The sequence below is a fragment of the Hyaloscypha bicolor genome (assembly GCF_002865645.1).
Source record: "Hyaloscypha bicolor E unplaced genomic scaffold K444scaffold_17, whole genome shotgun sequence".
NCBI lineage: Eukaryota > Fungi > Ascomycota > Leotiomycetes > Helotiales > Hyaloscyphaceae > Hyaloscypha > Hyaloscypha bicolor.
Window position 1 is genome coordinate 1007234 of NW_020194519.1, and position 206105 is coordinate 1213338.

The following is a 206105-nucleotide window of genomic DNA, read 5'->3' on the forward strand; positions in this document are numbered from 1 at the left end:
AGGCTTATAATTCTTTTTAGTTATAAATAGGAACTAGCTAATAGTTTTATACTAAAAGAAAGCTTATTAATAATTGATTATAGTAACCTATTTATTCTAGTTATTCTAGTAATAGTTAATATATGAATATAATTTCTAATTAAAGTACTAATTAATAATCTCTATTTATTTATTCATTTAGAGGTAATTAGTTATAGAAAGCTTAAGCTTTATACTAATTCTTATATAGAATTCGCTCCAAAAATCGGATATAAATTAGGATCCCTGATCTAATATAATTATTTCTGGAATATCTATTTAGTATACTATATAGAATAAAAATAGAAGTATTAGCTATTTGGCTATAATTATATCTTATACGGAAATCGTAATTAGATACTTAGGTAAGTAATTTACGAATATAGTAATTATATTATAGCCCGATTTGCTTTCTAGATAGCTTTTAAAATCTATAATAATATATTACCAGAGGTAATTAGGAACTAAAAGGAAATAAAGTAAACTAGGCTTCTTATTTCTAGATATATATAATCTCTTATAAATATAGTAATTACTATAGTATTAATTAATATCCTTACCTATAAATAGCTAGTAATATTACTTCTTTAATAGCTAATAGAACTTTATATATTTAGGATATCTAGAAAGGAATTTATTATATACTTTACGGATTAGGGTAATTTATAAAAATAATCCGGGAATTATTTTATTCTTTATAATATAGAGTTTTCTATAGTATAAAAGAAGGCCGTTTTATAGTATCTAGATATTACTTTTGGTTTAGACTATTATATATAGTTTCTCTAGATCTAGTAATATATAATTATTCTATAGAATCTTATTTATAAGTTATAAACTACTATATTTGGCAGGAGCCTCTAATAATACTTCTATAAGGGCTATTATAGTAAAGTTTACTAGTAAAGCTTCTAAAAAAATATCTTCTTCTAAAGAAATTATATCTCTAATAAGGATATTTTCCTCTAAAAAGTCTTTAGTATATATTTGGTTTTTAGAACCGAATTCCGGATTAAGTAAGCCGACCTTATAAAGTATTACTATAAGCTATAAGTTATAGATAATCTCTGAATTAATCTTATTTTTAGGGAAAAGTACTTGAGTTTATAGCTTTTCCTTAATCTGGTCCTAAATATTTACTTTATCTTATTTTTATAATAAAGCATGTATTTACTTATTTAATTTTCTAGAATAATATATAAGTTTAAAATAATAGTAAAATAAGAGCTTAGCTTATTTAGCTTATTAAGAAAAGAGCTTCTTAGTAATTATAAAATACTTTAAGATATAATAATTAGAATAGATCTTAAAGGAAATATCCTAAAGGCCCTTTAGCTTAGCTCTCTATTTCTCTAATACTCGAACTATAATAAGTATTTCCTTATTATATATATTATAATTAAACTTTACTAGAAATATAATTTTAGAAAAATAAGCTATAGAATACTAAAGGCCTATTTCTAGATCTTATTAAAAGAATAGGCTAGTAATTACTTCTTTAGATATATTTATTTCTACTATTATAGGTAGGTCTAGATTATAATATTATAAAACTAGAATAGAAATTATAGCTTTTTTTAAATAAGTAAAAGCCTCTTAATATTATTTAAACTACTTAAAAGAAATATCCTTTTTTATAAGTAAAATAAGAGGTCTAGTAATTCGTTTATACTTTTTAATAAAGTATTTATAAAAGTTATAGAAGCCGAGGAAAAACTATATATCCTTAATTATTTTTAGAAGTTACTAGTTATATATTACTTTAATTTTATTAGAATCTATTTTAATATTAGATATAGAGATAATAAAGCCCAAATACTTTATATATATAACTTTAAATTCCGATTTCTTAATATCTACTTAAAAGCTAATAAGATATAAGTAATCTAGTACTTTTTATATATATTATTTATACTTTACTAGGTTTTCTAAATAAATGAAAATATTATTAAAATATATTATATAAAAGTTATTTAGATACTCGAAAAATATATTATTTATATAGTATTAATATATAGCCGGGCTATTTATAAGGCCTTTCTAGAGAATATTATATTTATATATTCTATAGTAAATACGGAATATTATTAGCTTCTAAAAGTTCGGGTTTATAGCTATATAATAGAAAGCTTAGTAAATATCTAATTTAATATAGATTTTGGCCTTAGATAATTAACTTAAAGTCTTATTAATAAGGAAAAAAAAATATTAATTCTTTCGAATAATATTATTTAGATAGCAGAAATTAATATCTAATACTCTCGGTTTTCTTTAGATCTTTAATTTAAATCTTATAATTATATAATCTATAAAAAGAAAGAATATTAGATTTCTTTTTAGAGAAAACAGAAATATATTTCTTAAATTCCGGAAGTAATATTCTCTATAATTACTAAAGCTCTATTTTTCCTGGTTATTAATTCTCTGGGCCAGAGATAGCTTCTTTTTTCCGAGCTTTAAGCTCTTTATTAATCTTATAAATAGAGATTTAACTAATAATATTATTTTCTCTCTTAGCTATATAATTAAATACTATAGAAATAAGAATAGCTAGATCTAATATTTACTTTTTATTAAGGACCTCTTCCTGCTTCTTTAGCTTTTACTTAGATATTATATCTTAATTAGGCTATAAAAGCTTCTTTTTTATAGTCTTATATAATTCCCTCTAATTAGTTTAAAAGAAGGAAGACTGCTTTAGAATAAAAGATTTCCAGAAATAGCTTATAATAAAATCTTATTAATTAGTATTCTTTTAATACTTTTTATTAGATTATTTCTCTAGCTATTATTATAAAATACTAATAATATAACCGAATTATATAGATTTAGGCTTATTCTTTAGCTATATAAGCCTATATCTTTTATAATTAACTAGAATATTAATATATACTACCTATTTTCTACTAAGAATAATATTATAATCTCTAAGATTTAGGATAATTATAAGTATATTAATACTTTATTTATTAATTAGAAGTAATACTTTTATATATTTTTAATAGACTTGACTAGCTTTTTATTAAAACCGTATATAATATAGGATAAGAAAAGAAGATATAGTTTTACTTCTAAGAATTACTCTATAAGCTAAGTAAGCTTTATATTAATAAAAGTATAACTATTAGCTCTAGTATTAATAAGAAAAGAAAACTTAATTTCTAATCTATTTATACTAATAATATAGGGTATTATAAGAGTATTTCTTTCTATTAGACGAATTAAGTTAATCTCTATTAAATCCATATTATAAGTCCCTAAAATAGAGACTTTTTTTAGAAATACTCGTTTCTTGATTCTATATCAGAATTAGAGCTCGAATTCTTTAAATACTTTACTAGAATAATATATTCTAGTAAAATAAGAACTAAGCCTGACTTAATTCTAAAAAAAGCTACTTTAGTTTCCTTATTATATAGAATTAGATAGTATTTAATATAGTAGCCAAACTCGTTATAATTATAGTACTTAATAGTTAAGAGATCTTTAGTTTTTATAGAATATTACTTGTATTTATAAAGAAATATATATTTAATAAAAATAGTTAATATAGGCTTCTTGGGCTTCTTTTTAGAAATATACTTCTTAAGAATATATAAGAATATAATACTAGAAATAAACTTGACTAGAATAGCTCCTATTTTCTTATACTTTTTAATCTTTTTATATATAGCCTTAATCTATTAATTATTAGTAATATAGTACTAAGTAAAGCAAGTAGTATTAATAGAAGAATTATTATAATATATATATATATACTAACTCCTAAAGCTTTAGTAAAAGCTTCTTATTTAGTTTATATTTAATATCTTAAAAACTAATACTGCCTTCTATAGATAGTTATAAGAAAAGAATATAGAACTCCTGAAATACTTAACTAAAATATATTTAAAACTTACTAAAGTTATAGTAAGTATTCTATATCTTATTAGAATTAGAATATAGCTTCTTTAGATAGAAATAGAACTCTAAGAACTAATAGTACTAATTCGAACTATCTTTATTTATATAAGGGTTAGTTAGAGCAAGAATATTACAGGTAAGTCTATTAGAAATATAGATAATCTTAAGATTTTTTAAGAAATATAAATTAGTATTTCCTTATAGCTTGTTCTTAATCTATACTAGCTAGTTATTAAAGATAGTATAATCTCTAATAAAGAAAGTTGGATCTGGGAGCTTAGTAACTCTAGTATCTCTAAAGAAAGTATAAGATATAGAAGATCCTGGACGGGAATAAATAGGAAATAATTCGGAATTCTTTTAAAAGAAATTTAAAATAGCCGGAATAGAAGTAGTTAGAGCTATTATAAGCCGTTTATTATAGCTATATAGTATTTAATATTATTCTCGAGCTTGGTATTATAGAGCTTAGTATTCTCGAGAATAGCTTTATTATAATTATAGGTATTCTTATATAAAATAGCTTTTTAGATATTCTCCCAATAGCTCTTTATAATAATATTAATATCTAAAAGCAAGATATCGGGTTCCTTGGCCTATTTATATAATTCTCTGGTAGTAATATAGTCTTTGATTTCTAGAAGCTTTATAATAAAAGTAAAGAGTTCTATTTCTATAGACTTGTTTATAAATTCTCTAGAAATACTAACGGGATATTCGGTTTGGAAAGGGCTACTAATAAGACGACCTGAACTAGTAGGAGCTTTACCAGAAGCCTTAGTAGAAGTTGATATAGTTCCTGGTTATATAGTATCCTAGGAAATTAATCTATTATACTTTTCCTCTATTATATCTTCTCTAGTAGTCTTATTACCGGTATATATATAGGGCCTATAAGGTTATAGGATAGGGCTTAAGGGTAATAGTCAGGTTACTAGCCTATAGGTACCTATTACTCTAGGACTTAATTAAAGAATAGCCTTTATTTAAGGTTCTTTAATTTTCGGGTTTTTAGAGGGATTTCTAATATACTACTAGTATATATTTATAAAATTATAAATACCTGATTTCTCTAAGGATTCTAAAGCTTTTTGCTTTTATTATTCTAAAATCTATTACTTATATTTCTAAGGTTCTATTATCTTAGTAATATTTATATTACTAATAGTTCTAAATTAGTTTATTTGAAATCCTTTATAAAATTAAAGGAAATAAGCTTTAAATACTATTATAGATATAGTATTTAGGGCTTAGAAAGCAAGATAGAAGGTCTCTTATAAAAACAATTTAAAGCTAAGGAAAGGAAAACTAGAATATAAGAGACTATAAGGGAATATATATACTTTATAGTATACTAGTCCCAAAGGGGCTTAGCCTTCTAAATATCTCTAGTATATTTCAAGTATATTTCCCTAATAAGGCGGCCGTATTATATATATCTAGGAGGTATTTAGTATCTAATAAGGTATTTCAGATACCGGATATCTGAGAATTATAATAAAAACTATATCTTAAAACCTATTAAATAAATAGAAAATATTTAGATATTTATAATTAATAATATATTAAGATATAATACTTACTACTTTTATAAAGTTATAATTAATACTAGAGCTTTTAGATTTCTAACTACTAGTTCTAACTAATTTCAAGCTTTATAGCAGATTAATAATAGTATCTAACTTAATAAAACTATTAAAGATTAAGTTAATATCTAGTTTAATATTAGATCTATAATAATAAGAATATTAATTAGGTAAGTATAATTCTATATTATATCTATAAAGACTTTATTTCTATTTAGCTTAGCTAATATAAATAAGCTAGAGGTCTATTTTAATAATCTTATTAATTATTTTATTATTTCTACCGGATACTATAGTATAGTAAGCTATACTTTCTAAAAATTATATTATTTTAGCGGTTTTAAGATTTTAGTTATATAATAAAGGCTATAGTTTTTTATATATAACTTATAGAAATTATATAAAAAAGCTAGTTTTTCTATAATTCTAGAAAATAATTCCTTATAAGTATTTATTTAATTAAGCTTTTATATACTATATATTATTTATACTTTACTATTTATATTTTTAATTTATTATTTTATTATTAAGTTATATTTTATATTCTAATATACTTTATATAAGTTTTTATTTTATTATAGTTTCTCTTTTATATATTTTATAATAAGTAATATAAAAAGAATAAAAACTCTATAATTAAGATAATACTTTTATAAAGTTCTAAGAAATATCTATAAGGCGAATTATTAGCTTAGTAAGTTAGGAGAGAAAGGAGCTAAATAATACTTTAAGCCTAAGGCTAAAATATTAAGGATATATAAATATTAATCTTAATATTTTATATTAATTTCTAATATATCTAGTAACTTGAATATAAATTAACTATAAGATATAGTTACTAGTATAATATATAGGAATAATAAAAATAGAGGCTAATTATAAAAGAAAAAAAATAAAGAAAATAAAATAAGAAATATTATACTAAAATAATATAAATTAGATTTTACTTAAAAATAGATTTTAGTACTCGGAAATAAAATTATATTATTAATTTATATATTATTTTTAGTTATAGTAAAAACCGGAATAGAAATAGTATTAGTTTTAGTAAAAAAGCTTATTTCTAAGTTCGGAAAAAATACCTAAAAAAGGAAATACTTTTAAATATAAGTAAAATAGTAAACTGAAATTAGAAATAAGAATTAAAAAGAAATTAGAAATAAAAAATTATATAGATAAATTAGAGAAGCTTCTAGAAAAAGAAAAGAATACTAAATAGAAAAATAAAAGAGAATTTAGAAAAATTAGAAAAATTAATAAAATTATTTTTATTATTTTTATTACCTTTAATAGTATTATTAGATATATCTAGTTTAGTGAAATTAAAGGAAAATACTATAGGTATTAAACTAATAAAATGAAAAATAAAATATAAATAATAGAAATAAAACTAGAAAAGCTACTATCTTATTATTACTAATACTAAAACCCGAACCTTAACTATATCTATTATTATTAACTAGTTTTGTTTTAATTCCGGTTCCTAAATTAAAAGATATATTTAAACGAGAAATTAGTCTTTTAGAAACTTTATAATTAATTATAGAAGAAATTATTAAGATTAATATAGCTAAAAACAAATATATATTAGTACCGGATTTGAACTTACTATTTATAAGAGCTTCTAAAATATTATAGTTTTAGGAAAGTAATATCTTTATATTCTTGAAATAGTATATAGATATATATAAGAACTATTATATTTCTAATAATACTAAAAGAAAAAGAATTATCTATTATAGTTTTCTTATTTATAAGAATTAGATTAAGGCTATACTAAAATACTATACTAATAATTTAGGAAATTACTAGAAAACTAAGTTTTTTAAGGCCTTACTAAAAAAATTCCGAGAGTATAACTAGGAAATATTTAAGATTAGCTATAATTTTTTTAATTAAACTATTATATAAATCCAGAATAGAGAAATCTTATCTAAGTCTTATATTAATATATTTAATAAAGTATTAAAAGAGTTATTAAAAAGAAAAGAAATAAATGAAATTATTTAGTATTGAGAATTTATAAGAGAATTATTTATTCTAGCTAGAGATTATATTTTTAAGAATATAAACTTTAAATCTATAAATATTTCTATTTATAAATATAGTAAAATATATAAAAAGATAATAATATTTTATTAGTATAAAGAAAAGAAATATTATTTTAATATTACTAATAACCTAGATATATCTAGACTTAAATAAGAATATTTAGATATAATAGTTTATAATATAGTTCCTAAACCAGAAAATAATTATTTTTTACTAATTTCTTCTATTATATTTCCTAAAGCTATTATAGATATAAATAAAAAGAAAATCTAGCCTATAGTTAATTATATAAAACTTATTAAAATTAGTAAATCTAAAAGAAATAATATTAACTAGCTAATAAAGAATCTGGAAAAACTATTTATTATTATTATAATTTAAAAGAACTTATAGAAATAACTTATTATAATTACTATTATAATTCGAGAAAATATCTATAGTCTATTTATATAATCTAGTTAACTATAATAAATATAATAATATTAATAATCTAGTAAATATAATTCGGGGTTTTGAAAAAGATATATTAGAAGCTATAATAGAAGTTATAAAGAATACTATAATAGCTATAATAGTTAAGCTAGAATAGATAAAGAATCTAGATAATTATATTTTAGAGGAAATTAGTTTTAAGTATAATTAGAAAATATTATTTAAGTTAATATAGCCTATAATATAGATCTAGAACTAAAAGAACGAATTTATTATAAAAGCTATAATAGAAATAAGAATAATAATATTAATCTAGAATATATTTATATCTTTTAGTTTTATTATTTATTAATAAAAGAACTTATAAATTATAAATATACTTACTAATTTAATAGAAAATAATATAAAAAGCTATTTAAGCCTAAATAAGAAAGTATTTCCTTTTTCCTTATTAGTAAATACCGGTAGTTTAATTAAATTATTTCTCAAATCTAAAGAGGAAAATTTAATTATAATTTAAATATTTAATCTAAAAATATCCAGAGATTAATAAGAGATATATAGTTTATTAGATAAGAAAAAGAAAAAGGAACTAGCTAACCGGGATTTATATATAGAAATAAGTAAGTTATATTTAGAGAATCTAAATAATTACTTTATTTTAGAGAAAATTATATTAAAATTACTAATATTTTAGGTTCTGGAATTAATAAATAGTATTAAGATTTAGTTATAAATAGTATTTCTATTTCTATTATAATAGGTTTCTTATTATAAAAAAAAGGAAAAAGAAATAAAAATAGCTAAAGAGGTTTTCTAAAAATAAGCTAGAATAAAAGAAAAGCTATTCTATATAAAAGGCTAGAAGAATACTACTTTAAGAAATAATAAATAAAAAAAATAGCCTAATTAAGAATATAGATATTAATATTTCCGGAAATAAATAAAACTACTTATTAATACTTTAAAAATACTAGATCTAGCTATTATATTTTAGAACTAATAAATTAAGAATAATATTTACTATTTTACTATTTTATAAATAAGAAATACTATTATATTAAATATAATTAAATATACTAGGAGATCTATAGAACTAATAGCTATAGTTTATATAATAAATAGAATATTTAAGGAATTAGAAATACTAACTCAAATATCTAATACTAATAGAATTATTTAATTTAAAAATAATAGTATTAATATTCGGATATTATTAGCTTATAAATATATTATATAATTTCTATATTTCCGATTTGTATTTCGAGAATCTTAAGAGAATATTAAATATAAAAGAATAATTAATATTAGAACTAAAGTTAATATTTTTCCTAAAAAGATTTCTAGAAATATTAGTAAAGTAGTATATAATATTATAGATTATTAAATATCTATTATTATTAAAGTTAAATTTGAATTTATAGAAATAGTAAAGCTTAGAGCTAAAATTATAAATAAAATAAAATATAAAAAAATATTTTTCTTAGTTAAAAAAGCTTTAAAAATTCTTTTTAATTAATTATTTTTAGTAAAAATAAAGATAAATATTATATATAGAAATGATAATTTATAGAATAAAAGGTTTATTAATTCTAAAAATAATTAAAATACCTGTACTATTATAATTATTTTATTTTTAAAGAATATTAGAAAATAGAAGAAAATAATAGTTTAAGAATATTAAGTTTCTAGAATTAAGAAATTAAATAATATAAAATAGGAAACTAAAAATAAAAAATAAAAATAGAATCTAGTATTATAACTAGTAATAATATTAGAGAAAATAGAAAAATACTAGAATTTCTTACTAATTCTTTTATTTTAGGTTTAGAAATTTAGGAAATTAATAATATTTTTAGAGAAACTAAAATAGAAAAAGCCTTAATTAGAAAATTATTAAAAGTAGTTCCGGATTTAATAGAAAAAGAAATAAAAAAAGTATTAAGTAAAGATATTTCTAAAGAAAAGATAAAATAATATTTTCTAATAATAAAGAAATATAAAACCCAAAACTAGAAAGAATTCTGAAATATATAAGAGCTTAAGGAAAATATATTAAAATACTAGATAAAAAGATACTTTTTATATTTAACTAGAAAAAAGCTAAATAGAAAAGTTATAAATTTCAGAAATTAGATAAAAAAAGTACTAGAAAAAATAGCTAAAATACTTAAAGAAAAAGATAATAACTATAGTTTATTTCTAGTTATAAAAGTATATAAAATAAAGAATAAGAAGGTTTAACTAGTAGATACTAATAATAAAACTAGAAAAGGCTTTAGTAAATATCCGAACTAGTTTAAGAGATCTAAAACTAGAAAATACTTATAAAAATATATTAAGAAATATAAGAATTACCTTTTACTAAAAATATTGGCTATTTTAAGAGATTTATAACTTATTTTAGAATATTTTAAATAATTAGATATTAGTAACTAGTTCTAGGAAAAGAAACTAGCTATATTTCAAGAATTAATAATTAATTAAGAAAATATAATTATATTTAATTAGAAAGAAATAGGAAAAGTTTATAAAAATATTAGCTTACTTATTCTAATTAAGACTATTAAGTATAAGGCCTAGTAAGAGAAAAATTTCCTATATCCTAAAACTCTAGTATTAGTAATAGTAAAAATACTATTAGAATATCTAGATTATAAAATTCTTAAGAAATATAATAGACCTTACTAAAATCTATAATTCTTAGTTATAAAAAAGATTACTAGAACTTATAGATTAATTAATACTACTATAAAAATAAATTTAGTAATCCTATAAGATACTAATCTATTTCTATTTACTAAATATATTTATATCTCTCTAATTAATTTCTTTTCCGGATATAATTAATTTATACTAAATACTTATAATAGAGATTTAATTATATTTATAATACCTCTAGAATTATTAAGAATAATTATATTATTTTAAGAAGCTACTAATTCTATTATATAGTTTATATGAATTATTATAACTATTCTAGAAAATCTATTTTCTAAAATTACTATATTATTTATTAATAATATTAGAGTTAAGAGACCTTATATAAACTATAATAAATAGCTTATTTTACCTAAAATTTAATATTTTATATTTAAATATCTTTAAAACCTAAATATAACCTTAAATAAAATCAAATAAGCTAGAGCTAATATTAGAGAAAAATTATAGTTTTATTATAATAATATAATTATTATTAGCTTTATTTATAAAGTATTTAAAAGAAGTCTTTTAAGTTTAGGAATTACTAAGATCTTAAAATAAGAATATTATAATAATATAACTAAAAATAAAGTATTTATTAGAATTATTATTTACTATTATATTTGAATTAAAGGCTTTATAATTATTACTAAATTCATTTATTACTTAATAAGGAAAGATATAATATAAGACTAGAGTAATAAATAAGTACTAGCTATATAAATTCTTTAAGAAAAGCTTATTACTACTTTAATACTTTATAAGTTATATTATAATTTATTAGAATATTAGTAATAAATACTAGCCTAAATAAATAGGGCAGAACTCTTAGTTAATATAATAATAAAGAGAAAAAGAAAGTTATATAATATAAATCTAAAATCTGAAATAATATTAAATAGAAATATAATATTATTAAAAAAAAAAACTAAAAGCTAGTAAAGTATCTATAAAAAATATAATTCTGGCTATAAAGTTTATTTTATCTTTAAACTAGATACTAATATACTTGTTATATAACTAAGTAAAGCGGCTATAAATCTTTCTAGAGCTTTAATTACTTACTAGCTAGTATGAATTTAACTATTTGATTTTAAAGTCAAATATATTAAAGAAACCAAGTATATTACTACTAATAAATTATTGAGACACCTATAGTAAAAAGGTAATACTAAAGATAATAAGGATATTAATAAATAATTAGTAATAAAGCTTAATATTATTAGAATAGTACTTATTAGATAGAAAGTTTAGTTAAAGAAAGTAATTCTAGTTTAGTTATATAATATTATTTTAAGAAATCAGATTCCTAAAACCTTTATTAGATATTTAAATAATAGTATCTAGTTATTAGAAAATAATAACTAAAGCTTTACTATATCTAGAAGTAAATTAGTAATATTAAAAAATAATAATATCCGGAAGTTATATAATAAAGGCCGCAGCCTTTTATATATAATCTTTACTAAAATAGTAAATAATAATATTAATTCCTATACTTTATTTAATAACCTAACTATTTTATTAGATTTCTTAGATAATAGCTATTCCGAATAATACTAGAATATTATATAATACTTTATAATACTTTCTAGACTAAAAGAAATATCTAGAGCCGAGTTTCGAAAATTAAATAAAAAAGCTTTAAATTATAGTATAAGAAATTAATTACTATAAAGAATTATATTTAAAATATACTTATTTTAACTTATTATTAATAATTAAGAATAAAGAGAGATTATTATTAAAGAGCTATATAATAAGATTAGATATATTAGAAGAAAAAGTACTTTTTATTTAGTAATTAGTTATTATTACTAGAAAGGTTATTATAACTATATATAAAAGTATATTAATACTTATAAAATCTATTAGTATAAGAATAAAAGAAAATAAAAAAAAGCTTTATATTTAATAAAAGCTATATTACTTTTCTATTATCTTGGGATTAATATAATTAAATTACTAGATTATAAGAAATATAACTTACTAGTTATTACTAGAGATAATTTCTTAGAATAAGTTAAAGCTAGATTTTTAAAGAACCTAACTAATAAGAAGATTACTAAGTTTATTTGGGAAAAAATCATTTATAAATATAGTTTATTTAGATAGCTTAAGGTAAATAGTAGATTAGAATTTAAAGAAGTAGTAATTCAGGAACTTAATAAGCTAGAAATTCATAGAATTATTATTTTGGCCTATAATTTCAAGAGAAATAGTATAATTCAAAAAGAATATTAACTAATTATTTAAGTACTTATTATATTTATAATAAATAGAAAGAAGCCTTAAATAGATTTACTATTATATATTCTATTTACTAACTAAATTACTATATATAAACTAACTAGATTTATCTTTTTTTATATAGTCTATAGTAGGAAACCTATATTATTTATAGAAATATACTTTCTAATCTAGAAAATATTTAGATAAAATAAAGTCTATAATAGAGAAATATTTCTAGAAATATATATAAAACAAATATAAATAAGAAATAAAGATATTAAAGAAGCTAGAATAAAAAAGAATAAAAGATACTAAGAGAAAAATAAATAATTTAATATTACTTATTAGATTTATTTAAAATCTATTTCCGAAAAAAAATCTAGTTCTTAAATATAATATTAAATTAATAAATTAAAATAAGTTAAGAAATATAAAGCTATTATATTATTAGCTTAGGCTATATAGAATAAGATATATAAATTAATTAAAAGAATACTATATAATAAAAGAATTTAATAATACTATATTTTAAAAAATATATACCGGGAATTAATTTAAGTAATTTATTAAAAGAAACAAATTCTAGTACTTCTCTAAAAATAAAATTAATAATAAGTATATACCTATAAATAAATATTTTAAGATAAATATAAAGTTAGAAAAAGAAATAGTTATAAAATATTATAAGCGAAATAGTATTTAGGAAATTAAGAAAACTACTAGTATTATTATATATATTTTAAAGTTATTAGAATTAGAAAAAGTAAAATATATCTCTTTTATAAAGAACTAGAAGAAAGTATCTAATAATAAGAGCTTTTCTTAACCTGAAATAAAGCTTATTATTTTTAATTCTTTATATATCTTTTAATTTTTTCTTTTAATTATTATTTATAGCCTTTAGAAAATAATTATTATTAGATTACTATTTTAGAAATCAGATAAGCTTTACTATTACTTATTTCTTATTATTATCTAATTATTATTATTAAATAGTATTCTTAATATAAGATTATATTACTAGATCTTGGGAATTAAATATAAAGTATTTCTTTTAGTATAAAAATAAATACGAAATTAAGAAATTACTTTATAGACTTTTAATTTCGAATTATAATAATAGATAATAATTATATATAGAATTGGGAAAAAAAGAAAAAAAGAAAAAGGGCTTTTTATATATCTTTTATTAAGCTAGAAATCTTTTAGAAACTTTATTTGCCTTTTTAATTAACTATTCTTATAGCTTATACTAGTCTAAAGCTTAATTATAATATTTATAAATCTTGACTTTAATTTAAATTACTATTATAAATTTATTTATAATATCTAAATAAACTTCCTAATTAGAAGTCTTATATAAACGAAATAGCTAAACTAGAGGCCTTATAAGAGAAAAGGAAACCTTATTAAACCCAATAGTTATTTCCGAAAATACTTAATAATATATAATTCTAGAAATCTCTTAGATATTAGATAAACTAGATCTATTTATTTAAAGTTTATCTTATACTAGAAAACCTATTTTTTCTTTAATATAATTATAGCTATTTTTAAAACTTATACTAAGGCTTAGTTAGTATATTATATATTTCTATTTCTATATAAAGAGAACTTTTCTTATATAGAACTTATTTCTTAATTAAGATATTATTTTATTATTAGAAACTAATTACTTCTTTAAAAAGCTAGTATAATTTATTAATTCTTATTACTAAATATTATCTAAATAATTCATATATTCTTAATACTAATTTAGAATATCTAATTTTTCTATATTTTATATTAATTTTAATATTAATTATTTCAAACTTAATAATAGTACTATAAATTCTATTTATATTATCTTATAGTTCTTCTTTTTATAAATTCTAATATCTTTAATATTATTTTTATAAATATAAATATTACTTTAAAGTTCTAGCTAACTAAATAGTTTTATATTATATAAAGTTAATTTTAATAAATACTAAATAAATGAAATTAGTTTTTAAAAGAAATATAAATTAGTTTTAAAAGAAGTAATATCTTATTCTAAGTTATTTCTTAATTCTATTATTCTAATTTCTTTTCTATTAATATTTACTTTATATTTTCTTAATATCTTTAGTATATTTATATATTTTATCTTTTATATATTTCCCATATTATTTCCCTTCTTTTATATTATTCTTTAAGTTAATAGAAATATTTCTAAATAAATAAGAAATTGGAATATATCTATATTATAAATTTTTTATTATTTTCTTTTATATTCTAATACTTTAAATATTATTATTATATTTATATTTCTATTATATTATTTTCTTATCTCTTTATTATTACTATTTAGTTTAACCTGCTTTAATTATTTCCTAGATTATATTTCTTTAGATATATATATTTATATTCTTTTTTATAATAGAAGTCTAACTTTAAATTTAATTTTTTATAATTATTCTTAATTTATAATTATATTATTTTAAATATATCTAATTATTATATCTATTTTCTCTATTATATATACTACTATTTTAGCTTTATTTTCTTATTAAAAAGAAAAAAAAACTCGAATATATATAATATCTTTATATAATCTAAATCTATTTTAATTTAATTTTATAACTTATAACTATTATATTAATAATATTTTTATAATTCTTTAAGAATAATAAAATGGCTAAAGAATAGATTTCTTAAGCTAATAAAGTATAATAACTAGTTCTTATAAGCTATAGTATTATTAAAAGCCTATAGATTAATAGTATTAAAGTTTAGAGTATTAAAAGAGCTTAAATAATTATAAAAGGCCTATTAATACTAGAAAAAATAGCTATAATTATTAAATTTAATACAAATATTCTAGATAAGCTAAGTAATATATATAATAAGCTCTTAAAATAGAAAACTTTTATTAGAGACGGAACTAGACTAGAATTAACTAAAAAGAAGCTAAAGAATTATTAAGCTAATAATAGGAAATTCGAGAATATTATTAAAGGCATTTTTAAAGATAAATAAGAAAAGCTTAATAAGATTAAAACTATAATAAATAATCTTAATACTAAGAATTAAAATAGAATTATATTATATAGTAAAGCCTTTAGCTAATATATTAATAATATTTATAATAACCTTAGTAAAAATATTTATAAGAAGTTATATTTTCTTTTTAAAATAAAAGCTTTAGTATATAAAGCTATTTAGTTAATTAATAAAGCTATTTTAGAATATATTAAAAATAAGAAGTATTAGAATACTAATATATTTACTAAATTAGATATTATTAAAATATTTAAATATACTAAAGCTATTTCGGAATCTAGAGAATTAGTTTTTAAACTACTATTAACTAATAATCTTAAAACTAGATAATATATTTTTAATATTTCCAGAATTCTAATTAAGAAAGTTTATAGTAATAAGCCTTTTCCTGCTTTCTGAAATAAGTCTAAAAAATAGGCTCTTATTATAATTTTAGCTTTAATTAATTAGATTTAGCTTATAAAAATAGAGCTAATTTAATAAAGCCTAATAAGAAAACTACTAGTAAAACTAGTAGAACTAGTATAATTAGATAAGAAGAACCTAGTAAGAAAAGAAAACAAACTAAGCCTAAAACTTCTAAAAAATAGTAAAAGTTTAAGTATTAGACTAAATATAAGATTAGTAAAATAAAAGAAAATAAAAAGAAAAATAAAGAGAAATCCTTTATTCTAAAAAGAAAGATATTATCTAGAAAGATTCCTGTATTTATATCTAGAACTAAAAAGCAGAAAACTAAGGATATTAAGTTTAGGAAACTTAAAAAAGATATTTAGTATATTTATAAGATATTAGCTAAATAGAAATTAATACTTATTTAGTAAAATAAATATATCTTTAAAGAAATATATAATAGTATTTTGAGACCTATTTATAAATAAGAATATTATAGGATAACTAATGAATTCCTTAAAGCTTTTTATATAATATATATTTAATAGCTTATTAATATTTTCTTTATTAATATATAAGATATTAAAAATATTTTAAAGCTAGTTATTAAGATCTATAAAGTTACTAAAAACAAGAAATATATTTCCGTTATTTGAATAAATAAAGAAATATAGGATTTCTTTTTTAAGATTTAGGAAATTAAAAAGTATAAATATAAATATTTATTAGTTTACTAGTAATATATAGTATTATTATATAGGCGTGGAAATACTATTTATATAAGGTTAGTAAAATTATTATTTAGAAATAAGAATTATAGTATTATAGTATTAATATATAATTCCTAAATCTACTAAGTCTAAAAAAGTCTAGTTTACTAGTCGAGTTACTAATAGGATATGAGGTTATATAACTATATCCCGTATCTCATATTTTATTACCTATATCCTATTACTTATATCCTATTACTTATATCTCGTATTTCATATCTCGTAACTATATATATAACTCCTAAAGAAATAGCTATACTAATATTAGAAACTCTCTAAAAACGCGAAAAATAATATTTCTTTCTAATTATATATAAATTCTCTAATCTGGCCTAATACCAGATTTCCTAAATACTTTATATATCTATATTACTTCTAAGGTTTTAGTTATATACTAAAGGCTGCGGCTTTTTATATATAATTTTACCTTCTATAATATTCTTTTATTTCATATATCTATTTCCTGTCCTATTTATACTTAACTTATTCCTTTATATCTAATTATATAGTATTTATATTAATTAGGTATTTAAGGGCATTTATTAGCTTTAATTTTATTATAGAATTAGTAGAATTCAATTCTTTTTTAATCTATTTAATTTTTGTAATCTTTTATTATTTATATATCTAATAGGGGTATATTATATTAATTATTAGACGCTTTTCTCGAGTAGTTTCTAATTTAATAAGGCATTTATATAATAACTTTAAATTTATATAGATTACTAGTAATAGTTCTATTTCTAGTATTTTATTAATTATAGATTTAATTAAAGCGCCTATATTAAAGCTATAAGCTATACTATAGAGTTCTAAAACTAAAATACTTCTAGTAATTCTCTTATATTTAGTAAAGAACTAGTAAATAATATTAGTATATCTAGTTCCGTTTACTAGAACTAGAATATATCCGATTTAGGAAAAGAGATCTCTATTATTTATAAATAAAGTATTTATAAAAATAATTAAATATAAGAACTTCTTTACTAGCTTTATAAATCTCAGTTCTTTAGTAGTATTCTTAATTTGCTATTAAATATACTTATTAAATGCCTTTATATTAGTTTCCAAAAGTTTAATAGCTTAAGTAGTAATTAATAGATTATATAAAGCTTCTAATTAATAAACTAATATAATATATATTTCTCTAGTATATTAGGTAATATATTAGTTCTTAATAGAGAGATCTTAATAAATAGTACCTCTATTATTTATAATAGTAATATTCTTTATAGAAATAGTTCGAAGGTTTTTATATTAGTATTCTTATATAAAAGTAATTCTAGTAATATTTATATAAATAATACTTCTATTAAACTTGAGATTATAGTTAGAAGTAAGATATTTATATTTCTTAGCTAAGAACTTAGTCTTATAAAGCTTTAGTTATTCTGCTTTTATAAAATTATTAGTTCTAATAAATAGAATATTATTAGTTTAAAGGCTAATAATTCCGAAGAGTTACTTATTATAGAAAAGGTAAAGGTTATAAGTTAATTATTCTATAGAAAGCTTATTAATATAGTAGGAATAATAAGTCTTAAACTAATAGTTTCTAGCTTCCGGTATACTATATAATAGTTTTATAACCTTTAGAACCAAATTATTATTTAGATTTAGTTCTCTAGTAAGCTTATAAGATAAATTAATATAAAAATTATAGTTAAGTAAGATTATTAATTAGATATAAGCTTGCGAGATATTATATAAATATAGCTTTATAGTATTTATTATTATAATAATAATACTAAGAATAATTCTCTAGCTAATATATTAAATAGTAGGTAATTATATTAATATTATATATTTCTTACTATTATTATAAGCCTAGATAACTAGTCTTGACTTCTTAAGCTTTTTCTTTATATCTTTATTCTTAATCTTATTAATAAACCAGGAATTAAAGATATATATTTCCTTTAGTATCTGAGATCTGGAAATAATCTTAAATATACCCTTTTCTAGAAAACTAGTAACTTTAACTTAATAAGAGTTCTTATATAAGTTATTATTCTATAAAAATACTATAAAATCCGGGTTCTTATAAGGGTATTCTCTACTATACTTTAATGAAATAGTAGGAATAATAAAAAGAATTATACCTGTATTACTTTTAGCCTTATTATAAAGTTCGAGAATAGATTTAGGTTCGGGGCTATTAGTAATAACCTTAATATTCCCTATATAAAAGGGCTTTATAGAAATTAAATAGAAAGTAGTATTACTATATAATAGAGCTAGTATATAGTTCTTTCTATTAATGGCTACTAGCTTATATAGCCTATTCTAATTATTAGATTAATTAGTATTTCTTTTATATTATATAAGAATATCCGAATTTAAGAGAAATTTATAAATATTAGTAATACTAGAACTATTTCGGGTATTTAGGGCATTTATAATCTAATATCTAGCTTAAAGCTTCTAAATTTCTATTATTACTTTCTTGAATACTATTACTTACTATAATATAGTTAGTAATAGAATATTATATATAGTTATTTAAGGTAAAGTACTATAAACCAAAAGAATTAGGATAATACTATTAGATCTAGTAAAATTATTAATGGCCTTAAAAGCTATTTAAAATATAATATCCTTATTAATTCTATTAATTTCGGCTATAATAATAAAATAAGTATATTAAATCGGGCTATAATAGTATTCTATAATTCCGACGGAATTATAAGCTTTTATAAGAATAATTTTAATCTTGGTTCCTATAGTATTTATAAACTAAGTAAACTTCTTACTAGTAAACTACTTTCTAATATTTACTATAATCTAATTAGGAGAGCCTAAATAGATATTAATTTAATATTACTTTAGGGTATCCCAAGTATATAATATACTAATATTTTAAAGCTATTAGCCGGCTTAATATTAAGTGCCTTTATTAATAATATAAAGTATAGGCTTACTAGTAATATAGAAAATATTAATAATAATAGAGTAATTAAAGCTAATATTATCTCTTAGATTAAACTTGAATTATTCGAGTAATTAGCTATATTTCTAGTATTACTTATAGTATTTTATAAAGTACTTAAAAGCTTTTATATTAATATTATAGCCTGCTTATTCTAGTATATTTCAGAGTTTACTAATAAATAAATAAATAACTAAAATAATAGTATAAATATTATAATTTAATCTTTATAAAAAAGTAGAAGTTATAAATAAAGAATTCGGAAATAAAACCTTATAATATAATATTCCAAAATAAGAAAGAATATCCAAAATATTATATTATAGATATATATTTTCCGATAAAAGTAATAAGATAATTAGTAAGATTATTAAAATAAATCCCTAGCTTATCTATATTAGCTAAGCTAAATAAAAATAGAGTTTTTAAAAATATAATATAGAATTATACTTACCTAATTAATATACTTACTATTATAAATCTAATAAAAAATATAGATCTAATATTAAACTAGATATTAACTTAATTTTTAGTAATTTTATTAAGTTTAATACTATTATTAGTTTACTAGAAAGCTTGAAATTAGTTAGAACTAGTAATTAAGTATCTAGAGGCTCTAGTATTAATTATAATTCTATAAAAATAGTAAGTATTATATTTTAATATACTATTAACTATAAAAGTCTAGGTATCTTTTATTAAGGGTTTAATAGGCTTTAAGATATAGTTTTTATCTATTATCTAATATATAAGGAAAAGAGAAATAAGGTTATTTATAAGAGTATTAGCTATAGTTATTAGTAAAGTAAAAGCGGCAGGAATAGCTAAAAAGCTTTTAATTAAAATAAAATAGAAATCTGGATAGTATTTCTTTTCTTTATTTATTTCTGCTAATAAGGCCTTAAAAGCATTATTTACTAGTTTGTTCTTATTACCCTTATTACCCTCTTTGCCTTTGGCTTTAGTAATATACTATATATAAGTATTATTAAAGCATTTATTAAAGTTACGGGTATTTCAGAATCTGAATTAATAGATATTTCTACTCCTAAATTAAGCCTTTTTAGCCTCTTATTTTTCTGGTATATATTTCTATAAATAGTATTTGGGTTTCTTATATATAAAATACGACTTTGAGGTATAATTATTATAATTATAGGACTTAGAGTAGTTATTTCGGGTTCCGAAGTTATAACTAGATTTATATTAATAATTTCCAGAGAAATAATAGCTTAAAGGGTTTTGAGAGTAATATTATTAATTAGTAAAAAATATTTCGGGATTAGTTTATTATTTGCTTTTATATATAGTAATAAATAACTAGAGCTTATTAATAAGCTAGCTAAGATTTATAAAAGAATCTGAGATTATATATTTATATATCCGGAAGCCTTAGTAAGAGATAATAATTTTATTATAAAGAAATTCGGTATTTTATAAGTTAGGTATAAAACTATATTATAATTAATATAGTTTATTAATTAGTAGTTAAATAGTCTTAAATATTATTTTTTCCGGAAATTTAGCTATTATAGAAACTAATATAGTAGTATTTCACTTATTTAAATTTCGATATTTAAATTCAGGGCCTTTAAAAAAGCTATAAATATTAATATAAGCCTTTATATATATATATTAAAAGAGCTAGTTATTATAAAAGTAATCTTAAGCTAGTTTCTTTAGTATAATAGGAAAAGCTTATATTAGTACCTCTTATAAAAGCTTTATATATTAGTAGATATTAAGGAAAATAGTAAGTTTATAATTAAAATTACTATTAGATCTATTATACTTTTACTTTTTAGTATAAATCTTAGTAATTTCCCTAATAAGTTTTATAATTAAAGGAAATTAGAAGTTATTCGAATATAGTTATAATAATAATAGTAAGACTAATAGGAATATACTATTTGCTTCTAGAGCTTCTATATTAGTATATAAATCTAGTAGAAATATAGAATATAATAATAGAAGAAATAATAGAAAAAGTAATAATATAGAAATATTAAAGATAATAGGTTCTAGGTATTTATTCTTTATAAGAGTAATAAAGCCTAATAGAATTAGTTCTTTAATAAGGTCTAGTCTAGCTACTAATATATCCTTATTTAATTATATATATTATTTATTTTCTTTTATAATAATATATAAGGTATTTATAATAGTATTAGTACTATTATTCTATTATATAAATATATTACTATATTAAAGGGTCTTATATAAGTATAGTATTTCTAGAAGTTCAAATTTATTAAAGTTCTCTTAATAAATAAAGTCTTTAAAGTTATATTTAAATAGCTTTTAAAGATTATTATTAACTATTTTATAGAAAATATATTAAAATAGCTTAGTATTTAAAAACTCAGTTATCTTATCTGCTTTAGTAAAGTTTAGATTAATTTCATATTTCTATTTTCTTACTAATTCCTTGAAATTATTATTATTTATAGAATAATTAGATTAGATAAATCTAATAAAGGAATTATTTATTATAGTATATTCTACTATTATATATTTTATAGGCTTCTGTCTAGTTTAAGGTATAGTAGTTTATAAGGAAAGTAGATTTATAAAGAGAAGGGTAGTTTATAAAATAAGTAATTAGTATTATATTTGAGATAAAAATTTCATTTATAATAAGAAATTTAGGAAGTGAAATTTAAGAAGTAAAATATCGAGATTCCGGAAGAACTTAATAGTTCTAAAGCTTAAAAGCCCCAGGGATTTAAAAAAAGATGGTTTTTAAGAGAATTTTATAGGAATTAAATAGGAATAGAATAGAATAGTTAAATAGCTAACCGTTTTAGTACTTAGTAAGATTAAGTATTCTTCCTGCCTATATAATCGAATTATAGGTATTAGAACTAATAGATATTTCTCTTTTTAATATAGTATAATTAGATCTTCGTAAGACCAAGTATCTTTCCTGCTTATATAACCGAATTATAAGTAATAGAATTAATAGTTATTTTCTTTTTAACTAGAATAATAGCTTTGCCCTTAAATAACCAAATTTTAGGCAAGTATAGCTTAATTCTTTCTAATCTATATATATAAACTAATTAGTATTAGTTTACTAGAAATATATAATACTATTATATAGTTATAAAATACTATTTATATAGGTTAGTAAAGTTATTATTTAGAAGTAGGAATTATAGTATTATTATATTAATATATAATTCCTAAATCTATTAAGCCTAATAGGAACTAGCTACTAGTCGAGTTACTAATATAATATAAGGTTATATAGTTATTATCTATATCTCGTTACCTCTAGTTACCTCTATATTATATAACTATATTATATAATTATTAATAACTATAGCTATATTAGTAATAAAATATATAATAAATTTAAAATAAGCTTTTTTAAATCTTTTTATATTAATAATATACTAATTTAAAATAGAATAAAATCTTTAAAAAATTATTAAAAAGGAAATAACTAAGCTTTAAAAATATTATTTTAAAATAAATATTTCAGATAATAAAAATAAAGCTTTATATTTAGTTCTTATTCTTAATTTACGAATTAAAAAAATAGATCTAGTTAAAATTAGCTTAAATTCTAGTATAATATCTAATATATATAATAGATTTAAAACTAATTATAATATATAAATATGTATTTAATTTTAAATTAATTAATTATTAATTCTTTTATAAATATAAATAAGATTATTTAATAATTAATCTTTAAATATCTAATTCCGATATATTTATAAATTATTTAAATAAAAATAAAATAAAATAAAAATTAATAATATATTTAAAAAAAAATTATATATATATATAGAAAAATATATAAAACTTATTTACTTTACTTTAAATTCTCTTAAAAACCATTATTTCCTTTATTATATATATTTTTTATATAAGTACTAATTTAGCCCTAGATTTAATTACTTAATTATTAGAAAATTAATTATATTAGATTTCTTATATTATTTCTTATAATAAGAAAATATTTGAAAATATTTATTTTATTTATTACTAGTAAGCTTTTCTTCTTATAAGAGGCTCTTATTAATATTAAATTACGTAATTAATTTAATAAAAGCACTTTTAAAAGAATTATATATTTTAAGAGCTAGAGAATTTTTATAAATAAGAAAGAAGAAATAAAAAAGGTAGAAAAAGAATAAAAGGTAAAGGGAAAAAAAGATTTCGAGCCGAAGAATTAGTTTTTCCTATCCGAAAAAGCTTAGTTTTATAGTATTATATATATTTTATTTAATGGCCTTATAATTATTTAAAGAAAATAAAGAGAATTTATTATTTATATAACTTTTATATAACTTTCACGTAATAATTAGAAATAATTCATTATAATTAATTATAATTTTTCTAATAAATCTTTTTACTTTTTGAAAGTCGATAATTAAATTATAATTAATTAATTACCTTCATTATTTTTTGATACACTGGATGGACCTTCTAACAAGCTATTATAATAAAGAGTCACCCTTCAAGCAATAAGGGACACCTCAACTGCTGCGAGGAAGTTCCTCACTTCAATCTTTCCATATGCTTCCTCTCCAAGATTGACTGTCGAATACGAAGTTCTTGCGGTCCGAATGCCACGAATTTAGGTCAGAAAGATTTGAACATGATGCTTGCTCTGACACTGAACCTTCCAGTTCGAACAGTAAAACCTTTGAGGGTGGGGGACCAATTATCACGTATGGCAGATCAATTCCTTTGGTACATTGAACCGGCCATATGCATTATTGTATTATTCCTACCCTCAATTGAGCTTTCGTCCCCCGAGTTAAAATATCTCGAACCTCTTTATGGTCGGCCGTTTCTAGGTCAATGTCTCCTAGGGCGACCTGGACGTACTCCCTCGAACTCCGTCCACTCAAAATCTCCTGGTCATCGCAGCTCAAGAACAGATGTGATCCATCACTAAGCTTATAGCTAAGAACATCTTCCAAAAGGTTTTGAGACTCTAGCTTCTTGTGTCTGTTTAGCAAAGAGTCGAAGAATTCGCGCTGCTGGAAGTCCGTCTCAGTCAAGTCGTACACAATCGATACATTAAACGTTTTCCAATCCTTCATCGCTAGAATGAGTCCGTATATTTTCCCACTTCTCGTATTACGGACTGTGAAGGCAATAGAATGCCCAAAACGGTCACCCTCTTGTGATAACTGGAGGAGGGCTGTGTAGATTCGCTCGCCAGGCTTATGCTCAATCTTGACGTCCTCTCCATCCTCACCCCAGAAACCTCCCACTTCTACCCCGGCCTTGAGCGCAGCTGCACAGTTGAGAGCAATAGGGACGTAGTATCTGCCTTCGCAAGATTTGCTAGGAAGCGTGGGCCGAGGGTTAGATATGAGGACATCGTTAACTGACCAACCCGTCAAGGGGCTGAAAGTCTCGTCAAAATTCTTGTCAAAATCAATCACTTGAAGATCGCGAGCCATGTCATCTGAATCATAATTAATATCTGGGACGAGACGTCGATATCGCCCAAGCCCAGTGCGAGCAAGAACGATCATGACGGCTCGGCTTTTGCTTTCTTTGGGATTGAAGATGCCGAAAAGGGTCTCGAAGCGGGGTTCCTCGTTTCGGAAGAGCCGATCTTCTTGACCGAGTGGTCGCATCCATAGTTGGACACACATAGAGTGCGGAGACATTGGCTTGAAGAATTTTCGGATCCTGAGGTCCTCAGGTCTCATGCACTCAATGTATCCTAATCCTTTGAAGCAGAGTGGAGATGGGGCGAACAAATTGATCTCCTCATCCTTGCTTCTGAGAAGCTTTAGACTGCATCAGTTAGCTCACTAGCACCTCAAAAGTGCGGAGGCGACTAACTGTGTGTCCCAGGGCAGAAATAATGCTTTCCAGGCAAAGATGCTGTGGTCAGAAAACGTCTGGAAAATCATTACCTGTAGTCGAAAGAAAGCGTTCTGTTCGCCTTCGCCGTAGAGGATGGGCATGTTGACACCGAATATACCTAGAAGCGAGTATGCTCGGTCCTCTGGTCTCGTAGTCTCTCGATCCGCCGCCCCTGCAGGTCCAGAAATTAGCTTTAGACTTCTAGTTGACAAGAAAATGGGCAACCAAGCTGCTGAGCTGACAGTAATCTAAAATCTTATTTCCCCAGAATAATGCAGAAGAGTGGACTTGACAACCAGAGACTTACATGATATCCTTGCTGCAACACTCAAAGAGTGTAATTTCTCTAGGCCATTCCTTTGGAGTATAGTCTTTTCAATGCCAGTAATCTTATGTAATTCATCTGCTAACTCTGATCGGATTCCGAGAAAGCTCCAGTCGCCCTGGTAGAACAAAACGTCATTCGGCGCTAGCAATTCTTGTAGAGTCCATCCCCGCCTGAACCAAGCCGAATGCCGCGGGTGTCCAGCAGTTGGATCCTCTGAATCGTTCCCCCAAATTTGAGTGACATCTGAAAGATAGGCAATACACAAAGTGGCACATTGATACCAAGCAAACATTGAATTGAGCGATTCAGATAATTCGGAGCTGCTGCTCGTGTCGATGCAACAAGTATCGATCCAAACGTAGGAAATGCCGAATTGTTCTGCAATTTTACAACAGCCTAATACTTTTGACCACCCGTTTGGCTTAATTGCTTGAGATGGATGAACGTGGACCACCGATTCAGGCTTGATTATATCCATTGATATTCGAACACTGGATTCAGCATTGGTTGAGGCTGATAGGTCCTTCATCGTATCATATGGCGCCTGGGTTTGCGCTTCCGTACTAAACTTTCGACAAAGAGCTTCTAGTCGCCGTTCAGTCTCTTCAAGTTTCTTCTGCAGTGTGTGTAATTCCCGGGCCCCAGCCTTGTCCCCAACGTCCTCGAACAACACCTCGTCATCCTCCCATCTATGAGATAAGATGGCATAGCTAGGTGCAACGTCCGCATTATGAAACCATTCGAGCTTCAGAGTTTTGACATTGAGTAGCCGCATGCTGTCGATGATGGAAAGGCTTGAGAGCTTGCTCTTGAGAACGACAAGGAGAATGAGGTGGAGTGTGGCTGTGAGGCCGCAAATTCCTTCCCTGCAAGCCACACAAGCGCCGTGGTTGACGTCCTTCCAATAACAACAGGCCTGGGTCCAGGGATTGTTAGCCAACACCCGGTTAGAATGTATCAAAGCTCGGTGAGTCGATGTGGGCCGATAACGTTCCGTTTCAAAAAGCACGAAACTGAAGGCCGAAAATTTGACTTGTTAAGAGTCGAAACGATATCTGCTAAAACGGGCGGTTATCGGTAGCTACAACTGTAAACAATCATCGTGATTAGAGAGTGCGAATTCGTTCTCATCGTCCCATAGTTGCCAGAAGGGTGCGTAACTGGAATTGTTACCCGATGAGTAATCTCGCCATCCACAGTCCACTACTCATATCTGCTATTATCAGATATTTCCTGCCACACCCTGTTCATCATCAATGCAAATAATGCAAATTGTGTGCTATCAGAAGAAGTGTCATCTCAATCAACGAACTTTGGTTGCACAATGATGCTTACTTAAAATAGATTCTGTAATGAAACGAAGACGGAGGGAACAATTGACAAAAGAGCATCCAACAAGCAGATTTCACGAGGGCAAGAGTGATCCAGTTCATACTATAAACTGGTTCCTTCCTGTCGAATTCTTGTTCGCAGCGCAGACCATTAGGAGAAGGAAGTGCAAACTTACTATTTCCATCTTCTCTGCACAGAGTTTTTGCTGAGGGGTCCAAGGCGACCACGAAGCGAGACGACTCCATCTGATTCGCTCGCTTTGACTATCCTTCAGTGTGTACAGCCGCAGCTGTAGGGCTGATTCATGTGCTGACACGTGCCCATACTATCACGGTAATCACAGAATCTCCACAATCGCCTCAGCTACGCCAACTCCCAGTCTCCCACCAAATTCAACAATCATTCCCAGTATGTACAAGAGTACGGTCGTGCCTCTCCCATTGGTGCATTAGCTCGTGTGTGTTTTATAATGTGGCCCTTTGAGGAACCATTGATCTCGAACAGATCGCGGGGGGTTACATCTGGTGATCCCACTAGTGATCCCAACGTCTCCTATGATCACCGTTCTTCATTAGATACAAACAGTGCGTCAAAGAATTAATCACATTAATCATGGTTAGGTTAGGTTAAAATATAATTAACGTAATTCGGGTTTTTTTGATTAGGTTAGGATAATTAATCTAATTAATCTGTTACGTGACTATAGTAAATTTACTTTTACTTAATAATTATTAAATAAGTAAGTTACTTATTCAGCAGCCCTAATTAAACTAAGGTAGGGCTTATATAGTAATAGCTAAATACTCATTTTCTAATTATAAATTAGTTACTATCCTCAAAATCTTGATTTCCCCCTAACCTTTAGCTTGCTTACTAAGTAATACTATCCCCCCCCTTAAATAATTACGAGTGGGTCCTTGGTAACGCCACACTGAAACTTCGTCAGATCCCCGAATTAGGAAATATCAGGTGCTTTCGAGAGCCGCTATTCGCTATAGACCCTCGATTACGTGCCTTTAGTGGTGTGAATCGTGGCATGATAGTGTGGCGAATATTGGACCCACTCGTAATTATTCATGGGAGGGGATAGTACTACCGCCTAATTGGGTGGCGAGGTAGCGCCAGAGCAGGAGCAGGCGGGAGCATTACCCGATCTGGCTAGTTTTATCACGTTAACTGATCACGTGCGCATTAATCATAATTAATCTAATTAATACGGGAATAAAATATGATTAATGAGTTTTTTTTCGTGAATAGATTAGATTAATGGCCATTAATTTAATCTAATTTATTCATTTGATACACTGGATACAAACGAGATACAAGGCTTTTTTTCTATACACCTCAAATTACTCTAAACTTGCAGCTTTCGTGCCATAGCTGATTTGTACCAGTCGTTATGATGGGAGACCTTATTAGACAACGCGCGTTATACCAAGACCCAACAGAGCTTCCCCTTAACCCGAGCTACGCGGGTACGGATCTCTTGGGTACTGAGGTAATGAGATGAAGATAAATTCTGTTAAGGGTCGATTCAGAAGTTTCTATTCCACAGAGCATTTATTGTGTTACATTCAAGGTGTGGAATTCTTTCGGCCTAGGTTTCATGTTTACTTGAGGAAATTCAATCTTGAGTCACCTGGCAAGTTGAAAAGCTAATGCAGGATATCTAGATTTGGTCTCTAATCTTTGAATAAGTATGGATCTCCTTTATTCTTATCTGCTGTTTGGCTTATATTTGTTAGGTGTATCGAGTGTTACCAAATATTTCCGAGTTACGCCTAATCTCGAAAAGGTTCAACGAAATCATTACTCCTTTTACGTTTCGTAAAGCTAGGTATGGGAGATCTTCGTATTTGATCCTTTCATGGACCTTACTACATATCTGACAAATTCCGTCCCTCTTTCCCATATATCTGAGCCAGTAGAATTGGCGGATTTCTCTCTTTTATCTATATTCGATTTTTTTTGCACGATTGACTTTATTGGAAAGTAATCGATTTATTGATGGAAAATCGATATATTGGAGTTTGACAATCTGTAGAATGACTAGATACAGGAGAGTGAAGAGTAAAAAAAAAGGAGAGGAAGAAATCTAAAGTATAGTTCTTATATACCCACTAGTGGGTGGCGATTTCCTCTAGTATATTATAAATCAAATAACTCATATATATTAGTGAGCGTTCCCTGAGCTTCCATAGTAAGCTATTCCATAGGCTTCTATAGTAAACTATTATAAATGAGAGTGGCGAAGCTAATATTAGTAGTTAAACCTGGTACTAGAAGGACTAGTAAGCTAGTACTAATTTAATATACCTCCTTCTTATAGTCGAGGTTTGATATTAGTAAGGCTAATAAGCCCCAGCTTTGATTATAGTAGTTCAAAAGCTAGTCTAGGGAATGGTTTGGTAAGAATATCGGCCGTTATTTCCCTTATAGGTATATACTTAAGATTAATTTCCTTAGTATTAATATAATCCCTAATAAAATAATATCTAATATTAATATACTTGGTTTTTTGCGAAAATCGGGCGTTTATAGCTAGATCCATAGCTCCCTGAGTATCCGTTTTTACCTTGATTAAGCCTATAGGAATTAATATTTCCTTAAATAGTTACTTTAGTTATAAAGCTTCTCTAATTACCGGTATTAGGGTAATATATTTAGCTATAATAGTAGCTATAGTAATAGTTTTTTGCTTAGTACTAGCCTAGCTAATAGAACCACTAAATAGGGTAAAAACCATACCGGAGGTTAATTTGCAATCCTATAAATCGCCTCTGTAATTAGTATCTGAGTATCTAATAAGCCCTTTATTAGACGAAGCGCCATATAAAATGCCCATATTAAGTAATTCCTTAATATATTACATTATATACTTCTATATAGTATTATATAAAGCTTTAGGATACAAATTGGAATATTCTAAATAGCCTGTAGCAAAGCAGAAATCGGGTCTTAAAGCTAAAGAAGGCTATATAAGTAATCTAGTTTGACTTTAATATTCCGTAATATTAATATTAGTTCTATTAGGTACTATAGGTTTGGCTATTGAAGTAGTAATTAGTATATACTCTTCTATTTTATATCTTAGGAATATGTTTATAAGATATTAATTTTAGTATAAAAATACTGAATTATTTCGTAAATATATAATTTTCATATCCAGAAGCGTTTTGATTTTTCCTATATTAGTTATATTAAACTTCTAATATAATTAAGCCTTAATTCTATTAATATAAACCATGTTTTTTCTAATAATAATTATATTATTTATATAGATAGTAATTAAAAAAGGTAGTTAATTAATCTCGTATTCCTAGTAAATATAAAGTACTGGATTACTAAGTAATTACTAGAAACTAATAGAATAGAAAAATTAATTAATTACCTAATACTAAACCCTAGGGGCTTATTTTAGGCTATAAATACTCTTTTACAAGCGGTAAATAAGGTTCGTTTCTTTAATAAAACCAGGGAGTTATTTTATATAGTATTCCTCTTCTAATTCTCTATATAGAAATATTATTTAGATATCTATTTATTAGATATAAAGCCCATATTTAGTTACTAGGGCTAATATAATTCGAATAATAGAAAGTCTGGCTATAGGAATAAAGGTTTTAAAGTAATCTATACTATATTCTTGAGTATAGCCTTATACTACGAGCCTAGATTTATAGTATCTATTAGACTTGATTTTAAAGATCTAGTAATATCTAATAGTTTTTTGGTATTTTTATATTACTAGATCCCAGGTATAGTTCTATAAATAGAAATCTAGCTCTTTCTTAATTAAAGGTCTCTAGAAATAAGTATCTGGGCTAGAGAGAGCTTCTTTAATTAATAATAGAATTTTGGAAGCTTCTATATTCTGGTTAGTAACTAGTAAAGTATAGTAATTTACTAATTCTCCGGTAATTCTAGTTAATTTTGGATGTCTAGGGAATAGTTTACTCTTAAAACTAACTATTTTAGGTGCCTCCTGATTTGTAAAATCCTGTTTAGAAGTATTTGCGGATACTATAGGTTCTTGGTTCTCCCTAGAAAGTAGTTTAGGGGGCTCGCTTAGGTCAGGAATATCCGAAATTATATTATATAATATATTTTTAGTAATATTTCCTTTTATATTAGAGTAATTTTCTTTATTATTTTCTAATAAATTATTAAGCTATTAATTTCTAGTATTAATAATAATAGTATTTCTGTAATCTATATCTAGATTATCCGAATTATTAGTAAAACCATTATTAGATTCTATAGTAGTTCCTACTAGTTTTCTATATAGCTAGGATACTGGGTTTAGAAATAAGATTCCCTTAATATATTCTTTAATAATATAATAGTTAGAAATAATAAATATCCGCTTATACGGGTTCTAAATTCGGTATCTAGAACTACTATAGCTAGTGAAAATGCCCCTAAAGGCCTTGGCTATATACTTATATTATAAAGCTATTTCTTTAGGTATATAAATATATACTAAGGAACCGAATATCTATAGATTAGAAACGTCCGGTTTAATCCTATAAAATGTTTTATATAGGGTTATTCCTATTTTGGGTAGGTAGTATTAATTATAGGCATAAATCCTATATATAGCGGCTTTTTCCCAAAACTCATATAGTAGGCCTAATTATTCTAGTTTCATATACTCTATTTTAATAATTATATATATACTATATTTAGAAATACTATTCTATTTAGGTATATAGGTAGTAGTTAGTTCCAAACGAATTCTCTTTAATTTGTACTAGTTCTTAACTTATTCTAATACAAATTCTGGAGTATTATTAAGATATAGGCACTTGACTTTATTTCTAGTTTGGGTTTTAGAGAAGGTTACTTAATTCTAAAGATCTATAAAATAGCCCTTTCTATCCAAATTATATATTATTATATAATATTTAGTGCCTTTATAAATAGTAGAAAGTATATAGGAGTTTTTACTAAGAAATAGAACCCTTAATAACTCCTATAAGTTAATTATAATATACTTTCCTAGGAATAGTTTTTCCGGATATAGTTTAGTTATACTAGCCCTAGTAATCTTGCTTATATTATATGAATTATAATTAAATAGGTTTTGGTTCTTGAATTAAAGCCTATAGATATGGTTTATTAATTCCAGGATATACTTCATATTTAGGTATCTATATTACTAATACTATGTTTCCAGGGAGGCTAAAGCTTCCGATTTTAATACTTTTAGAGTATACTCTAAACCAAATTAGTTAAGCTAATATAGTCCTATAGAGGGGCTAAAGGTACTAGTTATAATAGTAGTTCCTTTATTAATAATTTGAACTTTTCTTTTGGAAAAATTAATATCTCTTCCTACTTATATAATTTTGGGAATTAATAATAAGGAGGTATTCCGGAATTAGGGGCTATAAAGTATATTATTAAGCTATATTTTTAGCTCCGGTTTAGTAGCCAAAATAATAGTTTCTTTTCCTCTAATAAGAACTATAGATTTATCTCTAAGAGTAATTGAAATGGGATTAATTTCTTTATAAGTAATAAAAAAGTCTTTATTTCCCGTAAAATGGTCTATAGTACCTGAATTAATATATTAGATATTCGTGGAATTATTATTAAGTAATTAGTTACTAAGAAAGATACTAATAGTCGATTTTTGAGTAGTATATGCTTTCTTATAAATAGGTAATTAGGAGGCTAAAGGTACCTCCTAATTAGTGGAATTAGAGTTTTTTCTATTGGAATTAAAATAATCCTGGGCTAATTTATAGGTAATATAGTCTTTAATATTGTACTCTTTAAATTTGTGGAATATATAATAAATATTAGGATCCCTAGCTTGCTTTGGTTTTTTATTATTTAACTAATTATTTCCTTGGGTAGCTAGTGCCTTAGGAGTAGTATCCGGGTTAAAATTAGAGGTTTTAGCCCTAAGCTTATCCTCTTTAGTAGAAGCGTCCGCTTTAAGTAATTCCAGCTTTAATTTATTAATATTAGCTCTAATAGAATTCAGGAGGGGCTTATATAAGTCGTATTCCTTTAGTAATCCGCAAATTAGATATCCGGATACGGAAACGTCCGAAATCGACCCGTTTACTTCCTTAATTTTAGCTACTTTATAACTAATGCGGTTAATAAAGTCGTCTATTCCCATAGTAGTATTAAATATAATAGTTTCTATTTATTAAAGGTATAGGGCTTCCTTTTGAGCTTTTAACTATTTAGCTTTGACTTGAATCTCGCTCCAAACCAGGTGTGCAAGCTTGATTTCCTTGAATTATTGCCAGGTATCGTAGGTAATAAGTAAGCTTAGTACTACTCTGGCGATTGCTAATTGACGAGCAATCGTTTTATTGTCTTTTTGGGACGAAATAAGGGCAGGAGCTTAATCAGGATCGACGAATTGCCATAGATCTTCGACTATAAAGAGGTTTATAGCGTCGTCTATCCAGGAGTAGATATTGTCGTCCGAGAGAGGCTCGATTTTGGTACCTTTATAGGTGATATAGATTGATTTTTTGGAATCCGGTATGTTGGATTTTGCGGAGAATTTCTGACCGAAAATGGCTGTGTTTTTGGCGAATTCTGCTGATGCGAAGCCGAACTAATGGGTGGAATTCACCAAAATTGACGATTTTGATGATTTTTGGAATGGACAAGTGAGTACTAAGGTCAAGTGATGCTTGGATCGCTTAGTAAAGCACTAGCCGGGCTCAGAACCTATTGGAAAGTAATTAATTTATTAATGGAAAATTGATATATTGGAGTTTGACAATCTGTAGAATGACTAGATACAGGAGAGTGAAGAGTAAAAAAAAAGGAGAGGAAGAAATCTAAAGTACAGTTCTTATATACCCACTAGTGGGTGGCGATTTCCTCTAGTATATTATAAATCAGATGACTCATATATATTAGTGAGCGTTCCCTGAGCTTCCATAGTGAGCTATTCTATAGGCTTCTATAGTAAACCATTATAAATGAGAGTGGCGAAGCTAATATTAGTAGTTGAACCTGGTACTGGAAGGACTAGTAAGCTAGTACCAATTCAACAGACTTTCATGGCTCAGTAATACTGATCTCGAGATTACTCAGGCTTCCCCTCTCTGATATACGGTGTAAAAAATACAATCGAACACCGGGATATATGCTATCGCATTCCATACATATTGCGATCGACCGTCCACTGGACTGGAACCGTGCAAAAAACTTGCTGTTTGAATGTCAAAAGTTGACGGATTTGGAGTAAGTAGTAACGTGGCCACTGAAGCACAGAAGGAGGCCTAACAAAGGACTAGTAGACTTATCTTCGATAAATATATCTCGAGGGCCCCTACGCCGGGCGCCCAACCCGAGGAGACATTTGATCGAGGCCAACGCCGGATATCCACATTTCCAAATATCCACACTTCTAAAGGAGCCTTGGTCCTGGCTTGATTTATCTTTGGAATTTCAAAACTCGTTGGTTGGGAAGCTGCCAAATCTCCGCTTTCATTATGATGTCCGGGTAGCTCGACCTTTCGTGCAAATGCGAGATCTTCCTATGATAAACCTCGTATCTCTCAAGCTACCAGATTCGTATTATTATGTACCAGAGGTTAGTAGGTCGCAGCAGGTGATTCTTGACTCACCCAACCTGGAAACCCTACACTGCTATCCAGACCACAGGCTCAGCCTTGATATGCATCGAAGCGGCAAGAAGTTCCCCGCGATTTGCGAAATGAAACTCGAAGCCGTTAGTAAATATATGAGCCCTGGTATTGTCCTACTCTGGGACTTCTCGAACTTATCCGTATTGAAGCTCTCGGGGGTCAACTTGAAAATCTTCTTTAAGGTTCTGCCCTTCGAGAATCAGGCTTAAAAGAATTTAGGGTTTGGGTATGGGATTACTGCACACAAGCAGAGTTATGGGTCGATGAATACCTGGCTCCTTGCATCGAAGCGATTGTGCGACTTGAAGTACTGGACATCCGATGTTCTCATCCCCACAAGCTACTCCCGGCTCTAGAGAAGCATAGGCTGGGTTTGCAGGTGCTGCGGCTCGCGCAATGTATTACTTTTCGAGCTCCACAGGACCACAGGTAACTGTTGACAGTGTGTCAAATGAGTAGAGTAGAGTAGAGTAGTGGGTCCTACTCATACTCTACTCAAGCTACTCATGAGTAGTATGACTAGTATGAGTAGTATCCACGTGATGGTCACACGTGATAGGCTAGCCAAATCAGGTAAGCCTCTTGCCTACTCTTGCTCTAGCGCTCTCTCACTACCCAATTAGGCAATAGCATTACTTAGTAAGCAAGCTAAAGGTTAGGGTCGAATTAAGATTCTGAGAAGGGTAACTAGTTATTATTATTAATAAAAAAATAGTATTTAGCTAATCTTATATAAGCCCTAACTTACCTTTACTAAGGCTATTTAATAAGTACCTTTATTATTTAATTATTATTAAGTAAAGCTTAATTAATAATAATCACGTGATGACTACTCATGCTACTCATATTCTACTCACGCTACTCATGAATATTCATGAGTAGCATGAGTAGCATGAGTAGTTCTTTGACACACTGACTGTTGAGGATATTGAGAAGCTGAGGACGATGTGCCCGTATCTGGATGAGCTGGTGTTGGATATCAAAGTCGCTGAAGATGCTGAAATATAGAAGCAGAAAGAAAAAGACGAGAAAGATTTAGAGTCCCACAGGGAACTGCAGAGGATATTGAACATGCACTCTTACATCAAAGTTTAGATGGCTCTGGCCAAGGAGATGAGACGTCGATATCAGATCCAAGATGAGATGGGAGAGGGGGGATCGGAAATGGGTTGAATACAAATAACGCCGCGGTTACGAAGAACACGAGCGTCATAATCAGTATGGCACTCTCGCGAAAGAACCTTTCTGCTATCCTAACGTAATAACCGTAGAGACCGGAGATTCTACTTTTACCAAACCTCTCCACTCTGCCCTCAGTCCAACGAATTCATTGCTTTACAGAGATACAGGAATATATTGATTTGACAATCTTCGACCGTCAATCAGCTTTCTCATAGTCGCACAACGCAACTCAAGACTAGGCTAGACCGGGCTATCACGCACATACACATGGCTCTATACACTAGTCGCTGCGATAGAGCGGTGCCTTAGCTATATACACAAGAAGGTCGCAGGAGGCGGAGCCTGAAAGAGTGTGATGACTTGGAGGGCAGTCTGGGACTTGATAGTTCCGTCGTGGTCCACAGCCACGGCAGTATCACGTATAAAGTTTAAGAACGAGGTGTGTGGAGGACCTCTTCTAGTCTTAATGCGGATCCTTCTAATCCCTCTAAGATTGAGTAGGTGGTAGTGAAGTATTTGAGAAAGTATGTAAGGCTATTTGATACTAAACTGAATATATTGACTCTGGTAGACTGCTTCGAGGCAGCGACCGCCGACAGGAACGGGCCAAACCCCAAATTACACTTTCACAACGATTTCCTCCGAATATCCACTAGCCGCCCCTTCATTTATTGTCGACTCCAACACCGTTCTATCATTTCAATTTCCTGGCATTTCTGCAACAAGCCCCTAAATAATCAATGTTCTCTCCTAGGGTTTCCAGCGGGTTCTCCTCGACGGCGTGACCACCGCCACGCCACAATATCTCTTTCACTCGGAGTTGACCGAATAACCTATTTCTCTCAGAGCTTCATGACCGTCGGACTCAGTGGTTCCGATATTGAACTTGCCATTGAGTCTCTCCTGAACCCCGACATACCCCTAGTACTGTGCAATTTCTTCTTCGCATCCTCAATCACTTTTGAGAGATAGTCAGTTCTTTCCTCCTGCTCCTCCTTTCCTCGCACCACCAATGGCGAACACTCAGGTAGTCCCCTCCCAGGATGGATATCCGTCTCTATCGTACGAGGCACCTGATCAGACTCTCGCAACCCTCTGCCAGGCAGGCCTGCTACTCCGCGAGCTACGACCCGTGGAAAGAGAGTGAAGATTCGAGGATGGGTTCTAGACATCGTTTCATCGTAGTCGCCTAATGGCGATGCTGGGTCAAACTTCTGGGACCGCCACTCTTCGCGACGTGCGCGTTCTAACAAAGGACTGACAATGATTTGTAACTCTCCAGTCTGAGAATCGTTCCAAATGTCGATGGCCGAATTCGCAAGCCCAAGGAGGCTCATTCGAAGTTCCTCATTTTGGGACGAACTGACGAGCGGGGAGAGGACGGAAAGAACCTTGGAGACGACACCCTCGGCTCTGGAACGAGTAGTGGAGGGAGATTCCCTGAGTTCCGAAGCCTCGGCCGGTAAAGATTGAAGAGCTCGCATCGTGAGAGCGGTCCAGACATTTACTACGCGTCCGCTGTGGCTAGATTTGTCCAACCCATCCGATATCTTGCTGAGGAGAACGTCCAATTTCGGGTGCGATTGTGTGAACTCGGAGCTGAGGGGTTTCCAGATATGTTGACACAGGGCATCAGAGATAATACGCTGAGCATGGGCAGTTCGGAGGTCACTTGAATCGTCGGAGTCATCAATCGGGACGGAGCCAAAGCAGGGATCTGCTTTAACCAGTTTTTCATGTACCTTTTCCAGGTCCTGATACGAAGTAAGTAAAAGAGGCTGATCGTGGCAGAGGGTTTACTTTTCCGTCTATGTCATTGAAGTATCTCAAAGAAATTCCTTCGATCCGGCTATATATTTCCGCGAATCTCTGCTTGCTAGACCGTTGTCAATATGATGGCCCTTCTATTGACTGTGGATAGGTCAAAATACATACAAGTAATCGTCTGATTTAGGGGTTAATGCGAACTCCTTTTTCATCATTTCAAGCTCCTCTTCCAGGGCCTGCTTGTCTCTCTTAACCGAATCTTTTGCTCTCTCCAACACATCGCATTGCTCAGTGATTTTCTTTAGCTTCTTCCCTTGGTTCTCGGCTGTCTTCTTCTGCTTTTCCACTGTCGTAGAAAGTTGTCCTTTCTCAGCCTCTAGCGCAGTAACTCTCCTGTCATTCTCAGCTTTTTTTCGAGCGAACTCAGCTTCTAGCTCCTTCACGCGCTGTTCATACTCCTCGGTGTGTTGTGCTCTAAGCGTCTCAGCCTCACGGGTCAATTTGTGCCTTTCTTCTGCCGTTGCCATAGAGACTCTTTTTTCCAATTTTCCTTTCTCTTGATCCAGCTCATTTTTTTCTTCCTCAATCTTTACCCGTTTGCGCTCAAGGTCGTCCTTCGTTCTCTGGTCAAAGCGTGTCAACGTAGTAATCGTATTCTCTTGCCTCGTTAGCTCGTCATCTTTCTCTCTGCACTCGTCCTCCAGCTGGTTGAGCCTCTTGCTCGTTTCAGCCACCATATGAAGATCACCTATATGGAATATGAACTTGTCCTGTAGGTCCTTGATTGCTTGGTGGGCAGCTCCCATACTTTCAACAGTCTCGTGGACCGCCTGGGTCCACGGGCCAAGATCAAGTTGGTATTCGCGTTGCGAGGTGTCTCTGCTTTGACGAGATCTTCCGCCGTTGATCTTATTACTTGCGCGGTCATTGCCATTGCCATCCCCGCGTTCGCCGACTTCCCCAGCACCGACTCCATTGCTGCTGCTATTGTTTGAAACATCCAAGTAGTTTTCTTCGGTTTCACTTGTTCCCTCATCTCTCCTGTTTTCATTTTGTCGACGCCTCTGTCGGGGCATGGTAGCTGTGTGTCCCTAGTTTATGCCACAACACCGTTAGCTGGACTATTCCTCACCACAGAACAGCTTGCCTTGCAGCAGGAACGTAATTCGATGGCTTACTCGTAATTGAGTCGGAAACGCCCTTCCCTCTAGACTAGTCCTCCTTCTCCCAAGAGGGTCTTTCAACCGCCGCCTGATTGATCCGAGCCGCGCCTCTAATGGTGAAAGCTCGCGGTTTTTGTCTATGGAAAAAGTGCGATTTAACATTCAGCTCATAGAGAGCAAATCAGTGGATCCGATTCGCTGAACTTTTGAACATGGGATGTGGCGATAGTATGACAATTGCGAACGAATAGTTGTCTGTGAAGTAGGTTAATGAGTTCGAATCGCAAATGGGCTGCCGATGTTCTTGTATCGTCGAGCAAACGCCTTAGATGGTCCCTCAGATGGTTCGCAGTGACACGCCGCACTCTTTAGCTGCATCTTCCTCAACTGGTCACTCTCCACATTTCCTTGCTCTCTACCAAACCTTTACCGAGCCGCACAAACTCGAATCATTTGACGCGGCTGCCAATGCAGTCCACCTGACGTGTTGCCGCATCACTGGCTATGGTTCTATCTCTACAATTCACATGCGTGCATCAACTTCACCGGTCTGTCAGGCGGGGTTTCTGATACGATTACCATCATGCTTCAGATTTGCTTCTTTTTCCCTATTTGAATTACCTACAGGTGCGTGTGGGGCGGGCGGGAAATCTAGTTCGTTTCTTGGAATGTTGTTCGTTCAGCCTTGATTTCTTGGTGATATGCAGGGTGATGACAGTTTGTTAGTGCCGGGGGGTGTTAAACTACTTGAGGCTCTGAGTGGTACTGTAGTGCGGGGTTGTTCGGTTCTTCTCTCCTGCCACGAATTAATTCTAAGTCAATGTTTCAGATTCGCACATTCTGTCAGCCACAATTCAGTCGGCCTCAATCTAGTCGGCCCCAATCCAGTCGGCCTCAATCCAGTCGGCCACAAACCCGTCGGTCACAGACCACTTGACCACAAACCTATCCAGTGAACACCCACAATTCCTTAAGAAATCACCAATGAGTAACCATTCGCAATGTAACTGCTTATTGCGTGGGGTGGTACTGGTGAGGTGGGTATCTGGTCATGGCTGGTCAATGGGTGGTGATGTTCCCCTACATCACGTGAGATCGGAGGGAATAACATGCATTACGCCGACCAGATGCACCAAAAGTAATCTTCAGCGCTGCACGGGTCATTGCAAAGAAGGCCGCACCCACGACTGGAACGTGAAGCCGTGAAATGTTAGATTTGCGGATCAGGATCGGGAATCTCGGCTGGATATCTACTCTGACTCCCCGAGTCACGTGAAGCTCTCCCGGCGATAATTTGGGGTAGGGATTCCCATTTTTAATTATATAATTATATAATAACGTAGTCAGCTTATAACGTATAATATCGCAGTCCCGCGATATACGTTATACATAAAGATGAGGATAATTCAAGTATAAAGTAAGTACAAACTTAGCTTCAAGTACTACCTTCTCAACGGACCCCTGGCCCCCGGAAATTGGGGACATTTGGTTAGGTCCACTGTTTAGTAAGAAATGTATTGTGTATAATTTCGTAGTCTATGTTATTACAAGTGTTGTAGTTGCGATCTCCCAATCGGGCGTAGCGCGATCGCTTCGTATAGCCGTGCTCTGTGCACATATATTCCAGAGCTTCCACACCTCGCTTTGAGTTCTTTTCTAGCTAGCTTTAATCAATTCCTTTAACCTCAGTGCAACTACCTACTCTACTCAATTCACGTGCATTAACAAGTTATGTAATGTAGTCCCAAATCATATAAATTTGACATCCCTAATTTGGGGCTTCTAATTGGTTCCGTGCAAAGCTTGCCGAGGAAGGCTTACTTTAGCCCACAAAGGCCCCTCCCTGGTTCCTCGCTTGCTTTCATAGGGCTGAGGGTGCAGGGGCTACAAAGCAACCTTTCAAGTTCACACACACCATTCCTCCAACTTCACCAAAGATACATCATATTCTTCAAATCCACTGAGAGCTTCAAACTCTGCTCGTGCGACTCCTGAACTTGACATAACAAGCCTTGGGCATCACACCTACACCTCACACCGCTGTCGCCGCAAGATGGCCGAGGTCAAAGGCACAGCGAAACGCAACGATGAGGACATCCCACCTTCGAGAAAATCTCCGACTATCGAAGACCGGAACATCAACGAGGCAGCTATCTGTGTGCTTCGACTTGACACAGAAAGGATTTCTACTCAAGGAATCGGAGTCTCAGTCAGGCTGGGCAATAAGTCAGTCAGTCAGTCAGTCATCAGCTAAAGATATTTCCTAGCTGATTAGCTTAGCTTGAGAGCTGATAAGTTGCTAATCAGCTATACTTTATATATAATCTCTTACGTAAAAAAGTTAAGTTATTAAACTATTATAGAACCGGGTTCTAATATAGTTCTATTTACTATTATAGGGCAACTTTTCTCTCCTCTAGCTATACAAAGGTACTCCTTTATAGTTAAGGCTTATTATTATTTATACCTTGCTATTGTCACGTGAGAGCCCGTGGAGAGGTAGGGAGAGGCAGAATTTAAGGGGCTTAGGGATGAAAGTCCTTAAAATTCAGCCATTTAGCGCCCGAACCCCTTATATTCTTGCTTACTTATTAATATCTATGAGCTTATCAGCTACTTATAAGCTAGGAAATTTCTAGCTGGCTGAGTTATAGGATTCCCAACTGTTAACTGACTGGCTTATTGACCACCCTGGTCTCAGTTATGGTCTGCGCTCACTCACCCTTCCCGCCACACTGCCACTGCCCAACCCACAGCTCGGTGGAGGTCGCGATCCACCGCTCCTGAATGTGAAGCACCTCCAGGATTACTGCAACAAATCTACCGTGATCTACTCCAACGGCCGCTCACACGATATCGAGCCCCTTTACGACTGCATCTTCGAGCGATGGTCACAGGGAGACGTCCACAGACTAGACATCGAGTTTGGGCGCTTTTTCGCAAAGCTGGTCCGTTTCGAAGAGGAAACCACTACACAGCAGACTATCGTGATGCACGAGACCTTGATTAATGCCTCCTAAGCGGCCCATAGCGAAGGTTTCGTCAAGGAGAACAACTGGGACTACTGCCGCGACAACCGCTTTATCGGCGGCCAACAAGCCGAGTTCTTCAAGATCAAGCCTCTCTTGCGTGCTCTCGTCATCACCATCATTGAAATAGGAATCCCAAGTGAATCTTACAATGTTGAAGAACAAAAGGTTCGCCTGGTAAGAACTGGGGTCACAACTGGATTAAGCCAGCCTATCACCTTTGACGGTTTAACGCATCTGAGTACGATTAGCGAGAATGAGGTTATCACGACATCGCCGGAAGCTATTCAATTTGCCAAGGATTTGGATCGACGAGAGGAGGTTCTAGCTCCAAAAAGACACGTGAGGGTGATAGAATATATGCTGGGTCACCCGAAAGTGCTGTTCGAACGTTGGCACATGAGGAAATATTCTGTCTTTGCGAAATGGGCGGGATCAGATGAAGATCTCCCGGTTGGACCCTCGACGGATTGGTGGAAGGACGGTTTAGTGAGTGAGGGATCGACACCCAAACTGCTACTACCATAACATCACGAGAGTCACCGACCAAGAGGGTCGAAATATTGTGACATTGTCGGCGCAGTGAACAGCAAGGACAAGACAAGACCCCCAAAGTAAAAGCCCTAGGCAACCAAGAGACGCGGGAGATGGTGGTGCATGATGAGTGGCACGTTGTAAGATAGCTGAAATATGCAATGATTGGGAATGCATTAGCGATATTTTAAGTATGAGAACCGGTATCTTATCGTGATTCACTGATTGCGTGTGGTTTCTCACTTGAACCTTGTAATCTGCACGATGAGTATAAAACATCAAGAGCTTTCCCTGTCGAGTGACTCTTTCGTTGCGTTTCTACTCCCTGGATCCTTGTTAGCTACTCGAAACTTACACTCGTTATATCTTTGCTGCCGGCTGACACGGATGTATCGTTGTACCCGGCACTAGAAGACATCATGATGAAGGGTCTCTACATTGTGAATTCAAATTCGGAAGGCTCTTTGGCGCGCCGAGGGGAGATGGATCGCTGGACCTTTTGAGCAGTTGCCTATAGTTATCTACATGAAGTTAGTGAGTAAAAGTTTGAAGACCCAACACTTTCTCTATTCACGAAGAGAGAACAGCATGCTCCTATCTAACCCAACTTCGCCTCGTACTGACCAAGTACCCGCGGAATGTTTTCTGCAAGGAAAGAAAGAGAGATCTACCCAGGAAATTGGATAGTGTGGAGCCAACTGTGGATTGATCCGAGGGCATCACGAATAGTTTGATCCTGCTCCGGAAATATGAAGGGGGTGGAACCGAGTCTCGCTAAAATAGGGGCCGGAAATACGATTTACACCCAATACCCAATTCACTTGAAAAGTTAAGCTCTTCTTCCACAAGCAAATCTATAAGTATAAACTCATTTGGGATAACAATACCTAGTATCTAAAGACTGGGCCCGAGCTAAACTTTATTTCTAACCTACTGAAACTGCCCTTGTGCTTCTGCAACTCCTATTTTACTGTCCGAACTGCCTTGCTTCTATTGTCTTAGCCAATTTTCGGCTTCTCACCACCTTTCATTAAACAATAATCTCGAAATCAACGCCATCAAATCCCCAATGATGGGTCTACAAGCATCCCATAACGTACCCCGCGACATACTCACAACCTACACGCCAAGTTTCTCCTCCTCATATTCTCCTAAGTCCCGACGAAAACCTTTCTCGACCTCGTCCAGACCTGCCGTTCTCTCCGCAACATCATGAAACACGACGCTAGTAGGATATGCAACGGTGCGATATATTCTTGATTCCCGCTTGAGGCCAGGCTCCTGTAGTCGAAGCTAGAATCAGGCTGGCTTGTTCTCACCCACGCCAGAGTCAAGGCCGAGGAAGAAATATTCAGCAAACGGTATCTAAAACTTGCTGATCTCGTCGTCGAAAGGGATACCATCAAATGTTTTAGTTTGCTGGGAGAGATAGAGCAAGACTTGACGATTGGAATCAGGGTGAGCTCTCCTGGTCCACAATATCTTCATTTCCTGGAACAAGGAATGATGTGGTGAACTGTAAGGCTGTTCATGATGGTTACGATTTGTCCTCCGGAACTCGGGGACTTGGACTAGACTCGGAACCCGGGTCCAGAGCAGGCGGTTTTAAAGAGGCGGACGGTCTCCATTTGCTTTCGCCATGGTTGTGGACTAGATTGGCTTGGTAGAAAACCGTTTTGGACTTTCATGCAGCGTTTTAACAAGAAGATGGTGCGGATCAGGAGAAGACAGGTGCTACCACTGCCGAAGTGGCGGAAGAGGTTTCCTTGAGAGCTAGTTTGGTTCTACGGAATCGGTAGATTGAGAGTCAAGGAGGAGGTTGTAGATTGAAGGAGCGTTCCATTGCTATCGTCGATCGAGGACTTGGAGGATGATGGTTCATGGTGAACCAAAGAGCGGCATTGGTTTCAATGTCCCAAGTCAACTCGTGCCGTTCTAGCGACTGCCCTTACTAGTATAGTCCGGAATAAGGTCCATTTAGAGCCTACCAGCCTCTGACATCTTGGAGATTCTACAAATTTAATTTACTCAGCATCCATGTCTAGCTAAACATGAAGCCAAGGTCACGTGAATGTTTGTCATCAAGGATGTACACTACCTTTATTATTGGAAAGTGAGTGAGCGAATAGCCATTGAACCTAGAGTAACTTGAAACGAAAGTAACACTTGACAAACTCCTGGTGGACAGAAAAAGCAATACTCATTTCCAGTAACCTATATTAAACTTAGACGTTTATTTGGGCTCTTGAGGGGTAGGAACTGATGTTCTAGAATTTCTGAGAATATCCGAAGTGAGTAGATTTTAAATATACAATATTGATCGCATGTGTATATTTAGAGGGGAAGTAATTGCATTGTCGAACTTGACTTGGGACATCGAAAACGAGGGCCGCTTTTTCTATCGACTAGGAGGCAGGGTCAACTATTGATGCTTCACACAAAAACACATTACAAGGTTTAAATGATAAACTAGACGGGGAAAGCATGGGCAAACCGAGGCCAATGGTGCAACGAGATATGTAGATAAAAGTTCAACAAAGGGGAATCTTCTCATTATCATATATCATGATCTCATCTCATACTCATCATCTGATCTCCAAATTACCGACTTTAAGTTCCGCAGATGTTCACTCACACATGCCCCTTATCCAATATCGTCACATAATTCGCAGGGAACAGTCCCCGCTTCCCCATATACGTCCCATGAAACCAATCTCCATTAACATCCTTACACTCCTTCACGATCGCGCCCTTCGGGAACATCAACTCATCGTCCGCCCCCGGCGCCGGATACCAAGGCCAGGTAACCACACCAGTCATGCCTACACCTCCATCTGGTGGAAACGCCGTATCAGGAACTAAGCCAGGTGTGTGAGTTGGTGCAGTCTTCATCACGTCTGAGGTAACAAGCTTGACATGTGCATAGTCGCCCCGGCGATGCTTGCCATCGCCCCAGTACCACTTTATGAGCGAAGTGTCTGTGTGCTCTGTACTCATGTAAGGTTCCTGTATAATCCCTCTCCCGCCAACGAGGTCTTGGACGACAACACGGCGCCGTCCGCCATGATTGTCTTCGAAACCAACGATGACCATGCGGTGCCCTTGGAGACAGCGACGCCAGCCGTTGAAGCCATTTTCAGCGGAGATGCGGCGTGAGGCAACGAGTTTCGGGTAGCAGGTTGTGCAAATGTCGTAGTCGCCGGGTAGGGTGTTAGGGACTCTGCTGGTGCAGGAGAAGCAGTGGTAGCGTGTTGAGGAGGGTTGGATTGGGTGGCGGCAAATGTCGCAGGCTGTGGAGAAGGTGAGTGGTTTGAAGTTGCCGAAATTCATCACTCCCGGTCCGGTCAGTATGGATGCTGATGGTGGTGTTTGTTGGTCGTGGGTTGGCGAAAGTGGCGGTGCTGCTGATTCTGGTGGCTCGTATTTGAGGGGTAGCAATGGATGCGTGCAAGATTTCCCTTGGTTGACGCAAATATTACAGAAGCCCCAGTCGCCTCCATTGCAGAGATCGCATCTCCAATAACACTCATTCGTCCAGGCCAAGCAATTTGCGCAGAATGTCCCACTCTGCAATCTCTTCTCCGGATCTTCCGTTGTGAGAGTCCTTCTGCCATCAGCTCCACCGGGAGAAATTCTTGGTGGGACAAAACGGCTTGCCATGAGCATGTGAGGTGGTTCAAGGTCACCTGACTGATTCTGGCTCTCCCAGTTCGTCCGGGCTGCTGCATAGCTAAATCCATACCAGTGTAAACAACCTTTTCTTTTTCTGTAGCAATCTAAACAGATGTTGTAAGTTCCTTTCGAGCAAATGCCGCAATTGTAATGCAGTTCATACTCGATGTGTGGCTTTGCACATCTAGCACAGGATATTGAAGGCTCGTGATACAGCTCTTTGCGACCCCGGGACGAGCCAGAACCAGATGTTGGCCTAGTGCCGCTTGACACGGCAGTAGCTTTGTCAAATAGTGGCATGTGGGTTACCTCTCGTGGAGAAAGTGGAGTCGGCATCAGACTGCGATCGGCTTGGGTTTGTGATGGAGCCGATGAAGCCGTCGGGGAAACAAATATGTCTGCGGGAGGTGCAGCACGAGTCAGTCTCTCCGTAGAATGTGACTGTCCGGGAGGCTTCTCGGGTCGCACGCCTGATGTTCTTGGGCTCGAATGTGATGCTGACTGTGCAGGTGTTGGCGTATTCTCCATTCTGGCTCCTGAGGCCATTCTTGGGCTGGAGTTAAGTCCAGATTGTGACGTTCGAGGGCTCGCTTCAGGAGTGGGTAGCTCAGCATGCTGCTTGGATGGATCAGTTGTGCTCCTGGATGCAGAAGTTACCAGTGGCCGTGAAGGCAAAGTCATAGAATGTGGCCTGTTGCTCAAGTCCGTCTGAGATCTAGCAGCTGGTCTTGTCTCGACATCTGGAACTGGGACAGGATCAGTAGCACTACGAGTGCTGCTCCCAGTCCGCCGACGCCTATGTCTGCTTTCATCGCTTGACTGGACTTCGAGATGGGCTGCCTGAGCAGCACTCATCGATGGGGGTGGCCGACTGGATTGATGACTCGCACTGGCTTGCCCGTCGGCACTGACCGCACTTGATGATCTAGAGTGAGTTCTGGTTCTGCGTGTCCGGGATGAAGTTCGAGGACGATCATCACCCGATGTTTCCCTTGAGTCCGGAGCACTTGAACGACCTTCTCGCCTTTGTGCACTGTGGTCCCTCCTTCTCGCCGGTTCTTGCCTAGACCTCTCACTATGCCCACTGTTATCACTCCTTCTGGCAGGTTCTTGCCTTGCTCTCTCCGCCTGCCGCCTCCTGAAAGCCTCCGCTATCCTCTCACTGATTTGGTCCTCCTGGCTGACGTCCAAGTTTTCCAGGTCGATACCATCCAAGAGACCTTCTTCCCGAATCTGGCGTAATATCTCTTCTTCCATCTCTCTTGAGTCCACATCTGAGGCACTAATCAAAGATCGTAGCGAAGACTGATGCTCAATCTGCCTCGCAGCCGTCCTGCTTGTCTCCTCATGCCTCCGCGTCCTCCTCTCCTCATTACTTCGTCTCCTCCTTCTCTCCTCAGCCCCAGAATCAGTCCCCAGACCCAACGCACCATCATCCCTTGCCCTCCTCTCCGTCTCCTCCCTCCTTCTCCTCCTCTCCACATCTTCGGCCTCCCTGGTAGTCTGCCTATTGGAGCTGTCTCTACTCGCATCCCTACTCCTCTCCGCCCTCCTCCGCTCCCTCCTGGCCCCGGGATCCTCCACCCCAGCCTCCCTCGCACTCAGCTCCCTAGTCGCATCCACCAATCGCCTATCTGCATCCATGACCTGCCTCTCCCTGAGGCTCATCTCCCGTGCTTCCACCCTTACAAGCACATTCTCTCCAGCATCGTACTTAACCCTCATATCGCTCCTCTCCTTCTCCGTCCTTCCCTTCTCCGGGTTCGCAGCAAGGAACATCTCCAGCAGGGTAGTGACCGTAGCATTATGTTTCGTGTCTCGGACGGGAGCGCGACATGAGGGACATGTGTATGGGAGTCCTGTTTCCGGGAGCGGAGAGGGAGAGGCGCGGTGCGAAGAGAGCTGGAAGGCGAACCATTCTTTGAGGCAGGAGCCGCAGAAGGTGTGTAGGCAGTCGAGGAGGGTTAGGGGCTGGTAGAGGACTTCGGTGCAGATCTGTATCCCAGATATATCAGCATATGAACATGATAGAGTGCCATGCGACGAGATGGGTCGAGCAAGGGTAGCGCTGCCTTGTAGGAATGTCTCATCCCGCTCTTCGTAGCGGGGCAACCTTCGAGATTGGGGGCCAACTCACAGAGCACGTCAACTCCTTCTCTAGATCCAGGCCTCGATTCTCTTTCTCATTCTCCATGTCTATACTGTTCTCTCACTCGGTGAATCAAAAATTAAGGTTGAAGAGGCAACTGGGGACGGAATGGGGTGGGGAGACGTTTTTGTCCTCATGGCGTCGCTAGGATGGGCGGGCGAGATGGCTGTGGCGTGAGCTGACACGATGCTGCAGACCCTCTGCTGCAGGGCTGACAGTACAACGGTCGTCAAATCGCAGATACGAGATTTTGACTTTCTGTTTACGAGGCAGAACTTTTGCCTTGAATTCGAGCTGGGGATTTATATGAAGGAGATGGTGGTGGAGGTGGATTTGAGATTTGAGAGAGAAATTTGTTGCCGTGGTTCAATTTGTACTCGGTCTTTGGTTGAGTGGGAGAGAGACGAGGCTGAGCTTTCTGATGTCAGCGGGATGCCCGAGCAGGGGTTTTGCTCAGTAAGAACAAGGCCGCCACTTTAAGTTTATCCGGACGAGGTGTTGCGGTTTCCTTCAGGCAGTCATTTTTGAGCTTTGAAAGTTGGTGCAAATTTCTTCTTCGCTTTATCTCAGTATTGCGGTTTGCCCTAGGCGTGGAAAGTCGGCTGCCTGCGTTTCCGAGTCTCAAGATATTCAAGTCAGCTACGCAGTGATTCCTACGGCATACTTTGTAAGAAGATATTTAAGGTCTCGCAGCTATAGGTAGTCTCCATACACTCTATCATTCTTCACTCACTTCATCTCTACCGTCTTCTCCAGACACTATCCAGCATGCGCCCCCTCCCCACCCACTTCCGATCATCTTGCACAATATGCTCCAGCAGCCTGACGCCCGCACGCTCATAAACACCCTTCCCATCCGAACACGCCATAACAAAAGTATCAAAGCCCATCTTCTCCGCCTCCTTCAGCCTCTTTTCCTCTTCTTCACTAATTCTCGGTACTTTCGCTTCTGTCCCTCACCGGCTCCAGCAGGCAACGGCTTCCTAACCCGAATTAGCCTTTCTTTCCGCTCCTCCAAGCTGCACACCTCTCTATCAAACCCCCAAAATAGAACCGCCAATACGACAAAATACTGCAGAGACAAACTCCCTGGTGCCGTCTCCTCGTTGGATCCGAGAGCGGGTCGCAAGAATGCCGTAGTTCCGCTTGCGAGACCACATATTCACAGCTCTCATGCGGCTCGCAACGCACAGATGAGTCGCCAGTTCGGGACCGTGATGAAGGCGGGGATATTGTTGAGAGCGAGAGCGGGGCCGTCCGTGGTGAGGCAGGGGCTGATGGTGATGGGAGGTGTGGAGCGCGGCATTATGAATGCATTTATATCTATATATATAAATATATATTGGGGGCAATGGCTGCAAATGGTGAATGAGGTCTAACATAAAATATAATGAAATACAGTACAGGTTGGGAATCGATTAGGGAGGGAGGAAGATATAATATAATTTAGGAGCCGTTAGACAGCAACAGTTGTGCGTTATATTAACCTTATTGGCTTGGGACCTTCCCGAATGGGAGGGACGCGTGATATAAGGTTATGTGGTCCTGTTGTTGATTCAGGGGCTCTCGCTTGTAGGCTTCAGGGGGTTACATCCCCGGGTGTAACAACTTCAAATGCAGAACTTTGATGTAAATTATTATTTACAATTTGGAACTGCTATCATTACTGCGTACAAAACGCTGGCGGTTGTTCACTACTCGTATCAGTAGCACTTCTTGTCATTAAAACGCCCATTTTACAATCCCCATCTAATTGCACGTCCCGAATCCTGCCTGGCATCCACCGCTTGTGAGGCAATATGCAGAAGTCGAGCCACTTTAGTGATTGAAAAGTCAGCAATGTTCCATTAAAACCTGTTCCAGGAAATTCAAGACCTTGTCTGGGGAGACAATAGCAAGACGGTTCGAAATGGGAAAGGGGCTCTCTCGATGACTTACCACCATCCGTACTGCGAGCAACAATTCCCATACGTGCTCCCAAGACACGTGAACCCGGTGGTCCCCGCACACGTTCCATCCGACGATACCTTAAGGGTAGAAGTCGGCGAGGTACTACTCTTCGTCGACGTAGTCGTCTTGCTCGTAGTCGTGGTAGGTTTCGTCGACGTGGAAGAGCCTGCTTTGGATGAGCTGGTTGAAGCTTTGACCGAGCTGGAGCTAGACGAACCAGAACATGTCCCGCCAACGGGATTACATCCCGTTCCACAGTAAGCCGATGTTGAACCGCAGAAGCCGTATTGGCTGCAGCAATTTCCGAACGTAGAGCCGATGCATGTTATGGTTGTTCCGCAGGTTCCATCTGTTGAGATGGCTTGGGAGGCGGAGGAGGTTGAGGATGTTTTCGAGGAGGTAGTCTTTGATGTATTAGAAGTTGTTTTTACTGTAGAAGAACTTGTTTTGATTGAAGAAGAAGTTGTCTTGATTGAAGAAGAAGTGGTCTTGATTGTAGAAGAGGTGGATTTTACTGAAGTAGTTGATTTTGATGTTGTTGAAGAGCTGCTAGATGTGCCACATGTTCCAGAGGCTGGCTGACACCCAGTTCCACAATACCTGATAATTTCAGTTAGTATTGCCTAAATGGGGGGATTCGAGGGTTGAATAATCTTTCTCGAGTTTCTCTCTTCGAAATATGTCCAAGGATGAGAGCGGTTGTGCAAGGGAAGAACACTCACGCTGAGGTAGATCCACACCATCCCGCCGAACTGCAGCAATTGCCAAAGGTGGAGCCTAGGCAGGTGGTGGTAGCTGAGCATGTCCCGTCAGTGCTAACGCTCTGGGGAGGAGGTGCACTTGCATTCCCCGACCGGTACCAGTTCGCAGCCGGATCCCCAAGACATTCACCAACAGTGACAGATTTATAACCATGGCTATACATCGAAGCGAGAATATAATCAGTGAGGTTGTAGACAGTTTGGTAATGGATATCATGCTCGATTTCCAACCAGCTGGTGGTTGCGCTATTGGAAGGGTTGATGGCGGCGTCCCAGATGTTCTTGGAATTTTGGATCAAGGTTGGGTCATCATTCAGATACCCTTCTGTATCCAGGTCGAAGTCTGTGCTATTGTGAGAGGTTTGTTGAAAAGATGGGAGGGAGTAGACTGACATGTCACATGATATCCAAGGGTTTTCAAACGGGCACCGCAGGATGAGTTGCACTCAGAGTATGGAGGTCTAGATCACATATCAGCATAAAAGTTAATCATGACTTCGTAGGAGTAGACGTACCTCATATACGTTGGGAAGTAGCCCAAAATATTGTTGAATGCCATCTCATTGTAGATCATTTGTTGATTGAAATGTGTGGCATCGAGAGATGTCAGATTTTGATGGGACCAAGTGTGTGAGGCAATTTGGTGCCCTTCTGCAATCATTCTCTGCACCTTCATCAGTCTCTTGTATGAAAAGGCTACGCTTAGATGATATACCTTGATAAGAGCATTCCACTGCGGGGTACTATCAATAGGACCTAGAGAGTAATGAGCATTGAGGAAAAGGAAGTTGCAATGTATTTGTACCTTTTCCGAGGTTGTTTCCAGCTTTTCCGCTGTTAGCAAGCGAAGAGAAAGCTTGAAATGATTCCAACTTACTGATCATGAAAGTAGCCTTTGCACTATACACCTTGAGCTTGTCAAGAAGATCTGACGTATACGTATACGGCCCATCATCAAAGGTGAAGGCAACATCTGACGCCACAATTGTAAGCTGAGCGCCTCCCAATGCGACTGCAAGTCACTAACCTCCCGCAACAGCACAATCATAGATTCCGGCTCCACCATAGGGCACGGTCCCAAGGGCAGGTCTCGCAATACCCGCCGTAGATGCTCCAGACGGAACGGTGTTCGCATCACAAGCCGGTCCATAAAGGAATTGGCAGTCAGGAGCTGCACAATAATCGATTCCAGTTCCACACCATCTATTCCCGTCAGCACTCCTCCTTCCTCCAAAGAAAAGGACTCCTCACCCCTCAATAGAGCAGCATTGACCGGCAGGGCAATGCCCAAAACTCGGTCCGCATTGCCCATTCGTGCTAATCTGTCGCTCCTCTAACTCCTCCACACTATTCATGAACTCCACAACTGGCTCCCTCTTCTCCACTTGCACATCCGGCTCCCTCTTCTTCACCTTCAGCGCCTCCGGCAACGCTTTCTCCGCCCTCAACTCTGCCATGAACTTTCTCCCGCCCAGCATCTTCGGAATCCCAGCATGCACATCCCTCGGGTCCGAATGGGCACCTGCAATCGACGCAATCGCCGCAACAACGAGCGTGGTGTACTTCATCTTCATCCTCACGTACGCCAACTAATTTCTTATATCTCCTTATAGTATGCAGATCAGGATGATGCTAGATATATAAGTGTACTGTACCCTAGAGTAACGAGGGCTAGGGCCGCAGGTAAACGAAGGACTGCGTAGCAAAGCGAGTGTGAAAGGTTTCTGTTGTTAAATTCAACGTATTGTACAAAACGAAGGTTGGAGAAAGCAACGAGTGACGAGGGAGGAACTAGGGCTGTATGTATGGCGAAGACAAAGATGAAAGGGGAGAGAGATCATCTCTCCACTGGTCAGCGACTTAGCTAGGTCATAATGCAGGACAGGATATGCAAGAACAACGCAGCGCAACAAGCATACGAGAAAAAGAACTCTGGTTCCCCCTCCCTGCTGGGCCAAGAGGCGGACAGCCCAGCCCTGGTCCTGGCCGGACTCGGCCCACCATCGAATCGAGGCGATAAAATGCTCCAGTATGGACCAGCATGGCTGGATAATATTCCGAAGGGCCGTGATACCAATTGCAGTTCACTCACCCCGCTCTGGGGCCTTTGGGGTAAACCCAGGGGTCGGAACTCAGCCGGAAGAAATCATCCAGGCTGTCCTTGAAAAAGAACTTGAAAGAGGGTAAGGATGCCTGCCAAGCTTGCATTGCGTCCGAGGCCACGGCAATAATGTCTCCTGATTCTCCCAGTTAGTATACGGGCTGACCTGATTCAGACCTCCACCAGAAAAGACTGCAGTGAGTTGGCGTGTGGTCTGAGTTGAGTTTGGTGATGTTCAAGAGCGGTTCTTAAAATAGACTTCCCGAAGCGAGAAGAGACAAGGGTCGCCCTGCTGCAGGAACAGGGTTTGGGCTTCTCAATCGGGGAATGCTGTCATTGCCAAATCCCTTGCTTTTCCCTCCTGGAACTCCCTCATCTTCTACTTTTCCATTTTGGGCCTTTTCGCCTTCGATTAATATCGATCGCACCATCTCAAATTCTCAATATTCGACAAGGGAAAAATGATTTAATTTTCCTTTCCGAGTCCAGTGTGACGAACAAGTTAGTCAACCCTGCCCACCGTCCCATCAATGCACAGAAGATCGAACACACCACGGACCGCTTTGAACGTCCTTTGTGGCGCATCTCCTGCAGCACTTTTCGCCTCCTCGGTCGTCATTTGCTCTCCCCCAGGGCCAGACCTGCATACCATTCTGCCCTCAAAACGTGGCATGTCAAAGCGTCACGTAACGCGGTCAAAAATATGGCGGCCGTGGGTTGCAAAAGCAGGACGCGTTTGGTTTTAAGACAGCAGCTGAACTACCCGAGAGGCCAAGCTTCCGTTATTTCTCCTGGCTGTGAGCGTCAATATTGAACGCATGATATTGCATGACTTAGAGAAATTTGGTGCCCTTTCCTTTTGCACGGTTGCGGCCCCGTGTCTGCCACGTAGCAATTGTGATGAGATCGTTGAAATGAAAAGCTCGTTTTTAAGAAGGAATATATTGGACTTGTAGACGTGTGAGGTGAAACGAGAAAAGGAGGTGAAGAAGAATTGGCACACGTGATCATCACATGATCCGTGGATAGGTAGGTATACAACTTCCTGCGTGTGAAGATTTCGCCCCAATAAGCCTTCACACCCTGAAGCCGTGCATCTCTGAACAAAAAACGAAAATACGACCCGACCCGCATATCCATCAGCTCGCCAATTCTAATTCTCCAAAGCCTGGCTCGTCCCCGCCTTAAACCTACTATTCGCCACTACACCCCGCACCCTCCAATCGCCTCGCTTCTAAATCTGCAATAACAAAGCCCATTAAGGACCTCCACTTCCAACTCCATTTCGCCATCATCCAGATCCGTCCATTGTCAGACAATTGATCTCGGGACTCGGCTGCGTCGACCGAAACCTCGTATTCAAAACCTGCGTGTTCTTGAGTCTCAGCCTCACTGGCCAACTCTCCCACTCTCTGAACGAATCATCGGTCAAGTATGCAGGTCTGCTGTTTGGCATCGGCTGCTCTGCGTCTGCATCTGAATCTTCGTCCTTGCAACTAGTTCCTGATCGTGAGCAGGTTTACCGGTAAGACCGCGCGAGGCCTCCATTCGCCTCCACTCACAGCAACTCTGGGTCTTAATCGACAATGCGTGTTGTATTGTAATCTACGAGTACCCGTCTCCCACACATTCGTATGCCCAAAATAACTTAACTCCATTCAATCACCATGTCTGCGCGTGCCGTCTTCGTGCCATCCTCTCCCATCCCCTTCTGAGTATCAGACCAACCAATCACACATGCACGGGGTATATTTCAAGATGTTGCTTCCTGTGCAGCCTATTCCATCAGTGAACACCGTTCCTTAAACCCCATTGAACCTTATGTAACCTATTTCCCCCATTCGTTCTTCGTTCCAGCAACCCTTTCAGAAACTGAGGCTCTCCAACTTGCTCACCAGACTTTCCAACCGCTCCGTTAACCCCGCCTGAGGGTTATGCCCATCTTCGTCTGCAGCGATCAGATCATCGACTGTCTTGTGATGGCCGATGAATTCTTTGATTGAAGCCACTATTGGCCTCAAAGTCTTTCGTGCTTGTTTCTCTTTGATTCGTTTCTCGATCGTGGGGTCCAGGGAGAAGTATCCAAGAAGGACCGAGAGGTATCCGAACGCGACGTTCTTCTGTGATTCTTCCACTGACTCGGCCTATGATGAAATTAGTAAATTGAGGGGAGAAAAGGTGACTTGGGTACTTACCATAGACATTCGCTCTTGGTTTTCAAGGAACGTTTGTACCATTGAGTCGAGTGGATCACTCACGTCGCCTTCTAAGCTCTGAAGACTTTCTCGAACAGCGGAGCTTCGATCTGCCAAATTGATCATCATTCCTAGACACAGAACCAAGTGCTCAATGACTACGGTAAAATCATCCTCAGTCAAAAAGCGTGATATTTGTTTGAACTTCGCCACGAGTGTTCGACCAATTACTGACATAAGGGCCGGTCTTGCAAAGACGTCCGAGGCCTTGGGGTTATTGTTCGTCACGTTCAGCGTGAGTCGTAGAATGAGAGCCTGTTGTTGTCCAAAAGTATCCAACGGTCGCGATAACGCAATCACAAGTGTATCCGCAATAATAGGCAGGTAGTCGCTGATCCAGATCGACTCGTCGTGTACTGTTCGCGCGGTGATAGAATGGGACTCTAGGGCCGACAACGCCAGATAGAAGTCGATTGCTTGTCTATCCTTGGGAAGGTTCCACCATTCTAATCGAGAGCCCGACTGCAAAAGACCGAACAGGTTTGTTGTCAGCTCCTTCGAGAATATATCACTGGCATTTCCTGCTTCTCTTGTTTGTCGGACCATTCGCTCAATACACTTTAAAGCCAGGGTCCGTGGCGAAATGATTTGTGGTTGAAGCTCGTCCCAGACGGGTATTTTAAGGAGATAGTCGTGGTGCTCGGCCACCAGAGACTGTGCAACCTTCGACATGTTGGTTTTGCGGTCTCGGGTGACAGTAGCAATGCCCGAGGGACAGTCGAGAAGACGGATAAGCAGCCTTGTGATGCCTTGTCGTCGCAACTGAGCTATGACGTGTGGTATGCTCCCATCCATCAGTGTTGTGATGAGCAGCGAGACCAAGAGATAGCCAGAAACAACATCCTGCTCCAGACCCAAATGCATGAACAATTTCATCTCCATGCCGTTGGCTCGAAACTTCTCGGCGAACTCTTTGTCCTTCATCTTGCTAGCAAGATCCAACAGACCAGATCTTCGCATAGACAGCTTCGTGCTGTCTGGCCTTCCGATTCGATCCAAGTAGTCCTGCACCTCATCCAGGAAACGGTTATTGGCACCGGCTTTTCTGAGCTCATGAACATTTCGAACAGCTCCGATTGTCGAATCTTCATCTTCCTCCTCATGAAAGCTCGTTAGTGGCTTGAGCGTCGGGATCGAGCCTCTACGTCCCCGCCTACCCCCCGGTTGAGATGGCTGAGACGGCAATCCAAGGGCAAGCTCATGCATCAGATCCTGCTCTTCAAGCATGGATCTCTGTCTGCTGTACGTAAACTTCGGGCCGGAGAGTTGTGAATTCTGGCTCTCTGAAACCATAGCAGGTTGAGACGACCCTGGAATAACACTTTGGCTTCTTGAAAAGGCTGCTAGTGCTTCTTCAAGCTCATTCGAAGGTGCTCTGACAAGTATTGATTGCGTGGAATCTTCTTCTTCTTCCTCGCTCTCATCATCTGACTCTTCCCGGGCCGCTTGTTCAACAAGGGTGTCGATCAGCCTTCGCCGTGGCATTCTTGCCGGGCTCTTCTGGCTTTTTGAGATTCCTGCTGGCCGAGAAAGAGTACGCAACTGTGCTCCTGGCGTCCCAGCTCTGGGTGTTCCAGCGACTATGTGGTCAATCTTGCTGTTGGTTGCTGTCATATTCTCATCAGTGGCTTCCGCCGACTCCAAGAGACCCTGCCATAGCTCCATTCCCCTTGGCGAAATCGTGTTTCCCGTAGGATCAACATCCATCATATCAATGTCACTTAACTGCGGCGATGGCGTGCTAAGAGTACTGAGCTCACGCGGGGGCGCTGGGCTAAGCTTTTTGGGAGTGCTTGGTACCTCAAATCTTTTGGGTGATGGAGGCATTGGTTTGGGTCTACTAGGGACCACTTTTATGAACTGTCCACTTGCTGGGGACGTCTGACGATTTTTCCGAGGGAGCACACTTGGCCGTGGTCTCGGAGGCCGTACAACAGCGTTCGCAGGAAGGCGCTTGAGCAAAGGTTCCGGTTCTGGAGTCATCTTCATCCTTTTTCTGCTTCCCAAATCTTCAGCTGTGTCTGTTGAAGCCTTCTCAGTGTGTTTGGGTTTGGGTTTGGGATCAATTCTCGTAATTGCGGCCTGCCGGACCTTGTGGACAGGTTTGGGTGTTGGCTTTGCCTCATCGCCGCTGGAAGGCACATCGAATACATCTCCTTTAGGAGGAGATGGCAGTGAAGGAGTTTTCGCTTTTGGTGCAGCTTGCGTAGGTTTCAGCTTTTGACGATCCAGTACTGAAGGCAGAAGCGTCTTCTTTTGAACTGGCTTGTGAACTAGTTTGGGAACCTCTTCGTCCTCCGGTACATCAAATATATCCCGGCTAGGCGGAGATGCAGATGGAGCTGGCCTCGATACTGATCTCTGCCGCATCACCTTCACCTTCTGCTGCTTGACTGGGGTTTTGGCACGCTGCCGAATGGCTTTTGGGGTTTCATCATCGCTGGAGGGAACGTGGAAAGCGTCGCCCTTAGGAGGAGATGCAGGTGACGCGGTCCTCGCTTCTGATCGGGCCCTTGGAAGGGATTTCAGCGAGTTCGCTGCTGAGGCATGTGTGAACGTTGAGGGGAGTTCAGGTTGACTCTGGACCTCAGGAGTCTGCGACTTCTGTGATCTCGAGGCAAAGCTGAACTCCGGTATCCTTCGTCGTGCCGCCTTGCCATACGTGGCCATTCTCTTCCGAGGGGCCGCGGCATCGTGAAGGGTTGCCATACTCATAGATGGCGGATGAAGAGGCGGTGATGACGAGCAATTTGTCGCAGCATTTGTGAACGATCTGGCTGTTGTGATTGCACCAAGGGATGGAGATCAGAGAGTGATTATCTGCCAGTCATGTTGCGCTCGTGTGGGAGGAGGGGTCGGGTTCCTTTGAGGGTGAATATGTCGTTGTGCGAGGAGGTGGTTGTTGTTTGCCGTCGGAATCGATGTGTAAATAGAGAGCAAGCAAGAAATCGCGACACGGCAATTTCGACCAGGGTAACGAAGCAGGAAGCACCCTCTGACTTTTGATAGACTGCGCCTTCCCAAATCCCAGACCTTGGTATAAGAATTGTCGAGATAAATGCTTCGAGAGTTGAATGTTTGCAGATGCGCTGGGTGATTGAAGAAGAACGCGTGAACCAGATGCGGCGAGTGTCAGCCTTCTGGGCTGTGGCGCTGCTTGCGGAAAGACGCTGCGATTGTCAGTGTGGCTGTTCTTAGTCATTCTTATCGGAGCTTCGACTCCACACACCTCTCACGAGACCACTTTGACATTGGAGATTTGTTCAAGCTGAGGTGTTTGCCTTCAATTGCATATCCTTCACTTGCATTAAAACTGGGGACCATTGATTTATGTGAGTTACAGCACGGTGCCTCTTTCTCCAGCTGATTTTCCAAAGCTCTGGATCCAGATCATGCGGAGAGCGTGACAGCACAAAGCTTACTTCCAGATCACGGCTGGCTACCTCATTGTCACTTGGGCCTAGCCAGAAACAAGTTCATCAATTGGGATGGCGTCAAAGAAGGAGGAACCCCAGTCTCCCAAGCAGTGTGTGGGACCAGATTATCGGCCTGAGAAGCAGAAGCCTACTGCCACTGTTTCGACGGAGGTTCCTTTTGAGAATGTACATACGCTGCCTCAAACTCCGCAGCTTATTGCTCTCTTGACGTGCGTCTCAGCTCCAAGCTGTTCTTCGTGGTCAAGTTTTGCTGATCGCCTTGGGCTGCAGTATGATCAGAGACAAGAATACCGATCGAGCAGATTTCATTTTCTATTCCAACCGCATTATTCGCTTACTGGTGGAGGAGGGCCTGAACCATTTGCCAGTTGTGGAGCACACGGTCACTACGCCGGTTGGTCGAACTTATGCTGGTGTTATGTTTCAGGGCAAGATTTGCGGAGTTTCTATCATGAGAGCTGGTGAAGCTATGGAGCAGGGGCTGAGAGATTGCTGCCGTTCAGTAAGAATTGGAAAGATCCTCATCCAGAGAGACGAGGAGACATCATTGCCGAAGTTGTTCTACGACAAGCTCCCAGAAGATATCGCAAACCGCTGGGTTCTATTGCTGGACCCCATGTTTGCCACAGGTATAGCTTAGTCAAGTTTGGGCTTGAGAAAAGGCTAATTCCTGATCAGGTGGCTCTGCAGCTATGGCGGTGGAAGTATTGAAGTCTCGCGGCGTCCCGGAGGACCGAATTTTGTTCTTGAACCTCATTGCAAGCCCAGAGGGAGTTGCAAATTTCTGCAAGAAGTTTCCAAAACTTCGTGTTGTCACTGCATTCATTGATCAAGTAAGTCCTCCCATGAGTCCCTGGATTTCAGAAGCTAATCATTTCCCAGGGTCTTGATGAGAAGAAGTAAGTCCTGCGCAAACGGAAAGTGAAATCCATTACTAACACGTCCTTCTCCAGATACATTGTTCCTGGCCTTGGTGATTTTGGTGACAGGTTCTACACGATGTAGAGATTCTGGACTGTATCGCTCCCACTCACATGCAGGGCTCAGTAGCGGTCTGATGGGATATGCACCAAGCAGACAGTATGCAAAGACTTGATCTCTCTTGGCCTCCAATAGTCTTCAAAAATACATAGCCGTGTGAATTCTCCATTTTATTACAATGATCCCAACGCCCCGTATCCAGACTCCGTAGCCAGGCTTTTGATAGCGGCCCCTAGTGTTCTTCATGTCTGCAACAAAGCCCTCCCTAGTAGTCTTCATCATCCGCAACAACCCCGTCCCCCCCGTAACCACCAGCATCCTCACCCTCATCATCAATAAGATCCTCCAAGTCCTCATCGTCATCTCTCGCCCTTCCTCCACCCGGTCTACCCGCCGCGGGACGCGACGGCGCATATTCTCCTCCAGCCCCCTCCTCAACATCCTCCTTAGCTACCGCATCGCAAGCATCAACCCAATCCGAGTATACATCGACCGCCGCAGAAAGGTCTGCCCCATTGTTGCACATTAGCTGTTCTGCCTTCCCTCCTCCAAGAAAGGTAGGGGCGCGACTCACAATTGATAGCGCACTGAAACTGTTGATTGCAGACCTTGCACGAGAGCGCGCCAACACCCGCTTTCTTATCCAGCTTGACGCTCACTGATTTCTCGTGGTTGCAGAAGAGGCACGGGAATACGGTGGGTAGCGGTTCGTTCTGCGCCTGTCAGGACCTGCGTCGCAAAGGCTGGTGATCGGGACGTACCTTTCTTGGGCCCTGGGGCTTCTTGGCAGCCTTCTTGCGTTTGCCCTACATCTAATTGTCAGTGCTGTGTATGCGCGAGGAGGTTTAACTGCACCGTACCATTGCTGTACTTCTGCAGAGTCGTGTGCTTGGAAGGTGCAGAGTTGAAGCCACTCGAGGACTCGCCGACTCCCGAAATATCGCGAAGAGGGCTTGACAGGGGTGCGAAATAGGAGACTTGTTTGAAGGCGCTTTTGTGCGGGGCGATAAGGGATAAGCACACCGCACCAAGATCGCCTCCTGCAGCTCTTACCTACAAAGAGGCCGAAAGACAAATCACGTCTCTCTTTGGTAAAGGGGAGAAAGTTCTGAACAGTCCATTCGTTCAGCGATTGGCATTTAGCACACCGTTCTTTCACTCTTGGGACGAGCGGAAGGGCCACCCGGCCTTGTGACTTGCATTCCTCGCACGCTTCAAGACGACCGCCATACCTTCCATCCTTGTTCGAAAGGCTGTTTCCATATTTGACCGAGACCCTTGAATCTCTCCTCCGTCATCGCACATCTTCTCTCTGCTCTTTTCTCCCTCTCATCTTCATCCCAGCTCCGAAGATAATCAACAGCGAGACCATGGCTTCCTCACCCCCCGACCAAGCTGCAATCCTCAAAGAGGTGCTCGATGCCGTGAAGACGCTGCAGGTCAACCAAGTGCAACTCTCATCAGCGGTTGATGCCATCTCAGGCCGGGTCAATGTCCTGGCTGGCATGAAGGAGGTCCGAGACATTGCCATTGCCATTGATTCTCCATCTCCTCATCCCGTAAAGAAAATTGATTCAATTCAAAATATCACTGATGATTCGCACTCTGATGATGTTGTGCCGCCGTCGCCATCTCTCCCTGCTTCCGCATTCAGTAGCAGCCCAGGCACGTCGAGCCCGCTCTCCCATGCGAGGAAGCCGAGCGTTACTTCGAGGATTATTCTGACGTGAGTTTCGTATGTGTCGGTTTTGGGTGGATTTTGTACTGATTTGGGTAGGACGTATCCCGGTCAGGCCGGCATTAACCCACTTCCCATGGACTGGGGTAACAAAGATCCCCAGCAGAGGGGCCCGGTTGTTGTTTCGAGGAGTGCAACTACTATCCGCCGAAGAAATGGTAAGTCCTCCGTTATCTCTATATGGGGATCAGAGGCTGACATTGAACGTAGCTATTGGAGGTGAGCGTCCTTGCCTTTGAAAGCAGACTTTCAGACCTCTTACTTATTTCTCAGCTCACGGCGGCTCGTACTCGATTTATTATGCCCTTGCTGTTGCTAGTCATGAAATCAAGATAGATCATAGGTATGATCTGCACCATTTCTGCTACCTTGGTCGGAGCTTCGAGGAATGCTGGGAGTAGAAGTTGTTTTAACCAGAACGACTGCTGATCCGTTGCAGACCCGATTTTACAAACACAGAACCAGCTGCAAATATTGGTCCTTTCCCGCAATGGGCTGATAAGAAGAAGATCGTCTCCATGGATCCTCTTGGTCACTTGGCTCCATGGCTTTTTAAGGATACAATAGAGAAAGAAAATGGTAGGCGAATCACTCCCAGAAGATTTTTGACATGGCTGACCATCCGTAGTTGATATTAGACCTACAATCGGTATGCTTGAGCAGTCTTGTGTGTTTGTCAATAACTGACCAGAGAAGCTATCACCAGAGCCCATATGAAGGTATGCGTGGACTTGGAGACGGTGTTGGTTTGAGACTAACCCTTCCACTCAGCTTCCCGAGTTAGAACAGAGTGTGAGAGAAGGTCGTCTGTGAGTGCTTTTTCCTGAATCCGGTGACATGCAGCTGACCATTCAACAGTGTGCCAGATGGTAAAGTTTGTCTCAATGAGACCGGCGAGCTCGCTGTTACGAAATTCGCCGTTGAACCTGTAAGGTATTTTCCCGAATCTTGGCCTCAGTTCTAACTCCAAATCAGGTCTGGTACCTCCCTGGTGTTGCTGAGCGATTTGGAATTGGTCGGTGCTGTCACCAGGTCTGCAGGGTTTTGCTCACGTTTGATTAGATGAGGGATCACTCCGAAAATCGTTATTCGAGCACACTGGAGGATCTTATCCGGAGCTAATCACAAGAGGAGATATCAAGCTGTTCTTGCCACCAATTGGTACACATTTTTATTGCGTAGGAGAAACCCGATCTAATTGCGTCCAGGTGGTCTCACAGTCTATTGCTTCGGCGACCCAGCCAAGATGTCAGATGAGAGCGTCCGTCTTGCTCTGAGAGTTCATGACGAGGTAGATATCCCGCACCTCCAGCCTCGACATTGGTAGATGAGTTTCATTTGACCCAATCACAGTGTAACGGAAGTGACGTGTTCGGCTCTGACATCTGCACGTGTCGTCCATATCTCATCTACGGAATTGAGGAGGCCGTCAAAGAGGTATACATCCTGCCAATCCACCGTACGCGCTGCGAGGAGCTGACATACAAGCGTAGGCACAGAAGGGAGGGAGTGGGGTTGTCATTTATTTCCGCAAGGAAGGCCGTGCTTTGGGTGAAGTCACAAAGGTAAAAGACTCCTTGAATGGTTCGAGGGAGATGCAGCCACTCATATATTGTCAACTTCTGAACCCATTTCAAACATTACTGCATATCCCGCATCATTCTCCTATCCACTCATTGCCTCCCCCACACCCCCATACATTCCCGGTCTTACCCGCATACCTCCAATCTTTCGTTGTCTTTTCCAAAACTGTTTTCTAATTCCCTGTTGTAGTACCTTGTCTACAATGCCAGAAAGCGTGGACTGGATCGTGCTTCGGAGTATTTCAAGCGAACCGAGAACATTGCTGGCGTGAAGGACATGCGATTCCAGGCGTTGATGCCCGACATTCTTCATTGGCTTGGTATCAAGAAAATTGACAGGATGCTAAGCATGAGCAAGTAAGGCTTCCCATATATCACGAGATGCATCAAATATTGACATGCTCAACAGTATGAAGCATGATGCCATTGTCAGTCAGGGGTAATGTCCCCCACACAATTATGGCGGCAAAACTGACCCCCATTAGCATTCCTATCCACGAACGAGTCGAGCTTCCTGAGTCTTGGATTCCCGCAGATTCAAGGGTAGAAATAGACGCGAAAATCACTGCAGGTCAGTTTGTCTCTTCTAACCCCCACACTGACCGACAACCTGTCAATGATAGGGCTGAATGTTGTGGCATTGCAGGTTACTTCACCACCGGACATCGAATGACGGAAGAGGAACTCGCCGCTGTCAAAGGAAGAAGCTGGGAAGAGCAAGTTCACCCAATTCGAACCATTGCAGCCACTGAAACTGACCCAAATACAGCATTGATCATTGATCACGCGCCGGGAAGAGACATTCGTGACTCGGGCCGCCTCTCTGCGCGCTTTGAGAGGGTACCTGCATGCATGACTACCCAACACGCCGTTTTCGGTCTTGTCAACATGAAGGGAAACTTGCTTTGCGATAAAAAACCTAATTGGCTCATGAATGATAATTTTCAGGACAGAAAAAAGAAATTGACGAGCACTTTCATGTGCCTTCGCCACTTGCCTTCGTGATACCCCCTACGTGAAGAAAATGCAAAGACGCTCAAGGATCTTCCCCAACATTCAGGCGTTCCCCTCACGAAATGAATGAATTAGTAATTGGTGTGCAACTCGAACACCGCGATCAGGCCATTGCCCTGCGAGTGGAGCGAGCTTTGCAGCCTCTCGTTCCCACGCGAGCGAGCATTTGGGGCACGAACAGCAACGCGAAAAGTCGCGAGCGAGCGAGAGGAGAAGAGGGGAAGAATGAGGCGTGGAGGGTCATCACTGGATGTCGAGGCAGCGCGGTGCAGACGCCTGCATGGAGCTGACGGGGCACGGCAAGCATGTGTAGCCCCTCACTTGCGTCTTTTTGGTGGTGGGTTTTGCTTGGCCCGAATTGGGTCGAGTTGGAGGCGAGTCGAGACAGCGAGCGAGCGGGCGGGCCGCCACTTGTCAGGCTGTCAGAGGGAGGGAAGAAGCTCGGGATGAATGAAACTGTGGTTGGATTTGGGGGGTTCCTATTTCGGACGCGGAGGAAGTGCTGTTTGGTTGGGATTGGGGCTACATGGGGGGGTATGAACTGATGGATGGAAGGCGGAACGGCGCGCTGGCTGGGCTGGGCTGGGCTACTAGGCTTGCGGTGTTGTTATGTGGTGGGGCTTGACGTGTGAGTGGCTGATGAGCTGGGAGAGGCGGAGGTGGTGCTTATATACATGTCAGAGGGGATGCAGCTGGGTTCTGGGTTTTGTCTGGTTTCAAGGCTCATCGTTATTTAGTTGATGTTTGTAACCTCTATGCGGGTGGATTATTACGAGTCTTGACCTGACGATACAGACTACAGTGTTTGTAATCTTCTTTTGCATCACCGGTACCGTTACCTTGGTCTCATAGTTGACGTACGCCCGGATTTTGACGAGGGTTGCCACCGAAGAAGAGATTGAATAGGGGAGAGATTGAAGAGAGGCTTGAGGAAGAGGAAGCAAGCTGAAGAATGGCCTCCATCTCCACAACGCGCAACTCCTCGCCCTCACGCAAGACTTCATCTCGTCGACCTAAACTCATGCGCGCCTCTGCCACGGCACCGAGTCTCGCTATCTCCAATGCCTCAAGGAAAGATCTTGCCCTCGCAAGCCTGCAGAATTCGAGAGCGGCGACGCTATTGACGAGGGTGGCGAGCTATTCCAGTGCGCAGATGGGGTATGGTGGTGGGAATGGCGGGAGTGGAGGCAAGAGACAGAGTGTCGGGAGCTTTTGTGAGAGTCCGGTTGATAGCAGGAGTCCGGAGGCAAATGGGATGCATATGGAGAGGAAGGAGCCGTTTGAGATTGTGATCAGTCAGTGTGAGTTGCCTTTCCTTTCCCTTCCGGTGGATGATGGACTTGAGGGTAGAGAGGACCAAGCTGATGAGAGATAGGTGGGAATTACTTCAGCTTCCCGAGCTTTGAGTATTTTGAGGATTATCAGGAAAGTCAGGAAAGGATAGATGGCAGGCAGGATCAGGATGTGCCGTGATGATCCTGAGGGGAATTGAAAGAGATACATACGTTTGGCCTGGTCGACGGGACAGCGCCATGGGATGGAATGTTACATAGGGGAGGCAACAACATATATCCAGTGGCGTTTGGGAGCATCCTGGATGGCACTTTGGATGAGGTATTTGATCATCCAAGGATGGATGGAGTATACTTGATGAGGATCGTGGGCGATACCTTTGATGGGGGGTTGTTGAGTTGTACTTAATGAGATATGCCCAAACCTTTGTCTATACTATTCCAGTTCTCCAAGAGTACAAGGTCTTGCCAGAAGAAAGTACCAGATGCCCAGGAATCGATGAAATCGGGCTGACGGTATCTCCACCTTGGAGGTCATTGCGCGTGCGACGGTCCTTTCAAGATCCGTGGCAGTCCCTGGATAACGAAAATTTCGACTGAAGGAAACCAGCATGGAGATATTAAATAATAAGCTCTTCGGACGGACGGATACCATGATTGAAGGAATTGATCCTCCTGATTATTCATGATGTATCTCGGAAGTCGAGAAGAATGAAAGTCCAGGCAAGTTGCAGAGGCCGCCTCGCTTAGCGTGGCCCTAGTGTATTAGCTCCGCACACAACAATTCGAGATTTTGATCCGTGACTTTTCCAGACCGAACGACGACATCTCCCTTCCACACAACAGCCCCCTCGACTGCGTAACTTGTCGCAATCATGGCTGTCGGAAAGTGAGTATCCTCTCTCGATCTGATAAAGATCACACATGGACGAAGGACGCCGAGTCTGAGCGAGATGGAGGGGCAAATGTTCGCGGAAACAGAGTCTGACTGGATTGCAGGAACAAGCGCCTTTCAAAGGGCAAGAAGGGCCTCAAGAAGAAGACGATGGACCCCTTCACCCGTAAGGATTGGTACCAAGTCAAGGTACGCGCGTTGTGAGAGATCCAGAGGCTCTGCAGTTAGCTGACAATCAACCAGGCCCCTTCTTCCTTCCAAATTCGAGAGTACGATATCACCTTCATGAAAATAATCACAACCTTCTAACCAATTTTGCAGTGTCGGCAAAACTCTCGTCAACCGAACCACCGGTCTCAAGAACGCAAATGATGCATTGAAGGGCAGAATCTTCGAGGTTTCTTTGGCGGATCTGCAGAAGGATGAGGACCACGCATTCCGAAAGATCAAGCTCCGGGTTGATGAGGTCCAAGGGAAGAACTGCCTCACCAACTTCCACGGTCTCGATTTCACATCCGACAAGCTGCGATCTCTCGTCCGAAAGTGGCAATCTTTGATTGAGGCCAATGTCACAGTCAAGACCACCGATGACTACCTCCTCCGCCTGTTCGCCATTGCCTTCACCAAGCGCCGACCCAACCAAATCAAGAAGACCACCTATGCCGCCTCCTCGCAGATCAGAGCTATCCGAAAGAAGATGACCGAGATCATTCAACGCGAAGCCTCCAGCTGCACCCTCACACAACTCACAGCCAAGCTCATCCCCGAGGTCATCGGTCGTGAGATTGAGAAGGCTACCCAAGGCATCTACCCATTACAAAATGTGCGTATTTACAGGGTACATCTAGGCAGAATAATACTGATGCAAAATTCTAGGTCCACATCCGCAAAGTCAAGCTCCTGAAGGCACCCAAGTTCGACCTCGGCGCTCTCCTCAACCTCCACGGCGAGTCAAACACAGATGAGTCGGGTCAAAAGGTCGAGCGGGAGTTCAAGGAGAAGGTGTTGGATGAGGTATGAACGGCCGGGTAGACTTATACTGGGGTGTTTCGACTGGTCATTTGCATGTAGTCAGGTCTTGCTTTGGGCATACGGCGTGACTTGTGTGGGTCTAGCATAGGGCTAGCACAAAATAAATTTCCAAAAATTATTCCAAAGGTGCCTGTTACTGTGGCTGGTTGCGCATGTGAGAGGTTTTCCTCGAGGGAAGCCTCGGTGGCGCTAGCGGACTGACGTCGTGAATCAACAACCTTGGCTTTGTACCCATTTTCCTCTTCTTCCTCCCACGGCTTCCACAACGCTGGAACAGCTCCAATAATCCAGGCGATATGGCATCCGATGAGTCGCTCCCAACGCTGAAGATCCTCATGATCGGTCCTTCAGGAGCAGGGAAATCAGCGCGTAAGAGCACAACTCGCGAAACCGCGCCCAACTTCCTAACCACTTTACAGTTCTCATACGATACTGCGATGACCAGTTCGACTCCGAGTCCTCAACTGCTACTATAGGCGTAGACTTCAAGGTATTTCAACTACAACTCTGTTTAGCTTGGCACCATGCTAACGCACTGCAAAAGATGAAGAAGCTCTCCGTCCACGGCAAAGCCTACCGCCTCAACCTCCTCGACACTGCCGGCCAAGAGCGCTTCCGCACGCTCTCAAACAGCTACTATCGCGGCGCACACGGCGTGATCCTCGTCTACGACATCTCGAACCGGGAATCCTTCCAAGCCATGGAACGCTGGTTCGAAGAAGCAGAGTCCAATGCTATGCCCGGTGCTATCATGTATCTGGTAGGCAGCAAGCTGGACAAGACGAATAATAGGATGGTACAGACTGAAGAGGGACAACGGCTTGCGGAACTGCATGGATGTGGGTTTTGCGAGGTCAGCAGTAAGACGAGGGAGAATGTGCGGAAGCCGTTTGTGGAGATTGTGGATTCGATTGTGAGGGATCCGAAGCTGTTGAGCGCGAGCAGTAGGAGGACTGGGACGGTTAATGTTGGGACTGGTGGTGGTGAAGGGTGGGGACCTAGGTGTTCTTGTTAGGAGAGAGGAGGGGTTGCATTGGTTACATGAAAGAGGTTTTAGCATGGAGTTGGGCCCTACGTTGGGATAGCACATGGGAGGCATGATACCCTTATACACTAGAATGTACATTTCTATTCTTTAGGTTTCAGGAACTCTACAACGGCTGTTCCCCAAGTCAGTATCTGGATGTTTTGCCTGGGAGGGGTGCGAAGGGAGCTTTACCTTCTCTAAATGCTTCGGGGTTCTCGGAGATGACCCAGTGTCCTGCTTCGATATCTGCGAGCTCGAATCTTGGGAAGAACTGTCCTATTATGGGGAGTGCTTCATCAGGAACGTATTTGCTGTGGGTGCCTCTCACGAATAACGCTCGTTTTTCGAACCGTACTTCCGAGGGGTCCTTGTATGGGAAATCTCCAAGGTTATCCAATGCAGAAGCTAGGATCTTTAGAGGTACTTTGAATTTTTGTGTCTTGTCATCCGCAGGTCGGTATAAATTGCCAAGCAAGAATTGTCGGATAGGGAGAGACTGTGGTGTTCGTTAGTAAGATTACACTTCCAGTTTCTGGCTGACAGGAATTACTGACTTCCTCATAGTCGACTAATATCTTGTCTGCCTCGGCTTGCCTGGTAACGCCTGCTTCCTCGATCTTCTTCATCCCTTGAATGTATTTGCCAAAGTTGCTGAGTAGAGCGGCATCCAATGGAGCATTGTCGACTGAAACAATATCGTTTATGATTTCTGGAGACCGTAGGGCCAAAGTCATTGCTGTTTTGGCTCCCCTAACAATCCTTTAGTCCACGAATAATCCTGGTTTGCAACAGTACTGACATTGAGTGACCAATTAACGTTGTATCTTTGAGCTTGTGCTCCTCTATAAATCCAGCAACATCGTCTGCCATAGAAATGTAGTCGTGGTGAGGATTGTGAGCAGAGTCTCCATGATTTCGAAGGTCCTGTAGCTTCATCAACAACCTATTCGGCGCTGATTTGTACATCAACTTACAACTGCATAAATTGGTCTTCCTAAGTCCCTGGCAAGAGCTCTGTTCCTGAAGTCAAAAACGCTGGTCCGGAAAAGACGGGGCTGCAGGATGCTCACTTACTGATGCTCCTGTTATTTTTCTTAGACCCAAACAGGCCATGCATAAATATAATTGCCCCCGGAGCATTTGAGGAGGGTTTCGCCGGTTCGTGGAGGTCATAGGCCAGGCGCACTCTTGGGGCTGTCGAGTAGCATTGAATACAGAGCTTTGTTGAGGTTCTGAAGGACGATAGGGATATTAATCGGGGTGGCATTATCAAATTTTCGATCTGGTGAAGCTTTCCAGCTCCTGCGAGAATCAAACAGTGAGGAGAAATGGTAGTGTTGTGCGTTGAAGTGAAGGTTGAATTTCTTGGTCAAGAAGTTTTGCTGCCTTGATCACGAGGCTGAAAGCTGATTTTGTGTCACGTGGTTAAAGTCAGGGAGACACATTCAGATCTTTTGTCTTCATCCTATTTTCCCATCAATACTATCAATTTCAGTGGGTTGTCTGTAGAAGTCGGCCTTCTGGCTCTCTTTCGCCTTTTCAAGAGTCTCATCGGGCCCTCCCAGGCTTTCAGACAAGTAGACTGCTCCTGGTGGTACAGCCACCTTTCCGACGCGCTGCAACTCTGGGAAGCAAAACCAGCAATTCTGCAAATGATCCCTCCTATTGCCATTGCTCACATCCGTACCAGCACATGTTGAACCTGAACAAAATGCGTTCTTTCCCCTTTCAGTAACATCCGCAAATCATGGGGTCCGTTTGGCAACTTTGGCTTGATGTTACAATCTCGATCTTGAACTTCTCATGTCTTCTTGCGCAGAGTATTAAGTCCTGACATATGCAGCCACTTGAAGTCCTGTTCACCCACTGGTATCAGTTTTCAATCTACGGAAGCGAAACCTCAAAGTTGAATACGAACCAGGAAGCCGTAAGGCAAGAACGTGACTGCGAGCCAAGTGATAAATGTCTTTGTTCCATGCCAATACCACGCCTTTGGCTTCTTCTTCAATGCGTTCGCAACCACGCCAGCGGCAAAGTCAGATGGCTCGGTCCACGGCCTCCACTCCTCTGCAGAGGCCGAATAGTTAATCTGACTTTGCACACTCTGGTAGAGGGAATCTGTATGAAAGATTAGTCTTGTCTTTTGGAAGGTCATTTTATTGTTCTTTACTTTCAGGTACATTTAAGTACTTTGCTTGATTCTCGAAAAAGGTCGTATTGATAGTCCCAGCGATGACCTGAAGAAGGTGAGCTCCTGACGCCCTGCTAAGTGGTCGAAGAGGAGCATACCGTTACGACCTGAACATCGAAGGGAGCGAGTTCAACCCGAAGTGTGTCTCCAAGCATGTGCAAAGCAGCTTTGCACGAACAATTAATGCCTAGAATGACGTGAGCTTTCCCCAGCTTCTTCAGAACAATAAGAGCTGTGCTACGAACCCCAATATGGCTGAGTCATGACTCCGGTGACAGCACCAATGTTGATGATCTTCCCCTTGGCCGCTATGATTGTCGGCGAGAAAGCCTTAACCATCGCAAGAACAGACCAGAAATTGGTATCGAACAGGTTTTTAGCCAGAGCCAAGTCGGCATCAAGAAGTGGCGTCAAGTAGCCTTTTAAAATCAATCAACCAGCAGTATTTTGAACATTGACTCCTTTGAAACCTACCCACCCCAGCATTGTTGACGAGGTAATCAAGCTTTCCGCCAGATTCCTTCTCAATGTACCTGACAGCATTTTGAATGGACTCCTCGGAAGTCACATCAAGCTGTACAGTGTCAAGACCCATGGCCTTGAGGTGTTGCATCTTGGATAAGTCCCTCGCGGAAGCAAAGACACGCACGCCTTTGTGGTAGAATTCCTGGGCGAGAGCATCGCCGATTCCACCCCTACTACAGCCCGTTATTAAAGCCACATCGGTCATTGTACGAAGTGGATTGGGTGAATGGAGAGTCGGGTGTGTGGTTATACAATGGTCTGGTGAGCCGTTCTCACAAACAGACTTCAAAATTGAATGGGCCAGATGTCGAGTCTAATTCTGAGGGAGTGAGAGGGCCAAGGACACATCTTCAGAGGTACTTATCCCTTCGTCTGGTGAGACATTGGCTCGCTACTTTCCTTCCCCTAAATAAATGTAATAGTGGGTCCCCGCAAAACCAGCCTGGCACGGTCCAGTTGCCTTACAAAAAAAAACCCCTGCATTGTGACCCACTGCTACATTTAATTAGGGGAGGGGAGAGTAGCGGCCGCACGCAAATATCCCCTGTTTCGTCAGAATATCCGCCTGCGGAAGTATTTCTTGGATGCTGAAGGAGAAGGTGATCGCTGCATGGCGTCCCACTCTTGAGAGTTGGTCAAACCTATCCAGCCCATAGGCGTATTGTTCATCACCCACTGATGCATATTTGCAACTTCTCTCGTTTGTTCCATTGTCTGAAAGAACATTGATGTGGAATACTCGCCATTGCCCATTTGTTCGTGTATGTGCAGAGCAGACTTGTAGGATCCAGCCAAATCCTTTTGGATGCCGGGAAGGACGATATTGCTTATGTGCTCGGTAGGTCCTTCGATTATCCACTTGTTCCAACCATCATAGGGCCTCATACCAATCCATTTGATCCAGTGATATAGCTCATGGGCTATTGTTTTCTTCGTGTCGTGCACGCCGGTGACCATTTTTGCGTCCAGATCCTCCGGGTTACAATCTGGCAAGGTGCAGATTTCTCTACCTGCCCTGGAAATATCGGGAAATTCATCTCTGTATCAACCGGCCCTTCATCTACGCCTGTGATAATGACAACTTCTGGAGGAAGAGTAGCAAATGGGCTGTAGACCTGTATGCTAGTCTTGAGGGATTTGAATGGAATTGGTGCAACCCCCACGAAGCTAGCCGCTGGAGACTCCGCCCACTCCTGAGTGTATGCGATAGTGACAGTTGTATTTCCGAATTTCATAAAGTAGTTAGGGAATATTGTACACTGTGCATCGATAGTCCACTGGTTTCCTGGCTTTAGTGATGACCAGAACTTTGCACAATTGAACTGTGCTTAAGCCGATGAAGGATAGAAGATGAAAAAGGTCTCATTTTCGATATGTTGTTGAATCGTTTACTGCATGACAGGATCAGGGGATTCCGAGGAATCCGATTTTTAAAGAACCTTTTGGCAATTGACATTTAAATTGTAGCACGGACGCGCGCCAGTTCACCAGATCCAAGGTTGCTGGGTTAAGACCGCTGCTGTTCAAATGTTGGGTCGACACGGTCCGAGCCGACTACTGCTTTCAAAAGTTCCTACTGGTGGGCTGAAAAACATCCCTCCTCATGTGAACGGAACTAATTATATCAGATAATCAAGATTTGATCACAGCTGGCAAGGAAGCAGTCGTCTTGAGCTGAGCTTGAAGTGTCGCTGCGTGTTTGATATCCTTGAATCTACAAGTGTTCGGCAGCAACTTAATCCATCGATAGCTCTATCCCACTCTCCCTTCTCATTGTGCTGACATTTCAGTTTAGCATTTAGTGTGCTGGGAAGGTCATCCGAGTCCTACGTATGTTCTTCGTTACCTCTTAACCAATGTTCAGGATGAAACTTAGCCACGCCTCAGCAGGGTAATTCTCTATCCGAGATACATCGTGAAAAACTAAATATGTTCGTGTTGCTGACTTTCTCTCTCCGAAAACTGTGGTGGCCACCACCCTTACTTTGACCAGGGAAGAATGGGGGATGAGTGCGTGGGGGCCAAAATTGCGGGGTACCCCTTTTCAATGTACGCGAATTCTCTGAGTGCTTGTTGACGGATCATTGTTTCCGAGTATTGGAGGGTAGAGCGGCATTTAGAGTGTGGACTAACGGGCACTTTTGCGTATGGTGGCTGGGGAACACATCTATGGCTTTGGTTTTAGGGCAGACTGCGGAGCTTTTGTCAGTTGTAACTACCAGGCGTGTACCTCTCCTCTTAAAAATTACAAAAACAACTTCAACCGCTAGTTTCCGAGTATTGTAAAATAGATTCGGTTAGCGTAACCAGTGGAAAGGACTTAATATCGAATATAGAGCAAAACTTAATGTCACTTGTTCTATATTCTCCTCAACTTCGGAATGAATATTTGTTCCCCGCCCCTCGTTTAGGATGTTGTGGGAGCCGGGTATTATTAAGCAGCTTACGGAGTATGCTCCACCACCGGCACCCCTCTATGTACCTAGAAGGGCGTGGGGAAAGTTAACGGAATATCATCTCCGTTCAAAATCAACCTCATCGAACAGCAGGTCTGTGAAGTTACAATTAATTGTCCAGATCGAAGAAGAAGCTTTCAGACGGGCCACTTCTCGACCCAAAACCCCTATTTATTTAACTTACAGCATGACCAAACCAATACTTTGGATCTCCCCAGGGGCGTGCTCTCTTGCCCCCCATATCCTCATCCGTGAAGCCGAGATAGACTTCGAAACAGTCGTCATCAACGCCAAAGCTGGCTTCCCTCAAGAATATCGTCACATGAATCCAAAAGCACGGGTTCCCATCTTTCAACTTGGTGACGAAACCATAACCGAGGTGCCTGCAATCATGACCGCTATCTCGCAAATGTCTCCCAACAAGCATCTCTTGGGAAAGACGAACCTTGAGATCGTCCGCACTTACGAATGGTGCAATTGGCTCTCAGGAACGGTGCACGCACAGGCATTTGGGGGGGTGAGAAGGTCACACCGATTCTCAGATGATCCGCAGACGTACAACGCAATTAAAGCAAAGGGAAGGAAGACAATTGAGGAAAGTTTGGAGTTCATTGAAGAAAAATTGAAAGGCAGCCATGCGGTTGGTGACACTTTCACGGCCGTCGACGCCTTCCTTCTCGTGATCTATCGTTGGGGAAATGACACAGGAATTGACATGAAAGGAAAATATCCGAAGTATGCGAACTTGGTTGTGGAGGGTCTCAAGCGTGATTCAGTCAAGGCTGCTATCGAAGTAGAGGGAATTAAGTTTGAGGTATGAAGGTTTTGGGGAAGTTTGATTCCCCAAGATGTTTCTGTGTGGACTTCCTACCAATCGAAGTGGACTAAATGAAAGTTTTTGACTACTTTCCCTATCTAACTATTCCGAAGCTTTGAGCACCTAGGGTTAAAGCAAAGCCAGAAGTCTTCGGAACTGGCCAGATATGTTTCATTGATATTTAAATGCGCTCGAAAATCTCTGCAGTACAATTTAATCACCCTCGCTAATTTTCTTTCCTTGCTCGCCGCCTTTCTCCATTTCATTGCCTCTGCAAACTTAAGTCAGCCATGCCGTCAGTTTGCATGCACGATTCAATAATTGCAACTCTGGTTGGCTATTCCAACTGTGCTTAAGTCCACCACACTGGCCCCGTAGAATCTACCCACGTTTGTTTTGGGCCAGAGGAGCACGATTCGGAGTCTGTTAATTCTATCTCAGAGTCGGGGGCTAATTTGCCTTGCACTCTTTCCTCCTTCGCCTTCTCGACCGTAAGGCGTCGATTCTGTAATCGAATCATGGCGTCTCTATCACTCGTAAGTGCAGGCCATGTTAAGACGAGTGGGAACGATCGGAAATCGGACTCGGCGGCATCTAGAAGGGCTGTTACTTCCAACTCGTCCTCGTATGTCGTCACGAAATCTACAAAATCGTCTGCGGGGTAAGATACTTTAATGAATGACTAAGGTTATGTGTTAGTAAAAAATCAACGGTCAACATCCAGGTGGTAGCTCACCGGCCTCTCGTCTGTGATGCAGCGCAGGAGACTAGTTCCGAAGTACAGTGAAGGCTTACCCGTGTAAACAAGACTGGTCGCACGGAAGGTTAGCATGACCCCGGAATACAGGTCTGTTTGATACATCCATATTCCATGATGAAGCTCTGGATGTCGAGAAGGCGCAGGGGTTATACATACTCGTACAGGCATGGGCTTGGCAAGAATGGTGCAAAAACCATCGTGGAGGTGGATAATAGAGGACGAAGGCTTTGGTCCAGACCTGCGAATTTGATCACCTCTCCATATTCTTGATACTCTAAGATTTTTGTTTGGTACCAATCGAACGGAAGCACTCGATCTACGAGGATTCCGAGATTAGCAACTGCTGGAATAAGAAGGTCTTGGTGTTTGCTTACGGCCTCGTTTTTCGAGGAATTTTACATCGGTCATAGAAAAAGCCGGATCCTGAAAAGAAACTTCATCAAGTTTAAACTTTTTACCTGCAGATCTATTAGAAAGCTAAAACGCAAACTTTCAAAGTAGTACTTGCGTAGACAGTTGAGGATCGTCTCAAAAACAAGAAGTTGGCTGAGTCTTTTTTTACTTTCGTAGACGCAATAAGTCCACATGTCCTCCACAACATCATAATACTCGGCATAGATTTCTGGATATAATTCCAACGAGCCGAGACCTAGACACATCGCTGAGTCAATGAATATGCTTTCCTGGATAAGGACCTTTTCGTCGATCTGTCTAATGAGATCTTTCTTCTCAACTGAAGCGTCCCATGCTTTGCTGACTTCGGAGCAGCGGCGCTCTACTTCGATGACGGCCTTAGCCAGAAAGGCCTCAAGACGGGTTTTGCTGCGCGTCTGAATAACATGCATTACGAATACTACTAGCAAAACAGTGAATAAAAATGGAAGCGCTGGTCCAGATTAGTTTGCCACTATTTATAACAAGCAAGCTTCTACTAGTGGAGTGGATTGAAACAAAGCGAAATGGTACGAAGATTTAGGGGGAGAAAAAACTATGACTTAGATACAGACTAAGCGGTAAAATTGGTTGCAGGCGATGTAAGCCTTGAAAGGAAATGGGTTGCTTTGTAGTCCATAGGGAACGGCTCGATGCAGCCACGAAGCACAAAGGAGTCATCCCGAGCACGAATGCATAAATTGACTCGTTTTACGCTGTATCATTCTTTGAGCCGAAATTTTGGGCCTCACAAGAGCCAAAATCTTAATGACAAAGAAGCCGTCGAGTTGTGTTTTGAGAGCGATAAGCCACAATATCTGAAACGACTTCGGACATTTTGTGCACTACGTAATCAAAACCGGAAGGGTTCTTTGGCGCCCAGGTGAGACAAACTTGGCTCCTTTACGTGTTTACGAAGCTGCCCTGAATTATCCATCTTTTATCCCAGACCGAGTTCGAACATTTCGTGGCGGATACTTCGACTGGATAGGGGTTCTGAAGAGACGGGTGAACTTGCCAAAAGCTAATTCGATTTGCGAAGGCGATCCGAAGAGGGTCAATGAAGTGCAACAAAACCTCGAAAACTAAGAGGAGAAGTGAATACGGTGAGTTGCAAAGGTCAGCCAAGAACAAGTTGAAGAAAGGGGGCGAATCCAATAGTGAAGGCGGGCCAAAGAAGGCACTGGGCAGTGGGCCGAGGACCATGGTCAAAAGGTGCGATGTGTAATATAAACACCTCATCCATCTATTCTTCAATAGAAGTGCATGACAAATAGGTAGAACCCTTCAGCTGCGATGTATGTGGCACAAAATGGAAAGTGAGAAGAGGCCAAAACCAACAGGTGACATAGAAAGCATGCTGGGAGCTTTTGAAATAGAGGCATTTGACCCGGTCGTGTCTTCATTGCTCCTTATAATGCATATGCTCCCAATGGTATGCACCTGTGACACCATGCTATGCCCCTGAAATGCCGAATTGTACAACCCGGAGTCGAAGAAACTCTATGATACAATATCTTCCAAGATCGTCTCCAATTCTTCTTTTCGGAAAGGCACTGAAAGCATCTCGGTCCCCAGAACGTCCTTTCGGCTAACGATCATCTGATGGTCGTGGAATCTGCGAGAGTCAGCCATTGGAGGCCAGCCGAAATGGAAAGGGGGCAACTCACTCCTTCAGCAATGTCCTAAAGTTCATCTCATTGCTGCAAATGAATTCCTCCACAGCCTTGTTATACAAAACTCGGTATTCAACGCCAGTCTCATTCTTCTTGTGTCCCACCAGACGTCGTTCGTCATTACCATTATCGTCATCACCCCCCTCAAGGGTCCCTGCACCCTCATCCATAGCCGCTAGCTGCTCTCCTATCAATACCCGGAACAGATTCTTGGCGTTCTCGGGCAAACTCTTCAACACAAAGCTGACTCCTTCTTTGCCACCGACTCTTCTACCACTCCTTCCAAGCAGCTCATGAACTTCGTCGACAACATCCACCTCTGCGGTGTAGGGCTGGAAAGTCGTACAGTCATGAAATATGAAATTGTATGTTGATCGAAGAGAGCTGTCCCAGAGCAGTGGGAATGAAGGATGATCAGCTGATGCTATGAGATGCACCTGTGGATGAGAAGCTAGACGGGAGAGGAGGGTCTGTGTGACAGGACGCCGAAGGGGAATTCGGTCGATTGAATGGATGATGAGAGTGATGTCTTGGGCTTTGTCTTCCTCCAGCAAAGCTAAGAGATTATCAAGCATGTCAGCTTGTTGAGATCCCAGCTTGTAGCCACGCTCAGTGATAGAAGCTGCAATGGTGTTGAAAATATCCTTTAGAGTAAGGTTATGGACATAACCATTGACCACCACTATCTTTGCCTTCGTATGATCACTCTGAGCCTTGTAGATATGATCTGCAAACTTCATAAGTAGGGACTTTTTGGATCCCCAACCATAGAGGCAAATGTTGAAATCTTGGCTCAGCTCAAAATGCCATTGGTTGAATGATTCGGCGTGTAGGCCTTCCAAATATTCTATATCTCTTGCATGTGAATCTACTAGATCGCGAGCACGGCTGAAGTACTCTTCATGGTTAAGCAGCGCTAGAGAGGAGAGTGTGTTGTTGGAGGTTTTCACACGCCCTCCGCGGTTTTGATAGAAGTACTTCTCGTGGGGCGTGAGATCCGCAGGTGGTGTTGGGGATTTTCGTCGATTTTTCGTACCCTTCTTCCTCCCTCGTTTTGAGGGCGTCGCTGGAGCATTGTCGTCTTCAGCAAGCCCTCCAATTAACCCTGGTCCATCTTCGTCGATGTTGCCCTCTTCCTCAGAATTATATATTTCTTCTGCAATATCTTCCTCTTCCTCATCATTGTCGCTCGTATTCCCAAGTATTGTACGTTCAATAAGAGTCCTGGTGCTCTTTTTTCTTGCAGACCGGTCTGCGTTCCTCTCAATCCTTGGTGTATCTAATTCGCTGGCACTATTGACTTTGGTTGGGGTAGAGAAGAGTGTCTTGAGCAGACTGTCTTTCTTCGGTGTGGTTCCATTGGTGTAATTCTCGGCCCCGTCTTGCTTCGGGCGACCTCGTCTTCCTTTCCTAGGAGTTATATCTTCTGGTTCTGCATCATCCCCAATGCTGTTCTCCAATTCGCCGTTCGGTTTCCTTTGCTCGACTCCATCCATGGATTCATCTCCAGAAGGGGCTGAATCGCGCTCTTCTTCAACCGGTACGCTCTCCCGCCATAAATATCTTCTCTTTATTGGCGTGGAACCATTTTGCGGGGGTTGATCATCATCTACTGTCTGCTCAGCTGCTCTGGCTCCTGCTGGAGACTTCTTTGCTGATGGCTCTTGGTCGTGTCCATTTGCGGGGTCCTCCTCTACTTGCTTCCGCTTCATTTTGACAGAGCTTGATTGATAAGATCAGTGTCAATCTAGCATGGGAATTTTGAGTACGTACCTTTAGTGGAACTGTCTGCACCTCTTCATGGCAATTCGCAGATTGGCGCTCCTGAAAGTTCGCGATTCCAATTAAGGTTGGCGCTAAAATGCGGGAAGGGATCCGCACCCGCTTCGCGGATTGACAGGGGCGTCGCGACTTCACCTTCAAAGTAAACAAAACGTCGAGCAATGTACTCAGCACCTCACCAACAATCAGAAGATTTCGCAAAACCCGCACTCGGATAATGGCATGCTCTTTTTGATAATTTGGTTCTGGGGCACAATTCGCAAAAGATGCTTAATTGGTGGCTAGGAAAACCCGCGGAGGGGAATCGCGTCCAAGGTACATTGGACCGCTGGAAATAAGTTGATTCACCATGCTAACCAAATACTAGATGGAGACGAGGCTACGGAACTCCCGGATACACCTGCTCCAGTATTCGCCGCTCGTGCATTAAAGAGTGCAATTTTTGGTGTACCAGATCCACAAGATGATGAGACATTCTACGAAGGAGAAGACGAATCGGAAGACATAGCTGCACAAGATCCTGCGAAGGGTATGTCGAGGAGTGTGTCTCCAACGAAGCCTCAGGGTATTCTCCTGACACCTGGGACCGGAACTACGCGCCGAAAGACCGTGTCATTTGGCAATGAGGTGGTTGACAAACCGGAGAATGAAAAGACGAGGGGAAGGCTCTCTGCAAAAAAGTCCAAGAGTGGTATACCAGATGATTGTCCAGGAAAGTTCCCCAGTCCATGGACGTCGAAATCGGAGCCATCGAGGAGGGTTAAGCGCAATCTCACCAAGGTCTTAGAGGACGCGAGAGAGCAAAAGAGCCAGAAGGATAGGATAGAATCAATGGCTACCGCTCCAAAGCCAAAGCCAGAAACGGATAGCAAGTCTTCACAGCCAGAAGCTAAGAGACGGAGCAAGGCAGACTCGGACAGGGGGTCTACAAAATCAGAAACTACGAAGCCAAGCAAGTCAGAACTAAGCAATCAGGGGTTATTGCAACAGCTGGCTGTTCACGACGGTTGCGACAACGATATGACAGTGGATTTGAATGAACCGCATTCCCAATCTGGCAAGTTCTGGAAGTCCAATTTCGAGCAATACCACGAGGACGCAAAGGCAGAGATGGCAAAGCTCTTCAAATACAAGCAGCTTGCCAAATCGTACGCCAAGCTAAAAGACGTGCAGTCCATCAACTTGGAGGAGAAACTGAAAGAGGAGCAACGAAAAGTCTCCTGTATGGAAGACCAGATCTCAAAACTGACCGCACAAATTGCCGCTGCTGCACGAGATGGAATTGATGACAAGTCGCCGGAATTGACAAAGGAGCTTGCACGACAGACCGCTTTGGCTATTCAATATAAGGACCAAGTCGAGGAATTTCGACTTGCACTGGAGGGACCGGAGGGAGAGACCGGTATTGCTGCCAGGCAAGGGAAGCATTTTACTCAGGAGGAAATGGAGAGCACAATGTCGAATGTATCTCATGAGCTGAGGAATGCACGAAAGCAGCTTAAGGAAATGGTATCACTTCGTGAGGAAATGGAACAACTCCGACAGACATTATTAGCCACGGAGAAGACGGTGACGAAGCTCCAAGAAGAGAATACCAAGTTAACCCAAGAACTGCTCCATGCAGACTTGCGCCTGGAAACCCATCTGGAGAAATGCGAAAAGAAACAACAGTCATCCGAGGACCGACTTCGTCTGAGGAATGAAGAGATAGAAACTCTTCATAAGGACTATGCTGCTTTGAAAGACCTCGCAAAGGCAAATCGTCGAGATGCCGAGCAGCTTTTGAAGGGTCGTCACGATCAAGTTGTCAGGTTGAGGAAGGAGATTACATTGTTGCGAGGTGCTGAATCTACTGCACAAGAAGCTGAACGTACTCTGCAGAAGAAGACTACCGAACATGATCGAATTGTGGCAGATCTTCAGAAACAGATGATCGCGTTGAAAGAGAACCAAAAGCCAGAATATTTGCACGACAGACCATCGAAGAGAACGAGGGACGCAAAGCAGCCTCCCGATTTATACTCGAAGCCTCTTCCCCCTGTCGAGCCCCAAGCTAGGGAGAGCCAAGTTCCGATTCCCAGTCCACCAATTGCTCGACCTTTAAAGGCAGCCGCTCCATCGAAGCATTCCCTGCCCGATACGCCTTCAAAGTCGTCAAGACCACGATCATCTCACTCCGCTTTATCAGAATTGATAAACAACGCAAGCACGGACACCATTCCACCTGCCAGTTACGGGCCAATCCAGCACACACCTTTGCCAGCTATCACACTTACCGATCGACTCCCCAGCATGTCTTTATCATCCCCAGAAATGCAGCTTCCCTCCCCCGAACCATTTATCACTCAATTCACAAGTAAAACCATCCACGACCGAAACTGCAAGGCCAGCCCACGGCCTTCAATGTTCAACATCCCAGCCAGCCCTCCTAAGGCAGCCGTAGCCCGCTCTCAAACTTCCGGTAAGCTCTCGAGACAGCGATCGAACAATGATCTCGCTGCCCGTCGCCTGGCAACTTTGACGAGCAGTCGAGTGTCGAGTTTGGATGGCTCAAAGCAGAGGGTTACGCTTCCGCCAGAGAGAGCGGCTGCTGCGAGAGCGAGGCTAGAGCAGAAAAATGCGGAGAAAAAGAGGGTGCATGAGATGGGAGGTGAGAGGAACAAAGAGAACATTCGTTGAGAATTGAGTATGGCTAAATTATTTTGGGGCGTTGGTTTTGGTGGATGTTATCAGGCCAGCCTTACCGGACTGGGTTGGAGTTATTGTATGAGTACGACGATACCATGATTTGGAGTTTGTAGCATTAAGCATTGGAGTTAGGAGACTGCATTAAGAAGTAATGCTTCGTTTTCAGATCGGGTCTCTATGAGACAAAGATGTTCTGCAGACAGAATGTCAGCAGTTTTTGGCATGAAATCATTTCATCATTTCTCTGTCCTATTATCACACCCAAAGCCTCACGTCCTCCTTTTTCTACTCGGCCTTCAGATATCCCCCAACAACCCTCAAAAACTCCGCTGTCTCCTCCAGCTGTGGCGTATGGCTGCTCTCCGCAAACCTAACCCACTTCACCTTCTCAATACTCTTCCAGAACGGTTCCATCACATAGTCCGTAGCCTCATCATACTTGCCATTAACTAGTAGCGTCGGCACTTTGATCTTGCTCAACTCGTCCACGATATTAAAATCCTTGAGCGTCCCAGTGATGAAGAACTCAGACGGTCCATTCATGGTCAGATACACGGTCCGGTCGGCTTTTATAGCTGCTTCGGTGTCGTCCCAATCTTTTGGCTTTGGGATGACGCGGCAGACGTGTCGGTCGTAGAAGACTTGCATTGCGGCTTCGTACTCGGGGGAGTCGGTTGTGCCGTCTGCTTCGTGCTTTAGGAGGGTGGCTTGTACGTCTGGGGGGAGGTTTTGGCGCAGGGTGTCGGCGGCGATCACCCACATTTTCATGGAGGCTGGGGAGTCCGCAATTACGAGTCTATGTAGTCCTTTCGGCTGGTTAATGGCATGGCAGGCACCTAACATGCCGCCCCATGACTGGCCGAGCAGGTCATAGTCATCCTGGATTCCGAGATGCTTTAGGAGGTTGTCGAGTTCAGCGAGGAAGAGCTCAACGGTCCAGAACTTGCCATCTCCTATCTTCTCTGGGAGATGAGTGGAGTTGCCGATCCCGAGTTGGTCGTACATAATCACGGGGATGGAGTGTGTTGAGGCTAAGAAGCGTATCGGACGGATGTAGTTGTGGGCTGCTCCTGGCCCGCCATGGAGACAAACGAGGGGACGGACGCCCGATTTGAGGTCTCCGAAGACGGTGTACCACTGGAAAAGTGGTTAGATTTGTGTGGCGAAGAGATGAAGAAGTATACGAAGAGGTCTATGTGATTTGTGTTATGCTTGAAGTGTGTATAAGGGAGGTGAAGTGTGTTCCACCAGCTCCAAAGAGATTCAAGATGATAACTTTTTGAATGGAATAAACATCGGATAATACCCAAGAACTCTTTGGTTCGGAAACAGAGGTATTTCGGGCCTCTTTGATAGAAAAAGCAATTTTGGAAACGCATTGAAGAACTTGGCTACTTACAGTCTTGCATGGCTTGCCGGCACCTTCGACCTTGAAGTCGGCTTCGGCTTCAATAGTTGGGGGCTCAGGGTACGACATTTTGAAAAATATAAAAGATGTAAAGTGTAGAGTTGAAAGTGGGATGCAAGGGAATTTAGCAAATCTTCAGGGTTGTCTGGCAAAACATGAGTTCACCTTCCGGATTAGGGTTTAATACGAGCAGAGTTGCGGAACCGACGATTCTTAGTCAATTGCACATACACAACTTTGATACAGTATATTTAGGCATCTTCATTAAACACCAGCCTCCCCTGCCTGGAGGGTGATTTCCTTTTGTCGTTCTGTGGTCACCTGATGCTGTTGCTGCTGCTGCTGCTGCTGCATCTATTTTTTTCTGCCTGCATGAAGAGTAGTCAGACATCGCATTGTCGGGTTTTGCGGGCTTCGCCACTGGTGCCTTGTTGTAAGAAAGGGGCTGGGAGATGGGTGGAAAAGTGTCATTTTCTGAGGATTTCACTGTGAATTAATGAATTAATTGTACTTACATATCTAAGAACTTTGAAGGCATAACCTTATATATCTCTACATTTCCAACACCAACAGGTGCTGGCAAGCATCCGACCCGACCCCTTTGCACAGGCGAGGCGTCGATAAGAGTCCTTATCGGGAATTCGCATGACTTAATGAAAGTATCCCTGCTCCCGCCTGGCCTGGTTCCGACCAAGCACGACAAGATCGCCTTTCCTTCCTGTGAGGATCACTTCCGCCCAAGAATTTACCACTTCTTCGCTCCATCTTCCGGCTGACCAACTCCGAATTCACCCCGACACACATCGACGAGCATAAAAGGTCCTTCCTTTCGATCTCGCCGTTGCTGTCGGCATTCCTCGTCCCACATCCCATTCCGATCACGATCCGCGAGTCCTTTGGTGGCAGTACCATCACACGAGTCATTCTAGCAGAACCGCGCCGTACATCTTGGACATAGCAAGCCGACATCAAGTCAATTTCTGGCCCGATCCGCAAATCAACCCAGTCTTTACCACCGAGGACAACTCAGATCCCGATCATGTCTGCGAAACAGCGTTTGATGCAAGAATACAAGGATCTCTCCCGGGAGAAATGGGTCAACATCGAGGTAGGTCCACTCCGCAGATCTCTTTGTCTGTTCGACGTGCTAACAATACCCACAGCTCGACGAGGCTGCTATCTTCAAATGGAGCATCGGACTCATGGTCATTAATCCGGATAGTGCCTTCGATGGTGCCTATTTCAAGGTGAGTCCCTCTCATGACCCCTGGCCTGTCGTTTTACTAACCCGCCCCTCAGGCCTCCATGACCTTCTCCGACAAGTACCCATACGACCCTCCCACCTTCAAATTCAACCGACCGATCTTCCACCCCAATATCTATCCCGACGGCAAGGTCTGCATCTCCATCTTGCACGCTGCCGGTGAGGACGAGCAGTCCGGAGAGCAGGCTAATGAGCGATGGTCTCCTCTCCAAGGTGTCGAGACTGTCCTTCGTTCCATCCTTCTCCTCCTGGATGATCCCGAGATCTCCTCACCCGCCAATGTTGATGCTGGTGTCATGTACCGCGATGACCGAGAGCAATATAACCTCAAGGCCAAGGCTACAGTTCAGGCCTCGAAGTCAGATATCCCAGAGGGCTTTGAGATGCCAGAGACACTCATGGAGGCTCCTCCGGTGAAGTTTGCCGACGATGACGACTTCTGGAACGAGCAGGAGGAGGACGATGATTTTGGCGCCAGTGAAAGCTCCGGAGAAATGGAGGAGGACGAGGAAGGAGAAGACCAAGAATTTGACAGTGAGGAAGAGGAGCAAGAAGAAGTAGAAGAACTATGAAGGAAGAGCGTCCACGATTCCTGGCTTTGGAGTGCATGGATGAAATCTCGGTCTTGCATTTTACGGAGCAGGGCCTTCATGACACAGGATCCAGATGTGAGCACTTGGCGTTATTTTCTCATTTTCCTGCATAGCATAGCGTTGGCCCGGCTAGTTTTTATGGCGTAAGGAATACGGCAAGCATGGCATTTCCAACTGCGGCGTATTTCACGGTGGGTTTGGCTTTGATTTTCTCTTAGACCTAGCTGGCGTCCGGCTGGATATTGCATCTTTGGGGGGTAATTACATAGGAGGGTGGACACAAAACACATCTCAGCATGCTTTGTGTCCTTAGAATACCTGCCTGCAATGTGAGTTGTGAGAGAGTGAAGAAATATATGTCAAGTCGTACCAGGGAAGAGAAGGGTGAGTTGTTTTCCAAGTAGAATTCACCTCGTATGCATGTGAAGGGGTGCCGGTACATAGCGCGGATCGGAACAGGGATGTTGCGCGGCGATTCTTGAGCTCTGTTGATCCAAGCTCTGCAATCCCCATCTTTCACCATTCTCCCCAGAAAACTGGGACCAACGATTTTGAAGCTTTCCAACTTCACACTTCTCAGTTGTACAAACGCGCCTCTGTACATTTCCTTCATGAGCTGTAACAAGCTTCAACGAAGCTGATAACAGTGCGGCTGTAAGCCTCGAGGGCCTCGGCATTACGACGATATGATGGCAGGCCCCTTCCAACCATCCCGTGACGATATCAAGGCTTTCCTGAGCTTGGTCCCCGATGTACCTGAATCAGAAGTTATATTACGATTGAAGGTGACTTGGCGCAAAGCCTCAACTGTGTTCGCAGCTGATATGTGCAGGGAAATAACAACAATGTCGAGCAAGCCATAGGCGAATACTTTGACGACGCTGGGTCTGGAAACAAGGTAGATACGTGGCATATTGCATGCAGGATATCTGAGTGCTGAGGATCTCTCTAGTACCATTGGAATGAAGCGGAGTTCAGCAGCGATCGGGAGGGTACTCAAAACAATGCTGGAATATGTCAGTTGTTCATTTGCCAGCCTTTTGAATAGAACGGGGCTGACCTCACTCAATAGCGTTCAACATACACGCCGCTGATGACATTGGATCATATGGAACATTCTCTGGAGCTCCTTCCCGACCGCCTTCGCGGACAAGCAACAACAAGTCTCCACTCAGTAAGGTCATAGACTTGACTGCAGAGCATGCACTAGGTTCGTATACTCTGCAACGGTACCTACATAGCTAACATACGTTGGTAGCCGACCCTAGGACTTCGATGTCTCATCAGGACCAGCATGACCGGGAATTGGAACAAGTACTTTCTCTTTCGAGACAGGAATGTGGACTACCACCGCAAGAAAGTGGAATAACTGGCACAGACCAGAAATACTTTGGCCCCGCGACCCGCAATGAATACGAGCAAGGCAAGTGGGAGATGGTTCCTATGAGCAAGAGCTCTGCTCAAGAAATCATGTTGGACCCTGGCCCTGCGGAGCGGAAACGAGACCTCGACGTACCTGCCTTCTTGAAGCCCAGCATACAGAACCACCGTCTCAATGCTCTATTCACAATCTATCATGAAATTCCTCTTACTCGAAACATCTTTCTAAAGCCGATGGACGTCCTCCCCAGTTATGGAAATGATAATGAGTGGTGGACTGGCAAAACGATTGATCTTCCATCATTAACTGGCGAAGATTCTCCCGAGGAACAAACGGTCGACAGAGAGCTTCAGCGGATCATGGCTTTCCTTGATAAGACGGACCGCAGTTATGGTTCTGCTGATGCGTTGGCAAACATGGCTGATGTGAAGAAGGCATCACGACACTGGGACACAGCTGAGGCAGCCGTAATGGCCGCGTGGAAACATTTATTGGCTGAAGAGAATCATGGTGTAGTGAAGAAGGTTTTCAGCAGAGGTGTCGAATCGGAAGAACAGGAAGATACCCCGCAAGGAACAGAGTTTGCCATCCTCGAACTGCCACTCCCACCCGAGGACTCTGACCAGGAGAATATCTACGACATCGCTGATGACATGCTGTGGCCTAATTTACTGTTGCGAGACGCCGACAAATGCTCGTACTTGTCACATGTGGCTGATGTCATTGCTTTCCGATTCGAGGGCAACATGGAGTCGTATAAGAAGATCGACATCCCTGCTGTCTGGTATCCAGATCGGTATCTGAAAGATGGAAGACAGGCAGCTTTAGAGATGCGTCAGAAGAAGGTTGTGGTTAAAGAAACACTGGAGCAAGCATCTCGCTTGGAAGATTATTTGACGTCCTATCAGATGCGTGGACCCGGTGGAGGGAAAGTCGTGAAGGTTCAGGATCTGTTCAAAGCTTCACTCAGACATGACGAGGCCGAAATCCTGGAAGACCAGACGATTGATGACTCAGAGCTTGATGGTATTCCAACTCAGCGCCAGAGCAAGGCTGCAGCAGTCCTCTCTAAAGAACTGCAAAAGGTCATGGCGAAGATTGACAGGAAGTTGACGGGTAGGTCTCACTGCATCTCGATTTCTTGCTTTAGCTGACGCAATACAGCTTTGAATGAATCCAAAGAAAAGGCGCGAGAGGAGTTGCGACAGCTCTCGAAACTTTATACTGAACCTTCAAATGACCCGTCGGAGCCCAAACTACATGCTTACTCACTCCGTGGAGTCAGTATTAGTAAGAGTACCTTTTACATTTGCAGAAGAGCGGAGCCAGATCTGATTGATATGGATCTGGATGATGATGGACGGAAGGCCAGCGGTGATCAATGGTGGAGGATCCACTATACTCCAATAGGATATAGTCCTGTGACTGTAGAAGTAAGTTGATTTCTTTGTCACGGAACCGTGGCTCTGACGCACAGGTAGAAAACAACACTGGATCAGGTTCTCGAGGCCACGAGGAATGAAATTAGAAATGCGATCCTCGTGTATGCGAGCAAGTACGCAATGGACATGCAAGCCGTGGTATTGCCAAAGGCCCTAGAGGTGTGTATAATTTCATCCTTTATGATCAGCCTGCTAACGAAACGGCAGACGTTTGTGCGATTCGACAACGCGTCCTTCAAGGTAGAGCTTACTGCACCTGAAGAGTCTCAAACCGTAGGTTGGGACACCGAAGAGTCTGTTGATACTCAGATGGATTCTTCTCAATTGGTGGGATTATCTTCTCCTGGCAAACGAAAATACCGTGGATCTGACGATGAATCAAACCAGTACCAACGCGTGAATGTCACAGAAACGGAGCTGAGAGGAAGCGATGAATCAGCAACTGTAGATGGTCACCTGGGTAATGGAGGCGGAATCATGGAAGATGTCGTGACAACGAATGGAGAGCAACATGATATCATTGTGGGCGTTGATCCGAGTCTGATTATGAAGAACAATGAGGGTGCGGGACAGGAGATGAAGGAGCGTGGCATGATGCCAATGTTGTCGGGTCGGAAGATGAGCATGCAGCAGATGGGCACGATCGATAGTATGGATTTGGATCAGGTGGTGGTGGAGGATGAGCATATTGCCGAGGAGAGCACGGCCGTTAAGCGGGTAGGATTTACGGATTGAGAACCCTGATCGGCGAGCGGGTTACATTATCATGAAGCCGATGATACCCAGGCTACAAGAGCGTTGCGGGCATGCTAAGTTTTAATTGAAACCCTTTGAACGAGTTTGTTGTGCTTCGATGCGGATATCCGCTGCGCTGCCACCAGGGACGAATTGGCCCGTGCACATCTAAGCGAACTGAATCAGCAAATCATATCGCCAGATTCATTGATTTAAGACCTCTGATTTGCTGCAATTTTGCGGTATATTTGATCACGGAAATTCGTCCCTGGTGGCAGCGCAACGGATATCCGGGAGAAAAGGGGCCAAGGTTCGGCTCGGCAAGCTCCCCCCTTTGTTCCCTCCTATGGGGCTTGTACCCCTACAATCGATAATAGATCAAGACAAAGTTATTCGAAGAAGCTATTTTGTTTGTCCAATCACTATCTAATTGCCTGTTTCCATCCAACCCCCTCAAAATAAGCTTTTTCCAGGGTTAACAAAATGTCCTGGTCTCTGCCTTGAGATATGACAGGGGTAGGTATCAGACTCGAACCTTCCTTCACGATTGCTGTCTTACCTTGATCCTTTCAACTTGTGAAATTATTTTCTCCCTATTGCCATCGATTTCGACAATGTGAAAACTTCTTCAAAATGGATCCGGCAATTTGCTTGTTTTCATCGAATGTTCTAGTACATTCCAAAGCGACCCCTCCACGCCCTGCTCCGATTATGGCGTCACACACCGCCTTCCTTGATGGCGGGGAACTTCACCACAAACCTGAACAGAGGTGGCGCCAGCCCGACCTCCAACCCACCTACCTTAGACACTAATCAACACTTAAAGAATATCCAGAGGTCTTTGTTGCCTCTAAAGACGTATCTCGAGTCATTGGCCAATTGCGTATCCACAATCCCGACGCCCATTATCTGGTCATTCGGACAAAGACAGACAAAGAATCCCAGCAATTGGGAGCGAACAATCACACGGTCAGCCGTTAGTACCGGCGAAGGCGACACCGATCCGACAGAAGCACAACGAACAATTCAGCAACTTTCGAGGATATTCTACAACTCGACAACATCTTCTTAATTTTGTCCTAGCTAAAAGCGACCCGGCTACGTTAAAGGCTTCACGATTCGAAGTCGCTCATCTGCACAGTAAAAGGCTCGACCACCAGGACAAAGACATTATCCCGAGCTGTCACCGTACAACCCTGCAGTCATGGTAGCAGAAACCAAGCTCTATGATGTGCTCGGCGTCAAGCCAAACTGTAGCGATGATGATATAAAGAAGGCATACAAGTAAGTTCCTATTATCCCCTCCGTAGCCCTCCCCCTAGGTCCGACAAGCAAGCTAACATCTTGCTAGGAAAATGGCATTGAAGCATCACCCAGACAAGAACCAGAACAGCCCAGAATCAGCAGAGAAGTTCAAGGAGGTCTCGCAAGCATTCGAAATCCTCTCCGACCCCTCAAAGCGAAAAACCTACGATCAATATGGCCTCGAGTTTATGTTGCGTGGTGGTCCACCACCTCCTGAGCCTGGCTCCGACGGCGGATTCTCAAGTGGAGGAGCAGGCAGTATGCCCGGTGGCTTCAACTTCGGCGGAGCTAATAGTATGCCTGGCGGCGGTGTCCGCTACGAGTTCAGCAGTGGTAGTCCAGGCGGTGGAGGCTTCAGCTTCAGCAACCCGGAGTCGATATTCAGTGAGTTCCTGCGGGGGCAATCTGGTATGGGTGGTGGAGATGGTTTTGAGGATCTCTTCAGTGGTGGGGGAGGAATTCCGCGAGCGAGACAGAATAGCGGACGCCCGAGACCGGCATATAGCTCTGAGTCGAGGCAGAGAGCCCAGACTCCAGAACCCACAACAGTGGAGAGACCCCTGGAGGTGACGCTTGAGGAGCTGTTCAATGGCACCCACAAGAAGATGAAGATCAAGCGAAAGCTGTTTGATGAGGTTACCGGTAAGAGAACCACGCAAGAAAAGGTTTTGGAGATGGACATCAAGCCTGGATTGAAGAAGGGCAGTAAGATTAAGTTCAAGGGTGTTGGAGACCAGGAGGAGGGTGGTCAGCAAGATCTACATTTCGTTGTTACAGAGGTGCGTTAATTTCTCCGCTTCTTTCTCTATTTCATATACCAGCATGCTGACTGAATTTACAGAAACCACACGCACTCTTCACCCGCGACGGTGACGATATCCACTACACAGTCGACTTGGAACTTAAAGAGGCTCTCACGGGCTGGAAGAGAACAATTACCACGATCGACAGGAAGCAAATCAGCCTCGACAAAGCAGGCCCCACCCAGCCCGGCAGCAAGGAAATCTATCCGAACCTCGGCATGCCCTTGAGCAAGAAGCCAGATACGAGGGGTGACTTCATCGTGACGTATAATGTGAAGTTCCCGACTAGCTTGACACCAAAGCAGAAGGAAGAGTTGAAGAGGATTCTTTAGTTTGCCGGACTGGATTCTCGACAATGGGGGATAGGGTGGTGGTGGGTGATGCGATGAGAGAAGACATGGGAGCAAAGTGAGAAACATGAGCGCGAAGCAAGCGAAGCAGGACGTTATTGCAATAATTTCTTAGAACTGGGGCATTTTGTGTGAGGTCTGGAGTCATGGGATCCATGGGAACGAGCATTTTGCGTTCCTTTTTCAAACGGTGTTTGGCGAAATGGAAGTGAAAGGAAGTGAAACGTGAACATGCGAACAAAGGAATGATGCATACGTGGAATGAATGATGGATGATGGGTGATGAGATGGTGATATGAGGGGATACGTACATAGTTGCGAGTGAAGGGGATTTCCTTTCTCTTCTACTGTAGGTTCATAGAATGATATGCGTTAGTCTTGACGTTTGTTTCCATCGGATGTTACTTTGAATATGATAGTTGCGAGAGTGATTATTGGATGGTGAGGTTCATTGTACAGTAGCGGAATAAAGTGTGAATTTTCAATGTAACAGCTAGAACTGGTACATTTAGCAAACTGTGAATTTCGATGTCCCAGAGAGGGCTGGTACATTTACCAGATAGCGAATTTCATTATCCTGTATAGAATTGGTACATCCATTATCTCTTAGATCTCAATGTCCCTAACTCAACTTGTACAACCACCCCTTTCTATTATAATATATTACAAAGCCCCCCCAACAAGCCCCACAATCCACATCGCAATCCTTACCTGCAAGCCCACCCTCCTCTCACTCCTCGCGAAATCATCTCTCGTCACGACACCTGCATACTCCCCAAGATGATCCTTCTCTTCTTTTAATCGCTGTTGGAGGGAAGGATCGGAGGTTATGATGCAGGCGCCGGCTTCGAGATCGAGGGCGTAGGAGCGCTGCGTGTAGTTGCTGCTGCCGACTACTGAGATGCTGACTCCCTCTTTTTCTGGTGAAGATGGTGAAGGTGGAGAGAGTGAGGAGGGAGAGGGGACCGAAATCCACAGCCCTTTGGCGTGGTACGTCCACCCTCCGTCTTCCCCCACCGTTCCACGTCTCCATTCCTTGAGTCCAATGTCTACTTTCCTTCTCTCTTTTTCGGCGCGCTCTAGAAATCGACGAGAAAGTAATGTGTACGCTGGGGGAAGTAGTCCAGATACGCCTTTAGAGCCGTAGAATCCATTGGCTTGTTGAGAGGCGGTGATTACGGTGTTCTGGATGGAGGCGGTGCGCAGAAGGAGGTTAACGAGGAAAGGAGACGGGTTGAAGTAGCCTGCTGTGAATGTCCAGCTTGAGGTGCTGTATTGTGGTTGGGAAAGAGTGGTTAGAATGGAGGACAGAGCAGGCGCTTCGGTTGAAGAGGCGGTGGACGGGCTCGAAGGGGGAAAGAGCTGGGTTAGGGAGAGAAGGGGGTAGATTGTTGTGTTTGTTCCCTTGCTTGTCTCGGAAGAAGGGGCGGAGGCGGATGATGAGGAACGGGAGGGGACAGCCGGGGGTTGGATGAGTGGCAATAGCACGGCGGATGAGTGCTTTACGTATGCCCGTGGTGAGATTAACGGCGAAGGCGCAAGGTTTGGGGCTGGCCAGGAAAGGGTGTATCCAGCTGGGTCTTGAGCCGAGGGATTGACGAGGAATGAGAGGTGCGAGACGGCATCATGGATGGAGCGGAAGTAATCTGTTATTTCCTTGGAGCTGAAGACGTGGTATCTATCCTGGCGGTTGGTGAAGTAGTCGGTTGAGAGATTGGCGCCTGAGAGAATTATCTCATCATCCATCCCGTACAATTTCATGTGCTGTAATCCCCATCCTTCGTTAATCCTCTTTGGAATGTACTTCTTTCGCAGTCCAGTCAGGTTCGGCGTGTGATACATGCGGATTTCTACCCTTTCTGGGCCGAACTCGGTGACCAAGGGTGCTAATAAGGAGGCACATGATGGGTCGGGCGATTCTCGAGTCCCTCGAAGGGCATCGGTCAGAATGCTGAGTTTTAATCTTGGTTTAGCTCGGAGAGCTTGCTGAAGCGTAGAAATCTAGTCCCTGTTAATGGAAATTCACAGTGAAGGTCCGGACAAATACAAGTTCATGTTCTGTTTTCCCTATGTACAATGTAGACAGAAATATGCGGTTCTCTGCTCCCAGTATCTTGGCCTACTTCCATCAGCACATATTCCTCTTTAAATTCCTGATGCTGCCCACCTTCAACGTCTCGTAAAACTCCAACGGCGTACGCAAGATCTGTATCTGCGACCCTTCAATCTCAAACTTCGGCGCTATCTTATCTAACTCGCTCGTAAAAGCTCCCAGCATCGAAGCCTGTGAAGCTCCATTGGGAGTTGTGACTGCAGAAGTGGAAGTCGAGTATCGTCGCGGTTCAGCTTGGAGCAGTCGAGGTCGGCAGAGAGGTAGTCTTCGCGTGGCGGAGCATCTTGCGATACTCCTGACTATCATGTCAACTTTCTGCTCTTCAGGAGCGCAGAGAAGCGTGTTTGCCTGGGTATGATGATTTCGGAGAAGCAGATGAGGTTGTTGGAGCTAGTACGAAATTGGACGAACCGAAGCATCTCGATGAACCTCAACTCTCTTGGAATATTGACAGCAATTGAACAGCCGCCACCATGTCGACGATTCTGAGGTCGTTGCGCAATCTGTATAGAGTTGGTCTGAGGGTATAGAACCTATTTATTACGTGTTTGGGAGCTTGCTGACGTTGTGGTGATAGGATGCTGCGCATCAGATGCATGTACGTCTCCACGCCCCTCCATGACTCACGACAGGATAGCTACTGATCGATGTCTTCTTCTTATAGTACCAAGGTACGAGGATTCTCGGGGATTTATGAGGGCTGGAAGCTCACGACCGTTGCAGGTGATACCAAGGCGGGCACATTGATCGCGAAGGACAAGTTTGGCAACAAATACTACGAGAACTTGGAGGAGGAATTGCCTTGTAAGAATACCGAAATGCTGCTCCATAAGGATGTGTATTGATGAGGAGATAGTGCGAACACGATGGGTGGATTACAAGGAGAAGGAGTTTGATCCGTAGAGTCCCCGAATTCTAGAGCAATCCAGCTTCTCGCTGACAACGGACTACAGGTCACAAATCGAGCCCGGATGGCACGCCTGGATTTCATACATGGTTGACAAGCCACCGACTCAAGATCCCATCCTTCAGACTGGTGTAAGGCCGTGGGAGCTACCAGAACATCGACCGAATTTCACAGCAAGCCGGGGTGCTTTCAAAACATACTCTACGTAAGTCTCCATTCAACAAATTTCAAGAATACAGTACTGATAACTTTACAGCGTTAAGCCGAAGATCAAGGCTTGGACACCAGAAGCTGCGCCGAGGGCATAGACAAGAGTCATAGAGGTGGAGTTGTACATAGTTGAATAGCAAATGGAGTTCTTTGTTCAATTTAGGGTTACCCAACAAGGTTACTGAACATTGTCCAAGTATCTTCTCAATGGCTCGATCCGGCGGAGAAGCCCATGATTCACAAATTTAGTGCAGAGGCTGTGTGCTTTCTCCCCTCGATGAGGCCGTACGGCCCACGGACTCGCGCTGATTTCGCCTACGCTCGGCTCATCTTCAACGTCACTCGAGAACAAAGCACACCCACAACATAAAAGCAAACGTAACATCCACCTTCCCTCACAACTCACGATCACAATCATGTCAAAACCACGCAAGGCTATCGAGCTCCCAGCTCTCACGCAGTTTACACTCTTCCCCAAGCTCCCAAAAGAGCTCCGGATCATCCTCTGGCAGTTGGCAGCACGTGAACCTCGCATCGTCGAGGTATGCCAACTCCAAGACTCCCAATACATAACCCACGGCACCGAGGACAACGACTATGAATCGGCAAACTCAGCTGCCTTCTACTCACCCACAGCTATCCCAGTCATCCTACGCATAAACCGCGAGTCACGGGTCGTCGCACTCGAGAACTACAGCCTCTCCTTCCCTCACGGTTCCCATCCCGCTCAGATATATTACAACCCTTTCGTCGACACCCTCTACTTCCCCGCCTGGTGTTTTCAATACGGCATCTCCCACTTCGAGACCGCCACCCCTCCGGAAATAAAAGACACCATCCATAACATCGCAATCGACAACCTGATCTGGTATTCAGGCTGGGAGGATGGCACTATCAACAACCAGATCCAGATCGACAAATTCAAGAATCTAGAGCAGTTTCTATTGGTTACGAGGGAGCCGGACGAGTCGGGCTGTGGTTGCTGTCACGAGTTTGAGGGCCCAGAGAAGGGCGTCCCTGAGTTTGCGGAGTTTGAGGATGGGGATGAGGGCTCGAAGGGGTATTTTGAGAGGGGGATTAAGGATTGCTTGGTGGAGTTTGGGAAGATTAAGGAATTGGATGCTGAGTGGAATGCCCCGCAGGTTAGGTTTGTGCAGCTTAAGAGAGATGGGGTTCTGGTTTGAGGGTTGTGCGATCTAAGATAGGTCTTTCCGCAATCCATTGCTTGAGTCATGGCAAGATTCATTGAGATCGCTCTGAAGCCCGACTCAAACTTCTAATTTAGACTTTCCCGTCATCCTCTTAGCATGACCAGTCCATGAGAAACATGCATCGCAGTCCCGCTGGATAAAGCCAGACATTTTCTTTGCTTATCTCAAGCCAGGTTTTTTTCTTCCAAAGTCTTCAGCTCTTAGGGTCGGTCATATTGAATCTCACCGCAGCGGGGCTGCAGAGTAATCGCTGTCAAGTATATGATGAGTATCGTATCTTCGACGATTAATAAATTTGAGTTGAAATGGAGACCTTTTCGAGACGGTTAATATATATGCTGTTGTCTACTTAGTCTCTAGAATCGTCTGGCAGCCTTCGAAAGTTGTTGTCAGATCGTGGATGGATGTCAAAGTTAATAGTTTATAACTACCTTTATAACGCTTTGCTTCAGTGAGGAGATATATTAAAGATAAAGTGGCAAAGTTGTCTTCTTATACTCGAGATAGAAGTATAAAGAAATATTTCTATATATTGCGTTAGTGCCTGTATATAAAGACCGAGTACTTATTAATGGCCTGTTATAATAAACTCAGTAATCTATTTTTAATTATTTAAACAGATTTCTTTACTTATTCTTCGCTGCTCTTTAATACTTCGAAGTTCGAAGGATTAATATTTTACTAATCTAATTACTCTGATTTAATAAGATATTCGGAAGCCTTTTAATTTTGTTTAATCCATATAGGTTCGGTACTGCCAGTTTAGGCAAGAAGCCCTCGCTTTGTCCAGGCGCTGCTTTTTGACCTCGCTCCTTTCTCCCTCTTTTACCTCAACTCGCAACTCTCTTTCCTGCTAACTCCACCACAACTGATCTTCCCTCCTTCCTCACTCCTTTTCCCACACCCCCTCGCTCGGTCCTTCCAGGTCTCGTCATGCGCCATCAACCCCTCCCGCTTTACAGGTCTCGCCGCAAGTGAAAATGCCTCATGGCACAGCCTATTTGGAGCCCAAATCTTCGATCTGCTATTCTAGGCTCGATCCTCTTAATTGCCGCGACGGGGGTCCCTCTAGATTACACCGAATGATTGAGATGCGAGCATAAGCCCGGTTTCAGCTCTTAGCCCTTGCCTTGCCACTGCACCATCACGATTCACAAAATTTTCAATACCATTAACAAAGCTACGGCAGAATTATCATCCCAGATCCCTCAGCTCTTGGTCGAACTTATTTCCCCTTCCAAATTTTACTAATTGCGATCGTGGTGATTTGCTTTGTAGTCGTAATAGAAGAGGAGAGAGACTTGATAGAAATTAGCAAAGAAAGAGGGGTCAAATGCGCACCATTTCCACACCGTCCTTTTTCAAAATCCACGCAGTATTTCGAGTATACTGGCTGGGACTAGTTGGGCCTCCCTCTCGGACGGGTCCGTCGACACTTTCGCCAAACTCTTAGTCCTGGATTTCTTTCATGCATCCATTTATTTGCAGCGCGTGGATTACTATGGACCCCTGATCTACTCACAATTACCCGAAAAAGAAGTCCTAAAATTTTCGCTGACCAAAAACCCTCATCTTCAAGTTCCGTTAGGCCTCTTCGAACTTCGTCTATCTGCTAAGAGCAGGGAGGCGTTCAAGGAAATTATATGAAACTTTGGTATGTAGGCGAACCCCACCTCGACTCTCGCTGCCAATAATGATTCCGGTGTTGAATAAGTCGTGTGCAGGCTTGTGAATTATCCAGGCAGTTTCCAGGCGTTCGAGAACAGCTTTCACAATTTTCCGCCTTCCTTAAGCAACTATCTTCGGTCAATCGGCGCTTTCTCCCCAGGATCATCAACGGTACCGGAATAGGACGACATACAAAATTTGGTGTTTGTGCACAATTATGTGCGCCTCGTGAAGGATCCTCTTTGCCAACAAGGGCGGCCAATGTACATGCTGGGTGATGCCGAGGTTCAGTCTTGGCCCTTTGCTGTTTGGTCGGGTGCTGTATCTTCGCATGCTCATGAATCTACGGTTATTGTTTTCGGCAGGTGGTCCGCATTAGATATTTCTCGTGTTCAACAGCATTACTCCAGCAAACGCCGATGGGATCGGCTAGCCGCATGCCACGAGTGGATTTACCATGACCTGAATACCATTCTTTCGGACTGGGTAGGTATCTGGAATGCGGCCGCTTGGGAATTGAGGGACAGAAGCATCGAAGTCAACCAGGAGAACTTCACAGGCAACGTTCTTCAACGCATGCGGCGGTTGAACAGAGCAATGGCAACAAACATCCTGTTACACGAGTCTCTGTTGATACAACAAAACTCACTCAAAGAAATCATAGTTCTCGCACCACAGAGGTATTTCGAATTTCGGAGCCTCGAGCAAGATGCTGCTGAGGTCGGATTTATCTCGCGATGCAGCCAAATGGACAAAGCATTAAGTCACGATCTTCTGGTCGTGCAAGGTATGCTCGAGCAATTAGAAAACTTGATGGCCATGATAGTTTCTATCGAGCAGATTTCGACTGGACAGTCAGTCGCTCGACTGACCTCCTTGGGCTTCTTCTTCTTACCGGTATCGTTGGTAGCTGTAAGTCATCCGCTTTGGATCGTTAACAAAAGCTAAGAGGCCCATAGGCCATTTTCGGCATCACTACTTTCACTATCAGTCCTAAGTGGTATCCCGTAGGAGCAATTTCTGCGCTATTGTTTACTATCATTGTTGCCTTCCCTATGCCACACATAATATCGGCGTGGCACAATGGACCCAAAAGTTTGAGAGGCTATGTATCTAAGCTTGAAAGTACCCTAGATGTGGAAGACCAGGAAAGGGGTCGGCCGATGAGCACAGCGGTGTCATCCAGAAGATCTGAAATGATGTACAAAAGCCGTCAAGGATCAGAACCAGGGAGTTGCCGTGCACGTGCCGGTGGCAAAACACCAGAGATATCCGCACCTATGATAGCCGAGAATCCCTTGGGCTGGAATTAATTCTGGGCTAGCTATGAAGAAATAATTTAATAATTCTATCTATAAAGATGCTATTTTAATGGCCAATTCCAAGATCTATAATACATATTCTCAACTTCGGAGTGCTTGTTCCTGGAGCGGCCCGTATATAAATACTCAATTGTAATCCCCATTTAGCGCTTGAGATGTACTTGTAGAACAGAGAAGTTGCCAGATGCAGGGCAATGAATTCAATGATGTGAGGGCTGGGCAGTTAAAGTTCCAGCCACACCTAGGGCAGGATTTTAGGCGGTGAAGGGTCGAAACACTCGAGCACTCGAGCACCAGAACACCAAAAAACCAAAACCACTTAAAATTAGACGTGCAACTGTACTAAAATTAAGCTAAGGCCCGTAACTATTATAGCTAGTATATAAAACTAGGTAATATCTAAGAAAAGCTAATTACTATTATTGCAAAGAGCTGCACCCCAGAGAGCTGCCCCCCTAGAAAGCTGTCCCCCAGGGAGCTCTTTATATGTCGCAGTGAGCTGTCCTAAAGGAGCTGCCCCAAGGAGCTCTTTATGTATTGCAGTGAGCTATCCCCAGGAAGCTCTTTACCTACTATATATAAAGAGCTCCCTACGGACAGCTCACCGCAATATATAAAGAGCTCCTTGAGGGACAGCTCACTGGGTAAAAGCTACAATGCCTCAGGCAACCACAGTATCCTGTACATACTCTCTTGAGGCACACCTTACCAATTCTATATTATCTTCCTCGCATAACTTTTCTCTAGGGGGCAGCTCGCTGCGATACGTAAAGAGCTCCCTATAAATAGTAGGTACGAGTCTAAGTATAATTTTAGTGCAATTCCAGGTCTAATTCTAAGCAGCATGCGATTCGTAGTTTTGGGTTTTGGTATTTTGGTGTTCTGGTACTTGAGTGTTTTGACCCTTTACGAGCCTAACAACAGTACTCTGTGCGCTCAGGGCATTTTACTAATAAATACAATTTTGAAACGTGCAAATCTTTAAAAATTAATTAATCAAATTATACTTAGGTTACTTTGGTTCTCTAACCCTAAATATTAAGTCGTGACTATTATTTGTTATCTTATAACCTTTAAGTGTTTAAGGAGACTTTAGTTTTCCAAGGCCTGTAAGCGAATTTATGGAGCCTGAAAATACCTGGAAAATGCCCTGTGCGCACAGACTACTGTCGGTAGGCTCGTTAGTTCTACCGCCTAAAATCCTGCCTACCTGCCCTAGACGACGCTTGCTTCCGCTCTCAACCACCACCACAAATTCCCTAACCGACAACTTTCGAATCTGAATTATGAACTTAGGGCGTAGAGAGACGGAAAGGCGCGCTGAAAAGGTCTTCGATGTTGCCACGAATCACCGTCGTCCTCAATTCAGCCCCTTTCCGCAGCTTCGGGGACTACTGCAGATAGCTCCACAAGGGTGACGAATCTCACACACAGACCAAGTTTCGAATCACAAACTTTGTTTGCAACGATACCGTGTCGCCCAATGAAGAGGGACACGTGAGTTTTCGCCTCAAGGAAGGTGTTTCCAGAATGATACGGCTGCGAGGCTTGGGCGTCCAGGTGTCCATGGACACGATGGAGAAGGGGATGCACATGCAATTCGGGAGGCTTCGAGGATTTCGGGCTGGTAATTCCGAAGCGGGAGATAAAGGTTAACGGGGTGGGTATGGAGCTGTCACTGGTATCAGGACAGAGATGCGAGTAGGGTCTGGACGAGTCGGTGTCTAAAGTGAGGATTCATCTGGTGCAGACGGGCTCTCGTGGAATGATGGACACCTTGACCTGGATTGCGAACGGATCTCCCTCTTCCATGCCAATCCTTTTTCCATCTGTAGATTCTGTTCATGCGTCCGCCAATCTGCAAAGTAAGCTTCCCTGCATTTGAACTTCAGGGGGTACCCGGGAGCTTGAAGTGTAAGACGAGTGACATTTTCAGCCTAAATGACGAATTCTGTCGAACCATTATTGTTTTCATTTCTATTATTGTATCCGTGAATCGGGAGAGCAGACTTTCAGCCACTCCGATCCATGACCTGCTGACTGATACTAGAGCACCGACACGGACAGCTACTGTGGGGAAGGGACGCGAGGGCAAAGACGAAGCTTTCTCGAGTGGCTTGATGTCCCGCTCTACTCTACTTTCATTACTATTCAATCTTTATATACGTTTCTTTATAGTCCGGAAAGCTTGACTGCTGAGCAGGTTGATTTTGGATTGGACTTCAAGATGGGTGTCATGCAAAGATCTCTGAGACCTATAGCAGGAGCGGTCTTGCCACTGAGAACCCCTTTTATGGCTGCCCTGATTGCACTTTGGCTTATTTGGTCGATCTTGTCGTTGGATATGTCAAGATTCAAGTCATCTGTGGTTCGTCCTCTCATGGTTTTTGAGATGCGTGTATTGACTTCTCTTAGGAACCCGAATATACGGAAGTGGTGGATTCCATTAAACAGACGGCCGAGGATGAGGCTATCAGGATGGCTCTTGGATTGAGTCCAGACAATTCAGACTCTTCCAATTCAGCGGATAACCCCGTTGTCGTTGAAGTACCATCTGAGACTCCGGAATCTATTTCGAACACTGTTGAGCAGCCAAACGAAGTCAAAGGGACGTCAACAGGAAAGGAAGGATCAACAACTACACCAGATAGCGCATCATCTCAGACCGGCCAAGAACTCGCTGGAGTTCCTCAGCAGGCTACGAAAAATATCACTATCTCACCCTTGCCGCTAGTTCTCTACGCCTACTCCGAATCCGAGGCCGCTCGTCCTAATCTCGAATTCTTCATCCGACACGCCCTCAATGAAGCCGCGGACTTCATCTTCATTCTCAATGGACATACGGATGCGGCCGCCATTATACCTAACTTACCAAACATCCGAGTCGTTCAACGAGATAATGACTGCTACGATCTCGGTGCATACGCCGAAGTCCTGCAAAGAGATGATCTGTGGAAGGGATATGGGAAGTTCATTATGTTGAACGCAAGTCTCCGAGGACCATTCATGCCATATTGGAGTGATGCTTGTTGGATTGACATGTACCTGCGGAAACTGACCGAGGAAGTGAAGGTAAGCCTAAACCCCTTTCTCCCTAATCGCTTACCATCCCCCACGCCTCTCGACCAAGCAACCAAACTAACACCCAACCCAACAGCTCGTAGGCATGACAGCCAACTGCTGGCCAACCTTCCACATGCAATCCATGATCTGGGCGACCGACTCAATAGGCCTCTCAACGCTCCTCTTTCCCCCGCAACAAGCCCTCGACTATCTCGCCCTCAACCCTGTCCGCCTTCCCCCGGCCAAAAACAAAGAGCATCTCCCCTCCACCTCCGCCGCCCTTCTCCCCTCTGCCCTGACCACCCGCTCCAACACTAACTCCAACGCTGACTCCACCAACCAACCCGGCTCCCCAGACCACCAGAACCACCTACAGCCCGAAGCCTACCGCTACCTCCCCTCCATCCACCAACCCCCAGGAATAAACGCCTGCTTCCACACCTGGGACTCTGCGGTGGCCGCCGAAGTCTCAGCAACCGCTCTCATCAAAGCTGCAGGCTACAAAATCGACGTCTTGATGACGGCGTTCCATGGGATCAAGGAGGTGGAGAGGGGAGAGAGCTGTGAGGTGAATGGCGATGTGTTATTTGAGGGAGGGTACTTTGGCGGCGATATCAGTGTTTGGGAGACGGGGTGGTGGAAGACCAATCGTGGGATGAGGGAGGAGGAGCTTAAGAGGCTGACCGGGTGGGTTGGGGAGAGGGGGTATCGGAGTTGGGATTTTTGTAGGGCAGAGAGGGGGAACTAGAGGTTGGTGTTGGGTTTTCTTCTTTTGAAGGGGGTCGGGGCGTTTTGGTCGAATTTGGGATGTATGTAGAATGATACCATGATAGAGATAGACTGAAATGATTTATTCCATTTGTATGTGAAATTCTTTCATTTCTGTACGTGAGGGTATATGCAGCACAAAGCGCCGAGGACTAAAGATTGAATCTCGTTCTCTTCTTCTCCATCCCGGCTTTCCATTCCCATTGCACCTTATCAGGCCCATCACTTCCTGCCCTACCTACACCTTTATCCACCCTCCTCAACTTCAACGTAAACCTTGGTCCCAATTCCTGTAAACCAGCTCTGATTTCCTCCACTCCCTTCACAGGTTTCCCATCTGGACCAATTACACTCTTCTCGGTCTCCTTCTTCTCTCGAAACACATATCTATGCCTTCTCACAAAGATATAATCTCTCTGATTATGCAAGGTCACCACCTGCCGTCCCTGCAACTCGGGCTGCGGCGGGAAAAGCGTCAAAAAGATCCTCGCAGTCAACAGACCCAACGGAGTCCTGAAATTATTCAAAATCAGTTCCGGATAATGGTTCGTAGGGTTTCCGTGGCCTGGTAATTTCTTCCCTTCAACCCAGTTTGCGATGCTGAAGTGGCAGGTTGGTCCTTCTGGTAAATGCACGATTGTAAGACCGGTGGGCTTCTTTTGGTCTTCCTTTAGGAGGATGACAGTGGTGTATGAGCGGTTTGTGGCGAATTTGGAGATTTCTCGCAGGGAGAACTTGTGGCCGTAGCGGTGGGAGGAGCGTGGGATGTAGGTGGTGTTTGGGAAGAGAGTGCAGAGGAGGTGTGCTTCCCTGTGGAGGGTCGAGTTCAGGGAGGTTGTGAGGAGGATTTTGGGGACTGGAGGTGGTTCGTCAGAGAAGAGAGTTGGGAATTTGAGGGCCAGTGAGGAGGGCGTGAGGTCGAGGTTGGTACTGGTTGTTGAGGGAGCGTTGGAGGACGCTCGTTGTCGAGCACTCTTTGGTTCCTCTTCGTCTTCTTCTGATTCAGAATCAGAGTCCAGCATGCTGTCCACATCGTCTTCTTTCTCTTCCTCATCTTGTAATGCTTCTTGCTCTGCGGCTTCTGCTTCCTCGATCCGCCGTCTCTTTAATTGCTCCACGTCCACACTGATGCCCAGATCATCTCCATCTACCTCATCCCAGACTCGCTTCTTGTCGATTGTAATCGGAACATTCTTGGCCAATCTTTCCCTCCTCAGCTCTGGATCTCGGTCCTCTTCCCGTTTTCGTTTGAAGCGTTCGTCTCTTCTTTCGGTGTCCCTCGCTTTCTTTTGCTTGACGTGAAGATCCTGCCTCCTGAACTTATTTCCCGTCTTGAAAGGCAATGCGGCCTTCGAGGAAAGCGGTTTGACTCGTTTTGATCCCATTGTAATGTTGCGGGGTAAATATTCAAATCTCAATCGCTTCCTGAGGAAAAAAAGTTTTGGCGTTGGATAATTTCCCGGCTGCCGTACTGTAGTTCTAATTTCGGCAGAATCCACACCGCCTGTATTTCCGACAAGGCTGGACTGGAGCGAGCGAGGAGTCATAAAAGGAATTTCGAAACAGGGAACAACTTCTAACTCGAGATAACTGTTTTCGATTGACTGACTCAGACCTCAATTGGATGAGTCTCAAGTGAATGCGCCCCTTCTGCAGATTCGCACGAACTGCTGGCCACCTGCAAAACACTTTCCCACGATACAAAGCAAGAAGCTTCACAGCTACCACACAAGTCAACAAATATCAACCTCCGAAATTCCAGAAGCAAAAAGACCCGATCATGGCTACAACTACTCTGAAGGGTCAGCCCTTCGACCGCCCGGTCCTCGACTCCATGCTGCGACGGCGCATGTTCTATACTCCCTCCTTCGAAGTTTATGGTGGTGTTGCTGGCCTTTACGACTACGGTCCTGTTAGTTGCTCTTTCCTTTCACCTTCCCCCCCTCTTCCCCTCACCTCATGAAAATTCGGTGGTTCTTCCCTCTGGATACCTGGACGCGACAGCAATATGATGGACTCCTTCCTTCTCTCGATGCTGTGGCATCGACGCACCAAAACACCGCAGCAGCTCTGCTGTGATACTCTTCTCGCCGTTGCTTCGAGTCTTCTGCAAGTCTTCTGTAAGTCTGCCGAATCATGGTTCCTATCTTTTGAGAGCCTACTGACCAATGTTAAGGCGTGTTGGGCTGTCTGTCTCCTTGCTACCTCCTTATACTCGGGAAGCCAAGCTCTTGTCCTAGGATTTATGTTGGATGCGGAACACATACAGCTCGTGGTGTAGTCAGTCGGCTTCAAGACTACGATGCAAAGACAAATATACCTCGTTATGTCCAGCAAGCATTTGACGATAGCTATACAATCACACACAAGGGATTGCTTTGCTGGGCATCTATTCCAGATGTTACAATCAGATTCCCGGTCCGAGTTCTTTTTGTATTGCTTGAGGTTATTTTCGCTCTCATGTTCTGGGCTATGATATCTCAGACAAAGGACTATGGAATGCCTCGTCTTAGTCCTTGGAATGCCAAAGACATCGCATGGGATGGCTGCTGCTCTCACTCGGCCTTGCTTGAAAGCGTTACTGGGAGGACGAAGGCCTTACTGTTGAGCAAATCACTGCCAAGCTAGTCGAAATGGATCGACTTCGAAAGGAAAAAATGGTATTACGGACCGCTGCCAGCCAACCTATATTGAGAGCAAACAACAAAGCTTCCAAGAGATACCATTGCGACATCTGCAACAAGTCCTACGAGTCAAATCACGCTCTGGAAGTGCATCAAACCTCCCAAATGCACATCGACAACGCTGCTGGAGTGAGAAAAGTACTTTCGAGACCCGAGATAAACGAAAGACCGACGAAAACAGAGCAGAGAAGAAATATCACTGTGCAATCTGTGATTTGGTCTGTGCTACCAACTCAAAGCTTCAACGCCACTACAAGACTGAGAGGCACATCGAGAAGGCTGCTAAGGCGGTCGACTCGATGACTTAACCACCGGATTTTTCTTTTTGGAACGACTATCTTTATTTTCATTGCTAACAATTTTGTAGCCGGGTTGTGCTCTGCAAACCAACGTCGTTGATTTATTCCGCAAACACTTTGTCTTGGAGGAGGATATGCTGGAGGTAGATTGTACGGCTCTCACTCCTGCTGAGGTTCTCAAGACAAGTGGGCACGTGGACAAATTCGCGGATTGGATGTGCAAGGACCCAAAGAATGGCGATATCATGAGAGCAGATCACTTTGTTGAGGAGATCTTGGAGTCGCGGCTGAAGGGCGATAAGGAGGCGAGAGGTGTGAAGGTTGAAGAGAAGGAGGACGATCCCAAAAAGAAAAAGAAGAAGGTCAAGGCTACGGAAGCTGTCAAGCTTGACGATGCCGTTGTTCAGGAGTATGAAGAGATCTTGGCGAGGATTGATAACTACAATGGCGAGGAATTGGGTCAGTTGATCAAGAAGTATGAGATGAAGAACCCAGCTACTGGTGTTGAGCCTTTGCCTCCTGTGGAATTCAACCTCATGTTCAACACACCTATCGGCCCAAGCGGCAACCTGGCAGGCTACTTGCGACCAGAGACCGCACAAGGCCAATTCCTCAACTTTGCCAAGCTCCTGGACTTCAATCAACAACAGATGCCATTCGCGTCTGCTTGTATTGGCAAGTCCTACAGAAACGAAATCTCTCCCCGATCTGGCCTTCTCCGAGTCCGAGAATTCTTGATGGCTGAGATTGAGCATTATGTTGACCCTCATGGCGGCAAGAAGCACCACCGCTTCGAGGAGGTCAAGGATGTTGAGCTTGTGCTCCTCAACCGCCATACTCAATTGGCTGGTCAGACCCACGTCAAGAAGGTAGCTATTGGCAAGGCGGTTGCAGATGGTACCGTGGATAACGAGACCTTGGGCTACTTCTTGGCACGTATCCATCTCTTCTTGGAGAAGATTGGTATCGATCAAACAAAGCTTCGATTCAGGCAACACATGGCTAATGAGATGGCTCACTATGCTGCTGACTGCTGGGATGCTGAGCTCCAAACCAGCTACGGCTGGATTGAGTGCGTTGGCTGTGCAGACAGGAGTGCTTACGATCTCACAGTCCATGCTAAGAAGACCGGTGCCCCATTGGTGGTGCGTGAGAGGTTGGCAGAACCCATCACCGTCGAAGAATGGCAGATCGACCTCGACAAGAAGAAGTTCGGTCCTCACTTCAAGAAGGATGGCAAGACTGTCGAGGCTGCTGTCGAGGCTCTTCCACAAGAAAAGCGGGAAGCATTGGCTCAAGATCTCAAGCTCGAGGGCAAGATTACCATTGATGTTGAGGGCGTCGGTAATGGCAAGGTCGAGATTAGCAAGGATCTTATTGTCATCGAGCGCCGGAAGCGCGTTGAGAACACGAGAGAATTCACACCAAATGTTATCGAGCCCTCGTTCGGTATTGGCAGGATTATCTATTGCTTGATGGAGCATACCTACTGGACCCGTGGCAGTGATGGTGGTGATGAAGCACGTGGTGTAAGCTTTTGTGAACTCATTTGGGATAAATTTTGCTGACGAAACCTAGGTTCTCTCATTCCCACCAATAGTAGCACCTAGCAAGGTCCTGCTTGTGCCCCTCTCCACTCACGAAAGCTTCAAGCCTCTTCTACGGCACATGTCGCTCAAGCTCCGCTCTTTGGGCGTCTCCAGCCGAGTAGATGACTCTTCAGCATCAATTGGCAAGCGGTACAGCCGAAATGATGAGTTGGGTACTCCTCTCGGTATCACCATCGACTTCCAGAGTGTCCAGGACAAGACATACACCCTGCGAGATCGCGATTCCACGAAGCAGGTTCGTGCTGATGAGGAGACGATCTTGACGGCTATCAAGTCCTTGGTGGAAGGCGAGAAGGTTTGGGCCGATATCGAGAAGGAGTTGCCTACATTTGAGGGCCAAGAAGTTGAAGTGCCAGTTCGCTAAGAGATTTCTTTGGAAGAACAAATTCTTGTAGGATGCTTAGACCTTGTTATGAAGATGATATAGAATTGCTAGGAGGATCAAAAGTAGCTCTTGTGTAACTTTCTTGTGTAACTCGAGGCGCCTTTCACATGAGTCTTGATGAATCATCACGTGCATGTCTGCTACTGTAAAGGCCGCATTTCTAGGCCTCATTGATAGTTTCCAGAACAATGTACGACAGCTGCACCACAGGCATGACGCAGAGAAGCCGGCTGCACGACGCTGGAAGGGAACTACAGTACCATCGAAGCAGGCCCAGAAGGGATCACCTCAATAAGAAACATTTCTCGCCCGTGCAGTGCAATGCGTCTGCGACGCCCCCGCCCACCAGAAACATCAGCGGGCAGAGGCAGATTTCGCAGGGGCAGATTTGTTTCACGCTGCCGGCATGAGCCTTTCTCGCTTGCCGCTGGAGGTCCTGGAGGGGTTTGGCAGCCAGTGTGGTCTCGGGAACGGCTTGCTTGTCTGGTGTTGGTCGCGGAGAGGCTGGGATGCACCAATTAGGACGAGGCCTGCTTTGAAGCTTCTCCTGAGTCCTCGGCGTGAACCGTGAGCCGTGAACCGTGGTGGGCGGCGGCACGAATAGGGGCACCTCCTGGGACAGCCCTTTCTGAAACCGGTTGGTCGACAGCCAGGCCCGGCCCAGCATGAATAGCTCCCCACCCCTTTGGGTCACGCATCAGATTAATGAGGAATGTCGTAGTCTCTTAGATAAGCCGTCCGTGAATGGCTGAAGCGCATGGTCGCCGCCATGTGTGCGCCTGTGAGGAGGTTCATTTCAATGTTCATGAATGGTGAAGGGAGGCCAGGCTCTTCAGCCGTGGATGATACTGGTACATGTACCTCCTCCGGACCAGCGCACTGCTCGCCTTGCTGGAACTTACCTCCGTAGAAGTGTCCAAATCCATACAATTTGTGCTGCCTTGGCCGAAGGCTTGACGTGCGCTCCCTTGCCTTGGCCCCAAACCTCACACCCACTCGCCTCTCGCCCTTCTCCAACTCGGGGCTCCATGTCCACTGCCCATCCAGTACACTCGCACACTTCGTAAAGTCTCCATACCCACGCCGTGCAGTCTGTAGAATTCCACTTGGATTGGCTGCTAGTGCTGCTCATGCTGCTCGTGCTGCTCGGTTCAGGCAAGGGAGGGCCGGCAGCGCCCAGACTCTAAAATTCCCGCCGATAGCATTTGGCGCCAACACCAATTTAGCGCGAATGAGGTCCACAACCCCCAAACCTCATCTTCAACCTCCCTTAAGCTCGACGTGATAATCCATCAACGCGACCACAAGACCTCCGCGCCCACGACCGCGCAAACCACTTCTCCCTTCGACTTCTGCTGGCCTGTCGAGAGCTCTTTCGGCGCGGCTAGACGCTGTGCGAGACGGGAACCTGCGCTTCGGTCGGTCGAGGCAGGGCAAACTGTGAATCCCCCCAAGCGAACGCGGAGCGACCGCGACGGCAACGACTCACGAGCAAATACCCTCACTAACTCATGACGAACGAAGTGCTACTTGTAAGGATCAGAGTCTTCAACCTTTGGCTGTGATTCCTCGCGTTCAGTGCTAATTGCAGTTGCGTTGCAGGACGATCAACGATTTCCTTTACGATACCCCGCAGCGACTTTACACTGCACCTTTGAATAAAAACAACCGCGGAGTCATTCTAGTCGTAATCCTGTACATCTTGCAAAAATGGCTTCTCAGAATAGGTACGTTTCTTTTTGCGCTTTTGCACAGTTCGCGCGGTGTTACAGTATCTGGAAACACGGGGTGGATCTGAAGCGATCACTCGCGGCTCGCGTTCTCGAGGGGCCGGATTCGAAGATCCAACAACAAAATGTTCCCCCCTCCTATTGTCGCGTCGACAATGGTTTGCTGCTCTTGTTATTCAACATGATGGCTGATTATTCTCCTGCATACAGCATCTACACTCCTGGTCAATTCATGAACCCTGGCCCTGCTCCTCGACCCCCCACCGAACGTCCCCGACTCAACCTTACCCCTTCTACCTCTAATATTCCCGGCAATATGTCTCAATTGAGCATTAATTCCCCCATTACCCGCACCGCGACCTCTACATACACGGGTGCGACGGTATCTCTTCCTATCCAAAAGCCCGATGGTCAAGGTGGTGTTGCAGTCATCAAGGAAGGCTGGGCTTCGGTTAAGGAGGGAAAGAACTTCATTCAACCATGGAAGCAAAAGTTCTTGATCCTGCGAAAGGAGCAGCTCGACTTTCACAAGACCGATGGTGGTAAGATCTCTTACTCAATCGTCCTCAAGGATGTTTTGGGCGTTTCTCGAGTCGAGGCTGCTGGTACGATCTTCGAGATCAAGCGTGCGCTGAACGGCCAATCCACGAACCCCGGTGATGATGATGGACTCTCCAGGACTCTGCAAATCAAGGTCAAGGGTGACGACGATCTGTATGAGTGGATTGACTTCATCTATGCGCGCTGTCCTGGCATGGGCGGTGTCAGCAACCCTACCAACTTCAGCCATTCGGTTCACGTTGGTTTCGATCCCAACACTGGTGAATTCGTTGGTCTTCCCCCGGAGTGGTCCAAGCTTCTCAACTCGTCCGCCATTACCAAGGAGGACTATGAGCGCAACCCGCAAGCCGTCTTTGAGGTACTGGAGTTTTACTCTGATATCACTAAGCGAGCCCAGAACGCCAACCAATACCCAAGCTTAACCCCGACACCACCAGTCTCGGCCAATTCCAACAAGCAACTTGGTTATGGCATGAGTGGCGTCAATGTTGCTCCTCCTCGTCCAATTCAACAAACTCAACGCAACAATAGTTTCCCCACTCCGCCAGGTTCTAGCAGCTCAAGCAATGCTCCGCGCCGCCCGACTCCCCCGGAGAGCCAGCAGCAACGACAGCAGATGCAGGCAATGGCTTCGAACTACGTTGACCCGCAATTACGTGAGGAGCAACGCCAGAAGCAACTTGAGGCTCAGCGCCAACGTGACCGAGAGATGGAGGAGCAAAACCGTCGGGATATGGAGGCTTATAATGCTTCTCTTCCAAAGACTCGGCCCACTATCGCTCAGCAGGAGGTTGGTGGATTCGGCGGTGGTGCGACCACTGATCGGTATAACCCTTCGAGAGCTCCCCCACCTGCCCCACGCGCCGCACCTCAACCCCAAGCAGCACCGTCCCTCCGAACCCAACGACAAGCTCCATCTGCACCAACCCCCAGCAATGGCGCCCGTCCTCCCATGGCCACTCAGCAGAGTTCCTCTATTCCTCAACAGAATGGAGGATCCCGCTCACCTGCCCGTACTGAGCAAAGCACTCAGCGTGCCCAAGAGCCTCGTTACCAAAATGGTCCTAATGGTGTTCAGACTTCTGCTCCCCGTGCTGCCACCAACGGTCAAGCTAACCCGCCTCCTTCTCGTCTTCCAGCACCAGTTAACCAAATTAAGCCTCTCAATGTTGCAAACAAGCAACCTGCGGGCAACAATGGCATCCAACAAAATGATGCTGTTAAGGCCGCTGAGGCTGCGTTGACTGCCAAGCCACCTGCTGAGCGTAAGCAAGATGTTCGTATGTCCACGATGTCTGAGAACGAGGTCATGGCCAAGTTGAAAGAGGCTGTTTCCAAGGATGATCCGAACATGTCCTACTCCAAGCAAAAGAAGATTGGCCAGGGTGCGTCTGGTTCCGTCTATGTTGCGAAGGTCAAGGAGAACCCATTGTCGCCAATTGCTCGTGAGGTTATTCGTCAACAAGGCAGCAAGGCCCAAGTTGCTATCAAGCAGATGGACTTGGCGCACCAACCACGGAAGGAGTTGATCGTCAACGAGATCATGGTCATGAAGGACAGCAAGCACCGCAACATCGTCAACTTCCTTGACGCGTTCTTGCGCAACAACTCTTCGGAGCTTTGGGTCGTCATGGAGTATATGGAGGGAGGCGCCTTGACCGACGTCATTGACAACAACCCAACCATCACCGAGGACCAAATCTCCACGATCTGTCTTGAGGTAAAGAAAGAACTTGGATTAGCAAAGATCAAAACTGACGATACCAGACTTGCCGTGGGCTTGAGCATTTGCACAACCAATCCATCATCCACCGTGACATCAAGAGTGACAACGTTCTGCTCGATGCTCGTGGTAACGTCAAGATCAGTAAGCCTCGCTAACCCCCTTTTACGTGGCTCGAGCTAACCGATCTCAGCCGACTTCGGTTTCTGCGCTAAGCTCACCGAGTCCAAGTCTAAGCGCGCCACCATGGTCGGTACCCCTTACTGGATGGCTCCCGAGGTCGTCAAGCAAAAGGAGTATGGCCCGAAGGTTGATATCTGGTCCTTGGGCATCATGGCAATTGAGATGATCGAGTCCGAGCCTCCCTACCTCAACGAGGAGCCTTTGAAGGCCTTGTACCTGATCGCCACGAACGGTACTCCGCGCCTCAAGAAGCCTGAGAAGTTGAGCAAGGAGTTGAAGGCTTTCTTGTCCGTTTGCCTCTGCGTCGACATCCGAAGCAGAGCCTCGGCCGCCGAACTTCTTCAACATGACTTCTTGAAGCACGGCTGCTCTCTCCAGAGCTTGGCCGACCTTCTCGCTTTCCGTCGAAACGCCAAGTAAAGGCAGCCCAAAAGTTTATATCTGCACGGCCTGGCATACTGGCTTCAAGGATATTGATTGGTGGTTTCTTTTCTTCTCCCTCATTGCGGGCTAAATGCATCAATTCATGTTGGCCCCGGTACATATGACCAGCATGGATTCCTCGGCGTTGGGTGGCTTGGTTTTGTTTTCTGCCCTCTGTATTCTCGACACTCGCAGCGAGCCGGCACAATAAATGGGGGTCTTGCTTCGGAAGGATGGATCATATCTGATTGAGTTTCCGTTACGCAAAATTCATGGAAACGGCAAATGAGAAATATTTGCTTTCTTCGTTACTTTTTACGGAATGGATATTCTCGCCATTATGCGGCAGACATTGTCCATTGCGGATTCATTAGGGGATCTCGGATCTCAGGTCGAGGGATATGGTTTATGAGAGCATGAGAAGCAAGTTAAACGGCGTTAGTCTAGACTTGAATGAGTGCTAGAAAAATGATCATAGAATGATTTTGCATCGTTTGAACCCTGTGACTAATGTCTGAAACAGCAGCTGACATGATTTCCACCCGATGATAAAGAAAATGACTGACACTTGTCAGAGAACAATAGCAGCAGACAAACACGCTTCCTTTCATCACCCCTGTTTGGAAACGACCCCAGATGCCATCTAGTTTAGCCTCGGCGATGGTGGTTTGCCCTGGCTAGCCTGGTCTGAACCGTGGCTTCTGATTGGTCCCGACGTCACAGCTCAGCTCAGCTCCCAGGCTAGAAATCATGACAGGTTGGCGGAAGGCCTCCTTTTTCAACATCCTGATTTCCTTGTTCTCAAACTTCACGCCATCCATGGCAGCGCAAACGATATTACACCGCTAGAGGGTTAGAGACAGGGAACAGGAAGGCACATGGCGCCGTTAATACCGTCTGCGAAGGCGACGCTGTCGTATCCGTTGTACGCATGCGATTTCGATCCCCTCGATGCGGATAGGCTTGTTGTTGGCGGTGGTGGAGGCGCGGGGAGGAGCGGTGTTGGCAATAAAATTGTGAGTCCAACAGCTTCCTCGCTGCAAGATCCTCAGAGGGTGGAAGCTAATGGGCGAGACAGACAGTCCTAGATACCTCCAAATCCACAGAGCTTATAGAGGTCAGCGAAGCAGATCTCAGCAAAGACCAAGACAATGTCACGAGTCTCGCGGTGGGGCAAAGGAAAGGGCGAGCAACGCTCGTGTATGCGGGCGTGAACTCCAGTCCGCAGGATGTGGAGAAGGGAAGGAACACGCATTTCCGCGTGTTTGGCATCGAGCCTGCTGGAGGAGCGAAGGGGAAAGGGAAAGGCAAGGGCAAATCTGGTCCTGCTGTTGAGGAGAAGCCTTCTGAATACAAGATCGCGGAGATGGGCAGGTCGAAGCTGTTTGAGAGTAAGGAGAAGGATATCTATCAGCGGATTACAAGGCTCTCGAAGCCGTTCCCCCATCAGCCGCAGCTGGGAGCTGTGTGCACCGGCCGCTTCACGAGTCCGATGTCAGAGATTGTGTTGTTTGATACGAGTGCCATTGCGCCGCCGAACTCGAGGGGCGGCGTGCAGAGTAATCGGGAGGCGGTCGATGTGGATTTTATTCAGACGGGGGATAATGAGTACATGTTTGCGTACTGCGATGTGCACGATGTGTATGTCAAGAAGATCACTTCGAAGACAGATGAGGATGAGCCGGACCTCGTGTACACGACTCCTGGTTCGAGATCCCCAGAAAAGCCCGCGGTGCCATCATTCAGAGCCATGAGATGGTTGACGAAAGACCTTCTTCTCATGCTCACGAATATCTCTAGGGATAGTGGAGCCGTGCTGCAGATCCTCCGTTTACCACCTGGCGGTAAAGGAGAGTGCAGAATCGCACAATCTCTACGCCTCCCAGATCGAATCACGAAAGCTACTGGCATGGCAGTAGCAAACCTCACACCACCACTCAACCCCTCCTCGCCCCAAGATTACACACAATTCGTGATCGCAGTCGCAGGACGGGACATCTCGCTCTCGCTCTTCAAAGTCGACCTCCAAGTTGAAGGCGCCATCTCGCTCGTCACGAAAATCAAGGCGTTCAAGACATTCAAGGATGTTCACCCGATGCAAATCACGAGCCTTGCATTCTCGAATTTTGTTCCTCCTACGCATCCAGTGACAGCGAGTACGCCGCCGCAGTATCTCAAGCTAGCAAGTGTGGGCGTAAGCAATACGGTGGTTGTGCATACTCTCCCTCTCTTCCCGGTGCCGTTGTCGGTGAAGAGAGGACAGTCCAAGACACCGCGCTACGTCGTCGCCTTACCATCCACCAAAGCTGTCTTCGGAGGCACCGTCATTCTATCCATTATCGGTGTGTTGATAGCCGCGATTTTCATACAAGGGATACTAGAGGTGAGAGGAGGAGTGCCGGTGTATCTGAACGCCAGGAGTCACTTGCCTGTTATCTGGCAGGAGGCGCTGGGACGCCCTTATGAATTCCCTCCCGGCTACAATACACTTACTTCAGCCATTCCTCACCCATCAGGTGATGTTAATTACGAGGAGGATTCCGGCTCCGCAGTAAGACTCCCAGATTTCTTCGCGAAGTTGAAACAAGGCAGTAGCGAAGGTGTTTATGTACTGAAAGAGGGGCCCGGGGGAGTGAAGGTCGCGATGCATGGCGAGAAGGAGAAGCATGGAGGCGTCAAGTGGGAGGCGTTGAGTAGGGAGCAGAAGGAGAAGTGGAAGGGGAAGTTGAGGGATGCGGGGCATTGGGCGGAGGAGATGGGGGAGACGGTTCTTAAGGGCGTGGTGTTCGGGGAGATTGCTGGGGCTGTTGGGCAGGCTGTTGCGGGGGGGTTGTGAGAGGAGAAGATTGTAGGAAGTAAGATATGTAGAATTCAATGATGAGATAATGGTCAAGCATGGTGGGTTGGGAAGATTCCTTTGCTTGTGATATAAGTAACCCGCTCTATATGCCGGCAATTGCAAAGGGGCATACATCCGGAATATCTGATATTCCGACAAGGATGATGATGGCAGCCCCCGAGGCCCCTCTCAACTTTACCATCTCATCCAAAGTTCACGGATCTTGGCACTCGCGCACCAATCAGAACCCGAACTTCCCCTCTCCATAGATCCCCTTTTCGAGCAGGGGGTGAAGTCTTGAAAAAAAAAACCCGCAAACTCCACACCTTCACGGCGCCGAGAAGCGGGGTTTGACGGGGTGGTACGTCAAACGTCAGTTCTTCCGGCAGCACTTGCTGTAAACTGCAAGATCTTCATGCCCAAGAAAAATTCCACGAGAGTTTCACCCGTTTTAATCATCCATCGCTCAGGATGTGAGCCGAGCGGCTCTTAGCGGCGGAGATGAAAATGTGACATTGGTTGTCTGGCAAGTGCTTTCTGATCGTCGGGAATCGGACCGCAGTCCACGGAGAGGAACCTGCCTTAAGTTGGCAAGCCGGTTAAGAAAGTAGGTTCGGCCGGAGAAGATGCGAGATGACATGCGTGTCTAACCCCGCTGTGGGGAATGGAAAAGGTTTCTTTGATTGCGTGAGTGAGGAGAGGGCCGTAAAGTCATGGTCTGAGTAACGTTGTGCTTCAATGACGGGTTTAGGTGATCTGCGCTTATATGTCTCATTGCCCCTCTTCCCTCTTCCTATTTTTCTTCTTCTTGTGTTTGAAAGAGAGTAAAGGGATTGCGGTGGCACAGAGATATATATCATGGCTTTCAAGAACCTGTTAAGAGGAGCTGCGGTAGCGGCCTTCCTTGCGTCGAAAGTTGAAGCTGTCGATAATGGACTTGCGATCACGCCTCAGATGGGCTGTGAGCTTGCTCTGTTCCCAAATTCTGACCATGAGAGAGCTAATGGGCAATAGGGGATAACTGGAATTCGTTCGGATGCGATGTCTCAGAAACCTTGCTCCTGCAGACCGCGCAACTCATTGTGGACTACGGGCTCAAAGACCTAGGCTACCACTACGTGATCCTCGACGACTGCTGGTCCATTGGCCGCAACGCCAGCCACAACAACTCGCTCATCGCGAACCCGGAAAAGTTCCCCAATGGCATGGCTGCGGTTGCAGATCAGCTCCACGCCTTGGGATTGGGCTTTGGAATGTATTCGGATGCGGGCAAGTATACGTGTGGTGGGTATGCGGGCAGTTTGGGGTATGAGACAGTTGATGCGAATACGTTTGCGGAGTGGGGGGTGGATTATTTGAAGTATGATAATTGTTTTAATATGGGGCAGGCGGGGAACCAGATGATTAGTTCGGCGAGGTACGAGGTTATGGCGAATGCTCTTAATGCTACAGGGCGACCGATTTTGTACTCGCTTTGCAATTGGGGTGAGGATTATCCGTGGAATTGGGGCTCGACTATTGCGAATAGTTGGAGGATTTCCGGGGATGTTTATGATTCTTGGGATCAGCCGGATTCGAGATGCCCTTGGTACGAAGTTCTTGGAAATTTCTCAAGTGTAGAAGCTAATATTCAGCAGTGACGGACCTGATGCATGGAACTGTGGCCTTCCAGGATTCCACTGCTCGGTGACGAACATCATGAACAAGGCTTCTTTCATCGTTTCAAAAGCTCAACCTGGGGCTTGGAACGACTTAGATATGCTCGAAGTTGGAAACGGTGCCATGACTGATGCTGAATACGTTGCTCATTTCAGCATGTGTAAGTCTTTCCCCATCTCGTTGAGCCAACTTGCTTACCAGAAAATAGGGGCCGCAGCGAAAAGTCCTCTCATCCTCGGAAACGACATCCGCGTTGTACCAGCAAAAGACCTCGCCATCCTCTCTAACGCAGCCGTAATCGCAGTCAACCAAGACCCATCCGGCTCCAGCGCTGCTCGCCGCTGGATGTACTCCACCGACTCCACCGACGCGTACGGAGGTTCCGCTCTCCAACTTTGGTCCGGAAGTCTCAAATCCACAACTGGTGGCCAATACAACGACATGGTGGTCCTCCTCATAAACGGCGCGAATGAAACCATGGTCATGAACGCTACCCTCGCTGACATCTTCGTCGACAGCGGGGCTGCAGGGACCGCTCGCCAGGTGAAAATCTCTTGGGAAGCCCGCGATTTATGGGCGAACAGGATGAGTGAGGCGGAAGCACAGGCTATCATCGATGCCAGCTCGGCGACGGGGAATGCTACGAATGGGTATAATGCCACGATGGTGGGCAGTGGAAGGTATAATGCTACGAAGACGAGCTATGCGCAGGGGTTGAAGAATAATGATACGTTACTTCTGGGGAATGTGACGACGACTGTGGGCCCGTCGGGGACAGTTACCGCAACAGTTGAGAGGCATGGGGCGGCGTTGTTTAGGTTGAGAGCTTTGCCTACTGGGGTAAAAAAGAGGGATGAGCTGTGAGAAGCGGGGGTGTAACTATAGCTAGTATAAGGTTTTCGCTCTTTCCTGGTTCACATGAGCAAGAGTGAAAGTCAAGAAGCGCGTTATTTACCTTCGTGATAATCACTTTTCAGGAAGAGCCACCTGCTAGGGTTTAGCCTCCAAAGCTACGGACTTGAAATTTCCATCCGCCTTATCTTAAGTCAGCCCTTCTCCTCGTATTTGTTACTTCAATACATTTTCTTGTACTATTGTCGAGAGTAAGATGTCTATTTTGATCTCGCTTAACCCCTTTCCCGCCTCCTGAACAGAAGCAGCCCCTATGGCCCGAAGCTGGGCATGAACGTAGCGAACCTGCACAAACATTTGAGCATTTGAATCCTTCAAAGAAGAGTACTCAGATTAATTTCTGATGCCATGAGCACTACTCCACAATATCATTCCGAACCACTCCTTATTTCGCAAGGCTAGCGGCTGCATCAAGCTCCTCTTTGTCACCGGCATCCGCAAAACTGGGTTTCAAATTCCCATCCATTTCCTCCTCTTCTAAAGCTATGCTAATTTTCTTCCGATCTTCCAGAACCCTATCCGCCTGTTCCCTAGTGAAATAATTTGTCCCAAAACGCAAAAGCTCAGCATCACCTTGTCCAAGCCTAACTCTTTACGGCAAATTCCTGGACAGCCATCTTTGATATTGCCGTGACTGTTGAAGTACGTAACATGATTGATCTCGCAGACACCCTCCTCTTTTCCTTTGTGTTTCGCAGTATGTACAAACGCAAAGGAGGCACATCTTCGTGGACCCTTTTTGGATCCAAGGTTTGCCTTTTTGCATACGTTTGCATATGAAACAAGGGTCACCTTATTTGTAGAATTGTTGGTGGGTTTCGTGTCTGGGCTATGGGTAGGTTCAAACGTTAGTGAATGGGTGGCTGGTCATGCTAGGATTTTCATACCATCGTGTCTAGATCTAATATGGCCTCGGTTCCGCTAACTGTAAAGACTTGCGATGGAAAATTGAGGAAGAGCAATTCGAAGATGGGTTTGAACTTGAATGGTTTGGAAGTGCTGGTCGAGATTTTGGGAAGACTTAAATATCGCTGAATACTAGTTAGTTTCAAACGAAGCAACAAAGAATTTTTGCTCTCCATTTCAGCACTGGCCGGTACGTTCTTGAATCACGTTTGTAAATTTTCGGTGCGGGTGTATGCATACACAGAGTCTGCATTGGAAGTTTTGTGAAACCTGCGCTGCAAAAGTTTAACGATTTGGTGCATTTTGGCATGCCGCAATTGCCAGCTTAACTTCACCATAGAAGGCCGTTGCAGAAAGCTTACTGAAACCTTGAGTGCCGACTTGCTGGCTGGTTTGTGTCTTTCGGAAATCATTCGACAAAGCTGAAATGGCATGAGTCTGCTAGGACCCAGAGCTCCGAACTCGAAGCAGTGTGGCTCTGAGGACTGACACGACTAGTGCGAAAAGCACCAGTGGATTTCAATCAACTTGCTTAGCTATTTGGTTAGAGTGATAGCTGCAGATGAGACTCGTAGCTTGGTTGAACTTGTGAGGTCACATTTCTTTTCCTATCTTGGATGAGGGATTCGAAGGGAGTAAGGAAAATGCGAGTGAAATATTAGAACGATATCTTTGCCCTCAAGATAGTCAAGAGAATCACAGACAGCGCTTCCTGCCTTTCCGTTTGATAATCTCTTTACCCCTATTCCTTGACAGTATTTACGGAGCCGCAAATCATAGCACTTCTTGAGCGAGGTTATTCTTAGCTGATGAAACGACGGGAACGGAATTTGCCCAAACCAGGACCCCGATCCCTTTCTTCCACATTCCATCCGAGGGTGAAAGGGATTGTCCGTTGCGAGTCGTTGGTAATAAGCAACGGAGGCTGATTAAAGAGCTATTTACGAACCCTTGGCTCCTGCTAGCGTGAATTGCTCTCCCACTCTCTGCCCCAATGAATTCTCATCTCGTACTCTCCCCCGGTCGGAAATTTCTAAAATTGCAAGGTTGTTCGGGATTTCCCCCTGATTCTAGGAGGCTTGCGGCACATCATCTTCGATCGGCGGCTCGCGTTTGGTAAGACGGATATACATGTCGGGTATTTGCCTATTTTCATAGATTCGGAGTGTCTACGGTAATGTATCACGCAACCTTATTCCAAGTACCTGAATGATAGAGGGGTGGTGAAGGTAACATGCCGAGTCATTGTGTTGATATTCGTGGAAGCTCTCTGTCTCGTATCTTCGTATTCTGCACATGGTGACTCCTCGCATCTTCGCGGCGGTAAGCAGCGCACTGGGTTAACCTGTCTACCTGTGTGCTCCACGGGTGAGTTACAAGGGTGCGAATGAGGACCACCGGGTTATTTCTGCCTGATTTTTGACTTGAAGAAAATCGACTTTTCAACCTCAAGATAGAACCAGTTCTATAACGCTTTTATAACAGTTCATATACAGTTTAGAAACGCTTAAGTTAGGGGGTTAGGGTACGGGTTAGTTACGGTTTGTCGGGGGTCCGGAGGGCGGTGGGAGCCCCGCTTGGGAACACTTCAGAAATGGTTTGCATACAGTTAGAAAATAGTTAAAAAACAGGATTTGGGTTACTTACTATAAAGATACAATTAATGTACAGCAAACAGGATACAGTAAAGCTATATCCTGTTCGCTGTGCTACAGTATATAGACGGGAATTTGATACCTGACGAAAATCTCATCTGGTTACTTTGAATCCCTGTAATCTCACCCGGTGGAGCACACGGGTTAACCATCTACGCTGTAGACTCTCTTCGCGGCTGCTTTAGTCATCGACCAAAGCATAATTTTGCAGTCAAAGGTGACCGCTAGGAGGCCCGAGCGCTTTAGCTCTAAGGGGTCCGTGTGAAATGCTTTGCCATGTTCTCTTGCCGATGCTACAGTCTCTCCCCTAAATAAAACGTAGCGCGGCCAGGGTACGGTATACGTCAGAACGGCCATGCCAGCCTTGTCACGCTACGCTTTATTTAGGGGAGATAGTAGTTGGGTTCGATTCCCAAATAACTGCTCCTGGTGGCGATAGCACCCCTTCGACTAGTGGCCCCTAAAAAAAGGCGCTAGATACCAAAAATCAACGATAATGCAGTTTAGGGGAGAGTACGCCGCACCCCATCTTTGAAGAGTTGGGATTCCAATCCTTCGAAGAACATCCACGTGCAGATTACTACCCCACGGACACCACCATGCACAATGCTCATCCCGACCCATGAGTAAGGATTGTGGAGTGAAAGCTAATCCCAAGTGGCCGTCTTGGTGCTTCTAGTTATAGCAAGATCGATGCAACGAGGAGCCGCCACCGCCGGGCAAACATGGATTACATCGAGTAAGCCACTAAAATTGATAATGCGGGGAGGTATCGGCGGTGTATCGCATGTTCTCCCATCTGCATTATTTTCAACCTCATCCAATCTTGAGGACTCATCAGCGCGGCCGATGTGTAGTGGAACATTAGACATTCTACCACACGTTACAATCCTTGCTCTTCAAAGCTATAAGATCACCAAATATTACACAGAATTCGTTTGGGAACGAAAAAAATCTCGGCATAATTTATTAATTCCCATGCTCACTTTCAGAAATAGCCCAGCGTCAAAGTTACCAACGAGAAGTTTTTCGGTCCAATACACCCGAGCCCCGAGGCGGAGGCGTAGCAATCCATCGTTTATTGGAGCTCAACCTTATCTGGACAGAAACTAGCGCTTGCTTTAAAGTTTCGTAGACGCAGAAACTGGAATTCATGCATGCTTCATTGTGCAATCAATATGACCAGACTAAGGGGGCCGTGAGCGAAGCAGCCCCAGTAAATTCCAAGCGAGAAACACAATTAAGAGGTCCGGGCGAAACAAGACTAACGCTCACATATCTCATAACAAGTGTGAGAACAAACTTGGATGTAAAGGTGATGTCGTAGATGCTGTGGAAGGATTCAAAGGCGAAAAAGGGAATGGACGAGGTCTTTTCGAACCAATTCGGCTTAGCGCACGATACACGTGACTCACCATTTTATTTTACCCAATTTCCAGCCGCCAGTCTTCTTGAACGACACATCGTCCAACTCCACCATTGATTTTCCATCACCGCGTCTGTATAGACGAGGAGCTACGCCGCAACAGGGCCAAGAGCAAGTGTCCAGAGCTAACGCGCTGGGTTCCCAAGGAGGAGTTCAGTCGCTCACGCGAAGATCCAAACGCCACCAGCTACGGCGTCTATTTCCATTACCCTGAATCCTGCGAACTGGTACCAATTGGGGCCTCTGGGCCAGAGCCGCTAGTTTCCCAATATGCTGTCTGCCATCTAAACTTCTTGGCTTGGGGTCCGTTGCTCCCCGGATCGCTCCAATGGCGGGGCAAGCTTCACACATTATTTGACAGGACGGACTATTGCCAACAGCCAACAGCCAACTCTTCAACGGCGGGTTGTTGGCGCCACGTAGTCGTGGCACACACTGATATCCGTTTATTAATCTGATCGCTACGGCAGGGTGCGGCTTCAAATACCCAAGTTGCCAAACCGTCAGAATGGCGTCAACGGCCAGGATAAAGAAATCGCTGGTGCATTTGCGGGATCGGACAAGCGGGCAAGAGCCGCTCCCGCCGCAGTCTTAGTGAGCTATCAATATCCTAAATAGGCATTGAGGAGGTTGGGGTGGGGTTTATGTTCCATTCTTCCTTAGCATCTGAGCTAAACTCTTAATGCTGACTGGCTCGGGGATACGAGCCACGACCGAGGCATGCGGTGGTCGTAAGCACGGAGATCTCTCGCACATGACCTTGGAAAACCGGCGGGGCGCTCTGAAGTACAGTGACTTTCAGTCGTCATGTCTCATTCTCATCACCGCTCTTCGTCGGGTTCTCGGCGCTTTATACAATTGTTTCCCGCTCGGGTTCGGCTCGTGCCTCAAAGCCTTTAGTCGGCCGCGAAAATCTCACATCTGCTGGGTCATGCATTCATTGGCTGCATTTGCGATCTCTCAGCTTTGATTGGCTATTGCCAGGATTCCCCTGTAGTCTGCCCGCAATCGCCGCCGTAAACTAACATAAGGACTAGGGGATAATTCTTTATTATCAAGGATGCAATATGGAAGGGGCAGGTATCCGCGCTGATGGATCAAGCAAGTGTTCAGAAACATGCACATCGATGGAATCAACAAAATAATGCCTGAATTCGCTTCTTGTATATTTGCGTCGCAGTTGTCTTTGCAAAATTCACTACGAGCGATATAATAATGTCTAGGCCGGTTTTTGTTTGTGTTCCGGGAGCCTCACATTCACATCTTATCTATGAGCCGCTGAGGGCGGCTCTGGCGTCCCACGGCTACGCTGCTTATCCTCTTTCTCTTCCATCAGTAGGAGGAAATCCTCCAACATACGACTTTACCGAAGATGTCCGCGCAATAAGGGATCTGTGTGCTGAACTTGTGGACTCAGGGCAAGACGTTATCTTGGTCATGCATGCTTACGGAGGACTGCCTGGTGGAGAAGCACTTTGGGGACTTGGAAGAGGCGAGAGAACGCAAAGGGGGTTAAGAGGCGGAGTTATTCGACTTGTCTTCATCATGTCTTGTAAGTTTGGAAGGATTGTGTTTTCTTTACCCTGTTCAGATTTTTGAGGGCCATCAAATCGGTGGCTTAGAAAATAACGCAAGCATAGGAGTTGCTTAACAACTTCGAGTTTCTCTTGGTATTGACTTTGCTGACTTCCAACTTTCAGGGCTGGCAGTGGAGGGATTCCAAGGGAGTCCAAGAGGGGATGTTACTGGAATGTTCCCCTACATGCGTTGTGATTTACGGGTCAGTTGCTTCAAATTCAGGTTTCAATTCCTTCAACCAAAAGTGAAATTTGAGAAAGCTTCACGTGGGAATTTTGTATCACTATTTCTTCGTTCAAGAGTGAACGTCGAAGAAGTTTCACCTGGGAACTTTGTGGCAGTAAGGAAAGATTTGACACTGGAGAATATTCTCTCTTCTCTATTTTGGACCATTTTGCTATGTATCAAGGCAGTCAATTGTTCCTAACGATGTTCTAGGCTGGTATTACAACAATTGATCCTCGGCAAGCTCGAAATGTCTTCTATAACGATATGCCCAGAGCTGAGGCGGAATACTGGACTTCACAGCTACTTCCTCAAAGCATCGGCGTCTTCTGGAGCCAGACTACGTACGCATCATGGCGCTATATCCCTACCACTTACGTTCTATGCGGCCAGGACAATTGCGTGACGTTACCCTACGCCGAGATGATGCTGCAAACAGCATCAGAGTCACGGCCAAACATGATCGACGTGGTTGAGAGGTGCGAGGATGGAGGCCACAGTATTATGCTGAGTAGAGTGGAATGGACGACGAACATGTTACGAAGAGCCGCTGGAGAGAGAGTATGATTACTGACTACAATGAGTACAGTACATGAGGTACCCCTAGCAAATTGTACATTCGAAGAAGCATTTTGGATCTCGCTAGACAGCCGAAGTTTGGGCTATTTCCGTCCGTAGAAAGAGATGGACAATATTTTGGCCAAATCAAGTCAGCGCCTGGGCACGCCGTCATTTAGTCTTACGAGGCTCTGGATTCTCCGGAAGGTCGGGAACCCCACAGCAAAGTTCTACCTTCGATTGTATTCTTCCAAAACCTTCTTTCGCATCGCATCGGGAAACGTCAATACTCTGCGCACGTTTGCAATCGGCACGTGAAGAATGGCCGGTCAGGGTTTCGGGTTTGCGAGAGCGAGGCTGACTGCGGTGATTGGACATTCTCGAAGCGAAACAAAGGGTCAAACATGACGCCGTTGACAGATCTCGGGCCTCCCACTCTTGCACGGACATGGCAAGACTATGCTATATCCCATCTCGAGCTCAAGCATAGGGTTTCTCAACAACACAGACTGCTCCGATGCGAAGATGGCTATGAATTTGCAGACATTCTTGTGGGACCAGTGTTCGAGTATACGAGAAGGGAGAGATCAGTTGAGGATAAAAAGGATGGAAAGTCCAAAAGTATTTCATATCCATCATCAATCATCAACTCTCTTCTCTCTTCTTTGCTCAATACTCTAAAGTCCTTTAATTTTTCATTGTCCGGTACAACACCCACCACATAATCAAAATGCCTGTCACAGAACGTCTCATTCTCCCAGTCCAGAGCGGAGCAGACTGGAAAGAGCCTCTCAAGTTCCTCCTCCAGACCCTCAAGAAGCAAGAAGGCAACATCCGCACAAGATGGGGTCCCCACAGCGAGAACGTTGACAACCTCGAGCTCCTGATCGGTGAGTTCATCTCCCCCTTACCACTAAATTCTTCAGGTCTCTGACAAAACACTAGGCTGGGAATCCGAGGCTGCGCAACAAACTTTCCAGAACTCATCAGACTTTGGCACCGTCATGTCACAGCTCAAGCCCATCCTCCGCGAGGAGCCCACCGTCTACTTCGTGCAATTCGTACCCTATGCACCCAAGGAAGTCATCGGTCCGCCTCCCTTGTTCCTCCCCCCTTTTTCATGCCCCCTATTAACCAGTTGTGCACAGATGCCTCCATCGTGCAGGTGATCACCGTCCCTGCCTCCCAAGAAAGCGCCATCAAATCCACGATTGAATCTTACAAGTCCGTGTCCGGCTGCACCGGCGCCTCATCCGGCCTCTCCCTCGCAGAAGTTAAGGGCAAAGGAGCCAAGGTCTGCGTTGCAGTTGTCGGCTGGGAGTCTCTCGAGCACAGCCAAACCAACGCCACGAAGGTGGACGTAGGAAGCGACGTCGAGGTCCACCACGTCAACTTCCGCTACCCCGTCAAGGGCTTCCGCGGTCTGTAGATCTTCGGCCTTATCTCTTCATGCCGTTCGGTTTGGCCGAGCATAGGGGAGCCGGCAGGCAAGGGGTGATACACAGGGGGGGAAACAAGGAGTGGTCACTGGTTGGCCAAAACAAACATGCATATATATATAGAATGGAAAAAGGTTACCTTGCAGCACAACAAACCGGTAGAGATGAATGGTTCAGTCAAGTCGGTCATTTCCATCCATAACAAATATCAAGCCCCTATTATAACAAAACCCGCGTCTCCCATATTTGGAACTGAACTACAGGTCGGACAGCTGGTCGTTTCTCCGAAATAGCCCTCCCAATCACGGGAATCCCATCGTATGCTCACGACTAATCGCACAGAGCCGCGAAGGAGTGTAGATACGACACACCCAATCACCTCACAGTCTTCCCCACAATCCCAATTAGCTGTCACCCGTCCATCCTGGCTTGCCTGGTACGCCTCACACAAGTGACAAAGATACTCCGAACAGGAAACATTGATTATCCCGACTCCGTTCTCGCAGCCATGCACCCGCCTGCACCTCCGCACCTTACAAACCCTCCCCTCTCACGGACCCCCTCGCTTGGAGCCGAAAGCCCCACGTCCTACCTCGTTCTCCACGCTCCTCAACTGGCCCAAGTACCAATACAACTTCCCAGTTTATGCATCTCACACTGCTTCCTTCATCATCACCACCACCCATTCCCTCCCCCACTTCACCCCCTCTCTCCCTCTCCCTCTCCCCCCTCCCCAAAAAGCTAATAATAAGCCCCGCCTCCAACTTTGACAACACATCCTACATACACACTTAATTAGTATCGCATGATATTGCACCATCACCGAGTAGCGCAGACTGTACCACAGTCATGCATTGACCGCTTACGGGCCTTGCTCACACTCGGCCGCCTCGCTCTTCCAAAAAGGCAGCAAATTGACCCCGATACGGACAACATTCTTGTATCGGGGTGGGTAAGAGAAAGACGGGAGGGATGGCTGGGAGCATCTCCACAACAAGTTTGAACGCGAACCAAGGACATATTTGCAGCCATGCTAATGGAGCGGCGGCTACCGGCTTTTCCGGACAGCAAAAAGACCCGATACGGATAACAGTATCAAATCCGCTAACCAATTAGGGATGTGAAGGCTGGTGGTCATTGGATATAAAGTCCGACGGACAGAAAGCAACGGACGACTAGATTGAAGAGCGCGGCGCATAGAAAGGCAGTAAATTTGGAAATGAGCTGGAAATTTCCCGGTAAAAGTCGGGTTCAAGTCCAAAAGAGACGGATTGCGAGATGGAGGTCATTGGCAAAGAACCCAAGTAAGGAGAGTCTTTCAATCTACCGTTCTGCGTACCGCAGCGATACCCAGGAATACGAGAAAAAAGCGAACCTATTTTAACATTTTAACAAGGGGATTACCGACTATCTATGTTACCTATCCTATTTCTCTAGTTATTCGTCCGTCCGTCGTCCATTCATTCAACATCTACCAACCTCCCGGCATCCCAAGCCTTCTTCGCCGTCTTCTGCAGCGCCTCCATATCTCCGCTCATCTCACACATTCCCCTGAAGATAGCCTCCTTACCCTCTTTCTCCAATAGCTCGTGCGGGTGTCCGTACTCCACCACGCTGCCTTTGTCTAGCACCAGCACCTTGTCGTAGTCGACGATGGTCTGGAGCCTGTGCGCGATGGTGATGATGGTGCTCTTGAGCTCGCGGATCGTCTCTTGGATCTTGGAGTCTGTGTTGTAGTCGATAGATGCCGTGGCCTCGTCCATCATCAACACTTTCGGATTCTTGAGCATGGCTCGCGCGAGACATAGGAGTTGGCGCTGGCCTTGTGAGAGGTTGTTGCCCGACTCCGTGACCGGGGAGGAGAGGTTGAGGAATACATTTTTGTTAGGTATGGGTGAGGATGTCCCAGTAGGACTGTGGAGAGTCCCATTGACTTGAACGCCCGGTGTTGCGGGCCGGGAAGCTGTCAATGGAGTCGATGGATTGGTGATCGAAGTCGGCGCTCCGATCAATTGAACTCTTCGTAATGCAGTGAAGATGTCTTCATCTGTGAAGAGACTGAACGGGTCGAGATTGCTCCGGATCGTACCAGTGAATAACGTCGGATCTTGCGGCACGATCGTAATTGACTCTCTGAGGTCTTGAAGACCAATGAGACCGATGTCAACATCATCGATCAGGATCTTTCCTTCTTCCGCCTCCAGGCCCCGGAACAGCGCTAGAGCTAAAGAACTCTTTCCTGCACCTGTTCGGCCGACAATCCCCACTTTCTCCAGAGGCTTGATTTTGAAGCTGACATTTCTAAGCACCGGCTCCAAATCCGGTCTGTACCTCGTTGTATAGTTAATAAATTGAACTGAACCCTGACTCGGCCAGTTGGCGGCCGGTCGGGCTTTCTCAATAACCGGCTCGGCTTCTTGCTCGACATCAAGGTACTCCTTGATACGCTCCACCGAGTTCATGTTCTGCTCATTCATCGCGTATAACCGGACGAGCCAGAGAACGTTCTCAGTAAAACTGATTGCATAACTCAATGACAAACCAGCAGAGCCGGCATCGATCGTTCCAATACTGAAAACGACGAAAGCTCCAGCAAAGAAAGCAACGAGATCACCAATAACATCGATTCTGAAGGCTAGCCAACGGTTAGTAGCCCATAGGAAGATGAATGGCCGGCTATGGGTGTTGATTCGCATCATGTTGTCGCGGATGAATCGTCTTTCGTCTCCATAAGCACGAATTGTTGTGATTCCAGAGAGCGTTTCCCCGAATTGCTGGAACAAAGGACTTCTCTGCACCGACTCGATTCTCTTCAGATCTCTCGAGGACCGCAGGTAGAACTTCCCAACGAAGAAATACATCGCGCCAATGAAGACACCAGCGATTAGGAAGCCAGGCGTAATGGCCGAGATCAGGGCGACCGTCACAACAATTGCCAAAGCACAAGACATAACTCCAATGGCAATTGGAGCCACTTCTTGATCCACGGCTTCTAAGTCCTTGCTGAAGCGGTTCATGAGTTGGCCTAGGGGTGTGACATCGAAGAACTTGAACTTCGCACGCGTGACCGAGTGCATCAAACGCTGATGTATTTTCCAGCTAGCTGTCAGGGAACCAAAGAACAGCCAGAAGTCCCTGAATAGCGCAACAAGCATACAAGCAATGCCAATGAGGGCATAGACTGCAAGATAGTATGAGACATCTACGTCTGGTGCAATTTTCGCGATGAGGGATGTCTTGTTTGGGTCGAAATACGGCTGGATCTGGGAGATCCGGGAGCTTGCCACGTTGACCGTCGAGATTGTGTTGCCAATGTAGCTGTTGACAGACACGCTGTATGCCCCCATCGATTCCGTATCGTATTGGTTCGCCCATTGCCGGATCCAGACGTTGGCCGCCAGTGCTCCAATCTGTTGAACTCCAAAGACAAGGACCGCAAGCACCCAAAACCACCTGAAAGTTTGGTTAGTGCTTTATATCTACAATGAGTGAAGTGACAAAACATACCAAGGTCCCATAGACTTCAAGTAGAGGCCGATTACAGGCCATTTGACCCCACCTTCGGCCTTGGTTTCTTCCATAGCATCCTTCTTGAGTTTGGGTTCCTTTTGTACGCTCTTGACTTTGGTGAGCTTCCCATTGCCGTTGCCATTCGCAGCGGCATCATCAACGAGAGTCTCGTTACTCTCATCGCCAACACTCGAGGGTACTCTAGATGGGATTCTCGAGATAGCTGCAGATCCTGGCCTTGATTTGTTGACATCTTCGCCAAGCTTTCCCGACGCCATAACCTCGTCAGCTGGTCCTTGAACTTCGATCTTTCCATTGTCAAGAAGGACAACATATCTCGATTGAGGCACACAAAGAGCCAAGTTGTGCGTCACCAAGAGGCAAGTTCTTCCATGCATAAGTGGGCCACGAATGCAATTATCGAAGATCCATTTCGCGGTGTGCGAATCGACTGCGCTGAGACAGTCATCCAGAAGAACATGCTTCGAGTTCGAGTATAGTGCTCGCGCGAGAGAGATTCGTTGTTTTTGACCTCCTGACAAAGTGATACCCTTCTCTCCAACGAGAGTCTCATCGCCTGCATCTAGAATCTCGAGATCGCGCTCAAGAGCGCAAGCCACAATGACGTCCTTGTATCTTTTCTCGTCAAATGGTGCAGCAAACAAGATGTTTTCCTTGATATTCGCATTAACAAGCCAAGCTTGCTGTGCGCAGTAGGCAACACTTTCAGTAAGGCCAGTTTCTGGATCAGGCCGAACATCCTCACGGCTGCATCCACCAGGTAGGAAGACTTTTCCCTTTATCAAGGTCATTTCTCCGAGGAGGGCCATCAAAAGAGAGGTCTTGCCAGATCCAGTTGGGCCAGCAATGATGTTTAGCTTGCCGATCTCAAATTTGATGTCCACATCCATGAGACGGAAAGCCGGAGAGACCTCTTCACCCACTGCTTCCTTGCCACCCCAAGAGAAAGTGGCGGCCTTGAAGCCGATCATTTGCTTTCCATCTTCGTCGAGATTATCGTGGCGAAGTTGTTCATATTTCTCGGTCTCCTCTTCATTCAAAAATTCTTCAACACGATCCACAGAGACCTTGGACTCTTGGACATGTGCAATCATGTCTCCAAGCTGGTCAAGAGGAACACGGAGGATGTTGAAGAGTGATATTGCAGTGAATGCAATCGAGGGATAAAGCGGCTTCTTCTCGACCAACGTATAAACGAGGAAAGAAAAAAAAGTGATGACCACCGGAACTGTGTTCCAAACAGCCACGGCAAATGCCCAAAGGATGTACTTACCCCGCAAAGCCTTCAGTTCGGCTGCACGCTTGTCGTTTACGATATTGCTGAAGCGATGCTCCCATGCAAAGAACTTGATGATTCTAATGTTCTGCAACACCTCGTTGGTCGTATGGATACGCTTGTCTGTGGCAGCCATGATCTTCTTCTGAAACCTGCCAAAACCTCGGGCGAAAGCAATGTTGACTGGCAAGAGAATAACCATGACAATAAGTCCAGGAATGCTGCTGTATCCAAGGATTTTATACAGCAGGTAGACTGCTACGATAAGCTGGGTAGGGGCCGCGGCGAAGAGGAAATGCAAGTATGCCGTGATCTCGCTGACTTTGAAAGAGTCAACGGACATCAGGTTGATGATTGTGCCAACATTTACTTGCTCGTCGTGACCCTTTGCTGCAGGATCTGCATCTGGAGCCGTGGTGGGGTCCGGATCCGGCTTTTTGACATCCTTCGTCTTCTTTCCGCCGAGCCCTAAGAGCTTCTTCAATTTGCTGGTTTTCGCAGCATCTTCCGCGTCCTGCTTATCGCCCAGAACTGTATCATTTCCAGCTGCAGCTTTTCGTCGCAGAGCCTTTGCATAAATCTCACCAATGATAATGGCCCGTAACCTAATGCAAATCTTGCGTCCAAGCCAAAGTGCTTGTCCATCGGCATAAGATCGAATGATATCTGTGAACGAAAGCAGGATCACATAGAGCCAAATGACATTCCGAGGAGCTGCTCCAGGATCCTCGATGTATTCCAAAATGGACTTCAGCAACAAAGTTGGGGCAAACGTAAAGAAACCGGAAAAGACAGCAAAACCGCATTGGGTGAGGAGACTTCCTTTGAAGTATCTCATGAGATGCCATGTCAGAGCAGTGGTCTTCTTCAGTTGTCGATAATCAGCCAAGACTGCCGCTGCCTTATCCTTTGGCACCAAATTCCAGACCTCTGAGATCTCGAATGTCTTTTTGTAGCCTTGCCATACAATTGCATCAACCCAGCCGAAGGTAGCCAGGGAGAATAAACTCGCGAGAGGCTCTCGAGAAGGCTCAATGTCGTTTTCCCACTCCAACACAACAGCCTTATTCCCCTTCCTCGTAGTAATAGCAATTCCGAAGAGGAGGGTATTTAGAGAGAATTCGGAGATGATCAGAGCCTGTGCGGTTCTCGAACGTGGATGAATGAGCGCAGACCGGAAAATGATAAGAGAGAAGAGCCACATGAGGCCATACAGAGTCGCAGTATGGTTCCATACCCTCGGTATTCTCCATCGTGTCTGGGACAATAGCAATCTCGAGGTCGCCAGTACCAAAACATATGCCCATGTTATGATCCCCGCCACCGTTGCAAGTGATCCATTAGGGCCGTACGCATGTAAAACCAACGCCACCACATTGATAGTAATTATCACCGCGATTGCCAAAAGTTCAACGACTACCAACGTATATTGTCCTCGAGGAGCATCAATGGCGGCAACGGATCCTTTGGTGGTTGTCTTTGTCAAGGCCAGGCGCCCCCCACCTATGGTCAAGCCCTCATCTTCGTCCTCGTCTGCAGTTGTGGATCCATTCTCGTCTGCAGGTACACTCTGATATGCTGCACCATTGAAATCTCTACTTCGACTCGAGCCGTTCGCAGAGGCATTGGGATTCGTGTTTCGTTTTAACTTGACATTGCGGCGGATAGCTTGTGATAAGAGATGCACGAAGGAGAGACCGATTACGATTAATGGAAAAAGAACTTTTAAGAAACTATTTTGCAATTAGCACATTGAAGCTTGAGCCGCACAGCTAGCTATCTTACTCTCTCTGCACGCAGTTCGTTATGTCATCAACCTGCCATATTGGACCTTCGCATTTGCCCAACATTTTCCAATCGAAACCGTTTCGAGGACTCGAGAGGTTGCGGGGTTGAGGAGGTTGGAACGCAGCAGGCAAGATGAAAGCCGTGACTTGTGCCCTCGCACAGTCCAGAGATGGAGGTTAAGAGAACAAACTTGTGAAGTGAAGAAGACTGTATTTTAAAAAGATATTGCGAGGCTTCATTACTTAGCTTTACTGCGCTAGCAAGGTATAGTGGAATGGTGGATCGGGGACGATTGCGGGTCAACACCAGGGCGGACCCACCCCACTTGATATTTATGCTGGATGGTCCCCAGCCGTTCGTTCCCTCTACAATTTTTCAACTTCGCTCTTTCCACCTATTTCGTCCTGCTCTTGGCACATGAAGTTGTCACTCTTTCAATTGAACTTTTACTCAAAGAGTCACCATAGCCCTTTTTCGAAGGAAGAACGTCATGACGATCTCTTCTCCCGTCTCTATCCGTACCACCATCACCTCAGCCTCCAAATATATTCAGTCATCCACGGCTCATTTGCCCCGGCCGTGTATCACTCTGGCTATTTCCCACCCACACCGCCTCTTGGAACAATGTCCCTCCCTCCCCTCCTAAATCAATTTCGGGAAGGTGATTGGTGATAGACCAGCCCCCTCCTGGTTCTTCGAACGTCTCCATGGGAGCTGATTGGCCAATAAGATCCGTGCGAAAAGTTGCGGTTAGACAAAACGGCCAACCTGCTTCCGATAAGCAGCGGCGGGGGAGTCACAATTCAAGCCTTGTTTAACCTTATTGACTTGCATGCAGGTGGACATTCTGACTCCTGAGGCTGCAGGAGAACGTGACCGAGTCATGCAAGATTCCGTCTAGATTGGTCAAAAAGTGTGTAAGATACGCAGACACCTTTAGATGTATGCTAAAAATAAAGAGGGAGGCAGAATAAGCAATTGTTGACTCGAAAACTCTTGGCGAAGTTGAAGAGGACTCGGAGGGTGGTCTCAATGTACCAAGACGGCTTGATGGTTCTCATCCGAACAAAGTTATGCATTTTAAAAAGTTGCTCTCTTTCGTCCGATGATGGTAGTTTGCCACAATCACCATGTCACCAGTCTCTGGAGAATGCAAGCATATGTTTACAGGGCCGTTGATAGATAGATACAATACACTTCTCTACCCATCCCGCCCAACATACATTTCCAATCCACCTATGCATTTTGTGACACAGGAAACTTTATCTTTTCTCGCTTTTCCATGCCATGCTATATCCCATTCCCGCCATGGTATTACACCAGCCGCTCGCTCCTATTTCAAGCGAGAGATCTTACAAGTTACCCCATTCGCTCCCACCCTCACAACTTCTTTTATGTAGCCCAACGACCCCAATACCCATGTGAAGTAATGAAAGATGAACGAGCTAGGCTTGGGACGCCTACTCTATCCCATTATCATACCCTTCATCCCAGCCATGTCACCTTCTTTGGCTGCGATTTCGAAGTAGCCGTAGATGATACTAGTTCAGCATTAGCTCATGGTTCCGGATTTCGAAAAGGAGAGAGTGCTTACGTGACAGCCAGCAAGATACCGGTACCCGATCCCAGTGCACCCATCAAATCGCTTGCAACAGACAGAGCCCCAATGCAGGCACCACCGAATGCAGCAGCAGTAGGAATAATGCGCTTGAGTTCCTTGTACATGCTCTGCTCTCTATGACCTGCCATAACAAGACCTTGGTCCTTCAGCTGTTTGGCGACGTCTCTTGGGCTGGAGCCGGAAACCTCAATCCAGGTCTTGGAGAAGACAGCGCAGGCGACAAGCATGTAGATGATGTAGACGGCTGTGTGGATTGGGTCGAGGAGGGCGTCGGTGAAGTTGAGAGGTGGGGACATGTAGTATGCGAGGCCAGAAACAGCATAGAGTTGCGCGGATCCTTCCTTGGGCTCCCAGACGCCGAAGAGTTGAACGAGGAGGTTCTCGGAGAAGCGGGAGTATAGCATTTGGCTGATCAAGAAGACGTTGGAGGACAGAGCGCCCTGCAACATGATGGGCATGTTGGAGGTGTAGAAAAGGCGGACAGGGTAAGAACCGCGTGCGCCACGTTGGCGGGAGGACTTGACTGGGATCTCGACACGGAAACCTTGGAGGTAGATGACGGCGGCGAATATAACGAGGGTGGCGAGGAGGTTCATGATGTTGGGGAGATTTTGTCTATAGAAAGCCTCTTGGAGCGCTCGTTGCTTGTTTGGCCATGTGAGGAGCAAGTGGAAGAGCGCAATGACTGCACCCTCGAACTCCGGTCCACGGCCGGTGTTGATGGTAGTTGGGGAAAATGCCTTCCACACAATGGACTCGCAGATGTTGGTCGCAATGAAAAGAGAGATACCACTTCCGAGACCATATCCCTTCTGGAGGAGCTCATCAAGAAGAATGACGATCAAGCCAGCAACAACCAATTGGAGGATGAGGAGGAACACAACACCAGCGCCGAGGTCAGAAGGCTGGCCATAAAGGCCAGTGAAAACATAGACGGTAGCCTGACCCATTGACAGGATGATGGCGAAAAGCTTCTGCGCAGTCTGGTAGAGCTCGCGATCCGATTTCAAGTCAAGGTTAACATCGATCAAGTGTGTGCCAGCAAGAAGCTGGAAGACCATGCCCGAGGAGATGATTGGCGTGATACCCAATTCCATTAGTGTTCCTCTGTTACTCGCCAATATCATTCGCAGCCAGTATAGAGGATCCGAGGTATCTGAGGACATAATGCCATAGAGTGGCATCTGGCTCATGACCAAAAAGATCAATAACGTTAAGCCGGTCCACATCAGCTTCTGGTTGAAAGGAACCTTCGTCTCGGGTTGCTGCACCTCAGGGAGGATCGGCGAGAAGGGCTTGATGAGATCGAGGAATCGAACTGTGTAAAGCGAACACGCACAGAGTCAGCCATCCTGTTCTTGGGGCGCTCAATGGCAGATTGGCTCTGGAGCTGGAAATGGAAAGGAGGAACTCACGGCCACTCATCCTGGCGGTATTGTCTCTGAAAACCTCACAGACGTGGAAGAAGGGAAAGGTGCTTAAGGAGCGACAGGAAATGCCGCGTCGAGTCTGCTTTATGTTCGCAGAGTGTGCGCGTGATGATGTGTTCGAAAGGAAATAATTCGAACAGATCTCAAGCTGGGCGTCAAGAGCTCGCTTCGTAAATTTGGGGTGCTGGCTCGGAAAGATGTGGCCTTTGGCGGATGTGACACGTGACAACTTTGTTAAGGCTGGGTCCCAGCAAAACCCCTGAGCTAGGCTTAATTTATCGTAGAACAGATCTCAGCTGGGTTCTGAAGGCGAGGAAAGAAGCTCCTAGAATTCTTCCTTTTGCAACCATTGAGAAAGCCACGTCGTTGATTTCACCACTTTTCACCTTCCCATTCCTGGGTGGCTGGTGAAAATTCGTGGCTGGTGAGCCTTCCGACCCCTGAACTGTCCCAGACGAAATTTGGAACTTCGGATGAACAGGGGACTGGGAATCGGACGGAACAAAGGTGCTTGGAATTCTAACATTTCCACAGTTCCTAGCCCGCACAGTCCTATTTCAAAGTTCTTCTTTATCCGTGCTTAACAAATTATTCTTTATTTAACTTCGATAGAGAGTTCGCCCTTACCCTCTCCCTCCCATTATAATCACAATCACTTTCTAAGCAGCACATTTAGTTCTTTCCCCTCCAAAAAAATAAAAACAAACAAACAAAGGAAATGATTATAAATCGCTCCAATGTTCCCAAGTTCCTAGTACATTGAGATTCTCTTAGATTTGCGAGTGAAATGTTAACTCCTCCAGCTTTGTCGCAAATCGTCTCAATGTTCGGGGTTGGCTGGTACAATGAGCTCGATACTCAGTTTAGATTGTATTTTAGGTGAAGTTCAGCTTTAGGATAGTGCTGACCTTCTCCTGTCGGATAATTTATAACCAGCTTTGATTTCTATTTCTATTTCTATTTCTAGGTTCGCATATACCTCCTCACTCTGACAGCATTTACCAGTATCTATACCACACATGTAATACCGCCCGGCCCCAAATCTACAATTCTATACTCTGTAATTTTACCACAAAAACACGTAGTCATCCTCTATAACACCACCTAATCAAATGCACTCCGACCTCGTTCTAAAGACCGCCTCAATAACACCAGTAAATGCCACGCTATGCAGTACACCCATACTGCCCCAAACGAAAAAGATACCTTAAAACTACCACGCCATCTTGGCAACCAACCCCTTAGGGTACTTCCTACACCACCACTTCCTAACCTCGTCCGTAAACAGCAACCACATGCCGAACGCAACAGGAAAGAAGAAGTACTCCACCGGGATCTTACTCGAGTTGATCGCGGTAGTCAGACCCGGAATATACAAGAATATAAAGATGACGACCAGCGCGAACAGAATAGCTGGGAAGAGAGCGAGGTTTTGAGTGGCTTTGTTGAAGATTGGTGGCTGTTGGAAGATCGAGAGGCGACGAGTACGGGTTGCGAACAGGTTGAACCTAAAAATCGTTCTTGTCAGCTATATATTGGTTTGAACGGAGCTCTGTAGGGACTTACCATTGCATAATGACCAAGTTGACGAAGTAAATCGACGAAGCCTCAGCCAGGACCTTGTTGACATAGTTGACATCGTAGCTAGCTGGATATTCGCCATATCCCAACCAAAGAGCAGAGAAGTGGACACCTCTGCGCTGGCAATACCAATATGACATGGCGAACGAGCAGATAGTTTCTTGAAGGCCGAGGAATATATAAGCATGGAACATGAGTTTCCAGTCAACAAGCTTGTCCTTTTTGAGATTTCTTGGCTTTCGTAGGAGCAAGTCTGCTTCGGGCTTCTCGTATGCAAGAACAGTGGCAGCTGCACAATCCGTAAGACAACAGATCATGATCATTAAGAAGGAGGATAAGATCTGCGGGAGACCGAGGATAACGCTGGTAATGATGGGCCAGAACTCAGAGAAAGTACCGGCAGGGAGGAGGTAGATGATTGTCTTCTTCAAGTTGTCGAAAACAACACGACCATATTTAACAGCCTCGACGATTGCTCCGAAGGAGTCAAGGAGAACCATGTCAGAGGCCTCGATGGCAATGTCAGATCCGGAACCGAGCGCAATACCGATATCTGCTGCTTTCAGGGATGGCGCGTCGTTTACACCATCTCCGGTCATACCTACAATGTTCTCACGCTTCTGGAATTCTGTACGCTGTTAGTTTGTTCCAGTTTCCATGAGGGTTTGGGGCATCTACCTTTCACAATACGAAGCTTTTGTTCCGGAGTGGTACGAGCAAAAACAATCTCATCATATTTGCAAAGCTGGTCCCATTGACAATCGTTGAGTGTGATCAATTCCGGACCGCTGAGTGTAATCGAAGTCGCTGGACCGCCAATCTCCTCAAGCTCTTTCTCAGAGATATTCGGGCTGATCTCTTTTGCCTCGACGGGAACCCTAGAGAGCATACCGATATCATGAACCATGTCGGGAGCATTGGTGATAATACCACACTCCTTGGCGATTGCTTGGGCCGTGAGCTTGAAATCACCAGTGACCATAAAGATCCTGATACCAGCTCGGCGGAGTATGCGGACGACCTCCGGAATCTCAGTTCTGGGAGGGTCGACGATTCCGACAAGACCAATGAGAGTCAAATCGCTGGAAGCCTGGGTAGTGATTTCCGATTCGAAGGTATTGTGCTCGGGGAAATGAATAGATTGATGACCGGAGAGAATCTTTCTGGCGAGAAGGATGACGCGCTTGCCTTGGCTGGACCACTGGTTCTTGATATCCTCAATCACAGTCTTCATTGAGATATCCAGCGGGTGAACTTCGCCATCCTCTCCGATGTAAGTAGTGCAGCGCTCGACAATGATATCCGGAGCACCCTTGATCATCAGAAGAAGATCGTCCAATTTCCAAGCTTCAGCTTCGCTGGGTGCGAGTGCAAATCTGAGTCCAGCAGGGTCTGCCAAAGCCAAGGTGCGGATCATGAACTTGTTCTTGCTGTTGAACGCCAACTCGAAGGTTTTCTTCCAAAGCAATTGTAGGTCGCGGACTGGGCCCAAACTCTCCGACAATCTTAACACGGCCTGATCGGTTGCATCGCCAGCAATTTTCCGCTGATCTAAAGGAAGATCTATTGTCGCAGCGTCAAATTCTCCTGCATTGCAGAGGCCAGCACAAGCTCGAAGCTGGGAAACCGCATTGGTTTTTTCGTCTTTGACCATTATGTCGCGGGCTTCTACTGGAGTCATTTTGAGAGCGGCTATAGAGCACCCAGTAGCAAACATTTGGTTCTGGTAGAGGATTAGCGTCCGCTGAGAGAAACTGAAGGAGAAATCTACCTTGGTTAAGGTACCGGTTTTATCAGAACAAATGACAGAGACTGCTCCAAGAGTCTCGACCGTCTTGAGAGACTTGCAAAGGACTTGATTGCTCTTCATAATGTTGGCAGTGATCGTCAGCGAAGCAGTGAGAGCAATTGGCAATCCTTCCGGAATGAACGCAACCGCTACGGTCACGACATCGACGATGAGACCAGCAACATTGATCCAGGTAGGGTGAGACTTTCGCAGCCAAGCACCCCAACAGATAATCACCACGATATTGAAGAATATCATCAACGAACAGATAATGATGATGAACCTCAAAATCTCCTTTTGTAGAGGAGTCATGCCAGTCTTTGGGGTGTTCGTCAATCGAGCGATCTTGCCAAAGACAGTGCTGTCACCGGTCGAAACGGTAATACCAATGGCAGTACCAGAGATACAATGGGTTCCTTGCATACCAATGTTATTGGTTTCGAGGTAGTTCTTGTCCGTATAGTCGATAGATCCGGGGACCGGTTGAGACTCCCCGGTAAGGATAGATCGGTCGAATTTGGCATCTGAAGAAACTTCGATGAATCGAACGTCTGCTGGAAGTTTGTTGCCAAACTTGATGTAAAGGAGATCACCAGGAACCAAATCAACGGCAGCTGTCTCGACACGGTTTCCGTCTCTCAATATAGAACAGTTATCTGGCAACATTCCGGAAATCGAGGCCATAGTCCTGGAAAATGTCAGTCTTGGTTGTTTCGGGAGATGCATAGAACAACGTACCTAGAAGAAGACCAATCTTGCCAAGCATTGAATAACGCTTGAATAACGAAAACGGCATAAAGAACAATGGCCAGTGCTAAGTTGGCGATTTGAGGATTTGGATTTCCGAGAGGTTTGTAGGTGACCGTAACCAGAACACCACCGATCAGCAGAACAGAGCCAAAGCCACCAAACATATATCCCATAACTCGTGAAAACAAATCACTCGGCGGTTTGGAGGGCGTGTTCTTTCCAAACTCCTTCTGCTTTCGCTCAACTTGCTCCTTCGAAAGACCTTGCTCAAGGGATGTCGAAAGTCGAGTCTTGACCTCATTGACGGACCAAGTGTGCCATTGCAAATCACCCAGCTCTGCAGCAGCATCCTTCTTTGCCTTTACTACCTCAACGCGCTCCTTCTCTTTCGTCTCTTCGATGGCGTACGAGACGGTTCTGTAAGTGATCGGAAAGGCTGTTGCGGGATCGATTGAATTTCGACGTCTTCTGCTTGACATGGAGCCAATTGATGTGGATGATATGTTCGAAGCGGTCCGGGACAACCTGAGGACCGTGTCGCGTCTGCCGGCCTCCTCATCGCCGACACTGCCAAACCTGATCGTCGCGCCAGGGCGTGGGGTGGGGTGGGAAACTTCATCGTCTGGCTGGGCGGTACACTCGAACGTTACTTTATCAGCCATTGCGACTATTGGAAGCAAATTGCTGGCGGATATGCGACGAGATGCGCTTGGGGCGGGAGAGGTGGATGACCTCAACACCGCACTCGAGAGCGAGTGGGAAAGTGAATAGCTACCTAGTAGAGGTATGTGCTCGTGAAGAAATGGGAAGGGGAAGGACGTGACAAGAGAAAGTGCGAGCAGGAGCGCTTCCTAATAAGCAGCTGCGGCTGTAGCCAGGCGAGGCCGAAATACTTTTCGACGAAGCTGCCTGAAGCCAGGCTGCTTGCCCCTCCTCGAGCATGTGTCAATAACTAGCAAATTACCGTGGACCTTTCGTTCGATTCTCGGATTCTCAGACATGGCACGATTCCAGGGAGCCTCCCATTCCAAGCCAATTTGGGCTGATCCAGGTCCCAGGAAGAAAATCGGAACCGGCAGGAAGGTTTGGTCCCAACGGAAAGTAGTCAAGCACAATCATGTCCAGCCAGGATTCGAGAATTTGAATAGGGCTGAGAGATTAATCGCTCATACTAGAGAAACTTCGACCTGCCCCGGGGTGACAGATCTGTCGGTGGTGGCACTAAAATCGTGGCGCGGGGCTTCGATGGCTGCTCCACCAGCTCAGCCCCAGGCACAAGATCTGGCATATCAAAATCTCTCACAGGCGGATCAGAGCTCTGCTGCTAGGTGACGTAATGGAGAATTTTCAATGGACAGGAGTTGTTGGGAAGAATTTGTCGCGAAAATGCCAACCTTTTCTCAGCGGTGAGAATACAGAAAGATCAGTGATGATGTTGAATTTTGCAGGTTGGAGTTTCCCGAAGTGTGTGGCTGGCTCATCAAACAAGCTTTTCTAGTCTCGGTTATCGACGCATGAACTCTAAGTGAGTGGCGGGGCCTTCAGGGGTCGAGCAGATTCAAGTTTTCTTCTCATCCCAAGTTTTCTCCTATCTAGTGATCTGTGATTATTGAGAAATTCACTTATTTTGAGGCTACATATTGCTCAAATGTCGTTACTCATCATGGAGTAATAAATATGGCCACTGTGTAAGTCTGGGGTTTAGATGGTTCAGTGCAAGTCGATACCGCATTCAAGTACTGTCCAAAAGTTTTCTCTGTGGAACTAGAAGAGTAGACTCTTAGCAAAGAAAACGGTCACGGAATAACTAGGAGGGAAACCCAAAATCGGAGATAATGCCATTGTATTATTGCAAACTTTTGTTTCTCAGGACAAAGATATCTCGATCTATCCTTAATGTACCTGAAGAAGCTTTTATTATTGATATCGTCTCAAGGAATCATAGCCAGACACTCAGCTCATGTTAAATGAACATCCTATCTGGCCTTTCACAAAAAGGAAAGCAGCTCATGTTGAACGAGCCTCTCTGAACTCACAGTACAAAAGAAAAGGAGACGACAAGGAAGATGCCAAGTCATCAAGCAGTGAGTTTCACTGACTTACCTACTTAACGAGTAACGACTCTCGAACTCCGCCTCCCACTTTTCCTCGCACCCCCCTTCCCACCACCACCATCTCGACGGCGCTTATCTTTGCGGTCCTTGCGATCTTCAGCATATGGATCCTTCTCCTCCTTGCACGTTGGACAATCGCCACTGTGCTTAAAGTCCGCGCCGCGCGAGAGGCCAAGGTTGGTGCAATTGTGCGCACACTCGCCATGATGGATCGCACCTCCGCAGAGGGTGTAGCGGGCGGGATGAGGTGGCGCCCTGTCGAAGGTACAGCCGTAGCCGGTATATTCCGGGTAATGAACTTGACACATTTTGTGATATATTTAGTTAGGTTAGGTTGCTTGGGTACAAGTGATGCTTGAGTTTCGAAATTAAAGTATGATGCTGTGGTTATTGGAGAGATGGAACTGTGGATGGTGAGGAGAAGTCATTTTGGGAACTCTGATCTGAACATGTTACAGTTAAAGAGGAAGGACTGTCCCATATTGTAATTGCATTGGCATTCTTCAAACCACTGTTTTGAATATATTGAAGCCGTCTTTGAGAACTCGTTGTAAAGATAAAGTAAGGTTGCGAGGAACAAATCTTGAACAAGTGAATATTGGATGCGCTGAAATTGTGGCATGTGCGATATATGGCTTTCTTTGTACTATCGCAGACCAGTTACAAGCGTTTTGTGAATCTCCAAGAGAATTTAAAGCTACCTCTTTGTTGTGTCTACTATCCATTCCCAAATCTTGAGTAGATTTTGTGATTCCTGACTCCAAGGGTGACCTGCATTGTTGCAAGAAATTCTCCGGTAAGGCTAAGTGAGACATTGATGCTTGGGTCTCTTGGGACCATAACAGCCATTTCGGATTCACCGGCAAGTTTGGTGAGGATTACCCTGGCAAGATAAGGCTGAGGCCCGGCATCCCAGACCATACTGGCCGTGCATGGATGCGCGATTTAGCTGCATACGGAAAAGCACAAATAGCTGTTCGTAGCCTATTCAAGACGTATCCTCTGCTGAGATGCTTTCATCCTTCAGATTGGAAGACCTACCGCTTGCTTCGTTCTTCTGCTTCTTCTTGACCAGCGCTCGATGACGACGACTTTTGAGGTGAGTCTGCCATTGAATATTGTTGACGGCTACCATATGGCATACCTCACATTCTTGACGGAACCATACGTCAGGTTTTTCATCGAGACCGTCGGTTGGGGCCAGAATATTTTGAGCTGCCTGAGACAGCTCATAAGGAGGAGGCAGCTCGCTGCCTTCTAAGAATCTGGCAGCAACATCGATGGCAGGGTCTGAGACAACCTCTGTCCATCGACTGATGTCTGTTCCATCGAGCAGGTACAGCTTATTCAGAGCATTCTCGTCCGATAAAGCTGTCATCAGGTTCAGACGAATCCATCGGACTTGACGCTTTGCGTATTGGCGAGTAGCGGCCTTCGTTTGCTCAATAGATAGATCGTGAAGCTTCAGCAGATCCTCTTGAGAAGTAGTTCCGGTCCCAAAAGCCTTAAGATAAGCTTCGAATTCTTTCCAGCCGATTGAGACCCAGATGCCGCGAGTTCGGTCTACTGGACTTCCTGCTTGTGAATGCACCTTTAGAAAACCCGCCATCAATTTGACTTCGTCCAGAAGGCCAGCATCGATCATCTTGTCAACTCGAGTGTCCAACCGTTGTTTCAGAGTCTCTGACCTGGCGTGTACCCAGAATAAGAGGGTCGAACCATCGCCCACGACATTTGTAGAATTACCGTTCTCGACGTCCCCATGAAGCTTTCGCTTCTTCTGTTCGGCGTAGAGCTCCGACGCTTTCCTCCCAGTTGTCAGAAATATCTCCAGAGACCGTCGGATCTTTCGTCTGTCCTTCGGGTGCCATCGATCCGCCATCACAGGATCCACCTCCCTCAAACGCTCGATCATAATTTCTGTAGGCCCTCCAAGAATCGGAAACTTCTCTAAAACCTCTTCGTTTGAATATACCGTACTGTCTTGCTCCTCCCTCTCGTCCGGTTTCCCCAACAGCGAGTCCTCGAACAGCAGAGACTGCGTGTAGTAGTGTGTCCCTCCAACCACAATCGGCAGCCTCCCTCTCAATCGAATCTCCCTTATGATCTGTCCCGCTTTCTTCTTGAACAAGCCCACTCTCCATGGCTCCTCGTTCAGCGCAATAAAGCCAAGCAGATGATGTGGAATTCCTTGCTGCTCTTCGATCGTGATCTTGTTCGTGATGATGGGTAGACCATCGTACATCTGCATGGCATCGCCGTTGATGATCTCACCATTGAATCTTTTTGCCAGGTCGACAGCAAGCTGTGAAACTGTTAGCTTGAACGGAAGGTGGAAGAGGGCTTCATACCTGAGACTTGCCAGTGCCTGTGGCGCCTAGGACCACGAGTAATGGGTCCTTTGGAGGTTTCGCCGCCATAGCAATATATCTTCGAGTTTTGCTCGCATGCCTTAGCATCCGTGCTTCTGATTTTGTTGTTTGGAAAATATGGCACTCGAGAGGAGTTGGTTCCGCAGATTTGTGGAAGCGGAAAGGCTATGGCAGAATAAAGGCGGTGTGGCTGGAACTGCCCACGCTTGAAGCGCGCCTGCGCCTAGCATGAGACACAATGACAGGTAGTTGTCAGACCAGAGTGGGATCGCATTCGAGGGTCTCAGGGATAAATTTATACTAGAAAAATCTTGCCATTCAACGACAACAGCTCTCCAACAACAGTTCTACAATGTTGCGGTACTATCGCAGTGAGATCTCTTATTTAGGCATAGTGCAATCGCTCCGCTTAGTCAGGATCTATGCTCTCTAAGCGGCCCGTTCCTTGGATCGTTCGATGATCCTCTATTTTAGCGTCACAAATGTTATCTTAATCGAACTTTGTCACCTACTAAAGTGACTTTCAGCCTTGAATGCAAGACCTTGCTAACGCATACTTGTGTGAAGCTTGTTCAAAACCAATTGTCGTCCACGCGGGCACGTCGGCTGTCCTCAATGTAAAGTTGCAACCGCTGGTGATATGCAGATCAACCAATGATTCTCGATGATGACGAGTCAGAGGCACGCACGGAGCCTAGTCCCGAGCCCGTACTGTTGGCAGATGGTAAATGCACAAACAGCTACTTTAGTCATCCAAAAGACTTGGATAAGCAGCGTCGCCTTGAAGCGCGCGAGGATGGCGCGATCCACGTGCAATTAGGGTGAACTGTGCATCTGAACAAGATAGCATGTACTCAACTGTATTCGCTACAATATATAACTAGGCACATATATCTGATATGGCAGTGCCCGGAAAGCGCTTTGAATGTAGTAAGTTTCATATGAAATCCGTCCACTCTTGACTCTTCGTCTCCCATCTGTGACGGCGGGATCAATGCAATGGTCGAAGGCTCAAAGTTCAAAGAATCTCATGTATTGGAAAATACTAAGCTGTGGAACAACGTAGGGAGGATGCCTCGACCTTTTAGTATTGTCCCGCCCAAGCATTCCGGCTTAGCTTCGTTTTGCACCTGTTTCCGATATCCTGTCCTCGGCAGATCATGCCGTTACGCCAGCCGTCACACCATCTGAGTCTCCATTTGACGGGTAATGCCAATTATCTCGCCGCATCACAGAAGGTAAGTAAGGTTGGATAGTCATCGATTGAGAGATAACTTATGTATGATAATCTCATGTAATTTGTCGATATTATCCAGGAATTCGATCCCGAACTTCTGGCAAACTATCTGCACATTGCCCCTCTTCGAATATCCCTCCGGGGCTATGGCAACGACTTTGCCAGGGATCTGCGCAGAGAGCCCAAATTCGAGCAGGCTTATTGGAGCCACTGTAGCTGGGTGGAAATAAACCACGACAAGGTCGGCCTTCGCTTGTTTGTCAAGCTCCCACAAGACCTGCTCACGATATGGAGCAAAGGTGATGTCCTCACGCCATGTGCTGTCCCAATCTGGGCGGTTTGGATTGAAAATAGTTATCGGATGCTCAAAAAGCGAGGCAGATAGCTTTTCGCGCCAGTCAACATTATCGACTGCGGTGGTTGTGCCTGCGAGGAATACGGATTTGATTCCGTTGATAGGCTCCTCCGAAGGTGCGCGTATGATCTGGCTCCTCTGAATGGAACTCATTTGGCCAAGAGTGCACCGACAGAGTGTTGAATACTGAGAGATGAGAGCCCGAGAAATTCTGGATGGTAGCATGGGAGGGAGTGCTGAATTATCTGATGAGGTGGAATTCAACTGGAAAACAAACAGGCTGCGAGCGGGGTTTGTGCTTTGGGCTGTCACAATCCCTGCCATTGCAGCCCCATTCGAATTGTGAACGCGCTAGAAAAGCCTCCCTTGCATTCACCAGCGGCGTGTTTCAACGATGTGAGTGACTTTATATGGTGCTACCACACGTTCATGCATGCGGGGTCATGAGGTCGCTGCGGGCCTCACTCTCATAATGCATCCTCTTCTATATTATCCTACGTTCGGACCACCCTAAGCGGTTGGCTCTCGGGGCTCCTTAAAAAAAACTGGTTACGTGAGGAATACTAGAATCTCCTCCTTCTAGAAAATCGCATATCGGAACGTAATTATGTCCAAATCCTTAGAGCTAAGCTTAGGATTATAAAGAAGAAGCTCAAGTGCCTTTTTTTTTAATATTTTAGTAGTTCTGAGATATAAGGGGCTTTTATTACCATTTTTTAAAGCTTAGGGGAAAATCTGAAGCTAGCGGCTCTATAGAAAGTACTAAGAAAGAAAAAACCTGGCTTTATATACTCTCCTCTTTTTCTTCTCTTTATTATTATGAATTCTTTTCGCTTTTATACTTCCTATAAGCAAAACCGGCCTGCTTCTAAATTTATTACAGAACGAGCTAAGCTATATAAAACTTGCTATTACTATTGAGTTTATATTTCCTTTTCTCTTTTCTGGCTTAATTAACTAGTTAATAGGCCCGAAATATTACTAATTATATCTAGTAGTACCCTATCTTATAAGAACTTAATTCAAATACTCTTTCTATTTCCTAATAATAATAATAGTTAATTACGGATATTTCTATAAATAAACCAGTTCTATAATACTAGTAATAAATCTATTAACTATTTATTATAGCCTTAATTAATATCTTAAAAAACCTTTTTATAAATTTATTTATTATATAGCCTTCTGGCTTTCTCTTATATTTCTGGCTAGCTTTTATATATATAACTAGTCTATTTACGAGTTACTATATAGTTTATAGAGCCTTCTATTTTAGTTATATAAATAATTACTTTAAGGCCTATTACAATAATAATAATATAATACTTCCTTTAATTTATAAGCCTTTTTTATATTTCTTTTATTTTTTTATAAGTAATAATCCGCTTTATTAGGCCTTCTAAACAAATATTTAAATATATAATTATATTTTTATCTTTATATTAATTAAATATAAAAAGAATATATAAATCGATTTCTTTTATAAGATCTAATATTTTTAGATCCATAATAAGCTCTTTTATTTCCAAGGCCTATTATAGCCCGTTTTATATATTAAATTCTTTTTTATATAATTCTTTTTTTATAATCCGCTTTTTATAACTAATATATAAGCTATTAATTTCTTTTATTTAGATTATATAATTCTTTTATAGCTTATAAATATATTTATAAATTATAATCCGTTTATTATAGTCTATAAAATAACCTATAAATATCTTATAAGCTAGTAAATTAATTTCCGGATTTTATTTAATTTATAAATATATTTAATTATTATTATAAAAATTTTCTAATAAATAATAAGATTATAGCTTTTATTCTAAATAAGTATATAATATAATAGATATATATTATAATAGATATATGTAATAGTATATAAATAAGTATTAGATATCATGAATCTAGTTTCCTATTTTGGGTAAAGCTTATAATTAGAATTATATAAGTAATCGGAATTATACAAATTATATAGAATTATATTTCCTAGTTAAGTAAAGTACTTTATAGGCTTAACTAAGTACTAGGGAATATATAGGGAAACGCTCCTAGTTTTAGAAAGAAGTATTAATTAGTTTTTTATTAGAATTAATTCTTGGAATTAGTTATACTTATAAGTATTACTTTATAGCTTACTTACCTTAATTACTTATATATTATCCTACTATTATATATCTTATATTCTAATTAATCTAATCTTTAGAAAGTAGTTCGTTATAAGATAGTTAAGCTATTAATAGACAAAAATATTAATAGCTAGAGTATTAACTAGAAAAAGTACCTCTATTATTACTAGGGTAATCTAACCGGGTATTTAGGAAAGTATCTAGTTAAGTATTCTTTATATTACCTAATTAGGAAAAAAAAAGTAGAACTCAGATATTCCTAGAACTAGCTAGTAAGATAATAATAATAAAGAAATTAGTAGCGGCTTATTATTATATTACTAAGTTAGAAATAGAAATATAATAGAGAAAAGATCTAGAGAAGCTAGAAGCTCAGATCTATTATCTTGAAAATATTTAAATACCCGGTATAGAACCCGTTATACTTCTAGTAATATTCTTAGTTTAGAAGGCTCTAAAAACCCGAGAACTACTTACTTATTAGGAAAAGAGTATTAAAGAAATCCAGGACTTCTTTTATTAAGTAAAGTTAAAATAATATAAAAATAATAAGATTATCTAGGCTACTAATATAATAAAAGTTATATATTATATTTCCTATTTTAAGGATATAGCCAGAAATATCTAGAAGTATAAGAAGTAATTAGTAGATATTAATACTATAAATTAGAAGATCTTTATTAAGTTTATAAAGAATTCTATTTTAGATTTAGAGAACTATAGTAATAATACCTTTACTAAGTTTAAAAATACTAAATAATAGCTAGGCTAAAGTATTTAAAGCTTTATATCTTACTTAGATAGCCTATTAAATAACTTGGGATATATGGGTTTATTATAAGAAAGAAAGAAAAAAGCTTATTTTTATAGCTATAAGAATTAAAAATAATTTGAATTTATTTATTTAATAAGAATATAATAATAAGCTAATAGAATAATAAAAGAAAAGAAATAAGAAAAAAGAAAAAGAAGATAATAAAAGAAAATAGAAAAGAAATATATTTCTATTATAAGATTTATAAAACCAAAGTAGTAAAAGTATAGTAATAAGATCTAATATAGTATTTATATTAGGATTTATAAAACCGGATATAATTTGCTTTATTTATTAGAAAAAGAATTACTATATTACTATTTATTTAAATTAAAGAAAACTAACTTACTATAACTATAATAAGTCTGGCTATAAATTATATAAGTACTTAGAACTAAAGAAGCCAGGAAACGAATATATTCTATAGTAGTTATACTTATTTATACTATAGAAGGCAAGGCTCCTAAAACGAGAATAATAATTAAGGTTATTATTAAAATAAGAAAAAATAAGTAAAGAATTAAAATATTAATTAATTCGGATATAGAGGCTAATTATATAAAAAAAAATTAGCTTTAGATATAAGTATTCTATTAATATTAAAGGCAATTCCCTTATTTTTACTAGAAAAAAAAAGAATTCATTTATATAAAAATTATATTCTTAGGATTACTATTAAGAATATACTAGGGAACTAAAAAGAAACTAATATATACTTTATATTATATAATTTTAATCTAAACTATATTAATATAATATTTGGATTCCTATAGCTTTATTAGATTAATTCTCTAATTTCCTTTAGGGAAATAATATAAAAATACTAGATTTAATTATAAAAAATTAAAGTTCTAAATATTAGAAAGTTTACTAAAATAATAAAGTATAAGATATATGTTTTTTTATTAATTATTTATCTTATAATAAATAGCTAAAGAATTATTACTATTACTATAAATGAAATAAATATATTTTCTAAAAAATATTAGGACCTTTTCTAAATATTCTTTATAAAGGCTATAGATATACTATCTAACTATTATATAATAGAATATTATATAGATCTAGAATCAGGGTCCTAACTATTATATAGTCCTATATATACTTTATTAGAAAAGAAGCTTAAAGTTCTTTAGGAATATCTTAATACTAGCTTAGAAAAGAAATAGATCTATTATTTTACTAGCCTAGCTAGTACCCTAATTATATTTATTCTAAAGAAAAGAGATAGCTTATATTTATATATTAATTACCGGAATTTAAATAAGATTATTATTAAGAACTAAATACTATTACTACTTATTAATAAAATAATAAATAGGCTTTATAAAATAAAGATATATATAAAGCTAAACTTAAAGAATACTTACTATTAGTTATAAATACAGGAAAATAATAAGTAAAAGATAATATTCCAAATATACTATAAATATTTTAAGTATTATATTATATTTTTTAAACTATCTAATACTTTAGTAATATTTCAGATATATATTAATTATATATTAGTAGGCCTTATAAATATTATTTATATAATTTATTTAGATAATATTTTAATTTATTTAGAGAACCTAGAATAATATATAATAATAGTCTAATATATACTCGAGTAATTATAATAATACTAGCTTTTTATAAACTTGGCAAAATACGAGTTTAATATAAAGAAATAAAGTTTCTAAAGTTTATAATTAGCCTAAATAATATAAAAATAAAAGCTAGCCGGGTTATAGCTATTAGGAAATAGCCGGCCCTAAAGAATAATATTCGAGAAGTTTAAATATTTCTGGATTTTATTAATTTTTACTAGAAGTTTATTTATAAATACTTTAGGGTAATAAAAAAATATATTAATTTATTAAAAACTAATAAAAACCTATAATATTATTTTAGCTAGATAAATAAGGCAAATAAGGCTTTTAAGAAGCTATAAATTATATTTATAATAGTACTAATCTTTTATTATTTTAATTTAGCTTTAAAGATTTATATAAAAATAAATACTTTAGGATTCGTAATTATAAATATAATTTTCTAGCTTTTTAATAAGAGAATAGAAGCCAAATAGTATCCTATTACTTTCTATTTAAAGAAAATAATTATAATTAAGAATAAATACGAGATATATAATTCTAAACTCTTAGCTATTATTCTAGTATTCTATATTTAGTAGTATTATTTAGTATATATCTAGTATATTATTATTATTAAAATAAATTATAATAACTTAAAATATTTTATAATTAAGAGAAAACTAAATAATTAATAAATAAGATAAGTAAAGAAGCTAACTATTTTCGATTTTATTTTAAAGTATTAGCCAGAATATAGTAACTTTATTAATAGGCTATTAAGAAGACTAGATTTTATAATAAAAATAAATAAAAATACTTTATTACTTATATTTTATAATAAGTTATAAAATATAGAATAAAGAATTCTATAAGTAATAATAATAGAATATTATACTATTCCTATAATACTATAATTTAAAGCCTAGAAAAAAAAAAGTAAATATTTCTTAATTAATAAGATATTAAGGAATTCTAAAAAGAAAATCTATTTTAGTAATAAAATAATACCGGAAATATTATTATTTGAGCCTATTACTAGTATAACTAGTTATAAATAGTATATATTACGAATTCTAGCTATATAAGTAACTAGGTCCGAAATAATATATAAGAAAAGCAAAGAAATATTATTTAAACTACTATTATAATACTAAAGGCTTAATCTATTAGTATAATACTAGTAATATAAATAGTATTACAAGTATAAGATCTAGGGCCTAGAAGGCATAGTTAGACTATCTCTATTTCAATGATTCAAAGCTAAAGAGAAAAGAGGATCCCGAAGGAGTCTCGGATCTAAATAATTATAAGCTATATACGGGCCTATATACTAGTTTAAGCTCGGGGTCATATATAATAATCAGGTAACTACAGATATCTTACTCAGATACCAGATGCCTCTCTAGCTCTAGTCTAATCCCTACTAGTACCATATATTATAATAACCATAATATTACTTCCCTTCTCAAAATAAGCTTGTCTCCGAGCTTTAAAAGTCCCTATTAAATTTCTAAGTCACAGGTTATATATTAAAGGCCAGGGCCTTTTATATATAACTTTAAAGAATTTCCGTTCATATTATATAGTTCCGGTAATATATTATTCTTAGTATAGTCTAACTAATAGGAGAGATTCTAAAGTGGCCCTGGCTATTTAGGGTTCTTATTATAGAAGCTCTAAAGAGCTAGGGTACTATTACTTAATAAGGAAGTAGGATATTATTCCGGATCTAGGTCCTATTCCTTTTACTAGACTCGGTATTTTAGCTTCCTATAAAGCAGTTTTACTGCTTATACCTCTTGAACTTCGTATTTCGTTTCCCTATTTTATAGTTCTAATAGCAGAGGCTCCGGATTTACTTATCCAGAAAGAGAATTATCTGGGTCTTTATATAGCTTCTTTATATAGAATACCGGATATATTCTTATTAATTCCGGAAGCTTGAGCCTAAAGAAATATCTCACTTATTCCAGGATTTCATATAGTTCTTCTATTTAGTAAACTAGCTTATGGCTTAAATAATTATTCTTCTAGTACTTAGTAGTAATCTATATCTTATCTCCTATTCCGAAGTCTACTAGTTAGTAGTACTTATTAGCTTAAATAGTATAATATTCTTATACTTATATTATATTCTCCTGTATTTTTTATTATAATTTATAGAATTATATTACTAGGGCCTTTGCCTCTTATCTATTTAGCTTTTTCTTCGGGATACCCGATTATACTTGGGTTTCCTAGTCAAATAATATCTGCGGTTTATAGCCCTTCTTTATAAAGAACGGGAATTAGTCTATAGTTTTATAGACTAGAGTTATCTACTAGTAATTAATTATTACTATTCATTTATCCCAATTATCCTAGTAGTAATTTATATAGGAATATAGCTATTAGTTAAAGTACTAGTTAATAATCTCTATCTAGCTATTAGTTTAGGGATAATTAGTAATTAATAACTTGAGCTTTATACTAATATATTTATAGAACTTACTCCAGAAATCTAATATAAACTAGGGGCCTTAATTAAATACTATAGTCTCCGGAATACTAATTTGGTAAACTATATAAGTAAGAAATAGGGGTATTAACTCTTTAGCTATTACTATATCTCAGATAGGAATTATAATAGGGTACTTGCCTAGATAATTAATAAAGATTACTACTATATTATATTTATTCCTATTTTCTGAATACTTCTTAAAATCTATTAATATATACTACTAGAGGCAGTTAGGGACTAATAATAGATACAAGAGCCCTGGCTTCTTATTTCTAGAAATATAAGATTATTAGTAAGTATAATAGTTATTCCTATACTAATTAATATCTATATTTTAGCCTGGCTAGTAATAGTAGGCCTAAAGAAGCTATTAAAGCTTGGCTTGTCCTAGATATTCTATTAGGGGCTATATATATATCTCCTAAATAAGGATAGTATATAAGAATATCTCGAGTATTATTATATTATTAGATATAAATAGTTTACTATATTATAAAAGGAAGCTATCTTATAATATTCAAATATCTTTCTTCTTATTTCTTGCCTTATCCTATAGCTTTTCTAGCTCTAGTAACTTTCGGTTCTCGCTTAATAGCTTATTTACTAGCTAGATACTATTATACTAGGTTTCTTCCTAAGCCGGGCTTATAAAGGCCTTAATTAGGGCTAACTAGAGATCCCATATAATATTATTATTAATCTTTTATTATAAGAGGAGAATTTGGGTTTAGTAGGCTATTATTACCTTATTCTAGGTAATTATATTCTCGTATTTCCTATTTAGGGCATTTGCTTATTTATTTAACTTACCTGTCTAATATATAAGCTTAAAATAATAGTAGGAAAGATATTCTATCTAGTAAGCTTATTTTACTAAGAGCTTCTTTATAGTTATAAAATACTTAAGGGCTCAGTAATCTAAGTAAATTATAAAAGGTGCCTCCTATAGGCCTTCTAGCTCCGCTTGCTATTTAGTTAAAGAGAGAATAATAGTAAGTATCTCCTTATTATAAATATTATAGTTTAGCTTTACTAACTATATAGTCTTAGAGAAGAATACTACCGGGTACTAGAGTTCTATCTAGGAATCTTATTATAAGAAAATACTAGCTATAACTCTATTTAATATATCTATCTTAACTATAATAAGAAGATTCGGGTTATAGTAATATAGAATCGGTACTAAGAATATAGCTTGCTTTAGCTTAGTAAAACCTTCTTAATACTAATCTATTTACTTAAATAGAACTCTCTTATATATTAGAGCTATTAGAGGCTTTACTATATAATTATATTTCGTAATAAAATACTAATAAAAGTTATAAAAACCTAGAAAGCCTTATATTTCTTTAATTATCTTTAGTAATTACTAGTCCTTAATAACTACTATCTTATCTAGGTCTATTTTAATACCTCTAGTAAAGATAATAAAGCCTAGGTATATAAGTAACCTTAAATTCTAAATTCTTAATATCTACTTAAAAGCCAGTATCCCGTAATTACTAAAAGACCTTTTATATATAGTTTTTATATTTCAGGGAATTATCTAAGTAAATTAGGATATTATCTAAATAAGTTATATAAAAGATATTAAGGTAATTAAAGAGAATATTATTTATATACTTCTAATATATAGCAGGGCTATTAGTTAGGCCTTCCCAAAGGACCTTATACTTATAGGCCCTATATCTTATATGAAATATTATAAGTTCTTCTAATTCTGGATCTATTCGGATCTAATAGAATACTTACCAAATATCTAGCTTTATATAGACCTTAACTTAAGCTAGTCATATAAGGGTCTTATAAATAAGGGAAAGAGAATAATAGTTCTTCTATATCAAGTTATTTAGCTTATAATAGTTAATATAGAATTAGAGAGTTCTATTAGCCTTTTTTATAAAAAGGATTAGGGATATAAAAGGGAACTAGCTTGGCTTAATAAAGCCTTATTAGAGGTTCTTTTTAAAAAAGCGCTTAATTTCCTATAGTTTATAAGTTAACTATTAATAGAATAGAGAATACTTTAGGCTCTCTAGGCCTTTGGGATTATTAATCTAAATCTTATAGTTATATAATTAATATAGGAATAAGATATTTAATACTTCTTTTAAAAAGATATCTATAAAATTCTTAAATTCTTCTAATAAGACTTTTACTAGCTACTATAGCTCCGTTTCTCCTAGCTATTACTTGCCTAAAACGAACTTGTCTTCTTACTATAATTCTAGCTCTTTATTAATCTCGAAAAATAATATTATAAAGAAAAGGTTCTTTTTCTTCTATAGGTTTATCTAGAAAGCAGCTAGTAAGATACCTATAATATTAATTAAGGGCCTTAACTAGATCTTATAGCTTTTCTTTAAATAATATGGGTTTAATATCCCTATCTCTGGCTTAAGAGAAACTTTTATATTCCCTAAGGTTACTTATATTTCTCTATAATATTAAGCTTAATTCTTTTACTATATATAGCTTTTTAAACCCGGCTTAGGAAAAGAATAAGGGAATTTCCTCTTTATAAGCTAAGGTCTTTAGGACTTATCTATAGCTATAGCTTTATTTCTTTTATTTATATCTTCTTAGTACTAGTTACTTTTTCCAGGTTTTAAGTTCTTATATATAGTAATTAGGACCTTATCCTAATTCTTCTTTCTAGGCTAATTATCTAGCCAGATTAATCTTCTATTCTTGTAATTAATTAGGATACTAGTACTTATAAATTATTATTATTCCAAAATTATATTATACTTATCTAGCCCTATAACTAGTATAAGTACTAGAACTTTCCGTTTATTAATTAAGAATATAAGCTTAATATAGTAAGTAATAGGTATAGCCTATTTACTATTAAACTCCCTTATATTATAGAGTAATACTAATTAAGTAGGCTTAATATCTAGAAATTATTTAATTATTCTTATAAACTTGGAATTAATAAAAGTATATCTATTTACTCTGGTATTAATAAGAGAAAAAGTCTTAATACCTAATCCATTATTACTAACTATATAAGAAAGTATAAATACTTTACCTCCTAGTAGCTAGCTTAAATTAACTTCTACTATATCCATATAATATAGCCCTAAAGAGGAAACTTTCTTTAGGGGTTTTTGTTTTCCTATTCTATATTCTTAGATAGCTTACTTATAGTAAGTACCGCTAGCTTAGCTACTAAAACTTGCTTTATATACTTTATCTTGGGCTCTGGATAGTTCCTAGATATATAACTAAATCTATTATAGTTATAATACTTGAGATCTGAGGATCCGGGCTTTGGGGTAGTAGGCTTATTTATTATTAGGGTCTTAGAAGCGGGCTTCGTATAAAGAGCGCCTCCTGGGCTTGGCTTATTTATATCTTTATTAGCTTTCTTAGATACTTGTTCTTTCTTTTTATAGTAAGCTCGGATCTGCTAGTTATTTGTAGTATAGTATTATATAAATTCCGTAATACAAATAGCCGGGTTATTATAGTATATAGCTATAGCCTCTTGAAACTTCCAGGTAAGCTTATTATTCAGGTTATTCTTAAGGTCCTATGGGTTAATATTTCCGTCTGCTATATATCTCAGGAACAGGATATAGAACTCCTGAAAAGTCTGGCCCTTTTTTATAAATAGCTTCTTAAATACTTACTAAGTATTATACTCTTTATTCGGGTTACTATATAGCTTTTCTAGATAGGTATATAGTTCCCTAATAGTCTTATATATATATTAACTATCCTGGTTTAGGCAGAGAGAGATTAGTATAAGGATATAGCTACTTATATGGCCGGATATATAAATAATCTTGAGGTCCTCTATCTAATAGGTATTAGAGTTACTATAGAGCTTATTCTTAATCTGAACTAACTAATTATTAAAGGTAATACTATCCTTAGTTATACTTTCGAAAATGGAAGAATTAGGGAATTTAACTAAGTATCTATTTTCTAGAGTAGGGGAACCGGTTATCCCGGTAGGCTATATAATAAGCTTCTTAATAATGGCTTTATTCTTTTATAAGGCTTGCTTGGTTTCTCTTAGCTAATTATAATAATTCTTGCTATAGGTAAGAATATTATATATCTTTAGAATTAGCTTAATAATCTCTTTATATAAAGCCTTTAGGTTCCGAAATAATTCTTAGAACTCTGCCTTTAATAAGATAGGTTCCTTTTCTTTTTCTGCTTTCTGGAAAAGAATATCTTTTCTATTATAAATATTAATAAGATATTCGGACCTCTCAGGAGACTTAATAAGAGGCTCTGGTTTACCTTCTAGTAATATACTAGTAATATCTTATATTATAGCTTTTTCTAACTTGCCTAGTTATTCCGGAACTTGCTTTCTTATAGATTTTCGTTTAGTAATAAGGTTACTGGCCTATTTACTTACCTGGCCGGTTCAGGGCTTTCTTGCCTAGTTATTCTAGGGCTTTCTTTTATTCTAATATTAGTTAACCGGTTCGGAAATAGCTATAATATATCGTATCTATACTTATCGAAAACTAATCGGATAGGTATTATTTAGATCCTCTATAGGATTAAGAAATGGGCGAGCTTTGAATTATATTACGAGTATAAGATCTAGGGCCTGGAAGGCATAGTTAGATTATTTCTATTTTAATAATTCAAAGCTAAAGAGAGAAGAGGATCCCGAAAGAGCCTCGGATCTAAATAATCACAAGCTATATACAGGCCTATATACTAGCTTAAGCTCGGGGTCACGTGTAATAATTAGGTAACTATAGATGCCTTACTCAGATATTAGATGCCTCTCTAGCTCTAGTCTAACCCCTATTAGTACCGTATATTATAATAACTATAATAAATAGTTCTTAAAAGAAACTTTTACTAAAGCTATTAAGACTTAAGAACTTAATATATCTGGGTTATTAAGATATTAGAATACTATTTATATACTAGATAAGCTAGCTCTTAAAAAAGAATTACTATAAGCTAATTATAATAATCCTATAAATAGGTATTTTAGTACTAGTAAGATACTAGAAATTCTCTAAAAAAAGTATTTCTAATAAAATATAAAAAAGAATATAAAAGATTATATTAGAACTTGCTTTATATATTAATAAACTAAAATAAAAAAATATTTATTATATAGTATATTTAGTTTATTTCCTTTTCTCTCTAAACTATAATAAGAAATTACTATAAACTTTATTATAGAACTGCTTTCTTCTAGATTTTATAGTAAGATATATAATTCTATATTTTATAGTAAGATATATAATTCTATATTTTATAGTAAGATATATAATTCTATATTTATTATTATTAATAAATATATGAAAATAATATAATATATTCCGATTACTAAAAAAATCTCGGCTTTTAAGTTAGTAAAGCTATTTATATATTATATTATTAAAGATTTTAGTATATTTATAAATATAACCTCTAATAAAGAATTTGTTTTTATAAGCAAGTTCTAATTAAATCTATACTTTTATTTAAAAGTTTAATAATAGCTAAATATAATATTTTACTTATAAACTAATAAATAAATAGAGAATCTAAACCAAACTCTAGAATAGTACTTAAAGTATTATACTAGCTACTAATAAAATAACTAAATAATAAAGCTTATTTTTATAAAATTCATATATAATAACTTTATATATTTAATAATAGGAATTTCTTTATTTTATATATTATATAGATTCTATTCTAGTATTAAATTATATATTAAGAATAATATTCCAGAAAAAAAAATACTAGTAATATAGGAAAAAGTATAGAAAATTTAAGTAAAATAAGAAATACTAGAAAAATAATAATAAAAAATAGTAAATATATAGAAAAAGTATTATAATAAGAAATATATTAATAAGGAATTTAATATATATAATAAAGTTATACTTTATATAAAGAATATTTAGTAGTTATAATCTAATATAAAGCTAGTAAATAAATATCTCGATTTCTTTAAAGTTCTAGAAATTATAGAAATATATAAATAGATATATTACTTAAAATTACTATTATTATATTAGATCTATAATATTTTCTATATTTCTCTCTTAGAATTATAGTACTTATAAGCTAGTATTATAATAAAACCAGAACTAGTTAAGATTAAGAATAAAGAGAAATTCGAGATAGAATTTATTATAGCCTATAAAAAAGACAAAAAAGAAAAGAAATATCTCATTTATTAAAAAGGCTATTTACTAGTAAATAATATATAGGAACTACTAAGTAATCTAGAGAATATAGTTCAAGAATTATAAGAATACTTAAAAAAGAATAATATTATAATACTATTAGCTAAATAGAGGCATAAAATATAAATACTTTTATTAGGAAACTATTAAAAACCATATATTTATTTTTGGAAAAGTTATATAAAAATTATTAAGAATTTTAAAAACTCTAATTTCTATATTCTATAAATATCCTATTCTTATTATTATTCTTATTAGAATTCTTTTAAGAAATAAGTAGCAAATTAGCCTATAAAGCTATTAGTTATTAGTAAGAAACAAGAAAGAAATAAGCTTACTTAATACTAAAGAATATTAATTATATTATTAAAAGTACTTTATATTTATACTAAGCTAGTAAGAATTACTTAATTTATTTCTTAAATTATTAGAGAAATCTATTAACCTCAAATAATAGCTTTAATATAAGAAATATATATAGTTTAGTATAAAAGAAAGATAATAATAGCTTTCTCTTTTTTAGATAAAGATTAGGAAAAATACTTATATATATTAATAACTTAAAAAAAGCAGTTTAATTATATTATATATATTTAAGAAATTTTAGATAGTATTAGAATAGGAAATAAAAGAAAGAAATTTATAATTTATAGAATTATATTTCTTATTCTTAAAGTAATAGTAATTATATATTAAGTAATTATTATTCTTAATATAAGTAAGGTCGGGAAACTTAGTAATATTCTTGAAATATTAAAGATAATAAGGGCAAATTAAGAATATAAAAGTATTAGCCAAACGGGTAATAATAGGCTAATAAGTACTAAGAGAAGTATTTATCTTAATAAATAAAGAAGTAGAAAAGAAAATTAGAAAGGAACTTAAATAAAGCTTAAAGAAGCTTAAAAAAGCTTAAAGAAACTTAAAAAAGCTTAAAGAAGGCTTAAAGAAAAAAGGCAAGAGATAAGAAAAAGCTAGGTATAGTATTATAATTAGGGAAAAGGAAGATTAGTTAGTAGGAAAGGAAAGGCCTTTTTATAATACTCTTTCCCTAAATAGTAATTACGAATTTGGAACTAGTTCTATATTAGAAATATCCAGAAAATTCTAAAGAAAGAATTTATAAATAAACCAGAAGATCGGATTAACTTTTCCAAATTCTTGGGCCTATAGAATAATAATTTATTTGCAAATAAAGGCTAAGTTAGGATTTATAAACTAATTAGAAAACCGGAAAAGCTTTATATCTAATAATATATACTATACTTATATTACCTTTATAAGAAGAAATTACTAGAGGTAATTTGCAAATTAACTAAGTAAAATTAGTAAACTATATCCTTAATTCTATTATCTAATATAATAATAGAATAATTATAGAAAGTTTTTAGGAAGAACTAGTAGCCGGGAAAGTTTTAGGGAATTATTTATAAAGCTATTTATAGTTTTCTCAGGCCTCTTAGGAATAAGGGCCCAGAGAAAGAATTAATATAATAGATATATATAATAGTATATAGATAGGTATTAGATATTATAAATCTAGTTTCCTATTTTAGGTAAAGCTTATAATTAGAATTATATAAGTAATCGGAATTATACGGATTATATAGGATTATATTTCCTAGTTAAGTAAAGTATTTTGCAGGCTTAGCTAAGTACTAGGGAATATATAGGGAGATATTCCTAGCTTTAGAAAGGGGTATTAATTAGTTTTTTATTAGAATTAATTCTTGGAATTAGTTATATTTACAAGTATTACTTTATAGCTTACTTACCTTAATTACTTATATATTACCCTATTATTATATGCCTTATATATATAATAGTATATAAATAAGTATTAGATATTATAGATCTAGTTTCTTATTTTAGATAAAGCTTATAATTAGAATTATATAAATTATATAAAATTGCATTTTCTAATTAATTAAAAAGTTTTATATATTTAATTAAATATTAGAAAATATATAAGGAAATGCTTTTAGCTTTAGAAAAGAATATTAATTAGTTTTTTTATTAGAATTAATTCTTGGAATTAGTTATATTTATAAGTATTACTTTATATTTTATTTATCTTAACTATTTATATATTATTTTATTATTATATATCTTATAATATATTATATTAATAATTATATATATAATATATTATTTTTTATATAATTACAAATTTATTTTAATTAATAGTTAATAATATATATTTTATTAAATATAAAAAAGAAAATAATTATAATATATATTTTATTAATTATTAATTAATAAAGTTAATATTTCTTTTATATTATTATTAATATTATTCTTATAATTATATTATAATAAAGTTTTTCTTAAGAAAAAATAATTGAATTTTTTTTATTTTAATAATAATTTTATAGATTTATTTAAAAAAAAATTATAATTCCAAAATTATAAAAAAAATTTATACTGGGGTGCGTCTCGGGACATAGGGATAGATGTTATAAGTCATAAATAGAATTATAGAGCTAGCGGAGGAGTTAAAGACTAGGTTAAACTCTAGTAAGGGTTTGCACCAGCTTGTCCCCCTATCTGACTTCCAGTATAGTCGGGCTCTAACCTCATATTCGCCCGTTCGGTTTTCAGAAGTTGCTAGACAGCGGCTGCTTTAATCTGAGGTAAGTGTGACTATACCTAAGCCCTGACGTTGGTAAGTTGTTTACAGCACACAGACCGCTGTAATTACAGTGAGACCTCGCTAGAACTTTGGGCTCCTAAACCCTGAAGGTCGCTAATATTACAGCGCAGTTTCGGGCACGTTCTCTTGGCCCGTGCGTGTTAGGTCACATGTAGCGCTAAGAGCCATAAAAATCCTTCGTCAAAGCTTTAAGACTTAGATCTCTAATCAATTTGTCCATCAATCACTTTCCCTGTTCGACGTCTATTAGTTATTGGACTATGCCCTCCATGTGATATATGTCCTTGATCGTCAGCCGAGATGCTCTTTATTAGCACGGCTTTATACTCCAAAATGAACATAAGGAACCCAGTGCGGACGTGCTGTTCCCTTACTCCCCTCTTCAGCGCCACCACCGTCATCCCGGTCGACTTTTCGCGTACCTCTATTTACTCCATGTCCTTTCGTCGAAGCACTCGAAGCGTTTATACTGTCCTGCATCTTACCCGGATCTAAGCCCGAATCTAACCCCGCCATGACCTCGAAAACATCCTGTAACACATCCTGCCCCTCGACTTCTAAGGAGCCCAGAGTCTCCCAGAGCGGATTCAACGAAGCACTATCCTCCGGAATCTCTTGGTCCTTGTCCTGAAGTCCCAGTCCGGTGACGAGCGCATCCAAGTCCTCGACGATATCTTGCAACGAACCTGGAAGGGCAAACGCCGTGCTCGACGAAGCTCGCGCCTCCTTATTAGAGATCCTTGGGCTGTTCCAAAGCTCCAAGTTTTTCAAAGTCTTTGGGTCAGCTTGGGACTGGGTCGGTCTCATAGTCCAGCTGGTCGACACATCCAGGTTATCGAGATCAGGGAGGGAACAGGAAGATCCAACCGAATCAACATCCGAGCATCCACGAGTCACAGTCCGTACCTGTCGGTACGGGCCCGAGTATCTCAGCATCCCGTACTCCCACGTTCGTTCCGTGAGTTTTTGGACACTCACTATATGATCTTTCAACCATGCTTCCATGTCCTTATCGTTCATTACTGACGCCTCGCCCTCGAAGAATTGATGAGACTCGGCTACCCCCGTTGGGCTTTCCATCGGCCTTTTGCCATGCGTGACCGACTTGTCGATGTCCTCATAGCGGCGTTCTCGCTCCTCGGGCCTCATCTTGTCAACCCAGAGATCTCGAAGGGTACGGCTGGCGTTGTGCAGCCCCCGGCACACGGACCCGTTTGTCAGACCACCCTCGTGAATGCCCTCATAGGTAATCCTGGACATCTCCACGCTCCACTCGTCGTCTGCGTCCCAAAGAGTGCCGATGACGTGCCGGAACCCCGCGAGCTGAAACGCGCTGATCAAATGAGTGCTCTCGTCAAGATACGAGTCATCCCTAACTCGGCCGGTACCACAGGCAGAGAGGTACGCGAGAAATGGCGCGTGAGCATTGAGGTTGAGTTTGAGAAGGTCAGACACGCAGAGGGGGTTGTCTTTCCAGTCATGCAGATACAGCTGGCTGTTTAATGGGTTCGAGGCGTCGGCATAGGCGTGACCAGCGAAGTGGAATACTTTGCAGTTAGGCAAATTCCGTAGTATGTCCCGCTTGTGTGGGTTTTGGAAATCGATGGTCTTGAGGGACATCGATTTGCAGATATCCCGGACGTTGGCTACCTCGTCTGTGCTGTAACGGAGCGTGTTATATCCACTTGTCTGCGACATTGCTACGAGCAGCGCCTGTCCAGGTGTCGACGGTGAGGTAGTGCATATGCGACGACGGCGACCGCTAATGACTACTTTAATCGAACAGCTATACGACGACATAACCCTATCGATGACCGTCTTGTAGGACCGTTTGCCGTGGTACCCAGCGGCGTGGAGCGGGAATCTGCTCAACGGGCCTGTCGGGATCCACCATATACGTGGTAGGTCACTGTCAGTCGAAGGAGGCTGGATGAAACCGAGAGCGTGCAGAACCGGGCAAGCGATGGTAGCCCACAGCCAAGCGAGAATATCAATGCTCCCCAGATCGTCACCCTCGCCCTTCTTTTTGATGTCTTGCAAGTATAGATAAGGGAGACGCAAACTTCGTGCTCTGTCTCGTTGAACAAGAATCGCATCGCACCGAATCTCGCTGACGTTGATGACGGCGATGGGTCCACCCCTGGCAGCTTCCAGTATGTCCGAGTCATTTGGTGAGCCCAAGAAGCTTTGAAACCCAGGCAGTTGTCGAATTTCCTCCAGAATACTATCAAACTCCCGTACAGCCTGGTCGCGGCGATCGAGTTGTTCGGTATCGGCGACTTCGCGGCCGCCGGATAACTGGAAGAACGTGGTGACTTTGGAGGGTGCAGGAGTACTAAGTTCCTTCTGCAAACGAGTGAAGCGTTCCGCCACTAAGGGGTGCTTGGCCTGAAGGTCGTATGCATCTGCACGAAGGTCCTGCAGAGACGCTACTATGACACCGCGACCACTCTCGAGGAGCTCCAAGGCGAGCATAGGGTCCTTGTCTGTCTCTAATGCCAGCGCTGCTGCGTTGGATGCCACACTGACGGCACTGGAGAGCAGGAAGAGAGTATCATCAGAACTTTCAAGCGATCGCACGATCATCCTGGGGACAAGGCCGATAGCAAAGACCGCGTCTTGGAACAGATTTTCCATGCCCTTATGATCCATATATGAATGTAGGAAGACGAGAATATTGAACGATATGATTCGTAAAGGTAGAAACAAATTGGCATTGCGCAAATTAGCTCTGGCGCTGTTGAATGCGTTCTCGAGGTCGGCCGTCGATTTGGTACGATCGTATCTCTTGAGGAGACGCGGCAGAAGCGCGCTTCGAGCAATCCCGAGATCTAAAGTGCTGTCTCCACGTTTGTCGAACACCCTCTCAAGCACCTGGATTGCCTCATCCAACGGGGCAATCTCCTCAGTCGCGAGGCTCTTGGCTTCTAGACACTCGGAAAGCACTACCGAAAAGAATCCCCTGCCTAGTGGTGCACCGAAATTCTTACAGAAGTCAATTGTTGGCTGCGACCATGGCGGATCTGCGTTGACTTCAAAGGCCGCAAGCGCTGCTCTCGCCGCATGGATACTTTCGTCGAATGTATTCAGATCCTTCGTCGCTTGGTACTTCCTGAGAAGTTGCTCTGCGAGATCGCAAAAGAGGTGCGCTCGTAGTGGATCGTTCTCGGGCAACGTGTCGATAAACTCCCTCATATTCACAATAACCTGGTTGTTATCAAACAATGATTCAGCGCCGAAGAGCTGGGCGAGGTTATGGTCGTTGAACAAAGCGGCATTAGCCCATCTATGCCCCACGATTTCCTTTTGGTCAATCTCCGGAAAGCCCGCATACAATATTTTTAACTCTTCTTTTATTCCCTTGCCCACATATGCCGGTTTCAGAACAGGATTCGGGCTCGTAGGATCATGCTCAATCTTGAGTCTTGGTATCGTAAGTCCGCAGTTGACGCTTGTTAGACAAGATTGATATAGTATCCTGTATTCGTTTTCGTAGCCAGTTAGCTCGTCGACTGCTTCTTCAACCAACGCCATGCTTCTTTCAAGATCAATCTCCCAGAGCGTCTTGCTGAATTTGATGAAAAACAGTCTCGAGACTACCATGGGCATCAAAGCGGACGCGGGAAGGTCAAGCTTGCCTTTGAACTTTTGCATCTGTCGTTCAAGGAGAAGAATGAGTTGCTCCGTTTCACTGATGCTGCTCGGGTTTTCTGTGGCAACCATCCCTACAGATATCGCAAACCACACTCCATCAATCCCCTCTAAAGTTGTAGTGAGGACTCGGTTGAGAAGTGAGATGGTCTCGGCTTTGCCAGAATTGGATTCAGAATATATAGATGCAGGCCGGAGCGAAAAGGAGTCCAGTAGACTGGTCTTGTGGGTGGTATCCGGCATCAAATCGACTGCCTGTTTTCCATACATAACGGCTTGTTCAAGGTCTCCCTTCGTCCCCGTCTTGGTGTGTCGCTTCATAAGCAGTTCCGTTAGGAATTGCAATGCTGAAATCGGACTCCGAGTATTCTCAAATATGATCCCATCCATTTCATAGTACTCATCTGGTATTTCGGGCATAGCCTCAATTGCCTGTTTTCCTATGAGGATGGCCTCGTTGAGATCCTCATCTCCTCCTATACTCTCGAACTTTCTGTCGAGGAGGCGCGACAAGTCGACCGCGAATGGAAGTCGTTCCGAGTAGTCTGCTGCAATCTCCAATCCTTGCCTGTTCACTCCAATTGCTTCTTCAAGCTCATGGCTGCCTCTCGTATTCTCATAAATCCGTGATAGGCATATTGCAAGTACTTGTGAGAACGCTACACGTTCAGCGGGAAGTGCTGTGGTATCTATGGCTTGTCCGCTGGCTTGGGCGGCTTCTCTCAAGTCGTGAAGAGAGCCATGCAGTTGGTCTCTCTGCTGCAAAGCTACTGCGAGAGCATTCCATAAATATGCCCGAAAGTTGGACTTCTCATCAGCATTCGCGCGCAAAGCTAATCTGGAAAAGTGGACTGCTTCGTCAAGAGTACCTGCCTCCCATTTACCTGTCGTAGAACGTGCGAGCAAGACCCGCATGGAACTGGTCTTGGCCAGTGATGCATAATAGAAAGCAAGGTCCGGAGAATCCGGGTCAATCTCTAGGGCCTTTGTCGCTAGTCGAATGGATTTTTCTAACGTTTCGCTGGCCTCTGCGGACCTGTCTGTTGGCTCTTGGAACTTCTGAAACGTCGTGCTCTCCATGTATTGTCGCAGGAGACTGCTGGATTCGATAATGAGATTCCTGGCTTCCGGATTGGCAGTCGCCAACTGGTAAGCTCCACCATCTGCGGACGCCATAACGGGCACAACCGATAAAACCCGGTTGGTTTGGTGGGTTCTCCCTGATCAGGTGCAGAAGTCAAATGCCAGCCTAATCTGCGGGGAACTAGGCAATATCGAGCTTTGGCAAGCTGGAGAATCAGTTTTCGTTTGCTAACCTTCGGTTATCTTCTGGCATCGAAAGGGGAGACGTGTAGCGGGCATAAGTGATAGCCAATACTTCGTTTCCTAAAGCTATGCGTCGATTGCAGTCGAATATAGCCTTTGACGAGTAATCGTATGTGTGTGTGTCGTACGAGAAGAGAGTGTGGACGGAACTTGCGTGACTGCATATGCAGCCTGACGAATCGAACTCGTATAACTGTTCGCCCTGTTGTGCCCGGCTGCAGCTCAACTCGCCCAATCACAAAAAAACCATAAAACCAGTACTTTATAACCATGCACTTCATGGTTGCGGCTCACTGCTTGGCACTCGAGTCGTTGATGCGTGGCTACGGCCAATTTTCTTTTTATCACTAAATCTTCCTTCTGTTACTTCGGAGGGTCGTCAATCGCCCAACGATCAGCCAAGTGTCATTCGGACCACGATACAGCTTTCTGTCAACTTTCCTTATGGGGTCGGAACCAAAATCTTCGATGAGGCACTATGCTATCCTAATCGGTATCTGTTTCACCCCACTTGAACGGCGCAGCGAATGGCAACCGCTCAAAGGATGTGTCCAAGACGTTCAAAGCATGAGGAAGCAACTTATGAAGTCTTTTCCTCATTCTGACACCCAGGTACTCACAGCGAGCCTCCAGCACCCTGATGATGCTCGCCCATCGGGGAGCGTCGTGCGTGACAGGCTTGATCCTTTGGTTAAATACTTGCCCTACAATCTTGCAGTGGATGTGGCCCATCCTCCAGAACCAGATCCTGCGCCGAACGAGGAGAACGAGGACGCAGGTCCCGTGTACCGAGCGGCGTCATCCCGGCTCAACTGGTTGATTGATCCGGAGGGCTATGTTGTACTTGCTGCATGTGGGCCGACAGAAAAGGCTATGGAGCTGGACTTTGGAAACGGGCAATTCTATGGGGCGTTGTCCTACTTCCTAGTCAGAGCCTTCATCCGACGGGGAGGTGTCGGCGGCAAACATCAATACATATACTCACATATCGTATCACGATTTCGAGAAAAGTGCCCCAATCAGCGGCCTATGCTTTACGGAAACAACACCCTCAGTTTCTTCACAGACTCCACGTTTCCGTGGCACGCAGCCCCGATTCCGGTCGTCAAAACCGCGACAGGTCTTCAACTTGAAGCTGGTCTAGCTCATGGCATTAGCTCCGAGGACTTCTTCGCGATTGATCCAGACGATCCTACTTCGGACCTTACCATAGCATCGACATCAAGTCCCCTAACGTTCAAGGCCACAGAGGTCCGTGGTCTAACTTCAGACTTGGAGTTGCTAGACTCGAACGCCGGGGCTTTCACAGCCGCGTCAGGTTTGACTGCGACAGCAATCACTCGCTTGTCTCTACGCAGATTTACTATCGGGCTTAACTTGCAGATTCCACGTTCCGAAGTATGGTCGAAAGCCGTGCATGATCGAGTGTCGCTGCACATCACTTATGTCGACGGGACCGAGGACGCCACTACCTTTACATTCATCGTCACCGTTTTAACGAACGATTATTACCAGATTCGAGAATATGGCGACCTTATTCCGGATAAACTCTTGCCAAAGTCTATGTATCCTCTGGAAGAGAATGCAGAGTTCGTGCTAGATGTTATGGAGCACGTGGCCCAATATTGGGATATATACAACTTGCGCGAGCCAAACTACTCGGAAAATCCACTGCGAGAACAGTTTGGTGTCTCACTCGTGGCTAGTGATGATAGAAATTACCACTCACAATGTTGTCATCCCACCACCCACCCTATGGCTCTGGTTAAAGATGGGGATTCGCTCGAATTGGTCGTGTTGAACTGGGGCTTGTCGGCACTCTACGTCAATGTCTTTGCTATGGGGGCAATATGGGATGTCGAGGATCTCCTGTACGCTAACCACGAAGTTATTCCTCAGCGGCTCAGTTACAACGCCCTAGAATTTTTTAACAACACTAGCCATAACAGTGGCGAATGGAGGTTGAAGATACGGATGTCCTTGCCTAAGGAGTTGGGTGACAGTATAGAAAGGTGCGACGATTATATCAAGGTCTGCATCACCTCGCAGCCAACCTCGTTCACGTCGTTGGAGCAACCTAATCTTGGCGAGTTTTTAACACTCCGGCGGAAGAACAGACACAGACACAGACGAGGGGAGCAAGATACAAGTGCTTCACTGGAGGCCTGGGCCATGCTTACCTTTCCGGTGCATACTTATGAGGCTGGAGCTTGGGAAGACATGATGAGAGATCCTTGGGAACGAACTTGACTTGCCAGTTGAGGACCTTGACTAGCGACTTCTCTAGAAGGACAAGTTTTATTTAATTTTCATTTGAGCCGAATTGGGAGAAACGTTCTTTATTACTCTTGTCCTGGACTGTTTGGGCAATAGGCCAAGCCATTTGAGCCTATACAGACAACAAAGTCGGCACCTCACGGAGCAGTGATGCCAAATGCCACCTATGGTAGTGACATGCGTCTTTGCAGTAGTGCCCTTGGGGCGATAAATACGTGCGACATTTTTAATAGCATGCTAGCAGCAAGCGGCTTTGCCTTCAAATTTGGACGCCATGAAGTTAATCAAGCTATTGACAGCCGATAACCCAGGAAAGAAATAAAGCGCCATGTCAAATCGCTACTGCTTCGAGAGCTCGCTTTTATCAACCTGAGCGCCATTCTCATAACTCTGAAACGTGTCAGGATAGCAGAGAGTATATTTTCCGCCATCAACAACCGTTTCAATGAGGTAAGGACCCCTTTTCTGTCCATCCGCCGACGTGACATAAACTGAATCGCCGACACTGAAAGCACTCTCCTATATGATGATATCTTAGTTTTGGGGATCTAATACAAGTTTCAAGGCAGCATGCGACAAACTTCTTTAGGTGCGAGACTCCTCCCCTTTCCACCCTTATCGACAGTGAAATCTGGGGTCGTGCGTCTTCCATTCGAAAGTTATTATTAGCTTCATAGCCAGCTCTAGCTAGAGAAGCACCTGTACTTACCCGTCGGACGAAGACATCTTCGCTAGACTAATCCACGAGGCAAACAATGGAAGGCAGCGAGAGAGCTGCGGTTCTTATGTTGCCCGATTGCTTCTTGTCATAGCCTAATAGGTCAATAGTCTGGTCTACACTCCAGATTGGTTGCCTTGCAGATTACTGCTCACTGCAACCCAGCCCCGCTAAGGCGGACCACGACAAGACACTTTGCTCAAATGCTTGTCGTTAATCCAGGACCGCATGAAAGCACGCCCGGCTACAGTGCAGCGCGTGCTTGTGGTCCGGCAGCGTTCCCATTCTCCCGACCTACTCCTATCCTGGCCCTAAGATAGGAAAGGAAAGGTAGGGATCTAGGATAGGAAGAGGTCGGGTTGCCAAGAGGTTAGGAAGATGGGAACGCTGTGGCCCGGTGGAGTGGAGCACAAGAACTGAGCGAGCACGTCTCGCTGGCAAGGCATCCCATCAGGCATTGAAGAAGTCGTAGTAGAATTTGTGTAGAAGTAGCAATAAGACCTCTCTGACAAATTGAACTTTTGAACCTAGTGTTGCTGGGAGGAATAAACGCTTCATTCATTCAATATTGAATGGAAACGTGGACTTAGGCATGGATGTACCGCTTTGCAATATCCCAAGCAGTTTGCGCCACCACGCGAAGCTTTTCTGTGATATTATATGGCTTGGGTGGGACAGAAAGGGCAATTCAGAAGCCTGCGACATAGAAATGAACCCGAGAGAAACGGAATGTCGTCCGCCGACCAAAACAAGTACGTCCATCCCTTCATTTTCCTATAGCTGGCTGCGCATGGTTTCCCCGGAAGAAATTGTACCAACCGTTTGCATCAGTTGAAGATTATAGGGCCGACTATCCTCGATTCTGCGCTTATGTCGCTGCCAACCCCGACTTCCTAGTATGTCGACGATTTCTCCGACTCAGGTCCTGGCTCCTCTGCCTCAAACAGGACAAGTTGTCACAGCTCGAGGAGCAACTCGACAACCTTGACCAGAACGAGGCCTCTCCCTTGTTTCTCGGCATGAGCAGGTGTGATAGAAACACAGCCCGAACCTCTCTTCTCTCTCAGGCTTCTGTTCTTCTAGATGACTACGGTAAGACACATACATGACTACTCGACTGTGATACTCTAGACATTTGACACGGAGACACTAGACTCCTTTCTGGAGAAGACCCATCGAATACTCGGTTACGTCCATGCTCTACCACGGGATGTGACTAGCCTTAGGAACTGGATGATGAATGGGAGTTTGAACAAGGATGAGCGAAGATACTTAGATCAACAGCAAGATCTCATCAGTCTCGGATCCTCAAGTGACGCAGCGAAGAAGAATCTTGAGAATTGGGTGGAGGATCTTTTGGTCGACAATTGGGAAGGATTTCGATCGGTAAGAACCCAGTCAATGGATTCAATCCCAACCCAATAGGTAGCCACACAACTGACTAGACGGCCTGGGCCGTTCCGTCTAGATTCCGGGGCACGAGGCATCAAACGACCCCAGCGTCTACCTATACTCGGGATCTTTGATCAGGAGGATCACTGATGTGTTGATGCTATCCCCGATCGCTCTTCTTCTTCTCTGCCCCATCATTATTTGCGTCCTCATCACTTCCACGTGGGCTCGGATCGCTGTCATAACTTTAGCAACTTTGATATACTTGTCCATCTTATCGCGACTAACGAAGGCTAAAATGATCGAGCTGGTATTGGCTGGGTCAACGTGAGTGATTCTCGCCGGTAAGTTCATTGACTTGCTTACAAAAGCTGACGATATCCCGCAGGTTTGCTACGATCCTCAATGTCTTTGTTGCGGGCGTGAATAGCAACTGAAGCTGCCTGTACACTACCCCAAAAAGGAATGTTTAAATTGACTGACGTATTTTGTGACTGTACTTGCTAGTAGTAGCTAGCATTGCTAATCGTGGACGAAGCTGTGGCGTTCTGACGAACTTGTGATATCTTCCATGTTGTCTTTGAAAGGTTATGAAGGAGGTCTGCGCACTGCCGCCCAATGATTATTGTAGTTCCAGAGTAGAATCAGCGATGGTTACTAACCAAGTAAGGGACAAAGAATGACGAATTAGAGCCACACTACCAATAAAATACCTAGATATATTTTCGAGTTGTCCTTGTCAGAATTTAAATGTGAGCTAAAACAGCGGAAGATTTCTCACCAAGCCCTTTATAAGAGCTACAACAGAGCTATAAGACCACAGTGGCTAATAGCGCCGTAGCAGCACAACGGCAGGTACCGCAATGGCCACAGTTAATAGGATGACAATACTGCCCACCAAACACAGACGCCATTTTATACTCCTCCATAACATCTTCTTGCCTCTTACAAGGGCATCGCCACGATATTCTTGCAAAGATACAACCAGACTCTTAGCCATCTTGTTTAGAGACTGAAAAATCTCTCTATATTATAACCCTCTCTAAATGTTTTCTCGTACTATACCAATAGTGGCCTTAAGCGGCTCTTAGAATGCAATATTCGCTATTTTAATTAATAAAAGAATAAATTCTTTATAAATTATATAAGAAAGGAAATAGCTTATAAATATATATAAATATTTATAAATAAGCTAAAACTATTCTTTTAATTTATATTTTATATATAATTTCTTTTAAATTTTAAGTTTAATTAAATTTCTTTTTAATTATTATTAAAATATTTAATAAAATTTAAAAAATTATTTAAAATATAAACTTTTATAATATAATTATATATAATACTAAATTATATAAAAAATTCTTAATATTTTTAATTATTAAACTTTAATAATATAAATATTTTAAATAAAAACTAATATAAATAAGTTTAAAAAACCAAAGAATATTAATTTAAAATATTAATTTAAATATATATAAATTATTAAAAAAAGGGTTATTAGATTTTATATAATATTTAAAATTAATTAATTATTAAAAATATTAAAATAATTTTTTTATATTTAAAAAAAAGAAATTTAATTATTAAAATAAAAAATTCTAATTTATTATTTATTATTTATTATTTATTATTTATTATTTATTATTTATTATTTATTATTTATTATTTATTATTTATTATTTATTATTTATTATTTATTATTTATTATTTATTATTATATTTTATTATTTATTATTTATTATTTATTATTTATTATTTATTATTTATTATTTATTATTTATTATTTATTATTTATTATTTATTATTTATTATTTATTATTTATTATTTATATTTATATTAATTAATATTTAAGAGCTTTTATTAAAATATTTAGCCTTTTATCTTATATACCGGATCCGGTTTACTTTCTTATTTTATTCTTAATATATATTATATATAAAAAACCGGCTAAAGTCCGTAAAAGGCTTTTTTCGATTATAAGAGGAATAGTATTACTTTTACGGGCTTTTCCGGGGCTTCTATAGGCTCTTTCGGCTCTCTTACGGGCCCTCCCAAGCCTTACTAGCCCCTGCAAGCCCCTTACTACCCGTACTTTTGCCTATAACTCCCTCCTAAGCCTTATTCCCGCCTATAAAGTCCTCTCTTTCCTCCTATAGACCCTCCCAAGCCTTATTTTCACTTATAGAGCTCTCTTTTCCCTCTTGCAAGCCCTCTCAAGCCTCACTCTTACTTGCAAAGCTTCCCCTTCCCTCTCGCAAGCCCTCCCAAGCTTTACTCTTACTTATAAAGCTTCTACTTATAGAGCTCCCTCCCATTTACGGGCACTTCCAAGCCTTATTTGCCCTAGAATTAAAGCTAATAATTATTATTATATTTATATTTATCTATATTTATCTCCTCTTGCCTCTCTCTCTTCTCTTATACTTCCTTCTCTTGCACTTCCTTCTCTAGCTACTCTGCCTACCTCTCTCTCTTCCTCCTCATTTTTCTCCTTATACTCTACTCCTCTTTTAAATACTTATATTCTATTTATTTCTTTTTTTTATTCTCTTTCTACTACGCCTTAAACTCTCCCTCTTCTAGAAACTGGCCCTCTCGTACCCGCAGCTCCCTTATCCACTCTTTAGTATCCGCTTCCCAAATCCTTCTTTATATCTTTCCGTTCTTATATTACTACTACCGGTCCTGGAGCTCTTGCTCCTCCTCTTAGGTCGGCTCCCATATATAATTATTAATTATAATTACCCGATATCCGGTAAACCCCCTCTCCTTCTTACTAGTAGCCTACTACTAGTACTAAATATAATTTGCAAGCTTAGTATAGGTAAAAGGAAGATTTAGATTCTGAGTATAAGATTAATAATAATTTGATTTAGTATTCCGGTACCGGTAAGGCTTATAGGTAAGGAAGCAGCCAAGATTACAGAGTTATAAATAGCTAGAATAACGGGTTTATGGGCCTAGAAAAGTTAGCCTGCCTGTAAATAGGTCCGTTAACTTACCTATATACTCTTCTTCCTCTTATTATTTATTTCTCTTTTATTCCTAAATTACTATATAGTATAAGGCCTGCCGCTCTAGATATAAAGTATATATTATAGTTTGCTAGCTATCCTTAAAAGGAAATTAGAAGATTAACCGAGGGTAATAATACTCGGAATAATAGAATTAATTTAATAAAGATATTATAAACCATAAACTTAAGTAAAGTAAAGTATAAGAAATATAAAAAGTATAAAAAGTATAGGTATCCAGAAGTTTTAATATTCCTATATAGACCTATTTATATAATAGTATTAGGTTTTATAGATCTAAGCTTAATATAATAGAAGAAGTTATAGAAATATAGAATATATTAAAGATATACTATTAACTAGTATTAAGATATAAATTATAAACTTATAAAGTATATAATAGCAAGGTAATATATAAGTAATTAAGATAAGTAAGCTATAGAATAATACTTATAAGTATAACTAATTTCAAGAATTAATTCTAATAAAAAACTAATTAATACCTCTTTCTAAAGCTAGAAGTATCTCTTTATATATTCCCTAGTACTTAGCCAAATATATAAAGCCTTTTACTTAATTAGGAAACATAATCCTATATAATTTATATAATTCTAATTGTTTATATATATTATAAAACCGGGTCTCTGGGCTTGAAAAGCAAAGTAAAGTGGCTCTTAATTCGAGAATTCTAAACTAAGAAAAAAAGCTTATAAATATAGGAGCTTTAGTATTCTAAATACTAGCTAGCCATATATATTATTGCAATTATATAATACTAAATTTACTAGTAAAGTAGTAAAGTATAATAATATAATTCTAATTATAAACTTTATTTAAAAATAGAGAACTAGATTTATAATATTTAGTATTTATTTATATATTATAATATATATATATGAATTATTTATTCTATATATTATATAATTATACTTATATAACTAGAGAAATTAAAACCCCTATTATAATACTTATTTATAAAGATAAGTAAAGTGAGTAAAGGCGAGATACTAGCTATTAAGCCTATAATAGTAAGGTAATATCTAAATTAGGGTAAAATATGCTTTACTTTTATACTATAATACTTATATTATTTTTATAGCCATATATAATAATATATAACCCAGTAATTAATTATATTTAATTAAATTAAGCAAATAATTAATTATAATTTAATTACTATAATTCTGACTTAATTTAATTTGATTACCGGCCAATAATTATAATTAATTAAATTATTTGATATACTGGGCGCGTGGCCCAATAATACTTTGCTCGTGACTTGCGCCACGTCATACTAAGCCCTTTCAGGTTAGTAGGATCCCTTCAACGAATCCTCCCGGAGGCTCCAAACGAGCACGAGGGTCACACGGATCCTAAGAGTGTGAGCCAAAGGCCGCCATAACGATGTAATACCATCGCTTGTCTTACTTAAACCAACGTTCAGGGTGGGAACAATCCGAGGTTCGTCGTAAATGTTGGATTTACTCAACCTGCAAGAGCCTCCTCCTCTATTGCCGCTCAGCGATGCATCAAGAATTCGAGAATTGTGGGCGGCTAAAAATAGATGCGCCCAAAAATGGGCCCTTCTTCAGGGTCGGGCTCCCCAATGACGCGAAAACCCAATTAATACAACATACTAATACCAATTATTTATTAGATTTATATATACTTTTAAGGCTTTTTAATAAAGGGTACTAATTAATAGCCTAAAAAGTATATATTTATCTAATAAAGTATTAGTCCCCCCTTGAAGAATAAGGGTCTTTTTAAGGATTTCATAAATTATAAGGGTATTTGATAAGGTTTGTTTTAGATCTGAGCTGACTGAGCCGAGCTTGAGCCGAGCCTGAGCAAAGGCGGCGCTGGTTACGTGAGACAGAGAGTCGGGACGAGCAAACATTGCCGTCAGGAAACTCTGTTTCCCCCGCCCAAAAGTCCTTGCATTGCCAAAGACATCCCGCCGTTAATAGTTGCTTCGGTGCATCAACAAGATAGGAGGAAGGCCTTCCCTTAATCCTTGCTCTCTGCCAGCGCCCTCAAATCTTGTCGCGAGATCCGCTGAACCACCGGAAACTTGCCTCTAAAAATGCCCAGCTCCTTGAACTTTCTTCAACACTACTTCAGATTCTCAAACCTCTGTCAAACGGGTGCTTGTTGGATATCCCTCTAAAATAGTACCGTCTCCAAGTTCCTAAAAAAAAACCCTACATAACATTCCAAAAATGCCAAAGATAAATGGCTCCAGACAGCCCATAAGCAGAAGTCTGACCTTATCCTCAACATCTGCATCCGATCAAGTTCTCAGCAAAGTTTTCGGCGAGGGAATGCTGGAGAAGTACAGAATGTCAAGGTGAAGCTGAAGTAGATCTCCCCCAGGAGTCAAGAGCCGAATGTCTAGGTATGGTGTTCGAGGGTAATCAATCTTGCCGGTCTCTTCGTGGGTTGAGACGATATCAAGTATTGCGTCATCGTTGATATAGGCATGTGGGACGTTATGTCTGGAGCCGGCTACGTCGACGACGTGTGCAGCTGGCACGACAAACTCCCAGGTCGTCGCTCCCAGGTTCGGGAGAGTTTTGTAAAGAGAGTAAATGGTTGACAGGATTTTGCCATTGGTTGCTGGCTCTCTATCGAAGACATCGTAGGTGCTATTGTACTGATTGCTAGGTGGCCTTGAGATTGCGTATATGAAAATTGTCACAGACCTACAAAGGGAGCCCACGGATGAGGCACTTGTAGGAGAACTGTTTATCGAGAAAACTAAGCTAAGGAGGAAAGGGAGTCTCGAGCTGAGGTCCCTTAAGTATTTACAGTTCTTCGCTTGTGGCTCGGCCCAATGGGGCTTAGTGTTCTAAATTTCCCAGAGTGCAGCTTCCCTTAGCTTCGTCACGTGCAACCATCATGTGACCCCAGATGCCAGATGCCAGATGCCAGGCTCAGATGCCAAATGCCAGATGCCAGGCTAGGTGGAGCGTGGAATCGTGACAAAAATGGTGGAAAAAATTATAGGGTTTACGAGATAATCATTGTAAATAGTGCGGAGTTTTTGACCTGGTGATAGCTCTTTGAAGAGATGCCGAGCTCAGTTCTTAGAAGGCGCGGCTTCAAGCGTATCAAAAAAGCACTATTGGAATATACAAAACATGTTCACATCGAGAGGTGGAATTCTTTTGGAGACTCCTAACTTCTTTTACATACTAACAAGAGGAGGTCTGACATTCGAGTTGCTCTATCCTACCTAGAGTTCTGTGGATCAAGTTCAATTTTTAATTCCTTCTCATAATGAATAATTCTTAATAATAGATATTTTAAAGATGAAACTGTAACCCTACTAGTGAGTAAGACTTGCCTATATACTAAGGATGCGAGGTGGTTATAGGTAAGCAATAAATCAAATAGAAATGGTTGCATTTAGAAGTCAGGTAATAGATTTAGTATAGAACTAATCTCTATTTCTCTTGAGAAGTCTAGGAGGGCGCCTTCTAAATAGAGAATACAACCGATATAATTACAAGAGTATATTATAGATATATATATATATTAGTAATATAAGAAGTAATATAAAGGTTATACTAATTGTTCTAATTATTATAATTAGCTTAATTAACCTAAAAGTTAATAATATTAATTCGGGCTATTTTTATTTATATAAGAATTAATTAAAGTAAAAGTATAGCTAATAAATTTACTAGAAATATAAATAATCTTGAAATTCTTTAAAAAATATAAATTAGTATTACTTTATAGATTATTCTTGATTTAAACTAATTAGTTATTAAAAACTTTATAGTTTTTAATAATAAAAGTTAAATTTAAAAAAAGCTTAGAAAATAAGAGATTTTAGTAAAATTAAAATAATTTAAAAGAAATAAAGAGCTAAAAAAAAAACAGATATAACTAGTTTTTATATAAGTTAACTTATTATATTCTTATAATATTAAATATTTTTCCCGAGTTTAGTATTATAAAGTTTAATATTCTCGAAAATACCTTTAGTATTTTTATATCTTATTTTATAAGTAATTAATTTCTTAGTAATTTTCTAATAACTTTTAATAATTATATAAATATTTTTAAAGAAGTTATTAGAATCTTTAGCTTATTTTCTTATATTATAAGTAATAATTGGGTTTTTAATATCTAGAATCTTTTTATTAAAAGAAAAAACTTCTTTCTTTAAAATTTATTTATAAAGTTTTTAGAAATATTAATAAAATATTTGAATTAAATAAAGCTATTAATAAAATAATTTAATTTAATAAAAGTATATTTGAAAGTTAATATTTTTTATTATTATATTTTTTATTATTATATTTTTTATTATTATATTTTTTATTATTATATTTTTTATTATTATATTTTTTATTATTATATTTTTTATTATTATATTTTTATTATTATATTTTTATTATTATATTTTTTATTATTATATTTTTTATTATTATATTTTTTATTATTATATTTTTTATTATTATATTTTTTATTATTATATTTTTTATTATTATATTTTTTCTAATAATTTTATTATTAGTATATATATAAGAATTATAAGATTTTAAAATAAGACTTATTATTAATAATTAAATTACTAGCTTATAAGTATTTATTATTCTAGAACTTAATTAAAAAGTAATTTTAAAGAAAGATTTTCGGTTTTCGGTTTTTAAAAAAAGATTTAAATATATAATTTCTTTAAAGATTTTAAAGGTTTTGCTTTTATTAATTTAAAGCATTTTACTTATATTTATAATAACTAATATAAGGGTATAATCTGCTAAGAATAGGATATTAGAAACAGGTATAAAATAAAGCTAAGCCGGAATTACTTGGATGAAATAATACTAAAGGTTAAGGCATTCTCTCTACTTTATTTCATAGCTTAGTATTTTCTAATATATAAGATTCTTTAAACTTTAAGCCTTTAACTATTATATTAATCCCGCTATTATATAATACTAAGCTTATTTAATTTAGCCTATAGAGGTAATATAATACTGCCGGTAAAGGACCTATATTTATTCTTGGAAAGTAAAGATAGAATACTGCTTTTAATATTTAATAACTTCCTTAAACTATAAAGAACTAGAGAGTTTAACTAGAAATATAATATTTTCTATAATCTAGTTAATCTCGAAGCCTGACCCTTAACTAAAGCAGATAATATTCCTTTTCTAGTAATTAGTTCTCTACTAATATAAAAGAAGAAAGATATTATTCTCTATAATCTAGTTAATCTCGAAGCCTGATTCTTAACTAGAGCAAATAATATTTCCTTAATACTAATAAGAATAAAAGAACTAGCTCCCTCTCCTAATATAGAAAGAATTAGTAGTAGTTTACTAATTTAAACTAAGAAAAGATAATAGTCGGTTTTAGTCTATTAACTTAAAACTAGATAAAATAATAATTAGTTATAGTTTACTAATATTAAATAAGAAGAACTTACTTAGTATTTATCTTTATAACTAATATCCTTTCTAAAGCTATTATAAATAGCCCGGGACTAAGTACTACTATTATAGATATATTAGATAAAAGGCCCTAGTATAATAAAATAAAAGAGCCGGATTTTAATATTATAAATCTATATTACTAGGAAAGCTATTATAATACTATTCCGGAAGAAGATATTAAGGAATAGCTAGCTAACTTAGAACTCAAAATTAGTATAAATACTTCGAAAATAAATAAGGCCTAGTAGAAATTACTTATATGAGATAACTTTATTAATAAATATTACCTTATAACTAATAAATAAGTAAAATACTACTAGAAATTTCACTTATATATTAACTAATTTACTAAGAAAGTTAATGAGCTAGAGGTAATTACTAGTTAATTTTATATAAGAAAAAGACTAGTATAAGAAAAAGTAATAAAGTAGAGATCTAAATAAGTAAATATTTAGGAATACTATAAATCCCTATTAGGAGAACTATTTAATAGCTAATACTAAGACTTCCTTTTGCTTTTAATTTATAGTAATTAATTATAGCTTATTAGAATTAAGAATCCTGCCCTATTTATAAGTAAGGATAATTACTAGATTAATAATTAGATATTTAATATAAGAAATAAACTAATATAGAATTTCTCTGAATTTAATAGTAAACTACTAAAAATTACTTATATAATATAACTAGTTACTAGAAATACTCGTAACTTTATTCGTAATTAACTAGAACCTGAATTAGTTAGATAGATCTCGACTACTAAATAGTTTTTTAAGATTCTCTAATAAGCTTATAGTAAAAGCAAAGAGATAGAGTACTAGGAAATAAAAGAGGTATATTAGTACCTAAAGTAAAGAGATAAGTTATTCCCGGTATTTTAAATAGAGTTTATTTATTTAATAATAAAACTAGAAAAGTTATTAGATAACTAATATAATAATTTAATAAATAAAATAAATCTCGAGCTATTTAAGAGCTTGGATAATAAGAAGTTTAATATTTTTAGGGACCTTACTAAATAGTATATAGAATAAGAGAATAGGCTTCTCTTAATTAAAAATTAGTAATTCTAGAAGAAATAACTAGTAGAAACTACTTGCTATTAAATACTATTTCAGGCTAGAAAGCCTGCCGGAATTCAAAGAGCTATAATAATTCTATATCTAATAAATTAATCTTAGTAGCCGGTATTTTTATAACTAAAGAAGATAGTTTATTAAGAATTTGAAAAGAAACTAGACTAGCTAAAGAGTCTTTATTATTATAGCTATAGAAAGCCTGGATATATAAAAAGTATTTGTCCTGACTTTAATAAGGTTATATTTATTAAAGAGAATTATTTAGAAAAAGCTAATAATTTAGAAGTAAATAATAAGAATATTAATTTCTATCTATTATTTAATAAGAAATATAATATTAATAAATTAGGAAAAGTCTAGCTCTAGATATAGAAATAGCCCTCCTAAAGTAAGAACTTTACTAAAAACTTATAGATCTTATTTAGCTAATTAGCGGGAACTAGTTCCTTATTAATTATAAAATAAGCTAGAAAAGCAAAACTATAATTTTCTAGTATCTAATAAATACTAGAGTAAATATATATATTTTAATTAACTAAAAGCATATTTGCCCCTTAATAAAAGTATTATAAATGCCCTTATATAAATTTAAAACTCTCGTTTCCTTATAAGGTTTTAATAAATAACCTAGTAAAGCTATTTAATATCTAGCTATTTAATATCTAGCTATTATAGATCTAGCTATTAATTAGTATTCCTAAACTCAATAATACCTACTTATTACTAACCTTAGCTCTTATAATATAATTCTGGAAAAGAAATAGCTAGTAAAGTATAATATTTTACTAGACTATTAATAGAATTAACTCTATTAGCCAGAAAACTATAAGGTAAATTAGCCGGATCTTACTTAGAAAATCCGATATTTTAATAAGAAATATTAAAAAAATAACTATTTTAAAGATACTTTAACTAGGATCCTAAAAGAAACTAGTAAAACCAGATTTGAGAAATAAAAGAATATATTTCTTACTTTTTTATAAAACCTTTTTATAAGAAAAGCTAAATACTAGATAAGAAAGAAAGAGCTAGACCTTAATACTCTCGAAATAGTCGAGCTACTAGACTATTCTTACTATTTTATTAGAATAGCTATTTTCTAATTAAGTACTAAAGACTCTAGTAACTTAATTAGATTAGTTACTATTAATAAGATTAACTATATACTTGAGAAATAGAGTTATAAACCAAAGAAATATTTACTACTACTTATAGTAATTAGATAACTAATACTATAGTCTATCGGATACTATATTTAAACTAGTAACCTAATATATTTCCTAAATATAAACAAACCCAATATTCTTAATAATATATTATCTTTTAATCCTAAAGAACTTTAAGAGCTCTAAATATTTCTTCTTATATAGCTATATAATATAACTAGGGTATTTTCCAAAAAAAGTAGTAAATAAGCTTCCCTAGTCTCAATTCTTTAACTATAAGCTCCGTTTTAATAGACTAGATCCTTTAATAAAAATAGCTTATTTTTATAAGATAAGCTCTAGTAAACTCGAAAAAATAAAAGAATATCTTATTAAGAACCTAAAAAAGGGATTTATTAAGTTATTTAAATCTTTTTTCTTATTACTAGTTTTATTTATTAAAAAGAAAAATAATAGCCTATAATTTTATATTAATTATTAATAGCTAAATACTATAATAAAAAAGAACTATTATTTCTTATTATTTATTACTAAGACTTTTAACTAATTAGCTAAATTATTAGTATTTACTAAATTAGATATTTAATATACTTTTAACTAAATTTATATAGTACTAGCTTCTATAGTATAAATAGCTTTTAGAATAAGATATGAATTCTTTAAACTAGTAGTTTTATTATTTAGATTCTATAATAGTCTAATAATTTTCTAATAATATATTAATACTATCCTAATAAACTATTTAGATAACTTTTATTTAGCCTATATTAATAATATATTAATCTTTTCTAAGAATAAGAAGAAGTATTAATAGTATATTAGAATGGTTCTATAGAAGCTTTAGGATACCGGATTATAAATTAATATCTATAAATACGAATTTAAAGTCTCTAAAATAATATTTTTAGAATTTATTATCTCGGATTGAGATATATAAATAAACTTTATTAAAACCTCTATTATCCGAAACTAGTACTAACCTATAATAAAAAGAGAAATATAGTCGTTTTTAGGCTTTTATAATTTCTATTATAGGTTTATCCAAGCCTATAAATATATCTTCTGCCTTTTAAATTACTTAACTAAAAAGAATATTTCGCTAAAGTTTATATTTAATTAGCTTAAAGATTTATTTCTTTTTATTCTTATATTTCTCTATTTTAAATATAATAAGGAAACTCGCCCGAAAACTAATTATTTAGACCTAGCTACTACGGGTATACTCTCTTAAAAAAGCTTAGAGAATAGATAATAGTACCCGGTCTTATTCTATTCTAAAGCTTTTTAAGAAGCCAAAAGCTATTATAAAATTCATAATAAGAAACTTCTTATTATTATCTAAGAACTTCAGAAATAATAAGTAGAACTAATTAGCTTACCTAATTTTCTAATTATTATTAACTATAAAGCTCTCGAGTATTTTAGTACTAAGAGGCTCTTAAATAAATAATAAATCTAATAAATAGATTTCCTATTATAATTTTATTACTAGATTACCTATTAGCTAAGTAAAAATAATATTATTACTAATATCTTATCCCGAAAGAATAAGCTTATACTAATTTAGAAGCAGGCTAAGAAAGCTAAAAGAACTAGATAAGTTATTTTATTAGACCTAATTCTCGCTTTTACTAAAATAATAAATATAGCTTATATTTCTACTAAAATAAAAGAAATAGACGAGCTATTTATTATAGTTAAAGTTCTATAAACTAATTAAACGAACCTAGCCCTAAAAAACAAATATAAGAAAGCCCGGGAAAATACAGATTTATAGGAAATATTAAATAGCTATATATTTTATAATAAAAGACTTATTATATTAGATAGATATAATAATCTATAAACCAGGCTCTTATAATAAATCCATAATATAATAACTATTATATATCTTAGTTAAAATAAGACAAAAATTCTAGTTTAGAAACTTTACTAATAGCTTACTTTTTTTATAAATATTAATTACTTTATAATAAACTACTATAAATATTAAAGGTCTTATAAGCTAAGAAATAGAATACTAGGCCTATTATATCTATTACTAGTTCCTCTAAGAATATAAGACAATTTGTTTATAAATTTCTATATTTCTAGTTCTATAAATAAGAAATATAATAATATATTTATTATAGTTAATTAATTATTTAAATAATATATAAGCCTACTAATAACTAAAAATACTATAGCCAGAACTATTACTGGCCTATTTTACTATTATATCTAGTAATTCCGAGAATTTCCCCTTATTATTATAAGTAATTAAAAACCCTAATTTATTTTAGACTTTATAAATAAACTATTAAGATTAACTAGAACTAAGCTAAAACTCTTAACTATAGAATATATTTAAACTAATAGATAAACAGAAATTATTAACTAGATTATTAATACTCGACTTTACTCTTTTATTAATTACTTCTAGAATAATTAAGTAAATTTACTCCCGGTATTTAATATTATAAGTATTACTTATTTATATAAATTAACTGGCTTATTTTCCTTAATAGCCGATTATAGATATAAACCCAGGCTAAACTTTAACTAGATATTACTAATAATAAAGTTTAAAATACTAAAAGAAAAACTTAATTAGGAAAAAGTATAATAATAGGCTAAGAGAATTAATACTACTATTAATTATACCCGAGAATATATAGTAATAGTTTAGAAATATTAAGCTAAATAAGCTAATAAGAAATAGTAAGAACTAGACTTTAGTTTAGGAAATATAATCTATATAATTAAAAAGATATAGAAAACAAACTATTTATTTAATAAATTAGACTATTTCCTTACTAGACTATTTAAGATTAATAAAATAGTCTGCTATTTATATTAATTAGACCTTTTTCTATTATATAGGATTTAGATAATTTTCTATATAAATAGACTTTATAAGAATTCTATTAACCTATTATCTAGTTAGACTAATAAAAAACCTGGTTCTATTAAAGTTAATAGTAAACTCGAATAGGAAGTCGAAAAGATCCTCTTTTTTAAGATATTTTATAATAAGCTTTATTATAAGATTAAATAAAAGAAATAGAATATAAATAATAAATAATATCTTATATTAAACTTTAAGAACTTAGTACTTGAATTATATAAATTCTATAAGCAGAATTCTAGTAAAGTAGAATCTCTTATCTAACTAAATAAATGAATTTAGTATACTAAAAAAAACGAGTTTAATAAAGATTACCCAGATAATAATAAATCTTAATAATAAGGCCTTTATAACTAAAAGAAAAGAAAAAAAACCTAGATATTTTCCGGGTTTTATTTAAATCCTAATATATTTCCTTTATTTTATTATATTAGTATTTATTTTCTTTTCCAGAAATCTGGATAAAATATTTTCTTTTATTATACTAGATTATATTTTACTATCTAGGTAAATTATATAAAAAAAAAGTGAATTCTTAAAGCTAAGCTAAAGGTAAATACTTGCCTATATTAGTTCGAAATATTATTAAAAATTAAAGGAAATCTTCCTAACTACTTTAACTTTTATAATCTTAATTATTTATATTATTATTATTATCTTAATAGAATTATTAATAAAGACAAAATAAATAAGAAATTCTAGTAATATATTATTTATAACCGGATTAAATAAGGCTATTTACTAGATTCTGGATAACTTAAGTAATAGTAATAGTATCTCAAGTTTAGTAGCTACTACTATTATTAATATAATTACTAGCCAAACTACCTTTATAAACGAAAATAGTAATTCTCTTATTTAAGAATAAATTAATATATAAAATATAGCCCGTATTACTCTTAAAAATATATCTGAAATTATTATAGAAAATATCTTAGTAAAATATTCTAAGAATAATAAAATAGAGGTTTTAGTTACTAGTAATAATAAGTCTAATAGTCTAATAAGCGAAATAAATAGTACTAATAAGGGCTTTTTTATTAATCTTATAAAGCCAAATACTAAGAAAGTTAAAAAGAATAAGGCTAGCTTATTTAAGAAATATAAGATATTAAATAATAATAAGAATTCTAATAATAAAAAAACTAAGAATAGAAAGATTTCTAGTAATAAAAGAAACTCTAATTATAATAAAAGTAGCTAAACTAGTATTAAGATACTTATTATAACTAGAAAATATATAGTACTAAATAATAATTATTATATAAAGTACTAGTCTGAAACTAAGAGCTAGTAAATAATCTTAAAGGCCGAATTAAAGAAGTAATACCTTATAAATATTAATGAATTAGTATATAATACTATTTAGGAAGTCGAAAAACCTTTTAGAAGCTTTTATAAGACTAAAATTATATAGCTTAAGGCCCGGGAATTTAATAATAAAGTAGCTCAAGTAGCTGCCTTTAATATATAAGTTTTTATTATAAAGAAATAACTTGAGAATATATATATTAAGCTCGAGAAGGCCCAGAAGTTAATTAAATAGCTTAGAAATAGTATAATTAAACCAAATATTACTATTCTAACTAAGAAGAAAGGTAAGCAAGCTACTATATTAAAGCCTATATTAATAAATGGACTTAATCTATTACTTTTATTTAAAGACCGCCTAATAATAATAGTTCTAATATTAGCTATAGCCTATATAGTACTTTTAGACTATATTATTAATATAGGTATAGGTATAATACAAGTAATGAATACTAAGAACTAGCTAGAATATACTAGAAACTGAGTTATTCTAGTAAAGTTAAGATTATACTTTAATTATAAGTAAGCTATAGGAATTAGATAGAATAGGATTAATAGCTATTATTTCTTCTTTTTTCTTTTTCTATACTATAGCTAAATAATTCCCTAAATAAGGATATTTAGACTTCTTTTTAGAAGAGAAGTAATATAATAGCTAGTATAAGAGTATAATCTACTAAGGACAGGATATTAGAAATAGATATAAAACGAAGCTAAGCCGGAATTACTTAGACAAAATAATACTAAAGGTTAAAGTATTCTTCTTATTTTATTTTATAGCTGAGTATTTTCTAATATATGAGATTCTTTAAACTTTAAGCCTTTAATTATTATATTAATTCCGCTATTATAATATTACTAAAGTTTTATTATTTTACTAATACTTTTATTTTGAGTTCTAAATTAGTTTATTTGAAATCTTTTATAAAATTAAAGAAATTAAGCTTTAAATATTATTATAAATATAATAATTAAAGCTTGAAATATAAAATAAAAGAGTTCTTATAAAAATAAGTTAAAGCTAAAAAGAAAAAACTAGAATATAAGAAGTTATAAAAATATAAGTATAATTTATAGCTTATATAAGGCTTTATATCTTAAATTTCCTTATATATATTTCATATATTTTTCCTTAATAATATAACTATATTATATATATAATTATAGAACTTAAAAGTAACTAGTAATAACTAGAAGTAATAAATATAAGTAATATTAGTTAAATAATTAGATTGGAAACTAAATTATAATAAATATATTATAAAAGTTTTATATTAAATATTTTATTATTTAAAAAAATTATTTATAATAATTTTTATTTATTATTTATAAAATACTAATAAAAATAAATAAAATTCTTAAAAGAGAAATTAAAAAATTATAATTAATAAATATAATATTATATTTAAAGAATTTTTTAAAATGTATTTTTATTTTAGTTATATAAAAAAGTAATTTAGAGTTATTATTTATAAGTTTCGAATTACTTATTAAATAATATTATATAAGCTAAATTAATTCTTATATAAGGCTATTTAATTTTTGCTTTTCTATTATTAAAAACTAATGCTTTTCTTTAAATAAAACATTATCTTAAAACTACTTTTATTAGATTTATTAAGTAATTTAAATATAATAAAAGTACTTTAAGAAAAGAATTTCTTTTTAATAACTAAAGAACCTTAAAGATATTATTAAAGTTTATTATATTTATTAAGCCTTATTATTATTTATATAAATAATATAATAGTATTAAGCTTAAGTTACCTCGAAGTCTTATTAAATTAGGCTAACTTATTATGTGAAATATTATATATAGTATTATATATATATATATTACTTAATTATTTTAAAATATTTAAGAGTAATATAAATAAAGTATTAAGTAAAATATAAGTAATAAGAAATATAAGTAAATAGAGAGTATAAGTAAAACTTACTACTTTACTTTACTTTACTCTTTTCTTATACTAGTTTAGAGGAAATTACCTTTTTTTAAATTATAAACAAAGTTTTGGAATTAATAAATTATTAACGAGTTCCTGCCTAAATTCCCACCCCGCTTATAGCTCGCTTTTTTACATATCCGTAAAGCAGAATAACGAGGAAAAGGAGGGAATTAGCAATCGTCTGAAAATATATCACCGCCAAACGCGTATCTGACAAGGTCGGGCTGTAACGGCGCTGGCTAGGGCCAAAGGGGGGGTGGCTGTCACATGACTAGTTTCACCTAGCTAGCCGGCGTTTCAGTGGTTTTACGAGCCCATTCTCACTAGTCTGTGTTCTACAGGCCCATTTTCAGGCCTCGCTAAATTCAAGTCAATAGTTTTATGTCGCTTTTAATAGATAACCGCTTATTGTTTTTCTTTTAAACTAAAGCGCATAATATAGAAGTAGTTAAATTTATTTATTGACAATACTAGAATAAATTGAGTAATAGTTCAAAAAGTTGGGAATTCCCTTCAGTGGTCTTTAGCGAGGAAATTGCCCTGTACCGCACAGACTAGTGAGAATGGGCTCGTTAGCTAGTACTTCCCTCCCTTTATCCCCTTCTTCTTCCCTCTCTCTCTCCTTCTTCTCTTTAGCTTAGTATTTTCAATATATGAGATTCTTGGATCTTTGAGCCCTGGCCATTGCCTCGATCCCGCCGTCACACGGGCCTCCCCATTTCCAAGGCCTTAACAAACGGGCATCGACCACTCCGGTTCTATCATCTCTTCAAGGCCTCGTGTTCATATATTAATGCAATCGTAGCATTCCTTTTCCAATAACCTTTCCGGCAGGGAACCTTATTCCTTCGCCGTTCATCATGCCATGGACGTAACATTCTCCAACAAGTTGAAAAGCGCCGTGTGTTTTACTGCTTCTTGTAATGAACGGTACTGCACCACCATGGAAGATAGTGATAATGTCATCCCGCCTAACGCCAGGCGGGGCAATTCCGGCATATCCCTTCTCCGTAATCAAGAACTTCCATCCCTTGAAGTTTTCCTGGAGTGCCGAAAGATAGTTTTGAGCTTTTGCCTTTAGCGACACGAGACCCAGATTTGCCACGCAAACCCCAATTTCGCCAGCCCTTGGTTGTATCCGGGCGGGTGGACCTGTCGCAACGGATTTTTCCTTCACTCCCTGAGCCAGATAATCTCTCAGAGCTTCGTAGGACAATCTCATATCGAGGTTAGCAGAAGAGAGAGTTCTAGGGTGCGATGCTCCTGCGATGGGGATTTTCCACTTCAAATCTGCGGAGTTCTCCTGAGAGTAGAGCGAAAGCGAGTCAACCATTAAGTTGACCTCGTCGACATACGACTTCAACTCCTCGGGTAGGTTACTGGCGAAGCTGACTGAGGCTACTCTATCCACGAGAAGGCCGTAGATTTTCAACTCATCACTATTAGGATCGCATTGGAAGTTTGGCTCTGTGTCCAGTGCAGCGGCCCATTTAGTCCCTCGGCTGGACAACGAATAGAGACTATCCTGTTTTGTTTCTGTCCAGTTAGGAATCCAAGATGGAAACCTTGCCTCTTCAGAGTTGATCCCTGCCCGATATAGCAGCTCCACGACCCCTTCTTTCTTGGCCAGGGCACATGCAAATCTACGAACGATGACCTCGAAATACGAGCTGTAATCGGGGTCGTAGGCAGAATTTTCCCCGTCGCTAGCGAGCCCTAACAGCGCGAAGAAGTGGTCTCGCTGCCAAGTAGACTCGGTATATCGGAAAGATTCGAGGAGCTCAAACAGGGGCAATCGCGTCTTGTTTGCTTCGAGCTCGCGTTGCTTTGCTAAGGTAATGAAGTAGGCCCAATTCTGTCGAACCAGTGAGAACACGTCGGATGAGACGTCGGATACACGTTGGATGACCTCGACGGCGCTGAAGAGATCGTTCCAGTCCACAATCCATGCCCCGCAGATGACCCGAACACTAGGAGCAACGACGACCTCTTGAATCACCCATGCCCGGCGGAACCAGGGGCGTTCGAACAGAGCACCGATCGCTGTCCATATCGGATCGTTTTGGAGCGGTATGGGCTGTCCATCCCAGGAAGGTGGAATTTTGGAGAGGCCATCAGGCCACTCTCCGGAGTTCTCCTTGATGGCATCCTTCGCCTGTATTTGCATCAGTGTCTCTAGGGCAGCATCGCTTTGCTCGTCATTTCCAAGGAACGCCAGGACGCAGGTGGAGTTCTGGAAGATGCGGGGGAGGAGTCTAATTTGCTTAGCTTTCTCCGCTCTCGCTTCCTGGTCGTTCTCGTCTTGATTGATACAGAGCGCGTCAACCCATAGCACCATGGGCTCTTTCGGGTGTCGCACACATTTCAGAGCAGCATGCAAGGACAACGTTAGTTTAATGGTACCGTCTGGCGTCCACATGGAATTCGTCATGTCCGTAGTGCCCCATGTGTACGAAAGTGCTCTGAAATCCCCAGGGTCCTTCAGCGAAGCGTGGTAAACTACACCCCGAAGCTCCGCGTCCCTTGGTCCAGGCAAGAGGCTTAGAAGACGCATCTGACCGTCCTTCAAGTGCTTGTATTTGTAATTTAGCGGTGGGGCTGACTTCCTTGACGTATTGGAGACCTTCAGGGGTTTCATGAATTGGGTTGCGTGAGAGGCAGGTTCTGCTACAGATGGAGTTTCTGAAGACTGGTTTAGACCATTGACATACCCGAAAAACGGACGTAAATCATATAATGTAGGCTCCATGTTATCCCACATTGATTGATTCGGTTGCCATGGCGTGTCGACAGGCGCCAATCTTTGAGTAGTGTTGCACCACGAAGACTGGTGGTTTCTGTGAGCTCCTGCATTAGAGGTCGGCGATGGGGGCTTGTCCTCAATGCTTGCAGTCAAGCCCCAGAGTTGGGGCAGAACAAATCGATCGGAAGTGTACAGGCTCCAAGGATCAACGAAGAGGTCAATGCGGGGGTCGACATAGGCGTTGCAGACCCTCACTAGAATGAGCACATCCTTTGGCATTTCCTTTAATTTCGAATCCATCCGAAATTTTCGCATCTAAACGGTTGCCATGGTTAGAAATTACTTTCCAAGCAGGAGGTACACCTTCAAAGGCAGTCAGTAAGCGAGACTTACTCTCTCAAGCTGGGAAGTATCCCAAGAAAAAGTCGACTTCTCATCTCCAGGCGTCACAGCAATATCAAAGTGAAACGTCGGCGGCCCAGTCAAGCTATTCATTGGATCCTTCCAACATACAGCGGCCCAATAGCCACTCTCAGTAAGAAATTCCGCTACCTTCTGTGCCGTACGCCTATCTGAGATTGTGAAAGAAGCAGAAGTTCCGGTGTCACCCGTAAATGGCTTATAGCCTGCTCTGTGTCGCAACAGGCTTGTCCAATGAATTTCTGGGTCGTACTGTTTTCCTAATGCATTCTGGAAAAGATTCGAGGTCTAGATCGGGTTCTATTAGTAGGAGCGCCTTCAATTCTTCATACGCCCTATGAATCGCGTCTGTTTTACTCACAATGAGTTCACCGAGATATAAGATTTCTATTAAAGTGGCTCGTGTGGTGATGGCGCAATTATCTCCACGATCGGTAATGCCATTGAAATGAAGTTTTTGAGAATTTACTTTTGTGAAATCCATGAATGGCAGACTCCTGCTGGAATCTACGCTCGGAGAGTCCCCATACCGAACGATGCCGGATAGGGTTCGCCGAAAACTAGACGATAATCCGTCAAGAAAAGCGCTTAAGTCGTCTTCTAAATCCATCTCTGGGAACGGAGATTTGCTCGTTGACACGTCCCCTGAAAGGGCGGCATATTTTGACTTAGGATTCGTCGATTTCATAGCATCTGTATTTAGTGTTAGATTTACGTCCACTCAAGGAACGAAGGGAGTTTGAATGCCGTACCTCTTAGTGTAGTCTCGTTGACATGGATGCCTCGTTTTCGGAATTCTGATATGAGTTTGCTGGGTTGGGTGTTGCCCAAGGCCTTTTGCAGCAGACTTCGATGACTTGCATCCTCTATGCCGCAACGGTCCGCAATTCCCTCGACTAGGGCGAGAGGTGGTTCCCAATCGGAAATCTCCTCCGCTGTCATGAATATTTCCAAGCTCTCCGTGGTTGAAATGAATGCAACCTCGCCAACCCCGCTACCAACAAACTCGACACCATCGGGAGCGAGCAAGACATTTCTTTGTACAATTCTTTCTGCGCTCTTGACCTTAGCTCGTCGTATCTGGCTGCATATGGCGTCTCGATTTGCCTTCGCCTTAGGAATTAAGCTGCACTCTATCAGAACGACATGTCGTCTATAAGAATGGGCCGGATGGTATTTAGTTCAGGCGAACAAGAAGCGTATGATAAGAACACGACTCACGGTATAACAAAACCAGATCTGGCTCGTAGAAACTCCGTGCAAGACCAGTCCATGCTGGTAATGCCCCCTGCTGTAGTCTCACTTTTGACGAGAAGTGATAGCCGGCGGAAATCAAGGTCAAGAGCCGATAAAAGGGTATCCATGGATTCTAGGTCGTCCGCCGAAAATGCGAGTAGGCCTACGACGCCAAGAAAGCATTCTCTCAAGTGATCAAGATCAGCGACAAACCAATTGTTGTCGTCGCCCAGCACCTTAAGCGAGTCAAATTCTGCGTCGCCTTTACGTTCAAGTATCGGAAAGACACGCCTCGGCCTTAAAGGATTGACAGCTTGGGTAATCTTTTTGCCACTCATTCCCGCCATCGCTTGGTTTGCTTTGGTGAAGAGCTCAGATATTCGACTTAGTTCAGTCGAGTCTTTGATCAACGTAATTTCCGCGATCAGAGATCCAACTTCGCCTTCACCGCCCGCCAAAAGGCACCGAAATAAGGTAGTGCATTGGGGGTACTCCGCTTCAATGTTGAGTTTCCTGGCAATACATTCATCCAAACTGAGCCAGCACGATGTTGGTGTAGCCTCTGCTGATCCGCGTTTCGTATATATCAAATTATGCTTCTGAAAGGTCGTGCTGCATGCCGTTAGCGCTTGCTCTAGTACGTTCGTGAACTGCGCATACAAGATGAGTTCCCCGTTATTATTTGGATACTCATACTGGATTCGTTCGTATATGTGAGTAACTGTTTTCTCTGGGATGCCCTTAGTACCTGTCATGTGCTTTAGACATCGGAGATAATAGTGAATATCTCTCTTCACGGCGACCCCAAAGTGTTTAAGGAACTCCCATTGCTGATTTTCCGGATCTCTAATTTTCAGCGTTCGAGCAAAAGGGGATTCGTCCACAATATGATCAACCGCCGGCAGGAGTGTTCCTTGTAGGGGGAAACAGCCATTGTGGCAGACCGCTTCGAGAGCGCCTATAGCTGCTCTTACTGCAACCTTAGAGGCACGGCATGCTGTGTCCTCAAACGCACCGCCATCTTCAATCCATCGCGAATAATGCTGCCAGTGGTCTCGCAGTAGCTCAAGAGCGTCTACTGATGTGCAGCTATCGAAGACGAATTTAAAATCCTCCGAGAGTTTAAAGTGGTCAGGAGAGTTAGCTGACAAGTTGGTGACAAGTCTAGGCATCCGCTCGAGGCCGAAAGATTTGCAGAGAAATATCAGCCAACCAGTGTCATTTGAGACAGCCTCGAGGTAACTAGGGTGGACGAAGAGATATCTTTTCTCGAGCTGCTTTGTAATATTAGCCAGCGTCGACTCCTTGTCGAAGGTTCCATGGATATATAGATCTAAGCTCAGGCGAGAGACGCCCTTCTTGGTTGTAGCGAGCCAGAGGGTCGCGCGTTGGTCACCGGGCCGCGGGCACCACGAAGACTTGTAGAGAAACAAGGCATGTGAGAGCAACTGGCCAGCGTCGAGCCTTAGGGACTTAAACCATTCCTGGCTATGCATTTCTATAATCAGCTTGCTAATTTCAGCAGTGTCGCAATCCGTCACATGCAGATGTCGGAACAAACTCTGTCGCTCAAAGTCGTCCTCGGCTTCTTGGTCCACGATGTCTGCCATGACGATGACGCTGCTTGGGATATCAAGGCCACGGGCATTCTTCGAGAAAAAAATTCTTCTGTTGCGAGCCGAGACCCATTCGACAGAATGTTGCGGTGGTTGGCTCCTTCTCAGCGGTATGATTTCCATGTCTAATATCAATTCTCTGTAAGCGCGTTCCGTTGCTAACTTCAGTAGGACCTTCGCAAGTTGTGAATGCCATTCCTTGGGCATTCCTCGGAAAGTCCCAGGTTCGTGTGAAATCATCCATGCGAGGTGACGCAGAAACTGCTCAGGAGACAAGATTTTGACCTTGAGAGTGCAGAGTTTGTCAATCACCCAGTCCGGGTACTTTAGCGATAAGTAAGTCGTGGCCGTGTGGGAGCTTAGCGTAAAAGGGGTGCCGTCAGCTCCCGCAAACTTCTTTTGTGGAACATAAATGAGAGACGACGGGATGGCCATAATTTCCGCAGAGGGTTCACAGGAATGTAACAAAGGTTCCTTAGCTAGCCGCTCTAGGATTTTATTCTTCACCGGGTCGAAGAAAGAATGAATGTCATCAACAGGTAGGTATCTCGGCCAATAGTACTTCAGCTTTCCCGAGTTCAAGCGTTTCATGGTCTTTACAAATGCATCGGCCGCCGCGTTACGGATGACACGATTCCATGAAGAAGAAGTGTCGATATCTTGTCGACTAGCTGTAAGCAGAAACTCTCCATGTAACAGGAACTAGGACACGGTTAAACACAGGCCTTAATTAACCCCCTTGGATTCTTACCCGAAAACCATAGCTTTTGATGGGCAAGAAAGCATACACGCTCTGAGAATCTAGCGTTGATCCCGTATTGAAGTCGGTTACTGGAAATGCGAGTAGGATTTCGGATTCTGAGCATTTGGGACGTTTGGGCTCAACAGGGAGCCCAATAACTCGATGTTTCGTGACGAGATACTGAGAATCTCTGTTGTCTTCATGCAGCGTCGTGATCTTGATATCAGTTTCCTCCACGTCAGTCCTTTGGAGCTTTCGATGCGACGTTTTCCCGTTCTTGTCCGTGATCGTGATATTTATTTCCTTCAGTTTCCGAAGAAAAATGAGTACCCTAGGATCAAGGTTCTTGAGTTCCTGGACGAGTTCTTCTTCATAGTTGTCTAGCTGTAGATGAAACGACGTGAATCCAGGGAGAATCTTTTCGGGAAACGCGGCCCATATTGGTGCAATCAGACCAAGCTGCTCCGCCTTGTCGAATTTGAACGAAAAGTTCCCAGACGAAATAGATACCACTTTGGCCACACGGAAGACTGACTTGAAGCCGATACCCTTTTCGCCGATATGCTGCTTTGAAAAGCCGATTCCATCCTTGGTGCTCTGACCGATTGTACAGATTGCTTGGACATTTTCAATGGAAAAGCCGACCTCATTGCTATCAACTCGGAAGACACCTTTCTTATAGGTGAAATTCAGGGTTGGTCTGGCATCGGGTTTCACAAGCTTGAACGTGTTGTCGTCGGCATTTTGGATAAGTTCCCTAAGAAAATGGGTTGATGTGTTGTAGATTTGTTGGGACAACCTGTTTAGTTCAGTATTGAGACAATAGTCACGATGGAATTATAGGCTGCTAGTACACTTCAAGTGCATTTTCAAGCGCCAGGAGAATCGATTTCTCCTCGCCGATAGATCCATCCAATGTGATATCCCGCCTTATGTCTTCGATAACCTTCCTAGCTTTCGCCGCGGAAGTCATTGCCGATACTGTATTATAAATTTGCTAATAAATATGAAAGGAATATATAAGAAGGCGAGATACAAATCCTAGGAATTCAAGTTCGTATTCCGAGGGCTGTACTACAGCAGTGAGTAGAGCTGTTAGCGCAAATGTTGCTGCCTGATAGATTTTTTTTTTGTTTTTTTTTTTTGTGTTCCATTAACCGAGATCCCTAGTCAATGCACACCCCAAGCGAATGCACACCCTTTTCCCACCAAAACCACCCATTTTTAGACCTTAATAATTAAGTAACTAATAATTAGATTAACTTTAAAATTTGTATATCATTAGTTTTATATATACTAAGTAATATTATAGTATAAAGTTTACGTAATATTATATATTGCGTATTTAATATTAAGCTTAAAGTTTATAAATTACCAGAATTTAATATTATTTAAATAAAATTATAAATAGAATTAAAAACTAAAAACTACTTAATTTTATAGTAATAATATAATTTAGTGAAGGCTTTTATTAACTGGTTTTATTAATATATCCTTATAATAATAAAGTATATTTGAAATATAAACTTTTTTAAAAATATAATTAATATTTATATTATAAAAGTTAATTTTAAAGCTTTTAATAAAGATTTTTATTTTTATAATATAAAAGACAAATCCAAAAGAAGTACTTAATTTTATAAGAATTTATAATATATTTCAAATTCTTAAGTTTTAAAGTCGAATTTATATTTAAATTAATTATATTATATTAAATAAAAGAGTTTCTTATAAAACAAAATTCATAATATTATAAATTAGTATATAGAATATAAAATAAATTAATGGTTTTATTAAAACCGGGCTTATATATATTTTTATATTTAATAAAAACTTTTATATTATTTTTTACTAATAATATTATACTTATTATAAGATTATATAAATATTTTATATATTAGAATAGTCGCTTTTAGCTAACTTTATATAAGGAAGATTAATTTTAATTTTAATTCTTTTTAGTTTTTAATTTAAGTTTCTTTTTTAAAAAAAAGAAATCTTTAAATAAATTTTATATATAAAATTAGAATTTCATATCTAATATATTATTTTATATAAAAATAATGGTATTAACTTATAGCTATATATAAGATAAAGTGAACTTATAAAATTGAAGCTAAAAGTATTTATATATATAAAGATATTAAGTTTTAAATTAAAGAATTTAAGATTTTTGAAAATTTAAATAAAAGCTAATTTAAATAAACTTAATATCTAAAAATAGCTACATATAATATATAAAAGAATACTCTAGCTTCTTCTCTTTTTAACTATAAAAAAATTATATTATTATTATTAATAGTTATTAATACAGGCAAAAATGCGCTCTCTGAGGAGCATAAATTGGGTGCTCCTGGAAGCTTATATAGGGGTGAAACATGCCCAGAAGCTAAGCCCCTGAACACGTGATATTGCACGCACAGGGCGCACCAAGGGGGGGGGTCCTGGTGCTACAACAGTTGTTTAGTAAATAACTATTTAATAATATAAGTTCGGCTGAAATTAGGGTGTGCATTGACTAGGGATCTCGGTTAGTCTTTTTAGCTGCCTAAGGCGCTCTGCAGACACACTATATAGGGTTAGGCTACAGAGGTGGTCACGAGTCCTCGACTCCGCTCCAGAGCTGACAAAGCAAAAAGGAAATCTAAAAATCTAAAAATCTAAAATCAAAGCACCTCCCACTCCATGTGACCTTGCCCCTTGCCCTCCCTTCCGTTTCTATGTGATTTGTTACAATATAACAGCCCCCAGAGGGCTTAGTTGGCCCAGTGTACAATCGTCGCCTTGATCGGCCTCGTCCCCTATTCCAATGGTGAAAGTGTCTTTGTATAGCTCGCAAACTGATCCAGGAGACCAGTGGCAAGCATGAATTTGACGGTTTGGGTATGAGCTTTGTGTCTCTCAGGAAGAGCCTGGCATCTCTGACAATGCTCTTCCCCAAGTACTTGAAACGAGTATCTTCAAGACACTCACAGTCTTCAATGATGTGGCGCACTGTTTGGTAGGCCTGTTCACAGCCGCACCATGGATCTTCTGTACGCTTAATAGTGTTGAGGTATCCGTGGAGCCCGATTTTCTCCGTCCGCATCTGGATCAGGACCCTGCCTGATAGATATTTCAAATAAATTTAGGCGAGTACTCGATCTCCCGTTTAAATGCACGGCCCGCTTGAATGCACGCCTTACTAGAAAACTAAAATATTTAATTACGAGATCAGGGCCGCTTCGCTAAAATTCAAGCCTGGCGGCCCTATGCAAGCTCCGGGGCCAGTCTTTAATTTTGCCCTGATCTCGATTCGAGATTAATTAGATAAAGCTCTCTATTTTTATAAATTACTATATTCCTTAATTATATTTGCAAAGCTCCCCCTTCCCTTTTATAGGCCATTTTAAGCCTTACTTTTACTTATTAAGCTCTCTCTCTTACTTAACCCCCCCTCCCTTTTTTTTTTATTAAATATAGCCACATTGCGCTCGCAAGCTCGCAAGCTCGCACTAATGTGACGTATAAGCGTACGGGAAATTAGTTTTTTTAAGAGCTTTTATTCAAGTAATCCTCTATAGTTACAGGCCGGATTGCAAAGTTTAAGCCTATACTCGCTAGTAGGAGCTAGAACTTGGATCGCATACTCTAATTGCTCGTTTGTGGCCTTCGGGCGAGGGGGAATGGCTCTCTTTTGCTTTGCTTTCCGGACCCGGTTTGCTTTCTTATTCCGTTCCCGGTATGCATTGCATGTAAAGAACTGGCCGAAGTCCGTAAGAGGCTTTTTTCGATTGCAAGAGGAGCAGTATTACTCTTGCGGGCTCTCTTGGGTCTCTTGCGGGCCCTTCCAAGCCTCACTTGCCCCCGTAAGCCCCTTACCACCCGTATTTTCGCCCGCAAAGCTCTCCCTTTCCTCCCGCGAACCCTCCCAAGCCTTATTCCCGCTCGCAGAGCCCTCCCCTTCCTCCCGCGAACCCTCCCAAGCCTCACTCCTACCCGCAGAGCTTTCTCTTTCCTCTCGCGGACCCTCCCAAGCCTCACTCGCCCCTGCAAGCCCCTTACTACCCGTACTTCCACCCGCAAAGCTCCCCTTTCCCCTCGCGAGCCCTCCCAAGCCTCACTTGCACCCGCAGAGCTCTCTCCCTCTCGCAAGCCCTCCCAAGCCTCATTCTCACCCGGAAACCCTCCCCAGCCGTCTTGCAAGCCCGTAGAGCTCCCTTCCTCGTCCGTCAAGCCTTCCCAGCTCTCCTCCCGGTCTATATCCCCCCCCTCTTCCACTTGAGAACCCTCTGCCACACTCTTCTCTGCTTGCAAGCCCTCTCGTAAACTCTCTATATTCGCAGAGCCTGCCCAGCCCTCTCCCACACCTATAGAGCCCTCTTATAGGTCCGTATACCCTATCTACTACTAATACGGGCCCTTATAATACTCCTCTCCCTTTTGCTAGCTCTTAATCTCTTTTTGCATTATATCCTAGCCTTCTATAAATTCCCCTTATATCTACTATTCTTATATATCTAACTATCTTTACTTTTTCTTCTCTTCCTATATTTATATTTATAAGGCCTTCTTTACTATCTATTATATTTATATAAACTATTATATTTATTTCTTTTATAAAACCGGTTTATTTCTTTATTTATAATAAGAATTATATAGAATATATATAATATATAGAATATATATAATATATAGAATATATATAATATATATAATATATATATATCTATAAAAAGGCTTAGTTAAAAAAGAAATTAATTATTAAATAAATATACTTATATATTAAATAGTAATTCGAATTATAAATAAATTATAGAATCCGGTATTTTTTCTTATAATATATATATAAGAATTTAGAAATTAAAGAAATAAGGCAAGTTTAATATTTATAATAATAATATAAGTAAGCTATTATAAAAAGAAAATAGTATATAAATAAAGTTTATAAGTAGAAATATATAAGTAAAGTATATAAATAAAATATATAAGTAAAAAATATAAGTTTTAGTAATTTTATATAAATAAAAACTAGTTATATAATAATATTTAAATTATATAAATCTCATAATAATATTGTATAGATTTATATTTAAAAGTTTATTTTAATTATTTAAGTTTTTATTTTATTTTAATTATTAGAATTCTAAATTTGTTTTAATTATTAAAGCTTTATAAAATAATTTTTTTTTAAATAATACTTTTATAATTTTTAATTTTAATAAATAAATAAAATAAATATATATTATAATATTATAAATTATATTTTATTAAAATTACTTTATTTTAATAATTTTATAAAATATAGAATATATAAGTTATTATAATTCTTAAATATCTAATATCTAAAATACCTAACTAAATATTAAATACTTTATATATATATATATAATATAACTACTTTACTAAAAAAGTATATTTGAAATATATTAGAAATATTTAGGGCTTAGAAAATAAAATAAAAGATCTTTTATAAAAATAATTTAAAACTAAGAAAAAGAAAAACTAGAATATAAGAAATAATAAGAAAATATATATATCTTATAATATATTAGTTTCAAAAAAGCTTAGTTTTCTAAATATTTCTAGTATATTTTAAATACACTTTTTTAATAAAGTAATTATATTATATATATCTAGAAGATATCTAATATCTAATTAGATATTTTAGTTACTAAATATCTAGAAATTGTAATATTATTCTCTTTTTTTAAATAAGTTTATTTCTAAGCTTTATAAAAGTTATTAATTTATCTAATTTTATATTATTTTCTTTTCTAAAATAAATTAGTATTTCAAATATAGCTATTATATATAAAAAGCAAGTATTTTTAATATAATAAAGAATTTTAGAAGTTCTTTTATAACTTTTTTATATATAAAAAACTAAATATATTTTTATAGTTTCTAATAGTTTTAAAAGAAATAAATAGCTATATTATTCTAGAATCTTAAATAGGCCTTTTATTTAATTTCCTAGTTTCTAGTTTAAATAATTGAATTTCTAATATTTTATTTTCGATTTTAAAATTAATTAGATAATAGTATTTATTAGTTTATATTATATATTATTCTTATATTTATTTTATATAATTTATATAATTAATTTATTAATATTTTAGCTTTATTTCTATTTGGTTTTTTTTTAGATAAGCTAATTTTAATAAAAGAATTCTAGTTTAGAGAAATATAAAACTTATAATTCTTTTTAATTATAAATAGAAATTAGCTAATAGTTTTATACTAAAAAAAGGCTTATTAATAATTATATTATAATCTAATTTGCTTTTAAAATAGCTTTTAAAATTTATAATAATATATTACTAAAAGTAATTAGAAACTAGAAAAAAATAAAATAAATTAGATTTCTTATTTCTAAATATATATAATTTCCTATAAATATAATAATTATTATAATATTAATTAATATCTTTATTTATAAATAACTAGTAATATTTTTTTTTTAATAATTAATAAAACTTTATATATCTAGAATATTTAGAAAAAGATTTATTATATATTTCATAAATTAGAACAATTTATAAAAATAATTAGGAAATTATTTTATTTTTTATAATATAAAGTCTTTTATAATATTTAAATATTATTTTTAATTTAGGCTATTATATATAGCTTTTCTAAATCTAATAATATATAATTATTTTATAGAATTTTATTTATAGATTATAAACTATTATATTTTTATAAAAGTAATTATAATAGAATTTATTATAATAGGGGCACTAAAAGGTTACTAAAAGAAGCAAGTCAGGGAGTACTTCTAATATAGTTAATTAACTAAAACTTAAGAAGGAAAGTAAGTCGTGGGAGGTACAAAGCCTTAAGGGCTTATATATGAACTACTAGTATATATACCCGCTAGGATATCCAGGTACTCTCTAATACTGCCCTCTCCTTTTTATAATTCTTTCCAGAGGCTCCCGGGTCTAGTAAGAAAAAAAAAAAAAAAAATAAATAATAATAAGTAATTTTTCTCCTTTCCCAAATCCGTATAACTTCTATAACCCCTATTATAAGCAAAGCGAAAAATAACTACCCTTAATTTCCTATCTTTTCAGATTACTAAAGACTAGAACTTAATATTCTAATAAGAAATCCTAAAAACTATCTCTTCTAAAATATTCACCTGAAAATTAAAATACTATAAGGCTTCTTCTCTTTCTATTTCAACTATTAAAAGCCAGAAAATAAGAATAATATAAGCCAGGATATATATATATTAGTAATATTATAATCCGGGATATTCCGGAATTCGATTTAGGATTATACTAGCTCGTTTTCTAATAGGCTATTATCTAATAATTCGGGTTTAAAGATACTGCCTTTATTAGATTTATCTTTTTTTATATCTTTATTACTATTTATACCTGGTTCTTTTATATTAATATTAATAAATAAATATCTTAATCTATTTATCTATTTCTTATTAATATTTACTATTATTTTTTATAGTACTAGTACTTTTTAATTATAAATCCGTAGGTCTATAGCTATTCTTACCGGTTCTATAGTGCCTGACTTTTGTATTATATTTAAAGTATTACTATTTAGGTTAATTACTAAGCCGCTAGCTACTTTAAGATTCATTAATAATACGAATTCGAATATTTATTATATAGTTTATAATAGATATATAAGTTCGAATATTAATTCCTCTAAAATATTATAGTAGGTAATTTAATAATTCTATAGTTTTGCTTCTTATATTATATATTAAGAGTATAATTAGTAATATATAAACTATACTAGAACTTCCTTATTTATTTACTAGTAGGATACTATATCTCATTTATTATAGTTTACTAATACTACTAGTAAGTAGTTTCTAAATATATAGCTTCTTTCTAAAATAATATTCTTATTATTATACTATTACTACTTTTTATATATAAACTCCGACTTAGTATTTAGTTAAGATAGAAAAACTTTTAGATATATTATTTATTTCTTTCTTTAGTCTAGTAAAGATTTAAATCTTAATTCTCCTAGATTCTTTCCGGTTTTTTCTATTGCCTTTTTTTAAGCCTTATTATATATATTATAAGTAAATACTTTATATAGGATACCTGTATTTATAGCTACTATCTTAGCCTTTACTAGTCTATCTATAGGTCTAGTAATAGTATTTCAATTACTAGTAAATATTACTTATAGGAATTATTATTTATTTAGATTAGTATAATATTAAGCTAGTTTAATAAGGTTATTATTACTATAATATAAGTATTTAATATCTTATTAGGTTAATTATATTACTTTTCTTAGAACGAATTTACTATATATCTTATTATATTATTAGAAATATTATCTTGAATTTTCTCGGTACTAGAATACCTTATTATTCTTATTTATTTTCTTTATTTATAATTCTATTTATTCTTTATATTACTTATTAATTTCCATTTCTTTATTAAATAAGTCCGGCTTCTTATTCTTAAAAGATCCCGGGTTATTATCCGAAACCGAGTTTATTTATTTCTTCTTACTTTTTTCGGACTTATAATTCTTCTTAAGTAAAAGTTTATTTAGCTAAAACTAAATTATCTTTACTTTCTTTAATTCCCCTAATCCTGCCCGTATAAGCTTCTTTATAAAGTTTAATATTTCTTTTTAGTATTACTTTTATATTATAATACTTGGAAAGTCTAATTTCTTTATATTTTTCTTTAAAGAGATTTTTATTATAGGATAATTTATCTTAGTAAAAGTTTCTAGTATTACTAGAGTAGGCTTTAGATAATTCTTAGGTATTTTATTTATTTTCGGAAGTATTTATATATTTACTACTTTTAGTATTTTTAGGGTCTATAGTTTAAATAACTTTATAGGTATTTCTGCTTTCCCGGCTTTTTCCGGGCTTCTTTTCTAAATTAACTAGAGTTATTTTAGTAATAATAGAATCTTATTTTCTTTTTAATTTTCATATTTTTCTTACCTGCTTTATTTTCTAGTACTATTTCCTTATTCTCTAAATTATTCTTTTTTAACTAGTTTTGAAACTATATCTAGCTAGTATAATACTTATTTAAGTACTAGTTATAAATATACTAGATAGCCTTTATACTAGCTATTAGGGAATTTATCTCTAGATTTTCCTTTTTACTAAACTTGCTTCTCTTTACTAAATAGGCCAAGAATCTGTAATTATTTTTATTATTAAAATTAGGGCTTTATAGGGTAATTCTTCCGTTTATTATTTATAGAGCTTTAATATTAGCTTCTCTTATAATATTATTTTTGAAGTCTATATCTGGTTCTGGTTTACTAAGAGCTCCGGAAAAATATACTATTATTATAAAGTTATTAGATTATATAAAAGAATTATTTTTAGATACTACTTTATAAGAAAACTCTTATATTTTATCTTATATATATAATAGCTTGCTTTATACTACTATAATATCTTTCCGAGAGATTTCCCGGAGTTAGTATGGCTATTATTATTTTTATTAGGTATATTAGGGCTATAAAGCTCTAATTTATAATAGAGGTTTACTAATAGGTATTATAGTTATATATTTTTCTTTTTAGGGAATTTAAGGAAATAAAATTAATAAAAGTAAGCCTTACTTTTTTAGTCTTATAGCAGGCTTCTTACTAGACTCTTTCTCATTACTTGACTTTTCTTTTTCTCTTACTTTTTTTTGACTTTGAAATTTTCTTTATAAAGTTTTAATTAATTCTTAGTTTTTAATACGGTTTTAGTCTTGGAATAAATATTCTTATATTATTATAAATAGCTCTTTAGTAAGAATAAATATCTATATCTTTTAAGACTTATCTTTTCTTTATAAGTATAATTATATTACTTTTTAGTATCTAGCCTTGGCTTAAAAGAATATTTCTTATAAAATAATAAAATTACTTTTTATATATATTTCAGGTTTTTAGCCTTATACTAGCTATTATAATCTACTATCTAGCTCTTTTAATATATTAAATAATATAGTTTCCTCTATTATATTTAATATTAAGAATTTATAATTACCTTAACTTTCTATTTCTCGACCTCTTTTCCTTAGTTATTTAATATAATTTTGGCTTCGGGTCTCTTTATATTAGCTATCTCTTTTAGGTTCCGGAAGAATTCCTAGTACTTTATTAGAAGATTTATATAAAAGATATTATAGTATTTCTATTTTTCTAGTAAATAGAACTAGTATATTTGGTTTCTAATTTTCTTATTTATTCTAAATAGTTTAGCTTTCTTTAGGCCCAGTTTTTTATAAGGCTAATTCGAATTCAGGTTTTTTATATTAAATATTATTAAGTTCCTAATCTTGAACTTTATTCTCTTATATTTTATATTATAGTATTTTACTTATAAGTTTTATATATAGATTAATATCTCTTTTAGTTAGGTATATATCTTTTATAGTCTTTTTATTAAGTCCTATACTAATTCTAACTTATAGTTTTATAGTTTTACTAGCTAAAAAGGTTTTATAGTTTTTCCGTTTATTTTAAATAGGAATACTTTTATTACTAGTAATAGGCTACTTTCTTATATAAATTCTACTAAATTAAATAAGTTTATCTAGTTCTTTTAGTTAAAATTAATAAATATTTTCAGAAAACTTTCTAGTATTATATTTATTTTCTTTATTTAGCTATTTATTTATAAGTAAAATACTATTGAGATTTTTCTTTTTATTCTAATATTCTTAGTAAAAGTTTCCTAAAATATAAAAGTAAATAGTTTTATTTTATTTATTATTATATTATCTAATATCTCGTATTTAGAAAATATATAATAAAGAAATATATAAGTAAACTATTTCAAATCTATATTCTTTTGAATTAAAATAAAGTTTTCTTTTTTTATTAACTTATATATTATAATAAGAATTATATTATATAATACCTGTTTTCTTTTCTTCTTATATAAGAAATCTATTAATTACTTGGCTAGTAGCAGGTCTATAATTATATCTAGTATAATTAAATCCTAGAGTCTTTCCGGAATTAGAAATAGTTCTAATTTCCCAGGTATTAAGATTCTTAAGAGCTTATTTCTCTAGTATACTAGATATAAGCTAATAAAATTATTAATATCTATATCTATATCTTTCTAAAATAATAATTTCTTTATTATAAGAATTATTTTATCTCTCTTAAAATAGCCTATAATTAGGCTATTATAAAATTTCTTTAAGAATTACTTTCTTAGATTTGCATTTTCTAGTATTTATAATTAAGTTCTTTTATAGATTTATAGGCCATTCTTATATATAAATTTGTTTCTTTCTAGATTAAAGTAATTTTTCTATATATTCTAGATATCTATTATTATATTTTTAAATATTTAATTATTTTTTTTAATATTTCCTAGAAATTCTCTTATTATATATAAGTTTTTATAGAAGTTATTTTATTTTTATTCTAAGATTTTTTTAAGCTTCTATAATATCTTTTCTTTTTCTTATTTTATTTATAAATAAGTATTCTAGTATAAGGCATATAATAGTAAAGTAATATATAAGTAATTAAGATAAATAAACTATAAAGTAATACTTATAAATATAACTAATTCCAAGAATTAATTCTAATAAAAGACTAATTAATACCTCTTTCTAAAGCTAGAAATATCTCTTTATATATTTCCTAGTACTTAGCTAAGCCTATAAAGTACTTTACTTAACTAGGAAATATAATCCTATATAATTTATATAATTCTAATTACTTATATAATTCTAATTACTTATATAATTCTAATTACTTATATAATTCTAATTACTTATATAATTCTAATTACTTATATATAATTCTAATTACTTATATAATTCTAATTACTTATATAATTCTAATTACTTATATAATTCTAATTATAAGCTTTACCTAAAATAGGAAACTAGATCTATAATATCTAATACTTATCTATATATTATTATATATATTTATTATATTAATCTCCTCTCTAGGCCCTTATTTTTAAAAGGCCTAAAAGAACTATAAATAGCTTTATAAATAATTCCCTGAAATTTTTCTAGCTATTAGTTCTTTCTAAAAACTTTCTATAATTACTCTATTATTATACTA

The 206105-nt window shown here is 39.7% G+C and overlaps 47 protein-coding genes across 47 annotated transcripts; 25 read left to right on the top strand and 22 right to left on the bottom strand.

The window, feature by feature from the left end:
* Positions 1–25831: 25831 nt before the first annotated feature.
* Positions 25832–26989, bottom strand: K444DRAFT_519641 (HET-domain-containing protein; the record flags this gene model as incomplete). The annotated part of the gene is made up of 3 exons (XM_024873972.1): positions 25832–26058; positions 26194–26677; positions 26873–26989. 3 exons carry the CDS (start codon positions 26987–26989, stop codon positions 25832–25834), a joined length of 828 nt encoding a protein of 275 aa, XP_024741713.1.
* Positions 26990–36873: 9884 nt separating this feature from the next.
* On the bottom strand, positions 36874–39425 carry K444DRAFT_660014 (uncharacterized protein). Its single transcript, XM_024886421.1, has 4 exons — positions 39305–39425; positions 38295–39217; positions 38160–38235; positions 36874–38113 (listed from the first exon to the last, which is right to left on the bottom strand). Exons 2-4 carry the CDS (start codon positions 39200–39202, stop codon positions 37202–37204), a joined length of 1896 nt encoding a protein of 631 aa, XP_024741714.1. The 5' UTR covers positions 39203–39217; positions 39305–39425; the 3' UTR covers positions 36874–37201.
* A 1784-nt stretch (positions 39426–41209) lies between these two features.
* On the top strand, positions 41210–42993 carry K444DRAFT_660015 (uncharacterized protein). Its single transcript, XM_024886422.1, has 4 exons — positions 41210–41498; positions 41710–41719; positions 42046–42237; positions 42311–42993. Exons 1-4 carry the CDS (start codon positions 41343–41345, stop codon positions 42844–42846), a joined length of 894 nt encoding a protein of 297 aa, XP_024741715.1. The 5' UTR covers positions 41210–41342; the 3' UTR covers positions 42847–42993.
* A 2490-nt stretch (positions 42994–45483) lies between these two features.
* Positions 45484–48718, bottom strand: K444DRAFT_640576 (uncharacterized protein; the record flags this gene model as incomplete). Its single annotated transcript, XM_024884511.1, has 2 exons — positions 45484–48519; positions 48662–48718. The coding sequence occupies 2 exons, from the start codon at positions 48716–48718 to the stop codon at positions 45484–45486; spliced, it is 3093 nt and encodes a 1030-aa protein (XP_024741716.1).
* A 467-nt stretch (positions 48719–49185) lies between these two features.
* Positions 49186–50310, top strand: K444DRAFT_206438 (uncharacterized protein). Its single transcript, XM_024871047.1, has one exon. It carries the CDS (start codon positions 49483–49485, stop codon positions 50050–50052), a length of 570 nt encoding a protein of 189 aa, XP_024741717.1. The 5' UTR covers positions 49186–49482; the 3' UTR covers positions 50053–50310.
* A 17-nt stretch (positions 50311–50327) lies between these two features.
* On the bottom strand, positions 50328–52952 carry K444DRAFT_582289 (carbohydrate esterase family 4 protein; the record flags this gene model as incomplete). The annotated part of the gene is made up of 12 exons (XM_024877787.1): positions 50328–50489; positions 50612–50789; positions 50841–51223; positions 51346–51727; positions 51778–51845; positions 51900–52048; positions 52100–52140; positions 52190–52210; positions 52262–52357; positions 52412–52587; positions 52636–52712; positions 52770–52952. 12 exons carry the CDS (start codon positions 52950–52952, stop codon positions 50423–50425), a joined length of 1821 nt encoding a protein of 606 aa, XP_024741718.1. The 3' UTR covers positions 50328–50422.
* A 2398-nt stretch (positions 52953–55350) lies between these two features.
* Positions 55351–58455, bottom strand: K444DRAFT_625451 (uncharacterized protein; the record flags this gene model as incomplete). Its single annotated transcript, XM_024882528.1, has 2 exons — positions 55351–55629; positions 55681–58455. 2 exons carry the CDS (start codon positions 58453–58455, stop codon positions 55351–55353), a joined length of 3054 nt encoding a protein of 1017 aa, XP_024741719.1.
* Positions 58456–58975: 520 nt separating this feature from the next.
* K444DRAFT_206548 (cytosine deaminase-uracil phosphoribosyltransferase fusion protein) lies at positions 58976–60239 on the top strand. The gene is made up of 6 exons (XM_024871048.1): positions 58976–59072; positions 59118–59386; positions 59448–59806; positions 59856–60010; positions 60060–60076; positions 60131–60239. Exons 2-6 carry the CDS (start codon positions 59229–59231, stop codon positions 60180–60182), a joined length of 741 nt encoding a protein of 246 aa, XP_024741720.1. The 5' UTR covers positions 58976–59072; positions 59118–59228; the 3' UTR covers positions 60183–60239.
* Positions 60240–60423: 184 nt separating this feature from the next.
* Positions 60424–61021, bottom strand: K444DRAFT_625453 (Elf1-domain-containing protein; the record flags this gene model as incomplete). Its single annotated transcript, XM_024882529.1, has 4 exons — positions 60424–60665; positions 60733–60877; positions 60920–60964; positions 61019–61021. The coding sequence occupies 4 exons, from the start codon at positions 61019–61021 to the stop codon at positions 60424–60426; spliced, it is 435 nt and encodes a 144-aa protein (XP_024741721.1).
* Positions 61022–61223: 202 nt separating this feature from the next.
* K444DRAFT_608493 (GTP cyclohydrolase-like protein II) lies at positions 61224–64470 on the top strand. Its single transcript, XM_024879396.1, has 19 exons — positions 61224–61884; positions 61936–62054; positions 62107–62115; positions 62170–62239; positions 62336–62475; positions 62525–62545; positions 62593–62615; positions 62668–62705; positions 62755–62824; positions 62872–62911; positions 62959–63057; positions 63105–63187; positions 63250–63333; positions 63390–63461; positions 63670–63836; positions 63889–63918; positions 63965–64050; positions 64126–64195; positions 64249–64470. The coding sequence occupies exons 1-19, from the start codon at positions 61529–61531 to the stop codon at positions 64259–64261; spliced, it is 1590 nt and encodes a 529-aa protein (XP_024741722.1). The 5' UTR covers positions 61224–61528; the 3' UTR covers positions 64262–64470.
* Positions 64471–65481: 1011 nt separating this feature from the next.
* Positions 65482–65939, top strand: K444DRAFT_511666 (uncharacterized protein; the record flags this gene model as incomplete). Its single annotated transcript, XM_024873473.1, has 2 exons — positions 65482–65794; positions 65869–65939. Coding segments are annotated over 2 exons (384 nt in total), but the record flags the coding sequence as incomplete, so codon positions are not given.
* Positions 65940–66598: 659 nt separating this feature from the next.
* On the top strand, positions 66599–67854 carry K444DRAFT_206723 (putative 40S ribosomal protein S1). The gene is made up of 5 exons (XM_024871049.1): positions 66599–66674; positions 66785–66869; positions 66924–66949; positions 67002–67503; positions 67557–67854. Exons 1-5 carry the CDS (start codon positions 66661–66663, stop codon positions 67698–67700), a joined length of 771 nt encoding a protein of 256 aa, XP_024741724.1. The 5' UTR covers positions 66599–66660; the 3' UTR covers positions 67701–67854.
* A 154-nt stretch (positions 67855–68008) lies between these two features.
* Positions 68009–68727, top strand: K444DRAFT_519830 (ras-related protein rab-like protein-18; the record flags this gene model as incomplete). Its single annotated transcript, XM_024873992.1, has 3 exons — positions 68009–68081; positions 68132–68202; positions 68257–68727. The coding sequence occupies 3 exons, from the start codon at positions 68009–68011 to the stop codon at positions 68725–68727; spliced, it is 615 nt and encodes a 204-aa protein (XP_024741725.1).
* A 157-nt stretch (positions 68728–68884) lies between these two features.
* On the bottom strand, positions 68885–70006 carry K444DRAFT_520163 (prolyl oligopeptidase-like protein; the record flags this gene model as incomplete). Its single annotated transcript, XM_024874024.1, has 5 exons — positions 68885–69235; positions 69294–69489; positions 69539–69663; positions 69714–69753; positions 69810–70006. 5 exons carry the CDS (start codon positions 70004–70006, stop codon positions 68885–68887), a joined length of 909 nt encoding a protein of 302 aa, XP_024741726.1.
* Positions 70007–70197: 191 nt separating this feature from the next.
* Positions 70198–71756, bottom strand: K444DRAFT_554153 (NAD(P)-binding protein). Its single transcript, XM_024876639.1, has 6 exons — positions 71405–71756; positions 71176–71349; positions 71029–71117; positions 70910–70976; positions 70658–70857; positions 70198–70594 (listed from the first exon to the last, which is right to left on the bottom strand). Exons 1-6 carry the CDS (start codon positions 71658–71660, stop codon positions 70541–70543), a joined length of 840 nt encoding a protein of 279 aa, XP_024741727.1. The 5' UTR covers positions 71661–71756; the 3' UTR covers positions 70198–70540.
* Positions 71757–73972: 2216 nt separating this feature from the next.
* K444DRAFT_608502 (uncharacterized protein) lies at positions 73973–74954 on the top strand. The gene has a single exon (XM_024879397.1). The coding sequence runs from the start codon at positions 74099–74101 to the stop codon at positions 74729–74731; it is 633 nt and encodes a 210-aa protein (XP_024741728.1). The 5' UTR covers positions 73973–74098; the 3' UTR covers positions 74732–74954.
* A 126-nt stretch (positions 74955–75080) lies between these two features.
* On the bottom strand, positions 75081–76333 carry K444DRAFT_705418 (uncharacterized protein; the record flags this gene model as incomplete). Its single annotated transcript, XM_024888110.1, has 5 exons — positions 75081–75410; positions 75465–75495; positions 75645–75804; positions 75863–75946; positions 76051–76333. The coding sequence occupies 5 exons, from the start codon at positions 76331–76333 to the stop codon at positions 75081–75083; spliced, it is 888 nt and encodes a 295-aa protein (XP_024741729.1).
* A 794-nt stretch (positions 76334–77127) lies between these two features.
* Positions 77128–79388, bottom strand: K444DRAFT_582317 (ORC2-domain-containing protein). Its single transcript, XM_024877788.1, has 3 exons — positions 79370–79388; positions 77591–79318; positions 77128–77538 (listed from the first exon to the last, which is right to left on the bottom strand). The coding sequence occupies exons 2-3, from the start codon at positions 79306–79308 to the stop codon at positions 77424–77426; spliced, it is 1833 nt and encodes a 610-aa protein (XP_024741730.1). The 5' UTR covers positions 79309–79318; positions 79370–79388; the 3' UTR covers positions 77128–77423.
* Positions 79389–79644: 256 nt separating this feature from the next.
* Positions 79645–82057, top strand: K444DRAFT_625462 (uncharacterized protein; the record flags this gene model as incomplete). Its single annotated transcript, XM_024882530.1, has 2 exons — positions 79645–79693; positions 79746–82057. 2 exons carry the CDS (start codon positions 79645–79647, stop codon positions 82055–82057), a joined length of 2361 nt encoding a protein of 786 aa, XP_024741731.1.
* Positions 82058–82351: 294 nt separating this feature from the next.
* Positions 82352–83543, bottom strand: K444DRAFT_519906 (proline-specific peptidase; the record flags this gene model as incomplete). The annotated part of the gene is made up of 2 exons (XM_024873998.1): positions 82352–83203; positions 83466–83543. The coding sequence occupies 2 exons, from the start codon at positions 83541–83543 to the stop codon at positions 82352–82354; spliced, it is 930 nt and encodes a 309-aa protein (XP_024741732.1).
* Positions 83544–84031: 488 nt separating this feature from the next.
* K444DRAFT_660030 (uncharacterized protein) lies at positions 84032–85660 on the top strand. Its single transcript, XM_024886423.1, has 3 exons — positions 84032–84582; positions 84638–84721; positions 84774–85660. Exons 1-3 carry the CDS (start codon positions 84514–84516, stop codon positions 85308–85310), a joined length of 690 nt encoding a protein of 229 aa, XP_024741733.1. The 5' UTR covers positions 84032–84513; the 3' UTR covers positions 85311–85660.
* A 195-nt stretch (positions 85661–85855) lies between these two features.
* Positions 85856–88994, top strand: K444DRAFT_582328 (uncharacterized protein). Its single transcript, XM_024877789.1, has 9 exons — positions 85856–86116; positions 86164–86229; positions 86284–86347; positions 86404–86541; positions 86590–87828; positions 87877–88145; positions 88194–88313; positions 88362–88481; positions 88542–88994. Exons 1-9 carry the CDS (start codon positions 86018–86020, stop codon positions 88887–88889), a joined length of 2463 nt encoding a protein of 820 aa, XP_024741734.1. The 5' UTR covers positions 85856–86017; the 3' UTR covers positions 88890–88994.
* Positions 88995–90093: 1099 nt separating this feature from the next.
* Positions 90094–91329, top strand: K444DRAFT_520085 (DnaJ domain-containing protein; the record flags this gene model as incomplete). Its single annotated transcript, XM_024874016.1, has 4 exons — positions 90094–90173; positions 90241–90378; positions 90439–90973; positions 91036–91329. The coding sequence occupies 4 exons, from the start codon at positions 90094–90096 to the stop codon at positions 91327–91329; spliced, it is 1047 nt and encodes a 348-aa protein (XP_024741735.1).
* Positions 91330–91824: 495 nt separating this feature from the next.
* On the bottom strand, positions 91825–93832 carry K444DRAFT_650489 (CDP-diacylglycerol-glycerol-3-phosphate 3-phosphatidyltransferas-like protein). Its single transcript, XM_024885637.1, has 3 exons — positions 93515–93832; positions 93395–93466; positions 91825–93348 (listed from the first exon to the last, which is right to left on the bottom strand). Exons 1-3 carry the CDS (start codon positions 93764–93766, stop codon positions 92011–92013), a joined length of 1662 nt encoding a protein of 553 aa, XP_024741736.1. The 5' UTR covers positions 93767–93832; the 3' UTR covers positions 91825–92010.
* Positions 93800–94774, top strand: K444DRAFT_608511 (NADH-ubiquinone oxidoreductase subunit B17.2). Its single transcript, XM_024879398.1, has 6 exons — positions 93800–94058; positions 94125–94131; positions 94184–94264; positions 94317–94359; positions 94414–94572; positions 94624–94774. The coding sequence occupies exons 1-6, from the start codon at positions 94053–94055 to the stop codon at positions 94673–94675; spliced, it is 348 nt and encodes a 115-aa protein (XP_024741737.1). The 5' UTR covers positions 93800–94052; the 3' UTR covers positions 94676–94774.
* Positions 94775–94993: 219 nt separating this feature from the next.
* On the top strand, positions 94994–95761 carry K444DRAFT_625468 (uncharacterized protein; the record flags this gene model as incomplete). The annotated part of the gene is made up of 1 exon (XM_024882531.1): positions 94994–95761. One exon carries the CDS (start codon positions 94994–94996, stop codon positions 95759–95761), a length of 768 nt encoding a protein of 255 aa, XP_024741738.1.
* Positions 95762–97717: 1956 nt separating this feature from the next.
* Positions 97718–98769, top strand: K444DRAFT_625469 (uncharacterized protein; the record flags this gene model as incomplete). The annotated part of the gene is made up of 3 exons (XM_024882532.1): positions 97718–98243; positions 98283–98368; positions 98416–98769. The coding sequence occupies 3 exons, from the start codon at positions 97718–97720 to the stop codon at positions 98767–98769; spliced, it is 966 nt and encodes a 321-aa protein (XP_024741739.1).
* A 1573-nt stretch (positions 98770–100342) lies between these two features.
* Positions 100343–102675, top strand: K444DRAFT_207005 (uncharacterized protein). Its single transcript, XM_024871050.1, has 4 exons — positions 100343–100643; positions 100829–101146; positions 101194–101850; positions 101936–102675. The coding sequence occupies exons 1-4, from the start codon at positions 100623–100625 to the stop codon at positions 102587–102589; spliced, it is 1650 nt and encodes a 549-aa protein (XP_024741740.1). The 5' UTR covers positions 100343–100622; the 3' UTR covers positions 102590–102675.
* An 86-nt stretch (positions 102676–102761) lies between these two features.
* Positions 102762–103994, bottom strand: K444DRAFT_519933 (Brix-domain-containing protein; the record flags this gene model as incomplete). The annotated part of the gene is made up of 1 exon (XM_024874002.1): positions 102762–103994. One exon carries the CDS (start codon positions 103992–103994, stop codon positions 102762–102764), a length of 1233 nt encoding a protein of 410 aa, XP_024741741.1.
* A 166-nt stretch (positions 103995–104160) lies between these two features.
* On the top strand, positions 104161–107866 carry K444DRAFT_608517 (glycyl-tRNA synthetase). The gene is made up of 3 exons (XM_024879399.1): positions 104161–104521; positions 105661–107121; positions 107171–107866. The coding sequence occupies exons 1-3, from the start codon at positions 104249–104251 to the stop codon at positions 107564–107566; spliced, it is 2130 nt and encodes a 709-aa protein (XP_024741742.1). The 5' UTR covers positions 104161–104248; the 3' UTR covers positions 107567–107866.
* Positions 107867–109633: 1767 nt separating this feature from the next.
* K444DRAFT_520153 (putative Serine/threonine-protein kinase CLA4) lies at positions 109634–112204 on the top strand (the record flags this gene model as incomplete). The annotated part of the gene is made up of 3 exons (XM_024874023.1): positions 109634–111598; positions 111646–111745; positions 111795–112204. 3 exons carry the CDS (start codon positions 109634–109636, stop codon positions 112202–112204), a joined length of 2475 nt encoding a protein of 824 aa, XP_024741743.1.
* A 679-nt stretch (positions 112205–112883) lies between these two features.
* On the top strand, positions 112884–115090 carry K444DRAFT_554189 (uncharacterized protein). Its single transcript, XM_024876640.1, has 2 exons — positions 112884–113223; positions 113286–115090. Exons 1-2 carry the CDS (start codon positions 113086–113088, stop codon positions 115041–115043), a joined length of 1896 nt encoding a protein of 631 aa, XP_024741744.1. The 5' UTR covers positions 112884–113085; the 3' UTR covers positions 115044–115090.
* A 421-nt stretch (positions 115091–115511) lies between these two features.
* K444DRAFT_608521 (uncharacterized protein) lies at positions 115512–115823 on the bottom strand (the record flags this gene model as incomplete). Its single annotated transcript, XM_024879400.1, has 1 exon — positions 115512–115823. The coding sequence occupies exon 1, from the start codon at positions 115684–115686 to the stop codon at positions 115513–115515; it is 174 nt and encodes a 57-aa protein (XP_024741745.1). The 5' UTR covers positions 115687–115823.
* Positions 115824–115904: 81 nt separating this feature from the next.
* K444DRAFT_582351 (glycoside hydrolase family 27 protein) lies at positions 115905–117652 on the top strand (the record flags this gene model as incomplete). The annotated part of the gene is made up of 4 exons (XM_024877790.1): positions 115905–116007; positions 116061–116634; positions 116684–116865; positions 116914–117652. 4 exons carry the CDS (start codon positions 115905–115907, stop codon positions 117567–117569), a joined length of 1515 nt encoding a protein of 504 aa, XP_024741746.1. The 3' UTR covers positions 117570–117652.
* A 5045-nt stretch (positions 117653–122697) lies between these two features.
* K444DRAFT_207171 (alpha/beta-hydrolase) lies at positions 122698–124055 on the top strand. Its single transcript, XM_024871051.1, has 3 exons — positions 122698–123156; positions 123305–123384; positions 123621–124055. The coding sequence occupies exons 1-3, from the start codon at positions 122820–122822 to the stop codon at positions 123972–123974; spliced, it is 771 nt and encodes a 256-aa protein (XP_024741747.1). The 5' UTR covers positions 122698–122819; the 3' UTR covers positions 123975–124055.
* Positions 124056–124534: 479 nt separating this feature from the next.
* Positions 124535–125578, top strand: K444DRAFT_608527 (uncharacterized protein). Its single transcript, XM_024879401.1, has 3 exons — positions 124535–124855; positions 124911–125054; positions 125114–125578. Exons 1-3 carry the CDS (start codon positions 124696–124698, stop codon positions 125392–125394), a joined length of 585 nt encoding a protein of 194 aa, XP_024741748.1. The 5' UTR covers positions 124535–124695; the 3' UTR covers positions 125395–125578.
* Positions 125579–126657: 1079 nt separating this feature from the next.
* Positions 126658–132293, bottom strand: K444DRAFT_582353 (uncharacterized protein). Its single transcript, XM_024877791.1, has 3 exons — positions 131997–132293; positions 128912–131944; positions 126658–128857 (listed from the first exon to the last, which is right to left on the bottom strand). The coding sequence occupies exons 1-3, from the start codon at positions 132059–132061 to the stop codon at positions 126865–126867; spliced, it is 5091 nt and encodes a 1696-aa protein (XP_024741749.1). The 5' UTR covers positions 132062–132293; the 3' UTR covers positions 126658–126864.
* A 1171-nt stretch (positions 132294–133464) lies between these two features.
* K444DRAFT_625479 (protein transport protein SEC61 alpha subunit) lies at positions 133465–135045 on the bottom strand (the record flags this gene model as incomplete). Its single annotated transcript, XM_024882533.1, has 3 exons — positions 133465–133540; positions 133594–134938; positions 135036–135045. The coding sequence occupies 3 exons, from the start codon at positions 135043–135045 to the stop codon at positions 133465–133467; spliced, it is 1431 nt and encodes a 476-aa protein (XP_024741750.1).
* Positions 135046–135926: 881 nt separating this feature from the next.
* K444DRAFT_705468 (P-type ATPase-like protein) lies at positions 135927–140055 on the bottom strand. The gene is made up of 4 exons (XM_024888111.1): positions 139159–140055; positions 137310–139108; positions 136617–137259; positions 135927–136558 (listed from the first exon to the last, which is right to left on the bottom strand). The coding sequence occupies exons 1-4, from the start codon at positions 139830–139832 to the stop codon at positions 136264–136266; spliced, it is 3411 nt and encodes a 1136-aa protein (XP_024741751.1). The 5' UTR covers positions 139833–140055; the 3' UTR covers positions 135927–136263.
* Positions 140056–142272: 2217 nt separating this feature from the next.
* K444DRAFT_640601 (mitochondrial putative tRNA dimethylallyltransferase) lies at positions 142273–143704 on the bottom strand (the record flags this gene model as incomplete). Its single annotated transcript, XM_024884512.1, has 2 exons — positions 142273–143589; positions 143636–143704. The coding sequence occupies 2 exons, from the start codon at positions 143702–143704 to the stop codon at positions 142273–142275; spliced, it is 1386 nt and encodes a 461-aa protein (XP_024741752.1).
* An 809-nt stretch (positions 143705–144513) lies between these two features.
* K444DRAFT_608535 (uncharacterized protein) lies at positions 144514–145693 on the bottom strand. Its single transcript, XM_024879402.1, has one exon. The coding sequence runs from the start codon at positions 145570–145572 to the stop codon at positions 144913–144915; it is 660 nt and encodes a 219-aa protein (XP_024741753.1). The 5' UTR covers positions 145573–145693; the 3' UTR covers positions 144514–144912.
* Positions 144569–144879, top strand: K444DRAFT_207549 (uncharacterized protein). The gene has a single exon (XM_024871053.1). It carries the CDS (start codon positions 144656–144658, stop codon positions 144845–144847), a length of 192 nt encoding a protein of 63 aa, XP_024741754.1. The 5' UTR covers positions 144569–144655; the 3' UTR covers positions 144848–144879.
* Positions 145694–161309: 15616 nt separating the features above from the next.
* K444DRAFT_554208 (uncharacterized protein) lies at positions 161310–163872 on the bottom strand. Its single transcript, XM_024876641.1, has 2 exons — positions 162140–163872; positions 161310–161539 (listed from the first exon to the last, which is right to left on the bottom strand). The coding sequence occupies exons 1-2, from the start codon at positions 163735–163737 to the stop codon at positions 161407–161409; spliced, it is 1731 nt and encodes a 576-aa protein (XP_024741755.1). The 5' UTR covers positions 163738–163872; the 3' UTR covers positions 161310–161406.
* A 2634-nt stretch (positions 163873–166506) lies between these two features.
* Positions 166507–168339, top strand: K444DRAFT_660048 (uncharacterized protein; the record flags this gene model as incomplete). The annotated part of the gene is made up of 1 exon (XM_024886424.1): positions 166507–168339. One exon carries the CDS (start codon positions 166507–166509, stop codon positions 168310–168312), a length of 1806 nt encoding a protein of 601 aa, XP_024741756.1. The 3' UTR covers positions 168313–168339.
* Positions 168340–169766: 1427 nt separating this feature from the next.
* K444DRAFT_640603 (uncharacterized protein) lies at positions 169767–170780 on the top strand (the record flags this gene model as incomplete). The annotated part of the gene is made up of 4 exons (XM_024884513.1): positions 169767–169809; positions 169889–170149; positions 170211–170443; positions 170526–170780. The coding sequence occupies 4 exons, from the start codon at positions 169767–169769 to the stop codon at positions 170778–170780; spliced, it is 792 nt and encodes a 263-aa protein (XP_024741757.1).
* Positions 170781–187752: 16972 nt separating this feature from the next.
* K444DRAFT_554213 (uncharacterized protein) lies at positions 187753–195133 on the bottom strand. Its single transcript, XM_024876642.1, has 8 exons — positions 194921–195133; positions 194076–194865; positions 192369–194026; positions 191694–192320; positions 191225–191598; positions 190834–191165; positions 190446–190760; positions 187753–190367 (listed from the first exon to the last, which is right to left on the bottom strand). Exons 1-8 carry the CDS (start codon positions 195037–195039, stop codon positions 188100–188102), a joined length of 6483 nt encoding a protein of 2160 aa, XP_024741758.1. The 5' UTR covers positions 195040–195133; the 3' UTR covers positions 187753–188099.
* A 1454-nt stretch (positions 195134–196587) lies between these two features.
* K444DRAFT_207607 (uncharacterized protein) lies at positions 196588–197371 on the bottom strand. Its single transcript, XM_024871054.1, has one exon. The coding sequence runs from the start codon at positions 197152–197154 to the stop codon at positions 196711–196713; it is 444 nt and encodes a 147-aa protein (XP_024741759.1). The 5' UTR covers positions 197155–197371; the 3' UTR covers positions 196588–196710.
* Between the last annotated feature and the right edge of the window lie 8734 nt (positions 197372–206105).

Bases quoted from the DNA above. Each gene is read 5' to 3' on its own strand.
- K444DRAFT_660014 (XM_024886421.1), bottom strand. From the start codon at position 39,202: ATGCCCCGACAGAGGCGTCGACAAAATGAAAACAGGAGAGATGAGGGA. The intron at 38,236-38,294 runs GTATGTATTTTG...ACAACGGTCTAG, and splicing joins CCTAAATCAGACGATTACTT to CAAGCAGAGATTCGCGGAAA. The intron at 38,114-38,159 runs GTAAACCCTCTG...ACTTCGTATCAG, and splicing joins TCAATGACATAGACGGAAAA to GACCTGGAAAAGGTACATGA.
- K444DRAFT_660015 (XM_024886422.1), top strand. From the start codon at position 41,343: ATGGCCGAGGTCAAAGGCACAGCGAAACGCAACGATGAGGACATCCCA. The intron at 42,238-42,310 runs GTCCGTTTCGAA...ATGCCTCCTAAG, and splicing joins GGCGCTTTTTCGCAAAGCTG to CGGCCCATAGCGAAGGTTTC.
- K444DRAFT_206438 (XM_024871047.1), top strand. From the start codon at position 49,483: ATGCTCCAGCAGCCTGACGCCCGCACGCTCATAAACACCCTTCCCATC.
- K444DRAFT_206548 (XM_024871048.1), top strand. From the start codon at position 59,229: ATGGCGTCAAAGAAGGAGGAACCCCAGTCTCCCAAGCAGTGTGTGGGA. The intron at 59,387-59,447 runs GTGCGTCTCAGC...CTTGGGCTGCAG, and splicing joins CAGCTTATTGCTCTCTTGAC to TATGATCAGAGACAAGAATA. The intron at 59,807-59,855 runs GTATAGCTTAGT...ATTCCTGATCAG, and splicing joins GGACCCCATGTTTGCCACAG to GTGGCTCTGCAGCTATGGCG.
- K444DRAFT_608493 (XM_024879396.1), top strand. From the start codon at position 61,529: ATGGCTTCCTCACCCCCCGACCAAGCTGCAATCCTCAAAGAGGTGCTC. The intron at 61,885-61,935 runs GTGAGTTTCGTA...TGATTTGGGTAG, and splicing joins ACTTCGAGGATTATTCTGAC to GACGTATCCCGGTCAGGCCG. The intron at 62,706-62,754 runs GTGAGTGCTTTT...ACCATTCAACAG, and splicing joins AGTGTGAGAGAAGGTCGTCT to TGTGCCAGATGGTAAAGTTT.
- K444DRAFT_206723 (XM_024871049.1), top strand. The intron at 66,870-66,923 runs GTACGCGCGTTG...ACAATCAACCAG, and splicing joins AGGATTGGTACCAAGTCAAG to GCCCCTTCTTCCTTCCAAAT. The intron at 67,504-67,556 runs GTGCGTATTTAC...GCAAAATTCTAG, and splicing joins GCATCTACCCATTACAAAAT to GTCCACATCCGCAAAGTCAA.
- K444DRAFT_554153 (XM_024876639.1), bottom strand. From the start codon at position 71,660: ATGACCGATGTGGCTTTAATAACGGGCTGTAGTAGGGGTGGAATCGGC. The intron at 71,350-71,404 runs GTAGGTTTCAAA...TGATTTTAAAAG, and splicing joins CGTCAACAATGCTGGGGTGG to GCTACTTGACGCCACTTCTT. The intron at 70,977-71,028 runs GTATGCTCCTCT...CACCTTCTTCAG, and splicing joins TCGATGTTCAGGTCGTAACG to GTCATCGCTGGGACTATCAA.
- K444DRAFT_608502 (XM_024879397.1), top strand. From the start codon at position 74,099: ATGACCAAACCAATACTTTGGATCTCCCCAGGGGCGTGCTCTCTTGCC.
- K444DRAFT_582317 (XM_024877788.1), bottom strand. From the start codon at position 79,308: ATGAAGCGGAAGCAAGTAGAGGAGGACCCCGCAAATGGACACGACCAA. The intron at 77,539-77,590 runs GTGAGTTGCCCC...TGACTCTCGCAG, and splicing joins TTTAGGACATTGCTGAAGGA to ATTCCACGACCATCAGATGA.
- K444DRAFT_660030 (XM_024886423.1), top strand. From the start codon at position 84,514: ATGTCTGCGAAACAGCGTTTGATGCAAGAATACAAGGATCTCTCCCGG. The intron at 84,583-84,637 runs GTAGGTCCACTC...CAATACCCACAG, and splicing joins AGAAATGGGTCAACATCGAG to CTCGACGAGGCTGCTATCTT. The intron at 84,722-84,773 runs GTGAGTCCCTCT...CCCGCCCCTCAG, and splicing joins TCGATGGTGCCTATTTCAAG to GCCTCCATGACCTTCTCCGA.
- K444DRAFT_582328 (XM_024877789.1), top strand. From the start codon at position 86,018: ATGATGGCAGGCCCCTTCCAACCATCCCGTGACGATATCAAGGCTTTC. The intron at 86,542-86,589 runs GTTCGTATACTC...ATACGTTGGTAG, and splicing joins GACTGCAGAGCATGCACTAG to CCGACCCTAGGACTTCGATG. The intron at 88,482-88,541 runs GTGGGATTATCT...GAATCAAACCAG, and splicing joins AGATGGATTCTTCTCAATTG to TACCAACGCGTGAATGTCAC.
- K444DRAFT_650489 (XM_024885637.1), bottom strand. From the start codon at position 93,766: ATGATAGTCAGGAGTATCGCAAGATGCTCCGCCACGCGAAGACTACCT. The intron at 93,467-93,514 runs GTGGGCAGCATC...TGATGGAAGTAG, and splicing joins AGTTTTACGAGACGTTGAAG to GCCAAGATACTGGGAGCAGA. The intron at 93,349-93,394 runs GTATTTGTCCGG...AACAGGGACTAG, and splicing joins GGAAAACAGAACATGAACTT to ATTTCTACGCTTCAGCAAGC.
- K444DRAFT_608511 (XM_024879398.1), top strand. The intron at 94,265-94,316 runs GTAAGAATACCG...ATGAGGAGATAG, and splicing joins CTTGGAGGAGGAATTGCCTT to TGCGAACACGATGGGTGGAT. The intron at 94,573-94,623 runs GTAAGTCTCCAT...ATAACTTTACAG, and splicing joins GCTTTCAAAACATACTCTAC to CGTTAAGCCGAAGATCAAGG.
- K444DRAFT_207005 (XM_024871050.1), top strand. From the start codon at position 100,623: ATGCGTCCGCCAATCTGCAAA. The intron at 101,147-101,193 runs GTTCGTCCTCTC...GACTTCTCTTAG, and splicing joins CAAGATTCAAGTCATCTGTG to GAACCCGAATATACGGAAGT. The intron at 101,851-101,935 runs GTAAGCCTAAAC...CCAACCCAACAG, and splicing joins AACTGACCGAGGAAGTGAAG to CTCGTAGGCATGACAGCCAA.
- K444DRAFT_608517 (XM_024879399.1), top strand. From the start codon at position 104,249: ATGCGCCCCTTCTGCAGATTCGCACGAACTGCTGGCCACCTGCAAAAC. The intron at 104,522-105,660 runs GTTAGTTGCTCT...ACAATTTTGTAG, and splicing joins GCCTTTACGACTACGGTCCT to CCGGGTTGTGCTCTGCAAAC. The intron at 107,122-107,170 runs GTAAGCTTTTGT...GACGAAACCTAG, and splicing joins GTGGTGATGAAGCACGTGGT to GTTCTCTCATTCCCACCAAT.
- K444DRAFT_554189 (XM_024876640.1), top strand. From the start codon at position 113,086: ATGGCGCCGTTAATACCGTCTGCGAAGGCGACGCTGTCGTATCCGTTG. The intron at 113,224-113,285 runs GTGAGTCCAACA...TGGGCGAGACAG, and splicing joins GCGGTGTTGGCAATAAAATT to ACAGTCCTAGATACCTCCAA.
- K444DRAFT_207171 (XM_024871051.1), top strand. From the start codon at position 122,820: ATGTCTAGGCCGGTTTTTGTTTGTGTTCCGGGAGCCTCACATTCACAT. The intron at 123,157-123,304 runs GTAAGTTTGGAA...TCCAACTTTCAG, and splicing joins ACTTGTCTTCATCATGTCTT to GGCTGGCAGTGGAGGGATTC. The intron at 123,385-123,620 runs GTCAGTTGCTTC...ACGATGTTCTAG, and splicing joins ACATGCGTTGTGATTTACGG to GCTGGTATTACAACAATTGA.
- K444DRAFT_608527 (XM_024879401.1), top strand. From the start codon at position 124,696: ATGCCTGTCACAGAACGTCTCATTCTCCCAGTCCAGAGCGGAGCAGAC. The intron at 124,856-124,910 runs GTGAGTTCATCT...ACAAAACACTAG, and splicing joins CAACCTCGAGCTCCTGATCG to GCTGGGAATCCGAGGCTGCG. The intron at 125,055-125,113 runs GTCCGCCTCCCT...AGTTGTGCACAG, and splicing joins TGCACCCAAGGAAGTCATCG to ATGCCTCCATCGTGCAGGTG.
- K444DRAFT_582353 (XM_024877791.1), bottom strand. From the start codon at position 132,061: ATGTTGGGCAAATGCGAAGGTCCAATATGGCAGGTTGATGACATAACG. The intron at 131,945-131,996 runs GTAAGATAGCTA...ATTGCAAAATAG, and splicing joins ACGAACTGCGTGCAGAGAGA to TTTCTTAAAAGTTCTTTTTC. The intron at 128,858-128,911 runs GTATGTTTTGTC...CCAAACTTTCAG, and splicing joins TTGAAGTCTATGGGACCTTG to GTGGTTTTGGGTGCTTGCGG.
- K444DRAFT_705468 (XM_024888111.1), bottom strand. From the start codon at position 139,832: ATGGCTGATAAAGTAACGTTCGAGTGTACCGCCCAGCCAGACGATGAA. The intron at 139,109-139,158 runs GTACGTTGTTCT...GACATTTTCCAG, and splicing joins CAAGATTGGTCTTCTTCTAG to GACTATGGCCTCGATTTCCG. The intron at 137,260-137,309 runs GTAGATGCCCCA...AACAGCGTACAG, and splicing joins AAAGCTTCGTATTGTGAAAG to AATTCCAGAAGCGTGAGAAC.
- K444DRAFT_207549 (XM_024871053.1), top strand. From the start codon at position 144,656: ATGGTCGAAGGCTCAAAGTTCAAAGAATCTCATGTATTGGAAAATACT.
- K444DRAFT_608535 (XM_024879402.1), bottom strand. From the start codon at position 145,572: ATGGCAGGGATTGTGACAGCCCAAAGCACAAACCCCGCTCGCAGCCTG.
- K444DRAFT_554208 (XM_024876641.1), bottom strand. From the start codon at position 163,737: ATGGATCATAAGGGCATGGAAAATCTGTTCCAAGACGCGGTCTTTGCT. The intron at 161,540-162,139 runs GTCTCATCAATT...AAACGCTTCGAG, and splicing joins AGCCCAACGGGGGTAGCCGA to TGCTTCGACGAAAGGACATG.
- K444DRAFT_554213 (XM_024876642.1), bottom strand. From the start codon at position 195,039: ATGACTTCCGCGGCGAAAGCTAGGAAGGTTATCGAAGACATAAGGCGG. The intron at 194,866-194,920 runs GTACTAGCAGCC...TGAACTAAACAG, and splicing joins CTTGAAAATGCACTTGAAGT to GTTGTCCCAACAAATCTACA. The intron at 190,761-190,833 runs GTGAGTAAAACA...AACCCGATCTAG, and splicing joins TATATCTCGGTGAACTCATT to ACCTCGAATCTTTTCCAGAA.
- K444DRAFT_207607 (XM_024871054.1), bottom strand. From the start codon at position 197,154: ATGCGGACGGAGAAAATCGGGCTCCACGGATACCTCAACACTATTAAG.